This window comes from Actinia tenebrosa, unplaced genomic scaffold (assembly GCF_029948245.1).
Source record: "Actinia tenebrosa isolate PJP-AT-01 unplaced genomic scaffold, QUT_ActTen_1.0 PGA_scaffold14__42_contigs__length_11649687, whole genome shotgun sequence".
Taxonomy (NCBI): Eukaryota; Metazoa; Cnidaria; class Anthozoa; order Actiniaria; family Actiniidae; genus Actinia; species Actinia tenebrosa.
In genome coordinates, this window is record NW_028292574.1 from 5,556,107 (window position 1) to 5,842,317 (window position 286,211).

A 286,211-nucleotide genomic window follows, 5' to 3' on the forward strand; every position below is an offset into this window, starting at 1 on the left:
GTTATATACTGCAGGATATAGATACAGGGATATAGTTGTGTCACAAGTTGTGTATGTATATTCTCACTTGGGACAATCGTTGATAATGTTCAAAGATACTAAGAATTGTTTTATTTCTGTTAAATAGGTGTACCTGTGGTAGCTGCCAAATTATGGATTCAATATCTGAATGCATTTGTTGCCAAGAAATCGAAAAAGTGGTTGCAACATGCCAGTCTGTTGTTGAAGATGGAGATGCTGATGAACCACCACCATGCATTACTCAACATCCTGGATTCTTACCTGTTTGTGCCAATAAGTATGTTCTTCGAACCGCATGGGCTCAGTACAAACAGCAGTACAGTAATGCGTATGAAGGCCCAGAGCACAAGCAGTACAGACACATTGCATATAGGCAACTAGCAAGATGGTGCTGGGGAGTTCTTGGAAAGGAAGTTCGGGTTGTTCTGCCCTCTTGTGCTGTCATGTGCATCAGAGCACACTTCCCTCCCCCTGGACTAGAGGAGGACTTTGAATTTGAAGGTTTTCACTATGCAGATGATTAGCTTGGCCTAAAGTTACATGGAGTTATTATATACATTTTATTTATTCCTTACTTCATTTCATATACACAGAGTGGATTTTTTTTCTATCAGGATTTCTGAATTGATAAATTGAAAAGGAAAACATGGAAAGGCTGAGACCAAAATGTATAAGAGTAGTCATGAATTTATTTTTAGATGAAGTACATATAGAAAGTTGTTTATATAAATGTTTTGTAGGTTTTGCATATTTTATTATTTAAAAACAACTACACCTAGACAAAATGTCCAGCTGAATAGAGAACCTAGTGTACAAAGCACTAGTGGACAAAATCATGAGCTAACCAAGCAAATTTTGCAGTTATACTAGACATGGATAACCAATATTTCCTGGGCACCAATTTGTCTGAAAACAAGGCTAGTCAGTATTGTTTATAAAGAATTTGCCTTGAAGTAGCATGCTATAATGGATTCAAAAATTGTGCTAAATGAAAAAAAATATTCTCTTGGTGATAGAATCCCACCCCATCTTAGAATCTCGGTACTGACTAGTCTCATTGTCAGACAAATTGGCACTAGGAAATCTTGGCATCCAGGCTTGTCAGCCATTTATGGCTCATATATTTTTTTTCCAGGCAAATAGGCCCTTTGCAGCTCAGTAATCATGTGCTGATTAATTCACTGAGAGCAAATGAATGAACATCTTGATTCCCATGAGTGAAAGCGAAAGTCACTATTCAGCTGGAATTTTTTCTATACTACATTCATACTGGGAGAGACCCCATATATAATGGAGCGTAGATAGTTAAAGAAAAGACCTCTTTTAAGATTTCATTTAAAAGTCAATCGTTTCCTAAGTGGTAATGATATTTTAATAAAATTTTCATCTGAACATCTAAAAACTGCAAACTTATCTACCACTTTAATCAGGTCCCCTTCACATTAATTACATATTTTGTTTATAGCAGTTTTACTTGGGTCTGTCATGTACCTTCCCATTTGTAGAAGCATTGTAATTATTACCAGTAATGAACACAACTGTTCAAAGATGAGGGGGATTGGGACGACAGGCTTACTTGACAGTTCTTTCAAAACAGCTATTCACTAGAGTACAATCACTAAAAGAGTGCCAATGATGCTTTGCATTATTTTCTACTAGATAGTGTTAATTAAAAATAGGAAATGGTTAGAATTGGCATCACTTAACACTACACATTTTAGTGTTTGTAGTCTCTACTACATTCCATTTAAATTAATTACCTAGAAAATCTTGACCGGTGTCGTTCAATCAATTCCTGTTTGTCTGGGGCAGGAACACTAGCAATGTTTCTTGGTAATTCAACCTCTTCAATTGGGTCAACCCCTGCAGCCTCCATGCCACCCTCACAAATTTCAAGTACTTTCAGTTGTAGCTCAGGGAGGAAAGCATAGCTTTTTCTTTGTAAGACTGGCTTAACAACCCAGCGCTTGTGCATCTTAGGGAAGCACTTGCGATAACGAGCTTCTCCACTCCTTGGGCCTTTTTGAACAATTGCTTGAATTCTAGCTGTATTGAAATTGTTGTCAATGGCAGCAAGTTGAGTACGAGCAACCATTCCCTTGTAAGAGAAGTGCTCTCTTTTTGAGCAATACTTCAGCATCATCGAATGATAAACTTCAAGCCCTCCTGTGTGACAAAAGTCGGTCAATCTTGCCAAGTCATTAAGTAACTTTGGTTGAAGGACAACCTCTTCTAGGGCCACATGAGCTGGTGACCCCGGCTTGATCCAGTGTGTGGTGCGCACTTGTCTGCGGGTTAGGGGAGGATGGGCACACTTTTTGAATACCTCTGCATCCTTCCAGGAATGCTTGTTCACGCAATGGTGAACAACAGATTTCCACTTCTCTCTCAAAAGTTGTACATCCCCATTACATGTAGCAGCACACCACCAAAGATGGTTTGAAATGGATTGTATCCAGGGTGCCAGCTCTTGGTTTTTCTTCAATTTTGCTTTCTTGTTCAGCTTTTTTACAATTGACTTGGAAAGATGCCACACATCATACTGGTGTTTGATGTGGCTAAAATCTTTTGCCATAGTGCTGGTGATGGATGTGTGTCTGTCAGTTGTGATACATTTTATACTGACCGTGTCTTCTATAAGTGTTCAAACACCTTAGAAACCCCTCTTTCTCCATAGCATTGGAGCTGGTTACTTCAGAGACTTGAACAATGCTGAAGGTGGCAATTTTCCCTGTGCTTGTCTCCATCATAGTATATGTGCCATATTTAGCACTATGGCCAGGACTGTCACTTTGGCCATCACCATTGAGATTTACTATGTCCTTATTTGACAGCTCTTCAATTACAGCAGCCTCCTCTCTCTTCCAAGCATCATTAACAACAGGAAATAGGTAACGTTCCTGATGTCTGTAAAAGACCCTCTCACTCAGAAATTTTAGGCCAAGACAGGATGCAAAGTTTTGAAGTCTGGTAAAAGTATTACCAGTAAATAATATTGATGAGGAAATCAACAAGTTCCCAATAGCTAAGCGATTTAACATTGGCTGTGAGTACCATGTCAAAGCATGATGTTTCATACATATAGTTGTCACAATAAGTAGGCTGCCTTGACATACAAAGTTGACATCAGCGATAGGTGCTCCACAGCTTCTACAAAACTTGAATAACTGCTGCAAACAAGAGTTAAATACCAAATATTTAGGTTCTTTGATATGGTTTTCAAGAGTTTTATTGCAGTCTTTGTTTTCTGGCTCTAATTCACTGTCCGTTGTTGAAACTGTCTCTTGCGATGAAACAATGAAACCATCATCATCGTCACTTAGTGGGAGTCCCTCTTCCTCTGAAAACAAAGACTTTTCTGACTTTTGTGGAGACACTGTTGGCATTGACTTTACTGGTGAGGGGTGATAGCTAGTACTGTAGCTGTGGTCGTGGAAGCTCACACTGAGTATTTCATCTCTACTGATGTTTGGTGAAGGGGAGGGATTGTAAACTGTTGTTGTGTCGGCATCTTTATAGTATCCAGGCTCTGTCTGAGTTGATGCAGTGGATGTTACAACATATCTACAACCAAGGCAACACTGAACACCAATCTCCTTACAAAGTGGTTCAGGAGAGAACTCTGGTGTTTCCATACTTGGTGGATCTTCACACGAGGGATTTATTGTGGCACATAGCTGCTCCACATTCTTTGAAAATACAAAAATAAACAATGTTTTCAACAATACTATAAACCATTCTTCGAGGCCTACTTTACCTTAAATAATACAAAATAAACATATTAACCAACAATGCTATAAATTATTCTTCCGTGGTCATTTATCCAAGCAAATTTGGAATATTACGGCAACATTGTTATGGTTTACGAATAAATATCAAATGTAAACTAAACACGTGCAAATAACCATTTTGAAAATTTCAAGTATCGATCAAATATTACTAGCTATACTTATGATTTTAAGCAACATTTCATCTATGAAAGCATAAATAGCTAATGATTGATGACTCGCTTCGGTATGCATTAATAAGTCTTTTTCATGAGTGATTATTTCGAAAAACAATGTAAACTATGTTATGTATAAATGACATGTTATCTCACCTCTTCGTTTTGTTTGCGTTTGAGCCGGTTCTCTGATGTAGCTCTTCTTTTAGCTGGCTTGCAAAAATTGAATACTGACGGAACAGCATCGCTCTTTAATCTCCTCTTCCTTTTTATCCCGGTTAACTGCTCCATCAGATCCACTTCAAAGCATGAATCCTCGAAGTGATCGCTGCAAACGTAGCAGTTCTTCAAAGGCGGCAGGTTCTCTCTCTTTATCCGCGCTATCCATGCCTTCTGAAGAGCTATTTTGTTAGGAATTTTGTGGTAGCTAACAGACTCAGTTTTGGAAGAATGGTTGGTGCATTCTGGCACACAACAATGGACCATCTGGATTAAGAAACTTACTCTAACTTAGACTATTAAAAGATCGACTAGCACTCGAAATATACAAACTCAACAAGTTTGGAATGCAAGCTTCACGTTGTGACGTCACGGCATTAATGCGGTAATTTATTGCGGGCTCAAATATGGCGCTCTTCTATTGCTATTTTTCGCGAATTGATTATTTCTTTTCGGCGACATAGAAGCTGTATCAGAGTTCAAAGTTGAATTTATGTGATCTATGTACGTTGTAGTTTTATATGAAAAACGGCAATTTTTGGGGTCAGTTGTCCTTTAAAGGGGCCGTTCAACTTCGTGACAATGAGCGTCCCATGGTTACTATTTAATAATATGTACCTTTGCTGTTTGTTTGAAGTAGTTCACCAGAAGGCGCTGCATTGATAGCAGTATTGTTGGTTTCTGAAGCAAAAAAGCAATTTATTTCACGCCCAAAATCAATAGACTTGCTACCCCACATATACATTTCTTTGTAATTTTATTGGGTTTTCCAGGAAGTTCATAACTAGAAGTGTCCATCAGGTATTGGGGTTGTGTCCGATGTGTTTTACCAACGAGTTATTTATGACTTCTGGTTTTCCTAACATTTCATAGCGTTTACTTCGACAAAATACTGCATCATATTATCCGTAGTTATTAAATGATAAGACGTTCTCATTCAGCACTTTTTATCTTTAAAAAAAACGTTAAAAGATACTTAAACAAAGATCTGAGTATACCAGCTTACTTTTTGTTTTCTTTATTGTTTTTTTCTTCTGTTCGATTTCTGCGGATAAATCCGCTGATTTCTCTTCCATTTTCTCTTGAGCTAAACATTAATTGAAAAAAATAGCAACCATATCTAGATTAGTCAATTTCAAAAAGGTTTGGATTTAATACTATATACATGTACGTATGCTGGTGATATGGTAATCAGTAATATTAATGATAATTTATTTCTACTTCATACTCTTGCAAAGTGAAAATTAAAAATATACTACATATAGACATACATATTGAAAAAATAATCTATTTTTTATTCCCTTAGGCAATTGTCAGTCCATTTATTTCTTAATTCCGAACAGCATGAAATCCTATTACATACATTTATGGTCTCCTTACACTCATTTCTACTAGAATGGTTGACGCAATAAAACATTGGCTCAAGCAACAAACGGCCGCAAACGCAAAGGACGCGTGGCCAAATTGACTTGTAACAAGTATATGTATGGTGAATGTTTATTACTCGACTGCACAAATCTCTCAACAGCTTGGATGATTAAGGATAATTCGTGTTCAGATATCAAAATTACTGACGCTTTTCTCCTAGCTACGACAACGATTTTTGAAACAGGTGCATTCCAAAATATGCGACCTACCTACACTTTTCACCAGAGATGATACTGTGTAATTCATAAACACCTCATCTCTGGCAAGCATGCCAACTCCATTAGCGAAGTAGCGTTCTGGCACTCCATCGAAGAGTCCAATTCACAAGGAAGGGCAACCCAAGTCATTTAATTGTTCAATCTTCGTAAAAAAGAAAAGGAAAGGACTTCAAATAAGATAACTAAAAGTCGTCCACATAATGATTTTGCCACTAAACTTACAGAATCGCGTATCACGCTCGAGAGTCTTTTTACTCGTTTAGAGCGCGACTCCTTCTTTTGCGCAGCCGGATTTTGGTTTGCTTCCTCTGCTCTTCGGGTATAAGCTTCCATTTCCCCGGCGCCCAACTTTTTCCACATGGCGTTTGCCGTCTGCTGCAATCCACTTTTGCCATCCTCATCCCCTATTGACTTGCCCACTAGTGGTCAAAAATCGTGTATTAGTTTATATTCCTATCACAATCTGGAAACCTAATTCTAGTATAATGAATAGCCTTAGGGTAAGGTAATACGATTAACAAAATACGCGAGTTGCAGAACAAATGTTGCTCGTTTTACCACCCCAAACGCAAAGAGTTTTCTTGGTTACACAGAATAGTAAAGAGAGCTTCTACTTCGTGCAACAAAATGACGCAACAAAAATCGGGGTGATAAGGTTCTATGTTGTGCGACAAGGTGCACGATTTTGTTGTTCGTATTTTGCCACACCTTTTACACTTATATCTGACTGAAAATCATTCCGGTTTCGTCTTGGGGATGTCCAATGCTTTGCTTTTTTAACAAAATATTAAAAAATTGAAATTTTTATGATGATGTATATAAAACGAATTTACAACCTAAACCGTAACGTTGTAGTTTCCACTCTGAATTTGTACTTGTATAAATGAAGTTACAAAATGCCCTTACAAGAAGATTTTAAAAAATCAGACTTAAACATCTGGTATGCACTGGTTTTCCGGGTTTTGCACGGAACCGAAGGCTGAGCCTTTCTTGTCGAGGTCCTTTGTTTAGATTGTCCCCGACGTTTCCTCTCGTTGCCGATCCATTGCTATGATAGAAAAAAAGAAAAAAAAAATCGTAAAATGCCATTATTTCTCATAGGCTGAGCATATCATGAAATCATAAAAAAAATATTTTTACCCACCTTGACTTTTGTTGGGCTTAAAAGCGTATCTTTCGCTGCCTTTTCAATTTTCTTTTTTTGGGAGGTAGAAGTCATTCCATCTTCCCAGTATTTATTCAAAATTTCTTGTTTCTCTTTATCGAGAGCTTTAGGCATCTATCGATGTATCAATAAGATACGAATACATCTCGTAATCCAAATAAGGAGTAGTAAGCCAGTAGTTACTGGAGTATATTACGTGTCTTGTACTGTGTTGTAAGCCAGTAGTTACTCGAGTCTATTACGTGTCTTGTACTGTGTTGTAAGCCAGTAGTTACTCGAGTCTATTACGTGTCTTGTACTGTGTTGTAAGCCAGTAGTTACTGGAGTATATTACGTGTCTCGTACTGTGTTGTAAGCCAGTAGTTACTGCAGTCTATTACGTGTCTTGTATTGTGTTGTAAGCCAGTAGTTACTGCAGTCTATTACGTGTCTTGTACTGTGTTGTAAGCCAGTAGTTACTCGAGTCTATTACGTGTCTTGTACTGTGTTGTAAGCCAGTAGTTACTGCAGTCTATTACGTGTCTTGTATTGTGTTGTAAGCCAGTAGTTACTGCAGTCTATTACGTGTCTTGTACTGTGTTGTAAGCCAGTAGTTACTCGAGTCTATTACGTGTCTTGTACTGTGTTGTAAGCCAGTAGTTACTCGAGTCTATTACGTGTCCTGTACTGTGTTGTAAGCCAGTAGTTACTGGAGTATATTACGTGTCCTGTACTGTGTTGTAAGCCAGTAGTTACTGCAGTCTATTACGTGTCTTGTACTGTGTTGTAAGCCAGTAGTTACTGCAGTCTATTACGTGTCGATCGTGTGCTCTCGTACGAATATGGAAGTACCTTACCTTGATGATATATAACTGCGATCAAAATCTGTCAGAAACACGAACTATATGGGATGATTTTAGCAATACAGGCTGTGTAAAAAGGTAAGGAATACAGTATTTGCAGGGGTCAACAGGCGTTCCATTCGGCAAACCCAGAAGAGGTTGGGCGCTAGCTTTATCGCTTTTTACAAAGGTCAGTAACATCTGGTTACAAGGACTTTACAACTTTCAGTAAGCACTGACTCACAACGTACGGGACGGGTGTACCATCGGTATTACATTTGGTGAGGGGACCTATACCAAGTCCGTACCGCAGGAAGACCAATTCTATATTTCACCAAATGTACCATCGGTACCATCGGTATTACATTTGGTGAGGGGACCTATACCAATTCCGTACCGCAGGAAGATCAATTCTATATTTCACCAAATGTATGTACCATCGGTACCATCGGTACCATCGGTACCATCGGTACCATCGGTACCATCGGTACCATCGGTACCATCGGTACCATCGGTACCATCGGTATTACATTTGGTGAGGGGACCTATGCTAAGTCCGTACCGCAGGAATACCAATTCTATATTTCACCAAATGTACCATCGGTGCCATCGGTATTACATTTGGTGAGGGGACCTATACCAAGTCCGTACCGCAGGAATACCAATTCTATATTTCACCAAATGTACCATCGGTACCATCGGTATTACATTTGGTGAGGGGACCTATGCTAAGTCCGTACCGCAGGAAGACCAATTCTATATTTCACCAAATGTACCATCGGTACCATCGGTATTACATTTGGTGAGGGGACCTATACCAAGTCCGCTACGTTTTTTTGAAGTACTTAAACTTAATTCATTTAAAAACGTTACGTAACAACCAAATTTGTTAATTAAATGCGCATTTCTTGCATATAAATTACTTTCACCATCTGTACCGTCGGTAAAGTACTTTCACCGTCCGTATCAGATCGTCTATTTTGAACAACCCTCACTGTTTGGCCAAAGTTCTGTTGAAGGCGCACGTTAAACCTTCTTCCGGTGATAAAAGATGATTCGTGCAAAAACTTGCTTAATTAGTTGTGCTGATTTGTTATGCAATTTTTTTTCCTGGCTTTTGTGCTACTTGAGTTTCTTTAACAGCGGATGTTTTGATAATGTCTTGAATGTCTTCTTGAAAACACTTTTAAAACCTTTTCAAACTATGAACATCATGAGCAACAATTTTATACAATTGCCTATTAAAATCGCCGTTTTTCCTGCGCTCGGAAAGAAGGCACTCTCTAAGATTAGTTTTTATCTGGATCATTAACAACGACCCATCATGTACTTAAGTTGGCACTTTGTTTTCCGGTCGCCCAACAGATTTGGTGAAGCTTTGCGTTGGCCTCTTTAGATTGCGTCCAGTGCAAGTCAAACCATCAAGTATAGATCTACGCTTCACTTGTATGACATCGTTGGCGAGTTCTCCTAAAATTTCACTGACTGAGCCCAGTAGACTATCGCTTTCCAGCAGGAGTTTCAAATTCACGCCTCAATGATAAATCAAGGACGTGATAGCCTGTATAAAATGACTTTGCTAAGTCCTTTGTTGACAGATCATTTGGAGTATTGTTTGCAGGTGATCTATTCGATAATGGTCGCACACAATCAGTAAAATACTAAGTAAACGGTTTTGTTTGCAGGATTAGAGAGGCCTTTACGTTGCCATAGAAACTAAATTGGCTCACATCAAACAATTGTAAACAAATGAAATGATAATTGTACATTATACCAAATGGAAAACCTCTAATGAGTTACAGAAAGTATAAAATATATGCTGTTTAAATTGACAAAATCTTATAATTCTAAGCATGCAGTCACTACCAGCTATATTATCTTCCGTGAACGTTTTATGTGCGCTGTAGCATCGTGCACTCCATGTCGATCGACAGGCACGTGTGATTATTTTGCGAGAACAGAGCTATAGGCATTATACGTACGACATTCAAATCGTCTTCATTTTTGGAGGGTAGCAATTAATAGCCAGTGGCTAACAAACCTGCATGTGGTCGCCCTCCTTTCTTGTGGTCCCATAAGGGACACGCAACTAGTTAGACGAGCTGCTGCAAATAAGATGTTACTAGAGACGAGTCAAGTGCTTAAAATAAAAAAGAACGAGTCGCTGCATGCTAGACGAGTTGCTGCAAATAAGAAACGACTGAGTTCCTTGTTTTTAGACGAGCTGCTGAATCGAAAATTAAAAACAAGTTGCTGGAAAGGAGAAACGAGTTGCTGCATGTTAGAAAAGTTTGCTACAATTAAGAAACAATTAAGTCGAGTTGCTGCAAATAAGAAACGACTGAGTAGCTTGTTCTAGACGAGTTGCAGCAAATAAGAAACCCTGAGTTGCTGGAAACGAGAAACGAGTTGCTGCATGTTAGGCGGGTTTGCTGGAATTAAGAAACGATTAAGTCGAGTAGCTAGCTGCAAATGAGAAAGGAGTTGCAGCAAATTAGGAAATGGGACGCTGGAAATAAGTAACGAGTTGTTGCAAATAACTCCAAAGTTTGTTGGAAGCATAATAAATAAAGATAAAATAAAAGCGCTTTTTCACATTGTCTCTGATTGATGATAAAATAGGCTGAAAAAATGAAAATTCTTATCCGACGGATATTTTTAAAAAAAGAAGGAAAAATAAATTGGAAAAAAAAAAAAAAAAAAAAAAAAAAATTATAATAAAAATAATAAAAAATAGAAAGAGAAAAAAACGATTCTATTGTGCCATACCCCCGAGACATCCGCAGAGCTGAGGCGTCGTATGGACTTCGGACCTGACGGCGATTAAATCCTTCTGCCCTTGGGTGTACGAATTACGCAAGAAAATGTTCTAGCCGAAGCATCAGGGGAGAGACCAGCCGGCCCCCAGACCATATCGGCTAATCCCTTGCATCTCTGCCACGCACGGAATCGGTTGAAAAATTAATGTTAAAAAGTCTAGTCTATTCGGTGCATTGTTTTCACGGCTATTGTTATGCTGATTCACCTGAAACCGTGGTCCAGTGGAAAAAACTCCATATCATGACACTAAAGTCAAGTCCGGTTGAGCGAAGTTAGTACCTGGATGGGTGACCTGAAACTTATGCCTACTTAACCTTTTTTTGTAAGTTTTTTTTCTCATAAATTTAAGTCGAAATACAATTCGTTTTATTTGAAAAATCTTCAAAAATTAAAACCTGCCGGGCATTTTCCGGGGTAAGTAAGCCATGCCCTGTACCATGAAAAGAGTCATTCGTATCCTGTGGCCTAGAGAAAAAATTTAATGTGAAATTAAAAAAAAAAAAAAAAAAAAAAAGAATATTGAGGATATTCGCTAGAATTTTCTCTATGAAGAAGTTATTTGAATCGATTACAATTTCATTTTAGTTGGTCGTGCAGGAGAAATCGTCAAAAAGATATAAGCTAGCTTGTTTGCCGCAGCCATTCCTGTTTGTAAACACATTACCAGGAATGGCTCTACTGACTACAGCGAGCAACATATAACTTTCAGGGCCGTGGCCAGACCAAAATGTTTACCGTTACAAAAGAGCGGCGGAGAGGGGAGCAGCTTAAACGAGGGGGTTGAGGTGCATGCCCCTACCCCCCCACCCCCCCCCCCCCCCCAATTTTTAAAAAAATGGAAACCCTTAGAAAAGCGATGTTATTGAGTCTTAGGGGTCATTTTTGACAATTTACCGAGGCAACTGCTTCGCTTGCCTTAGAGTGGCCACGGCCCTGAGATATTCGGCAAATACAGAAAAATAAATTAATGATGATAGGGGTTGGGGTGCATGCCCCTCCCCAGAATTTTGTTGAAATGGAAACCCTTAGAAAAGCGATTTTATTGAGTATTACAGGGCATTTGTGACAATTTACCGACGGCAAGTACAGGAAAAATAAACTAATGATAGGAATAGATTGATAACATGTAGAAAGCAAGAGCAACTAGGCTTACTAGCGTAACATGAATGAAGAACGCCAACTACCCCAAATGCCTAGCGCCAATAGCGTGTTCATGGCAATGCTAGACCTATGTTCGGTGGAATGTTTTACCAGGATGATTACGTCATAGGGATTACTATTCCATATATTATATGTACCTTAAAATGACACCAATTTCATGTTGCCTTTTTCGTTTGATTCTTGTTCCTTGTATTTCCTCACTTTAAAAACAATTAAGCATGTTGAAGCATCGTTTTCTAAGACAATCGGGAAATACTTTTTTGATTATAAACTTTCGATTTTTTCAATTCTTTTCTTAAAGTGCATTTTAGTTTGAATTGTAAATCTTTTCTTGTTGACACAATCCCGTCTTACACGTATGTAACAAAGTCAACATAAACTCTTCTCGTGTAAACTATACGGTATCACCACCACTCAATATACATTCAGTCAGTCCAAGAAGCTACATGCAATAGTAATTGATTTATGCTTGTTCTAAAGAATAGTGTAGTATACTTTTTCTCAAAACCTGAATTTTCTGTCGCGTATAGTGAATGGAATCGTTGAGAGGTTTTGGGAATGACTCTTATGATGGTGATGTTGAGGATTTGTCTTCAGAGGAAGAAAATAATAAAGTGTTGCTTTTTTGCCAGAAAGGAAACAAGGAAGGAAGATCGAGGGAAACAAAAGAAGATAGGTCATTAGAAAAGAAGAGAGTTCATGGTACTTCACTCAGACCGAATCTACTAAATAAAGATAATTCATCAAGCAGTGGCATCAATGAAACTACATCAAAAGAAAGAACCGGGAAAAAGGAGAACGAACGATTGCGTATACGCATTGATGGATCAAGCAGGACGACAGAAAATAATGAGAAAGGCGCCTTTATAATAGAGGTGCATCCCAGTCAATCCCATAGCAGTAGCCGTGAAGTGAATGAAAGAGGAGAGGGTTATCTCATCCAGAATCCAACGAAAGATCCTCGCTTCCAGCGCCTGATCAAGCAGCTTGTCCCGAACAAGGGACAAGCTACGAAAGAGATTGAGAAAAGAACCCTCGGGAACGAAAAACGCAACAGAAATCAGGACAACGCTGTTTTCTTCCACGATCTGTGCTTGAAGGATACATGTCGTATTATATTTAAACTTATGAAGATTGAAATTTAGAGCTACCAACGGTTTTCCTGCACGTTCAGACCTGTTTCTCCTTGGGATGTGTACGTGTCTCAGTCTATCAAAATATATGCAGCAATGCATTAAAGCTTTTTGTGTTTCTAGGAGTCAGGAAACTCCAGAGGCCGCATATATTATCTCAGTCGTGAAATTTTATAACGGTCTTTGTATTTTTTATCTTGAAGAAATAGAAAACGCGCCCGCGTTCTGTGTGCAGTTATAAAGCACGCGGGGGTTGGCAGAACCGACGAGAGAAGTGTTAGGAGAAGCACGACATGTAGTGCTTCTCGACACTTCTCGAGTGTTCTGTCAATCTCCAGGAAGAGCTTTATAACTCCACACAGCACAGCAAGCAAGTTTTTTGTTCTTTTATAAAATACAAATTACAAAAACCTTTACTTTTGATAAAAATGACGCAACTGAAAGTGCGCGCGCGTGCTGTGTGTCCTCATAAAGCACGCACTCTCAACCAATCAGAACGCAACATTTATAACAGTTATATATTTTTCCTCCAACTCGAAATGGCTAGTATGAACTAGTTGCCTAGCAACTGTGTAGTTTTCTAGAGGAGTTTTGTTTGTTTAACTACTAAAAGTTATGCCTCAAATAAAAAATCCGCGATAAATCTTTTATATATCATCAATTCTGTACAGAAAATCAAGTTTTTGTGAAATTTAAATACGTGGCTGCCCTATCTTGTTATCACCCTATCAGAGTGTTCAAAAGTTTCGTGAATCTTGGATCCATGACCGATCTTTTCCTGTCAATACTTTTATTACTTTCTATTTCCGGTAAGAGAGAATTCAGTTCATTTTCATTTGTGTTTTCTTCAATTTCTGGTGCGGACCGGACAGCCTTTTCTTTTCTGCTTTTAGGATTTGCATTTTCAGTTTTTGCGAATTTATTTTGAATTTTTACTTCATTGACTTCAGTAGGCTCTTGATTCACTGGGTTTAGTGACTTTTCGCTTGGTTGAATTTGCAATTCACTACCATAAATAGGTGCTTGTGATAAAAGTATTTCTTCAATTTCCTCTGGTTTCGCATAATTATCTTTTCCCTCTCCGCTAATTTTTGGGTGTCCTTTTGTTTTATTCTTATCCTCTTGACCGCTATTTCTTCCTCTAAGACTTCATTTTGTTTGGCGTTGAATGTTATCGGTTTTATTTGGAGTTATGTGAGCCGTATCCTTCTCCTTCCTTGGAAAGGAACTTGGAACTTTATTCCCCTGTACTTTCTTGCATTCATGAGCTTCGAATTCTCTTCCTTGAGGCACTTTAATTTCAACTTTATCGTCTCCTACCCTCCTATGCGAATTTAAAGCATCTTTATCAATTCTTTTCAACTTTTTTGGAACTTCTTTGGAACGCTCAGAAGACTTGCCTTGCATCATATTTTTCTTTTTTCTCCTTATCTTTGATCGTTTCATGTCGCTCTGAAACTGGTGCAAATTTCCTTGAATTGTTAAATGATAGCGATTTTTATCTTGAACGAAAGTTGTGTCACTATTTTCCAGTTCTTTGTTGTCTGTCTTTAAATTTCTTAAAGCTTGACTCTGAATCTTCATCAAGATGTTCCTTTGGTGGTCTTCTCTCCGTTGTACCCTTTCCATAACTGTCAAAAGAGTATCCGCTTCATTTTTAAAATCACTCGAAGATGCTTCTCGATGGGGATTTTTACCCAAAAACATCAACAAACCTTTCTTCCTTTTCAGCAAGTCTTGAAAACTTTTTGGCTGGCGCTTTGAATTCTTTCTCATGTGAGGCGGCCATATTGGATCAATATTGAGAATGACTGGAAGTCGAACTGAGTTTTCCTCGTGTGAAGTACTCATCTTCTAACTTAATTTCGGCCTCCAAAAATATACGAAAACAGTCTGTATCATGCAATTATGCTTATATTTAGGAAGTTAAAGCTTATATAAAGTATAATACTTTAGTAAATTCGTCCAAATTAATATGTCCAAGGATTCAAGAGGATGTAGTATTTTAACGAGCAAATAACCAAGCACTCATATTTGTCGTTTTTGTCCCCGGTAGATATAATTATTCGTTCAAAACAAGAATTCTTAATTCATTGAATAATGGCTGTTGTTGTGGTTGTTAGCATAGTTGTTGTTGCTATTCGGTTTTGGCGCTTGGCTCAGGAGTTTAATTAAGGGCTCCATATATAGCAGATAACACCAAAATTGATAAGAACAATTGAAATTACTTGCTTTTATGCCACCGACGCAATTATAGAAGAAAATCAGGAAACCAGGATGCAGTACAATATCGTTTCATTAGTTTGAGAAAGATATGGAAAGAAAAACAACAATCATTGTTTAATGAACTGTAAATCTTTACACCGCTCCCCAATTAATCACACGCGCGCAATCGTACACAAATTTCTGTCTCAATAAAACGATAAGGTTTATAAAAAACTTAATTGGTGGACGTCATCAATCAAAGTGTTCCATGAAATTGTCAGAAAATACAAAGTTTTTTAATTACACGTGCGAAATCGTACAATTTTCTGTCTCGCCAAATTAAGGTTTTAAAAAAATGGTGGACGTCCTGAAATACATTTAATATTATAAGCCATTTCATATTAATCAATCACAGTCATAATCAATTAACTCTTCTTGGACCTTTGGCACTAATTCATTAAGTTCTTTGAACCCATCTAACGAAGTAATTTACTTCCTTCAATTAAAGTGGAAAAATTAAGAATTAACTAAATGAAAGAGGATAATGGCTTTTCTGAGATCATTAATTAGCTGTAATACAATACTTAGAAAAATCTCAAAATAGACATGTTAGCTTGGGTGTATATAATATTTTCTCATTACATATCACATGTTACTTCAGTAGTATAGGGAATGGGGGTTCCAGCGCAATCTCAACACGGGGTAAGACCCGCGTCAAAAATCCACCTACGGAAACAACCCACTCCTAGTGTGGTTGGGGGCAACAGCGCAAATATGTTAGTCTATATATGGAGTGCGAAGAATGTAAGAGAACTTTTAAGAAAGAAGCGGATTTGAAAAAGCATTTGAAAATGAAGACGAAGTGTATGAGCAGTTATGATTGTGGATGTGGTAAGAAGTTTGAGACTAAGGTTAAATTGTTTTGGCATTGTCAGGACTGTGAGTACGACTACGACGACCTAAAAAGTGCTTGGTATTAGGTATAAAATATTTCCTATTATATAGATGGAATCCCAAAGCAACTTCAGCACGGTGTCAATACCCGGTAACGGTGAGATTGACGTTAGACAGTTTTGGCGTCAGTCAGAAAGGAAGGTTAAAAGGACTCTCCGAAAAGGTATAGAAGAATTAGGAGCCCTGAAAGCGAGCATAATGGTAGAAGTAAGTTTGTCAAAAGACGAGGTAATGACGACAGCAATGTTGCGATCAAAGTCGTTAGTGATATTAGAATCCACGAATCTGGATAGGTCACTCAGTGAAGCCTTAGAAGCAATAATGGAGTCGCTGTCTAACTACACGAAAGAAGGATCGGGTTGGACAGTAGAGGAGGTTGAAGGAATAGAGATAAGTATAGCCAGGTACGTACCCATACGAGGGGGGAGTTACGTACCGCTACCAACGTGGGTAGAAAGGAAGAAGGCTATCGTAAACGTGAAGAATGAAGACAATCGATGCTTTATGTGGGCAATCAGGTCTGCACTGTATCCAGCAGAGAAGGATCCCTGTAGGACAAGTAAGTATCCCACAGATGATTTAGAGTGGGATGGTGTGGAATTTCCCATGCAGTTGATAGACATCCCCATATTTGAGGAAATAAACGATCTAGCAATTAACGTTTACGGAGTCAGAGAGCAGACGATAGTACCGTTAGTTCTGTCAAAAAGTAAAGGAGAGCGCGTACATTTATTCTACCACGGCGGACACTACTCATGGGTTAAACACATTAGCAGACTATTCTACAGACATACTAAGCACAAAGGTAAAAAGTACTTCTGCGACTGCTGCTTGCTGTCATTTACATCCTTAAATACCCTAAAGAAACACGATGAGATCTGCCGCGGAGTCGAAGAAGTGGCGCAACGGATCCAGATGCCCACCAACAAAGAGCTTTCATACGCAGACCATCAAAAGCAGATGCAAGTGCCTTACGTGATATATGCAGACTTTGAAGCGTTGATAACTAAGGAAGAGCAGAAAAGTGGTGCCACGAATAAGGTGGGATTACACGAGATCTGCTCCTTTGGTTACATAGTAGTCAGATCAGACGGTAAGGCCGACCCTCCTGTAATTTACCGAGGTAAGAACGCAGCTAATGAGTTTCTAGAAGCATTGCGAGAAGAGGAGGGGGAGATTAGAGAACAATTAAGACGTCCAAAGAAGATGGAATTTACCAAAGAGAACCAGGAGGCTTTTAAGAAGGCAAAAAAATGCCACATTTGCCAACATACGCTTCTTCAGTTTGGAAGACGAGCCAAGAAAGCGTGGGATGAAGATGGAAAGTATCTAGGAGAAGCTCATTTTAAATGCGGGAAGTATGCTAAGAAAGGTGAGAAGCCGGGAAAGCCCTCCACGCACTGCATTCACTGCCACAAAGCATTTGTTGAGGATTTCTATGTGGATAAGGTTAGGGATCACTGCCACATCACGGGTAAATACAGAGGAGCGGCTCATTGGAAATGCAATATAAACTTCAAAGTAAATCCAGACATGGAGATTCCGGTGTTCTTTCACAACCTCCGCGGTTACGACTCCCATTTGCTACTACAAGGAACAGACGGCTCCGACGTCAAATGCATACCCAACAACAAAGAGCGCTACATGTCCGTAACTGTGGGTAAGCTAAAGTTCTTAGATTCGCAGCAGTTTATGGCGGACTCCTTAGCAAACCTCGTAAAGTATAACACCAACTTTCCCATTTCCAGTCAATACGGCGCGGAAAGGAAAGGAGTCTACCCATACGAATACATGGACTCCTGGGATCGATTCAAAGAACCCCTACCACCCAAAGATCGCTTCTACAGCACCCTAAACGAGTCTGGTATAAAGGATGAGGAGTACCAGCATGCGTTAGACGTGTGGGAAAAGTACTCCTGTGAGAACATGGGTGACTACCACGACATCTACCTAAGGTCTGACGTAGTGCTGCTTGCAGATGTTTTCCAAAGCTTCAGAAAGATGGCTATGGAATATTACGGATTGGATCCCGCTAATTTCTACACGGCTCCTGGGCTCAGCTGGAGTGCTTTGTTAAAGAAGAGAAATGCGCAGTTGGATCTCCTAACGGAGTACGACATGTATCGGTTTATGGAAGACGGTATTCGTGGCGGCGTATGCGGACCCAGCCGACGTTACGCCCGCGCAAACAACCCCTTAGTAGAGCACGACCCAGAGAAACCAACCACATACATTTACTACCTGGATGCGAATAACCTTTATGGTTGGGCAATGTCACAGTACCTACCTGTGAGAGACTTCGAATGGGATCCAGTGAAGCCGATAGACTTCTACATGCAGGTAGGAAAGGAGGAAGACAAGGGTTACGTCTTAGAAGTGGATCTGGAGTACCCAGAGCGCCTGCACGACGAACACAATGAGTTCCCCTTAGCACCAGAAGCGATAGAGATACCATTTAAGCAGCTAAGTCCGCTGCAAAAGCAAATGTGCCCTGGTTACAAACCGTACAGGAAACTAACTATGAACCTGATGGATAAGAAGAAGTATGTGGTACATTACCGCAACCTGCAGTTCTACGTGCGACACGGAATGCGCGTAGAGAAGATCCACAGAGTCCTAAAATTCACGCAGGAACCCTGGATGCGCCCCTACATTGACTTTAACACGCAAAAGCGTACCGCAGCGAAAAATGACTTCGAGAAAAATCTCTTCAAACTGATGAACAACAGCGTGTTCGGAAAGACAATGGAGAACATCCGCAAGCGCGTAAGCGTAAAAATAGTCAGCACCAAAGAGGAAGCAGAAGCATACGTGTCACAGCCAGGCTTCGTTAGATACGTAGAAATGCTGAACTTCTACGTGATTCACATGAAAAAGGCAAACCTCTTACTAAACAAGCCCGTTTACACAGGCTTTACGGTGCTGGATCTATCGAAGCTGCTTATGTACGAGTTCTACTACGATAAGCTTAAGCCAAAGTACGGAGACCGCTGTCGCCTCCTGTACACAGACACCGACTCCCTAATTCTAGAAGTGCAAACGGAAGACGTTTACAAAGACTGCCTCCCCGACATAGACGAGTACGACACCAGCGGTTACCCGAAGGAGCACTTCCTTTACTCTGCGAAGAATAAGAAGGTAATTGGGAAGATGAAAGACGAAATGTTAGGAAAACCCATCGTGGAATACGTGGGTCTGAAACCAAAGATGTACAGCGTGCTAAAGTTAGACGGCGTAGAAAAGAAAGCTAAAGGCGTAAAAAAGTATGTGGTAAAGAAGGACATTACGCACGAGTCCTACCTCAACGTATTACGAACACGCAAGGAACAGCGGCATAAGATGAACAGCCTGCGCAGCTATGGTCATCAGATACATAACGTCACGCAGGAGAAGGTGTCACTGTCTGCATTTGACGGTAAGCGATGGATGTGTGATGACGGAGTGCATACGATAGCATTCGGACATCACACGATAAGCAGTTCTTCTTTGACGAACCCACGCGTGGGACCATCATGAAGATAATACAAGATGGGCTGACCCTTCTTAGCTATCGCACTTCGGATCTGGTAAGTTTCCAAAGACCAATTAGGATCCGTAGCTCTTTTGGATCCTCCTTCTAATTCACCCGGCTCATAGAGATATCGAACCGTGACATTACCTAATTTCTTTTCATGGGGGAAGACCGCCCTCGAACTTCTGATGAAGGACTTGTGTTCCACGTGTTTCTTTTTTATGGCATCCCTGGGTTTCATTCCCGTAGCCCTGGCCGCCTCGTTGTTCGAAGCTGCGACGACCTGGGGGAGCCTCTGAGTCCATTCCCTATTGCGTTTGGAGGGATCTTCCAGCTCTTTCCAATACTGGTATCCAAAGAGACGCTCGGCCAGGGTCTTATTGAATCTTTCAACAATGCTCTGACCCCTGTGGTACTCAGCTTCAGCTCTCCTAATCTTAGTGTCGTGGTCTTTCAGGGTCTTGGTAACCACGCCCATAAACTCCGTCCCCGCATCCACTTGCAGCAGCGTAGGCCATTTCAAGACGCGCTTATAAACCCTACCTAGGGCTTCTGCGACTTCCCCAGAATCCTTGCTGGTTATAGGTTCGGCGTCCTTGTATCTGCTTGCGATATCGACTACGGTCAAAGCGTACCTATAGGTCTTCTTTCTCACCTTATCGTGCGGCAAGAAAAGCAAATCCGCCTGATGAACTTCATTGGGGGTATTTACGGTGAAGCTGGGCCTGGGAATGTACTTAGGCACGGGAAGATAAACCTGCCAGAGGGTTTGTTTTTTCAACCAGTTCTTAGCCGTTTCGTCTGATACCCTGGCCGCGGTCGCGAGTTTCTTGATAGCTGACGCTCCTCTCCAATAGCCTTCCGGCCCATAGTAAATCCTTTTAAGTTTGTCCTCTACGCGGCCCATTATATGAATTCCAAAACAAGATTGATCTTACGTCCGTTAAAATCCACCGTCTTTCCGTCCACTTTAATGGTGATGTTTATGCTTTCTACCAAATTAGACAAGTCATAGCTCAAAGAAATGGGAGTGTATTCTACTGGGTCAAATGGATTACCTTGGGGCAGAAACTTGGACATAAGAGAAGACTTTTCTCCATTGTTGTAACTATGAACCAAGTCGCAATAGACTTCGTAAGAGGATGCGACTTTCCATTTCACATCATATGTATTGCCGCTATTTATTGTGGTACTAGTAAGGCCCAGGAGTTCTACCAATGAACTGTCCTTTAAATTAGCGCTCCCATTATTTTTCTTAAATGTCATTTCATGGGGTAATCCTGTGGTAAGAGTGTATCCATGCTTCGCTAGCTCCTTAGCCAGTGTTATGGGGGTGTAATGGGAATCTGGTATTTTTGGTTTGGTGCCGGAAGTTCCGATGATAAAGCCATTAATTAAATTATACCAAGAATTATACAAAGAGCAACTAACCAACCGAACCTTACAGGCTTTGATGGGAGGATTCAAATACGTGGTAAAGTTATTCTTGTCGCTTTCCAAAAAGACGATCATTATATTAGATACGCCAAGGCCACGCCTCCGGCCAGCCCTGCAACTCCTACGAAGACCAGCTCACTATCTTTTTGTTTCTTAGAAGGCTGGTAGTAATTCTTGAACTGAGGCTTTTTTAACGCCACTGTGGGATGCGCTTGCGCATAAAGTTTAAAGGCGTAGTCTGTGTTTTCGAAGTTCTTATCCGCCTGCATTTTGTCTTGGTAATTCTTATCCAACCAATCCCTGTAAGCTTGTCTTTTTTCATTCCAAGCTGCAACGTCCCGCTGATATTTCTCCAGCGCTAAGTCGTGTCTCTTCCTTTCGGCGGCCAAATCTCCGCTGCGATCACCTCTAACTAATCTATCCAAATATTGACCACCATAATTAGCCCCTGTAAATGCTAAAGCTGCAATGACTCCACCTGCGACTAAGCTAACCATTATACATTAGGTAGGTACTTTTCCTTTCGTAGGTAATCCTTTAGCATGATAGCCCCGCCTACGGCAGCGGTCATCTTAGCGAAATTAGCGAAGCTCTTGCTTGGGTCTTCAGTAAAGTCTTCTTTGAGCACTTTCTTACCTACCCAACCAATACCCGCAACGATGGAAGTAATGATAGCTGCCTCTTCAACAGTTTTCAACAACGCGGTCGACATTATATTACAAAGCGAGAAGGTTATTACTCCATTTCAGGGATTTTGCTTTTTCTAACCTCCACAGGTGCGCGATATGTTGGGGCCTCCCACTTTACTTCTGGCTTCGTAGCCCGCCATTGTAAGTAGAGGCTGCCTGCTGCTATAGCAATTCCTATCGCGCCAATGACGTACCCAGGATTGATAAAGGATTCCTCTTCTCTTTCCTCCACCTTTTCCTCCTTCTTTGCTTTGTTCTTTTTATTCATCTCCGCGAGCTTCTTTCCGGCAGCGACTCTGCCCGGAGATTTAGCCTTGGTAATCTTGGTATCTTCTACGGGAGCCTTTTCTGGTTGTTCTTCGGTGTCACTCATCTTATATTAAGGGACTTGAAGGACTTGACAAGTAACTTGATGACGACTTGACAATGACTTGGCAATGACTTGACAACGACTTGACTAAGTACTTGAGAATGACTTAAGGACGACTTGACTAAGTACTTGAGGTGACTTGACAACGACTTGACTAAGTACTTGAGAATGACTTAAGGACGACTTGACTAAGTACTTGAGGTGACTTGACAACGACTTGACTAGGTACTTGAGGCGACTTGATCAGGTACCTCAGTAAGTGCTGCCTGGAAGACCTTTTCAACGTCTCTGTTCTTCTTGAAGTCCTTCCAAGAGGCCGTAAGTTCCTTCAAGTCGACGTGCTGAGCTACGTGAAGTGCCGCAGAGGCGACTGCCATTAACTTACCGCACTTCAAAGACAACCAGCCGCAGGTTATCTTAAGTTCTTGGGATATGACATAGTCATCTCTTATGTCCTTCCGCAGTTGCTCCACGTCGTCTATAGGCAGTGCAAGTCCAAGCAATTTAGTTGCAAGTCGGATAGCGGAGTCTGCGACGGCGTCTGTGGTCTTACTTGCAAGGGCAGCCTCGTACCTTTTATGGAACTTTTTGACTTCCTCTTCCGACAGCTTATTAACCTGCTCATGGGTAAGTTCCCTGCCTATCATTTCTTTACACTTCCCCGAAGACACAAGGATGTTAAGTTGTTCCTTGAGGTTACTTTCGTCTAACTGCGTGGGGACTTCATCTAAGAGCTGCTCAATCTCCATATACATTAACGTCATAAGGAAACCTCAAAGAGAAAATCATTTTGGAATGTTGGTGCGTCTTTAAATGCCGCATGTATTCATGCAACTGTTCCTTGCTTATCTCGCCGCCGTAGTCGCTTAAGATGGTTTCCAGATCAGACTTACTTGGAGTATAAAATACTACGAGAGAGCCTATGTTTTCCCTGAAGGGCTTAGAGACGCTGGTAAGCTGCTGCGAGAGCAACCAAACGCTGATATTGTCGTGTCTACCGCTGAAGGCGAGCTTCACTAATTCGGAGGTGCGCTTTTTTACGTCGTCCCCACAGGCAATGTCATCCAGTATGAGTAAAGTCTGTGTATCTTTAGGGAATTGCTTGTGCCAGAACTTAAGATGGCTGGATAACTCGTTAGGGTCTAAGATATCTACGAAGAAGTCGTCGTCTTTCACTCCTATACCCGTCCAGGTGCGGTTATTCACGTAGGTGGGACAAAGCAGCACTATGTAGTCAAAGCGGTATCTAAAGGGTCCTAATAGCTGCTCCACGACGAATTGGGTCTTTCCACAGCCGGTGGGTCCTACTATCAGAGCGTTACAAGGCATGTGATCTGGGTTCATATATAGATGGAACCAGTGGAAGCAGTAAGAAGGATTACCGCCGACGCAAAGGATAAAAGAGACACCATAGAAATGCAAAGGGAAGAGATAGACCGGTTAAAAGAGCGCGTACAGGAATTGTACGATGAAATGTGCAGTCTGAAGCGTGCAGAACGGTTTGGCGCGCTTTTGACAATGGCGGGCTGGGCTAAGGAGTCCATTAAGGACTTCATTCGATATCCCCCATAGATATATGGACTGCATTACGTGCGAACTACCTGCTGACTGCATCATCGTTACCCCTCCGACGCCTCGTAAGAAACACAGCTGCTGTCACTGTAATAAGGTATTCTCTGAAGAAGACTTCATTGGACATTGGTGTCCCGCGGATACTAAAGCACAAAGGACTTTAGACGACGTTCGAGAAGAGTAAGAGGTCGCAAAGAAGATCTTACTAAGCCCCAGCAAGAGGAATTAGCATAGGTCTTTCTTTTTTATCGTTATTTTGTTAAATGCTGCAAAGAGGTCTCAAGTAAGGGTCTATTTTTTATTGTTATTTTGTTAAATCATCACGATCGAAGAATGGTTAACATGATTATCTTTTTGCTGGTTTCAACAATGAGAAAGAATGATACCTCATCTTTTAATGGGGGCTTAACAAAATAACAATAAAAGATAGACCCTTACTTGAGACCTCTTTGCAGCATTTAACAAAATAACAATAAAAAATAAGGTGTATATAATGGAGTGCATGCGATGTAATAAATCTTTCAGCAGTAAGCAGCGACTGCAATACCATCTTTCCAAGAAAGTCTGTCAGAAGACCGTAAGTACCCTTTGCGGTGACTGCGGTAAGGAACTGTCCACTGTACAGGCCCTACGATATCACCGCGAGAACAGAGTCTGCCTCAAAGACCGTTGTCTCCGTTGCGATGAACCTCACTTCGAGGAGAACTGGCATAAATACCGCTGCCGGCGTTACCACCTCGAAGAAGTCGTCTGTGAAACCCACGGCGATTTAGCAGAGCGATGTTGCCCCCTTGAAACCAGCCGGGCGCTCACGCGACGTAAGAAGGAAATAGACCAAGATTTCGTATGCTTTGACGACTACGAAGGAGTAAAATGGGAGAACCGAGAACACTGGGACGGCATCTGCGATAAATGTGGCTGTCAACGCAGCGGTCAACATATTTGGTGTTGCCTGTACGACGGACCACGTCCTTTAGACCATTACCTGGCGGTACGAAAGGCTTGGAAAAATGAGAAAGATATATGATTCCTCAAATCGCAGCGTTCATAGGAGGAGCCTTGATTACCGTATCCGCTTACCAGATAACAGAAAAAATGAGGTCCGTCGAAGCAGACCAATATCTAATCAATCACATAATGGATTAGCTTCCGGGCGACGTTCGATGTCAAACTTCCATCGACCGTTAACCTTACCATAGGTACGCAGGTGTGTATATTCTTCACCTTGCAGTACGTACCTTACACAGTCAGGTGCCCAAAGACTGTACTCTTGGCTGCCGTCTAAGAGGACCAACCTTAAACGGTTAATGTCCTCGAAGACGACGTAATTTTTTATTTCGTATGAAATGCCATGTAGCAAGTCGCGCCAGTGAGTTTGTTCAAGAATCATTATATCTATGAAATATCTTTTGGTGCGTTCGTAAGTTCTCATGCGATTTGAAAGCCTTAACACACCAAGGACAAGGTATGCGAATGCCGTCGACGTAACGGTCGATTTCCCTGCAGATCAGATCGTAATCGTTGCTTACCATCGTTAAGTATCCATTCATTTCATATTGCGTCAATACCGCTTTTTGTTTGTCGGACAATACGCCGTTACCCTTTGGCGTCTTCAGTTCCAGACAGAACCCATTGTATTTCTTATGGGAGTTAAGAATTAGGATGTCGGGTTGACCTGCCTGGTAGCCCTTTTGCCAGCACTTTATCCTTTTACTGGTGGTATCTTGCAATTCCCCGAGTCCAGGCGCTAATATCAGCGTAGGGTGAAACCGGCGTATCTTATCGATGACCTTCTTATGTAAGTCAAACTCATCCTCGATCTTGAAGGTCAACTTATTTGGACCATCCAACGAATACTTCCCCGTCTTCCTTAACGTAGGTAGGACGTCTTCGAAGACCCAATCTTGGAACGACTCTGCCGTTGGCAGTTTGGAGCTGAATATCAATTGATACAAACCAGACTCCGTCACATACAGGGATTGCGGGTGCGAACCAGAAGGGAGGCGATTCACCTCCAACTCGTTAAGTCTCTTCTTATGCTTGTCCCGCACGTGAACTTTAATAGCATCTTTGGTGTCTGCATAACCTAATGCCTTTGCTACCTCCTTTGCTTTAAAGTACAGCTCATCGCCTTGCACTATGCATTGCAGTTTAGTTTCGTCGTTTTCGAATACGCGGAGCATATTATACGTAAGGAATATCTTATCGATGACTTCGTTCCTCAGCCATCCTAGTAGGCAACGCTCTTTAGCTGATTCATTTCCACGCTCAGTTGCGCGTCAGACACGACGAAGACGTAGCAGTTTATCTTGTCAGCATCTTGCGCACTGGCGTTCTTGGTGCGCTGGATCTCCAATGTTATGCCATCCTGGGTATTTACCAGGCGTAAACCCTGACCATGTAGGTCATCGTCGTTAATGGTGCGCATGTCGATCCACAGCGCATACTTATCCTTAAAGAATTCCTCGGGGCTAATTTGGTCGCCAAACTTACGCATTGCCTCTCTGTACACGTCTGCGGGCTTTATCCCCTGGGAGTAGACCTTGTTAGGTACTCCGTTGACATTTACCCCCACGTTAGTAATGTTAGGGTTGTGAAAGGCTTCGGAGTTGCGCTTACCAGCCTCGTAGGGTTTGGCAAACACCAACATCAACCCCGTCAAACTACGTCTAGGGAGGTTAATGCTTTGGTTGATAACCTCATCCGTCTTATCCAGGAAACTGAACGTCTTGTACATCACTACGTGGTCGTAAAGGAATGCCTTTCCGGCGCTGTATTCCATGCCTGCGCTTCGTGCTAGTTCTTCGCTGTATACAGTCTCATACTGTAATTCTAGATTAGTGATAGAATAAGGATGGATACTACCAGTAAGTGCCGACTGTGATGTGTCCATTTCTAGGACGTTGGTAGTGTCTGCTAACGTTACTTCAAACTGTAGTTCGGACAATTGCCTGGGGTAGTACACGCCGTGGTTAGAAATAACTTCAAAGTCTAAGGGAATCACGTACTTACTACCATAAGCGGTCTTTACCCTCGTTGCGTCTGCTACTGCGGTTGCTCCACCGGAGTCCGTAGGCGCTGTCTTAGTATCACTTCGCAATTTCCTTAAGATAACGCTTCCGATTCCCTGCTCTATCCTTTGCGCGCGGTCGAACGCAGTCAACCATACGTCTTTGTACGTGGTGTACAGGTCATACCTATTCAAATCTAACAAGGATTCCCCTGCGAACTTAATTCTCATCTTAGACACCAAGTTGCGACCTACGTTGTTTACTGTGTAAGTTTCTATCTTCGTACTTGGTTGTATTGCTAGGTCAAACCTTAAAGCCAAGGTACCAGGAACCAATACTAGGTTATCTGTTAGTCGGGGGACTCCTACGTACAGCGTTTCTCCAGGTCTAGCGCTAGAAGGCGTAAAGGTGACCCGGTGAAAGGTGCGTTCTGCTTTCAGTCCACCGACCTGCTTAGGTAATACGTTTGGGTTTAACTTTGAGCTTATCATATATAATGGAAGTAGAAGGAACAGACTTCGATCCCACTACTGAAGAAGGTCAAGTCGACATTAATGACGAAGAATACGACGCATGGATTAAGGGTGCGGAAACCGCGCCTCATGTCTACGACATGGCCTTGATAAGTAGGTATGGCGATAGGTGGAGAAGCTTCAAGGCAGCCTTAAATCGCATGTGGCAATCAAGAAACCGCGGCAGCCCCGTCCCTGAGTACTTGGAACTTCGAAACATAGGGCAGCCTGAGGCAACCGCGCGGGAAACTGTAGAGTGGGCAACGCGAGAGTTAAGGATGCGTCATCCCCACATTGACACTGACGCGATAAGACTCACAGAAAAAGGAAACAAAGTCCTCATAAGCGTCAGAGACCTAAGATATCCCGACAAAGACCGCTGGACGAACCCACAGCTCCTTTTTGACGAAAATGGCTCGGTCAAGGTTAACGTGGCAAGGTTAAGGGGCTTTCAAGAGGCCACCCGAAGCATGTTAGAAGGTATGGAAGCATTGAATGAAAGGATTGCGCTAGAAAGACGCGCTATCGAACTGCAAGAAACGTTGAAGGAAAGGGAAACAGAGTATGAAAAACGAATACGGCAGCTAACCGATGCTCAAAAGAAAGAAATCAAGGGCAAGAATGAAGTCATACTGCAATTCAAGCGAGAAGCTGAAATGGCTTTAGACGAAAGAGACCGAGCCAGACACGCCTTCAATCTTGCTCTGCAAGACCTGGATATGAGCAAGGAAGAAGCTAAAAACTTGCATACCACCATAGCCGGCTCTTTGGAGGAACGACGGCAGTTGGTTACTGAAATTAACGCTAAAGAGGAGCAAATCCGGCAAAGAGATCAGGCCATTGAAGACCTGGAGGGGCAAATGGAGCGGCAGCAAGAAGTAATCGAGGACCAAACTCGTACCGAGGAAGAAAGGGAAGCAGCTCAAAAGGAAGTAGATACACTCGAAATACGCCTTGCGGAATTACAGGCGCAAAAGGAAAACCTGGAAAAGGAGCTGGGGCTTACCGCCAAGGAAAAGGTAAAAAGAGCCCTTTTGAAGTATGGTATTCCGCTGGCATTTGCGGTTGCTATTTCAAGCGTAGTAGGAGTTATCCTATCCGCTCTTAAGGCTACAGGCGCGGGCGTAAAGAAATTAGGCAGTGGGCTGACGGACTTAGGAAAAAAGATGGCAGCCGGTCTTCCTGGGCTGCTGGGTTCGGTTGTTTCCTTGGCACTTAGGGCCGGCGGCGAACTGTTGAAGTTTGTAGGGAATAACATCTGGATCTTGGTCGTCGCTATTGGGGTGGTCCTCCTGAAGAAGATGAAGGCTTGATCTTATCCTTCTCATCGGGCGGTGCCCTGCTTTGAGGATAATGAAAGACAGTATTAGCACCACCCTGGTAATTTGGAACCAACGGCAACACACTCATGGTAGAAATGGGCTTATGACTCCAGGCTGCATTAGCAGGCCTGCGACCTATGCGATTTATCCCAAACTTGCCGTCATCAGAAGTGACTTGCAACTTAGCATATTTACAATTGGCTAGCATATGAAAAGTCACTGGCGTTAGGTCTTCAGAGGACCTAGTGTAGGGCTCCATCGAAAAATGGGTAACTTTCCTGGTGTTCGTTGAAGTTCGATAAGGAAGCAGGGGCTTATTATTCTCATCGATAAGCCTAAACCCCACATTCGCATGCGTATTTGCATTAATGCTAATAGTGCAAATGACCAATGCAGTGCCCCCAACCTCAACCCACAGTCCAACGTCATGCCAGGCGCCGTTGTCATATCCCTCTTCATCTAAGCGGTGGGTATAACGCGTTTCCCTCACGTATGGATTCATATATTACAGGGAACAAGTTCCCTTCTAGAGGCTCATTACCGTCAAAGTGCTGATGGTCATGTGGTTATAGACAGTATTCCTTTGATTTTCTATGCTATTTATGCAAACACTCCCGGTGTCATCTACTCTTATCTGCAGCTTTACCTTCCCGTGGCAATCAGCAACCATGTGGAAAGTCCAAACGGAAAGATTCTCAGAGCTATTCGTTGGCGGCTCTACTGAGAAATGCGTAGGCTCCCTGTTGTTTGTCTTCGCGCGCATGGGCTGTAATACTCCATTGTCGTCACAGAAACGAAATCCTACATTCGCACTGCTAACGGCCCCCAAAGAAATGCTGCATAATATCAACTTCTTTCCGGAGTAGTTCAAATTCACGGACATGCCCGTGACATCAACCCAAGATGCCTGGGTGTATTTTTTCTCGCCTGTGTAAGTCGTATAAACACAATCTACTCCAGTTACGTAGGGGTTGTTCCTCGCCATATATAATAGCTTAGACCAACGCTTGCAGCTGCTAGACCGGCTTTTAATAAGTTATGATCATATTCCTCAGGTATCGCAGGTAGGACCTTCTTTGATGGTTTCTTAACTGTGGGTAGCTTCGTTTCGTGTGACTTTTTCGGCTTCTCTACGAAGTGAGGAATGTTCCTAAGAGTGTCAGAGTTCACGTCATTCGCCCCAAACTTCATATCCTTAGTAGCTCGTTGAAGTTTGTTGTTATAACCCACAACGGAATTGGTGTTAATAACCAAATTACTTGGCATTAACCAACAACCAGGCGACAAAGCGTAATCCAGTCGCACTTTAGACTGCTGCACCGCCAATTGATATCTCTGCACCGATTTAGATATGTCATTTTCTATTATTGCAGACTCAAATAAAGTTAGGAATTCTTGTTGCGTTTCCTGTGAAGCGCCTTGGGATCCAACAATGGGGTTGCGGATATTTACCTGCGCTCCCAGGATGCAGTACACGAATGCTTCTATGCTACGGTTAATCCTGGCTAGGTTTCTTAGACCTTTTCCTTTCATTAACACGAACGGATCCCAAGTGCCGGGGTAGTTTGTTTGAATTCTAGTAATTAATGAATTATTACCCTTATCACCACCCATATCGCTAAACTCTAACTCATCACTTGGATATTCCTGATGCCCGTAGTCGGCTGGCTTCTCACCATTGGCACCCCAAACATAAACAATGCCAAGCCCATGCGTCTTACCCTCCTTATAACGAAAATCTTTTTGCTGTGGTTTGAACTCATTAATTAACCTTTCCAGGGCTGCGGAGTCGTAGCGGTTATTCATTGGATTAAATACCCCATCTCCCGGTAGGGGTACGTTAAGCTCCTTCAACAACCTCCTTACCGTAAAGGCAACGTGAAACCGCATAAATGAAATGTGGAACATGTCCGCGGCAACACCACAGCCTTTAGTGGCAGCCCAAATAGCAAAGTTTAACTGCTGTGGCCAATACCGCATGTTGGGTCCTGCTAACCATTCCCTGGCCTCTTTACCTGACGTATGCTTCAACATCGTCTCTTTAAAGATATTCCTTACTACTACGTTAAATGATTGCTTACCCACTAAAATCTCTAGATGCGTTACCAATTTTTCAAAGTTGTTTACACCACCTTCAGCATCGTAAAATGGGTAATCTTCCGTGGTTAATAATAAGTTTCTAGGAAAATTGGGTGCTTTATGCTCGGGTTTTGGTGGTTTATGAACGGGGTGCACAATCGGTAATTGCTTCAGATGATCGTCTACTTGCTTCACCAGCGTTGGCTGTAAGTCCGCATTGCTGTACATTCTGGAGCCGTTGAAGTAAATCCCATCGGGTCTCCTTTCGAACTTACTAGCATCCGCGTGCGGAAACATCTTCCTAAAGGCCCTCCAGTTCCAGTAATCCCTGTTGTCGTGATGTGGCTGCTCCTGTATATCATTCCCAAAAGCGTCGTACATTAGTATATATAATGGATGTTATACCATCAGCACCTCCACTCTATCCTGAACTTCCTAAGGAGGGTCCTAACGAACTAAACGCCGAAAACTTTCGTCTGAATAAAGCGAACTTAATCCTCGCTTACTTAGAGGGTCAAACGAAGCACTATGAGAAGGTCAGGAAAAAGTATGCTAGAGCCCGAAGCATATTACATAAAATCGCGATAACTTCCGGCTCCATGTCCGTGGCGTTAACAGGCTCTGGCGTTGCTACTTCGCTTACTGGACCGGGAATAATCGTTGGAGTTCCTTTGGCCGGCGTTGGGGCAGCCTGTGGTATTATCTCGGCTGTTGCTACGGGCATCATGAAACAGTTGTCAAGCAAAATATCAAAACACGATACAACAATAGCTCTGTCAAGGGCTAAAGTAAATACGATCACTGACCTTGTCTCAAAGGCTTTGCGTGACAGAAAGATAGACGACGTAGAATTCTCGCTTATCTTAGCCGAAGAGGAAAAGTACGAGAAATTAAAGACTGACATAAGGAATAAAAAAACAGTCGTAAGAGATCTTTCCGAGGAATCTCGCAAAAAGATCTATCAAGAAGCGAAAGAAGAGCTTCAAAGAAAGCTTGCTCAGTAAACATCTGCTTCGAAAAGAGCGTGACGGGATTCTATTTACATATCGAACGTCAGTCTAGAAATTATGCAGATTAAATATAATAATTTTCACATACATAAGCGTCCAGATGTGTCTGGCGTTCGCTCGTGATCGTGGGACTTTGGAGCTGGGGAGGCCTAAAGTCCCGAGTTCGAGCCTCGCTGTAGACGCATTTGGACCGGTTGCTGTGAGTGAAAAAAAAAAAAAAGCCTCCCCACACTCACAGCAACCGTGGGGGGAGGGGTAGAAAGTGCGATTCAACCCCGCGATGGGGGGGTTTCGTGAGGAAAAGTTGGAAAAGTCAGGGGGTGTCTCGGGACGCTGTCCGGAGTTCACCCTCTGGTGGGTCGTAAGAAAGATATATGTGTACGTACTAGAGGGCCTCTGGCGCGGGATGAAATAAGCCCCGTAAGCCCAAAATGCAAAAAACCCCACTGGGGATAGCTTGGTGTTCTGCGCGATGCATTCCCCAGTGGGGTTTCTGGCAAAATAAACGCCAGTTTTGCATTTTTATTTTCTCGGAATCCATCCTAACAGGGGGTGGTTGGGGTCTATTTTGTAAAATATTTCGTAAATTACATCAGGATAATAAGGAATATCCTTATTCAGCCGACAAAACATCCACTCGGCTTTTGTCATATCAGAAACCTCGGGAATAGACTTACCGGTAATTTCAGACAAAAGATAGGGAATAGCTTTGTAATATTTCCCTAGCTTTAATTTTTTCAATGTCTTCCGTAGACTTTGTGGGGTTGGCTCTTCTAAATGGTCTATGATTTTCTTCTTTACTTCGTTGTCTAAATATACCGGTCGATAACCTTGGATATGACTCATCCAGTCCCTAAAGTATTTTATTCTTTTGTATGGCGTCTTCTTACGACCTCCGTTGGAATAATATTGTTCCCTGGTAGCACAAGGCACGGCATTACGAATATTTTTACCGCACTCGTAACACTGTGCTGACGTGTCGTCTTCTATTTGCATTTTCTTACCACAACAAATATACTTATTTGGTTTAGTAGGTACAAACTTGGGTTTCAAGCACTTTACACAGAAATCATAAACAAACTCTTTACAATCTTCGCACTCCATATATAGACTAACATATTTGCGCTGTTGCCCCCAACCACACTTGGAGTGGGTTGTTTCCGTAGGTGGATTTTTGACACGGGTCTTGCCCGTGTTGAGATTGCGCTGGAACCCCCATTCCCTATACTACTTACTTCAGCTTGGAACAAGATTCTTTGTTTGAGTTGTATCAATATCAATGTGTCTACTCATTAACGACCTTTTCCCTTCGACAGCCGCCATTTTGAAAAAAACCTAGAAGAGAAGGCCCTGGGAACGAGTTTGTAACTTGAAAGCTTATCATTTCAGTCCACAAATTTCTATTGGTGGGTTTCATCAGCTGATAAATTGAAGTCTTTGAGTTTTAATATCTGTTGGAAATGGTGGTAAAACACTGACCACAATGTGTAGATATGAATCAAGTTAGGCCATACACTATACTGTAGTTCTTTTACTCCGACGAAGGACTAGCGTCCGAAACGTCAGTAGGTTTTTTCATCTTTTCACGGTATATAATTTACCTTTTTATCATTACTGTTTCAATAGAAACACCGACACAGCTCACACTAGTTTTTAGCTAGTTATCTTTTTTTACTGTATAATCGATTTATTGATATCTACACATTTCACAACAATGCTACTGAAGGACAACTACATTCTTCTTCAACTGACCACAGTGCCCGGAGGAGGTACTACCACCCCAACTTGGGTAGGGGTGTGCCGCCAGGACCTCAAAACCCTGACCCTATCCCAGACCTAAATTTTCGATTTTTCATACCCTACCCCAGACTAAAACTAAGAATTGTACACCCTATCCCAGACTAAAAGACGGAAAATACGGTTTTACAATCGATTGCAATCAATATTTACTAACACTTTTGTTGTTTTTGTGTCGGCAGAAAGCGTAGCCTATTCGCCAGACAAAAACGACCAAATTGTTAACCCTATCCCAGACAAAATGTCAAAATATGATACCCTACCCCAGACCCAAAAGCCGAAAAAACCATACCCTATAGGGCGGCACCTACCCGTATAGCAAATATAGAGGAGTACCCCCCCCCCCCCCATCCCCACCCATCACCCGGGCCACAGTGTGCTGTTAGCCAAAAAGGATTCTATTAAACACTTGTGATTCATTTGATAAACATATCTGAGTATCAAACTTCAGGACTGATATTTGGCAAGATACACACATACATTTTAGCCCTCGCCGACATGTCAAAAATGCTGACTGTGATAAAGCTAGACATGTTCGTACGTTAGACAAATAGAGTATCTACACTGGTCTGATCTGTTTGCTTGTATTTGTTCAAACATGCCGTCTACAATATCAATTAACAATTCACTCATCTTTGCTGTTCGTATATCTGTATTTATATTATATTGTGTTTATCATTTGTAAATGGAACGTTTTTCGTTATTATAAATGTTCACGTATATAGGACCCTATATAGTATTCGTTGAGTAAGGTTAAAGTATACATGAAGATTAAATAATGTGCCAAGAATATCAGCTATCGCTAGCTTCAGTTTACTTTCTGTCCTTCAATTCTTACTTTCTCCCGGCCCTGTCTTTTATTTATCAATGCTTTCATCTTCTTATTTTCTTTCATTTTTTCTTTCGATTTTCCATCGATCCTTCCATCATTTCTCCATTTCTTTCATCATTCCTTCTCATGAACTTTGCTTTCCTTCTATTCCTTATTTTATTTTATTTTTTCAATTCCCCTAACCATCCTTTCTTCCCTTTTTAGTGCTTCTGGTTACCTTGGGGATATGGTTTTTTCCATTTTCTTTTCCTCTTTACTCGGGCTTTCGAAGAAATGCCCGAGTTATAAATTGGGCTTCGTTATTTTTTTTCTTCAGTCACAAATCGTCCTCGAAGCCCTAAGGCGCATGCGTCAAATTAAAGTCTATGCGCATGCGTAGAATCAGCCATGAGCACATGCTTGAGTAATGGCGGATATGAGGAAGGACTCGTCGCTGTTTCAAGTAATGAATAACATGAAGTCTAACACCCTCAACATTTTTAGCACGCTTGATATTGCACAGACTTTGCACCATCTAAAAAGGGTGACAATGTTCACGAAGAATTCTTTCGATTTTCTGCTATGAAGCTCGAGTTCACGCAGATATGCGTCTAGTTTCTTCTATTCTTCATTTCTTTCTTTCCCATATCTGCTTTCGATGTACTCTCTCTCATTCTTACTTTACTTTACTTTACTAAACATTTCTCCTTCTATTTTTTGTAAGAATTTTTTTCTTATTTATTCTTCCTTTCTTCCTCCATTATTCATTCCTTTCTACCTTTCCTTCCCTTTTCCTTACTTCCTCTCGTGTATTTTATCTTCATTTCTCCTTCTGTACATTGTTATCATTATTAGTCTCCTTCATGTAATAAAACCTTTTTGGACTCGGCCAATTGTTTACCTAAACAACTGTTTACCTAAATGAAATAAAACGAAAGCGACATACAGACAATAATAAATCATCTTTTGTCCTACGTGTTGATCTGCTCACCTGCACTCAATGTATTTATTCTCTCGGATATGGACAGTTTGCGGTTTCTTTTGAAAGCTTCATAATTGTCCAATACAATTTGGCACAAACACTGAATTCATAATCCTAAACTATCAAATTGAAAACACGTCATATCTGTTTGTCTTGAGCAGCAAAACAGAAAGAAAAATAATAATTTACTTGTAATCTTTCTCGGAGTCCCGATTTATAATATGGCTAATGAAGTTGTTAAATAAGTTGCCTTCATAATAAGGTAAAGTGGAACATTATAATCATGTTTTATAGATCTGAGATAAATAGGTACATATATACGGTGTTTTCTAGCTGTTTGGAACTAATTTGGACTTTTTCTAGAAAAATCAAGATCAATGCAAAATCGAGATTTCAATGTAGACCTAATAAGCGTGCTCATATTATTACAGCGACGTATTTGGGCACCGTTCGTTATTCTGTTTGGACAGGTAGCTTTGCAGAGAAGAAACTACAGCGAATATAATTCATATTAATTTATACAACAGTAATCTTCTAAGGTAGGCTTTTCTAGCTTTTCGCCAGACATCTAAGTGAGTAGGTAATACAAATAGGCTTTTTAGAGAACATAACGAAAGTTTATGGAATATTATTGGCTAGCTTCACTGATTAGCCATAACGTTGAAGCATCGCTAACTTAGGTATATATTAAGTATCAAATTTGGGAACGGCAAGTATTTTGACAACAAAAGCTATAGTGTTGTCACTGACAACTTGTAATTGTATTCATAGCCAAATATTTCAACAAAAGTGATATTTAACGAATGAAAAACGTGAATATTCTGCAACGCATTTTTTAATTTCAGTTGCTCGATAAAATGGGAAGAAAAACCAGAACAAGAACGGACAAAAGGAACCTAAGCAACAGCGAGAAGAGGATATAACAACTTTACATCGAAGCCATACGAAAAGCGAGAGAAGGAAACTTACTTCCAACAAAACAAACCACTGAAATAGTTCAAACTGTAAAAGAATTTGGAAACAACACCACGAAAAAGAGTAAAAGACCAGAGCAAATATTAGAAGAGGCAATAAAGAAACATCAAGAGCAGCGCATGCAACAGAGGAGGACGTTACGGTTTAGTGTTCCAGTTTCACGACTTGTGCCGTTTAAAAACGAAACAACACATGGGTTTCAGTTTCCAAGAGATTTTAAGAAAGACGATTTGTCGATGACATGGGTTCCGCGAGCCAGCACGGCTTCCTCATGTGGAATCACAGAACACGACAGATCTCTTTGGGGAGGGTTTTCTAACGAGGAACGCGCAGTTTCTGAGCCATGTAGTAGACCTTCGACGTCTACAGAAAGCAGAAATGAAAAAGTTGAGCAAACTTTGCATGTTCTTCCACTAAGGTCACAAGAAGATGATATGGTTAGTCTGACACAAGATGCGGAGAAAACTAAATCTTATCTACCTCCAATCTATCGTACGTCCGTGTGGAGGGAAAAAGTCATTCTTTGCCATGGAAATCGCGGGTCGATTCCATGTCGTGGTGAAGGATGGAAAGATAGAGGGTCAGTACCTCTTTTGATTGGAAAAGAAGAGCTGCATAATCGAAGTTGAAACGAAGTAAGAGATGAAGAAACCAAGAAGACAATAGTAATGCGTATGCAACTGTTTAGGAAAATAGGAAAACACAATCTGAATGATGTTCTACTAACATGGAGAATGTACGTGTACAAAAAAAACCTGACATGCAACATGCAACACCAAGAATACAATACATCCTGCAACACCAAAAAACCTAACCAAGAATACAATACATCCTGCAACACCAAGAAACCTGACCAAGAATACAATACATCCTGCAACACCAAGAAACCTGACCAAGAATACAATACATCCTGCAACACCAAGAAACCTGACCAAGAATACAATACATCCTGCAACACCAAGAAACCTGACCAAGAATACAATTCACCCTGCAACACCAAGAAACCTGACAAAGAATACAACACATCCTGCAGCACCAAGAATACAATACATCCTTCAACATCAAGAAACTTAGACCGAGAACAAGATACATCCTGCAGCACCAATAAACCTAACCATGAAAAATACATCTCGCAAATTGCAATTAATTTGTGTCCGTCGACCCTTCTCAGTAGCTTGGAAATTAAACAAGTTTAGCTTTGTTCTTCAGAATTAATTGATACCAGGTCAAATGCTGAGTCAGCTTCGTTATTTTGAATTTTCATTTTCAGTTTATCAGTTAGGTAGCTATAGTAAATAGTCACATGTATTTGTAATGACCTGGCTTATAATTTTTTCTTTTCTTATTTTTACGTCTTTTTGTTGTAAATTATACATTTACAGATCGCTACGTAAACATCCTCGAAAAAAACCTGGCTTACAAATTTTCTTCAAAAACCTCCATCTGCTTTTAAAATCCGATATGCATTAACATGATTAACACTGTCATTTTTCATTCATTTAGTCGACAGATAGTTGAGTAAAATGCACTAGATTATTTGTTGTTTGCTAACAGCAGACTTAAACAAGAAATTTTATCAAGTGCCAATTAATGATACCAAAAATGTTATGGCTAGACAATTAGGCACTTTGTGCTGTTGTTGTTGTTACGCTATATCAATCGTGACACAGACGTTGTTTTACGTCACTAAAGATTTCAGGTACTAAGTTCTTAATGATGATTCTATTTTTGGTTCCATTAAAAGATACACCTGGCGGACGATAGCAATGAAAGGACTTACATGACATAATAGTGTAGGTTATCCCAATCACAATATATAGGCTTCAAGTAACGCAATAATGAAGAAATAGAAAACGCGCGCGCGTGCTGTGTGCAGTCATGAAGCAAGCGGGGGTTAGCAGAACACGAGAGAAGTGTTAGGAGAAGCACGACACGTAGCGGAATGCTTCTGGACACTTCTTGAGTATTCTGCCAATCCCCAAGTGCTTTATAACGGCACACAGCACGGTAATCAAGTTTTTTATTTCTTTTATGAAATACAAATTACAATAACCGTTATTTTAGATAGGAATAACGCAACGGAAAGTGCGCTTGCTTGCAATGTGCTCTCATAAAGCACGCGCTCCAAGTCAATCAGAACGCGACATTCATAACAGTTGTTTTATAAAAGGGATTACAATTTTGCATGTAAGTAATTTTGGATCTTCTTCTTGTTATTGACTTCTTCTTCTTCTTCCTCTTTTACTTGATCGATGATGTTTATTTCATTCTATTTTGCTTTCTATTTATCAGTATATATTTTACAATTCAAGGTGTATAATGCATATTTTATTTTATCATTATTCTTAGTAGCAAAATAAAAGCCTGAATAAACTCATATCTCAATCATTATAGCATCAGAATCGACTTGTAAAAATCCTTTAATCCTCAAAGCTTGGGTATCAGACGTTATTATAGCGTCATCATGACCATCCAACATGGCCGCCATGTTAGGTCTTTGTCGGATTTTACGCTCTTGGAAGTGCATGACTCACAAACGACCTACCAGCCATTCCGAGATTGAGGAAAAAACTGTGTCGAATGGGTCAAAGCGATCCATATTTTTTGTCAGCCTCAGAATGGCTAATAGGTGTCCTCACCATAAGGAAACAAAGCCGCTAATGGCCCATACTTGCTTGGGTATGACTCAGCGTTGAGTCAATCACTCAAGGCTGAGTTCACAGGATTTAGAAGGTCAAGACCAGAACACGACAAAAACTCAACCATTCTTTGCTCTCCAGTCACATGATCATTCCCATCATCCTTTTCCCGACTTCCCAGGATTCCCTCCACGACATTTTCAACAACATCTGTTTCGATTCCAATCCTTTTCTGAACTTTCCTACTTTGTTTCCCCCCGTCTCCAGTCTGCGCAGGTGATTTCGAAGGCTCCTTAATTCTAGTTCCCAGGCTCCTGCCAAACCGACATTGAACGTACTTGTTAAACTTCGAATTAAGCTTCCTTTCCATTGGTTGGATTTTATTCTTCGTATTTTTTTCAGCTGAGTTTTTTTCATCGTTTCTTCCCGTGGTTGGAAAGCATTGCCTGGCAGTTAAAGGAAATTCCACCTCAAAATCATTTTGTTCTCCTTCTTTGCTCAGCTTTACCAAGTTGTTGCTTGTCATGTGAACACGTCTAGAAGACGCATGCGCATAAACCGTTGACGCAGGAGCTTGAACGTGAGAGGACCTCGAAGTGCATCGATTCAATTCGTCTTGTTCTTTTTCGTTTTTTCCTACAGAAGGAAGAAGGTTTCGTCCTTGAATAAAAAAATCATCTTTCAACTGAGCTGAATTTTTCTTCGAGAGTTTCAAAGTTAACGGAAGCTTTACTTCTTCGCTTTTCGACATTTGGGGAAGATCCGGCACAGAGGCGTATCGGGTAGGTTTTCTGAACCTCGTTTCGTAAAAATCAGCCGAACGACACATTTGTCGAGGGAACTCTAAATTGGGAAAGTTCCAAGATTTAGAGAGAACGCCAAAGCGGGTGGCTTTGCTTGATGGGACGGATGGTGGAAGTGTTGATTGGGATTGTGAATCCACGGTGTTTTGTGTCAGCGGTAGATTGTCAAGGATGTTTTGCATCGTCATGAGTTGGTGGAGTCGCTCGCCGCAGACTTCCTCTCTGTCTACGTCACTTTCTTCAAGTTTTATACCGCTGAATTCGAGGTATCCACTTTTTACTTTGAGGTAACTCATCGTTTTACCTGCAAAAGAACACCAATGAGTGATTGGCTGTGCCTTGACCCCGCAGTTTCTCTTCATCAGCAACGGTTCGTGCTGACCAAGAGGAACGTGGGTTCTGGGTATGAGATCTTGGACTGCACTCATACTGAATTTGCTGTTGCCACAAAAAAGGTTTTGGTTGACTTTATTCGAAGTCATTGTCGGACGATATAAAATTTTCAAAGGAAACGTTATGGAAACGCTTTCATTCCAACCCAAACCTTGCTTGGTCACGACGACTATTCCTTGCGTGCTATTGAGAAGCCGGCCTGATGCTGAGTTACACAAGAAATAGGAAAACCGTATGAGCTCATTAAGAGGTCGGGAGTTAATGAATTTATAAATGGTGCAGCTTAGTTACCTAGTAATCACATATGGAAAACTGATGAATAGATGTTTTTACAAGATGAAGCGACACGAAAATCATTTACACCAGTGGCGGATCCAGGATGGTGGGGTGGTTCCGTGATTTCCATGGAGCACCCCCCTCCCCTTTTGTGAGATTTGTGTAATTTCGCTAAAGTGCGAGGGACGGGAGGGTGTGATTGATTTTTGTCCTAACTACCAAATGCTGATCGCTTTTCATTTATTCCTTCAAAACTTATCCAGACCAAACAAAATGGGCCTGATTGAGGGAGAGGAGGGTCAGAATGAAATTTGTCACCTACCAGCTGCAAGAAAAAAAGTTCACTGTATATTATAAAAATAAGGTAGTGTTACAAATTTAAACGTATCAAAGAACTATCTAGAGGTCTAACATTATGTTAAGTACATATAAAATTAATTATGTAAATACATTCTAATTCGCTGGTAAATCTAAAATGTCGATAGCAAGAAAATGTCTAGATATTACGTAATTTCTTGTGTTTCGATATTATTTGTAGAACCGGCATTAAATCAAGAAGTGATGAAATTTATTTCAGCATTTACCGGCTCTTGTGCGCTCAGTGGATAGCAAGTCTATTTATGGTCGATACATTTGAACGATATCACAAGTCTTGTCCCTACCTGGATTTGTCCAGTATACAAGTCCCACGTAGTCAAATCGTTATTTTTTGGACTTCTTTTCGCTTTCTGCTAAAGCTCTTGAATTGTAGTTTATGTAAACGAAAAACTGTTTACCCAAAATAGCGAAATGTTTGCTCAAACTTGCGAACATTCTATTTGTCATTTAAATGACCTTTTATTTCCTGGAAAACATTGAAACTAAGATTTTGCTCTGGTCTAAATTATTTACAATTAAACTATTACTAGCGGGCATAATATTTCATTGCAAGGATAGGCATTAGGCAAGAGGAAATGAAGTATAGTTTATTTTCTCTTGCCTTAGCATCATCTTGAAATTGCTACAAAAAGTAAAATTCAATTTTACGTCTTGCAAAGACCGCGGCAACGCTAGAACAAGATCGCGATACGTATACGAGGGTGCAACATGCAAAGAAGTTTGGAAATTTTAATATTGTCAAATATAACGAGGTCAAAATCTGACAACTAAGTAACTAAAAATTACAGGACAACAAATAGACAGAATCCCAAGAAATTCATAATGATTATATTTCGGAAAAAAGATGTTCGTCTTTTGCTTACTTCGTTTCAACTGCTTAAAAATAGGAATAATAATAAACGAAAAAAGATTACATATATTTGTGTCAATACTCAATATTTTGATCATAAAAACTAATGCTATAGATACGCGGAAAAATCGTGACCAAGAAATTCTGGTCACAGCTCGAGGATAGTCACAGTACCTAAGCCAAATTTCATTAACAGGTCATCCGTTTTTCAGATTTTTCTCTTAAAGTTGAATGATGAAATAAGAACAGAATCCAAGATTTTTTGTGCTACTTCCATAAAATAAACCCTAGACAAGAGAAACGGGTTATTGGTAGTATTTTCCACCTAATGACTAGCATAATACTGAAACATGTGTTGGTTAAGCCATGGATTTACTGGCCCAAGTCATCTCGGCGAGGAGATAGTGAGCGTCGACGGCTGACACCTGGTGATGGAGACCTACGAGGTGAAAGGGAGCGACGAGGAGAGCGTGATCTGGAGCGATCGAAGCTGAAAAAGCACAAAAATGCGTAAATAACAGTGGCGGATCAAGGACTTTAAGAGGGGGGTTCATTTTTGCAAATCTCGGCACAACAATAACGTTCTCTTGCATCATCATTTTTTCTATGACGCACATCACTGGCCTAGGGGCGCTCCTGATAAGGATAACCTTTCCACCAGTCTCATTTCATATTAAAACTCATGAGTTAGTAAATTCCATTTATTTATTCATTTAAAAAATATATAAAAAATCCAAGGTACAAGCCGGTGGGGGTGGGGGTTCATTTGCACCCAATGAATCCCCCCTAAATCCGCCACAAAATAAAATTTCATTTGGTTGTCACTTCAAAATGAATGACAGACGTATTACTTACTTTCTTTTGCGGAAAGGAGAAACGGATCTAGATTTTGATCTAGATCGTCTGGATGATCTACCAGATCTTGTATTCTATAAATTAAAGATATAAACAATATATAAATGTAATTTTAATCTGTTTAAAGTTTATTTATATTTTAGATAACAAAGTATTTATTTACCTCTATGATTCGAATCCTTTTACCCAATAATTCAGATCCATCAAGTTTCTTGATAGCACGCCTCATGTCACTCTCTGAGGCAAAGTCAACCGCACTGCAAGGAAAGAATAAAAACATGCAATATAAGAAACACAGTGCAGTTACTCAACGTTTACATAGAGAAGAGGTTAAATATGTGCACAATTACCCTCTTCTCTATGTAAACACTGAGTAATCTACAATAAATTTGGTTGAGAATGATCTTGTGAGGTCGTCCAAGACTTTCGTTTCTAATTAACAAATAGACATCAGTCTGTCCTGTCCACATTGTCAAAGTAGTGTGGATCCACGAAGCGTAGTCAAATGGATCTGCATACTACTTTGACAATGTGATGATGAAATTTATCGACAATAAGCAGAGGACAGACACATAAAAAACTCATGTCTATTTGTTTTTTTCTACAATAACAAAAACAATGTGTGACCAAAACAACCAACGGAAAGAGCGCATGCTCATTGACGTCGGCTTTATCTGTCCGTCCTCTTATTGATGATAAAAATAACCAATCAGTGCATGAGAAATTTATTAAGTTATTGCAAAATTTATTGTTTAAAATGTTTTTCAAGACCCCTACTCATTAGATATCACAGTTGTATAATAAAACCCAAGACTCACTTACCCTTCACCAATTCTGTCCTTGTGGCATTGAGTGAAGGTGACGTCTCCTGCCTGACGCATGAAGTCTTTAAGATCCTGTAATGGCAAAGGATGAGAAATGAATTTCACCGCAGTACAATTTTAGACTAAATAGACTCCAAACAATTGATACTTGAAACATATTATTATTTATGTAGTTTATGAGTAGCATGAGTAGAGTACACTACTCATGCATCATCTTTCACTGCTGCGAGTCCAATGGATTGGTCGGGTTGCTGGTTCGAGCCCTATGCTACATGTGAATTGAGTTTGTTTGATGTGTTGTTCTTTCCCTTGCCGTAAGGGTCTTTCTCCAGGTTCCCCTCCCTCCATAAGAATCAAAATGTGAGTTGAGTTGTGTGCATAAAATAGTAACTGTAGTTGTATTAAGTGAAAGAAGGCCCACTTCAGTAAAAAATGCCAAAAATAATTAGCCTACTCTAACAAATAAAACATTATTATTGATAATGCAAAAGCCTGAAAAACAAACTATAGACTGGACAATAAATCATACAGCTTGTAAACAATATTTTAAAGCATCTTAAATATGTGAGAAATATAGTCATTCAAAAGTAAAATCAGGTATAAATGAAAGAGTATTTAATAATATTTTTGTTTGTTCGAACCAGAAGTGTAGAAAGGGAATTATAAATAATTCAAAAATTTTAATGCATCAATTAATTCAAAAAATATCATCCTGAGAGCAAGCATTGACTAAATCCTGGACTTACACCTTTTACTCTTACCTGGCATTATAAAAAATAGTCCAAGTTACACTTTGTTACCACTACCAAATTTTGCCATTAAATTTGCCCAAAGTTCTATTGGCCAGGGGAGTACAGTTCAATGCAAGAGTGCCTTAACCAGCCTGTACCTTGACAGGACCACCACCTATCTCACTACCACCATTCCTTGATATGCATAGCTATTCTATTAGTTTTGGAATGGGAAACCCCCAGGGAATTGACCAGGAAGACACCATGCAGCAACATGGTGACCAAGACAAACCAAATGGGATACCAAGTGGCCAAACCAGATCAAGTTGAAGCACCAGAGAAAAGTCAAAGAGCACTAGCCAGAAATCTCTTTAGCAGATTAGCAAGCATGCCCATTCCTGAGATCTCGGTACCAACCAAACCATTTTACCAAAGTCTTAACTATGATACTACAGAGCAATATAAAGGGGGATACAGTCAGCTTAGATAATCTATAAACGTTATAAATTGCACGTACTTTTCATCATAAATATTAAACAAAGTTTCATCTCTAATTTTTCTGGGAAAAAATCTTATCAAAGGGCTTTGGTAATCTAAATCTAAAACCTTAAAATGCTATTAACTTAGCAGACTCCTTTGTTTATCAACAGTATACCTACAGGTAGTAATTTTAGTAATTTTTAATTTTTTTTGACAAATTCCCAAGATCTTTTCTGTGCGCTTTTGGAAATCGTGCAGAGGCTTAGTGGCCTGAAATAATTACTGGCTGCATTGCACTGATCAACATTTGACCATTCAATGTGACTGCCATCCTAACTAGCGAGATGAGTGCTAAGTTTGAGCCCTTGCATGTATAAAAAAAAGACAATTCTGGCTGAAAACAAAATTGAAATACAGATTGAAGAATGTGTTTAAAAAAGTCTAGGTTTGATAAACATAATGTAAAGGCAGTAGGAAACTAGAGGTCTTTGAAACACACTTTGTAGGTGTTCCCTAGGTTGAATGATAATATATCGAGACTCTGAGGATCTTACCTGCCATCCTGCTCTTGTAGACAGGTTCTCTACTGTGACTTTCCATTGGGTATTGTAGGGTTGGGTAAATCGCCTACAATTCAATTTAAAAGAATCATTTAGTACTGCTGTGATATACAACAGGAACCCAAGTTCTGGGAGACATCTTAATGCAACCCAATGCCTTATACTGTATGATATGGGTATCAAGTTTGAATTCTGAACTGGGCATCATATATGAGTAGTTTGTTTGGTCTCGCCCAGCAACTTTGATCAGCCCACAGGTTGTTTTAGGATATCCATAAAGTTCGAAAATATATAACTTCTAGTTACACAATTTAAAGGCAAGCCATGCGATATTCCATGCATATATTACGAGTTCTTTTCTTGGGGTAAAACCACATGACTCATGAGATAAAAATAATAAAACAGCCATGATGTTGGTTGATCTAACAAGAAAAGTTAACGAGGAATGCTTTGATATCGTAAAACAACATGGCAGCTATGATGTAACATGCACCCAAGGATTAGGAGGATACCAATCAAACAGCCACCATGTTGGTTGATCTAACAAGAAAAGTTAATGAGGAATGCTTTGATATCGTCAAACAACTTGGCAGCTATGACGTAACTCCATGAATACATTTGAAGGTGATTTCAACTTACCCGTAACTACTTCTTCTTGATTCACTTCTATTATAACCACCACCACCGCCTCCTCCTCCTCCACCACCTCTACTTGGATGAGCATGTTCTACTGTAACTCTGGATAAGACAAACATTATAGTAGTCAAAATAATAGACCCTTTGCCAAGACGGTGGGCGAAAATTGAAATGAGGGACAATTTATTGAAAAAATTATTGCATACTATGTAATGGTACTAAATAAAAAAACTGGAGTTAAGAAATAGGAATAAGAAACTTTTATTGTTAATTAGAATATAGCAAGTTTTTAAGCGAATTTTTATATTAAAATGTCATAGAATTTTAATGAAGCTTCCTCCATCTCATACATTTAACCAATAAAAAAATTTACTATAGTAAGCTTAAATTTACCTTTCTCCTTTAAGTTCTTTGTGATTTAATTCATAAACAGCATCTTCTGCATCTCGTTCGTCTTCAAATTCCTATCAAAAATAAAAGAGGTTTTTAATACTCCTAAAGAAGATGTGAGAAGATGCTTGAATGAAAGACGCCCGAAGTCGAAGAACGCAATGAAAAAGCAAGTTTCACGCCTTCTTAAGCTTTTAAAAAAAAGGAAAACATGAATATGACACAGTAAAGCAAGGATTTAATCTATAGCTGAGCTTGTAAACTGAGAGAATTATCAAGCAAGGCTAGATGTTTTAGAGATTTTCGACCTCCGCTCCAGCAAACTTACCACGAAAGCAAAACCCGTTTTCAAATTTATGTCACGAATTCGCCCAAAACCACGGAAAAAGCGCTCTAATTCTCTCTCTTCAATACGGGGTGGTAGTCGACCAACAAAAACACGATTTCCTCGATCACGACTCATGGTTTTAAGGGACAAAAAGTCTAAGTAAAAGCACTGAATCCTTGTAGAACACGATGCTCGAAAGAAAATGGCGTCCTGTGAAGAAAGATGACGCTCAGAGCACGTGACTTGAAAATACCCTACATGCAACACGGGGAGTGGAGAGAGAAGGAAGAAAGAAAGAAAGGAAGAAAGAAAGAAAGAAAGGAAGGAAGAAAGAAAGAAAGAAAGAGAGGAAATGCAAACACGAAAAATTAATTTGTTTTTCGAAGTGCCACGAAGTACCGAGAAAAGACGACATAATGCTACGAAACGAGTCGTTCGTATTCTGTGCCGACGAAAGACAAACAAGTTTTTCTTAAAGAATATCACTGGCTGCCGGGCATGTCATAACGCATTTCATAAAGTACGACCACCAAATATTTCGAAAAAACAAAGCAAATAAAATAAAATAAAATAATGGGTGCAATCGACTTCTCAACTCTCTGTTATTTCCTTTAATTAACCTTGTCATCATTACGTATTTGCTTTAGTAAAGTGATTGGCAAGAAATTTAGTTCCTCCTTATCTTCTCACCCACTCTTTCTCCTCTGATAACAAATGACCAGTCTCTTCCATAATTTGTGTTCGTTCATCCATTTGTCCATTTTTCTATTCAAAGGCTCATGGGTAGCAGCACGCGCATCAATGCATCACGGGAACGACTATGACACAACAGAAAAGATCAATAATGGCGGTCACAACATTGCTGTGTTTATGACAAAAACCCGCTCCGAAAAAATACTTTAGACTTAAGATAAGACATGGTTTATTGAATTCTAGCTAAGTCAATACTTCTTTATTGCTGTAGAGCTGGTTCTACGGGTATTTGAACAATCTGAAAGGTTATATTATTACAAAACGAAGTGTTTCTTGTCGCCATGAGTGAACTTTCAGCTGACGAGGTTTGTATGAAAATATTTTTTTAACGCCAGGAATGAAGATAGATTGTTGTATAAATAACCAAACAGCCTGTCATTTAGTAGACTATTCTGTCCTCTGTTGGGATATCAGCTCTTTCAGAGATAAAATGAGCTTTCAGTGATTTAAAACTAAGAATAATTGGGAACGATTTTATTTTAAATTTATGCTTACAATAAGCTTACACATGGTAACAAGAAGTTAAAACTCCCGATCTAGCTACTAGCCTTCTTCCGATCTTAAAAGTTTAAACTAATATAACCTCATCTGTTATATGACTCTTAATATTTAAGGCGTCCTTCTTCTTAACTTGTGGTAAACTAACGCATAACAAAGCTTTCCACACGTATCAATATTTAGATCATTTATAATAATGGTAAATTTCTTAGGTATATCTATCAACAATATGGCCCCCCTTGGTTACTCGCGTACACTGTAGTCGCCTCTATTCTTATTTTATTTGTCGTTCTTGGAAAGATAGTAGATGTAACTTTTTAATGTAGGTCTTTTATTGATAAAAAGTTAGCAAGTCAGTTGTGTTAGTCAAGATACTGTGAGAATAGACAATTTTTAAGTTCAAATTACCGCTGTGTTCCTTGATTACATACTCATTTACTCAGGCTTAGCCTCGCATCAGTGTCACAAATATTCACAAATACCAACGGTAAAGTAAAGAATGCACAACTCCAACAATACAAACACTTTGAAATTCAACGGACTTTGACTGAGACACGTAAAAATTCTACACAAAATCTAGGCTAAGCCTGAGTAAATGAGTTTGTAATCAAGGAACACAGCGGTAATTTGGAACTCGAAAAGGGTCTATTGAAGTTTTCTTGCTCTTCATGGACATCATATTTCTCCAAAATGCTCGATGGGATTAAGCTAAACTTGGTTAATAAGATAACATGTCCTTGCATATACGTTGAGACACATCCAAGACAAAATACATGTGCACAATTCATCAACTTGCATAAAAAAACCTTGTTTTGATTGTGGCACTTAATGTGGACCTTGTTCCATATGATTGAATTGAGATTTACAAGTTGATTTTTGTGGAGGGAGGAAAATCAGAGAAAGGATTAAGAACAGATGTTGAGAAAAACCCTTGAAGCACAGGAATGAACTAACAAACTATGTGCAACATGATGGAGGTTCTGAGAAACATATAAGTTTTTATAATTCTTTTCCATTACAATAGTCTAGGGCTTGTTCCCACTTGCCAGCATTTCATGACTCATATTGAATGTTCATCATCTGAAACACAAGTTGTTATTGAATTCTTTTTGGTTGGCAACACATTGTGGTCAGTATATGACCACCATTTGGAGCAGATAATGAGATTCAAAGACTGGTATAAGCTGATTGAAACCCAACTTTTGCCTTTCTTTTTTTTGTGTGTGTGTGTGTTTTTTATGTTGGCCAATTTGTTTGTTGGTTAGTTAGATTGTCACTTAATATAAACTTAAGAATATTTTTTTCTGGTTTGCTTGCCCTTGTTAAGCCAATGAGTAAGTCTTGTTAAAAATCCCTCCCTTGATTTGAGGGTTTTTCTTTGGGTTCTCCAGTTTTTCTCCCTCCACAAATTGAACACAACCTATTAATTTTCAATTCGATCTGTAAGTTGGTCATACCCTGAGTTAGAATATAAAAAAATAAAAAAATAACTTTTTGACTTTCTAGATAAGACGACGACGTCTGGCAAGACTCACCCAGTCCCCAACTCTCTCCACTTCTCCTCCAACGGCACCAGTGCCTTCCGAGTGCAATTCCCAGAATGCAATTTTATCCAAGTCATTGTGCACGACTCCAGAGTCTGACTCCTTGGATAGTGGGTATGGCTCTTTCCCTCATTCTTTGGAGTTTGAGGATTCCCAAGACGTTACTGAGAAAATGGGAAAGAGGTCTTCTCCTACCATGTCTTCTTCACCCACTGATGGGTTTAAGTTCAAACGATCAAAAGATAGCAGCTCAGATACAGAGCCAAGTCCTAACACACAGTCATCCAAGGTGAGCAGACATTTTACTTTTTTTGTGTGGCACCATTCATTATTAATGATTTTTAGGGTTTTTATGCAATCATAATATAGTGAAACCTCTATTTAGGTACACCTCGTCATCATCATTTTAATTATTATTCCATCCAAGAGATTACATATTGAGAAAATTTTGTATAAAGAGGAATATGAAAGATAATCACAATACATTGATAATACAATGGATATGAATTTCATGTAAAATATCTTTCTCAAGGATAGAAGCCGGCAGCTCAAAAGAGAAACCAAAGGCTTAAAAATTTTCTCTATATAGACTGTATTATGGACACTATATTATAAACTACCATAAAGTTTTCCTTGATACGCACTGTACAGTAGACCCAACTTTTACGAGAGGAATCCGGTGAAATCGCCTGAGAGTCCGGTTAGCCGAACTACATTATTTTGTAAACTTGCCTGGAGTCATGGTTTCGTCACCCTTAATATATGGTTCAGTTGCCTGGTGTTGAAGTTTAAATAAAACTTATTAAGCAGTAGTAAAGCTTTGAGTAGGACTTGAACCCGCTACACCACTGGTCTGTTGTGGAGTGAAACACAGCATATACTTACTTCCTACTGCTTCATCTTGTTCCTTTTGACAATTGACTTCCTTTTATTCTTCCAGGTTACTATTACAGAAGAGATCTTGTTATCTGCTGTGTCCAAAATATTTAATGTTTCTTGGAAGGTAAGAATAAATCCAAGATTAACAGTAATAATCGGTAATAATATTCTATAATTTTAGTATATAACCATTGAAATATTGATAAATTTTGTTGAACATTGTATGATTTGTATTTCTAGAATTCTTCTGCTGGCATTACATATCTTCCAAATTTAGCTCAAGAATTTTCAGAAAATGAATCAAGTGGTAAGATTATTTAGACATTTTCAGGCACATTTTAGAGATTTTTTTGTGCATGTGATCACATATAAATTGCCCTTGTTTTGAGTGTGACACTTCACAGTAGTCTGACTTGTTCCCTGCTAGCAGAGTCTCTCTTCTCTTTCTCTCCCTTCTTTCAGGTGGGGAGGAAGGACTCTGCCAATGTAGAGCGTTTCCCATGATACACTGCCGTCCACGGTTGTGGATGAACAAAACCAGTTTTAAAACCGGTTTTTAACCGATTACATGTAGTGCGCATGAGCAAATATAACACACCGTGGCGCCAAACATTGTTTGACGAGAGCAGCTATCAAAATCATGACAGCATTGCTAAGTTACGCCACGCATGCGCAACAGAAATAACATCCTACTTTTTCCCTTTCAACCAAAACAAAAGGAAAATAGGCTCTTCTACATGTAGCAGGGAATCTGAATTCCTCCTTAATAAGAAACCTGTAGGCTAGTTATCATGAATGACTGTGAAGCATGTTCCTAAAGAATTCCTTTCCCAACACATCACTGAGAATTAGCTTGAAAATCTTTTTTAAGTTAAAATTAATTTGAATTGCTGAAGATTTGAGCGTAGTTTGCAATTAGACTTGGAATTTCAAGCAAAGCTGCCGGAAGTCCTGACAAAAGATAAGGAATACCGGTCACTAGTGACGTGAGTTAGCTGTAATTTTCCAGATAATTCCAGACTTTAAGCCATTTATCAAAGTGAATGCAAGCCTTATTCTTGTATTTGTCTTTTGATTTCAGCTTATGGCAATATGGTGGATCTAATAAACCAAGTCCTCATGGAGAGAATCTTGCCTTCAAATACAGTTAGTGATACTAGGATGAGCATAGACAGCTCAACAATAGCCGAAGAAACCTCACAGATGGTTATCAATGATGGCATTGTACATAACGGTATTTCACCTTCATCTCTCTTTGGAACATCGCCGGGAAAAATTTGTGGGAATCCAAGGAATAAGTCTGGAATTCTGGTGACACAAGATGATTGCCTGCAGTATTTGATGGAGTGTTATGAACGGGTAGCAATTGTTGAAAAGATGTATCCAAAGGTATATATACTGAATTAATAGGTAAATGAGAATGAATGAGTAACTAAAAAAATGAAAAGATTTAAGGTATGGGTCTGTACTGTGTAAAGAGTAAATGAGAATTAATGAATGCATAAGTAAATGAATAAATGGTATCTAAAGGTATGAGTCTGTACTGAGAATATGAATAAATGAGAATTAATAAATGCATGAATGAATAAATGAATGAGAATGAGTAAGTATATTAAAACCAGGAGATGAGAGAATAAACTGGGAAAAAAAGGATGTATAATTAAATAAAAAATGAATGAATAAATAAAGAACGGAGTTAAGATGGATGAATAAATTTTTAGTTTGAAGTAATTTTTAGCAGTTATGGTGGCTCGACACCTACTTTTGTATGGACCTCCTTGGCTTGGGCGTAATGTTTTCCCATTTCATTCCCTAGAGTATTATTTCTTTGTTTAATGGTTGTCCATGAGAATAAGTCTCATGAATATGGATTCAACTCAACAAAGAATCTTACTCACAAGGGAATGGCAAGTGGTCTGATATGGGAAAACATTACGCCCAAGCTGCAAAGGTCATTTATGCTGCAGGTCACCTCATCTCTGTTAATTGTTTTACAGAGATTACAAGATACCGAATGGAAGAATCTGTTGTACCAGTCAAGACAACAGTGTATCTCTTTCACTGTTCTTGTATTACAAGGGGTTCTAATATCATCTCAGGGGTATGTATTCTTGCCGTCGTGTGACAGTGCGAACTGATGTGAAAGATCGAGAATGTGTTTGAGTTTGTATCTTTTTAACATAAATGTCAGTATTGTAAGAGAGAAGCTTCCTTAGCTAATTTCAAGTCTTGAGGTTTTAGTGCGGTGTAGCGCTATGTGAATTTAGTCGGCAGTTTTGTCTATCTTATTAACAATGTATGTGTACTTGTCATTTGTCTTAAAAGCTGTCATTTGTGCCGTATTTAGTCTTGATGCCCATATTTGGAAGCGTTTGCATGTTTGTCAAGTCTGAGCATGCTAAATAAATTCAGTTCTGTTCCAAACCTTGTGTCGTGTGTTGTTGTTTTTGTAAACTTCATCTAGTCGTCCAACGAATCAGTGTAAGATCTCACCAATTCCATTCTTTTGTTTTCAATTGATTGTTAGTCACTCATTATACGACTTTGCTTCATGTGCAGGGGCAGATCCAGGGGTGGTAAAAGGGTGACTAGTCACCCCTTTTTGCTTAAATTTCTCAGTATATTGTTAGTGACAATCACCCCCCTTTTTCTCAAATAGAGGTTTTGCACCATCACTTGACGGCAGCCATGTTAGATGGCAGGAACAAAACAATTGTTTTACATGAGAAAGAATTCAATTCCCAAGAGCACAGGGATTTTATTGTTTTGCCACCTAACCACAGGCAGTCCAAGCTGGATTATGGCGCTGGCATGTGATGGTGCAAAACCTCTATAGATCGTTTTCACGCACGTGACCAAATCACTTGACAACCGTTGCTAGCCGCCATATTGGTGTACCAAAAGTGTAAACAAACCAAGAGCGTCTTGAGTGTGAAGATGGTTTTATGTATGATTGTTGGCTGCGCATCGAAAAGTGGAAGAGATAAAGGAGTTTATTTTGCAAGAGTACCTTCTATCGTTACTAGTCAAGGGGAAGAAGCTAAATATTTGTCAGAAGAAAGGCGATCGAGGTGGATCACAGCTATAAGCCGAGATGATCTGACGGAGGCGATTATCGAGAATGATCGAGTATGTGGCAAACACTTCGTAAGTGGAAGGGCTGCGAAACCTTGGGATAAATACAACATAGACTGGGTTCCAACTCTTCAATTAGGACACAAGAAAAAGCAGCGTTCAAATCTGGAAACAGCGGCAAAGAGAAGCGAGAGAGCGAGAAATCGCGAGCAAAAGAGGTCTTTGCCGTTTGACACTGAACACACTAGTGACGAAGAGCTGTTGGCAAAGCGAAAGAAACTGAATGAACCAGGTACTGAAGTTTTGAATATTGACTTCTGTACACCAGAAGAAGATGATTCAGAACAAAAGGATGCTGCCACTCAGACAGAGGAAGCAAAAATCTCCCAAGCAGGTACACAAACCGATGAGTTTGAATATCTTTTCGAGTCTCTTAAGCTGGACGATAATAAGCCATTTGACTGTTATGACTTTGAAAATAATGATGACAAAGTCTCCTTCTACACTGGATTACCCTCTTTTGATATATTAAACACAGTTTTTAAACACGTTTCACCACACGTAAGCCGAAGGACTCAAAGCCTGACACAGTTTCAAGAATTTGCCATGACACTGATGAAACTCAAACTTAACATGCCATTTCAAGATCTAAGCTATCGATTTTCGGTGTCTTTATCTACAGTCTCAAGAATTTTTTCTTCCTGGATGGTAGCTTTGGATATAAGATTACAACCATTAATCCACTGGCCAGAAAGGGAAGATTTGCACCGTACCATGCCCCAAAGTTTTCACTTTTCCTTTGGTAACAAAACCACTGTTATCATTGACTGTTTTGAGGTCTTCATTAACAGACCTTCAAACCTTTATGCCCGTGCACAAACTTTTTCTTCTTATAAGCACCACAATACAGTGAAAATACTCATTGGCATTTCACCACAAGGAAGTATCTCCTTTGTTTCAAAAGCCTGGGGAGGAAGAACTTCTGACAAGTTCCTGACAGAGAACTGTGGTTTAATGAAGATGCTAGTACCTGGAGATCTAGTCCTTGCAGACAGAGGCTTCACTATTCAAGAAAGCCTAATGTTTCACCGTGCACAGCTTGCCATCCCTGCGTTCACCAGGGGAAAAGACCAACTTGATCCTGTTGATGTGGAGCAAACACGTGGCATTGCTAATGTACGTATTCATGTGGAGAGAGTCATTGGACTTCTTCGGCGAAAGTACACAATATTTTCTGGCATTCTACCCATAGATTTCCTTCAGTGCAACCCTAATGATTCCAACGAAGATTCAAAACCAATGATTGACCGTATAATTAATGTATGTGCTGCTCTTGTAAACTTGTGCCCTGGAATAGTTGCATTTGATTGATTAAAACCAGAGAAATACATTGTGAGCCATTGTTCTTAGACAATGTAACATGTTTTGAATGAGAATTGGGGCTCACAATCATTTCTCTGTAAATTAATGCAGCAAATGTTACTATTACCCCTGATGCATTACTACACATAATACTTTTTAAAATGTTAACATACAGCGTGTTTCAGTTGAGTATGGAGGGCTGAGTTTTATTGAAAATTTTATCAATATGTTTTCGTGGGATAAAACTAATGTGGTCAAGCTAAGGCGGATCACTGAAGTTGTGATGGAAATGTGAAATACATGTAGGCATGTGAAAGTTTGAATTAGGCATGCACACTTTCATCGCAACTCCAACACAATCTATCTTTAGAAATCTTTGTATATGATTAAGTATCATGACATGTACATATGCTTTTTTGAAATTTTCTAATAGCATGAACACTAACTTTTTTAGGTCATTGTATTTCATAATTAACTCTTATAGTTAAACCTTTAGAGATAAATGTCTCATGAAATTAAAGAAATAGGCAATAATTTTTATTCCAAAATAAATGCCTCAAGAAGTTCAAGTGGTAGGGAAAAGTGTCAAATGACCAGCTTTAAGACAACTCAGCAAATGTGGCCGCATCCTTGGAATGATGAACTTCACAACTGGAGTTTTACCATAGGCTAGGCATGTGGCATATGCAATGGCAAACACACCACAATCACTCCCATTTTGCTGTTGTTGCACAGGTATATGAGTGATATTCTTGAAATTTGGACCAAGCAAATTCTTCGTGAGCTCGATTATCTCTTGCGAAATTGGTGATGTCATGCTGTCTAACAGGTTAACATACCCAGGAAGACAGCCAATAGATGTTAAGCATGCCCAGTGATTGTTATTCAAATGCACTATCTGAATGAAATCACCAGTAACAACACTGAACTGTCTGACAGGACCAAGGGTTGGTCTTTGGAAACCACTTACATTGCTGTTGACTTTCATAAGCAGTACATGTGCTTCTTGGATCACAGAACAGTCTAACCATCCTGTTGGAGATGCAATAAGGTCAAACTCTGACTGTGTAAGCTTTCCAAGTGGCTTTTGTTTGTCACTGACACTGCTGTTGGTTCCTTGGATTTGTTTGACAAACTTGACACTTCCACTTCCTTTTTTCTTATTAGATTGTGCTTGATTCTTTTTACAATCTGGGCATAACCATGTGGAATTAGCATTGTTTGGCATACGTTTAAGGCTTAAACAGGCCAAGTGAAAAAATGTTCCATTTTTGCACACAGGGTTATGGCACTCAATAAGCTTATCTGTATTCTTTGCCTTGCTCTTGCATATACAGATATCATCCAGGGCCAAGGCTTTAGAAGATGCTATTTTTTTCTTGCTTGATTGGGACTTGCCTTTAGAGTTTTTGAATTCAGGTAACAATCTGCAATTTGGGCAGTACCATGTTTTGGGTGTGGTTGTCAGTCCCAAGCATGAAAGATGAAATGTACTGATTGGGCACATGGGGTTGGCACAACAGACACATGATCTATCTTGGGCAGTTCTACAAAAGCAAATAGCCCCACTTGCTGTTGGCTCACTTCTTTTTGAAGTATGCCTTCTAGTTGACCATTTTCCAAGCACTTCAGGTAAGACACAGGTTCTCCAAAAAGTGGTGAGCTTTGGCAATGCAATTTCCCAGTGTTCTTTGTCTGGGAATATTCTCGGCTGGACAAGTGTCGTACTCCCATCATCTCCAAATGCACATACAACAAAGTCACAGTAATCTTTGTGTAAAGTAAACAGCTGCTGCTGGACTTGATAGTAATACTGGTGATCATGCTTAAGGGTAAACATTTCATTGTTATCTTTTAGTAGACAACATGATGACTTTGATAGATAGCTATTAAAGTCACAGTCCTCAATGCAAAAAGGGCATTTCACCTCCCCACATCCTTCTCCACAACAGTCGCAAGAACATAAGAAGTCAGGTGTCGCATGTATATATGGATAAGCTTCATTGATAAACAGACCACACTTCTGAACCTTGAAATTGGTGTGCTTCCCTTTCATTATTTGTTCATAGGCCTTGATAGCATCTTCCTCATGTTTACAACCATGAACAGTGGCTTTAGTGGTGAACTTGGCTAGCTCTGGGTAACAAATTGATTGTATTAGAGACAGGGAGGGCAAAGCAGGATCTGAGTGGCATGCAGCCTTACTTTGAGAAGCTCCAATTCTTCCAGCTCTGTGTTTGAAAAAGTTATGTCCTTTTGACTGTTTTAAGGTATCTCTCTCAATTTGTTCTATGTGATTTTTTGAAATTTCAATCTTTATGCCTTGACAGACCTTTATAAGCTCTGGATATGATAGATCTAAGTATTCCTTTTTACAAAGATCATTTACTGTTGGAACAGATCTGCTTTTCAGCACAAAGCTACTTGAGTATGGAGAAATCAAGCTTAGAACCACGGCCTTGTTTTGACTCTTGTTGATTTCCGCGTAGAAAGCATCCATTTCCGGTTCTGTAGGAGCTTTGCATTCTTTTGAAGAAGACTTAAATGTTCCTAAAACTTGTGTTGACTTGCTTTGACTGGGAATATCGTTATGATAATCGATTTTTTTCTCTAAGTCCGTCTTCATTTTTCGTGCAGAAGTAAAATTGATATCTCGTACTCTAGCATAATCAGCTTGTTTCACGTAGGTTGGCAAAATCCACGTGCACTTTACTTGGGTACAGGATAACTTGCCGTTTATTTTCGTCCAGGCTTCTAGGTAAAATAGTACGCTAGCTACGTGAGAACACGACTCACCAAGACCAGCTTTACAACCTAAACAGTGACAAGAAATTATGTTCCCCTGTTTTTCTGTGATTATCCATACTGGGATCAGAGCATCGTTCATTCGCTGAGAATGTCTCACCTTCGCGACAACAACAAACTTGTCAGAAATGATGTGGCCTTCTACGCTTGCAATAAATCCGGAGACCATCTGATTATAAGCTTCCAGACTACGAAAAGCTTTAAACTGTTGGTTTGTGTAGAAACTTGTTTCTAGGACGAGATAAAATAGCAGATCTGTAGATTCTACTGGAGGTAAACAGTCCGGCTCAAAAAGGTTGCTGTCAACTAACACGGGGTCGATTCCAATCGACGAAATTTTATCAAGATAACGTCGTTTCACTCGAGTTTCCAGCTTCTTGGCATACTCAGATAGAGGTATTGAAGATAAATTTTCGCTAAACTCTTTTTTTTCCTTTTCACCGGCAACATATTCCATATTATTCAGAGCACTTCGCTAGTCATGGCATGATTGTTACACACATGTTTTTGCATAGTCACGCTATCGAGGTACACCAATATGGCGACCGGAAATTGATGACGACACGTGAAAACGATCTATTCCTGGTAAAACCTTTGTACTAACTTTAAAGTAATATTAAGTAAAAAACTAAACGAATTGATGTTTTTCATCCTATTGATCACAGCTTCAATAATCAGCCATCCAATCATTCACCAATGGTACACTATCTCGTACACAACAAGCAACAGTTACCAAGAGGTTTTATTAATGATCTAGTCACATGTGCTGCTAAGGATCAAGAAACTGCAACAGCGGTATGACAAACTGTAGTGACCATTGTAGTGTATATCAAGAAATTATGGAAGCATTTTTTGTATTTATTTTTTATATTCCAAGGGAGTAGCTTAAAAGTGGGGGTCTTAGACTTAGTAGAATATGGCAGAGTTGCTTGCAAAACACTAAAATCGGGGAACTGAGACTTGAAAGTTTACTTAATATGAGCAAAGAGCTATAGTCAAACCCCATCCCTGTCCTCTTTGTAACATATGAAAAGCACTAACAGATGTTCTAGATAGTAATGCCATAAATGACGTTGGACACATTAAAACCATTTTGAAATCATGCTTACATTGTGTGGGAGTTGAACTCCGTTCTCGATCTTTGTAGATTGATAAGTCCCCCTATTAGAACTATGGGCCACTCATACGAGAATGGTAGTTTTAACTACACATACACATATATAGTTTATTTAGCACCTAAATATTTACATAAGTGTATAAACATATATTTGAAACGGATTACAGTAGTGGTATTAGATTTGATATTTACAAGCGAAATGTATAGTACAAAAGATAGAAGACATTTACATATGTACACAAAAAATATAAAGATATAGATATACAGGAATACAAAGTATTAATTGAAAGAATAAACAAGCAAAGGTACAGTGTGGCCTAGAATAACTAAAAAGCTAAACTAGCTAGGCCACTATGGATAGTTATGTAATTTATATTGACTATTGTTACAGGTATTTCATCCAGTACTTATTGGAATGATGCAAGAAATGAGGAAAACCTCTCTGGCAGATGACACTTATAAATCTATATTAATGGTAAATATACTAACTAGTGAGCATTTGAGCATATGCAAATGAAATAAGTGTGTTATTGCATTAATTAAAGTTATTATTATTACTATTATAATTAATGATAAATGATTTCTAATGATATCTAAAGGCAATTCTATGTTATTTGATTTATTTTCTGACCTCTTATTCAACAGAGTCTCTCTGAACTGTGCGAAGTGAGGTTAGGGAGTGCTTCTGTCCGACCCATCTGCAACGCTGTAAGTACATGCAGTAAACATATTTATTACACATTTAAGCTCGATATCCGTGAAATAAAGCCGTGAATAAAAACCATATCAGTGAAGTGATACGATATCACTTCACTGTAAACTGTAACTGTAACTTGACTACGATAGTAGTCAAGAGTGACGAGATAAATCTCTATTTAGTGTTTATTTCTATCAAATTCAAGATGAATTTTGTGCTTCTTACATTTTTAATTAAGCTTTAATATCTTGAATGATATTGAATTGGAAATGTATAATTCTTTAACATTTTGAAATGGTGTAAGTCGGTTAAGGATATTTAAGACAATAAAACATTTTGTGTGTGTTATATATCGAGCCTAAATGTGTAATAAACAAATTATTACATGTTAAGAACTTGATATCGTTTTTATTCACTCGTTTTTCCGTATGATACGGAAAAACTCGTGAATAAAAACGATATCAAGTTCTTAAAATGTGATAATCTCTATGTATCTTGACTTAATAATCTTTGCTCTGTTGACTTTTTTCAAGGACTTTTTAATTTTTTTTTTTTTTTTTTTTTTTTGAGCTGTATCATTGCTCTGTTTTTTTCTCTCAATATGATCCATAGGTTTAACCTTTTAAATACTTTTGAAATTTTTGTTTTCTTAAGATTGTTAACCTTGGTTGCTGGTTGCCAGCTCCTTTGTGTGCTGCAGCTGGTAAAGAGATTGAGAAGTTGTCATTCCTTGGGGCATTCTTCAGTCTTTCTGTGTTTGCAGAAGAAAGTGTAAGTATCAAAACTAATGTACATTCTGCCTTGTAGCTCTGAACAGGGAAAAGTTTTGTACATGTGCATATGAGGCAGTCAAGAGCTGCTCTTTGTATATTGTTGGCTGTAAAAGCAGTAGAGCAGTTTTCATATAACAAATGATGGGAAATTACATAGTACATTGTATAACTTGCCTTAAGTAATGGAAATTAAGGGTGGAGTAGTTACATTCAGAACTGTTCACTCACCCCTCACCTCTGGGGTTTGATTTCTGGGCTTAGCATTTGTGAAAGGAGTTTGTTAGAGTCAGGTTTCTCCCTTTATTCAAGGCTTTTTCTCCTGGTTGTCAGGTTTATTCCCACTCCACAAAACCTAACATACATGCTGAATTCCTGGTTGCAATCCAAATATGTGAGTAAGCCATGCCTTGACCTGGACTTAGATTTGCCCAGAGGTAGTTTCAGAGTTAGATAAAATCTGAAGGTTCATTTTATACTTTACATCTTAATTTTTGTATATTTTTTTCTTCAGCCAAAAGTAGTTGAAAAATGTTTTTCATCAAAAGAAACCATGACTAAAGAGGCAATAAAGTTGGCTACGGCATCTTTACAGGATTCACTACAGTTCGTCAGGGTAAGAATTTAACTAGTAGTAACGTTTTTACTAGTAATGCAAGCACTAGTCTTAAAGTCTGAACTATGCAGAGTGAGAGACTGTGCCATAGAGCGGATGCAATTAAACCGTGAAATAAAATCAAACTAAATACTAACTAATAGTATCTATTTAGTGACTAATAGTCACTATTACTCAACCAGAAGATTTATTAAACAAAAGGCACAAATGGTCTCTTCTGTATTTGTCTTTGTATGATGAATATTCTGGTTGAGTAATAGCAACTGTTAGTCACTAAATAGATACGTACTGTTTAATAAACGAGTAGGAGTGTTTTATCAGGTATAAAAGCACGAGGCGTAGCCGAGTGCTTTTATACCTGATAAAACACGATCTACGAGTTTTTTGAACTGCTTAAAACACTCATGAACAATTTATAAGATTTTGGTTCAACTGGAGCCACCATACACGTCACGAACATGGATTTTTATACTTCCATAGAGATTTGACGTCACGGGCATGCGCAACCAGATTCAATAGAAGCTCCCACACGTTGGATATTGCGTGCCAAGGCAAAGACAGGCACGTTAGTCAAAGATCATTAGGGTTGACTATGACCTTGATGAAGCTCTATGTCTTCATCTAAACTTGGATGCATACTTCATCCCTGATGAAGTCATCCTCATAGCATTCGAGTGGTCTTTATATAAAGATCACATGTGTGTTTATATAAAGACATATGTCTTTATATAAAATCACTTGAATACTAATGAAGAGGACTTTATCAGGTATAAAGGTTCATGCACGTGACGTGTATGGTTGCTCCAATTGGACCATAAGCTTATGAATTATTAATGAGTGTTTTAATATTAGTTAGTATTTAGATTGATTTTATTTCACAGTTTAATTGCATCTGCTCTAGTAGTGCATGCCACTTAGTAGTTAAGGCTTGGTTTTTAGTTAGTGATGCAACATAAGTATGAACTACATAGAACCACGTGTTCTAATAAAAAAATCTATTAGGCTTTAGCTGTTGTATCATAGTGTGGGACAATCCAACAGAGCTAGGCTCCAACTAGGTGAAAGCCCAATGATCTAATTGGGACTTAGAAGTAGATTTTCAAGGAGGGAGGAAAACTGGAGAACCCGGAGAAAAACCCTCAAAGCACAGGAGAGAAACAAAAGAAAACTCTACTCACCTAACGACTAGAGACCGGCAGAACTTAAACCCGGGTCTCATTGGTGAGAGGTGGTGCATTATTAGCAGTGCACGTCACTGGTGCTTCATAATAAATGTGTGGTTTCTATAGTTATTTAATCGTTTATGATATTTTGGATTTGCAGATTGAGTTGTTTAAAGTCATGCACGGTCTGCTAGTATCAAGTGAGAGCAGAGGGGCATGTTTAGAATACATTGCTACTGTTCTTCAAAGAAATATGAAGAAATCACAAATGCAGGTGAGTAAATCTACTATTGGGGTTCCACAATTGGGTGTGAGGTCACTGAGGTTCAAACTATGGTCCTCTTGCTTAGCGGATAGTTCACTAACCAACCAAGCCACACTTGTTCCTTAAAACAAGTGTGTGAGGTCACTGAGGATAAAACTATGGACCTCTTGCTTAGCAGGCAGCACACTAACCAACCAAGCAACACTTGCTCCTTAAAACAAGTGTGTGAGGTCACTGAGAATCAAACTATGGACCTCTTTCTTAGCAGACAGCACACTAACCAACCAAGCAACACTTGCTCCTTAAAACAAGTGTGTGAGGTCACTGAGGATCAAACATTGATCTTCCTTTAGCACATAAATTAACAATAAATAATAATAACTTTTACTGTTCTGACAGGCTGATGACAGACAAGTAGCCAGTGATGGATTTATGATGAATTTCATGGCTGTACTACAACAGTTGTGTGTGAAAGTCAAAATCGAGAAAGTAAGTCAAAATGTCTATAGATTCTATTTTTCCCCCGAATTGATGCCGACCAAATGATGCAGAGCAATGAAAATAGAACTTGCAGTTGTGTGCGTAATTGATGCAAAGTCTGTTTACTGCTTATTGTGAATAAGAATCAAGAGGTGTCCAGTAAACTTCAAAAAAAATAGACCTCTTTAAGCTTGGGCTTAATGTTTTCCCATTTCAGATCACGTGTCATTCACTAGAGTATCATTTCTTTGTTTAACAGTTGTGCATGAGAAGACACATGAATATGGATACAACTCAAAGAAATAATATTTTAAAGAGAATAACACGTGGATTGAAATGGGAAAACATTACCCCAAACTAAAGAGCTCTATTAGTATCTTTTCTTGGTTACGAAGCAAACATTTAATTATAATAAAGAAATGCATGTAGTAGTTGGGACAAGATGTGAAACACCAAGATTTCAAATTATTTGGAAATATAACCCTGCTATTCAATGCTCTATGAATTTTCTATGTTTGTGTTCTCGGCATCCCATAATTCAAGGTGGCTGCCATATCTTGCCTATCTTGTCTATTGCCCTAATTTTATTTCGGTCATACTCACCACGTTCCATTCATTCTCTCTTCAGATCGATAATTTATACCTGTTCTACCCCAAGTGTAGACTTGACCTATCACAAGAAAGCAGGCTGAAAGCAACAAACAATGAAGCCAAAGAATGGAAAACCCAATTAGGTAACGAGCACTACATGCAACAAGGCGTGATACTTGAACTTTTGAATTTTTGCTTGCTCGTTTGCTTGTTTTCTTGCGTCCCTTAAAGACATCACAAGTTGAATACAGTATGTTATGCGTTGTGAGATTGGACAGGGCTAACACTCCAAATAGTTCCATTAGAATGCAATGCAACAGCATCAAAGCAAACTGAATGTGTGTCTATGAATTTCCTCTATTGCAGGTTCCAGCGAGACGTGGTCCGAGCCCAAATTCCCCACAGAGTGCTTCTTCATGGCCTATCAAGGTCACCACGAAGCTATCATCCCTTGCTGTAGACGGTACATACGAAGGCTGCGTGCCATTCAAGATCTTTCAAGAATGGTACTCCATTTAGAGACGCAGGAGAGTGAGTGGATGGAGACGCCATTGGCACCGAGGAATAAAATGTTATTGAAAAAATGGCGAGCACAAGTTCATGTAAGTGAAAGGGACTTTCTCTTGTATGAGCGTTTTAAAAAGAAAAACATGGACGATGCGCCAGCTATCATTGCTTTTGTCGTTGGTGGGACCCTCCAACCCGCCATCGTGTGTTAGGCCCCGTCCACACCTATCCGGAAATTAAATTTTTTCCCCAATTTTTTTTTTTTTTTGCGGATACAGAAATGTTCGCGTCCACACGCAGCGTATTCGGATCGTTTTCGACGGATAGTTTTTCTTATTGAGCATGCGCAAAATCGTGTTTACGTCAGCGTATTCGAAAATTTGCGGATACGACCGTCCACACGTATCCGTATTCCGAGCGTATTCGAAAATTTCCACTCTGGAGACCGTTTTCGAAAATTTCCGGATACGGATACAAAAATTTCCGGACACGTGTGGACGCAACCCGTATCCGCAAAAAACCTTTTCCGGATACGTGTGGACAGGGCCTTAGTAGAATTGATTGCTGGTTTTCTCCTGTGCTTCGAAGGTTTTTCTCCAGGTTCTCCGGTTTTTCTTTTCGTTTTTTTAACTCCGTGGTCCCTGGATTCATAGGGAAAGAATTTTTACGGAATCTTTGACGACATTTACTCAACACTCCATATATTTATTTTCTCATGTTTTGATTTTTCTCTCGGTTCTGCGGTTTTCCTCACGCTGCAAAAAACAAAAACAAAAAACAAAAACAAAAAACAACTTCTAAATTCCAATTCGTTTTGACATCAAGCACTTTTTAGTAATGAAGGAAAAATAAGTTGTTTTTACATACAATCAATTCTGTTTCTTAGCAGTAATAGAGCTATTCATAAGGGCGGCCTTCATATTACTGTAAAAAACACCGACACAGTACCGACGTACTACAGCTGTGTGAGGCAGCGCGTCAGAAGCGATAACCATACGTTCTTTAAAAGGCTCAGTGCCATAAATAAAATAATTCAAGAAAAAATGCACGTAATATTATTGTGGTATTCTTGATTCATGATATCCATTCATTTATTATTCTAACAGAAACTGGAGACAAGTAAGATGTGTTCCAATGCAGGTCTTGTAGACGAACGAATACTACAGTCATGTTTCAAGTTTTACGGCATGGCTGCTTCGTGGATACTCACCATGGTAACGCCAGAAATAGAGGGGTACGTCTGCCATATATCCATACACCCATTAGACTGTTATGTGAAAGGTTGTGGGTTCAATTACGGCTTGATAAACATGATGCATTCTGGTCTAGCTTGGGTTCAAACAACTCTACACTATACGACACGGTGAACAGAAGAACATAGTACCCAAGCTAGACCACCATGCACCATGTTCACTATCTCACAAAAGGCCTGCCTTTAGCCTAAATGTTTTGTTATTGTGACTAGCTGTTTACATGAGAGTAGAGTGGCCCTTCATTTAATTTATTATTTTTGAAATAGGAAAGATGAAAATGCTTCGATCCTTGCAAGAGGGAACAATCTCGAAGGGCCATACTGATGGGTTCCCTGTGGGTTTGTCGGGAAATTTAGCATTCACAGATTTTTGGCGCCAAAGTGCGCGCACTTTGAATCTGGAGCACCTTTTTGCCCTGGAACACCCGTGCGCCAAAATACTTTTTTAGAGCTTCTTATTCATCCCTTAGGTTTTATTTTTAATTCAATGCTTCGTACTGATTCAAAGACAACTACGATGCATTAATATACTCTATTTGCATCACAGGTCAACACTACCCCTGTCTACCGAAGTACCAAAGCAGTTTGCCACACTACCAGATTACTACATTGAAGACATTGCTGAATTCCTCTTATTCATCAACATGTAAGTTTTAATCAAAATATTTACAATAAATACTTCAAGAGAATACTATAAAAATACTATAATTGAAGTCAGGATTCATAATACTTGAAATGTTTGTCTCTGACATAAAATATTTAAAACATTTTTACAGACGTTTCGATCCGTGACCACGGACCTTCTTCAGTGTGCCGTTGGTGTTTGGGCACGCGTATTTAAATGTTTGTATTAGTCAAGAAAATATCGATCATTATCCGACATAGTCAGTCTGCTTAATAAAGGTTTTGGAAGGGAAAGTACGTTTTATATTGAGGAGGGAGGGGCGTGGGGGAGGGCTAGGGAGGGACATCAGTAAAATCTTTTTTTTTTTTGGAGGCTCAAACCTTTTTAATTTGACGAAAGCTTACGCCTTGAAAAGGACTACGACCATTAAATATTAAAAAAATCCGCGAATACCCCGACCCACCCCTCCCTCATTAAAAAAGCATACCTTTCCTAATTAGAGCAATCACAGTTGAGTGCAAACCATAGGTCCGTGTAAAAGTTAACTATCAAAATTGTACAAATTAGTGCAAAGTTTTGTAGGTCTGCGGTCTACTGAGGTCTTACTGAACTTACTAATTTGTGCAATTTTTTACAAAGTTATTTACGGATACAGTCAATTCAAAAAACGTTGTCGTCGACCTGCTCAAACCTACGAGACAGGACCGAAAGAAATATGGGTAAAATTCACTAAAGCGGTTAAATATTCGTTCTGAATTAATTGTTCCCGCTAGTAATAAAGATAATAATGGCGAGAAACAATTCAATCCGTCAAATGCATGTCTTCGGGTTTAGGGAAAGAAAGATAAAGTAGTTATGATTCAGTTCACAATTCCGAAAATATGAAGGCATTAAAAAGACGTCTCCTTCAACACTTCCCGCTCGCCTACGAAGGTTCGTGCTGTAAACCAGGCATAACTAGTAAACTATAGTCAGATAAAATTATGGAGTCAACTCGGCTTCAACGATTACTACCCAGAGTTCCTTTCGGTCCAGTCTCGTAGGCTTGAGCTGGTCGACGACAACGTTTTTTGAATTGACTGTATATAATATGCCCTCTACTGACACAGTTTTGTTGTTTTCCAGGCATGCCCCACAGGTATACGAAGATCCCGCTATCACAGACATCGTGAAGTTCCTGATCGTAATCATATGTTCTCCACATTATATCTCAAATCCTTATCTGGTGGCGAAACTCGTCGAGGTAAGCCATCCTTATCAACTGAGCTAGAGGGTATTTGTATTAGTACGCGTTTCCTAAATCTGATTAATATACAATGATAGCTGTATTAAGGGGACACCTTTAGAACCTCCACACTTTAACATAAGCACCAGCACAAGCACCAGCACCAGCACCAGCACCAGCACCAGCACCAGCACCAGCACCAGCACCAGCACCAGCACAAGCACAAGCACTAGCACAAGAATAAGGAATGGAAACTTTTCCATTTTTTATGCTTAAGATGCTTATGCTTATGCTTAATAGAGACTTGGTTTGCAGCCACTATGGATTGCTGTAAGTTAATGCTTTTTTATTGTGTGTTTCTGTTAAGGTTATTTTCGTGGTCAACCCTAACATTCAACCACGTACCCTGAAAGTACACGAGCTAATTCTAGGAAATCCCTTGGCACAACAGTTCTTGGCACCTGCACTGATGACATTTTATACCGGTGAGTACTGAATAGACCGCTGTGTTCCATGATCACAGACTCGGAGTTAGCCTCGTATCGGTGTCTAAATATTCACAACTTTACCAACAGTAAATTAAAGAGTGCACAACTTATTAAGTAATATACTTTGGAATTCCACGAATCTTAATATAATAATAATAAATAAATAAAAATGGGATAAACAGTGGATTCCACAGAGTGGCTCTTCCACTAGATTCCAATTGGAATTTAGAAGTTGATTTTTACGGAGGGAGGAAAGCCAGAGAACCCGGAAAACCCTCGAAGCACAGGAGAGAACCAACAAACAACTCTAAACACATACGACACCGAAGTCAGCGGGACTCACCGCTCGCCGCTACGCCACCCGTGCTTCCCATGAAATATTCTGAAATATTCTAATATTCTGCACAAAATCGTGGCTAACCCTGAGCAACAGAGAACTCTAAACTGGAGTATAGCACTACACTGTGGGTTGGTTACCCTGTGGTGACCAGCTCTCCTATCGCCACACCCTAACGTACAAAATGTTTTTTTTTTGTTTTGGTATAAAGATGTGGAGACAACAGGCAGCTCTAATGAATTCTACGATAAGTTTACTATTCGATACCACATCTCGATTATCATGAAAAGTCTGTGGGAAGATCCCTTCCACCGAATGGCTATCATCAGGGAGAGCAAGTGAGTACGAAGACGGAGCCTCGGTAGAGTGCAGACGGAAAATTACCCGTCAAAGAGTCAAAATATTACTGAATAGATTGGTGTCAATCTTGGTGTAAATGAATCTCACTGAATAGATTGGTGTCAATCTTGGTGTAAATGAATCTCACTGAATAGATTGGTGTCAATCTTGGTGTAAATGAATCTCACTGAATAGATTGGTGTCAATCTTGGTGTAAATGAATCTCACTGAATAGATTGGTGTCAATCTTGGTGTAAATGAATCTCACTGAATAGATTGGTGTCAATCTTGGTGTAAATGAATCTCACTGAATAGATTGGTGTCAATCTTGGTGTAAATGAATCTCACTGAATAGATTAGTGTCAATCTTGGTGTAAATGAATCTCACTGAATAGATTAGTGTCAATCTTGGTGTAAATGAATCTCATTGCCGTCATCATCGTTTCAACATCATCATCACTACCACCATCATCATCATCAGATATTATCACCACCATCACAATCTACATCATCTCTATCATTATTATCAGCATCAGCATCATCGTCACCATTATTATTATCATCACCTTCACCATCTGATCACCATCATCATTTCACCGTCATCACCATCATAAGATCATCATCGTCATCACCTTCATGAGATCATCATCGTCATCGCCATAATCATCGTCATCACCATCGTCGTCGTTTTCACAATCATCACCATCATTATCGTCATCCCCATCACCATCATCATCACCATCATCATCACCATCATCATTATCATCATCATTATCATCAGCATTATCACCATCAATACTATTAATCAAGATGAGTAAGACATTTCTGTTATCGATATTTTCCAGGACGGATGGATTTGTTCGTTTTGTCAATATGTTAATCAACGATACCATTTTTCTACTCGACGAATCGCTGGATTCTCTGAAAAGAATAAATGAAATACAGCAGATGATGCAGAACACTGCTGAATGGGAAGCACGGTCCAGGGTAAGCTGCATTATCCATCTGAACACCAAACAAATGTAAACCAAACGTAATGTCGTATTTCATGCCCCTCGTAATTCTCTTGAGACTAAGATAATAACTCAACCGAATTTGCGGCCGCCATGTTGGCATGCCGATGGGGTCTATTGTCAAGTGACATAAATGTTGGACGTTCGCATCTGTAACACTAGTTGCATTAAAACATGAAATATCTGAGTGTGTTATTTTTCGTTGCCAGGAATATCGTACAAGCCGTCAGCGTCAGCTTGATACTGATGAACGCCAGTGCAAATCGTACTTGACACTCGGCTCGGAGACACTTGATATGATGCATTACCTGACCAAACACGTCAGAGAACCCTTTCTTAGGCCGGTAAGTGGTTATAGTGCTTCCTAAAGTAAATCCAGGGTTTTTTTATTTCAGAACACGTGTCATTCTCCGGAGAATAAGATTCTTTGTTTTATTTGTATCCATATTCTTGTGTCTCCTCATGGGCTACCGTTAAACAAAGAAATGATACTCTAGGGAATGACACGTGGTCTGAAATAGGAAAACAATATGCCCAAGATAAAGCAGTCTGTTCCCAACGACATTGGATATTGTGTATTTTGATAGCAATCTATTTGAGGAAAGGGAAATGATGGACAAAATAGAGATATCACATCAAACAAAAATGTGAAAGTCTTCATCTTTTAACGTTTCTTCTTAACACTTATAGGAACTAATTGATCGTTTGGCAGCGATGCTGAATTTCAACCTGCGGCAATTGTGTGGTCCAAAATGTCGCAATCTTAAGGTAAGCCAGTCAAATATCTTGCTACTGTCCTTTATTTAACTGTTTACTAAGGCTGTCGTTGTTATGATTTATGCTAATTGACCTCGCATGGTTATCTCAGTGAAGACGCGGCCACGCGAGACGACAAGACATGCGATCGTAAATTAAAATAGTGTCGTGTTCAGCCTTGCCTCGTGTGTCTACGCCTTTGTAGCCGGTAGCTTGATCAATATATTTGAGCTATCAATATTAACCGCAACGATGCGCACTTTATTAGATAATAACTTCAATATTTTTGAAAAAGAAACAACGACAAAAAGCAAAACAGTAATAAGGAAAAAACAACAAAAATAAGATAATATTTTTGGAACCCTAAAACGATTTTTGGGCCTTCAATATTCTTCAATATTTCTTCAATATTTTTGAAAAAGAAACAACGACAAAAAGCAAAACAGTAATAAGGAAAAAACAACAAAAATAAAATGATATTTTTGGAACCCCAAAACGATTTTTGGGCCAATCAAAGTCATGGCATTGCTAAATCACAAATCGAAACGTGTGGGTGCGGATTGAAAGACAGTGCTCTTGCTTGGCCTGGTAGCGCATTTATCAACCTAGCCTCATTTGCCTTGTACACTAATTACTTTGAAGCGCTACCATTCAAGACTTATTTTACTAGTCGAGTCTCAATATCCTTGATTATTACAGGTCAAAAATCCCGAAAAGTATGGCTTCGAACCCAAGAATCTACTGAACAGGTTAATAGATGTCTACTTGCATCTTCATTCTGATGAGTTTGCAAATGCAGTAGCTTCAGACCAGGTAAATGTTCGCTACATTTCTCTTTCTCAATTTCTAACTCTCTTATTTTTACCCTTTCCTCTCCTGTCCTTTACAGTAACGTATCCTGTATCTCGTGTCCCGTATCCCGTATCCCGTATCCCGTGTTCCGTATCCCGTGTCCCGTATCCCGTGTATTGCCCAGGTGTATACCGTCCCGTGGCGGACCAGGGTTAGCTTTGCTTGTTCTCTCTACCCTTTGCTTCAGCTTGTATTCTTTCATTTCATTCACATCTATGCCATTCTGGTTCTTATTTTCCCTTTCAATGCTTTATCTTCTATCCCGTTAAGTCCTGTTCCCCGTGTCCCATCCCGTCCCATCCCGTGCAGTACTGGACCAGACCTGGTCATGCTTCGCTCAACTCTTTGCTTCAACTCGTATTCTACCGACCATTCTACCATATCTTTTATTTTGCTAACCTTTCGTCACTAAAGGCTTAGCACCATCTCGTGATGGCAGCCATGACAAGAGGCAGGAGCCATTGAATCTGGTCTAAGCTGATTTACTTAAGAAATAATCAATTTCCCAGGGTAAAAGACTATTGTTGTGCCTTCTGCCATGTCTGCCATCGTGTGATTGTGCAAAGCCTCTATTATTGTACTTCTTCCCATGTACCTATTACTCCTGACCGGTACAATCCCGTTTCCCCATGCCCCCTTCGGTGCCAGACCAAGGGTAAGCTTTCTCTTCTCTCCACTCTTTGCTTCAACTTGTATTCTCCCATATTTCTTTACCTTACCACCCCCCAACTATTATTGTTCATAATAAGCTCACACTGCTATTTATTCTCCAGAGATCATACAGAAAGGATCTGTTTGACGATGCTTGTGGACACCTCAACAAGACTCTCATGAAATCCGACGTAAGAATCTATAATGATCAGTATATTTTATCCGTTTCTAGGTTGCGGGAAAAAACTGGGTCGAGTTTGTATTGCAGTGCATTGTGGGTATGTTTTAGTGGGACGCCATATTGGAAATATGTTTCTTAAAACAGTACCACAATGCACAGTAATGCAAACTCAAACCTTTTGACCCCTTGCATGTGACGTCAAAGCAGCTCAATCTGGTGGACAAAACAATAGGTTCCGATTCTCATGAGATTGAAATTGGTCAGGTCTGCATTGCAAAGTGCTGCAAGGGGTTTTTATAATGCGTTGTGCACATTTCAGACCATATGATACCACTCTAGGGAGTTGATTCTTTCATGTGTAAATATTTTAACATGTTCGTCATAAAAGAACAATTCTCGAGGGAATGATCTGGAATGGGCAATTTGCATACGAAGATAAAAAGGTATATTTTTTCCTTAACATCACAACGGCTAATAAAATCTCTTTCTTCTTCCAAACTCTCCTAACATTATGAATCTTTTACAGAATAGAAGTCTCTAGTACATCGAACTTAAAAACCTATGGGTAACCAAACAAAACAAAAAGAATTCTGGGGTGCAGCAAAAATTCTCCTTTTCGATTGGGCCAGGCTTAACTTTCTCCCAGGGATAAAGACCGTTCTCATACTAACTGACAAGTGCACGAAAACAAGGTCACCCTGTCATTAGTTCACAATAAAAGATATAAAAGTACATGGAATGCGTTTATTGAAGAAAAGTATAAAAATCGACCTTTTGTTTTATCCTGGGCCCGGTTGTACGAAGCCTGGATAGCGCTATCCGACAGATAAATCTTATCCAGTGGATAAATTTATTGGATAACAGCATCGACGTATCCACTGGATAAGGATTTATCCGCCGGATAGCGCTATCCACCCTTCGTACAACTGGGCCCTGAATTTCCGCTATCCGCCTTTTTTTGAATGAGTAACCATGGCCAGCCTTGCAAGTTGACCTCGTTTTCTTGCGCTTATCAGCCATTATGAGAACGGTGTATATCAATATATTGGACTTACATGATATGATTTATGTTTAGGACGTCGTGAGAGAGTTTAAAGAATTTGCGCAGAAAGTCGAGCAAAAAGTTGTTGAAAATGCTTTAAGAGATGAAGACTTTGATGACGCTCCGGATGAGTTCAAAGGTAAACTAAACAATGCTTTTGAATGTGAATAGTTGAACGTATAAACTTATTCTTTTTCAGTGTTTCTGGACTGGGGTTTTATCAGAAGGGGGTCTTATTGATGGTTTTCACGGCGGCCATGTTGGAGGAAATTAACGAAAGGATTGTCAATGAATTCTTTTGTTATATCCTCCAACATGGCCGTCGTGTCTTATGTTATTTAATTCTCTTGGGAATGGTTGAAAACCATCAATAGATAGAGGTTTTTCACGGCAGGCATTTCAATGCAATATTTTTGCATGACAAGAAAATTAATTTTCCAAAGGAAAAAAATTCTTTTGTTTTGCCCTCAAACATGGCTGCCATGACGTCACATGAAAAACCTCCATTTGATTTTTGGAAAGTCAAAATTATTTTTACCAATAAATGACTTTAAAAGGTTAGCCAAGGGAAAAGGACAACAACATTCTTTAGGGGTGGGGGCTTATTTAATTTTTGGCGCTTCAGGAAATAAGGTAATTGTGTCGTTCACAAAGGACCGCAACATTCCTTGGGGGTGGGGGCCTATTGCATTTTTGGCGCTTCAGGAAATAAGGTAATTGTGTTGTTCCTATTCAGATCCACTAATGATGACTCTGATGGGGGATCCTGTTATCCTACCCACGAGTGGTAAAGTCATGGACCGTCCAATCATAACAAGGCATCTACTCAACTCTACCACCGATCCCTTCAACAGACAACCTCTCAGCCTTGACATGCTTGTACCAGGTAACATTCTGAGTGGACGATCTCAATAGACCTATTTACCTTGGGCTTAATGCTTTATCATTTCAGACCACGTGTCATTCTCTTGAGAAAAAATATTCTTTGTTTGATTTCATATTAATATGTCTTCTCATACGCAACCATCAGACAAAGAAGTAATACTCTAGGGAATGACACTTGGTCTAAAATGGGAAAACATTACGCCCAAGGTAGAGTTCATTTAGCCTACGTAGCTGGTCTTTCATTTTCCATGTCAATGAAGCATTGATATTGGTATGATATGTAAATATAATAGACAAAGAAAAGTATTCCCAGTAGATTTGAATTAGGTAAAACATTGCGTTAGCCGAGTAGAGGTTTTGCACCATCACGTGACGGCAGCCATGTTAGATGGCAGGAACCGTACAATCGTTTTACACGAAAAAAATTTAATTCCCGAGAGCAAAGGGATTTTATTGTTCTGCCATCTAACCACAGGTAGTCCAAGCTGGATTATGGCTGCCGTCACTTGATGGTGCAAAGCCTCTACTCGGCTAACGCAATGTTTTACCTAATTCCAATCTACTGGGAATACTTTTCTTTGTCTATTGGTCTATTGGCCTGGTTTATAGATCAGATTTCTGATTGGTTTAGGTAGCACCCTCTTCCCCACTCCTCGATGAAATGCTTGCTAGTGAGTCTGTAATGACTTTCTCTATACATGAATAGGTTATATCACATACTTTAAAGTGTATATGACACGAAAAATTTTTAATGTTAAGAATGTGTAGTTTATTGTCATTAATAAGAATATCACGGTTAAATTTGTTCCAAAAACGTATTTCTCTAGAAATTCAAAAATTTTTAGCACAAGTTGTGACGTCATTTTGTTTACAAGTCTCCAGATTTAGTTGCAAATACATGAAATATGTTTGAATGTAGAATCTTAATTTCAGGTAGTACACTTTTCAATTTCCCAACATTGGAAGAGTACTACGTAAGCTATCAAATGAAGCTGACTAAAATATGTCTTTTGTTGTTAATTTATATGAATTACAATTTATATTTAGTACATTACTACTGAATCTAGAGTACGTGTCAACAAAATGACGTCACAAATTGGGATTAACTTTCGCAAATATCTCACGAAATAAGCTTTTGAAACAAATTTTGTTACGATATATTTATTATTACTAACAAACTATACATTTTAAATGATGGAATGTTTTCGTGTCATATACACTTTAAACAAACAATACATTCATTACTGCAATAGACCTATCCCGAATTCGCTTGACTGACCACGAAACCGCAATGGTTTGAAGTTGAGACTGAACTTGATTCTTTTATTCATCAAGTTCAACCTCGACTTGAAACCATTGTTTCGTTACCAGTCAAGCGAATTCGGGATAGGTCTATTGGAATTTTATTTTCAAGGTATTTTATTTTATAAAAGTACAATTGATTTTACTTTAATAACGTGGGGAGTGATCCTAATGAACGCTTCTTAAAATTGTCTTGAATTCGAGGCCAACATGGAAATAAAAGTAATGTCACAAATTCCATCGAGACAAAGTGTAATTTATATTCTCATGTTGGCTTTGCATTCAAGACAATTTTAAGAAGAGTCAATTCTCCCGCGCAAGAGGCTCACGTATAAAACTCTTAACAAAATGCCATTACATAAAGGTTTAGGCCCCGTCCACACGTATCCGCAAATTTTTGTATCAGCAAAATTTGTTTTTGCGGATACGGGTTGCGTGCACACGTGTCCGTAAATTTTTATGTCCGTATCCGCAAATCTTAAGAAAACGGATACGTGTGGACGGTGAAAACGATTCGAATACGCTGCGTGTGGACGCAAAAATTTTTGTGTCCGCAAAATATAATTTGCGGATACAAAAATTTCCGGGGACGGGGACGGGGACGGGGACGGGGCCTTATACATCTTCTCTGGTACTATTTCCAAGTAACATTTTTTTTCTTATTTTACAGCGAGAGAAATAAAACACCAGATCGAACAATGGATTAGGTCCAAAAAAGAAGAAAAGGCGTCAAAATAAATGACCCTAAGCGTCCCTTTCCTTTCAATCATTATTTGACATATTTTTTTGTTTTTCTCAATAATGACTAATTAATAGAAATATTGCTTCGTTGAAATGACGAGTGTATGAAAGAAATTATAAAATGCAATAAAATGTTGGGTACTTTGTTCCATCGTAAGAAATATCCTGTTCCATTTATTTTGAGTTACATCATAGGAGGAATTCATAAAATGATGATGATTATGATGATGATGATAGCAATATTGACGGTTATTTTCTTATGTTGTTTATTCGTTTGTAACTCAAAGTACTTGATCTGTTAGCGTCTATGGGCCTTGAACATTGTGTGGATAAATCTACGCATATACTTGATGACTACTCGTTCGGATTCCTTACTTACAGCCAAGCCTATGACTGATTACTTGTTTTCGGATCATATCACGGATCTTTGTGACCTTACTTTGGGTAAACCATCTGCCAAAGTTGAACAAATATCATATAGAAAGATCAAAGCAATAGGCCATTTCAAGGATCCCGTTACTCAACCTCAGCCTCGTCAGCGTGTAATTATTCTTTAGAATTTGACTACAGTCCGCAGTAATGAAAGGAATTTAAACAACGAACAATTGAAACACAGGTTGTAGGCAATTTCTAAAGAATATATTACACGCTGACGAGGCTGAGGTTGAGCCGCGGGATCTGTGAAAAGTTCTATTAAGATTGATGATTTCAAACAAGAACTGTCGGTTAACCTCTGAACTTTGTCAAAACAGTCCAGATACACTAAATGAGTCTAGTCAATTGCCACAACAACACTTTGGCTCAAGTGCTTGAAAGACATGCTCCTCTCCGGTCAAAAGTCATTCGATCTCGACCTTTAGTACCTTGGTTTAATGTTGATATCAAAAATGCTCGCCGTGAAAAAAGAAAGGTAGAACGAAAATGGCGACGTTCTGGCAAACATGAAGATATATTGTCCTACAAGACTATCAAGAACAGGACAAATAAATTAATAAATGAAGCTCGACGCCAATTCTACCAGGACGTCAGCCAATGATAACAGTTCAAACCAACAAAAGCTTTTTGCAGCGTTAAATACTTTGATGGATCAAGGTAAAAAAAAAAACGTGCTACCTCCTTGCGACTATGACCTTGAATTGGTTGATAAGATGGGTTCGTTCTTTGTTCAAAAAATTACTGATATACGCAAGAAACTGGACTGCATGGCTCAAGATCTTTCCACTGACCCATTATTAGACTGCACATCAGCTCCCAATTTTAGTAAATTTGCTTCACTTTCAGAACTGGAAGTACGGAAACTTATCGAGAGCAGCGCAAAGAAGAGCTGTTCTTTTGACCCAATGCCAACGTCGCTGGTTGACAATAAATTGCATTGATGTTCTGCTTCCTGTAGTCACAAAAATGATAAATTTATCGCTCGTGGAGGTCGTGTTTGCTGATGTCTGGAAATGTGCACTCGTAAAGCCGTTGCTTAAAAAAGCTAAGCTGGTCTTGATCCTCTTTTTAGTAATTATAGGCCTGTCAGCAATCTGCCATACATATCCAAGCTCACTGAAAAAGCTGTCTATAATCAACTTCATTTACACATGATTGAAAATTGTATTTATCCTGAGATGCAATCATCGTACAGAAAAGGACATTACATCTTCGAGTAGTCAACGACATTTTAATAAAAATGAACTCTCAAGAGGTCACTTTACTTGTAGTGCTAGACCTTTGTGCGGCCTTTGACACTGTCAACCATGACATTTTGATTCAACGTCTTCATGAGGTATCTCTGATCTTGCCTTGCTCTGGTTTAAGTCATATCTAAATATGCTAGGGTACAAAAGGTCTGTATTGATGGAACAATTTCTAAACCATACAATTTAAGCTGTGGAGTTCCACAAGGATCGTGTCTTGGGCCCATTCTCTTTGTTATGTATGCATCAAAGCTCTTTAAGATCATTGAAGATGAGCTTCCGAGTGTTCATTGCTACGGCTGATGACACCCAGCTTTATCTGAGTTTCAAACCTAACAGTACATCTCAGGATGAAGCCTTACGTGTCATGGAGACTTGCATTGAGAAGATTAGACGGTGGATGATACAAGACAGACTCTTAATTAATGATAGTAATCGTAATCGTAATCTTAATCTTAATTTTAATTTTAATTTTAAAATAGTTTGGACAAATTCAAGAGTAAAAACGTATCTTTTTAAAGAAGCATTTAATAAGAAATTATAAAATAATTGGGATACTACGCGCGCTATGATTGGTCGAAAGCCATGTTTGATGAGAGTATCAAAACACGCTATCGTCATTTTTTTAATCTATCGCGCGCGCTCATTGGTCAGTTTGAATAAGACGGCACGTAAGGAGAATTTACTTAGACTTAACTTTTTTCGATCTTTTCGCGCGTTTGTTATTTTATAAAACAAATCAAAAACAGTTTTCTGTGTTTGATACTCTGATCAAAACACTTGGGATGTTAGGAGAACACTCGGGAAGCTGGAAACCACTCAGCTACGCGTCGTAGTTTCCTACGCTCCTCTCGTGTTCTCCCAACATCCCGCGTGTTTTGATCAGAGTATCAAACACGGAAAACTGTTTTTGATCTGTTAATTCAAATTTTTACAATTTAATTGAGTATTATGTATCATTTTGCAATTGATTTTTATTGTAAATAGGCATCTTTTTCTTTTATTTAGATATCGATTATTTAAATTCCTTATTTTAAAGCGTTATTGATCTATCATTGTAAATAGGGCTGATTTTAATTTTAATTCGGATATGTAATAGGACTCCATGCTGTCCAATTAAGAAATAATTGGACGAGGAAAATTGGATGATGATAATGATAATGATGATGATGATGATTATATAGCTTCTCATTAATCCCATGTAGGTAACTGTCCAATTATTTTCTTTCTTAATTGGACAGGTCTTGTTGATATGGGATTAATTAGGCAGCTATGTAATTAATAGGTAATGGGATTTCATGCGTGCTCCCCAATCAAGAAATAATTAGACTCGAAAAATTCCTCTGACTACCAAATTGGACTCGGCCTACGGCCTCATCCAATTTTGGAAGTCCTCGGAATTTTCCTCGTCCAATTATTTCTTAATTGGACAGCATGGAGTCCTATTACATATACTTATTATTAGAGTGACCACAGTAAATCCGTGAAACACTAATTACCAAATAGTACAAAATAGTGCTAGTTAGAAAACAATGGAATTTGCATGAAATTGTGCTATTTAGTATTACTAAAGTTTCACGGGTTTACTGTGGTCACTCTATTATGGCAGTTGTATACGTAAGGATGCCTAGGCATAGATGTGACCGACTAAACGAAACCTATCTAGATATATTTACAATACTGATTAAAACTGTAAATTAAATTCTATGATTATGATTTATGATTAATATAGCGCCCTTTAATATGTGGATATAATCAAAGGCGCTTTACATGGAGTGACAGATTGCTTTATGCAATTTACAAGCATGAGAGATGGTTAGTATGAAGTGTAGGCACTGAGGGTGGTCACTGCCAGGGTTTCTTTTTACGTCCTCAGTGGTTCTTTTATGTCCCCCATTTTTACTGTAGGTTAGGAAGGGCCTACGGTTTAAAGTCCTTGTCCGAGAAGACTTGAAGGTCTAACCATTTGCAGATTTTATTACAAAGACAGCACCTTCTCCTCAGTTATTTTAAGACCCTGAGCGTTGGTCCGGCCGAGGCTTGAACCACGACCTCCCGCACAACAGACCGACGCTCTTACCAACTGAGCTAACCGGGTGGCAGTTCTATTCATTAATAGAATTGTCGCTAACTATTCACTATTGTCCATTATAGATATTTATAAGACTTCAAATATCAAATGATATCTCTAAATTACTATGTTAATTAAAACGAGAAATTATAAACTAAACTAAAATTTATTATTTATTATTTATTAATACAGTTAATAAGTAGTGTTCGGTTGAGATGAACTATTTTATGAGAGTAAAGATGAACTATTTTATGAGAAAAATTATTATCATTATCATCATCATCATCATCATCATCATCATCATCATCATCATCATCATCATCATTATCATCATTATTATTATTATATACCACTTTCATCGATTCTTCAATTCACCGGCGGCGGCGCCACTGGCCTGCTTCTCCACCTTTCCAAGAATCATGGCCTAACAACCAATCGGGTTTCTCGCCACATAATTTGGGTTCAAACCTGTACCTTCCGCCTATTTTATCCCAGGCAAAGCGAGTATTATGAGAACAATAATTGTGAAAGTTCCTTATTTTTGGTACGTCATTCTTTCTACCATCGTTGCTTGCTTTATGATACTCGATCATTTTGTCCTGGTAGGCTCCATGAAGGCCCATATACTTATCACAAATATTTTTGATTCCCGCAAACTGGGCCATCTGCGCAGCCGGCGGATGATGATGAAGGCGTGGATCGTGGAAATATAACTTAGAAGGAATATTGTTCAACCACAAAGCTATTTGCTGGTCCGCATGAGGATGGCAAAACATTTCCGTCTTATTTTGGCCTAAAAACCGATGTATAATGTCTCTGGTGAAGACCATCCACGCTTCATCCGGCCAGACGAGATTTTGCCCGTCGCAATGAAAATTTGCCCACACGAGATTCTCCTTTGGTCGATGTTTTAGTTCATGGATTAATCTGCTTAAACAGATAAAATAATCATCATCTGCTCGAAGGAAGTATTCAAAGTTAAAGTTAGCAGAGGCCCATCTTATTTGATGAAGGAATCGAAGTCCAAATTCTCTTCCACCAGCTAGTGGTTGAAATACCATGTCTCCGTAGCGACGGTTTTCTTCTTGAAGCTGTTTTGAGACATTGCTGCTGACCTTTCCGTCAGTTACGAAAAAACATCTAACCTGTAAAAATATCGTCAAATATTAATAGGGGATAGCGCTAGAATGATTTGATTTAGCCCTTGAAGTAATGATGCCCAGCTAAAAGGATTTCGAATGGAGGGAATGACCGCTCACAAATAGGCTCTTTGCAGTTAACGGTCACGTGTCTGTACTGGTGAGCAAAGTATTGGTTTTTATTTTAAATAGGTGATTCTGTATAGCTACTTGTAAAGAACTGAATAAAACGATGTGCAACTAGTGTGTTATGAAATGCAGTTTTATAACGATCTCTCGCAACAGGTTGTAGAAGGTTTGTTTGCTCACCAGTACATTTCATCCATGGTAAATCAAGATGTTCATTCGTTTGCTCTTAGTGAATCAATCAGCTCGTGATTACTGAGCTGCAAAGGGCCTATTAGGTTTTAATGTGACGCTAAGTGCATAATGCTCAATGTTGTGTAACAGGAGAAAATAACAAGTCTCATTCACCACGTAGCCTCACCGCATTTAAAACCTTCGTTTCTGACATGCTTGCAACACTACATTCGAAACATCGCAAGTTTGCAGTCGATTTGGTTGCCGAAATTATGAGAAATCATACTTAGATTCTTTGAGAAATTAAATCATTTGTACTGCGCGATATCCATAGGAATGGTCTATCGCTCATTACATTTATAATTATACAGCTTCTCATTAATCCCATATAGGTAACTGTCCAATTATTTTCTTAATTGGACAGGTCTTGTTGATATGAGATTAATTAGACAGCTATATAATTAATAGGTAATGGGATTTCATGCTCCCCAATCAAGAAATCCTCTGACTGCCAAATTGGACTCGGCCTACGGCCTCATCCAATTTTGGAAGTCCTCGGAATTTTCCTCGTCCAATTATTTCTTAATATTTTCATTTTCATAGTATCTTATATTTGCATAAATGCAGAAGAAGCGGCCTCTGCTAAAACTGTAGGAGCAAATTGTAGTAAAACTGTAGTTTCAAATGGTGCAAACAACTATATACTTTTGATTTGATAGGTTATCTATTGTTGATTTTGGAGATATATCTATATATTATTTTATAATTGCCCTATTTCACTATGACGTCACTACTTGTTTATGTGGTAGATAGAATCGCCAAATCAAATAGAAAATTCAACAAAATTTGCTCCTAGTGAAACAGTTTAATCTAAAATGGCCTGGTTCTCATATAATACGTGTTAATATGTACTAAAAAATATTCTGAGCGTTTGCTGGCTATTCCACTTCTCTTCGTGGATTGATACGGGTTTTAGAACAATTTTCGGCGAATTTGCGTTGATTTGACCCCGTCCGACGACCATGATCCTTTTCGTTTTAACAATAGATTGTTTTGATGTGACGTCATAGTGAAATAGGGCAATTTGATAACATTGTAACAGAGGTTTCAATATTACTAATATCTGTGTATGAGAATATATATATGAATATATATATTTGTACTGCGGTTGCAATAATGTATCGTACTACCCCAATTATTTTCTAAAATAACATTCATTTGTGCTGCTCACCAGTACACTTTAAAAAATTGTAAAAAAATTGCGAAAAATTCCACTACCTATCCGGTCAAAGGCTTTTTTTGTCGTGCCAAAACAAACCAAAGTCTCTCGGGTAAGGGAAATTTTTCTCGAGCTTGGTATCACGTTCAGCCAATGAGAATGCAGTATGTAACATGACCCCGCTCACGCTTTACAACGGCCGTTTGAACACCATCGATCACACACTGTAGAATAAATCAAATTTTGTGCACAATCCTTTGTTTTACCATTGTTGGCAATGGCTGAGTGAACAGACATAAATTTTTCATTTGACTTGTAGTTCAAAACACTTAAAGCTTTATAAGAGATATTTGAATATTCCTTACAATCCCATAGACAAAGTTTATGTTTACTTATTTTGCAATTTCGGATGAACAGAAATCAAACATTGTGCATGATCAAGACCGGTTCAACATCAAAAGCGAACAAAGACCTATAACAATAGGTTTCCCAACCATTCCCCTGTATTAACTGTGCTTGCACTAAGTCCCTTGAGCAATTGCTCTGTTCATTAGCTACCACTTCCACAATCGTTATCCGAATAAGTTAGCACTATTTTGATAACTAGTATAACGATTAGTGAACCGTTATAAAAGTGAAAGAACTGGACAAACTTATGAAAGACGACAAAAAGATTTCCATGGTGGGCTGCTACATGATTAGTGACGGCTTCTCTCAGAAGATGTGTATTGTAATTCTTTATCCTTAACGATGGCTATAGCACAGCTCAAACTTGTTAAAACTTTGGTACCTGTTTATTAAAATCCTTATCAAATCCCTGGGTTGTACGAAGGGTGAATAGCGCTATCGTAAAAATAAATATTATCCATTGGGAAGGCGCATTTGAAAACGATATGCTGAATTTGCGCCATAGAGATAAATATTATCATTATTATGAATGTGTTGTATAACAACATCGATTAACTTACCCACTGGATAAGGATTTATCTATCGGATAGCGCTATCCACCTTTCGTAAAAAGGCCCTACTGTCTCGACAAATTATAAATATTTGCGCGCAAATGGTAGGTTATACCTGTACTATGGAGGGCAGTCGTCTTCCACCTTGAATCGCAATAAAACGAGCTAATAAAGTCTATGATCACACATTCTTCGAATCGGCTCCCTGTGTAGTCGAAAAAAGATACTTATTTTGGCTCCGGAGTACATATATTATTAGACTTCTTATAAGTTCAAACGTTATTTTCACAATCATCTTGGCTACCGAGCACATGGCGGTGGAATGATTTCGTTGGCAGTGCTTCTTCATCTAACGGGGAAAATACTTTGACGTAGTCAATTCTACTTAAAATCACGCTCTACAACTCAACTATATTTTGTTTATGGTTTTTGGTTTGGTTAGTAACTTAGGGAAACTCTGAAAATCATGTTGTGTTAAACCGTAAAGGCAACAACGAGTCATGAAAACGCCTGGGGGCAAGCGAATTCATGAACCGAACTTTTACATGGAATTGAAGTAAAGTTATGAATTGAAACTTAGCCTGCGGTGTTCAACGTTCTTACAACTTAATTCCATACAACTTAATTCCATACAGGCTTCCTCCTATTGCCTAGTTTTAATTTAGATTGAGAATTATTTCAAACGGGCTCAACTGCGTTAGCCTGAAGTATGCTACGCCTACTTACCTCGCTATCATTATAACAGTGTTTCCAATACGTTTTCCGTATTCGTTCTCTTCGCTGGCTTCTTTCTGGCGCCGTTGAAATTATGACGATCAGAGTAACGTTCCCCGTTATGTTGAGGTTGTTTTTCGTGGCGACTTTTTTAAGTTTGATAGTAATAGAAGAGTTTTTTGGTCCGCTACCAAGTTCGGCATCTGATGCATTGGTTCTTGAAGAAATGAAACCATCACCGAGAGAAGAATTAGAGTGGAAGGCATAGTGTAAGCGCGTTTTAAAGGAATTCTTCTGAACCAACACTAAACAAACTAAACAAATAACGGAAGCAAATACCAAAAGCTTCTTTTGATTCTGTAGACTTAACATCTCGAAGACATGTACAAGTTTATTCTAACAACTGGTCTCTGCCAGATCGTCGTTTATTTCATTCTTACGTAAATCATTCGACCGAAAATATATTCATTATTCATCACTCTTAAGGGACACTTAGGCCCCGTCTACACTACGCCGGATAAATTTAAATCCGAATTTTTATTTATTCGGTTAGGCCTACCGTCCACACTAGTCCGGGCGATTCACCAAAAGCGAATTGGATATCTTGGAAAATATCTTAAGTTTGATTTTTAGAATATTTTCTATTTTTTCCAAAAAATTGAAAATATTCTAAAAATTAAACTTAAGATATTTTCCAAGATATCCAATTAGATCTATATAGGCTATGCAAATATAAAAAGGAATATGGATTTTCAGGACTTTTGAAGTAGTTTCAATAGGACTTCAAAAGGCTTGTTTAAAAAATCCAAGATGGCGGTCTTGTGGTCACGTGACCTGGTTTCCATGGCAACAGATATGCGGTTATTGCTTGCCTTGAAGAATTACTACTACGAGCCAAAATTGGGAAAGATTCATATAAACTGTCAAAGATATGAATAAATAACTGATTTTCCATCATTTCCTCAAAAGAGCCATGCCTTAATGGTGCTGAGGTAAGCCTAACGAGAGTAGCAAGTATAAATATTTATCGAGTATTAATAAATTGTTGCTTTTTTCCTTTTTTCAGGATAAACGAATTATGAGACGCTTTGGTTACAGCTTTCGAGGCTGCCCAGCTCAAAGTCAAAGGTGGTATGGCAATTGGGGTCCACGAATTACAGCGATTCCTGTCATATGCTCAGAAGGGATCATTGAATTGAACATTCGTCGAGGAACTACTGATGAAGAGAGCTTCCTGGCATTTGTAAATGAGAAGCTCATCCCTAATCTACAGCGGTTCGACGGAATTAATTCGCGCTCTGTGGTTGTTATGGGTAATGATTTTTATCACGACTTCATAAGGGCAGACTTTTATTTCATCTTATCATGTTAAGCAAGGTTTTTGTTATCTTACAGATAATGCTGCGATTCATCGCTGCCGTCGCGTTGTTGAAGCTATCAATACCACTGGTGCTCTAATCGTGTTCCTTCCAGCTTATAGTCCAGATTTTAACCCGTGCGAAAACATTTTTTCTCAAGCAAAGAGTTGGATTCGAGCTAATGATGTTGTGTGGCAAGTGTGTCATGATCCAGAGGAAATGGTTTTTGAGGCCTTTATGCAAGTTTCTGATGTAGACATCAGAAACTATTTACGATTTATTGGGTATCTTTAAAATCCATTCTAACTTGGGGTCAGTGTTATCTTGACAATTTTCCCAATATGCTATAGACTACGACACAAGATATCTCAAAGTGTAAAGCCTTTTAATGATGATTTTTTACAACAGGCGATACACTGTAATTAATTTGTAATACTTATATTATGATGGTTGTAGCTTAGCTTGACTTAGCTTGACTACGAGTCAGTCCTTATAATACTATGCGAATAAAAGCACGCAATAAAACAAAACCTTCTGAGTAATAAATTACATCATTGCTCGGTTCAATTAGTTTTTTTGAGGTCCTCCAACATCTTCTTTTTCTGCTCTTGAAACTCCTCGTTGCTAATGACATCGCCATCCCTCAGGTTCTTCAGCTCAACTAGTTGGCCAAGAATTAGTCCTCGTGCTTTGATCTATAATAGTGAAAACAGAGAAAGCCGCGTTTCATTTATCAAAAAATGTAGAACAAGAACTTTTTAAAATGAAGTAACACCAGCAAAAAAGTTTACAAGGGCAGTTCAAACCTGCGCTTCGTTTACTCCCGTGGCATCCATTTCTCGTTTGCTGGGTTGTGCTGAGGTAGAACAGGTGGAAGTCGATGTTGATGACTTAACTACACCTTTAGGCTCTGTCGCAAAAAACGAAACATTTGGTGGCACTGTCTCGTCATCGTGACTTCCATTTACCTGAAAATAAGTATGATAATAATTTACTTAATAAACTCGTAAAATTTGTGTGCAGATAGTGAGTTAAAAATAACATTTTCTTACCAACATTCTTGCCCAACACTTTATTTTAAAATCGGCCATTTTTGAGCCATGTTCGGTTTGGCGTAGTTTTGACAAATAGCTGTTGAAGCGACTATCACCTTCTTTCTTGACTTCTGTTTCTTCAAAATAATAATTCGAGGAATTATAAAAGAATAACGAAGGAATTTTTATCGTTTTTTTAGGGCTTGGGAAAGAAAGAACCCCTACATTCTTCTTCTTTTCCCGTGAGCTGAACTTCAGTACTAATAGTTTTTCGTTGTAGTCATTTTTTGAATTAAAGTAGCGAGCAAGTTCATAATTTATTCGATTTAAAATAGTTTTTAGAGCGCACGTATCAATAAGCCGAAATTTTCACGTGCGCTCAATGCGTAGCCCAATTAATATTTTTACAGACCGTAAATCCTTTTTTAATTTTAGTTCTTTCTTTCTATTAAAAAACAGATAGCTGCAGTGTTGAAAAAAACATAGCTAGTTCCTTTATAGACCTTTTAGTTTGACTGTCACTCACTTGTTTTCTTGTTTCCCGTCGGCCTAAAGTCAAGGCAGATGAGCTCGTCGTCGTCAGCCGACCCTCGTTTTCCTAGAATTGCCTTTCCTTTTGGAGTAGACGAAGGAAAGGGATCCAACCAAAATGTCACGTAGTTCAAACTCTATTTCAAGTATGCCTCTTTCAGGTGTTCGTTTTTACGTATGGAAAGCTTTCTCCCTCTTGGTCCATAATAACCTAGTTCGAAGCCATTCACTTCTTTGGCCGGGCTTATTTCAGCGGCATGTTTCTCTAATAAATATCTTTTAAACATCTCAACATCTTTAAATATTGTCACCTCTCTCAAGGAAAACAAAGAAGACTGGTTTTTGTTTTCCAATTTTAAAACTTTCAGCATAATATTCACACGTGCCGTTCCGGTGTCCATGTTGAATGTTTTGAAAATCCCGCCTCGTGGTAAAGTGGACTTAAAGCACGTGATTCTTAAAGGGTAACCATGAACCTCCGCGCCGCTAGCTTACTGGCTTTCACTCTTCACGGGTGACTAACTTTCTCGAAAAGGGTGTATACAATCTTTTAACTAATAATGATAAGAAAATAAATTATTTTATAAACTGTCGACATATATGGTTCATAAGTTTAGGATTAAATTTTTATAATGAAAGTACGTTACCTCACAATAAACAATATTTTTATGACGTCATCAAAATCAAAATCAAAATAAACAAAAACTAAACAAAACTATCCCCTGGGCTGGCTGGAGGGGCTTGTGTGCATGTGAGTAGTAAGGTCGAAAACTAAAACTAGTGCACAGGAAACGATGTAGTGCATTTCAATTTGATTATTTCACTTCATGGTTTTCATTTTGGGGGACATTAAATAATGGAGGATTTTTTTTCCCCCCGATTATTTATTCACATTTCAGTTTTATCTAATTTGGGCTCTCTGCGTCCATTGTGAGCTCCGCTTTTAGGCAGTGCCTACATTTATATATTAAGCTTCTTTTCAAGATGGCTGCTAGTAAAATATTAGACCTTTTCAATCCTTAAAGATTAACGACATCTTAAATTTTCCAGCACTTTCCTTAAAATTACATTATCGATAGCTTTAACCGCCACCCGGTTAGTTCGGTTAGAACGTCGGTCTGTTGTGGGGAAAGCCTCGGCCGGACCAACACTCAGGGTCTTAAAATAACTGAGGAGAAGATGCTGCCTTTGTAATTATATCTGCAAATGGTTAGACCTTCAAGTCTTTTCGGACAAGGACTTAAAACCGTAGGCCCCGTCTGTCTTCACTATATAACCCTGTATAAGGTGGACGTAAAAGATCCGCTGAAGACGCTGGTGACGACCATCATTAGTGCCCGTGCTAACCGGCTGCCTGTTAGGCATCAAGGCGTCCACCCAGGAGTGGTAAACGCATTAGAACTAGTGGAAAGGGAAAAATATGTGGATGGGCGCCAAACATTTAGAAATAGCAGAGCTAATCGAGCTAAGTAGCAAAGCAAACGAAAATTAAGTTAGGAAAGTTGAAGTACAAAGCAAAATACATGAATACATAACAAGACAAGCTACGAGAAAAAGAAAAAAAAAAAAAAAAACAGAAAGAAAAAGCAGACAAAACAAAAACGAACAACAAAGCATAAGCAAGAGAGAAAATGGAGAAAAATAAATTATAGATGAAGGGGAGTGATTCTCTTTTTATTTGAAATAATAATAGCTAATTATCATATTTTTCCACAAGGACTGAATTAGAAGCTTCTTGGAGGAACGGGACTTGATTTTATAATTTTTCTGGATTGAATTCCAAATTTTAACACATAGGATACGGATATCAAATTTGCCATAATTAGTTCTTATCCTTGGAAGGTAATGCGAATTTTTGTAAGAAAGTCTGGTGTTAGTATACTCATGTATTTCTGTTACGTGACAGGTATCAAGAACTTCTTAAAAAAAGGTGGCAAATTGCCTGAATGAAAATCAAACATAAACAAAGCATTGTTTACAAATATTTGGTCTGGAATCTTTAGAAGCCCCAGTTTGTAAAAAAGTGGACTAGAGTGGGCTCTAAAATCAAGAGGTCATTATTCTAATTGTTGTTTTTTCTTGAGAATAAAAAGACAGTTTTGTAAAAAAGTGGACTTGAGTGGGCTCTAAAATCAGGAGGTCATTATTCTAATTTGATTTAGTTTTTGAGAATAAAAAGTGGTAAATTAGGTCTGGAATTTTTAGAAGCCCCAATTCGTAAAAAAGTGGACTAGAGTGGGCTCTAAAATCAGGAGGTCATTATTCTAATTGTTGTTTTTTCTTGAAAATAAAAAGACAGTTTGTAAAAAAGTGGACAAGAGTGGGCTCTAAAATCAGGAGGTCATTATTCTAATTGTTGTTTTTTCTTGAAAATAAAAAGACAGTTTGTAAAAAAGTGGACTAGAGTGGGCTCTTAAATCAAGAGGTCATTATTCTAATTGTTGTTTTTCTTGAGAATAAAAAGACAGTTTGTAAGAAATTGGACTAGAGTGGGCTCTGAAATCAAGAGGTCATTATTCTAATTGTTGTTTTTCTTGAGAATAAAAAGACAGTTTGTAAGAAATTGGACTAGAGTGTGCTCTGAAATCAAGAGGTCATTATTCTAATTGTTGTTGGTTTTTTTTTTTTTGAGAATAAAAAGTGGTAAATTAGGTCTGGAATTTTTGAAAGCCACAGTTTGTAATATAGTGGACTGGAGTGTGCTCCAAAATTGGGAGTATTGTGAATATTGTCAGAAGGGTGATTTAAGTGTGCAGTGGTGGTCAAGGCAGTATATAAACTTTCGAGTTAGCTATCACTTATTTTTATGAAGAATATACACCGAATCGAAATATGGCGACCAATTTGAATAACTATCGTTCTGCACTGACTAGCGACTGACTAGCCTCGCGATCACGTGCAAACATAAAAGCTTTTTCATATGTATGAGAGGCTAGTTACTCAAATTGGTCGCCATATTTCGATTCAGTGTATACAATTATAATGGCAATTTACCAAAATATAATGATGTGTATGAGTTACTTGAGTTTGTATCATAAGATGCAAATTATAATAATGAGTTTATAGCAATAACCTATTCTTCTAATGAGTAGCAAAGAAGAAATAAGAAGGCTTATTATTCTAACAAAATTTACAGACTGCTTACGAGTATTTTTAACTATTACAATGCAATGATCCCAAAAGCACAGGAAAACAAAAAAAAAAAAAAACAACAACAAAAAAACAAAACAAAACAAAATAAAACAAAACAAAACAAAACACGAAACAAAACAAAGCAAAACAAAAGAAAAAAGAAAAAAGGGAAAAAAGCAACTCTACTTATATGTGATGCCTAATTCAGGGATTGAGTCCAGGGGAGGATTCGAGGCTCAATCCCAAAGGCCTTTGCAAGCTTTTTATCGTTTTTTTTTTTTTTTTTGTTCGCGGCCATGTTGGTGCCATTTAATAAAAGATTTCTCATTGGCATCCATCGTTAGCGGCACCACAATGGCCGCCATTTTTTAGTCTTTTGGCTCTCTTAACTTGGGAATGCTTGGAACCCATCAATACTGAACCTAAAAGTACTCCAAATTGCTAAAGTATTTTGGCAAGTATCTCCAAATTTCTTGAAGAATTTAGAAAATATTTAACGCTACAAGGTATACATACACTCTACTTAAGCAAAACTATTTTTTGTCGGCTTCGAAAATATTTATTCATTCTCTACTTTCATATCCCCATAATGCCTTGCATCTTTGGGGGGTAACCAATAAAAAAAACTGTCCCAAATTGAAAAATTTCTTAATTGAATTTATACTATACCTGGTTTTATCTGTACAATACTGATTATCAGTTTATTCCAAGTTATTTTTGCGTGTACAGATCATCAAGAGTTTTGTTCTTACAGAAAATGTATTGACTTACGAAAAAATGTTTAAGATTTACCTTAAACGTCTTCAAGCTTCTATCTTTTTCTGTTTTTTACTTCTTTATTTTATTTTTGGATACCAAACACGGTATTGTCAACATTGTCTGATCAGCCTTCAGCAAAATAAGTGGGTTTTTACCCTCTGGTTACCCCCCAAAGACGCAAAGTATTATTGGGATGTGAAAGTAGAGAATAGCGATTTAAATGGAAAATATTCCTCTCATTCGCAATGGATGATGGTATAACCCTGGATTCTCTTCTGGATAGAACCCATGAGTATAGCCAAAGAGGCGGAGAGAGTCAACCACCGACCTTCCTATGTATAATTCTTATCAAGTACGTGGATTGAACCACGAACGATTCTTGTAGTTCTTATTATACTTTTGAACTTCTTTTACCTGGCTTCGAAATGAAAACGCCATGCAAGTAGTCATTAGGATTAGAAATAACAGTGTTCCACACGCGGCCGCAATGATATAACCGTTATCCTGGATCCAAAAAATTCCTTTGTCCAAACAGCCTTCAGTGTTTATGCTTTTCTCTCGATCAACTGCTGATAATTTATCGATATATCCACATTGCCTGTTCGTTTGTAAATCTTTCTTACAACAGGAGAATGGCACACCACATCTTTCAAGTGCTGGGGACGAGCAGTTGAAATACTGGTTGAGTTGCCAGTCTGTATAGTGGCGTGAACCACAGCATTCCATTTCGGTTTGAGTCGTATCGATCAAAAAGTGGAGATCTTGTTTCTTTTCGTCGCGGTAAAATACTATCGCTTTACGAAGCTTGTCATCGATTGCTTCCTCCAATGGCCCTCTAAGTATGTATGCAGTAACACCAACCGTCAGTAGAGCCAAAAGAATGAAAGCCACGCAGCCTCCGTAGAACGCAAGAAGGCAAATATTCTCGCGAAGAGAACCAATGCAACCAAAGAATGTAATGATAAACAATATAGCTCCAAAAACGGCAATGATTATTGCCGGCTGATACAAAATATCGTTAAAGCCGCCGATGATATCTCCTAGTTCTGTCATTAGGTAAGCCCCGATGCATAAGATCAAGGCGCCTATTAGCCAAAACATCACGTTTAGGAAGAATAAGGTGAACTTGATGCATTTGGATGGATTTTCTGGAGGTGGAAGACGACGACTTTGTCGGTGGTGAGATGGACGGATTCGACGAATACTCCTCGCTGCAAAATCCATTTCTCTTTTAAAATTTCAAAAACAGTTTCACACAAATTACGAGAATCTTTCCGAATTTAATAGATTCACTCGCGAGACGACAACCTTTTCGTAGCAAAAAATATTGAATTCCAAAGGAAAATGTCTACGAGGTGTCTTAGTAGCTACGAAGGCTCCAGAAATATTACTTCGTCGTTCGTCAAAAGAAATTAAGAGGTCCAATCGCTTTTTTATCAACAAAAAGTGGCTACGCGCTATTGTTGACACTACAAAATTAATTATTCGCAGTAAATTTGAATAATACATCGAATTCAAAAGCTTTTATTCTAGTTTCTGTTTGAGTGATTTTATAGCACGTGATTAATCATCTCTTGCATCTCGCAAGACTCTAATTGGTTCTAATGAAGAAATATTTTGTGTTATAAGTGGTCGACCTTAGCATTATAAAAGATCCAAAGAAATTGACCATAAACGCTTCTTAACGTCCTTTGAAGCGAGACAATAATATAGATTTGACTCTACTCGACTAATATCAGACGTTGTTCAATAATGACTCATCGATGGTAATGTGCGTTGGTGATTCTATGACACAGTTATCCCAAAATGACAACCAAAATTGACAATCCCAGCAGCCCTTGCATAGCGATACTCGTCCCATTCCCCTACTCGTTTTTCTAAAGCTTTAAATAAACGCCGAGTGCTAAATACGCCGGAGGAGTTTATTTCAAGTACCACCATCAATAGGTGAAAATCACCAATCAGAAAGCGAGTTCGATGGCAGTTACTGAACAAAGATTTACTGACTTATATAACCTTACTTTTCCATAATTATATGGACAAATGTGTGGTAGTCGTGGGATTCGACGTCAATGGAGTGAAAGATTTCATTCGAGTACAGCATTTGAGTTTTTCGAATCCTTCTTCTCTTTCTCCTCCTTTTCTTCCTTCGATCGTCCGTGTCCTTGTCCTTTCCTCCTATTCTCCAGCCTTTCTCTTAATTACTTTATGTCTCAGTTTTCACGATTTATTCTAATTCTGAGCCATTGGTACATTACAAAGATTCACTTAGAGACTTCAGCATTTACATCGGCCCAATTCACAGCCCGCTGGAATACTTCCAAACGACGAACCATTCGCCCGACGGACCATACCTTGGCCAACTACCGTCTTTAGCTTCTTCTCCAGACTTCAATAACAGCAACATCTTTTTTGAATATCGTAGAAGACTATAATATCCTCAATAATGTCTTCTTAATTATGACAGAAAGTTTGTACAAAAAAATATGACTCGCAGCAAGACGGCTGGCGTGCAGAGAGAATCGGCTTCGAGTGAATCGATGATACCCGCAGATCAATAAATTTAGAATACCAATCGTTCAAAAGTGTCTGTAAATTGTTTCGTTTTGGTGTCTCAAGAGATCAAAGTTAAGATGTTAAAAAAGGCAGAAAATAGTCCCTAAACGTTTACCGTACATTACCGCAGTGGCAGTAAAGATGAGACGATTCTTTCAGTTGATTGTGAACAAGTGGGCATCACTGAACTCGCGTTCGTTTTTCGATTCTGCAACAAAAATGAAAACTTAAGTAACTTGCTTGGACGTTTCTCAATGCGACAGCCATGTTGACTGAACAATATATTTTTCAAATTTGTTGAGTGTATTATAAACAAAAAATCGCACAATCTTCGCGTACAATTCGGAATTTATAGATACTCGTGATGTTTTGAAAGTTCTCAAATCGAACTTGCCTAAAGAGCGGTCCAATTTTGAAAACTTTCAAAACATCATTCGTACCTATAAATTCAAAATTGTACTCGATTTCGGGCGATTTCCTAAACTAAATTTGCGTATGCATCAGAGATACTTTTGAAATAGGTTATATAGTTACCTTTAGTGCAGTCAGACCCAGTCCATCCAAACTGACAATTACACTTGCCGCTGATTGGATCGCAGGTGGAATTGTTTGCGCATGTGCAAGGGTGTCGACATCCGGGACCATAAGTTCCTTCCGGGCACTCTACAGGAAACCCAAAGCATCATTAATGCTTTCTGATCGGATGGCATAGCGATAGAGTAGCCTCTCACCTCTGGGCTTTCGGGTTCGATTCGTACTGACTCGGCATCACAAGTAAGTAGGTTTTCTACCTTCGGTGGTTGGAGGATTTTTCTCCGGGTTCTCCGGGTTTTAATTCCTACCCATCGCAACACCTTACACGTTAAATTTCAATTTAATATGTGAGTTAGCCATGCCCTGTCTTAGATCAGCCCAGAGGTTGTTTAGGGGTTCCATCTGTGAGTTAGATATGCCCTGACGTAGATATGCCTCTGGCCTAGAGGTTGTGTTCTTGGTATCGATAAAATATGAAGGTTTCATTTAATATAATTTTTACCTTCATCACATCTCCAGCCTGCTTTTCCTGGCGAACAAATACACTTCCCTGTCTTTGCATCACAGAACACTGAATCACAATTGCATTTGGCAAGACAATCCAGACCATATTTACCAGGCGAACATTCTAAAGACAAGGAGAAAGGTGTTGGGTCGAAAACAATGTCTGCGCATGCTCGTTCTTGCTGGTTTTCCATCAATCCCAAGAGAATAGAATAAAAAAAGACACGAGGCCATGTTTGATGATATAAAAAAAGACACGGCGGCCATGTTGGAGGATATAACACACGAGACAAATGAAGGATCTTTTGTTAAATTCATCCAACATGGCGTCTGTGAAAACTATCAATCCGTATTCAAATCGCTCAAAAGCGACAATGAACTCAAGAAAAAGTATGTAAATTCGCCTTTCAAACTTTCAGAAAATTTTTTAGCCCATTTCAAACCACGTGTAATTCCTTAAAGTATGATGGATAGAGCTCAAACAAAGAATTATATTCGCAAGAGAATAAACACACGATCTAAAATTGGGTAATATTACGCCCAAGGTAGAGAAGTCATTTTCATATTGTTTATATATTTTGAAATGAAAATAAAATAATTAAAATATAGCATTGACTGCACTTAGGGATAACACGTGACTTTTTAGGATATTTATAGAAAACAAAGCACATATTTTCCACTAAGATCATTAATTCCTGAATTCTTGGAAAACGTGTTCAAATGCACGCATGCGCAACTATTCTGTTGAGCCTCGTTTACACTGGCGATTTTTGCTGCGATTTTTGTGGCAATTTTCGGAAGTATGAAATCTTTTGTCTCATCCTTCAAAAGAGACATTCCGTCTAGCAAAATCTTGGTATCCTGAATAAAACTTTACAAGTAAATTCTTTACCATTATTTATCATGGACAGAATAAAATCCAAATCGCAAAAATCGCTAGTGTAAACGGGGCTTTATAGTGATAGCAACTGAGTAAAAATGTGATCGATAGAAGCATTGCTTGATCTGATTGGTGTTCTCTCTTGTCACGTGATAGTAATGGCGTACCTTGTTTACAGTCGTTCCCACTCCATCCCGGTTGACAGAAGCAGCTTCCAGTCTCAGGATCGCACAAGGCGTTGTTACTACATTCACATATTTTGGAGCAGTATGATCCAAAACGACCTGACGGGCAACCTATTTTCACATTAAGTACACTTATTAATAAATCATCCCCAAATAGACCTTTTAAACTTAGTATAACAATTGCCCATTTCAGATCATATGATATTACCTTGAGAAATTGACCTTGGGACGAACATGTTAAAATGTTTACGCTTGAAAAAAAATCAACACCCAAGAGTGGCACACATGGTCTGAAATGTGTAGGACAAACAACGAAGCTAAAAAGATATATTTGCTTGAGTTGAGTGACCTTGAAACGATAGGTCCAGGTCGAGGTTGGAAGTGATGTGTTGAAACATTTGCCGTGTTTTATAAAGTTCCATCGTTTTGGGTCACTCAAGCGAATTCGGGATTGTATTGATTAGTTTAAATAATTAATAATGGGGGGGGGGGGGGGGGGGGGAGGTGGAGAGTGCTGCAGAACCACGCACGTCACTACCATGTTTCAATGATACAAAAGTGTTTCTGAAATATCTTATTTTCCTTCCTGAAAACCCAAGCTAGACCAGCATTCCCCATTTTCATTAGTAATTCATTGAGGCTTTTCTATATTTTCTAATGTTTTTTAAAAAATAATGGGGATGACAAACAGGTCGATATTCTTTTTTCCCTTTCAAAATGGGTTCAAAGTCCATTCCTGCAATGGATTTGAAGAAGCGATATATTTTACGTACTATGTTGGCACTTATCCCCATACCATCCCGGCCTGCACATGCAGCATCCGGTCACACGGTCACACGTAGCCTGGTTCTGACATGCGCAGTCCAGTTCACAGTTGATTCCATACGTATTAGGAGGGCAGGCTGTGGATAAATCATTGAAAGAGAAAAAAGATAACAATTGAAGTTTCAAATTATTTTTGATGTAAGATTTGTGCATTCATACTTATATATTTGTTTTGAATGTTCTAATTTTTTTTTGTTTATTTTTGATTTTTGATAATTTATGTATTTTTTATATTTCTTATTGTAAAGCGTTCTTGAGAAATGACGCTTCTATCTAAAATAAAAGTATTATCATCATCATCATCATTATTATTATTATTATTATCATTATCGTTATTATTATTATTATCATTAATTGATGGTTTGCAAACATTTCCAAGAGCGTCAAATGACAAAGACATGGCGGCCATGTTGGCGGTATAAACAAAGAAGAACACAAATGAATACCCCCAATATGGCTGCGATGACGTAACTTGCAAATAAAGCTTGGGCGTAATGTTTTCAGACAACGTATCAATCTGTTGAGAATAAGATTCTTTGTTTGGGTTTTATGATATGTCTTATCATGTGCAACCACTAAACAAAGAAATAATACTCTAGGGAATGACACTGGGTCTGAAATGGGAAAACATTACGCCCAAGTTAAAAAGGTGTCTTCACTCACCTTCTTCACAGTCGATCCCAGTCCACCCCAGTCCACAGTGGCATTTTCCTGTCACGTGATCACATATTGCATTGCGGCACGTGCAAGTACCAGCACAATTTCTTCCAAATCTTCCTCTTGAGCACTCTAAAGGGGTTTTAATGCATACGATCATTAAAACCTAAATAGCTAAAATAGAGGCTTTGCACCATCACCAATAATACAGCTTGGGCTGCCTGTGGTTAGGTGGCAGAACAATAAATTCCCTTCGCTCTCGGGAATTAAATTATTATTTTTGTGAAACGATTGTGTATTTTCCTGCCATTTAAAATGGCGTTCGTCACGCGATGGTGCAAAGCCTCTATTGTGGTTCTATTCATTTTCCTTTCACCAAATTCAAATTACATGTGATAGTGTATCAATTATTTTCAGGTAGGTGGGCATGATATTTATAAACATTGTTATTGTGATGTTAATGTATCATCCATTTTAACAATAGGTTTTGTCACTCTGCTTTGTTGTATTGTCCAATAAAGTTGTGGTTGGCAGTTTAAATAACAGACAAACAAAACAAATTTTGTCATCGTGTGCCCATCTATAGAGACTTTCACCATCACGTGATGGTAGCCATGACAGGAGGCAGGAACAATAGCATCTGGTCTAATCTGATTCACACGAGAAAGAATTCAGTCTCCAAGTGAGAAAAAGAATCTATTGTTGTGCCTCCTGTCGTGGTTGCCATCACGTGATGGTACAAAGCCTTATATGGAAGGTTTAATTGACGCTGAAAAGTCCCCTTGGGGACGTGTTCAATAAAGTATGTATGTATATATGAAGGTAAAAGCGCCCTTTACCTTGACCACAATCTTTCCCTTGATAGCCTGGATCGCATCGACAGGCTCCTGTCACGGGGTCACAGGTGCCACGGATACACTTACACTGGTTCTTGCAGTTGTGGCCATATGTGTTGTGCGGGCAATCTGCTCATAATAAAAGTATAATAATAAAAACAGCTTCTCATTAATCCCATATAGGTAACTGTCCAATCATTTTCTTAATTGGACAGGTCTTGTTGATATGGGATTAATTAGGCAGCTATATAGTTAATAGGTAATGGGATTTCATGCTCCCCAATCAAGAAATAAATAGACTCAAAAAATTCCTCTGACTGTCCTCGGAATTTTCCTCGTCCAATTATTTCTTAATTGGACAGCATGGAGTCCTATTACATATACTTATTCTATAGAAAGGTTTCGGCAGCCATGTTGAAATGCAATTGCTTTGCATAACGTTTTTCCGTGCTTGTGGCTGCGCTTACACGATACCGGACAAAATTTCTAACCGGTCAAAACTTTGAATTTGGCAAACCATTCAGATTAAAAACCAGTTAAAAATTCTTCGCCTCCGGTACCGTGTTAATGCAGCCTGAGTCAGTTCTCTTATCGATCTATCTATCTATATATATATATATTCCCTACCGTATTCGCACTGGGGCCCGATCTTCCCAGGAGTGCAAAAGCATTTTCCTGTCTTTGCATCACAGAAAGCCCTTCCAAGACATGAGCAGTTGTACAGACAGTTGCGTCCAAAACGACCCTGTGGACAACCTGTATACGATAACAAATGAACTAGTCAAACCAAGACAACATAAACCACTAAAAACGACCGACCGACTGACTGACTGTCCAAAGAAACGACCAACCAACCCACCAGCCCACCAGCCCACCAGCCCACCAGCCCACCAGCCCACCAGCCCACCAGCCCACCAGCTCACCAGCCCACCAGCCCACCAGCCCACCAGCCCACCAGCCCACCAGCCCACCAGCCCACCAGCCCACCAGCCCACCAGCCCACCAGCCCACCAGCCCACCAGCCCACCAGCCCACCAGCCCACCAGCCCACCAGCCCACCAGCCCACCAGCCCACCAGCCCACCAGCCCACCAGCCCACCAGCCCACCAGCCCACCAGCCCACCAGCCCACCAGCCCACCAGCCCACCAGCCCACCAGCCCACCAGCCAATACTTACTTTGCTTACAGTTGTCTCCATAGAAACCAGGTTTACAAAGACAGTATCCTGATCGTGGATCGCAGATTGCGTCTTTTGGGCATGCGCACTTGTTGCTGCAGTTTGTTCCATAGAAGCCTCGAGGACACACTTGAGAAATACAATAATGTTACGTCTTGTATTCTGAATAAATTAGGGCTGCGGATTGATTATGCCTATGAGTAGGCAGCATGGATAAGGGAAGGAATTTATGGATGGATGCATATGCGGATGAATGTAATAGATGGAATAAGAGAATGGATAGATGGAAAAATAATATGGATGGATGGATGGATGGATAGATGTTTTCATTTTCTACTAACCTCTAGTACAATTCCCAGTTACAAAGTTACAGTTCTCATACGCAGTACAGTTGCAAGCATACTGACAGTCCTTGCCATAAAATCCTTCACCACACTCTAAAATTAAATATATCTGTTAGTCTACAGCTCGTTTGCACTCATTTCCTATCTGGTGGTACAAAAAAAAAATCCTTTCTCTTGAACATTGAATTCTAATTCTATCTGTGAGTTAACTGTTCCCTGACTTAGATCAGCCCAGAGGTTGTTTCAGGGTTCGATCTGTGAGTTAGCCGTGCCCTGGCTTAGATCAGCCCAGAGGTTGTATCAGGGTTCAGTCTGTGAGTTAGCCGTGCCCTGACTTAGATCAGCCCTGAGGTTGTTTCAGGGTTCCATCTGTATTAAAAAGAATATATTAAAATGAATAACAACATCTTGTTTGTATGGTCCATTATCCTTACTTGCTTCACAGGTCTCTCCAGTCCAGCCATCATCACAGCTGCATCGACTTGTAGATTTGTTACATTCTCCATTGTTACGGCAAAAGCCTGGTACATCAAGACAACCAAACACTGGAAGAACCGCATAAATATGGATAAACTTCAAACAAAAATTATCAAGTGACCTGAGATGGAGAACATTACGTTCAAGTGTAATGGGACTTTTCTATTTTTACAGCTCACAGCAACCTTAAAGTTCAAGTCAACCAAATGTAAGGTGGTGGCCATATGTCACATAAAAGAGATGGCCGCCATGTTGGTAGATATAACGAAAGAAATCAAGACCAATTTTTTTGTCAAAATCAACCACAATGGCGGCTATGACATCACATGCGTCCCGAACATTTAGCTACCCAACGGAGATCTCCCGTTACCCAAAATGGCGGCTATGACATCACATGCGTCCCGAACATTTAGTTACCCAAGGGAAATCTTCCGTTACCCAAAATAACGGCTATGACCTCACATGCACCCCAAGAAATTAGTTATCAATGGGTAAACCGTTAGCCAAAATGGCGGCTATGACGTCACATGCACTCCAAGAAATTAGTTACCCAAGGGTGTACCATTACCCAAAATTAGCGCTGACCTTTCTCGCACCTTTTCCCTGTGGTTTCTGGGGGGCAATGACAGACACCGTTCATGGGGTCGCACGAAGCATTCCTTTCACAGGCACACCGCTGATGGCAGTTAACGCCGTAACGACCATGAGGACAATCTGTGGAGAATAAAAGTCGTCACGCTAAAAATAATGTCATGTACATGCATAAATATGGTTGATAGAGGGCTTTGCATCATCACGTGAGGACAGCATGACAGGAGGCAAAGCAATAGTCTTTTTTCCTCTTTTTTATCATTATTATCATTATTATTGTTATTATCACTACTATCGTTAATATTTTCATTAATATATGCATAAAGTACGTACCTAGTTCACAAGTTCTGCCAGTCTTCCCAGGGCTGCACGCGCATTGTCCTGTCGCGGGATCACATGGGTCGTCGCCAGGGCAACCACAAGCTAATTTACAACCAATACCATAGAAACCAGGTGGACAAGCTACGAAGCAGAAAAAAGTAAGGCGCGGGCACAAGGTGCAACATATGCGAGCAAGATTGCAGGTAATGCTGCTGAAGTAGGATCCTCGCGTTATCGAAATGAAAAAAAGCTTTATCTTTATCTTACATTGAGTGCTTGTAACATTGTGCGAAGAGTTGTACCATGTGTCCGTAGCTTTAAGGTTTAATTATTTACAAATATTTAGGTTATCTATAAATACTGAATTGAATGATATTTAATATACAACTTATTTAATAAATAAAATTTCACTCACATTCTTCGCAGTATTTTCCTGTTATTCCGGGAGGACATAAGCACGTGCCTGTCACGTGATCACAACGAGCCTCCCCGGCGCAGCGGCACTGTTCACGACAGTTTCTACCATATGTACCCGAAGTGCATTCTGGGAACAAACGGGTATTCGCAATGCTATTGAGGGGAGTTGGGTACGTATAGATTGAAGGGGTAGGGGAAAAGGGATGAATGGGATAAATGGGATAATTGAAATTAATAGGATAGATGAATGAGTGGATGAATGGAATGAATGGGGTGAATGGGATGAATGGATGAATGGAATGAATGGGGTGAATGGGAGGAATAGGACAAAATTTGGAGGAATGAAAAGAATAGAAATAAAGAAATTTCACGATGGGCTCCTGTTGTGACACATTTGAAAGATGAGGCAAAAAAATTTGAAGCCAGTCACTTATTTTGTCATGATATTACAAAGAAATCTCGCAAGACACATTTGAATATTCTTACTTTGTTCACATCTTTTGCCGGTGCGTCCCGCGGGACAGACACAGGATCCCGTCATTGGGTCGCACTTGATATCATAAGAACATTTACAGCGCTGTTCACAGTTGAATCCAAACCAACCTTCACGACAGCCTGAAGTTAAGAAAAACAATCATCAAAATTTAGTTCAAAAATAAATAAATATGAATAACAATAAAATTCAAAATCATAAGAGACCAATACGATTAGCGTGCTGTAAGTCAGAACCGTACGTTTCCCACTTATACGGAAACCGCTCTACCACAAGGGCATGAATGGAAAATATAATTGAGACATCATAGAGTAAGGGTCCAAATCCAGATCTCAGAGGGACTCCACAAGTTATAGGTCTATTTCTCAAGGATCTGTGCGCGACAGAACGATTAAAATTACAAGGATAGTATGCAGCTTTTTTTGGAAATATTTTAATATATAACCATGCAGGAAGATTATTGCGTACCTTCAGTACACTTTAGGCCCATTTTACCCATTGGACAAATGCACGTGCCAGATATAGGATCACAGCTGATATCTGGTCCACACTGACAGCTGTTGGAACACCCAGGCCCATAGCTTCCTTGAGGGCACACTACGATACAATAGAATAGTAAAATAAATGCAAAACAACCTTGTTTAGAGAGCTATAGAATCTTTTGTATTTCGTCGGAATGCAGCTAAATTTGAAAGACATAACAATAGGGTTCCAATAGTCCCTTTTACAGTTCCCTGCGCCATGTTGAAAAGTAGCCGTGCCTTAGCATCAAAGCGAGACTAACGGTGAGCTTGCAATGATCGAGTCCGTTTTTTAACACCCTTGACGATTATTCGCATGTCCCTATCATTGCAAGCTCACCGTTCATCTCGCTGCGATGCAAAGGCACGGCTACCTCTCAAGATGGCACAGGGAACCGTGAAGGGGACTTTTCTCTTACGCTTGAAATTCTTTTGTTCTGTCCTCCAAATTGAGCTTCTTTGACGTCACATAATTATATTCGAAATATAGCTTACCTGAATCACATAACTTTCCCTGGAAACCAGCTTTGCATAAACATGAGCCATCGATATGATTACAGCGGTCAGTGTTGCTCAAATGGCATTCGCAAACAGAGACGCAATCTCTTCCATAACGCCCTGATAGACAGACTAAAGCCAGCATTTTTACAGTCATTTTTTAAAGATTTTTTTAATGAATTAAATATTTTCCAAATGCAGAGTTACCTGATTCACAGGACTTTCCTTGAAAACCATCTTTACATAAACATGTGCCATTGATATGATTACAGCGGTCGGTGTTGTTCAAATGACATGCGCAAACAGATGCGCAATCCCTACCATATCGACCTGCTGGACAGACTACAAAATCATCAAAATTAACTTATGACCTCTGTTTTTTTAATACAATTTATAAATATGTGTATTACCTGATTCGCAGAGTTTTCCATGATAACCAGCTTTACACAAACATGAGCCATCGACATTATTACAGCGGTCGGTGTTGTTCAAATGACATGCGCAAACAGATGCGCAATCTTTACCATATCGACCTGTCGGACAGACTTGGACAAACATACAGAAATGATGTAAATACATAACTTTGCAAGCTAAAATCCATTGGATTTCCAACATCTAATTATATTTTGTGTATAGAGCATTTTCACTCACGTGAGATGGCATCAGCCATATTGGTGTACAAAACAAAAAAATTTTCTGAACAGTTTTTGCATAAAAATAGACCAACATGGCCGCTGTGATGTCACGTGAAAACGCTCTATAGCATGGCACCGTAGCCTAGCTACCAAGGTAGCAACTGTTTCCATAGCCAACATACATACCTTCATTACACTTATCACCAAGGTAACCAGGATCACACGTGCAGGCCCCAGTCTTGTGGTTGCATGGTTCGTTATTGCGACACTGACAGAAAAGTTTACATCTTGGTCCATAAGTTCCCTTAGGACAGACTGCAGAAGAAAGAGAAATTATGACAAAGGAATGAATACTACTTACCGCTACTTTGGCATTCGATATATAACGCGCTGTTTTTAAGACCACAGTCTCATTTACACAGGCTTAGCCTTGCTTATGAGTTGTTACAGATACCATTAAAAATCCGGAGACTTCAAAACATCGAGTTGTTCAAGCTGCTCTTAAACGAAGCAAAGCCCGTGCAGATGAGTCTTTCGTCATAAAACACGGCGGTATTTAACGAATGAAAAAAGGGACTAGTAATGAATATGTTTGCCTATCATTGTAGGTTGGTAATGAGATTCATGAGATTCATTCAGCTGATTGATATCAAGCAATAGAATACTCTGGTTGATAGCACATGAATTGCAGTGTTTGCCTGTCATTGTAGGCTGGTAATGAGACTCATGAGATTCATTTAGCTGGTTGATACCAAGCAGTAGAATACTCTCTGGCTGATAGCACATGAAGAACAGTGTTTGCCTGTCATTGTAGGTTAGTAATTCATGAGATTCATTCAGCTAATTGATTTCAACTTTTATAATACACTCTACAAAATTACTCGATTCTGATTGGGCAAGAGGAGTACAGTTAAATCCAAAATTGTACTCTGCAGAGTCCCAATTAAGTTAAAACATCGCACGATCTTCTCGTACAATTCTAAATGCATAGATGATACTCGTGATGTTTTGAAAGTTCTCAAACATCACTCGTACCTATAAATTCCGAATTGTACACGAGATCGTGCGATTTCCTATACAAATTTCAATTCATACCTCTAAAGTTTTTACCATAATAAGAACCTAAGGTGTTTTTTTTCTTACCATCCTCACAGTTTTTCCCTCTATATCCTGGTCGACAGTCACATGAGCCCGTAGTCATATCGCACGATCCACCATTAACGCATGCGCAAGGGACAAGACAATTAACTCCATATTTATCTAATTCGCACGCTGAGAAAGAAATTTTAGAATGTTAATTAGAATTGTCATTAGATTTGATTTTAATTTGGGCGTAATGGTTTCCCATTTCAGACCTCGTGGTATGTTCTCTTGAGAATTATATTTTTCGTTTGAATTGTATCTATATTCATGTGCCTTCTCATGCGCAACCGTTAAACAAAGAAAGGATACTCTAGGGAATGACACGTGGACTGAAATAGGGAAATATTATGCCAAGATTTGATAATATACGAAGTCCAGCGTCACAAGGTTTTTCCAGTAAAACCGGTTTTACTTACATATATTACAGGTCATTCCTGTCCAACCAGGAGGGCACAAACACCGTCCACTTCTGATGTCACAGCGCGCACCATTTGCGCAGTCATCACAGGTCAAACCACATCCTGGACCGATGTATCCGTAAGGGCACGCTGTAGACGGCAGAAGGAAAATACGTTAACGTTCATGCGTGCGGTATATATCATTGAAATGATAGCAATATTAAACTGAACCAAGCAGCCAACCGGCCAACCGGCCAACCGGCCAACCGGCCAACCGGCCAACCGGCCAACCGGCCAACCGGCCAACCGGCCAACCGGCCAACCGGCCAACCGGCCAACCGGCCAACCGGCCAACCGGCCAACCGGCCAACCGGCCAACCGGCCAACCGGCCAACCGGCCAACCGGCCAACCGGCCAACCGGCCAACCGGCCAACCGGCCAACCGGCCAACCGGCCAACCGGCCAACCGGCCAACCGGCCAACCGGCCAACCGGCCAACCGGCCAACCAGCCAACCAGCCAACCAGCCAACCAGCCAACCAGCCAACCAGCCAACCAGCCAACCAGCCAACAACTGTATACATATATGCGCCATCACACGACTTAAAGGAAAAACATACCCTACCTTGAATCGCTTGGAGTTTATCTTTTGAATTGATCTGAACTTCTTCATGAATAACGGTTTTTCGAGGTTTTGCCCGCTTGGCGGCGATAATAATTTCTAATAATTAACAATAAAAATAAAAAGAATTAAGAAAAATACGTCGAGAAAAAAGGAAAAATGGACAAAAGTCGTTTATCTAGCGTATAGAGCTTCTATAGACCTCCTTAACATGGGTGCAAACTCTAGGGAATAACATGTGGTCTGAAATGGGAAAACATTACGCCCAAGGTAAAGACGTCCATTATACTGAGTTTGTTTGATAGGCGATCTAAGATTGTTCGCTACTAAATACCTCTGCATGATCTCTTGTCTCCTTGGAGGAAGAAACCTTGACGACAATAGCAGCTGAATGAACCAGGAGTGTTGATACAACCTTGGCTACACTGAGCAACTCTCTGGCAAAATAAAGGTCATGTAAGGATTATGATCACGGCATCCATGTTGTAGGTCAGGGACAATACGATGAAACTCTTAATTTCCCCTAAAAACTTCGATTTTTTCCGTGTCTCTGGGCTGATCTAAGTCAGGGCATGGCTAACTTACAGATAGAACCCTGAAACAACCTCTGGGCTGATCTAAGTCAGGGCATGGCTAACTCACAGATAGAACCCTGAAACAACCTCTGGGCTGATCTAAGTCAGGGCACGGCTAACTTACAGATAGAACCCTGAAACAACCTCTGGGCTGATCTAAGTCAGGGCACGGCTAACTTACAGATAGAACCCTGAAACAACCTCTGGGCTGATCTATGTCAGGGCATGGCTAACTCACAGATCAAACCCTGAAACAACTCCTGGGCTGATCTAAGTCAGGGCACGGCTAACTCGCAGATAGAACCCTGAAACAATCTCTGGGCTAATCTAAGTCAGGGCACGGCTAACTCACAAATCAAACCCGGAAACAACCTCTGGGCTGATCTAAGTCAGGACATGGCTAACTCACACATTGAGCCCTGAAACAATCTCTGGGCTGATCTAAGTTAGGGCATGGCTAACTCAAAGAACGAATAAGAATTCAAAATGTTATACGTTTTTGCGGAGGGAGGAAAACCTAAGAACCTGGATGAAAACTCCCAAATCAAGAGAGAGAGAGAGATGGCCTAAGAATATCTCTGCTCTGGTTTGATGCCGAGACCAGGAATCGAACTCGATACCCAAGAGGTGTGAGCTCACTGAGAGCACTGATCTCTACGCCAGCCCTGGTAACGCAATCTCACCACAGGATACCCAGCTACTATAAACCAAACACAACCAAAGCAACTTGCTCGTAATTATCTTACTTTGTCTTACCTCGCTGCACTCGTCGATGTCTTTACAACGAGAACTTGAAGCTGATAGCTTTTTATATCCTCTTGCGCACTCACATCTACAAGAAAAAGCAACAAAATAAAATAATCTTTGGATGACGAGTTGCTAGAGACAGGTAGAGTGCAAACTATATATACGTGTTATTTCTAGGAAATTAAACCGGCTGAACGCTGAACGCAGGCAATGAAATAACACAAAACCTAAATAGTACTAAACACATGTATTTTGTCCGTTTTCAATTGTTTCATTTGTACTAATTAAATAGTACACTATTTCGCAGATAGTCTACATGGTTTGCACTCAACTGGGTAAAATCTTTAGCAACTCCTAACACGGTGAAAAGTTTAGCCTTAACTTCGAAAGTCGTACCCAACGGCAAAAGAAGTTTCAGCTGCGAGTTTTTTAGTCTTACTGTGTTACAAACTTGCCTTGTCTGAAAATTTCTTGGAGATAAAGCTCCAGGTAAAAGGTAATATGTGCAATTACAAACGTCTGTCGCGAGGCACGTTTCTGATAAACGTTTTGCTTTGATAGTTTTCTTAATTTCGATCTGCACGTGAGCAGTCGAGCACGCGGAATGTGACGTAATCTTACCACATGCACAGATAGTTGTAGTCGTTTTACAGGCTTTGATATCTTACAGTTGTGAAAAGACCTTAATTTTAGCCGTTATTTTTCACTATTCCACAGATTTCAGACCTTTTAAAATATATCCAAAGTATTATTTCTTTGTTTACCGATATCGCCTGAGAATATATGTATTAAAATATGGATATTAATCTTAAAATCTCCAATGGTTTTATTTGTAAACGCGTATGCGAATTTCCCGTCGAACTTCAGAGCATGCGCAGTGCGTTTTCATCCCAGTCCCTCTCGTACAGATTCTAATGTTGGAATTTCTCATACCTATGAGATCCATATGTATTAACACAACGAGATTGGCATCCTCCATTTCCGACCAAGCATTCGTTGACATCTGTAAAAATACAACACCAACTTTTAGGCTCTTTAATTTATTTTGCAGTGAGCATTATATAACATCCAGTTCTGCATTTGTACCGTTTTGCCACTGATTTTGCGCACTTGATAAATGGCAACAAAAAACCATTGATATCATCATTGAACGATAATAATATAAAGGTTTTGCACCATCACGTGACGGTAGCCATGTTAGATGGCAGGAACAATACAATCGTTTTACATAAAGAAGATTCAATTCCCGAGAGCAAAGGGATTTTATTGTTCTGCCACCTAACCACAGGCAGCCCAAGCCGAGCACGTGATGGTGCAAAACCACCATACACTGTAAGTCCCAATGACCTCTCATTTCGCGCTGCACATTTAGTAAAGAAAAATGAAATCCTAATGTCTACGGTAACAGCAAGTTACAACAATTACACGATTTCTCGTTAATATTGTGCAATCGAAAAATAAGAAGAAGAAAAAAAAATACATTGCTTTAGTTAAAAAATATCGAAAAAGATCGGCTTACGACAGCACTCTGTTAGGCTCAAGCCTGTTTTATTTTGGTTGCGCATATAAAGAATTTTTGTGCAAAGCAATGCAATTGCAGAGACAGAGACTAAAATGCAAACATTTAAAAAAAAATTGCGTGGATTTTCGGTCTAAAATTACAAAACTTACCTAAACAACTTGATAGGTCAGCGGCTAATCTGAATCCCCTGTGACATGCGCATACAACACGATTATCTTGATGACTACATATGGATTGACAGCCACCATTTTGAACCGCGCATGGAAGTGGCTGCTCTTGATCGACAAAGACTCCTAAAATAGCAAAAAAAGAAAAACAAACGAGTATATCTTTCATTTTCCATTTCCATAGAGGTCAAACGTAATGCATTCAGTCGAGTTTGCAGGGTCTAATTTGGATAATCCTTAGAAATTCCCTTTTAGCCTAGGTTTGAATGCTTTGTATTTGACAAATAAACCGATGATACAAAGTGGTGAATACGGGTAATAAGACTGAAAGTGTGAAAAACAGCGATCCTAAGTTAGATTTCGTAAAGATATCTCCATATGGGTAGAAGTTCTGCATGCAGTTGTATATCAAGATGAAATGCATTGTGGATCATATGTTAATAATGTCGAAAAACAAAGTGCCTGAAAAATTGCATGCAAAATTTGGTAAAATTCCACATTGTTGTGACCTTTCGTTGATTGCATATCACGACGTCCATGTTGTATTTCGGGCTTGGTATGCAACATGCAACCAAACCTCTACCAACCTTTCTTTGGAATGTTGTATATAAAGGGTCTTTTATCATTACGTGCTCAAATCCATGGTACAGCTTGGACTGCCTGTGGTTAGATGGCAGAACAATAAAATCCCTTTGCTCTCGGGAATTGAATCTTCTTTATGTAAAACGATTGTATTGTCCCTGCCATCTAACATGGCTGCCGTCACGTGATGGTGCAAACCCTTTATTTAAAAGCATAATTCTACCTTAAAAAGGTCAAATACTTACGTCGCTGACATCCTGCTTGACCAGCTGCACGAGTCCAGCCTTCACAACAATCAAAGACTGTTCTTTGAACCATTCTGTCGACCTCACGATACGATGTATAATAAAAGGTCCTACAAATAAAACAAATAAAGGCTTTGAACCATCACGTGATGGCAGCCGTGACAGAATTCAGTTCCCAGAGGAGAAAGACTATTGTTGTGCTTCCGGTTATGGCTGCAATAGCTGTTATCGTAGTTGAGCTTGCCACCCCAACGAACCAGCGGTATTGTGATGAACGTAGCATATGGTGCAAAGCCTCTATTGCTAGATTGGGACAAGTCTTGAGGGAGAATAATATCGAGTACGAACTCTAAACACGGTTAATACGTGATCAAGAACTTAACTAAACTTGTCAAGTGAATTTATAAAGTGGCGCTTGACCTTAAAGTGCATATAACCCCTGATTTTGTATTCTCAGTGTCGATGATTTGCATATGAAATAAATAGTTCAAAGGTAGTATATTTTTTGATTTGAGGATTTGAATGTTGCTCGTGAGCCACTGATTATGCTAACAGACCTAATAGAAACCACGCGCTTTCTTTTGTTTAAGTTTCTAAATATTTTTATAGACAATTTGCATCATCGTGTGCAGGCGCCCATAATACAATTTGGGCTGCCTGTGGTTAGATGGCAGAAGGAAAAAATCCCTTTGGCTCTCAGGTATTAAATTCTTTCTCTTCTAAAACGATTGTATTGTTCCTGCAACCCAACATGGCTGCCGTCACGTGATGCTGCAAAACCTCTTTAAATGTTTACGAACGCAATCACCGGTGTAGCGGACAAGAAGAACTGCCCCCCTCTCCCCCTCCCCCTCCCGCTCGTCGACATCCCTGTTTTTATCTTTTTCTTAATCTCCCCGCACTCAGTCGAAAGAATATTACAATATTTAGCTAAGCAACGCGATTAATCGCAAATCATATTTATGTGATGCACAACAGATAAGCTACCATGATTCTAGCGTATTCGACTGTCTTGAACCAATCAGGAAGTGTCAAAATCCGCACTGTCCAATCACAACGCTTGAATGCAGTAGCTATTTGGATGTTGCGCGTCTTAAATCAACTGCTTCATATAGTAGCACGTAAACAGAAAGATAAATTACTTCCTTGCGGTCAAACGTAATCACTCTAAGTAGGTTATAACAAGCGATAACCCTCTGCGTGAGTCCGTTGAACTCGACAAGTCGAGTGCTGTTATAATCTCCTTTGAGCATAATTAGGTGTCATTCATTTGTAAAGAGTTTTTATGACTGAGGTTTGACATACCTTGTAACGTATCTCATACAGACTTTGTTGCACCCATTTATAAGTACTGGGACAGTTCTGGGATAGGAGCGCAGCTCACTAATTCTGTCGCGGACGACTTGGGGACGAACGAAGGAACACACGTTTGGGCTGTGGAAATAAAAGATGGAAATCTATGTAAGAATTTCGCACTATCGCGCGATGGTGAATATCTGAGAGAGATTTTTAACGTCATTGTTCCTTCAGCTTGTAGTTGTTCTTACAGGGAGTTGACGATGCGCGCTTTACCCCCCCTCTCTCCATCAGTGCTCTGTTTTAACAGTATTCAAAGCTGAAGCAACATGGATTAGAGAGAAGTCGAAATAAGTGTGCGAGGTCTAGATCACTGGGAATTGAACTACAGACCTCTCACTTAGGAGTGAGCCACACTAGCTTGGGAGGAAGCCACACTAGCTTAGGAGGAAGCCACACTAGCTTAGGAGGAAGCTAAACTAGCTTAGGAGGAAGCAACACTAGCTTTGGAGGAAGTCACATTAGATTAAGAAGAAGCCAACACTAGCTTAGGAGGAAGCCAAAATAGCATAAGAGGAAGCCACACTAGCATAAGAGAAAGCCACACTATCTTGCTCATATAGAAACACTGCTCGATGAAGAAAAACACTTCTTCATCGCGCATCCATGGGGGGCAAAGTCCTGGTAAGGGGTCTAGGTCGTTCCCGCTCTCCATGATAATGTCATTGATATTCAGACAACAATACTGATCGGCTTGTAAGCACTTCCGTATTGGACATCATTGTTAATTGGATCGTAAATATTCAGTTAATCTATTCGCCGGAATGCCACTTAACATTAGCAAGTTGCACGGTATTCGTAAACAAGGCAGCTCGACATTCAATGTGACTCCAGTGCAGATAATTTGAATAATCACTTCGGATATGTTTTGTCTCAAGCGCGCAAAAAGATTGATTGTATTATTTTTCTATATATATATATATATATATATACACTCGATTGCAGAAACGTTGTAGTATACATTTATACATATATTTAATTTATTCAATATATTTAATGATATGCAAAACAGAAAAATCGCTTTATTTATCGTTTGTTTCATTCAATGATTGTCAATTTTTTTTTCTGTTTATTTTTTTCTTGTCTATTAGATCGTACAGATTATAAATTAGTTGGTTTTAAGCGTTGAAAATGGTTATTTTGTATTATGCAGCTCATTAGATATTTGTATAAATGTGTAAATGTATACTACAACGTTTCTGCAATCGAGTGTATGTATATATATGAAAAAAAATTAGGTGTCATATCACTGCTTTACAAATCTGTAATAATGCCCTAATTTTATAACAGGTTGTGATCTAATGTTATAATCTATAATCCTGTTAGATTTCTTCATTCTAAGTCATTTCACAGATTTAAGTTTTTTATGTTTTTGACAGTTTTAAAGTCTACCAACATTTTTACGTCGTTGGAACTTCCGAACGAAGCGAACGTCTTGTACATATGTGCTACACTGAATCGAATCGAGCCGAATTCGAAATCTGCGCCATTCTTTATATTCGAATCTTTGCTGATATCAGTTCTTTCTTCCAATGTATCGCTTCGATCGAGTTATCATATTTTCAATATCTTGAAGTCTGCCAAAGTCGTTCGACATTGGTGCCCTGTACCAACAGTTTTGGCAGAGCCACCCGGAATAGAACCGACATTTTCGCGCTTAAGGCACGCGGTACATCTATGATGACAGTAGTCTACAGAGCTCCTAAATTACAATACCACGTACATGAAAGGCTAAGCTTTTAACCTCATCTTTCTTTTTCACTCCCCGATATTTACTTGCGTCTTTTAAATTTGATTTAGCGCAATCTCTAATTAGGTGCTGAACTACGAGTCATCCGTGCGTTTCCTTTCACGGTGAAATAATTCCTCAAAAAACAACACATCTATGTACACAAAAACAAACAACACAAGCACCGCAAGCTTAAAATGTCATTCGACAAAGGCCATCTACATTTATGGATCGGATGCTTCCGATTTCTTAATACAGACCTAAAGAATTTTAATTAACTCCTACATCTAAATAAGTCCTAAATCTTGATCGCCCGTCACCAGAGGTGAGGATAATGTATGATCTTCTATATCTATAAATTACTGATAAAGCGCGACAGACTTTGAAGTAAAGGTAATTCTATACAAAAGTATAACGATTCTATGCTTAAAAATAAAAAATAAAAAAAAAAAAAAAAAAAAAGAATAATCTGGTTTATGGAAAGAAATATGACTCAGCTTCTGTATTTTGTAAAATGATCTTAGTTTATCTGCCTATGTGGTAATTAATTAATCTTGAATTGAATCATCGATTCGAACCTCGAAAGAATTAATCAAGAGCTTTATACTATGATCGCTTCAAATAAGCCCTGATAAGTTACTCAAGAGAGTTAGGTCGAGCAAATGTTCTCAACTATCGAGGCACGTTTAAAATAAGGATATTCTCAGAGGAAATATTTTAGCTAGCATAGAGTTAGATAGTTCGTGATTAACAAATTGATTCGAAGCCAAAATGACAGCAGTACCTCATTATATCTTCACCTACCTACCTTCCAGGCTGCAAATCAAAAGTCCAAGTCGAAAGCACAAACACTGCTATAAAACAATTCGTAAAGACACAAAACCTCCAAACAAGGATCATTGTTATCTTGACAAAGTTAACGAGAGTTTTTTTTTCAAGTTAAGGAATCTGTAAGCAATGTGTTGCTAACGTCGGCGAGTGGAAAGCTTTTGGCATCGATCGGAAACTCATTTAGGACAATACGCACATGGTTTACTATTTCAAATGGATTGACTGGTCTTGAGCGGTTGGGATAGAATTACAAAGGTCACTGTACAAGCTTATTTTAGAATGTTTTCGATAAACAAAAGGGGAGCGTAAGTGCAGCAGCGAGGTACTGAAACGACTTTAGTGCTGGTAGGCATATGTTCAGCTTCTACTGTAGGTTGGCCTTGTTTCGAGTTCGAGTCTGTTTTGAGCCTGTCATAGCATAAAAAATAAATAGTAGAAATTTCTGTCAAAGAATATTTTTCTTGCATATTTTTTTATAGTAGGAAAACTCGGTACTTAGGCAAGAACTTCTTGCCGAACTGGCCAATTCCTTTTTTGATTTCTGGGCTTCAGTTTGACACAGCTACGCCCTAAGTTCAGTTGCAGGGTTACGTAATTTTTCTCACTGCGTAAATTCCATGAAAAATCGCGCTATGAATGTCGGGATAGAAAGGGTACTCTCACAAGCGCGTTCAATCACTCGTGATTCGAGCACAGTACTTTCCCTCAGTTTATATATTTTTTCCTCCAAATATTATATTGAATATTAATTGTCCCATGACGAGACTGACTGAACAGAAATGGTCCTTGATGTGTAACTTATGGTTAACATTCTGCTCTACCGTGGGTCCAAACTTCTTTTTCAGATTTCCCGAACTCAGGAAAAGGCCTACGGCTTTTACAGTTGTTCCCCTACTCTCCTCCCCTGCTCTGGGCCTCTCACTGGCTACTGCTGCGGTATCGTCTCTTCGAAAAAACGATTGCCGCATGGACACAGTAAGCATCTGGGTTATTCATGATTGCTAGAAGGGAATTACAAATTGGTGTGAGCAACATGCTTAGCGACTAAATCACTTTGGGCGTAATGTTTCCCCCCATTTCAGACCACGTGTCATTCCCTTGAGTATTATTTCTTTTATTTAAGGTTGTACATGAGAAGACACATGAATATGGGTCTTATACATATATTTATAGATTTATATATAAATCTTATTTTGAGCGAATGACAAGTGAGCTGAAATGGCAAAACATTCCGCCAAAGTCGTCTTGGTCCATTGCATGACTTTACTTAACATAACCTATATCCATCCGTCATCCAGCTTATACAGACTGATTCGGCGGTAAATGAGGCTAAAGGAGTGGGCGGATACAGTCAAGGGGCACAAGGCTCAATAGGGCAAACGAAGTATTGACAAGAGATAGGTGCAAGTTGCCATATGTCTGTAAGTGAAGATCAGTATTTTCATTACAAACATATGCAAGTTGTCTTTCATAGATGGAGCCTTCGAGGTTTGGTATTCCTCAGCACGCAATAAAGCCATCCATCCGACGGGGCAGCGATAGAGACCTCAGGGATGGTCGGACCATAAGATAAATGAGGGGAGGGGGGGCTTGCAGAAGTGTTGCAAAATATTTTTTGTAACAACCGCGGCATGCAATTTTTTGTTTGCTTGATATTTCTTCACTAAAAGAAGAAGTTGGGCGATATTTTATCGTAGGCGAAAGTGCTTGCTTGATCTTTTTTGGGGGATTTACGCAACCATCCTTCCCCGTCAATTATCTAATGGTCCGTTCCTTTATGAACCGAGTATCATACAAGGCCTTGCTTAACAATGGAATGGAATCATTAGTAAACAGTCAAAGTTAAAACGAATTGTCCTAGGAATAATATTTTCACGCGTTTCCAACTTATTTCCTTCAAACCTCACAGTTTTACTGTTAGCATGCTTTTCCCAGCTATGGTTGTTACTGTTGTGTTTTACTGATTTGAAAAATACCCGAAACAAGCTCCGTATTGGCTGCAAGAGGCGTATTAAGTCTAACAGGAAGCTATTAATTAAAGATATTAACATTTTCTAGGTGGAATGTGAGGAATTTCTGTGTTTTCCAAGATATATAAAAATAGATGCTACGCATGACATGATAACTAAAATGTCTGGATTTCTTGATGACAGTCGCATGTCAGCAGGGTTTGGTTTGCTTCCAGAGGAGGATCCAGGGCTATCCCAAGTGCCGTTTCGAGCTTATTGTCTTTTTCTTCTTTGGTTTCAACCGGTTTATATGCATCTTTTTCTAATGATACTTCTGCTACTAAGTGATACTAATACTAAGGTCTTGCGTTGGCATTTGATATACATATAGGCATGTTCAACTAACTTGTCAAATAAACTATAGGATCTGTACTGAACCTGAAAGTACTCCAAAGTACTCCAGTGTTTTGATGAGCATCTCTAAATTTCTTGAAGAATTTAGAAAAAAGATTTCGCTAAGGTGCCATACACTCTACTCTATAAGTAAATTATTAATTTTTTTCGAAGCAAGAGAGCATAAAAATAATTGTGCTCTCTTGTTCCGAAGATATTAATTTTCGGCTGGTTTGCTTTAGTCGCCACGTCCTTTGATCCTCCAACTCCCACCCTCCGGGGAGGTCCACATATCCCGACCTTGGATGTCGCTGCTCGATCATGAAACCATAAGAAATACAGGGGCAGTTGGGAGTATATAGCCAGGTTATCTTGCCGATTGAACATATATTGTTTTAATGAACGCACAATAAATAAATACAATCTATTACGAATCCACGTGTGAGTCTCAGCCCCATTTACTTCCTCCCAATCTCGTACCCAGAGCTTTTAGTTCTTACTTTCGAGCATGCGCAGTAAGAAATAAAGGCTCTGTCTGGGATTGATTGACTTCGCCCTCGATAGAAAATGCGAAGTAACGAAATCACATGCGCTAAACAGCTCAATGTGAAAATAACACCATTGGTAAGAATTCTTAGGAATCGCATTAAATAAAAACTCCATCAAAATTGTATTCCATCGATAATTATACTATATTAAACGTGAGAATATTGCATGGCCGCGCGGAGATACGGATTTTATCTTCTCGTGTTGATAATATCTCTCACTCGTTCGCTGCGCTCACAAGTAAGACCTCAACACTCGAAGGTAAAATCCGTATCTCCGCGCGGCCACGTAATATCCTCTATATCTTTATACCAATGGGTTGTTAAGTTTTGGAGCTTTTTGCTTTCGTTGTTGCTGGTTGTTGTTTCGTTATTCGTTTGGTTTTTCGTTTAGTCTTATTTAGTAGTTTTGAGTGCTAATATTGTGGCTGGCTCGTTGTTGTTGTTATTGTTGTTGTTACTTTTACTACTACTGTCGTTGTATTGCTGTTTTGTTGTTGGCAGTAGGGCTGTTGTTTGTTGCTGTTGTTGATGGTTATGCTACTGCTTTTGCTACTGTCGTTGCTGCTGTTCTTCTTGCTTTCATCATTGTCGTCGTCGTTCTTTTTCTCTTCTTACTCTTTTGTTCCAGCTGCTTTAGGGAATATTCCTTTCACGCTATTGATTTTCATCTTGTCGCTGCTTGGTTTGGTAATTTTGAAATTTCGCTTGTTGGTATTTGCCCAAGTACTTATTCATATTTTTCCAATTCTTCTTTCGTCTTTGCTCTTCTCCTAAGCAAACTGCTATATTTCGATTGTTTTCTTTGGCTTCCTTTTTTCAACAATCCCTTTTGTTTTTGGTGCCTTTGTGTCTTGTATGTCTTGTCGATATGTCAATAGATAAGTCCATTATTTTCCTTAATTAACTTGCTTTCCAAGCCGTGTCCCTCATTTCCTGTATGCTACGACATTCTTTAGCCTTCAGTATTAACCAGATAAACCCAATCACAATACACATGATAGATTCTATGTAGTAGCCATCGATGGACGTGACACATTTGCCTCCAGCTTTGGTACATGCCTGCTCAAAACAAAAACATTATCGTGGAAGTGTGAATCAAGGTGGCAAGAAAAGATAAGACTGTACAGTACAGGTCGTCGTAGGGAATTCTTCCTTGACCTTAAGGAAGGGCTTTGATTCTTGTATGAATGGCAAAAGAAAGAGATAAAGGAAGGAAGCAAGCAAGCAAGCAAGGAAGGAAGCAAGCAAGGAAGGAAGGAAGCAAGCAAGGACGCAAGGACGCAAGGAAGAGAGGAAGAGAGGAAGAGAGGAAGAGAGGAAGAGAGGAAGAGAGGAAGAGAGGAAGAGAGGAAGAGAGGAAGAGAGGAAGAGAGGAAGAGAGGAAGAGAGGAAGGAAAGAAGAGGAAGAGAGGAAGAGAGGAAGAGAAGGAAGGAGGAAGAGAGGAGGAAGGAAGGAAGGAAGGAAGGAAGGAAGGAAGGAAGGAAGGAAGGAAGGAAGGAAGGAAGGAAGGAAGGAAGGAAGGAAGGAAGGAAGGAATGAAGGAAGGAATGAAGGAAAAAAGGAATGAAGGAAGGGAGCAAGGAAGCAAGCAAAAAAAAAAAAAAAAAAACGAACAAATCATAAAGTCTTCTTGGTATTTTGGGGACCTTGCAACAATCTTTAATATCTTTTCACCCAAAGAAAAGCAATTAAATCAAACTAAAGAAAACTATTAAAGTTACCTCAACTAATGGCTTAGAGTTGCACTCCATGGTAGCAGAATTCGGTAACCCTAAACAATTCTTCCAAGTGAGTTCATCAACCAACCACAAGGCTAAGGTAGGAGGCCAGTTGCCACCAAGATTGGTGATGGTGTTAAGAAGTGTCATATAGGTACCTCCTACTCGAGGGTCGCTAATACGTGCGTGGAAGGCCATGATGGCCACAAACATACAGTACACTGTTACCTGAAATACAACAAAAACGTTTACATTTTACGTTTTATTCATTTTTTTTCACACAAAAATGTAAGACGGAAAATAAATAGACCTCTTTAGGTTGGGCGTAATGTTTTCCCATTTCAATCCACGTGTCATTCTCTTGAGAATAAGATTTTTTGCTTGAGTTGTATCCATATTTTAAAAGTGTCTTCTCATGCACAACCGTAAAACAAAGAAATTATACTCTAGGGAATGACACGTGGTCTGAAATGGGAAAACATTATGCTTGCTAAAGAGGCATATTTTCATCTCAAAATAAAGGATTTTACATTTCTTTATTTAGATAATGAGAGAAAAATCCCTCCAGAAAGATAATGGCCAATTAAATCTATGTTTGTAAATGATGATCTAAGATGAGTCTGACATGATCTATGTTGGCAGATGATAAGACAAAGGTTATCTAACTGATGTACAGTAAAACTGGATGGTTTAGATAATGATAACTAGGTAGTGATAAGAGACGAGATAAACTAGTTGAGGTCAGGGGGTCAAATCTCATTAGCGATAATTGACAAAACATCAGGTTATAGTCTCCATTGCAGCATGGGTTTCCTGTGGTTAGGGTATGAAGTCTTAAACCCAGTCTTATTCTAACTTATTTTACCACAGGGTGCCAAGTGATAGGATGAATGATGGTATTCTACATGTTTATCGTTTATCAAAGTGAGTAGAGAGCTTGCTGGGTCTCCTTCACAATCCTTCCTTCAGGGTTTTTGGCTGAATAGTCCCCGTAGCTTTGCATCAAAGCCAGACGAATGGTGAGCTTACAATGATAGATACCTTTTTTAACACCTTGGACATTATTCACAGCCATGACTACCTTTCAAGATGGTGCAGGGAACTGTGAAGAGACTATTTGGCCTGGGAGGGGGGGGGGGTACCCCCCTATATTTGCTATACGGGTATGTGCAGCCCTATAGGGTATGGTTTTTCAGCTTTTGGGTCTGGGGTAGGGTATCATTATTTGACATTTTGTCTGGGATAGGGTATCATTTTAGTCTGGGATAAAGTTAAAGATTTAATCGTTTTTGTCTGGCGAATAGGCTACGCTTTCTGTCGGCACAAAAACAACAAAAACGTTGGTAAATATTGATTGCAATCTATTGAATATCCGTCTTTTCCGTCTCTTAGTCTCAGATAGGGTGTACACTTCTTAGTTTTAGTCTGGGGTAGGGTATATAAAATCAAAATTTTAGGTCTGGGATAGGGTCAGGGTTTTGAGGTCCTAGCGGCACACCTATACTCAGGTTGGGGTGGTAGTACCCCCCCCCCCCCTGGGCTATTCGATGGCTAATTCCTTCCTTTGTGAATTCTAATAAACTAAATTCCAATTTGATTTGTGAGTTAGCCATGCACTCACCTTGATCAGCTCAGAGTCTGTTCCAGGGTATCAATAAAATTTGAAGGGTTTTAACCACTGGGTCACTAAATTACAGATAATCTGTAAGAAGAAAAAGGTTTTATACAACGTATCTATTATTTATAACTCACCTGATGAACCGCATATACACATAAAATGCCAGCATAAAAATACCAAGGGAATGCCTCTTCGCCTGGCTGACGTACATTATTGGCCCACCACACACAAAGTATGAACACTAGACCTAATAATAGACGGCATGGAAATGCACGTAGGAATACATCAAAAGGTTTTGGACCTGAAAAATGAAATCAAAATATCAATATTAATGCAATATTATTTGCGAGGTTAATTTCAAATTTTGAATTTGAGACACATGTCATGGCTTCCTAAGCTTTTCTAAACTGTTTTATATTAATTAGTATTTAACAATAATTGTTAAATATTAATATAATATTAATATTAATAAATATTAAATATTAATATTAATAATTATTATTAGCCTAAGGCAAAGTGGATGTTGGGAATATTTACTGAGATGCAAGTCTTCGAGTGGCGAGGTGAATATTCCCTGATATTCATTGTGCCTGAGGCGAATAATTATTTTAGTATTTAAAAAACAAGTGAAATTTAATAAGAAATGGAGGGAGAGTTTTTTTTTCTTGTTCAAACTCTACTTATCTCTGCAAGCAGCACAAATCGACGAACAAACATGCGCACATTATATTCACCTGTAGGTGAATAACAGCATGAGATGTAAATTGTCACAAGTTAGCACACCGGATCTATTATGCTTGCGTAATAATACTTAATTAATATACATGTATACAATGTTTAGATCCCTTGTACTAATCTCAAATCTGAGAGTAAGAAAAACAGAATTCCCTTCTTTTTGGGAATGAGATTTGATTCAATGCTAATATTCTTTTCGTTGCTTTGGGGTCTACTGACATCAGCTGAATCACCAGTTTTCTTTTTCTTACTATCAACCACATGAATTTTTTGAATTGACTGGGGGGGAGGGGGGGGTAAATAAGCGGTTGACTGAGGGGCAACTAGCAGATGCTAAGTCAAAACATGTCAAAATAAGTCCTCAAACTATTGTATTTGATTATTTCTAGGACATGAAGCGAGAATAAAACAAGAGATCAAAACAACCTCCATAAAAAATACAGCTAGTACCAGAAGTGACATCTATTGATAGCAACCTATAAAATTCTTTTTGGTTGACAACACAATAATGTTCAGTGTTTGGCAACCATTTGGTGCAGATACAGTAATGAGATTCAAATATCTTAATCAGCAGATTGAAACCCAGCAACAGTTAAATCTACAGAAGTTCCTCTCAAGATAAAAGAGCAGTTATGTACCTGAAGTATATTTACTGATGTAAAGAGGAAGTAGAATTTGTATAGGAACCATAGGAATAGCAAGCATTGCAAGATTCTCTTTTGGTATTCCAGCTTCAACCAGCTTTAGCCCTGTTACAGAATCTGCAGCGGCAAATCCAACCTATATGAACAAACAATAATTATAAAATAACTGTTATGAATGTCACATTCTGATTGGTTTGGAGCGTGTGCTTTATGAGAGCACATTGCACAGGTGTGCACTTTCTATCTAAAATAATGGTATTGTAATTCGTATTTTATAAAAGAAATAAAAAACTTGCTTGCTGTGCTGTGTGCAGTTATAAAGCACTTGGGGATTGGCAGATCACTCGAGAAGTGTCCGAAACACTTCTCTCGTGTTCTGCCAACCCCCGCGTGCTTTATAACTGCCCAAAGCACATGAAAACCCTTTGTAACTCAAACAAAGAATCTTATTATCAAGAGAATGACACATGCATGGCCTGTAATGGAAAAACATTGCACACAACAAAGTAGGTCTATTGTACAAGTTAATTTAAAGGATCTTTTCCTGACAGAGAAAATTTTTTAAATTGTCTACTTCAATTTCTTACCTTGCAAGTCAAAAGGATTACGATAAACTTCATAACAGCAGGAAGTGTAATAATTGTCCATAACGTTTTATATGTTGATAAGATTCCTTTCTTTTCGTGTTGTTCGCCATGAACTTCGTCTTCAGATCGTTCATGCTTTAACAGTCCAATCAGAGTGGTGGTAATAAGAAAAACAATGCCCCAAAAGAACAAAAACCCTCCTAGGTCTATAAGCCCTTTATCTAGTGGTACAGATCTTATATATTTGTTTGCGAATTCTGGAGAACTAAGAGCTAGAAAGACTACATTCCCAAGAAAGTATCCTGCTGTCTGGCCAACTGTATTGCAAGTAGAAGCCCAACCGACATTAGCTCTCGATAGCATGGTTAAGGCCCATCCATCGACGGCAATGTCTTGTGTGGCCGTAAGGAAATTTAAGCAAAAGAATACTGCTGTTAGCATAAAGACGTCGGGGGCTGAGCCATCTGTTTCTCCTAGCAGGTAACCAATTTTCTGTAAAAACGATGAATTATCGTCAATAAATTATTTGACACTGATCATGGAAAGATTTTTCTTTTAGATAATTAATCATTATATATATATTAATTGATTGGATGTATCTCACACCAATAAAAATTCAGCCAATAAGAATGCAGGAATGTTGTTGTACTTATATATTTAGTGTTATTTTATTCTCTTCTCAATATGGGAGATTGAATCGCAACCTGGCTATAAATAACAGCAGTCAAATCTCTGCATTCACAATCATTGTGACTGGTAGTGTTGAGCAAGAAATGAGGCATCACTGGACAGAGAAGATGACTTTCACTCAATTTGTTGGCAAACATCATTTACCATCAACAACAGTCTTTCTCAAGATGCATACACTCACTTGGACCATCACACTTAACAACAAGAGCAGCCAATATTGTTAGCCATAGGTTTGAATGGCAATCTCCTGCTGCTGACTTAGATGATCTCTGCCTTCAATATGACTCTGTTCTGAAATCATTGCTTGATAAACATGCCCCGTTATGTACTAAAATTGTCACGCAACGCCTGAAAGCACCCTGGTATAATGACGTCATAAAAACAAATAAAATCAAGTAAAGAAAGCTTGAAAGGCGCTGGCGAAAATCTAAACTAGCCATTGATCGTGAATTGTATATTGAACAAAGTAACCTCGTGAAAAAGTTAATATTCGAAGCTAAAATGAATTTCTACTCAAATTTAATCTCTGATGCTGGTTCTGATTGTCACGCAATCTTCAAATCTATTGATGATATGCTACATTTAACTCCTGAAAAAAAGCTACCATCTTCTTCTTCGTCGCAAGTTCTCGCTGATACTTTTGTCGATTATTTTAAAGATAAAATTATCAATATTCGTAATGGTTTTCCTACTTCTGAAAATTCTATGTCAACTCTTGTTGTCTCTGAATTGGACTCCAGTACAACTAGGTGTAGATTGGACTCTTTCTCTCCCGTGACTATTGATGAGCTAACTAAACTCTCCAGTAAACTGATGTCAAAGTCCTGTGAGCTTGATCCTCTTCCTGCTAGTCTCCTTCAAGATAAATCTGCTTCTCTTCTGCCTGTTATCTGTAGGATTGTCAACTCATCTCTCATAAATGGTTCTGTCCCTCCTTCTTTAAAAACTGGTATTGTCAAACCTCTTCTTAAGAAATCATCGTTGGATAATGAAAAACTCGTTAATTACCGTCCTGTATCAAATCTTAAGACTGTCTCTAAAATTATTGGAAAAGTTGTTGCTGATCAACTTTGTGCTTATTTGTCATCTAACAACATGCATGAACCTCTTCAGTCTGCTTATAAACAACTTCATAGCTGTGAAACTGCCCTGACTCGTGTCCATAATGACATCCTTAAAGAAATTGATAATCGTTCTGGTGTTGCTATGGTTCTTCTGGATCTATCTGCAGCTTTTGACACTGTTGATCACACTATTCTTCTTGATCGTATGTATTCAAAGTTTGGAATTTGTGGAACAGCTCTTAAATGGTTTAAGTCATATCTCTGTAATCGTTTGCAGTATGTTTCTGTTCATGGTTCGTTCTCTAAAATTGTTGATATAAATTGTGGTGTACCCCAAGGTTCGGTCCTTGGTCCGCTTCTCTACTTGTTGTACACGTCACCACTAGCTGATATTCTCCGTCGTCACAAAATGTCCTTCCATTTCTTCGCTGATGACACCCAATTATTTATGCCTTTCAGTTGCAATGATGATATTTCTACTGACTTAACTATAAAAAGAATTGAAGCCTGTCTCTGTGAAATAAATGACTGGATGACTGAAAATAAACTTAAACTTAACAAAGAAAAAACTAAACTCCTTATCTTGTCCTCGAAGTATAATCCTCATCTGTCTACTCCTCTTCTACACTTTGGCGATCAGGTTATCAAACCATCCTGTAATGAAAGAAATATTGGCGTAATCTTTGATTCTGTGATGTCAATGGTTCCTCATGTTAATAATATCTGTAAGACGTCGTTCTATCATTTGCGTAACATTGCTCGTATTCGTAAATTTATCTCCGTCCATACTACTGAAAGACTTGTCCATGCTTTTGTGACATCCAGGCTTGATAATTGTAATTCTCTTCTATATGGTTTACCTAATGCTCAAATTGATAAATTACAATATGTTTTGAACTCTGCTGCTCGTCTTGTAACTCTCTCCAAGAAGTATAATCACATCACTCCTGTCCTTTGTTCTCTGCATTGGCTTCCTGTGAAACATCGCATCAATTTCAAGATTCTACTCCTCACTTTCAAAGCACTTCATGGTCTGGCTCCTGTCTACTTGTCTGATCTCATAACTGTGTATAAACCTAAAAGAACTCTCCGCTCATCCAAGGAACTGCTTCTTGTTACTTGTCCGTACAATCTTAAATCTTATGGTTATCGTTGTTTTTCTGTGTCTGCTCCTGTTCTATGGAATTCACTACCGTCTCCTCTTAGAAACACTTCATGTCTAAAAACTTTTAAGAAAGACCTTAAGTCTCATTTGTTTAAACTAGCTTTTGAATTATAATTTATATATATTTTACAGCGCTTAGAGCCGACTTGTATAGGCGCTATATAAATCATATTATATTATATTATATTATATTAACATGGATGTCCTAGATCCCCTAATGAATTTTCTGACATATTTTTTCTAATTCCTTTTGGTGTAAAACACAAAAAAAATGAAACCAAGCTGTCCTAATCAATATGCATGATTTGAGTGTCATCTTGATGTAGCTGAACACATAATACAATCCACCTTTTTTGCCCTAGCCATCATGGGGTATAAATTGTTTTAGGTTGTGTTAAGGTCACCAAAAAGTTCGGACATTGTTCTCGAATTTCTGTACAAATGTACTGACTATAAATGAACTATTTACTTGGTTTATGTTTAGTTAGTCTAAATACAAGTAAATTGATCATTTTTCTAGCTTCATTAAAGCTTTTCTTACTGCTGTTAAGATAGCTAACTAAAGAAATCTACCTGAATTTTCTCTTTAAAGTCAGTGAATTTGTATGGAAGTCCTAGAACGATGTCCGAACCTTTTGGTGACCATAACGCAATCCAAGCTAGCACCGAAAAGGTGAATTTGAACATTGATCTTTAAGACACAATTGCGATTTTCAAGCTATAAGTCCCTTCCCAGGCACACTTAATAAAATTATACTCATACAAAGTATAGACCTAATCGGCTAACGTGTTGCTATAAACGTTTCCACCCAATTCAAACCACATGGGACTAAGTTTCATTGTTCGTTATATTTTCGTTATATATATATATATATATATTCCAATTTCACTCTTTCATTAGCTTCCCAAACACACCAAAAAAATCAATGCTTCTATAACCTAAATTAAAGAGACAGAAATGAGTTTGAAGGATGCATGATTAATAAGATGGGATACCTTTGACAACACCAACATGAAGATCCCAATCAAATATTGAACAGGTACAAGCCAAGTCTTCCTCCGACCAATCTTTGAAATATAAGCAGCATCTACTATTGGAGCCCATAGCAGCTTTACACTGTAAGGCCAGTACACAAAGCTGAACATAGCTTGCTGTTTATAGCCTACTTTCTTGGCCAGAATCAGAGGTATAGACCCTGCTAGGCCAAGGGGGATTCCTTGTAAGACGTACAAGAATAGTAGAATGGCAATGCTGGTGCGATCAGAGCTAGGTATCTTGATAGCCATTTGCTCAACGTCTGAAGACTTTCCATTAACATTAACTTTAGTTCCTGACGAGGGTGGTATGTTGTTTAAGCTGTCGTTCTCAAAACGTGCTTCAACTGCCTTCCTCGCTCGGGTTGATCTTGTCATAACCATCTAAAAATTTTTGATTTCTCTCAAATTAGCGAAGATCTTGAGAGCTCACTGTTAGAGAGAAGCTTTAGTAAACTGAAAGAAAGCTTTTCGATTTGATTTTGTTGATAGTTTTTGTTTTTGAAAACCTTGGAGTACGTGTCTTATTCTACTTGGAGCTTGATTTTGCCGGTAAAGACACGGCTAAAAAACCGCTGATTGGCTAATTTAAATCTCAACTGAGAGTGCGCAATATGGTTTACCGCTGAATTTATCGCAGGCGCCCTGACAAAATGGCGGACGGGGAAAGGATTCCTGTCGAGTATTTTTCGTTCCGAAAATCGCAGTTTTTATCTCAAACACCTTGATCATATGCCGTAGTTTATCAATAAAAGGATACAGACGAGTAACACGATGCCCGGTAGATGGTAAATTGTCAAGTTTTCAGTCTGATTCGGACAAAAACAAGTCATCGAGTAAGCTTACTTTGATAAAAAGACAGAGAAGGAATATAATTATTGTTTTCTTGTTCCAAGTCTATTTCAAGATTCTGAACTTGAAAAGCTCATCGATTGTCAAGATAATCAAGTAAATATAGTCATGGATACTGTAAATTTTGAAATTCGTAATAAAAGTTATAGGTGAACATGCTTTTACCCCGATTATGATGTAAAATACCTTACTTATAAATTCTGGTACTCGCAAATTTTCGACAAATTTCAATAACGTGAGGTAAAATCATAGATATGCCTTCGCTTGGGGATTTCCCAAACAAAAAACACAACGAAAAGCAAAAAAAAGCAACAACAACAATAACAATAAATTATTCAAACAGTTTCATAAGTTTCAAGACGATTTTGAATACAGACTGAAGTTACTGTTAAAAGGCTAGTTTAATCACCTCCTGGTTTACAATTAAATATTTTCATCACTATTAAAAGGAATTAAATGCAAATTAGAGTCTATATTAGGATATCTCCAGTTATATTACTTTCATTTCAGTTCAATAAGTTCATATATTATAAATGAAAAGAAAAAACAACCCCATAATATTATAATATACTGATAATGTCTAGTGTGGATTTAAACTGTGTGATTAAAAAGGGAAAATGTTTTGTTTAGTGCTATAGCTGTAAAGTGGGAGTAAGGCTGTGTATAACTGTGAGCTGTTGTATAGTTTGGTTCAGGTATTGTTTTCTTTAAAAATCTTTATACAGGTGAATACCAAAACCAAAACAATGTCAAACAATGTTAAACAATGTCAAAAATGACTTTTTTCTCAATTTCTAGCTTTTCAAGGTTTTTTCAGTTGTATCCCAAACCTGCTATTGGCATAGTAATGCATTTCTCTATATAAGCACTTTGCAGCATTGAAAATAGAAAAGTCTTTCTGAAATTTTTGTGTTAAATAAGTCATTATGTGTAAAGGCCTTCACTATTTTGACTGCAGAGGCCTTGACATGTGAATTGTCCTCAGTGTTTATTTTACAAAAGTAAAGAGCCAAAGAAGATAGATTTTCCATCTACCATGCATTTACAAATATATATATATATAGTTTAAAAGGTATACTGTTGAGAAGACCATATAGAAAATAGAAAAAATATATATAGAAAAATTCCTGAACTCAGTTGGGCAATTCTGGGGTTTTTCATGAAAATGTTCACTTGCAAAAAACCAATTATATATATTCATGTTAGCAGCTAGATATTTATTCTTTACAATGCTTCATAAGTATACCTTATGTATTAATCTTAAAATTCCATTGTTTTGGTACATAAGATCAGTAGATTAGATGTTTCTTGGGAGTGTGGTTATATCCTAGTCAAATTTAAAATTTAAAACTTAAAAAATTTAAAACTTTAAAATGGAAGTATACATTTTGTGTGACTCTAAGTCAATGTTATTTCTTTTCAGTTCCAGGTTTTATTTCTTGAAACAACTCATATATTGACTATATATTAAGCTCTTTTGGAATAGATCATTGGTTAACTACAGAAGTGAGATATAATTGTGTTTCATTTATTATATTTGTCAGAATGATGATATCATTTGGAATAAATAGAAAAAAAGAGTTACAGTCACCTTTCACAATGTATTAATCAGTTTTGATTGCATGGAGTATTACAGTTTACGAGAGGCTAAAAAAGGAGACTTTCTTTTTTTAAAAAAGGTTTACTTTCAAAACAAAACAAACAAAAATAAATAAAATAAAATAAAGCTTTAACTAGTCCTAGACCTAAATCTGAAATGCTCCTAATGAGTGATAAGAGTGTGAGCATGAGTCCTCTTTGTACTAACTGAAATTTTTTTTGAAATATTTTAAAAATATAAAAAGGAATTTAGAGGTTTATCCCATTGTATGTGTATAAATTATTGACAAACTTTAATTTTATGCTTGTTCTGATTCCATAGCATCATCTTCTGTCTTACCAATAATGCAGAATAGATTAATGCTAATAGTAGAAATATCCAGTAACCACCTTTGTGGCATGATTAATATTTAAGATAATTTTATATAAAAAAAGGCTAAACTAATTAAGTGATCAACTTGTTTTGTATTCACGTTATGAAAATAAGTAAACTCGAAAAAAAATTTATTGAATAGGTCATTTTGGAAGCACCAAGACATTTTTTATTTATTTACCTTCTGAAGTGAAACCTAGCTGTGTTTACTATTATTTTATATATGAAAAATTAATACACTCGAAACTTAAAAATAAAAAAGTTATCTCAACAAAAAGAAATTGCCAGTTTCGATATTTAGTAGAAGAAACAATAACAAACATTTTCACAAAGCTAGAAGTTTAATTGTGTTGATCTATAATTAGCTTAAATAAGGAAATATTGTGGCGGAAAATATTCGGAGGCAATAAGATTACAACTTATTACTTGGAAACATCTTTATTGAAATAATTCCATTTGTATCATAAATTTGATTTAAAGTATAGCAAATCTTGTCATATTTGAAAGGTTAGAATGGCAATGATGGACTATTGATCGTACGAAGAATTTTCCCTCGAATGCCCCAGGTATCTCGTTGAAGGCTTCGTGCACAAGAAAGGAAAAAATGCAAATTGTTTCGGTGCTCAACCTTGGATTCAAATGCTCATTTGATATGTTATAGAATGACAAATAATGAACCAAATACTACAGTCTTGAGCTTAAGTATGTTATCCTGACCTTAAGTCAGCTCAAAAAGCGAAGGTGATTTGAATCCACAATTTACAAGAATATGAATTTTGTTGCTCCAAAACAGCATCGTTTACCATGATGATCAATGAGTCAATATTCTTTCAAAGACCATGGACATATTCAATAGGGTCTACAGATTTATCTGCTTGCTCTCGATCTCCAATCAAAGTCAAACTGAAACGCTGGGAGTCATTGGAAATATAAGCATTTTGAACACGGGAAACACTCACGCGTCCGCCATCTTGTTTTCAGGAATTTTGGCGCATGCGCAGCGGTTTTTTAGCCTTGTCGCCGGTAAACGCTCCAGGTGGATTATGGTAATACAGTACTAGTACCTCGCGGACACAACGCCAAAGGATGCCCAAAAACCTTTTATGGAACCCTACCGAACCCTGAAAACAACCCGGCTGGGCTGATCCAAGTCAGGGCACTGCTAACTATTAATTCGAACCCTGAGTCAACCTCTGGGCCGATGTAAGTCAGGGCATGGCTCAACTCACAGATAGAACCCTGAAACAACCTCTGGGCTGATCTAAGTCAGGGCATGGCTCAACTCACAGATCAAACCCTGAAACAACCTCTGGGATAATCTAAGTCAGGGCATGGCTCAACTCACAGATAGAACCCTGAAACAACCTATGGGCTGATCTAAGTCAGGGCACGGCTGAAGAATCCGGAGGAAACCAGGGGGGAGGGGGGAGGGGGGAAACCGAGGTACAAAAATAAGTGGCTGGTCCATACACAGGCGGTACGTGATTATCGTGAAATTATAGGAATTGATAAAAATTCAAACAAATCAAAAGGTCCAAGAAAGATTTATAACAGGTTTAGGAAAGAGCAAAAGTAGTTAACAAATTATACATTATACATTACCATTAATTTACGAAAAATGTGCCACTAGCTGTGATAGCCTGTCACTATCATCCACCATGATAGCAGGTACATAGAGATTTTTATTCACGAGTTTCCATATGATATCGGGAACGAGCGAGCGAGTCTGTGAGCGAGTCTGCGAGCGAGTAAGCGATATCATATGGAAAACGAGTGAATAAGAACGATATCAAGCCCTAAGCATGTAATAATTATTTGTTTATTGCACATTTAGGGTCGATAAAATGACAAAATGTACAATAGTTTCAGTTCACCGTGAAGTGATATCGTGTCACTTCACTGATATGGTTTTTATTCACGGCTATATCACACTGATATCGTGTAATAAAGTGTAATACATGAACTTATACTAAGCCCAGACACTGAGATGCTTGGAACGATCAGTGGATCAAGCGACTAAATTGACCAAAGAGTTCAACAGGGCGATCCATCAACGGTTGGCCATGGCTTGTATTTGACTAAGTCAACATTTAGATTAATTGATAATTACTGTGCTGTGATGACCCCTTTTTGGATTGGTTGGAATAGCATGGTTTGAATTAGTCTCTCAGTCTAAAGAAACAGCGCGTGAGTACCAATTTGCGCTCTTATGGATCTTAAACAAAAATTATCATGACAAATTTAGTTCAGTTACACAATTTGTTCTTTTATCAAAAGAAATAAAATGAAAGAATCCAGAAATGTATGCCTAATGTAAGAAGTCATGCAGAATGAAAAAGAGACGGAACGACGACAACAAAACCCAACAATCCATATCGAGAAAAAAAACCTGTTCAAAGCCATGTCCTAATCTCATCCACGTGTTTAGAACACATTTCAAGCGAGTTCTCATGTGCGAGCCTCAAAAGGCTAGCTACATGAGCATTAACTGGTCTTAATATGCTGTATCTAAGGGATTTAGAGGAGTTAATAGAGAACAATAGAGGTCATTACCAGAAATCCGAGACATCTTGCATCACGAATATCCAGTTTCACCCGAATGGGCCTTTAAAAATGGCTATCCAGCGATACAAAGAAATGTATGTGATCTTAAACTTAATGTGTTATTTTTGAACCATAACAACTTCGAATTTTACGTGCCGACCTTTTGATGAAAAGTACAGTTCAATTAACATCAAACGTAACGCTTTTTGTATCATTCAATTCGTCCTTATGGACGCAAAATTGATCAAAAACTTAAAGGAATATCTTCAATATATGCCCCTTAATTGAAGCAAAAAGCTTGGTACCTGCATTAGTTTATGGACTTGGACTTATGCTGTTTTGCATGGATCCATCCGTGCCGACCTCTGAAATTATTCTTCACTTCATGTTGTGTCTAAAACCGTCAAAATTAACCTTTTATTATAAAATAAAAGGCCGCAAAACAGCAGGAGAAAAGAGCTATTTTTCGAATCCAGTTGACAAGCATCTGAAGCCGCAAATGTCTTGCAAAAAGCAGAGAAATGACTCATTTTAATCGTTTTATTCGCTCAAGAAGCGGCCATGTTTACAGCTTTGTAGCCTTGTAGTTTCCCTTGTTATACCGCTGTTTTAGAATCTGTAGGCTCCCAAAAAGCGGGAAATTACGAAACAACAACAATCAAATCGCATGCACGTGTAATGTAATTACGAAATAAAATTTAAAGCCAACCTCGTGTACACTGTATTTTCATTATTTTTAAATAGCAAAATGTCCGACGCTCTGTTAGAATTTGAAAAAAAAGCCATTGATTTTAAGCTTAAGGTTGCTGAACCTCCTCTATCTTATATACTGCAGTCGCATGTTGATGAATCATCCATAGCTCTAGCAATAGAAATCCCTTACCCTATTTTGATGAAATGGCATGAACTTGTTGGGATAAAAGACGACCACGGAAAAACCCTGGATTACGTCGACCTACTTAATTTTTGGATCCCTGGACAAGGGTTTAAAGTAAGTAAAGCGACAGGATTGAGGATTCACGAAAGGTTAAGACGTGAAGCTGGATCAGTTGTCAAAAAATACACAGGGAAAAAAGCTAGTGGAAGTAAGAGAAAAGAAGCCCAGGGAAAAAAGTTAACTCTTAACATCTATGAAAGAGAGCTTGTGGTACCTAAAGAGGTAGAAGAAAATCTTTCTGCTGCAGAACAAGAAATAAAGGAATGGAAATTAAAGTACAAAGATCTGGAGGGGGAGAAAGAATACTTAGCTAGTGAAATGAAGGAGGCGTTAAAAAATAAAGAAAATGAAGTGGGAGAAAACATAAAAAGCTTTGAAGAAAGATTCAAAGAAATAGAAGAAAGAAATGTAGAACTCTCCGCGTACGTCCAGAATTTAGAGAAAAAATCTGGATTTCTCTGCGAAGGCAAAACTATAGACGAATTGGGGAACAAACAAAGTTCCAGAAGACTCAAGGCATTAAAAGGAAAAGCAGATGTTGCCCTTTGGTTCCTTGAGTCACATGGGCTCAAACTTTCTTTCCTAAAGGTCCAGGAGACAAACACTGGGAAGTACCACACTTTGAAATTTGAAAGTGAATTGTCTAAAGAAAGTACAGATGCCACTGACCAAGAAAACTTAGAAACTCTTTTGTTTTTGCTGGATAAATTTTGTGCCAGTGATGAATTTTATCATAAACTTTCTGTTTTTTCTGAAGACTTACCGAGATCCTATTTAATAAAACAAAAGCGAAATGAGCTCAATAAACTTTGTCATATAGAAAGAACTCCTGGTCAATATCCTGGTGCTCAGCTCTCATTTTCCAACACTTTACAAGAGCATATTAGTCAATTCCTTAAGTCTAATCCAAACCATCCAGTGGATGAGCCAATAAAAGTGAAGATCAGTTGTGATGGGGCAAAGATGTCAAGATCAGCAAATTTTATGATCATGTCATTCTCTCTATTGCAAACCGGGGATCTGGTTATGTCTTCAAAAGGTAACAGAACCATTGGAATAGTTAATGGCCCAGAAAAATATGAAACATTAGAAAAGTCATTTTCAGAGATAATACAAGAGATAAACAATGTAAATAAAAATGGGAAAATCAAAGTCCATGACAAAGATATACCTATAGAATTATTTCTGGGTGGAGACTACAAGTTTTTACTCATGACCATGGGGCTCAGTGGTGCTACATCAGACTATGCTTGCCTTTGGTGTAAAGTGTACAAGCTTTTAAGGTGGGATATGTCCAAAGATCTTGAATATTATAATGAAGAAATTAAAAGAACACTCAAGGAACTAAAAGATTTAAGTGCTTCATCCAAAAAATTTTCATGTGTCAACAGACCACTTTTTAACATTGAGCTGGACCATGTCATTCTAGATGAGCTTCATCTAATGCTGAGAATTACTGACAGGCTCACTGAAAACCTGATTATGGAAGCAATGGAGAAGGATGGCAAACAAGATCAAAATAAAACTAACAATCAAGAAAAGGGTGTTAATCTAAAGACATTGATTCAAACCATTAATGATTTAGGTATTACTTTTTCAATCTGGGAGAAAAAAAATGCTGATGGGAAAGGAAGTGGGTCATATGACTGGACAAGCCTTGTTGGTTCAGACAAAAAGAAGCTAATGAAACTTCTCCCAGCAAAGCTGCAAGAACTAGATATCCTGTTTCAAGAAACAAAAGAAACTGTCATCGAACTTTGGAAAGATTTTTATTCTCTGTACAATTTGATTAACTGTGATGTATATTCTAATGATTTTCACCTTGAAATTTTTCAGCAATCAAAAGACTTCATCAATTTATTTTGCTCACTTGGTGATAAAAGAGTAGGCTATTCTAATAAAAGAGTTACTCCATACATGCATGCATTAGTATATCATGTTCCCATCTTCATGAAAAATTACAAGAACTTCAAACAGTTTACTGGTCAAGGAATTGAAAAAAACAATGACGATGCAAAGAGGATTTATTTTCAAAAATCAAACAAGTGGGATGCTGCTCAAGATGTATTGCTTCTAGAACACCGTCAAGAAGCACTTAAACATTGTGAAAGGGGTAAAAGGAAATACACAAAAAAGGATGCAGCTTACTGGGAGGATGGCATCATTGACACAAGGAAAAAAAGGATGAAGGCCAGTTTAAGAGAACCAGAAAATGATGGTGAAGCATTCAAATGTGATGAAACTCAAAACCCAGTTGAAGCAAATGGATACAAGAACTTAAATGTCAAGATGTTAAGAGAGGCGATCAAAGCAAGACAAATTAAAGCCAAAGGAATTGCAAAAATGAAAAAATCTGAATTAATTGATCTTTTGAAAGAGCATGATCTTACTACCCAGGTCTAACGACATGATTCTATTATATAGGAAATAAAAATATATATCTTAATTATTTTACTGGATAAAGAGTTTAATGAATTGATTCTTATAATTTTTTTAAGATTCACTGCATAGGTACTCTCATAATTTTAAAAAGCTCATATTTTTATTACTGCTTTCTGATAATTAAGTGTAAACAATTCTATTAAAAAAATGCTATAAAATTATTTAACAAACGAATAATGTACCAAATTAAGTGACCGTTTCATCGACCTTGTATATATGTCAGTCACTTTTTTTAAATTAAATATTATTGCAACCACAAGCTCTTCTATTTACAAAAATTATCACTTTTTCGATCGGAGAATTAGGGGCAAGCTTGAGTTGTCCATTAGATATCAGGTATCTTTTTTTCACAAAACTAAGAACAGTTTTCAACTTAATTGGAAAATCAATCGCTATTCCTTGTCCAAGCTCATGTAAATAATAATACCAATATTCTGGAAGATCAAATCGAATAAAATCATATTTATCAAAAAGCATGCAGACTCCATCGGCGGCTTGTTTTCCTTTTCCTCTAAATACATATCTTACAATATCATGATCTAGTCTAATTTCAGCTGAATAACTAACTTTGACAGCATTTGATTTCAGAATAGTTAAAACAGCTTCCAGAAATAATGCAGCCCCATGCTGAATTCTTTCCCTTGTAATAACAGGATTATCGTATGTCCTACAAATAAAGTAAGAAAAATTCCCTTAGTATTCGATAGTTTATACGTATTTCATGCACACAAAAGGAAATTATTGTAGTATTGGTTTTGCAACTCCATCAAATATTAAGCTTATATTTAAAACACTTCTTTACCTGATAAGGTGATCATTCAAATGACAAGAAGGTTCCCAGGTACAACTCCATAGCGGCCAATCCTTCCATTTCACAAGGTATTCAAGTTCCTATGTTTTTAAATTGCAGAAATATAAATGCATAAATTTATACTACGGGTTAAGTATCTCCATAAACGACACATTTACCTACCTCCTTATTTGCTTTTCGCCGGCTAATGAGTCTCTCCACAAGATATATTTTAGATCCACGACTGTACTTTTTTTTCCCTTTTAAACTAAGGTCTAAGTCGACTGTAGAAAGTGTATTTAATGCTTTGTAATCCACCCGATCGGTACTTCTATGAGATCGCTCCGCCATGTTTGTTTACATGAAAATATACCACTGCGCATAGTCAGTACTCCTTAAAACGACCGCTGGCTAAATATACTACGGGAGCAAAATGTCTCGGATTTCTGGTAATGATTACAAAAACTGAAATGATCATCTGGTGTTGCTTGTGGTCCGCCCATTTTCTTATGAGTTTAAGAGAAACTATTAAATCTCTCAGCATCCTTTCAAAAAGGGAGCTAAAAACTTTCTGGTATTGTTTAGAAATCTGTAGCCAACGAGATACAGGTGTTGCTCTTTTTGTTCGCCACTTAGAAACCGTTACCTTTTTCCCTTTCTGAAGTATGTCGAGCAAAGACTACGAAAATGCTTGAAGTATACATCTTGACACTTTGTCAAATAGATTATTAATGATGATAATGATAATGCCGTAACGATAGCTTTATTTTGTCAAACAGATTTCTCAATAAATAAGTATTAGTTATGCGATGTGAAAACATTTTTTTGGCCATCTAATTATAGTAGGCTTGTAAAATTAAGCCAAACGAAAAACAAAATCCTTGCACACGATCAAGATCCAAGTTAAACAGGGCAACTTTTTTATGACTAGCTACTGGACATAATTGACACGGATCAATGACAATAGCAATAATATATCTTTAAAAATCTAGCTTGATCAAGGCAAGGATATATGATTACCAAATATATTTTCTGTAATAAATACAACGTTGAGTATATATCATGAAGAGCTTCACTTCCCAAAGTTATTTCTTTTCTTTCTTTCATCATTTCTTTCTCTACCCAAACGTTTGGCTTATTCCCTTGAAATTTGAAATTTTGATTTTAATTTTAGTGCGGCTAAAAATTAGATGTATTGGAAAGAGTCACTCTTTCTTCGTTTATGAAAAAGGTCCAGCATCTCGTTGCAGTACAATGTCAGCTTACATGTAGTAAAACCACATTACTAACTTAAGTTATAAACTAATGATTTCATATGAGAATATATATAGACTATATATTTGTCAGTACTGCGGTATTAATGTATCTAATAATTGAGATGATCTGCACAGTGTATCAAGCAGCTTATGCAGCTGCTAATTAGTATAAGACTCAAAAAAAATTCTGAGTCTTGAACGGGATTTGAACCAGTGCCCTGGCGATTCCGGTGCTCTAGCCACTAAGCTACCAAGTCTCATATGAGATTTACAAAGACACATTAGATGGGTTTATTGTCCCGTAGTAGATATATGTATATGATTTTTAGTTCATCAATACATCGTTTACTTTCGAATATTCTAGGACAAATGCTTCCCCCTAAAAAGTGGTTTTCTTTATTCCTGAGTCGTCGAGAGCAGGAAACACATAAATCATGACCCGTCATCTTTTTGAAAAGAAAACTTTAGCGGAATCTTTTCTGGAAGTTTCTACACTGCACTAAAAGTTGGTAATGGTCCCTTTGGCGTACAAACAGAGAGAGGCCTTAAAGCAACTATTTTCAAAGCACGATTTTAGGGATTTACAAAAATTGAAAGATTTTCCCAAAGGCCAAGGTCTAGTATCTAGAAATCAAAAATCAACTCCTAAATTCCAATTGCAATTACATGGGATGAATAGCTACTCTGTAGAAATGCAACTGTTAAATCCCATTTATTTATTTATTCATTTATTTTATTTAGTATCTTACGTTTGTTTATTTTAATTGGGCAATAATTCATATGAGGTGAGCACTAAGTATTCGTCAAGGCTTTTTTAAAAAAAATTGTGGTATCTTGGCAAGTTGTGGCATCTTTTAAATGCTGTTCAATCAAAGCACATTTCTGGCACAGGAACCAGGAGATCAAAGATCTTGAGAATAAATTCGTATTTTTCTAGAAAACAAAATTGATAGTATGAAGTATGGAGTGAAATAACACTTGTGGCTCTACAAGATTCCATGACCAACTCTATAATCGTTTGATAAATAAGTAATAATAATTAATGGTAAAATATAACATGGTGAATATGCAGTGAAATGACAAGAAGGCAAACTCTTCTTCGTAGTTGAATGCCTAAAACCTGGCTTTATATATGTAAATATTTAAAAAAAAAAAAAAATCAAATAAATATTTTAAGAATCTTGGCATAATTTACCCTAACAAAATTATCAAAGAAAAAAGGGTTAAAAAGTTATTACTCATAAAAATTCGCTGAAAAATTCAGTCAAACGCTTTCAACTTAAAATCTTGCTGCACGCTGAAACGTTTTGGTGGTTTGAAGTCGAGTTCTTCAAAACTGTGATTATATTGCTTTAAACACTTCAAGTTACTTCGCATTATTCTTCTAGGCATTTTAAAATCATAATTTGTCTATAGTTACAACAAGGTGTCTATATAAATAGCAGGCGAAAATCCCTTATTTATTTATAACCAAGTGCGAACAAATCAGTTTTAAAGCTAGTTGTCATTCATTGCTGTGCCCGAAGATTGAGAGCGAGGAAAAAGAAAATCGAATTGATTGAGTCTTGGTAGAACAAATACTTTTTCATTGAACCTAATTTGGAAACGATTAATCGCAGGTTTAAAATTCTTTAGCCTAGATGAATATTCTCGAATTGGATTGAATGATTTAAAAAATTAAAAATTGATTTTTGAAGATCACGTACTGAATAGACAAAACTTGACCATTTGATTTGCAAAAATAATCCAATGAAATCATACTCAAAGTTAAACAACTAAGTCATTACGGAAATACGTTTTTAAATATACTTTATTGACCATTTCATTCATAAATTGTTTGAAAACCAAACATTCTCTTTTCTTTACAACGTTCATAGATTTATTACAATAAATACAACCTAATTGTTTTGTTTAAGGTTGATGAAGAACACGCCCTTCGCTCAGTTTGAACCATTAGCACTAAATAGCAAGGTATTAGCACGTCATTACTGTGATAAACAATAAACACGGGTTTAATGACTAAATGATCGTAAGAGAATAGGAGGGGGTGGCTTTATCAAATTTTTTTCACGTGTTGTTCTCTGAAAGCAAAGCTACTATTGTTAACCTCCTGTCATCTTTCTATCAAAGACTACTAGTATTTCAATAAGCCATTTGATTCTGTTAATACTAGGGTGGACACTTTGAAAGCTGTTTTTTCTTTTGTCTCTTGTTGTCTATTGTATATTAACGTTTTCCAGTGCTCTTCAGTCGAATTTAAAAGTGATTTAGCCCGGTTTGTTTATTGTATATAGATCATACTACTTAAACAAGTTCAAGTAAAAACCCATCGAAACCTCTCATCTCAAACTGATCGTACATTTGCCAATTGCTCTAATGTTTCCAAGCTTTCCACATCTCTACATATCACAATGGACTCTCTTAAAATCTTAACTCTCGATGGATTTACCTCCACAAAGACTTGAAATTGAATTAATCAGGGTTTGGTACAAACATGATTGACAATGGGTAACGATGAAGGCGTGGGATAATAATTGAAGATAATAAACGTAAAGTTAATGACTGAAGTCATAGACAAATAAACAAGGCTGCTTCATACCAAATTGCAACGCTTAAAAATATCCAATTGAGTCGCATTAGAGCTTCAAACTCAAAGACCAGCGGGGTTTTATACAGCGGGGGGAAACAGTGTACGAGTGCTTCAAGTATCTAAAGGATAATATCGTCGAGAGTAAAAGTAGCTTGAACAATAGCGCTCTTTCATGAGCTGATTACAAAGACCTTAAAACTGCATTGTTTGACATGACAATTAGATTTCAATGAACCAATAGTTTGGGGCGTATTTTTTCTAAACCAATATAAGTCTTTGTAAGTAGACCTCCCACAGCTCATTTACCTTCAGACTGCATTGGAAGAGGCTTTGCCCGAGTCATACTTGATAGCGTTAGACTGTCATTGAAGATCGTGAGGCCAGAGACGCTGTAAAACCATGAGTATTGATAGTATATTGTCCGGCTCAAGAGACAAGAGCTCAGCATTTTCGCCATTCCTTGTGGCAAGCGCAAGCTCGAGCTCAGAGAAGGTCCCTTTCTCGTCTGGCATTTCCACCACGGCGCCAACGTTTGGTTGTTTTAAGTCTCCACAACACAGCAGTTACCCATACTTGTACCCATCAGTTATTGGTCCTGCTTATACTCAGCGCTACCTTGGCCAGGAACATGGAATTGTCCCATTACTTGACCCAAAAGGTGTTATCCAGCACATAGGACCTTACCTGCACCACTCAGCTTCTATCCCAGGTATGTTCAGCTACCATCCCATTGAAGACGAAAAACCGAGCCAGTCCTACATTGGCTTGATCGGGAAAGCAATTCTCAGCACCCCACAGGAAAAGCTCGTTCTTAGCGACATTTACAACTATATTCTTACCAATTATCCGTACTTCCGGAACAAAGGACCTGGATGGAGAAACAGCATTCGCCATAATTTGAGTCTCAACGAGTGCTTTATAAAAGTTGGTCGAAGCCCTAATGGAAAAGGCCATTTCTGGACAATCAATCCCTTAAATTACGAAGACTTTAGCAAAGGAGAATACAGGCGTAAGAGAGCAAACAAAAAGAGATCTGATGGAGAGAATATCAAGCTCAAAAATACTGAGAAGGAGAAAGATGTTGTTTCAAAAACTGAAGCGAAAGTTGATTACATAAAGAGCGGTGTTCCATTGACTAGTAGTAAATTATTTTCAGGAATCTATGGGACATATTCGGCATCTTCCATACCAAATAAAACCACGTCGATCAAAGAAAATAAAGGCTTTCATATCGAGACAATTTTATCAGGACTTAAGGACCATAACTCGCTCAGCTCATGTTTGAAAAGAAAGTGCTCGCAAAATAACGGCGTTAAAGCAGATTTTAAGAGCAACACATTGTAGAATGTCGTGCACTGGTTTAAAAAAATTCTCAGGTTAATAGTGTACATGTAAAATTTGAAGTTTAATAATTCAACAAACGTAATATCAATAAAAATGTAAATAGGCTAAATTGAAGATTAATATCGAAATATTGATTAGCGTGTAAGATATATTTATTTTGCAATAAATGAAATTACTAAACATTAGTATAGCAAAGTATTTGCTAATGTGTTTGGGAATTCAATATATTGTTACCCGTTTAAACATTAAGTTTAATTTTAACAAGTTTAAATTCGAGGGGCGAAGTTTACGTACTATCCTTGTTGTCGAAAGCAAGGCTGAAAATCACAGCTGCTTAGTTCTTAGTAGTCGGCGGATGGACCTATAAGTCGTTGCAGGAAACGCTGGCTCTTGCTAAAATTTAAAAAAAAAAAAAAAAAAAAAAAAAAAAAGCGGAATAAGAGTTCTACTGATCAGTACGATTTTTTTGAGAGCAATAAAGCGGATTGATAATTTGAGTTAAAATCTAGAAAACCGTGCTTGTTCCATAGTGAATCAATCAGTCAGTTACAGAAAACTGGCAAGCATGACTGACGTGAGTTTTGTTCAGCGAAAATCAGTCAAGTACCGGCTTTTACGAGATCTTTTTCTAAAAAGATAGTAGGCTAAGTCTTCACCAAGTCTTTGAGACATTAGAATTGAATCCAAAACAAAACAAATCAAACCCTTTTTTACCGAAGCTTGTCGGGAGTCAAGCCATGATCAAGGGAAATAACTGCGATGAGCAGCAAACAGCTATTTGTATTTCTGTTCAATGAGACTATTTCTTAACCTTTAATTTGCTGGTATAACGGTATATTTATTTTATTTAAAATTTAAATGGGCAAGTCACACTGAGTCAATCGGTGCTTAGAGTCTTAATTATTTGTTTTTTCGATATTTCTTTATGAATTCATAGTGATTGATGATCTCTTGAAGGATCGTGAAAAGATGTTTCATCAGGCAGGTGAAAAGGAACTTTGTACTAAGACTAGATAGACTAGTTCAGTGTTTTACCTATACAACTAATTATAACTCAGTGTTCAAACTAACAAGTTCTGGGGTAGAAAACTAACTTCCATGCAAAAAGATGAGACAGCATCTGCAAAAGTTAGATGTAGAGACAAGACTAGAATCGTTAAGCGCCGTTTACACTAGCGATTTTTGTGGCGCGATTTTCGCTGCGATTTTTTCGCGATATTGCCCATAATAAATAATGGTAAAGAATTTACTTATAAAGTTTTTTTCAGGATACCAAGATTTTCCTAGACGAATGTCTCTTTTGAAGGATGAGACAAAAGATTTCATATTTCCTAAAATCGCCACAAAAATCGCAGCAAAAATCGCCGCAAAAATCGCTAGTGTAAACGGGGCTTTAGATCTAGAGACAAAACTCGAATCGTTTGGCAAAAATGTTAATACTTATGTCAGTCAATATAGCATATTATAGAAGTCAGCGCCTGCAGTCACGATTTCAACAACAGTAATTCAGACAACTGATGGATACTCTCAGTAATGCCTCCTGGTTACGCTATTACATAACACATTTATTAACAGAAATATTTATACAGGTGCAAGACTAGTACTTTAGTGTCAATAATCTCTAGAAGCGGATACAGCGTATTAGTGTCTTTGCTTTTAAATGAACACTTCGAACTTATTTTCGGCTTCATTTATTATTTCCTAAACTTTCTACTGTTTCAAACCCTCTCTGTAAAATGAAGCATTGAGTTCAAATACACCGATTACGCACTCTACCAAAATATATCTTATATTATCTCCAATCGACTGGCTCAAGGGATGGTTTATAGTATACATTTAAAAAAGTAGTGAAAAAAACGACAACAAAAAAACAAAAAAAAAACAACAACAACAAAACAAAACAAAAAACCAAAGCTATTTCTTCTATTTCGACTGCATTATGTACTTTAGTAATTACTTGACAAATTTATTAAAATTACCGGTTGCTTATATAAAAGTCTTTAGTTCACTCATTGTCATTTATTGCTTAATACTTATAGTTTGGAATTTTCAAATGACCAAACGTCAACACCTTTTCTTTTATTCAAATTCTGTAGGCTACATAATATTTTCAACTTTGTGGTTTAACTCCAAACATATTGTTTAAAACAACCAACATAGGAAATATTTCATAGCTTATCACTGCACAAAATTGATATTGTATTATGATTTAACTAGTGAAGAAGAATCTAGAAAATCTGAATTTAATCTCTAACAAACGTTAAGTTAGCTAATGATTCACGCCATTCATTGATTGATGACACTATTATCATGCAATAATTAGAAAGATTAATTACAAGAAGCTAAGTTTGTGTGTTAATTATACCCTAGCCAATAGAGTGCAAATAATATACCCGTGAAATAGTTAGGATTAAATAGGAGATAGTTAGTGCTTAATTAGACAACACATAGGAATTCAGTGAGGCATGACAAGGGCACGGGCGTTTACTAGAATAACAACTCATTACACAAATGAACGTTTTTTTCTAACAAGTTTATTGAATTGAGCTAAAAACCAAGACACAAGACGCAAATTTAATTATGCAGTAAATCATGACACAAAAAACCCAGTACGCAAATGAACGTGTTATCTACCATTTTTATTTGTTTTATCACGCTAAAGGTCAAGACAATACGCATTTATAAACTAAAACAAATCAAGACTCGAACAACTATTGCTAAAAAAGACCCAGTACGCAAATGAACGTGTTTTCTACCATTTTTATTTGTTTTATCACGCTAAAGATCAAGACAATACGCATTTATAAACTAAAACAAATCTTGACTCAAACAACTATAGCTAAAAAAGACCCAGTACGCAAATGAACGGGTTTTCTTACCATTTTTATTTGTTTTATCACGCTAAAGATCAAGACAATACGCATTTATAAACTAAAACAAATCATGACTCAAACAACTATAGCTAAAAAAGACCCAGTACGCAAATGAACGTGTTTTCTACCATTTTTATTTTAGTATCTTGCTAAAAATCAAGACAATACGCATTTATAAACTAAAACAAATCATGACTCAAACAACTATAGCTAAAAAAGACCCAGTACGCAAATGAACGTGTTTTCTACCATTTTTATCTTTATATTTTTTATAATTAGAATTTGTAGAACATCAAAATCGTTATTGATTAGATAATTTAAAAAGCAAGTTAAATATAAATTCGCCAAGATCTTCCATAAAATCTTCTTACTTGTTCCTTGGAAATGGCGAGAAAGGCATAAATTACTCCAATGTGCATGTCGTGTTCCAGTACTCCAGGTGTCTTCTGCGTATTGGCTTTGGCCAGCCCAAAAACCATTTCGCCTGAACCATATTAGCCCTACTTGTTTGAGCTTCGTAGAACGCCACTTTTGCTTCTGCCCGCAGTGTGGACAATTAATGAAGAAAAACTATCGTCGTTTGTAATTTAGCTTTAAGAACGAAAAAGCAATGACTTAAACACTAGACAATTTGAAGATTATACAGTCATCAGCTGAATATCAAGTCATAAAACATGAATCAAGCTCCACTTGTTGTTGAACAGATACCAATTCGAAAATGCGAACATGTCAAATTATACGAAGGAAAAGCATGTACAATAAAATATTGTTTCAGTTTTTGCAAGCGTGCTTTAAAATATTTAAAAATGCGCGCCCTTGAGTAGCACACCTGCACTAGTTCACCCGTCACGGCTCGCCTATTTCTTTGACTAATTAGACTTAATTAGGCAACCAATAGCACAAAGTTAGTAATTAGTTAGCTAGCTATCTATTTCACGGGTATATTATTTGCACTCTAAGGTGTAGTACACAATCAAATAGCTACGGTTTTATGAATTTAATTTAGTTTAGTTTAGTTTATTTGTCACAATATAAACATATACATTTTATAAAACTTGAGACATACAAATTTTGTGACTGGCGAAGCTAGAAAACAGAATTTTCGTCCCAATTGATATTCCATCTCCATACAATTTACATACAGTACAAACATAATTAACATTAAAATTGACGAGGAAAAAACGATAATAAAACGGAAAACATCAAAATTTATCAAGATTCAAACTCAAAAGATTCTAAGGTTGTAAGTAATGTTCCATTTTGGAAGCAAAATGGGTGTTCCTTAACAAGTTCCTTAATTTGGAAAGGCTTACTACATTCATTTTACAGTGTATTGGTAGCGAGTTCCATAGTTTGAAAACAAATTCAATATATTTTACCAAGGAACTTTCCGCGACAACAACAAATCAGAGGGTCTGGGATGGCCTCTGTCTCTCGCAAGTTTTGGGCAACTGAGGTCTGAAAGCGGTTTTAATTGAGTTTATTATTATAGTATGTAGAACTTTGATTCATAATATTTGTATCCAATTGTCAAAACTTGGGTAAAAAATCCCGATGTTTACGTTGTGGCGCTTTAGCTGCATGTTCGCGCAGTAAAACATGTAGTTTCTAGGCCCGAGGGGGTATAATTAAACTCCGTGCGCTGAAAAGATAAACATTATTTCACCGTCGAACGTTGCCTTTTTTGGTTAATATACGAAAATGTGTAGGAAGACTGACAATAGGGCTATTTCAAAAAAGGTTGGAAGGTTTTGTTGCTGTCGCACTGACCAAGCTTGAACTGTACTATATAGCGTATGTCAGATATGTGAAATAGTTGGTTTTGATTTCAAATTTCGAATTATGAGTTTGGTTACGTTTCAACAAGAAATTATATTATAACAAGATTATTACATTTTTACAAAACAAACTTTGCCTGTATATACTTTCTTTTGTGCTGACATCATTTACAGGATATGGATATAGTACATGTCAAACTTATATAGTGAGTAACATGCAACATGCAACATGCAACATGCAACATGCAACATGCAACATGCAACATGCAACATGCAACATGCAACATGCTACCTGCAACCTGTGACATGCAACATGCAACATGCAACATGCAACATGCAACATGCAACATGCAACATGCAACATGCAACATGCAACATGCAACATTCAACATGCAACATGCAACATGCAACATGCAACATGCAACATGCAACATGCAACATGCAACATGCAACATGCAACATGCAACATGCAACATGCAACATGCAACATGCAACATGCAACATGCAACATGCAACATGCAACATGCAACATGCAACAAGACTCTCAACGACGTTTTTTTAAGTCGCTGTATAAGACAAGACAATAAAAAGTTGCTTGCCGATTTAATGACCTGGCTGGCTGTGTCAAGTTATGGGATCTTGATTTTACAGCTGAGAGTGTAATGTATGATACAAACGTTGTATGGCTATTATATATGCATAACTATTTACTCATAAAAGAGCTATATATAGGTGTATGTGCATCCATGCTATAAGTAATATTTCAAAGCCTCCAATATCGGACTGGACGGGATTTCAGGTCTAAGCAATTAGTTCCAGTCCGAGGAGCAGCCGCACTAATTGCGCGGACTTGAAATCCCGTCCAGTCCGATATTGGAGGCTTTGAAATGACTTCTCATCTCATTAATTATTCGACTTGGAGTAACTGGAACAAAATTAATTCGGTCCTAGGACTGAATTAATTTTGTTCCAGTTACTCCAGACTGAATACATTCCTTTCACGGCACTTTACCAGGTTTCAAGTAACATCATGTGACCCAAAAATAGCCCATTGATTGGCTGGTTTACTCATGACTTATTAATGAGAACTCTTGATAAGGTCCAATCATGCATAAATCTAGCGCAACTGAGTATGTGTCACCAATGAAAAATTGCGCCTAATTATAATATTAACGTAGTCTGAATGACTACACGAAAATATAGAGCTCTTGCCACTGCGTGCACCGAGGTCCTCGTTCCATGTTCATTTTATGCAGTTCTCGATTTCTCGATTCAGTGATTATTTTTATCATAAAAAACAGCCAGAGTTTGTGTCTCTTATCTCGAACAACTTGCTTATACTAATATGCATTTTTCAGCCTAACTGAATACAAAAAAACAAAAAAAAAAAAAAACACAAAAAAACTTGGCAGTTGTGTATAAATGGATTTTTTCATCTATATACAATTCATTCATGCATTTTATGAGCCGTTCCAAGGTTGAGGAGACATTTGGGTCGACACAAAAAATATAGGCCTTTTTGGAAGTATGTCCCCTTTAAACAGCATTACAATGCACTGTAATGCTACCTCGACCCAGTATTTCCTCAACCTTGAACGGCTAAATGCTACCGAGTTTGTCTCACTTAAGGACATTATACTATTTTTTCAGCCCGATCTATGAATGAATATATAAAGAAACTTAGCACAGACTTATAAGGTATAAACATATATAGGTGTATATGATTTGGTTTGTTGTTCAGGCGCCTCCAATTTCCCCGACGCGTTGTCGCCTGCGTTGCCGTCCTACATTCAGCTTAAGGTCCCTCAGTATAGAGAGTCTTATTGTCAGTTAACTACTAATGTCAGTTAAAACGTAACAGTTATAATTATGATAATTTTACGAGCGCTAGTCATCTCATAAAATTTAGATCTTATTTACCGAGCGCAGGGAGGTCTGTACCCGACCGAGGTCAAGATTTTCCCGTACAGACCTACCAAGCTCGGTTGATAAGAGTTTTATTATATGACCACTTTTCATTGAAAAGGACAAAATGTTTTCGCCGTAAGATTAATATGCGATCGGACCGGTTAATACTGGAGAATCTAGACCAGCCCGCGATGCGATCTATCCAATCAGATTGCTCGATTTGCTAGTGTCCAGGCTCTAAGATTCACGGTCATATAATAAAATATAATATTAACTAGTAACCAAAATAATGAAATATCAGTTAACCATTAATAACTTCTATTTTTTTTTTTTTGACAATTGTTAGCTAACTACTAGCCCCATTGGCATCCTCTGTTGAGTGGAAGGAGAAGAGCTACAACTATCCCCCCCCCCCCCACCCCTAATAAACAATGTACCTTCCCTAAGGGCCTGCTGTGTTGCAACTTTCTGATTTATCAAGAACTAAAAAAATACAAAAATAGCTTTAACAATATTGCTGTATACAAAAAATAAAAAAGTAAAGCAATTTCTTTTTTGACTATAGTCGAGTAATAGTCTTTGACTTAAATTTTTCCAAAAAATGTGTATTGTTTAAGTACTATTTAAGTGCCGGGAGTGTGAATCCTTTATTTATCTTCGCATCTTCTTGATTTCCTTCACTTCCTCTCTTAAATTGTTTGCCAAAAATATCGAGATGAGTTGGAGAATGAATACTGCTATACAAACACCACCGATAAGAACCAAATTGTTAGCGAGCCAAGCTTTTCCTTGTTCAACGCAGCCTTCAGTGTAAATAACATTTCTCCTCTCTATTAGGGTCTTTTCTGGTTTCCTTATGCCATAGCCACATTGAGTGTTCAACTGTAGCTCAGCAAGGCAGCAGGAATATGGAACTCCACAACTTGCCTGAGGTTTTAGCCCATTAAAGGTTGCAGAGCAGTTGAAATAGAGATCGCTATCCCAGTCGTTGTATGATTCAACTCCACAACACTTAAACTCCTGTTGGGTGGCATCGATTATGTTTTTAAGATCTTCTCTCTTGGGATCTCTGTAGTGAGCAAACGCATTTTTCAACGACGAAGTAACTTTGCTTTCGACTTTTTCCTTGTACAAGAATCCGACCACAGCAATGCCCAACATTAACAGAAGAATGGTGGTCAGTATAGCAGCATACGTACAAAGAAAGCACGTATTTTCTCTCAGAGCTCCGATGCAACCGATGAACGTTATAATGAAAACCAGAGCTCCTAACAAGAAAAAGAAGATGGCAGGCTGAAAGGATAGGTCTGCCAGTTGTTTGTAGAAGTCTTTTGATTCCACCAGAACGTAGGTTCCGAATGCAACTATAATTGATCCAACTAGCCAAAAGACGACATTGAGAAAAAATAGCGAGAATTTGGTGCAATTAGAAGTCCTGGGTTCTCGGTGATATTTTGGACGACCTCGAGACATCTTCGAACCTTGGCTAAAACAATATTAAAGAAATTTAAAGGAAAAAGAGTTAATTAATGGCGTACAAGAAATGAAGACGATGTATAATCATAATCTTCAACAGCAAATGTCAGCAAATAAATAAGATTTTAGAAAAGTTTCTGAATAAACCTTTTCAATTTTCAATTCGCTTTTCAGAGATGGTCAGAAATTCAATACTTGAGTAACTAAAGCTTAAGAATTCATTGTCAAAAAGTCTTACCTTCGCTATTTGTGAAGTGAATATGTCCGTTCAAGACTTCTGACGCATTTCACTTAAGATTGGCATTGAAAAGAAGCTGTTTTAATTTATTTAAATTTAATGAATTTTAAGAGCTTCAGCCGTCCGTGTAAGCACACGTAGAACATATAATATATGTATATATATAGCTACAGATGTTCATTGAATACAGCACACCCAACGTACACACGGAAATGTATCAACAGCTTAGTGAAAATAATTCGGCTTAACTCAGTTTAATTTTTTAACCTATTTTATGTATATATATATATACATGATATCATTTCAGTATCATTCTAACCCCATTGGCTAAGTGAATGACCTCATCACCTATTCCCTAAAATCCACAGTTGTGTTTGTTTTGAAGTCCTTAATAACCAAGGAGCATGACGTCAGTAAAATAGTCCGGAAAATACGATCGATAGTCTCCCACAGCTAGAGCCGCTTTCGGTGTCGTCACGCAACGCTTCTCCCCTCATGCTTTAGTGCCCATCCAAACAATGGAAAATTTTCCCGATGGAATAAAGAATGTCCGACGAACAAACTCGAATTTATGAGACTTTTTAGTAATTATCGAATTTTTTTAAAAATGTAACCTTTAGTATGCAATGATTCTAAAGACAGACATTTACGATTTTCAGCAATCGGTATCTGCATGCTGTATAGCGAAAACGCATTTCAGCTTGTCCGACGTCATAGCAACAGTAACTAGGGAAGTAGCACAATGAATGTGGCATCGGTGTATTGGGTAAAAGTTATTAGATTAAATATTTTCATCTTATTGGAGCGAGCCTTAAGTTGTCATAAATCATTTCTATGGGTCTCTTAAAATACAAGTTTTACATTTAAGACGCGATTACACGGAGCAATTTTCTTTGCAACTCGTCTCGCAACGGCGTTGCGACACAAGTTGCATGGAGCATTGCAGCGTGTAACCTATAGCGCACTTTGAAAAAAAATGTTGCGAGACAAGTTGAAGCAATCGTTGCGAAAAGTAGAACTCGTTTCCACTTTCGGCAACGATTACGTCTTCGTTGCACACGCTCTTGCAACTTGTGTCGAACGCTGTTGCGAGACAAGTTGCAGAGAAAATAGCTCCGTGTACTCGAGCCTTTATGCTATGAGAATTTCCTACATTCTCGTACCCAAAGCCTTCTCAGCTTTCTAACGAAAATGCATTTTCTACAAAGTGCACTAAATTTGACTCTTTATTGGCTCCTATAACAATAAAAAATGTCTTGGTACACGAAAGCGATAATGAAGTAAATATGTATACTTAAATATATAAATTTGGCGGCAGAAAAAAATTAACCTTTGCTTTATGCTAAAATTTTCCAAAAAGTGTCAGATTCATCATATTTTTTCCCCTTCAAAGTTGTTGTAATTTTGTTACAATTGAAAAGTTTACATCGACTTTACATGTACAGCCTGTTACACATTGTTTTTCGGACATAACAAAAGGAGACACACCATATGCATTACATACTCTGTAGATTGGTAGATTTTTACAGTGATGTTCAAAAGCCTTTGATCACCATTGTCATTGTTTTACATCATCATCATCATCATCATCATCATCATCATTTGTGAATTTTCTTGCTACTTGTTAACTAACACATTGTACTTCATTTTTTAATGTGATGTGCGATTAAACTATTATTATTATTATTATTATTATCATTATTATTACCGTTAGTGTAATTAGTGTAATTAGTGCTGTTGCACTATTGTTTTCTGTTGTGTTAGTCTGACTACCACACTGTATTGAATACACTATTTCATCATAATTGGTTATTAAAGCTTGGTCTTGAATCATATCATAAACAACAGCCTATTCCAATTTGGAGGCATAATACTAATCTACTAACAATTCATACCTATGACTGTAAGCTGCATGGCTACTAATAGCGCCTTAATATGCAGCCCGTAAAGTCCTCCACTGGTTATGAATGTGAAGTGCATCGTGACCATGTGAAATGCGCTATATAAGAGCTCCATTATTATTATCATAATCATATAGTCATCAATAGTCTAACAATAGTGGAGTTCAAGGTTAGTGTGTGTTGTGACCACGTGAAATGCGCTATATAAGAACCCCATTATTATTATCATAATCATATAGTCATCAATAGTCTAACAATAGCGGAGTTCAAGGTTAATGTTGTTGTCATGTTTATACATACATGTACAATAGGTTTGTTAAAAAAGACCCTAACGACCCTCAAATGCTAACACCAATAAAAAAGGAATAAATGCAAGCACTGAGGCAATGACAGGGATATTGGCAGGCCCCCTCCTGGCATGGACCTCTGGTTTTGTAGTTATGTATATTGGCTCTCTTTCTTTTTCTTCTACAGGGAGTAGCACTACTTTTTGAAGACCACTCCTGTCATGCTTAAAGCCAATTCCACTAAGGCATGGCTGGTCAATTGTTTTGTGGTAGGCCCAAACAAAGCTTCGATTTCCAGGCTGCAAAACGACAAAAATATATAGCTATAGTACTTCCTGAACAAATAAATTAATCTTTATTTCACTGTCATCCAAATCTAATCGTGAACACTCCAGTATATTTTAATTTGTTTTTTATTGGTGAAAATACACTCACACTCACTACCACTACATTACAATATGCAATGCACACAACGATCAACTCAGATGTTGACTTTTAAAAAGGGAGGAAACTGGAGAAACCAGAGAAACCCTTGTAGCATAGGTCTGGATAGAACTACACATAAAACAAACTGGATTCACATATGGTGACCGCAGGGATTGAACCAGCATAGCGCATGAAAGGCCAAAAAAAACAACAACAACAACAAAATTCCTAATTTTAAGAACAGTAATTAAAATATATAACCTGTTACTTACAGTTATTTGGATATCTCCTTTTCTTGGTCTGAAATGAGTGTTCACTGGTTCATTAGTAAGTCTTTTACGGTTGAACTCCAGAATAGTCTTGCCTTCCTTTTCTGATGCATTTGTGATTATCCAATCATTGTGATCATCAACATGCTCAGGACACTGGGACCTGTTCTGGTTTATCAGCAGATAATCCTAACAAAACAAAGAATGAGCAAAAAATAGCTGAATTAAAAAAATTCTTTTTTTAGATTTTAAATATTTTTATTGGGGGGGGGGGGGGGGTATAGTAATGCAACACTAATATGGTTAAAGAAGGGAATGAATTTATCATATTTAATAATTTAAAATCTATATATCAAGTCAATGTAATGTCTAGTATATTATAAGTTTACTGTCATGTCATATCAGGACTCCATTGAAACTAGACTTGCTAAACTGGATGTTCCTGTATAAGTATTGACTCAAATAAAATAGAGAATAAAAAGAATGATTTAAATGGGATTTGGTGTCCACTGAAATGTAATTGGAATTTAGTACTTGATTTCTGAAGAGAAAACCCCAAAACCCAGAGAAAATCAAAACATGAGAAAAGAAATGTTAGACTCCATTAAAAATCTTTCCTTTTAAATCTGGTTTATAATTTAATTATTCATAGTTCTAAGTCCATAGGATTTAAGATATTTTTAGTGTTAAAGTTGCATATTATTTAAGGAATATAAAACAGCGCACGTGTCTATATACTGTGATATAAACAATTGATGGGAGCTGTAGAGCAAGAGAGAAATCTCGGGTGCTCAACAGCTCCCATATTTTGCGCGAGCTTGTCTCTGTTCTCTGATATAAACACGGTAGCCAGCCAATCAGCGCTTACATTATATCTCAAATATTTTATAATAATAAATATGAAACGTGCACGCATGTATCTGTGCTGTGATATGAACAGGTCAGGAGCTGTAGAGCAAGAGAGGAGCAAGCTTAGGAACATGAGGTGTACATGTAGCGGTGTGTATTTTGCTTTTTGAGTGCACTGCAGCTCCAAAAGTGTTCATATTGACACAAGTGAAAAACTTCTGCTCTGAATCTGTATGGAAATTAGTCGAAACATATGTAAATTTGACTTTCAAACATGCTGTAGTTGTGCATCAGTTGGTAATTTAGAAAGGAAAAAAAATATATATATATATATATCTGTCAATATATATATATGTATAAGAAATCTGTGAATCAATTTTCTGTAAAATAGTGCTCAATACATCGATAGAAGTAGAGCAGAATATTTGTTTGAGAAGAAAAAGTCAAGACAACATTTTTCCCGACAAGCCTTGACTAAATCCCCTGAAGAGTGAAGCAATTCATGAAACAGGCTTGTCGGGAAAAATGTTGTCTTGATTTTTTCTTCTCAAACAAATATATATATGTATATGTATATAAATTTCTTTCATTCATTTTTAACTCGTGGATACGCGAAGCGTAGAAACGAGTTATTGTGAGGGGTCTGAATATGCAAATGTGTCACTCGCTCACTCACTCACTCACTCACTAAGATGTTAGCAGATCAATAATTAAACGTTTGTCGATCGTCTTATGTCATCCGATTACGAATGTTACACGACTCTAACAAGCACAAAGCTCTTATACAATATAGATTACTTATGATATTTATATGAGGAAACGAAATGCTCATGTTCCATGTGGGATACATTTCTATCACTTGTAGACGCCGTGGGTGCCCACTGTGCATGCGCACACTCGCACATAGTTTTATCTTCGAATTATTCATATTAAAAGAATCAAGGAAAGATGCAAGTTGAAGTAAAATTATACAATTAACGCCTGAAATAAAATTTCAATGAGTTAGACCTTTTTTTCTGATGTATTTTAAAAAAGTAAACAAAAACGCTTATTAGGTACGACGTCAACATTTCGATTTCAGACTCAGATTAGAACTCAAGAAGAGAGTCTGATTTTAAGCTCTGGAGGAATTTATTTTCCATAGGGACAGCTCAAAGTCACGGTGGTATTCAGCAATAAAATCTCATAAACTCGATCGAGAGAAGTCTTATTATTACTGATCAACAGTTGTATTTACTAAAGTAAACTTCTTAAGAAAATAATCAATGTAGATGTATACGTAGATCGTAGAAAAAATAACAAAAGACGAAAAAAAGACCAATTCCAATGGAGTTTTGAAGGAAGTTCGGCTAGTTTTGTCATTTAAATAAGCCGTTCTGAATAAAAAGTAGACTGATCGCCACGCATTACAAGATTACAAACAGCCGAAGCAATGCTCAGATTGTATGTTGAAATGTGCGAAGGTCTAACGAGAATTCGCTACAATAAATAATCATTAATTTATCGACTTGGATGAAGGCAAAATAAATAGCATTTATAAACGCATTTCTATAAAATATTTGCTCAGTTCACAGTGTAAAGGAATAGTTTCATCCGAAACAAATGTAGGAGCCATGACCATTGAAGGTCAAGATAAGTAGTAATGTAAATCAACACGCATAACGCAACGCTTTATGTTTATCGTCCCCATCGGCCGATTATCTTGTATATTCAGTTTTTCAGCTCGTAGGTCGAATGTTTGCTGGAATAAAACACACAGCCCGCCTTTGAAATTAAAAACAGAGAAAGCGTTTTCAAATAAATCTTTTTCAATTATACTCTATACTTGACTCAGTTGACTCTATCGAAGTCGTAGTCGAAGTCGTCTTTCGTATAATTGAAGTTCAGGCAATTAATTCATCACAGAAATCGCTTTCAAACTCAACAAAATAGCGAAGAACTAGGTGTTAAAAGGAAAATAAAAAGGACGATTACTCATCTTACTAGATAAATTGAGTATTCAAAATATTAAATCGAGCGAAGTATTTGGAATCCTTTGAGAATGTCAACAAGCTGAGGGCACAGGAAGACCAATCTAAATATTCGAAAAGTGTAACAAGTATCCACTAGTTCGCCTAAGGGCCTTTGATTTAGTTTTTAAATCATTATTTTACTAAGTGATTTTATTTCTTTATATTTGATTAGATTTATATATATATATATATATTTGAGTAGCTTAGTTCAGTATTATCATACTTAGTATATTATGCAACAATGAAAATGTATATTGATATTGGCGCTTTACAAGTTAATAAATATTATTATTATTATTGTTATTATTTATTTTCTTATTCAAACTCTTCAAAAAATGTGGAAACCTTAAAAAAACTTAAAAAAAGCAATGGCTATTTGTATAGGAAATCGCACGATCTTGAGTACAATTCGTATGGTAACAGTTCACCAACTAATTTCTATTCGTGCGTATATTTAAAACTCATTGTCTAGATAAGTTTGGGGTTAGGTACCATGGTGCGAGCTGTGCGCATCAAAAGGGCTACGCCCTACCATGGAGGTAACCATGGCGACCGGGCCACAGCTGAGGAGAACCACACTATTTAAATATCCATACGAATAGAAATTGCAGGTCAGCGAACGGTTACCGTACGAATAACCACTGCCTAAAAAAAGCTGGAGACTGTTAGTCATTAGCATTTAAAAATATGAATACAAATGTAAGGCGAACAGGGCCAAAAGTACATCAAGTTTATCAAGTAAGCTGAAACAAACGTTAGGGCAAAGAAAATGTAATTATTAAAATGAAACGAAACAGAACTAGAGTAAAGGCGTGTTTTGTTCAAAGTAAATTTTAGATTCTGGCTCTTGCAAGGCAGTAAATCTCTAGACGTTAAGACATTGTAGTAGAGTTTAAGGAGGGTAAAAATACATCGTTTAAAGCCATAAAAAATAAATTATTCTTAAAGAATAACGTGTAACAGCAGTTCAGCTTAAAAACATTCTTACTTTTGAGCATTGTGCTGTATCGATGGTTTCGTATCGATCGCATAGCCAATGCAATGTTTGCTTTAGCTAAACCTTCAGTGTCATCAGTAAAAATATATTTCAAATGGAAAAATTGAAGTTCTTACCAGGCCATATGTTGAACCATTTGAAGTATAAACTCCTGCCACCAAGGCATCATAGGTATCCATGCCATTCATCATCCAATCTTCACCATATTCTAACTGAGTTATACCAAACCCAATCCATCCCAGAGCTTCGGCCTCAACTTTGAAATAAAATGTGTCTGTAGCGTTGTTAAATGTCCACCAAAGCTTGTACTTCCCATCGTCCATGGTAGTATGGTTCGTATAGACCACATCGGCATTGATTATGCCGGAAAGTAAGGACAGAAATAGAGGTAAAAGTAGTGTTATAAACATGGCTTCCTGCAAAATCGTCTTCTATATCTCAAGCTGTTTGAAAAATGCAAAACACAGGATGCCCAGCCCATATTTTTAATTGACAGATAAAAGTAACTTATAAGCCAATCAAGAGACGTATTATATTATAAGCCAATCAAAAGACGTGTTATATTAATGCGCCTGAAGACCAAGTACGGAAAAGTTTTTTTCCCCGCGAAATTCATTGACGCTTAATCGTACAGTATGATTATCAAGAAAATTATGAATCTTGCTGTAGAACATGCAAAAGTTCAGTTTCTTTTCTTTAATCAAAAAACAAAGTCTTATATTAAGCTTACATGTGATGTCTTGGACGATATGCAAGGGTTTTTGATGGCTTTATTTTATCAAGAAAGATTTGCAGTTTTAAATGTCTTCCATCCAGAATAAAAAAAATCTAAGTTTTAAAAGATGTAAAAGACAGGATTTTGAATGGCTAAAGCGCCCAGCAAGAGGAGATATATATACAAGACCACGAGATCAAGGTAAAAATATAATATTTTTGTCCATTTTATATTAACAATTTAGTGGACTATTACATACACTGCACTCTGATTGGCTACTCTTCTATAGTCTATCAACCAGTGCGTGATAGCCCACTAGTAATCCGCAACCCTTTAGCGAAACCCCTGTGGCTTGTGATAAAAAGCCTTGGGGACACTATATGTTCTTTGTTCTTTGTAGAAGGTGTATCACATACTTGCTGAGCCAAAATGGGTGAAGACTCTTTCACAGCCTTCATTAGCAGAAGAATCTGGTGCCAACCCTAATGATGTATTAAGTGAAGTAGGCTAAAACGCTTACAGGTAGGGGTGTCAGTTGATACTGACAAATAGCACTATTTAGTGACTAATAGTTGCTATGACTCAACTAGAACATTCATCATACAAAGACAAATACACAAGAGACCATTTGTGTCTTTTGTTTAATAAATGTTCTGGTTGAGTGCTAGCAACTATTAGTCACTAGATAGCTACTATTTTTCAGTATCAACTTTGTTTTTATTTCATGGTTTTACTGCATGCGCTCTATTTGTTTTAGAGCTGTTTTGATGTTTCTATGATCTTTACAAATTGGCTCCTCTTAATAACAATCTATACCATTGTGAATTTCATGGAAACCAAATTTGTTACAAAAAATTTCCTTTCTGGAGTTTTTTTGAGTTTGCAGAAACAGGGATATTCAGCACACTATACTTTTATGAATGGTAGTTACATAAAAGTCAGTGTGTGTGAAGGAGGCATGCTCCTAAACCAGAAATCTTTAGCATGGGTAAAGTTTTCCCATTTCAGACCACATGTCATTCCCTTGAGAATAAAATTCTTCGTTTGAGTTGTATCCATATTCATGTGTCTTCTTATGAACAACCGTTAAACAAAGAAATGATACTCTAGGGAATTGCATGTGGTTTGAAACGGGAAAACATTACGTCAGATCTAAAGAGGTCCATTATGGTGGGTAGACTGCAAGTCATCCCTCTATTTTACTTGATCACTGTCCTCAACCCACTCCTCCTGGGGACGTTAGACTACCTACTTATCTGGTTTAGTAATTTGTTTTCAGAGAAAACACCAAATACTGACCAAGGGGGATAAACTGCTAGCAGTTTAGTGGGGAGATTAAAGATGCCACAATTAGAAAAAGGATCGCTTTGAGAGAAAAAAAAAAAAGAAGATAAATGTTTTAAACTATTCTTCGTTTGCAATAGATGTCATAGCTGCCATGTTGGAAGAATTTGACAAAAGGTTTTTCAATGAATTATTTTGTTATATCTTCCAACATGGCGGACATCCCTTTTGTTATTGTGCTCTATTGGGATTGATTGCAAACCAAGAATACATTAAAACAATAGGTCTTTTGCAATAACAGGTCACGTTACCCCAAACTGTTAAAACGAGAAGTTGTGGCAAAATGAATAACAGAAATGAATAAGAGCACTAACTGAGGTACCAAAGCCCTATTACAACTCATTTGTAAATAGATTCTTTTACTTTGAATGTTTCATAAAAATAGACCAATTCAGCTAAGGCACATGTTTTACCCAATTCAAATCTACTGAGAATACTTTTATTTTTTTGTCGATTATTTTTGGATATCATATCCATATCAATGTTTCGTTGAATGTAAATATAATGGACAAAGAAAAGTTTCCCCAGTAGATTTACAGGATTTAAATTGGGTAAAACCTTTTGTTAGCCAAATTGGTCTATTTCCTTCATCTTACCAACCTACGAACTTTCTTTTATTTGGATACATGAATCAATTTTCCATAAGCGACAATAAATAAATAAATAATAATATATTGAAATGACTTTTCCGAAAATGGGAATACATGTCATAGGTAAAATAATCTTTTTGATAAATCTAACTCTTAAAACTTCATATAATTTATCTTACAAAACTGACAAAATCAGCGAAAAAGGTGATAACGAGAAGCCCCAGGCAATACCCAGGGAGGTTGGCACTCGCTGTTGGAGTGGTGGTGGCATATGTAATAACAACAAGCTGCCTAGTGTCATCTGGGAGGGGTAGTAACATCACAGGCTCTAAGCCACTTTTATCATGAACCAGAGATATATTATTGAGGTAGGGTGTGTCGAGTGTTTTGTGGTAGGCCCATGCAAAGTATCGAAGACCAGGCTGCAAAGAAAGAGCAAGCTGGATTAGTTCTTTATATCAATCACTGCCATAAATGCGCCGGAATCGTCATGGAAGCTGTATTGTTGAAGTGGATTAAAGTGAAAGGCTTTGCATGTTGCAGGTATGAAGCAGTGAAAACTGCAAGTCATTTATATTTAACTTTGTCCACTTGAAAATATGCTAGCCGGCTTGTATTTAAAAGGCTCTACTTGGTGGGAGATCCCTTCGTATTATTCGTATTACAGCGAGGACACTCGAACTCTTCGTGTTTTTGTATTGTTAATATTCGTGTTTTTGTATGGTCACTTCTTTAAAATACTGTTCTGTAAATAATCCCGTTTTATTTACTTTGATACTCGCGTAGTATATTCGAACTCAATGTTTTATTTTAGAGCGCTTTGAAACAACAAAAAAAAAGTTTATGACCTAAAAAATGCTGAACTCGAAATGCTCATCATACGTCCAATGGTTCTTCACTGTAATATATATAATTGCCATCGCTTTTGAATGTAAGATTATTGATAAAACGCGTATATTTGGTAAAAATATAACGTTTCGGCTATAAATAGTGATGAAATAATAATAATAATAATAATAATAATAATAATAATAAAGTCATGAAGGTTGCTTTGCATGGCTTAACAAGTGGGTAAGCGCTCCTACCCATTGTGTTACAGGCATTATGGAATTGTACGAACAGCTAACCCCAACGAGAGTCTACTCCGCCTACAAGACGGGAACAACAGACAAGAATAATGTCACATGCAGAATGTGCGGCGAGGGTTCCGAATGTCTGGCACATGTACTGGCTGGATGTCCGTCTCTTGCACAGTCCAAGTACCTGGATAGACACAACGCTGCTTTGAAAGTGTTTTTCTTTGAGATGCTAAGAGATCTCAAACTGGCTGATAGTACACCCCCATGGTTTTCTGATGTCAAACCCAAACCACTCTACGAATCAACTGACGCTGAAGCATACTGGGATGTACCTGTATATGCTGACCACATGTATGTACGATCTAACCGTGTGGACGCGCGTTTCATCGACCACAATAACAAGAAAGTACTCATGGTGGAAATGAGCTGTCCGTGGGTTAACAACCGAGAAAAGAAAGACAAAGAGAAGACGAAGAAGTATGGAGCACTTAGACTTGAGCTCACAAAACAACACCCAGGATACACGATCTTGCAAGTGAACCTCATTTTGGACGCTCTTGGAGGATGGTCTAAAGAGATGGAGCCTGAGATGAAGAATATCTTTGGAGCAAGATACAAAGATGTATTACTGAGAATGCAGAAAGCGGTATTAAGCTGCACAGTGAACATTGCAAGAACATTTAAATTAATCACATCTTAAGGACATTTCAAACATTCCAAGTATTTAAACTGCATCTTAAGAACATTAATAATTGGTTTTAAGTGATTGTATATATTATTAATCCTGTCATGCTGGTAGGTTACGAAATTACGCCCTATCTAGCTTACCTAATTAGCATTCAAACGTGTTTACTGCTGATAATAATAATAATAATAATAATAATAATAATAATAATAATAATAAAGAAGTCAGAGAGATAAAAATTGCCATCGTTATTACTATTCTATCATTGCCATCGACATTGATCATCATCATAATCTTCATTATCAATCGGCCATTACTAAAAATCCATGGAAAAAAGAAATGTTTAGAACAGACAAAACCTCACCGTTATCTGGACATGTCCTTTTCTTGGTCGGAAGTGCGTGTTTACCGGATCAGAAGTGAGCCTTTTGCGGTTAAACTTCAGAATTGTCTTGCGTCCTACTTCTGATGCACTCGTGATATTCCACTCATGTACGGCGTTTGCGTAATCAGGATATTGTGATCTGTTCTGGCCACTTGTTAGATAATCCTGGGTGTATGAATGAAAGAGAGTTTAGCATTCAGTTTGTGTTATACTAAGTGAAAAATCTGAAAATGTTAAAAAGTGCAAAAGAGATTAAAAAGGAAAAACAGGGCCTATATAGGAGGAATAGAAAGAAAGAAATATGGAAGAAGAAATGAAATGAAAGGAAAACATTAAAGAAAAGAAAAGCAAAGAAAGGTAAAGAAACAAAGAGAAAAGAAATGAGAAGGAACGTAAAAAAGAAAGCAGAGAAAAAGGAAAGGGAAAAATAGAAAAACCAAAAAAAGCAATGACAATAAAAAAGAACAAAAAATAGGATTGGAATGGAATGCGAAATTAAAACTCAACAGATTTTCAAACAATTAAGCTAATCGTTTAGTTTAGTTTCGTTTTAAACAAGTTTAAACCAAGATAATACTACTCTGAACATTTTTTTTTTTAAATTTCGTTTTGGCTTGTCTGTGATGCAATAAGTTTTCTCGATTACCTTTGAAATTAATGTTTTAAATCAACAAATTAATGCATTTTCCATGTAAAGTTTCGTGCTTTTTTTCTTGGCATTATATCAGGCGCCTTTCTGCTTCACAATGAGTAATTGCCATATTTAAAAAAAAGTTTTTGGCGTGTCTTGTATTGCTGCAATGAGCATTTTTGAATATCAACACGAGTAAACTCGTAAAGTAAATTGTCACTGATGTTAAGCAATATTCAAAATGATATATAAAAAATTTAAAATATAGCTAAATTTTTCCGCGCTCTGGAAATGTTTCATGTTGGCTTGATAATAACACTGTAGTGTCTGATTGAGCGACATCATGCAGCTTCAAATAGAACTCAAAAGTAACAAAATGTATCGCCAAAACTACAAATACAGAAAAAGTAATTCAATTAAAACACAGAACTAAAAGTTTTAGTTTTGTAAAATACACAGCAATAACAGAGCGGTAACAGAATTTTATTCAAAGTTCGTATTCAAGTTTAAATTCAAATAGAAAAATTGAAGCTCTTACCAGGCCATATGATGAACCATTTGAAGCAACACCTGCCACTAAAACGTCGTAGGTATCCATGCCATTCCTCATCCAATCTTCACCATATTCTAACTGAGTTATACCAAACGCAATCCACCCCTTAGCTTCGACCTCAACTTTGAAATAAAATGTGTCTGTAGCGTTGTTAAATGTCCACCAAAGCTTGTACTTTCCCTCGTCCATGGTAGTATGGTTCGCATAGACCACATCGGCATTGGCAAAAGAAAGAAACGAAAAAACAATTGATGCAATGATTACTAAATTCATGGCGTATTTTGGCAGCAGTTCTATCTTGTTCGTTGTTAGATGTGTTTGGTTCCAATGGTCGTTAGGTTGTTTTGGTTTGGTAACAAGGCGTAATAATTTCTGTGACTCATGGGTCAGGATTTGTTTACGTCACGCTCGTCCTGTTGCGTCACGCGCCTTTCCTGTCTATTCGTGCAATCTACTGAATCACGACGAAGAAAAAAGTATAAAGGGTAAAGCAAAGTTCAATTTCATTTGTGCATTTGAAGACAAAAACATACGACCGCAAATCAAAAATACAAAAACAATTACATTTGGACATCCTGTTTATTCATGTAGTCTACTAAATCATGACGAAGAAAAAAGTATAAAGGTCAAAGCAAAGTTGTTACTTTGCAAACCAAAAAAAAAAAAAGAACAAACAAAACATGCAGTCTACTGAATCATGACGAAGAAAAAAGGAAAAAAATATAAAGGTCAAAGCAAGGTTGTTACTGTGCAAACCAAAAAAAAAACAACAAAAAACAAACAAACAAACAAACAAAACAACAACAAATACATTTGGACATTGAGCGTGCACTTTGAGCTATAGCTACCAACTGAGTTGACTGCATTTCCCGAAAGTGATTATGGGTCAACTATTATTGGTTAGCATTTTCCTAGTAGGGACTGAGTACGATCTAGATTTCTCCTGGTAAATGAACTAGAATTCCACACGATCAATTTGAAAAATGAAAAAATCATATTTCATGTGTTCTCCGGTAGAATCATGGAAAAAGCTAATCAACATTATGATGTCGAATCCTCAATTCTGATTGGATGACCTTGAGTTGTTTTGAAAGTCCACTCAGCTGGTATAGATCGACTGGAAAAACTGAGTAATTTTTAATATATCTTTAAGAAAAACACGACAGCTTTTAGTTTTGCAAACATGTTTCGGTAGTCACCTTCTACGATTATCAGTAAGGTAATGACAATAAAAATGGTCGATGAGATCTAGAACAAAGGAAGTTATGAACTACGAGGAGAGTTTAAAACATACTTTGTGGTTTACCGTCAATGTCTAAAGTTTAAATTCTAGTGATCGTTACGTCACTAGCCAAGTCACGGCAAGTGCTAATTGATTTCGAACAAGAAGAAAGTTCGCGGATGTTTTGTTTTGAAAGTATTGCATGCGGATATAAAAGTTGCCAACACACAGGTAGACCAAGCTCACCGATGTTTAAAGCCCTTTTGCTGTCATTATACACTACCAGAATCTCCTGCGCACTTCGATGTGTCAGGTAACTCGTTCCCAGATCTAGAGCACCAATCAACTGACCAGAAAAAAAGCAGGCTCCTGAGACGTGATTGCGCACCGTTTAATTGCAGGAAAAATGTCAAATGTCACATTTTTCCAATCTCGTACACAGGGCCTGCGTTACTTCTGGCCTGCGACGAAGAAAGAGGACTCTATTAGAGCAAAATCCATTTTTAAACATAATCCATTTTTGGCGCATGCGCAATTTTTGAGAAGTAAAATATAATGAAAATCATGCTTTAAAACAGAGTTCTGTGTTTACTTCCCTTCAAAATAAAAATTAGAAATCGGGAACATATTTTTTGTTATCTTTGGCAAGTCTTTGAACGCATGCGCTCCTATACCGGAAGTCCTAGAAATCCTGGTCTCAAAAAAGGGATTATGCCAGAGCCCTCGTTCTTCGCCGCAGGCCAGAAGAAACGCAGGCTCTGTGTACGAGATTGAAAAAAAGTGAGAAAATATCTTTTGTGCGCAGAAGCTTGTTTGGAGCGAAAAACTGCGTTGTCTTGGTATACGCTCGGCATGATTTTTTGATTTATGAACATTCTTTACTCAGCTTTGGCTAAGTATATACTTTTTATTTGTTATTTTTCTCAGTCACCAGTTATGCAATTTGAGCACGTTTAACGTTTTTGAAATGTGGTTAATAGTGGTATTTTTTTAAATGCTGTATGTCGCTTGGTGCACACACACGCGTACATTTTGATATCAGGAGATAATAGTGAGCGTCCGCAATAGCAAGGGTTAATTACAGTCATTCCTTTTTAATCCTTTTTCGCCGGGGATTTTAATTTTTGTTTTTGATTTTGTCCACAACAGCGAGGTGTCCGCAATATTGGGGTGTTCGCAAGCCGAACGTTGACTGTACCAACACGACCCAGTTTTTTTTTCTTGCTTGGAATGGCTAATGGGGCGCAACGCTGGTAGATTGCGAGCAGTCCCTGTATTATATATCTCTTGTTCAGTGTTTGGTGTTTGTTTCGGTGAATTTGGTCGAGCGAGGATTAGTAACTAGCGTACTATTAAATATCCCCGGGGGGAGGGGGGTGGGGGAAAATGAAAGCAAAAAAGTATTTCCACTGCTGCAGCCGTGCACACATCTCTTTCTCTTGTTATCAAGTTCATCTGTATTAAAAATAATATTTTTTACGTGTTGCAAGTAACGCTTCAATATGAGCCAACTGTTTGACGTTATCCGTGTTTGTCCAGCACGTCAGTTGGTATATTACGTGCAACAGAGTCTCTAAAAAACTCAATTTAAATTGCAAAACCAACGAAAGACGATATGTTGTACTCGAGTGGTGATTGGGTTTGAGAAGTGCGTGTATGCATGCTGTATGTGCTCATCGGAACGTACCTTCTTATCTAGGGTAGTGGTGCTTAGGCGTGTCGACAAACATTGGAATAAATGGAGTGAGTAAAACTAGCAAGAATTACCCTGCGAGTAGAGTCTCCTTTAGAGGAGTTAAAAGGAGACTGGCCGCAGGGTAAGCAAGAATCAGAATGAGCTCACCAAAACCTGATTACGTGATTTACCGGGTATTAACACGTTTGCCCAATACATAAATTATCTTTCGTACCTACGGTGATAAAATTATCTACTACGACACATTTGATTCAACTAAAAAACACCGACGCAGTCCGAACTAGTTCCAAAACTAGTCGTCATCTATATATTATTAATACATTATAAATTTAATGGTTTTACTTAACCCTTTCTGATAAGGCGACTGATAGCTATTAAATTGCAAATGTCAGGCCCAATGTGGTCTACCGTAGTTTTTCAGTTTGATGTCAAAGAAAACTATTCGGCATAAAACTGCAATTTAGATATTTCGATCAACAAAAGACCTAGTTCTTTGCAGACGTTGTTTGCATCTGTCCCTTCTCCCGTCTACAAACGGAGGATAGGAAACACCAAAAATAATTTATTTTTCATTCGCTGCAAATGCTGCTAATGTAACGGTGAAAGTTACCGGATACACCGAAAATGAAGAATTTTGCAATGGTATCAAACAACCTTGCTATATCAGATAGTCCTGTAAATGAGTGCACCTGGTGGTCCGGAAAATCTTGTAATGAACTCAACCAGCTTGTCCTAACAAGTTTTACATGTTATGACATTTAAAACATTAAACACAGAGATCCAAAGGGGAAAAAAAGGGAAATATAAGTTATTTTCTTCGCAGCATGACTTGTTAGTCGCACAGTCGACCGACGGCGACATGATACCCCGAAACGCATAGCTCTACACCGGATTGAAATACTTGCCCTGCGGACGCCATTATAATGTAATTATTCTACACAGGATTATTGATTCTCCATGTGGCGTGACGGGATGTCGTATATCTGAGAATTATGAAATATTGACCGTCCAAATACTTCTTATTGACCTGACTTTGGCTTCTGAACTAACCGACTGGTATCGGCCCGAACATATTTTTGTTTGTGTAGATCAGATTTTCATAACAAGGGCAATGATAATGTTAAAAAACTTCCTGTCATAGTTGTCCTTTCACCCTTCACCCTTTCAATCACATGGCGAGAATGGAAGTGTAAGGGACGGGCCATGAGATAATTGAGGGGGGGGGGGAGGGGGACGGGTACGTTAATCCGCAAGAAATTGAGCGAGCGAGGGCTGCACTGTCAGAAAAGAAATTTCAGGCAAACACGAAAAATTCGTACAGGGGTTGTTTGATAAAAATAAAAATGAAATAAGTATCGTGCAACATGAATTCCAGCTGCATCCCCACCCCTCCCCCCATTCAATTACCTTATGGTCCATCCCGAAGGAGCGAAAATTGCCTTGGACAAATACCTAGTTTCATAATCTTAAACGTCCATGCAGTAGTAAGAATTGACTTTCGGAAGGCTTATAAGTGAAGGAAACTGAAAACAGAATCTCTTTGATTTTTTCCCTACCGTTGGAATCGCAATTGCCAGGCCCATGGGGATCTTGGACCGAAAATAATGACGGCTGTAGAGGACACTAATGCAGACCACATCGCCACTGTGTTCATGCATTAGGTCGTCATTTCATGGAAGAGAAAATAAATGGAGGTATATTATTTTGCCCGCATTCCCCCAGTCTTTGTAGCAATATTTCAAAGTAACATCATGTGACCCAAAAATAGCCCATTGATTGGCTGGTTTCCTCATGAATTATTAATGAGTATGAGAAATCCCATTATAGAATATCCCGCAAATCATATGCACATACTTTCACGACTTCTACTGTTGGGCATGTTGTAAAATATTGACTGGACTGGACTGGACTGGACTGGACTGGACTGAAAAAAATCTGTAAAACATGGACTGGACTGGAATGGACTGGACTGGACTCGAAATCTGTAAAACATGGACTGGACTGGAATCGAAATCTGTAAAACATGGACTGGACTCGAAATCTGTAAAACATGGACTCGAAATAATAAGCTTAAATAACCGGAAATGACTCCACGACTTCAGCTTATTATCTGTAAGCTTGATTGTACATTGGAAAAAATTGGCGCCCATACATTTGGAATATTTGCTTATTTCGGTCTTTTTCGAATTCCTCTCTTTCCAAAGCAATAGGTCGTCCTTAAAAGTAAAGTAATATAGCACAAGTAAACTGCGTGACACAACATCCTAAATGAACCGTAAATCTTCTGTTCTTTCGCTAACTACCGTACAGTAGTTAGCTTGTTTTCGAGGCCACGAAACCTAAGAAACCATAAGAGGCAAATGTATAGCCAACATATAGTATGTGCTTATAAAATCAGCAAAAATACGGTTCTAAATTTTAACAAATTCCTATGACTTATATACCAAAATGTCGAGGAAAGCCCGGGGTTTTCAAATCCACTTCTGTTTTTTTGACAGGTTCTGTTTTATTTCAAGGAGAGACGATTTTCTAGCTTGACCCCGGTTATGTCATGCATTTTCTCTTGTAAAACACATCCAATAGCGTACATTCAACTCAAAAAGTACGGTGGTTTTTTTCAATAGAATTCAATCTAAACCGTATATTACAGTCCGTGAATAGTTGAATTAACTGAATCCACTTCTGTTTTTTGCCTAGATAGTCATTGTTTTGAGAAATGATCCAAAAACCGTGTTTTTGAGACATCAGGGCTTCCAAGGGCTGAATCAATAGTAGATCAACAGTGGATCTGTTTTATATATCGATAAATGACAGCTGCGCTTGACATACCTCTGTTTATTCAGGGGCACTTATCTTTGTCTGATGAACCAGTTACTAAGAAATTGCGATTTTATACCCAAGGCCTTATAATAGATATGAATATAAAAAACCGGGCGAAACATCAGTAAAGTTTTCCTGTCTCCCACAGTAGTATTTATTACTGCATATGATTTTGAGATAACGCTGTTGATGCACGTACGTGATTGTCTCAGAATAACACCGGAAATTGTTGGAAATGTAATGATCGTTTCATATATAACAGCGGTAAATTGTGGTTGTGGTTTGATTGTTCACGACCGAGAGAAATTAAACATTTTTTGATGCCGGAATAAAAAATAAACTGATGAAGTTACGAATCAACATGTTTATGTATCAGAAAAAATCTGTTAACGTATATTTGGTCAGCTACGATTTCAAGCTCACACCCCCTCACGTGAGCCCATACAAATTATGTCTCAAAAACACGGTTTCTGGATCATTTACCGAAGATTGGTCCTTCCATGTTGATTTTAACCTCGATTATTACAAAATAAAGCATAAAAACATATATATTTTTATACTATAGTTTTATATAGTTTTTTTTGAATATACTCCTAGACTAATCAAATGAATAACTTAATAACAACTGAATGAAGTAAACCGGTTAGCGGAGAAATGGTCGCCCACCAGCAATCAACACAATCGAAATTACTTCAATTGCGCCAGTACGTGTTGTGGCGCAAGCCACGAGACAGGATGTCTTAACGAAATGTTTCATCCCTCGAGTGGCACCGGATATACGGTCAACGACCAATCACTGGAATAACATAACACAGGTCTCCGAGAACACACGTAGTCATATTTGCAGTCTAAACAATCAGGTGTTCCTGAAATAACCTGAAAAAAACCTGATCAGAAAATAAAAACATTATGAGAAAATTTTGTTATCACCAACAAAAAATATATCTGTCATGAAAGAAAATTATTTTTACATCGTCAGGGATTCAGTGTGAGAAAAGCGTCAAGCAATCTAATTATAAAAAAACAAAGGTATTGTATGACCGGTTTACCACACTGAACCGAGTTTGCCTAATGGTCGTGGGTCGTGGGTCGTGGGTACGAAGTCGTGGGTCGTGGGTACAAAGTCGTGGGTCGTGGGTACGAAGTCGTGGGTTCCAATTTTTTTCCAAATTCATCATTTATAAATTTAAATTTATCACTATACTTCCAAAACGAAATCGTGTGGCTTTGTTCCTATAAATTCGGTGTAATTGTGGGTTGTGCAAGGTAGTCTGTGTCTGATTTGCGTGACAGTGTTATAAAAATACACGAAAATTGGTGGCCTGGAAAACCTTTTAGCACTTTCTTACATTTCATTTATATTGGCCTTGCTGTTCAAACATAAATTTGGCGGAAAAAAAGAAAAAGAAAAAGAAAAAGAAAAAGAAAAAGAAAAAGAAAAAAATAAAAGAAAGAAAAAAAACAAAACAAAAAAAAAAAACAACTAGTCTTCTACCTTGTCTCGCTTCAACGAGGAGTCTTTAATGGACTTTATCAAGATGTTACCCCAGAAACTGGAGCGACAAGCCGCTGCAAACGTGTGAAGTTGATGGACAGCAAATTCGCGTTTTCGGCATCGCGTTTCTCCTCGTTCTATGTTTTTTGTCGTTGCGAGAAAGCTTGTTTCACTATTTCTTAGTAGTTTTCTGTGTTAGTATGGAAATCCTGAGTAAACGACTCGAAAGTGCGGGGTTTACCGTTACCTACGACTCCAAGGTTGATAGGGACTGCTTTTATGCAGCGGCAGCGTATCAGTTGGGCTTAAATACCAAGAAGGTCAAAGAAGTTATATTTAGTAACTTAGAGAAGAACCGATTTGATGTAAGTATAATCAAAACGATGTTTTATTCTTGATTTTGCGGGTCTATACCTAAATTATAAGGAAAGTAGAAATTCCAATAGAGTCAGCTCTCTAAAAATCATGTCCACCAACTACATGGAATGAATAATCGCCGGTTTAGGAGATTCCAACACGTGTCTCCATCTTCATCTTCATCACCAGTCTCAAACCTTTTATTCAGTTTTATTGGAACCAAATTTTAATTTCATGTCTTAATGTATACGAGAGATCTAGTATCTTTTCGTATTGGGTGCGACTGGAAAGAGCCTAGCTATGCCATAGATTGAAATATTTTACTCTGCATTGCTTACGCTGTGTGGACACTACAAAAACTTTTTTGAATTTCGAATCATTCTCAACACACTTCTAATTCGATCGCTTTTCACATAGTCTATTTTTGCTTCTAATTGTTGGTGTAAGTTTATGGAAATATCTGATAAGATGCTCCTTTCGTTTTCTATTATCAAGCCAAAACTCAAAATATTTGCTTTTAACAACTACCAATGACAAACAAGAAATATGTGACCCAAGAGGTCAAGATTTGCGTGACTAGCTAATTTTGAGGACAGCAAAGTTTGGGGATTTTATAGACGTTACCGGTTAATCCTGGTTCAGAGCTTGGTTTGCCTTTTCAAAAAAAGGAAAAACCCTGAGTTATAACGCGGGGAGCTTGCGCAGTTTTGAGAACCACCTTACTGAGAACCACTTTGCATAGTAGAGTCAATATTTAAACCCATAAAAAAACCTATAAACTAATAATAGAGACAAAAAGCTATAAGCTTTACGTTAATACTTCGAGTCGAGTTCGCGAATTTACAGGAAGAAAGCTACACAATCTCGTTTTAGAAGAATAGTGAAGAAATGATAAATTTGGAAATTTGGAAAAAAAATGGAACCCACGACTTTGTACCCACGACCCACGACTTCGTACCCACGACCCACGACTTTGTACCCACGACCCACGACCCACGACCCACGACCATTAGGCACACTCATCGACTACATGCCGGTTTATAAACATATTTTCTTTTAAGTTGTTTATCAAGTAGATGCACTACATACCGACATTGTCGGCCGACCCACGCTCTCTCGCTTCCTCGCTTCCTCTATCTTTCTTCCTCTCCGACAACCACCGAGCCGAATATGAGATCTTAAATTGTGGCTTCATTATTGTGATTCGATTTCATAACGACTTGTTATTTGTGCAACTGAAGTCTTACACAAGTCTGAGAACCTGTGCTTCGCACTCTTTTGGAGGTTAATACACTCGATTGGTTCATGGTCGATTGCAAACCCCTAAAATAAATAAATAACCAAAAGCTACCGATAAAACATTTAAAACGAAGAAGCCAAACTTGGTCAAACAAAATAAAAAAAAAAACAAACAAAAACAAAAAAAAAACAAAAAAAAACAAAACAAAAACAAACAAAACAACAACAAAAAAAGAAAAAAAGAAAGCCAATGGCCGATTATATTTATGGTCAAATACTCTCCAAAAGCTTAGAAGTACATATCCACCGGTCCTAATCTCCTTTTCATACGATATGGAATTGATGATAAAATGTTGAATCCGCAACTAATATCTGAGATTGATTTTGAGGTCCTTGGTAGCAAAGGGCAGCTTCTATCTTAGTTATTATTATTTTTTCTTCTGCAAATGCGCTGCATCTCATCTCATCATCTATACTCGTGACCCTAACGTGCGAATTACACCCATTACAGCAATTTCCTCTGCAACTTGTCCCTCAACAGCATTGCAACACAAGTTGCAAAAGCGTTTACACGGTGCAACGGAGACGCAGTCGTTGCCAAAAGTAGAAACGAAATATACTTTTCGCAATGATTGCTGCAACTTGTCTCGCAACATTTTCTAAATTGCGCTGTAGGTTACACGCTGCAATGCTCCATGCAACTTGTGTCGCAACGCTTTGAAAGACAAGTAGCAGAGAAATAATCACTGTAATCACGTCTTAGCTATACTGGACGATTTTTCGGACCCTTGTTTTTTGGCCCTAATGTATGTTCTTGGGTTTAAGAGGTTCTTGGCATTGTATAATTCAACTATCGACGGGTCAAGAAAAAATAATACTCAATGAATGACACAGTCTGAAACAAGATAAAAAACGTGCATATATATTGAGTCTAATACGTGATCGGCAGTGACGAGACGTGCTAGTGATAACTTTTGGCTAGTTTTCCTTAGTCAATGGGGTCGAAGAAGATAAAACTTGGTAAACTTTCTTTGAAGTTTTTGAGCGACAAGCACGGCACGTAATTCAAGGCATCCATTTTCGAATGATTTAGAAAAGGATAAAAAAGAAAAGAAAAGAAAGTTAACGAACACGTTTCGAATGTCATTCCGGACCATGGTCCAGGAAGTTTATTTAATAGTGTCAAAGTTAAAATGAGCAGGACATGAAAGTGCAGTATGAATTCAGACGTGCACCTTCTACATGTTGTACGTGAGCTAGTGAAGTGGGCTGCTGAATTGGGCTTAAATACAAGGGAACTTTACTGAGCGCATCAGTACCGAAGCTGTAACATCTTACTATATCTCTCAATCATATTGTTTACCATTCACCATAAGTGCCTTTAACCAAGTAAAATATTTTTAATTAATTGACAAAGCAGCTCACTTTTCACTAGCTTGGGAAAGTACGGTTTGGAAATTTCACAGAAGCAACTTCCTCTGAACATCTCACCTGTTACCAAAGTAAGAGAGAGCAATAACAAATGAGCACACTAATCTTTAGCAATTTATTCTACTTCTTTGTCTTGTCGTGCACAAATATGAGGACCGTAGCCACTATAAGGCAAGCAAGGCAATATATTGCCTCGGTAAAATGTTCACAAATGACCCTCAAACCTCGGGGGCTTGCATTTATGAGGGTCTCATTTTCAAAATTTTCCATTTTACTCTCGGCTTCGCCGCTCTTTGGCCTCGGTGAACAACTTTTTATCGCTATGCCATGGGTGCTCGAACTTGCTAGCATGGTGGTAAAAGACTTACATTTTTTTTACGGGATCATTACCAAAGAGGGTCAATTTCAATTGTCTGGGGTTTTCAGATCGTAGGTATGGAATTTCCAGGAAAAGCCGTTGAGTGTTACTCAATTCCGTTTTTTCAGTCTGGAAATAATAGCATTAAAATTACTCTAAAAATAACATTTGATCTCCATGGGGTGCTACGAGGGATTCTCGTTGGAACAGGGAATTTGCCAGCGAAGGTCAAAATAATTCTCTACAAACTTTATGATATATGAATATATATTACCGTATTTGATTTTCAAAATAATTCTCTACAAACTTTATGATATATGAATATATATTACCGTATTTGATTTTCCATACGCGAACTGCTTCTGTAGCAAGTCGTTAATTTTTCTGTTCTGCCAAATTCTTCACTTGATCAGGGACTCCTCTTTATGACCTGCAACAAGCCAGATATTGAAAAGCAGAACTGAAAAAAATTCTGTGAAAAATTTAAAAAATAATTTCTTTACCAACACTCGATTGCTCCTCACTAACTTTCCTTAAACCGGGAGAATACGGCTGAATCCCTGTTCCCTGCAATTCATTTTCCTACAAGGGATTCAAAAGGAGAATCGGAAGAGCCGGACTGTGGGGCAATAATAACCGCAGAATTCGAATGTAGTCAGTCTGTAGAGAATAATGCGCATACAATGAAAGTCTTGTTTGATTCCTTTTAACGTATAGTTCGCCCAAAGAAGCTTATATAGAAGGTAAAGCAGTACCATTCAGTGCTTGTCGCTATCAGGGGCCCGTCTAGTGGGGAGGGAGCGTTGCTTGACGACACTAAGAACAGGTAGCCCAAGCTTGGTTTCTGTGGTGTCCTGCTATAAGGAAATGTATGGAGATTCAACAAAAATTTCAATAAGATCTTTGAAACGTGAAATAAAGCCTCGAAATTTTACCCGATCATTGAGAAATAGCACTTCTTTTGAACTGCGTGGTTATTTTTTGAATTTAGCCCGTTTTAAGATTTTTTTCCCCACCAGTAAGAAATAAGAGAAGGTTGGAAACTCGAGTCCCAAAAGCGAACCATCACGGGTCTTTGAAACCTCGTACGTCTTCGAATTTTCTTTCCAGCGCCAAATTTTAGTCATGACCCTTCTCTCCTGTGATAAATCCTTAATGTATTTTATTCCTATGAAGCCGAAAGGGTGGCTAACGTGCTTATTTTTTAGTTTATGATCAAAATATCAGTAGTAAAGGGAGAAAGAAATACCCAAACACCCCAAAATATAAATTATAGTCACAAGTAATGTGAAATAAGCACATTAGCCACCCTTTCGGCTTCATAGGAATAAAATACATTAAGGATTTATCACAGGAGAGAAGGGTCATGACTAAAATTTGGCGCTGGAAAGAAAATTCGAAGACGTACGAGGTTTCAAAGACCCGTGATGGTTCGCTTTTGGGACTTGAGTTTCCAACCTTCTCTTATTTCTTACTGGTGGGGAAAAAAATCTTAAAACGGGCTAAATTCAAAAAATAATCACGCAGTTCAAAAGAAGTGCTATTTCTCAATGATCGGGTAAAATTTCGAGGCTTTATTTCACGTTTCAATGATTTTATTGAAATTTTTGATGAATCTCCATACATTTCCTCATAGCAGGACACCACAGAAACCAAGCTTGGGCTACCTGTGAGGAGACTCGTCTGATTGAGTGCACGGTTGACGTGTGTTACGTGCAAGGAATTAGGAATTGGCCAATCGAATGAGAGAAGAATGATAGAGTCGTATTTCAATTCAATAAATGAAATGTTAATGCGCGTTGGATTGTGCTCCATAAGGCCGGTTGAGACACCCGAGCACAGACGAGTGTATCTCACAGAGAAACATATAGTATCGACTGCGTTGTTCTTGAGACCCAAGAGTAACGAACGTTTCAATACTTTATTTTAATAATTTATTTTGATTTCTCGCGAACAAGGACTGAAGATGGCTTCAGGACGCAAGCAAAAACCATACCTCAACGACTTGTTGATGATGAGACCAGGACTGCGTGCCCAAATACCCGACTCGCCTTCTTTATCATTGGCGTCTCTTGGACCTCCACATTATCAAAATGCTGGCTATGAAAATACCGAAAGCTTTACGGGAAGTCACTACGAAGATCTAGATCGCTACAATCAAATTCCCGCCTGCCCGCGCAAGAACGACAACGCTGTTTACCAACAGGCCACTCCATTGAATATGATCCCAACAGATAAAAAAATCGAACGACAACGCCAGTTTACGGAGTGCTCTGACGATTCTACAAACAGTCTAATGCACTCGAGCTCCAAAAGAATGCCGCGTTGTAGTACGATAATTATTCATCTTATTCAGCTAATAGTGTCATTGGTAGCCTTGACTTTAGTCATTTTGATGATAACAGGAAACATTAAAGTTAATCAGTGTGGATGTGATACCAAATCAGGTAAGCGTACTACTCATTCTTTAGTAATTTGCTATCAATGAAATTCCACTAAAGTTGACGCAGCTGGGCATATTTGGCACAGGCAACGCCGGTGCGAATGAATGAACCACGTTTGTTTACCTACGATTGCGCGCCATTCATTCATTGGTATTCCATGTGTGTTTCCGAGTGTCTTAGATAATTTATCAATTTCGTAGGGGAAGTGGTTCGTATTATTAATTCAAGGTAGATTTAGGGAGGAAATTTTAGTAACTATCTGTGGGCGCCTAGAATGTGTCCCGCGCTCCTGAAACCGGAACTTCTCTGACACTATCTCTAGTCGTCTGTCCAATGTAAGCTCACGTTCCCACGCCGAAACACCAGTAGAATTATCCTTGTCTCGTTTCTCGAGTACAAAGTTACATGTAGCCATGTTTAAAACAGTCATTAATATAGGAATACATATCTTCATGGTAAGGTGTTTAAAGGAGGTCACTCTTGAAGACTTGGAGTCAAATAGTTGGATAAACATTTTAAATTTTAACTCAGAAGTCAAAGTCAGGACATGGCTCGGGTGTCTATCAATAACGAAAACGACAATTCGTCATTAAGAATGTACTAATTTTTGGATTGCAATACTGTTTGAAGAGCTGTACATTCCATTTTCGTTAAACAAATTGCTCGCTAACTAGCTTTGAGAAACAAAAACCAGGCCCTCCCAAGTTATGTTTCTTGCTAAAATGGTTGTGGTATGAAAATAACCGAAAATTAACAATTTCTATGATTCTTATATAAAGTTATACGCTGCAATATGTCTTTTTTTCTTTTCTTTTTTGGAATTGCCAAGTTTGTGTTAAGAAAACTGTCTTCCATAATAATTATTTATCTTAGAACAAACACTCCCCCTAATTTGTTTATTCTGTGATTTCTATCATATATACACTCCTTTCTACCACTTCTTTCTCTTTTACTCCGACGAAGGACTAGCGTCCGAAACGTCAGTAAGTTTTTTCATCTTTTCACGGTGTATAATTTACCTTTTCATCATTACTGTTTCATTAGAAACACCGACGCAGCTCACACTAGTTTTTAGCTAGTTGTATCTTTTTATTCTGTGATTTGAAAAGTGGCTTCTTCAACCCCATTTACAGATTCAAAGAATTCATTTCATTCAATCATTCCTTTGTTAAGCCCACGTAGAAGGTTAACATTGTGATGGGCATCGGTGATCAGAAAGTCCTAGTCAGGAAAACTCCCTAAGTCTGTTTTTCCTGGCGGCTTTAATCCCATTAAACCCCACAACTTTCCTAAACAAACGGACTCCAAATTCCTTATTCCCTGAGCATACTAAAGAATACTATAGTGATAATTTTCGATGAGTCTTTAGTGAAATTTTCCACATTCTTGACGAATTAAACCCTTTATTCATATCGTTCCATGCGACGAGGTTTCATACCTTCACGTTTACCCTATACATAGCTGAAGTCCTTGAGAGTTTTGAGGTCGGACTTTCGTCGTAGATAACATAAGATGTCCCTTTTAATCAATATATTAAAACCACTGTTGGCCACTTGATTGATAAGGCTCGCCTACTTAGATACATAACTCACGAAAATTTCCTATCCAGAATTAGTACTCTTTGTTAGCCAAAATGTATTGTCTTTCTTTATTATTTTCATTCAGTGATGGTTTCATTTTTAATTTGGTAGTTTTTGGCATAGAAATTGTAAGGGAATCCAACAGTTATCTTCTCTTGTGGGTACCTTACTAACCACCTAGGTTACATGACTTTTGCGAAACCGCAAGAATTTAGTCGGTTACCGCCAAATTAAATTATACCTATAATTAAAGTAAAAACGATAAGAACATATTATTTAAAGATAGTACTAGTCTGAGCATTTGCGAGAGATAAAACTTCGTTGTATGGAGATAATATGAAAAAAATGAAGTCAACGTTTTCTCCTTTTCTTGCGTAAAAAGAGCATTTATGCGGGGAAGATCCTAGGAAGTCTTGCCAAGTCTGCTTGAAGTTAAGGCCAAGTAAGAGGATTGAAAGCCATGAGCAATAATGACTAAAAGCGCCAAAAACTAGACTTTCGTATGAGTTTTGACCCCAATTTTCGTTTTGGGTAAGCACTCAAAACCTTTTTTAAACAGTTAGAAACTGATGTACTATGATAAAATGCCTGTTTGAAGCGGTATTTTCAATTATACAAAGATGTTTTGTTGCATTTGTGTTAGAATGTTGCTTTGTCAGGCTTTTTTATAGAAAGTATATGGGAAATAAGCAAATGAAGGCCTAAACCTCATTTTCGAATAAAATGTTTGCTTTGGGTTAACACTTTGATTCCACTTTCATCGGTCATCTCCATTTCCAAATAAGTTAAACTTTCTGAATAACAAGATTTTAGCCTTGTACAACAGCCTTTCTTCAAGAAAATAGTTTTTGGCGCTCACTGCTTGAATACGAAAAGAATTCTCTCTTAATTCAAAACGCGCGTTCTCTTTCTCTTTTCTCTCATATTCTCTCTCTCTCTCTCTAATTGTTTGGTAATTTTGGGTTTTTACTTCTATTACATTTCTCCGAAAGACGTTTTTTACAACTTGTTCTAACAGGCAAAAATGCTCCTCGGGTGGGCAACTGATTTACATAAGTTCCTGTTTGCGCCATTAAACATTTCGCAAGTGTACTTCACAATGACGTACTTTGAATTATAACATTAACGCTTTCTTTATAAAAGGATTAATTTATTATTACAGTAATAAAAGGATGATTATAGCCTGCATTGACGCAATAGGCAAACTGTTGGATAATCGAGGTGGGAGTTTGCGTAAATCCAAAAAAAAAAAAAAATCGAGCAAGCATTTCAACCACGAAAAACATATCGGGCCACCTTTCCTTTCAGTAAAGGATTATCGAGAAACTACCAAAAACAGGGGTTGCAACAACAAAATAAATATAGTGCAACATAAATTCATGCACCCCTCCCCCCTCCCTCCTCAATTATTTAATGGTCAATCCCCTTACTTAAGCAGACCAGACGAAAAGGTGTTTTAGTTTATTGGCTACACTTCAAAGTATCTTCTTTCACACTTCTCTCCTCGGGCTACACTTTTAGTGTCTGGACATCTTTGAATCTTGTACGAATTGAAACCTTTTCTCTCTAGAATTTCAACTATACAATTATTTCTATGACTGTATTTTTCCATGGTTTTAAATTTTAATTTTTTATTGAACTAAAATCCGAAGAAGTTGATTATTTTGCTCACTAAAACTATTACGTCTTGTAAATCGCAGAAATTGAATCGCGACAAAAAAATGTGTATCTTTTTTTAAGTAGATTCCTCACGTTCTGTATACAAAGTCATAGGGAACTTTGATGCTATTTAATTTTCAAGCAACTTCACCCAAAATGTCATCCTAAGTGTCGTAAGTTATGTAACTAACTACATTTCCAAAGTTACAGAAAAGATGCATGCACTGACGTTTTTTAAGCATTTTATGATGTCTTAAATTTACGTAAGAATTTGGTCTGCTCTTTGCGCTGGACTTTTCTTTGCCTTATCCAGACTTACGAATTAAATGTCAAAACTTTTAGTTTGAAAATTTTAAGTTTGCCTATAATATTTTGGCTATGAGTCCAAAAAATAGTATCCATTGTATCAATTGCATTCTTGCTTCAGGGCCGGTTTTGAAACTGAGCTCTGTTGGACTTCATACTGCTTTGACTCCTCACAAACAGTGTCTTGTGACCTCAAGATGTATCTATAGCTAAAATCGATGCGTACGTGGTCATTCTTTGCCCGTTGACCCCGTTTCAAGTGGTTCATTAAATAGGTTAATATTGGATTGCATATCTGACCTTTTTTTATTTCAATATATGTGTGGTATTTTTATGGGGGAGGGGGAGGGGGGTGAGGGGGAAAGAGAGAGAGAGGGAGCACCCCCTCCTATTCCCTTTCCCTCACCTTCCCCCAAACCCCTAGAGCCCCGTTACGCAGGCTACATTAGAATAGATAATAGAGAGTTTTAGATTTACGTTCACGGCAAACGTCAAACCTCAGTTGACCAGTGAAAAAGTATTTTACATTACTGAAAAGGACTTGCAAAAGAATCCAAGTAGCAGAAAAACAAACGAATATTTGTGTGCAGTGAGAAAGTTTGCAAGAACTCGTAACCTTGAAATCCAACATTTCCCCAGCAGATCGATCCCATTTTTCCATTTTGACCTGTCAAACCTAAATCATCCATTTCTGTCGTTCATAACACCGCTAGTCCTCTAACCTGCCCAAGCACATTTTCAATATTTCATCTTCTTAGGATTACCAAGGATTGCAAAATAATATATCTTAACCTCGTTGATATATAAACAGCAGGAAATGTATTCTGTTCTATTCTAGAACTTGAGAGCGGGAATCGTTAGTAAGAAAAACAGAAGATCTTTTGATGCATATTATAGACTTATTTTGAAGACTGTTTCATTGGCGCGCGCGCTAATTTTTCCCGCCAAAATTAGGAGCTGCCACTGTTCAAGGAGTTGCGATTCCAAAGCTTTTTTTTCTTGTGTATAATTCGTTTTGAATTTAACTAGATATGGATTTTGTATGGATTTAATATTTCGTGTTTTTTTTTGGAAAAGGAACAGGGTGTTTGTTGACTGAAATTTGAAGGCAAAAATTGGAATAAAAAAGAGTGTTGATAGGAGATCGTGTTCGAGATTGTGGGGGGCTTCATCTAATGTTTCCGGACCGGATGAATCCCACGAAGAATAATCCATTGGGAACTGAACAAACATGTACAATACCACCTGCGAACTGTCTGCTCTAGAACTCTTAAAATGCATATTTTTTTAACACGTTAATTGCCAATTCCGGTATTCCACAGTCATGTTTGTGATACCACGAAGTTGGTCTGGACGTGATGTTATAAAAGGCTTGAATTTTGAAAACAAACTCAGTTGGTTAAAGAGAAAGTTTGCTAAACAGGAATGAAAGGATGACATACTGATTGACAAATTCAAAATACGAATAATTAATTATTTATAAACGTGACTCAAGCTTTGATTCGTTAACATTGAATATGGCAAACGTTTTCTAATCATGAATGAAAGATTGACACACTGACGTACAAATAAAAAATACGAAAGGTTAAAAAAAAAATTTGTGACTCAAGCTTTGATTCGTTAACATTGAATATGGAAAAACGTTTTCTAATCAGGAATGAAAGATTGACACACTGGTACAAATAAAAAATACGAATGGTTAAAAAAAATGTGACTCAAGCTTTGATTCGTTAACATTGAATATGGATTAGAATTTAAAAGTTTATTTTCGTGCAGCTCAAAGTTCAGGAGAGAAGCAACAAAACGCACTCTACTCTCATATAGTAGTGGAGTGTAAATTGGCAAAGTGTTTCAAGATATAGAACTTGATTGTCGAGAGGTTTCGGCTTCTCTTAGAGTACCTAACCGTAGTGCCCACCTTTTGCCACCTCTGACTTTTGGTATAAGGATTTCCGATAATCACTGTAAGCTTAATATGTCTTCACCTATCCCCAAATGCAAGCCAGGGCATGTGATGAGATGTTTGATTATCATGTGTTGGTGGTCTTAGATTCCTAGGATATCTTTTTAGGTTGTTGTCGGAGAGAAAAGGGCATGTTGCCAATGCTGCCTGCCTCTTCCAGTTTCTGTCTTTGATAATTAAAACGATTTTTTCTCTTAATCATATAATTAATATTAAAGCATTTATTCTTTTAAGATTTCCTTTTTAAACAAAAAGTCTGATTTGGTTATTCTCTCATTGTCGATGAGAATGAAACGCCTCCTGCTATAGGAAAATGCATATTTGTTATTAATTATCAAGTATAAAATTTCACCGATTTAGTAAGGGCGTTGTTATGTTAGTGCTGATCTTAACATTTCGACTTACACTTACACGAAGAACAAAGAGCACTGTTTGGCTAGAGTTTGAGAGAAGAGACGACAAACGCCCTTTTCTTTGATCAAAATATTTAGGTTCAAAGTACAACTTTAGTGAGCGGCAACATAAACATTTCTTAATTTTCAACAAAATTTTAAGCCAAAAAAAAAAAAAGCGTTTAACCTTGGTTTTTCTTCGTTGGATAGTAAGTACAATAGTGTAGACTCAAAACAAAATCTATAGATAACTTTTCGCGTGGTTTCTTTAGATCCTAGAGTGTCGATAGGACAAGTGGTTTGTTTTTAAGGTGTCATCGAAGTGCTCGCGTGCCGAGTCCAAATCACTAAGTAAATAAACAAAAGCATGTAACTAAACACTAACATTTGGGATTGCGTGCTAGCGGCTTTTTTGATCAAAACTTTTATCAAACACCAAAACCTCTTTTATGTTTTTTTTAATTTTTTAAATTTTTTCTTTGTTTTTGATTTTTAATTTTTTCGTGCCTGGATTGCTCTTATTTATTCATGTAAATGTATAAATAGGTAATGGCAAAAAAAAAATAATGAAAGCATGTAAGCAAATTTGGCATTGCGTGCTAGCGGTGCCTGTTCTTGATCAAAAGTCTTATCAAACACATCTGCATTTTTGCTTAGTCTTCTTTCGTGTATGGATTGTTTTTCTTCATGTAAAAGTATAAACAAAAAACGGCAAAAAATAATGAAAGCATGTAAGCAAACAAATTGGGATTGCGTGGCATGCGCCATTCTTGATAAAAAGTTCATCTTTGCTTTGTCTTTAGATATATCTCTTTATTCATACTTATTAGTCACCAAAAACCTAGAAAACAGTGCTCGCTGAGAATCATGGGGAAATGTTTTATATCCAACAAGCAAAGCTTTTGACACAAACTGCAGAGGATGAGGATACTCAGAGGAGGTTAACTTTTAACTGGTAGAAGATCTCAAGTCCATCAACAGTTATCAAGCGGTTGAGACATGTAAAATGTATCTACCCATAATCCTTGTCAGTCTCAGCTTTGTAGCTTTTCAGGTGACTAACTTTATTGAAATAAGTGTATACACGGTAGGCTTTAAAGATAGAAGCTTGTGGGGCCTTGTATCCATACACACTTTTTAATACATTCGAATTGGTTCATACACACAACCCTCAACTCAGCCGGCTTTCGTGAGCAAAGTGTTTAGCAAGAAACGGTATCTGTTTCATTAAACATGATACATTATCTCTTCCCCCCCCCCCCCTTTCCTTCATATCTTATTCTTTTAAGATTATCAATAAATTATAGTTTTGAAGTAAAAAGCAGCGGTGATTTACGAACAAACTTGCTTTGTTTTTATACATAACCAATTTTAATAGTTGCACGAGTTAGAAGTAGGAAGTTCTACTTTTTCGCGGCATTTTCTTACCAAGAAATCTTCACAGGCTTTCTACGTTACAGTGCCGCAGCAAATAAGCTCTAGTAGCTAAAAGCAATCAGTTCAACATGGAATAGGGCCTCTTAATGAAGAACAACCAAGATATGTGATACATAAAACAAGCAATCAATTCCAGTCCTTCGTCTTTAACTCTCAGTGCTTCTAATACTTCGAATATTTCTACAATTAATTTGAGATTGATGTTTTGTGATTTGTTTTGTGGTGTGTTGTTGCTAAATTTAATGCAATTCACTAACACAAATTCGTATTTGAAATAAAAATGTCTAAGACCAAATTTTTAACGTTGGAAAGTAGTCAACCGGCGTCAAACAGCTGCTTTTGATTTTCACTGAAGAATTTTGGTACGCAACTTTGCGTGCATCGATCGATCTTTTCTTACTGTTTAGATAACGTTTTACTTGCAGATGTATTCGCACGCAAAAATGTGCAAGTGGGATTGTGTGGCGGAAATCGAGATACAAGAAGGCGACGCTTTTCGATTTTTTTTCCAATTCAGTATTAAAATCACCTCAATTCTTTCTTTCTTCCTTTCTTCCTTTCTTCCTTCCTTCCTTCCTTCCTTCCTTCCTTTCTTTCTTTCTTTCTTTCTTTCTTTCTTTCTTTCTTTCTTTCTTTCTTCTTTCTTCCTTTCTTCCTTCCTTCCTTCCTTTCTTTCTGTCTATTTTTTATATTTTTGGTAAAGTTGCAAGAATTTACATGAATTTCCTTTTTTCTTTTCCAGTCGCCTCGCAAAAATACCTCACAAAGATCACCCAGCCTTCCTCCTCAACATCATTGTTGGTCGAGAAAATCAACAGGCTTGAACGAAACGTTTCATCACTGGTAAGTTTTGGAAAATACATTCGATAAGTCATTCTTGCACTCCAAGATTACTTGAGTTATAAGTTATTTTTATACAGGTGAATAACTCATGTTTTTTTATATATTTTTTGCGTCAGATGGCAAGAGAGGCAATCACGTCCTCATTGGTTCGTATTCATCAAAAAGAGGTAAGGTGGATCACCTAGCGTATTTTCAATATTTCTAATTTTTCTTTACTTAAAATGACTTGTTCTTTATTAGATTCTGGAACTGAAGTCAAAGTTGGGAGGTCAGTCTGAAGGTCCAAAGGTATACATCACTGATTGTCTACTTCTACATCAAACGTCAATATACCTCTTGTAATGATTTCTCATTTTAGACCACGGCCCTTGAGAAGTTTGAAAAAAAAATTTTTTCTTGAATTGTATCCGTATTCATGTGTCTTCTCATGTGCAACTGTTAAACAAAGAAATGATACTCAAGGGAATGACATGTGGTGTGAAATGGCAAAAAATTACAAAAGCAAAGAAGCTTTATTTAAGCTAATCTTGATCGCGAATTGCTATAAATTTAAACTTTTTGATTTCCCTCTTTGAATCTTTTAAGGAGGAATCGTCTGCAAATAAATTTAAGCAAAATATAACGACCGAAGTGAAAAAACTTCGCGAAAAACAAGTTCAACTCGATTCCTCTTTAACAAAACTCAAAGAAAGCGACAAGACCAAAGCCACCGACATCCAAGAAGTGAGCGCCAAGGTTATTGGGCTTGCTGTGGCAGTGAATTACTTAAGTCTAAACGATTCGTTGATCAAGTCTAAAGTACACAAGTTAAGTAATTCTGAAGTGGAGTTCAGGACATCTTTGGAATCACTCAAGCAAAAGGATGCTGAAGTAGATACGTCACTAAAAAGAGCAAAAGATGTTGAAGCATTCTTGAATACAAGTTTGAGCCACCTCAAGTCTGTAAATGGAGAAATGAGGAATAAAGTGGATCATTTGAACTCTACATTTATGACAAAGGTAGAAAATCTTACAGTAAAACTGTCTTGGGCATATACTAATTTTCGGAAATGTAAAGTTTACCCCTAAATGTACTTTTCCCACAAATTTCTACGAACAGAAACGATGTACAGCTCTTATCTTGTTTCGAAAAGACCCTTTTGCTTGGGGTTTAGTTAATAGATCCCCCCCATTAACTATGCTTTGGGGAAACCATCACTATAACGCCACACAAGAAATGAAAAAGAAAACAATTATGCATTCATGCAAAGTTAGCGCTTTCGACTTTCACTCCAGAGGTCAGTGGTTCAAGCCCTGACTGAGGGGTAAAATTCGTATGGTGTAAAGAACTTGGCTCTCTACACTGGGGACTGTGATTCCCTCGTGGCTCGGATGACCACGTTAAATGGCGGTCCCGTCTCTAATTTGGGGACGTAAAAGAACAACTGAAGACGCAACAAACCCTGTCAGTGACCACCCTCAGTGCCAGCAGTGAGGTCGGCCTGGCGTAGTGTTTCCAAAAAGGTTACTAGTGAATGAGACCTGTTCACGTTACCCTCATCAACGACAAAAACAGAAATATTCATCATACCAATGGAATGTTGCCGGGTGCTGGATGGAAAAACAAACAAAACAACAACAAAGTTCCCCTTGAATTTGAATAAGATGGTGGGTTATACGAAATCTATATACAATAATTATATAAGATATTTCTTTCTGAAGATATTACTTTCTTTGCAGATCAACAGTATTAAAAGTGCGGCCAATAATAAGAAGCCAGGACTAGCTGGCCCACCAGGACCCCCTGGACCCGCAGGACCCCCCGGACCCGCAGGACCCCCCGGACCTCAGGGTCCAAGAGGTATCCCCGGTACACCAGGCGCTGGAAATCTAAGTCAATGTCAGCACCAACAGAAAGAGTCTATTGGCGTTAGTGGTGCACCTTCTGATTATTTTGTCACCTTTATTGAGCCAATGGTAAATTATTCTTAAAAATTTATACGAAGGCATTTCTGATTTTTCCACTGGGCCATTTTAGCATAAAGTTTTTCCATTTCAGATAATTTCAGACCACCGATGTCATGATCATTCCCTAGAGTATCTTATCTTTGTTTAATGATGAAAGGATACATGAATCTATCGATATGACTTAAACAAACTGAAAGATTCGTATTCTCAAGAGAGTGACGAAATTGGAAAAGAAATGGGAAAACATTACGCTCATGCTAAGAAAGTGTATTCTGACAAATTAAGTTGATAGATTTTTAACCGAACTGCTTTTTTAATGTTGTTGTTATTGAGAGGTTAACTTTCATTAATACCGTATATACTTGCAGAACAAAATAGTGGTAGGAGCCTCTTGCTCGACCGTCAGAGGAGACGAAACAAACCTGTCATCTAATACGAATTCACGAGGAGAAAAAGTGTATCTATGTACATGTAGAGGACAGTCAAATTTTGCGACAGGTTCTGGAAATATGAAATGTTTGATAGACGTCTGGGTGTGCCCAAGAATATCTTGATTGTCATCACATAGTTAGGATCAATATAACAAATTAGGTATATAATATATGAAAGAATTCGATCCTTTCATGGAAACGAACGACGCATGCTCACAAGGCATGAAGACGCTGTTCGCCCAAGTCGCAAAAAAGGCTTAACCAAAAAAAGTCATCATTTTAATAATTACAGTTAATCCATTAATTTCTGTGATATAAAAAATCAAAGGAACTTATCAACGCGTAGTCGTTGACCATAGAAAAGTATCCTCGATGTGAGGAAATTAATCCTGAAAAACAGGATCAACCAGTTTAAACCAGTTTTGTACATAAAAATCAGTTAGCATAATCATATTTACCTCTAATTTAGGTAACTTATTTTGGAACTTTAAATATCTAACTCTCGCACATAATTTGCTAACACTAATTGGAAGGTCTTGATCAGAAATATTAGTAAGATATTTTTGAGATATTAGGAATGTGACATGAAAACGAGGTCTATTGATAGCCAATGTGTATTCTCAGACATTAATGGAAGCTCAAATAGTTTCACAAGAGGTAAGTCGGTATTAGAGCTATATAAATATAGAGTGGCTTTACGGCAGTCATATCGTAAGGCAAAGCCATATATATTTTTCCCTTGAGGAAAAGAGGTATTTTTTCATGCAAAAAACATTGTATTGTTTCTTTTCTAAAATACGGCTGTCGTAAAACCACTCTGTTCATATTTTGAAGCAAAATAGCTAAAAATAGCTAAAACAGCCCCAATATGCAATGCAAGCCAACTCGACCCAGCTTTTCTCTACCTCGGAATGACTAACAACCAGTAGCTTCTATAAAAAGCAAAATACAAGTTTATTGGTATATTGGACAAACAGACTATTGTCTGTTACTCTTTGTCTTAAAAGAAGTAGTGGCCCAAACGTGCTAGACGATGCTTAGAGACATATAGGCTACATAAGAATCAGAATGACTTACAGCAATGTGGTTCAGTGCTACCTTCTTTAAACAAATCTTGATAAAATAACGATGCTTGACTTCGGTTGACTGAATACAAAATGTCTTCTTAAAAAATATCCTAAAAATCTAAAAAAAAAAAAAAAAATTTAAAGACTCTACAAAACGATCTTCAGAACTGTTTTCATGTTTCTGAGTCCGTACTTATGTAAGGACGAAAGCCAAAACGTGAGAAGGGTCTAGTTGCCGTAAGATCTCGGAAACAAGAAAAGTACTCTATGAAGTCGTTAACATGAAGATAGGATAACCCTATTACTAGGAATAATTCTTGCTTTTTGTTATGTTGAGGGAAGACTTATCCCTGACACCTGGGTCGCCCTACCTTCGTGTAAACGATCAGTAAGTAACCTCAAACAAAGTTGAAGACACTGCTGTCTTGAACTGCTCTAAACAACCTTTTTTAACAATCTATATGCCGTGAGTGAACCTGAATAATACGGGCACCTTAAGCAGTGCCCGCTTTGTTCGGGATTCAGTTACCTATCTACTCACGCAGTCCCAATAAAAAAGAAAACTTGAAACAGCTAGTTCCTCTTCGATAGATCTAATTCATTTTTATAGACTTTTATATTATACCATTATATTTCAATTACTTTTTTAAGGAAGAGGAAGCCATACTCATATATTTACTCATATACTTTATCTTAGCAGTTAGTTGGGGACCGTTCGTTTGAGATATTCCACATCTAGTGATGATATTATTTAAATGTGTACACCAATTGAATTCAAATTGATTTTCGAAATATTCTCAAACGAATCACTCCTGGTCTATATAATCTAGGGATTTGGGTCGTATTTAAATATATATTATATAAGCTTATTTGTGCTTATTTGCTTGCATTAGGTAGCTATCGGTTTTCTCCCGATTCTACTTCTGCCGCTCGCCATTTTGGAAGTTTTCTTATCGTGACGTCATGGCCTCCATGTTGGTTGTTATAACAACCAACATGGCTGCCACGTCTCGTTTGCAAACCAACAATTTTATAGCTTTGTTTTGAAAAAGGTTATCGTACAAAATACTGAGTACTGCGAATGCATAGTGAATAAGGTGCTATCATTTAGGTTTTAATATTAAAAATAAAAGAAAGAATTAGCGGCATATATTAGGTGCAAAACGTGCTGACTTTATGCTATTTTGTTATTCCCAAGATAACCTTTTTCAAAAATATTTAAAATTCAATTCAATGCTCACTTTAATGCTATTTAATTACAATATTTACGAAAATCTAATAATTTGGCTTCATTAATTAATTATTAATATTAATATTTGCACTTGCACTGGCTTCAGAACAATAATAAGTTAAAAATCCTAACAGGGGGTGTAGCGATTCGTTGATGAATTCAAGCAATAACACACACCCCTGGAGGAGCATTTCAATAAACTAAAGATTGCAATAATTTTCCCCTCTATTTAGCTATTTAATATTGCTTCGCTATGAATTAAGGTCATTTTTAACACTAGGTAGGATTTTTTAAGAGCCATTATATCTTTAAATATTTTTTTATTGAATGATATTTGTAATTGTATGATAATTTTTAACATTGTTTTACAATTTTTATGATGAGAATTTAGTGTAGTTGATATAAATAATCACGTGCAATGAATTACAGAAAATCTTGTAAATATTCTTAATGATTTTTTTTCATAACTTTTAAGATTGTGATTGTAAGAAAAATATTTTAGTTGTGAAAATAAAAATTAAGTGAAATAGAATTAAAAACGAACAAACAAACAAAGTAACAACGAAATCAAACAAACTGCACAAGTCCACCCTACTTCAAACTTGACTTCTTGGACCCGTGGGAAACAATTGCCTTATAAACAGACCTCTATCTTTTATATATAAGATGGACACCTCTCTATTACGGAGACTCATTTAATTGTTGAGAATAATAAAGAGATCACTATTATACGCAAACCTTTCTTATGTCCCGATCCATATAGGACGTTTGCATGATGGCGTCATTTGACTCCCACTACCATAATGCTTCGCGAATTTTCTTTCTTATTCAAATTTGTATTTCCCTATGACAATAGTTAGACAATTGGTGCTAATTAACTGAATAAAAGAAAGAGTGCAAGGGAGTCTGGTAGTAGAGGTCAGTGACGCCATCATGCAAACGTCCTATAGGAAAGGTTTCATTTCTCTTGTATTGTGAAACGGGTACTGTTTATTTTAAAACCACACACCTCTCTCCAATACTGGCACTTGTCTCGTTCAGTTAGCCAATAAACTTTTAGAAATAGCATATTTCCGCGTCATTGTTGGTGAAAAATATTTCGTTTTGACCAGAGATAATTAGAAATACTTGGATTCTTTACTGTTTTGCTATTTCTTTGCGCGCCTAAATTCCAAATCACATGCTTGTATTGCAAGAACCTTTTTTAATGTCAATGAAGATGTTAACTTTATTTAGGCAGGGGGCTCATCCAGCAGCTTGTATGGGTGGTATCTTCAAAATTGTATTTTTTTAGATTTCGTACGGCATCACAGTGCGAAACTGCGATACATACCATGACCGTGTCGTGTCGTTTCGAGCATTTTGATTGGTTTAGCTGTAGCTTCCGCATTGTGATTGGTTCACCATATGTCTTCAATCGTACCATTGCTGTACGGTGTTCCGTTGTATCCTGTGTTGACGATTTTACTGTATGCATAAGTATTTTATGTCTCTAAAGATAAATAATCACTCATTAGCGGACGTATCTCGATAGCAAAAAAAATAGTATCTCTTTCCTTTTCACTTCCATATATGGACTGTAGGAATCCTACAATTACTACTGGTGACGTCACTTTCCTACATCTACAAAAAGAAGGCCAGGAGGCTCAGTGATAAATGCACATGCGAACCCTTCTATCGTTTACACTTTTTGGATTTCGGTCTTGATTTCTCGATTTATTATCATTAGAATGGAAATTAATACTGACGATCAAACGCCATCAACATCTGGAATTCCTTCCACGACACACTCAGAGAGAGAAGATGTAAGTAAACTTATTCAAAATCACTTCATTAAGGCTTTAAATATGGAGTAAGCTTAATATGGTACGCTATTTATTCATGACTGTAAATACGATAGATACTGAAAACTACAAACTTAGAAAATAATGTTCTTGTTTTTACAGTAAGCTAAATGATGACTCGTTATCATGCAAATTTGTTGAAAATATGAGTAAACTTGTGAAACGTATAGTAAGCCTGGTTTCCATAATAGATAGCCCAAAAAATCTTCCAGCGAGATAACCGAACTTTTTCTATCTCAGTTTTGGTGGCAATAGCGTTTGCTGCGATCGCTTGAACGATTTTTTTGGCCATCATATGGAAACCAAAGCACATAGAATTTCTTTCCGACCCTCTGTGGGATGACTGGTAGTTCGGAAAAAGACCAGCCAGTCCACGGAGGTTGAAGAAATCAACTGCTCTCAGGTAAGATATAAAGCTGAAGTGATTCGACCAGCATTGTTAGTTTGGTTCTTATTTTACTATCTTTCTATTCGAGACTCCGAATTTTTTAGCAAATGCTTTTCACCTACATGCTATTAGCTGAAACAGAATTTAATAAAATGATATTACATTTTTTCCAGGGTCCTGTTGGCGATACAGAAATTAGCTCCTCCTCTGAAGATCAAGTAAGTGCATAAAAGGGCAAGGGCCATGTTAAACAACAAATAATGTTGAGAGGCAAATATGACAAAATTTTATTATGTTATGAAAGCAGTAGATCTAGGAATTCAGTATCAGAAAAAAATGTAAGCTTATATTTCAAATGATGTATTTCATGCATTAATGAAAGATTGAGAAAATTTTTGAGAAAGTTTTAATTAAGAGTAGCTGTTAGAGGAGAACATTATTTTTGGAACCGTCATGTCTGATTTTTGCTTTGACATTGCCAAAGTTTTTTCAGTTAGGTGTATACACCGCTCATATTGGCTGCTGATAGGCAGTGCACCCCCAAATTTTTTCAATTTTGATTAAAATGTGGCTAAGCTGCTTATTAAATACCAAGGCAAAGAGCGTGAATTCAAGCCAAAACAAATGGTCAATACTCTTGTAACTTTTTAAGTGCTTTTAACTTTTTTGCATGCACCTAGCAGCCATTATGAGAGAGATGTATTTCTTTCAAGTTTTTGGTAGCGTTTTACAAAAATTCTGTATAAATCAATTGTATGGGTTTATGGATAGAGTACACAATAATATTATTGAGCACTCCAGAAGGCCTCACTGGTTAAATGTTTATAATATTACTTAGAGCTACAATGTGTTAATGTTAATTGCGAATAGAAATTAGAATCTGCAACATAATGTTGGCTATTGATAAAATGAAAAGAATAACTTAACATGTAGTTATGCAAGTTGTCATTCCTGTTTTGTGGTTGTAAAATCAGTTACTTTAATTTATATTTTGATACAGAAGAAAAGTGTTGTTAAATTTTGTAGGACCTTTACAGGATTTACAGTGGAAATTTAGTTATTTATATATGACCAAAACATTAATCCATATATTTGCTTATGCTTGTAGGATACTGATGACTCCAGCAATGAAGAATACTGCAGCAGTGATAATGAGGGGAAAGAGGTGAGCATTCGTTCAAAATACACTTATTACTTTTTCTTATTTTTATTAGAATTTATAATCCTATTTTTTTATGTTCACTTTTCAATTTTACATAGGAAGGGATATTCACTTCATACCTGAAGAAATTGTCCTCAAAGCAAGATATTGCTGAAGTCAAAGAACAAATGACATCAGATGCATTATCCACATCATCCATTATCAATAGCTACCTCTCCATGAATTCCATAATTTTCCCACAACAGCCACGTGCATCATCTCATCCACCAGTAATGCCTTCATTATCTTCACCTTCATCATCTTCACCGCAAGACATTCTTAATGCACTTTCTGACATTTCATCCAAACTTGAACGCTTTACTGCAAACATTCCCACATTACCTGAGCACACCAATGCTGCAGACACACAACATGTAGCTTTTCAAATAGCCCACTGGTCATCACTATTCATTAGCATGTTGCAAAACCCAATTGCATCTATATCTTTGTCTGCATCTTCGTGTACATCAACATCTTCATCTACATCTACATTAATGTCACAGCCACCATCCACACCACAGCCATTCATACCACAGCCATTCATATCACAGCCATTCATACCACAGCCATCCATACCACAGCCATCTATACCACAGCAATTCATACCACAGCCATCCATACCACAGCCATCCATACCACAGCCATCCATACCACAGCCATCCATACCACAGCCATCCATACCACAGCCATCCATCCCACATCCATCCACACCACAGCCATCCACACCACAGCCATCCATACCACGGCCATCCATACCACGGCCATCCATACCACAGCCATCCACACCACATCCATCCACACCACAGCCATCCACACCACAGCCATCCACACCACGGCCATCCATACCACAGCCATCCATACCACATCCATCCACGCCACAGCCATCCACACCATAGCCATTCATACCACACCCATCCATACCACAGCCATCCATACCACAGCCATCCATACCACATCTATCCACACCACAGCCATCCATCCCACAGCCATCCATACCACAGCCGTCCGTACCACAGCCATCCATACCACAGCCGTCCACACCACAGCCATTCATACCACAGCCATCCATACCACAGCCATCTATACCACAGCGATTCATACCACAGCCGTCCGTACCACAGCCATCCATACCACAGCCGTCCGTACCACAGCCATTCATACCACAGCCATCCATACCACAGCGATTCATACCACAGCCGTCCGTACCACAGCCGTCCGTACCACAGCCGTCCGTACCACTGCCACAACCATCATCAATCATTGACAAAGAGACAGTCAAAATCTACAAGAAATATGGTTGTGCAAACCAAGCTATAGAGGAATGGCTAAGGGAATTGCACATCCCAAGAAATGTGGAGAGTTTAGAAGATGTAAAGGTTATATGGGAAGTTGGCGCAAGGAACTGTCCACCACTAAGTGTGTGGACAGCCAGGATGAGGAGGCCAGGGGGAAAGAGTGGCAACCATTCTTCTATCTTCAACCAAAGAAAAAAGGTTTACAATGTGTTCAAGTCTTGTAACTTTGATGTGGACCAAGTCCGACTTCTCTACAAAGAAGTAAAACCTGGAAATTTATATAAAATTTTATCGTCCAAAGGACACTAAAATTAAAAATTTTGAACGTCAGTGACTCAACCTGAAAACACAATAGACAGAAATGGCAGACATGGTCTCTGTTTGTCTCTAATGTTTAAGGTTTTCTGTGAATGGCGGTCATACAGTTAAAAGCTCTTGCAATAGGTTTGACTTTCATTCATAAAAAGATTATTATATTAAGTGTACTATATCTTATAAAGGCGGTTCCGTGGACCCCTTTGACCGCCTGGATTCGCCACTGATCGACTTTTTGACATTACTGAAATAGCAAATGACTAGCTAACTATAAATAAACATAGCATACTTTGATTTTTTTTACACAATTGCAATGGTTTCATTAAGGCTAGAAATAGTTTTTGTACTTCTTTTCTTTCCTTTTATAAAGCAATATTGCAAGATTATAAATCAATATTATAAAGCAATATTACTAGTTCAGGGAGTGTATCAGGAGCGGATTTGGGGATGGAAGGTTAAGCTAGAAACAGCTGACGGCTTTTATTTCTTAAAATAAGCTCTTTTGAAGTTTCCGATTTCTGGATCCGCCCCTGCTTATAGACACGACAATTAAGATAGTATGTGATAACGTTACTGTTTTTAGTTTATTAAATACACAAGCGACAACCACAAAACGCTATTTGTGCCATTGTGAATGTTATGATCGAGTGATAGTACAAATATAGATTTAATAGGTATAGTACACTTCAAACGCAAGCACTAAAGTACGAAATAGCGTCGATAAAAGCAATAAAAACGATAGGCATCCAACAATCAAAAATAGACAAATAGACTTGTTTTTTTAACGGATTAATTGATTACTCAAGTCATTAGTGACTAAATATTTTATAGTTTTATAGTACGGTGTACATTCTTAATAAAGAGTTTGCATTGGTTGTTTGAATAGATGGATCATTTTTCTTTCGCAGCTTCGTGCGATGAGCCAAAGCAAAATATGGATTCCTAAGAGTAAGATATTTTGGGTCGGACTCAATCTGTGGATTTCGGGGTCTGTTCGCGCTAACGCAAAACGTGGACAGAAACGCATGGTGTATAGCCCATGGTGATAGAGTCCACATTTTGAGTTGACGCAAGATATGTGGATTCCCAAGAGTTGGGCCCAGGGCAAACGTCGAACTAACCATGAGCTTAATTCAGTCGAACCTATTACATTTGAAATAGGCTCAAGCCTAGTACGACGTTTGCTGCAATTGAGAACGAACCTATTGAATAGGTTTGAGTCCAGCATATGTTCGACAAGCCAAAACGGACGCCGTTTTAAAAACGAGACGAACCAAATTCATAAATTATGCAAAATAGTAAATAAATCATGCAAGCCGCATGAGTTATAGCAAAGTCGTGAAAACATTCCCCCCCTCCCCTCCTGGCGAGCATGTGCCATACAAAAATGAGTGATGAACGAGACCGAGGAGCTATGGATACGAAAATAAATTACAAAACCACTCTAACTGAATATGTCCGCGTTTAGAAAATCATTACCACGAGACGAGACTCCTGAGTCTTTTGTAGTTTTTGTTTTGACCAAACGAAATATGTTTGGTTTCGACCTGCAATCAATGTGCTGTATACGAGAGCAACGAAGATGAACCGGGCTGGACGGCGCGGGAAAAAGCGTTGCGTATTGTGAATGCTGCCAGAGAGAGAGAAAAAAAAAATGAAAAACAGATTCCCGCAAGGATATGTATAAAGAAATGTCAAACAAATGTCCGTGCGTTCCCCCGTACATTTTCATGTCCAATTAAAATTATAATAACAATGGGTAAGTTAATTAAGATCACATCCGAGGTTAGTCCTGGGCCTAATACATATTTTGAGTTGAACTCAATCTGTGGATTTCGGGGTCTGTCCATAGTTCGCGCTAACGCAAAACGTGGACAGAAACGCATGGTGTATATATAGCCCACGGTGATAGAGTCCACATTTTGAGTTGACGCAAAATATGGATTCCAAGAGTGAGACATATTTTGAGTTGAACTCAATCTGTGGATTTCGGGCGGTGTCCATAGTTCGCGCCAACGCAAAACGTGGACAGAAGCGCATGCATTTTGAGTTGACGCAAAATATGGATTCCAAGAGTGAGACATAATTTGAGTTGAACTCAAACTGTGGATCTCCCATAGTTCGCGCTAATGCAACATTTCTGTTTAAAGTTTAGAGTTGAAAGATGAAACGATTTCCCTTGTACCCAGAAAATAATAAAATGTCCCTTTTGACTTTTATCCTACATCCTGTCTACCTCCCCTTCGGTTTCCTTGTCCAATTAAACGCCAAGTACTACTAAATTAATGAATGAATGACCAATGGTAGTGAAACATTGACTTTTTTTATGTAGAGGAATAACCGCAAGGGTAGTCCACTTTGCGAGTTGTGGACATTTCTCGGATCCACGTATTTTGCGTCGACGCAAATTACGGCCCATATCTCTATACTCGTTCGACATACCATCACATGCCATGCTTTTTGTGGTGAGTTACACAAAGTCAAGACGCCTCGAATAAAACTGCAAAGATTTAATTATAAATCGGTTCCACCGCGCAATGTGTCCATCTAATAAGTCCATATTTCGCGCTGTGATGCGTAAAGCGATCCACATTTTGCGTCGACGTGAAATACGGCCCATATCTCTATACTCGTTCAACATAGCATCACATGCCACGCTTTTTGTGGTGAGTTACACAAAGTCAAGACGCCTCGAATAAAACTGCAAAGATTTAATTATAATTCGGTTCCACCGCGCAATGTGTCCATCTAATAAGTCCATATTTCGCGCTGTGATGCGTAAAGCGATCCACATTTTGCGTCGACGCGAAATACGGCCCATATCTCTATACTCGTTCAACATAGCATCACATGTTGGTAAAAAAAAGATTTGATCTTGAGAATAATTGTGTAACATCACTGAACATCAAGCCAAATGAGTCGTCAATAGTTTTAGAAGTAATTTCACTGCAAATTTCCTATACTGAGTATTGGTTAGAGGATGCAGAAGGGGCAAAATGGGAAAGCAAACAAAACAAAAAACAAAGGGAAAAAACAATAGAAAATGGGCCGTGGCAGTTGAGAATTTGAGCAAAACTGTGGGATTTTGGAATGTTGCAAATGACCCTGAACCAATTGTTTGCTAAAAAAAAAAATTCTTTTATCCCTTTTCAGTTCCAAAACTTTGCAAACCTGACAGCCAAGAGCTTGCTAGGCAGCGATATATCATTCAGGTTAGTGTCTGGGCAGTGAAGTTTGATGTTTGGTGGTGTGGTGTGCACAGCACGCCAAATCATACAGTGGCCCTTCCCTTCTTAAGCAAGCCAATGCCAAATTCTGACAACCTGCCTGAGCACAGTGGAGCAGTCCTTTTCAAAAAAAAGTTACATCATATATAACCTATGATATATAAAGTAATTGAACAAATATTACAATAGATAGAGTGAAGGCATTTCAAACTTGTGTAATAGATATTAGACTAATACACATTGGTAGACCTTAATTGCATTGTTTTTGTGTGTTTGTGTGTGTGTCTATTTTACTGTTACACATTGACTAGTATTTTTTATTTCACAGGTTAAATGCCTTCAGAGGCGGATACAGGGGGTAGATTGGGTGGATTTCCACCCCCATTTTGATCCCTCTAAATTTAAAAAAATAAACTGATTTCAAACCAAATAGCTAAAAAAATGAATTGATTCAAAAGAAAATATAAAAATTTACATTTAAAGGTGTTAACGTATTATTATATGGATTGATTCTTGTCGAATTCTGTTGGCTACAGTATTTTTCCATTATTTGTTTCTAATCTATACCTTTTTAGTGCCTTTCTAATTTCATTATAAAGTGTAATGACCTATGGTTGATTGAAATTTTTTTCCACCCCCGCTTGAAAAATTCTGTATCTGCCCCTGGCCTTCTCTCTAGGTAAATAAAATGTAAATGAAAATATTCATACTCAACTACTAGCTTTAAAGCTAATATTAGAGCCCTGGGCCCTATCCTCATCCCTAAGGGTATTCCAAAGCTTTACCCCTAAATAGGTAAAAGAGTGAAGCCCATACCTGGTTTTAATGACTTTTGGTACCCACAACTTCCCTTAACCCCCTTCAAGTACATGAATCATTATGAAGCTTAAGCATGAACTTAAGAATATTGTTGCCATATTGTTAAGGCATGAGGATGTACCTGTGATCTTCTGGTTTTCAGAGATTTGATATTGATCTTACTAGTATTCAGTAACACATCATAAGAACTACTAGAATCATTAAATATAACTCCAAGTATCTAGCACCACAAAAATGTCAAACCTTGCCAGAGTAAAGAAAATAAGGTAACATAAATGCCATTTTGTTTATCAGAACATTTATTATACAAAGAATAGTGGTCTCTTGAGAAATGATTGTTCCAGTTGAGTAACATGGTGACTAATAGGTACTAAATAACAATTGTTAGGCAGTAATAACTTTAATCTCATTTTATGGAGCACTCTACAAGAAGAAACACCATCAATAAAGCAAGATTTTGAAATGTTGTAAATAAATTTATATTTTATTGAATATCAGGAATAAGCATTTAGTATCTGTTTCACATGTTTATGAAAACCACTTTAGAACTGCTTTAGGTTTAATTTCCTATTTTGAAATTAGAGTGGTTTTCAAAAGCCTGTGAAACAATATAACTAATACTGTGCATGAAATAATATTTCATGTAGTTACCCATTACATGTATTACATGTAAAGACTAATAAAGTGTCACATACAACAGTAATTGGGTTTTTTGAATACCACTCTAATTCTGACAATCTTGAAAACAATAACATTGAAAAAGTAATATATTTGTCAAATTTAGTCCGATATTTAAAAAAAATTGAATTTTACTAATATCACCCTGTTGAATTTCAAAGTGTACTTTGGAATGAAATGAAATAGAAATGAAATTAGCATCATCTTTTTTCTTTCACTTTTATCATAATGAGAAAATTCATGCATCCTCATCCACTTCACTCATATCGTCTTTACTATCTTCTTCTTCATCATCATCATCATCATCCTCATTCTCATCATCAGATATATCTTCTTTGAAGAATCTATCCATTAGCTTATCCGCTTCATCATCTGCAATTTCCTCCAAGCCATCTGGCATACTGGGTTCTTCTTCTTCATCTGGGTCCAGGAATGCCTTTGCATCTGCAATCGCATCCAATGAGGAAAGGAATGGAGACATCAACCTAGGAAAAAATATGATGCAAATTTAAATAAAATGTCTCAAAGTATCTAGTCATTCAAGTGCTTTAACACTAGTTGGGGACATTTTCTCTCTCACTCACTACCCCTGCATTTAAACCACCATAGCTTTGAGGAGAGAACAACACAAGGAAACTAGACTCACAAGTGGTGTCCACAGGGCTTGAACCCACAAGTTACCCAAACCTATGTTTAATTCATTGTTTGACTTTTCATGCCACTACTTATTTACAGTAATTATAAGGTAACACATATACACACACACACACACACACAAATACAAATGGTGTTAGGGATGTCTGAAATACTTCAAGACTGATAAATAATTAAATTTAATATTGAAGTTTAATTGAAGACCGATACCTTGATATATACTGGAATATTTGTGCTTAATCCACAGCGGTGGACGATGGAGCAGTTTGAGTGGGAGACAGTACAGTCGGTACGTACCATAACAACAGTGTCTGTACCGTAATTTTTATAATACCATTTAAAGATTCTGCAGAAACTGTTATGGTCAGTTTCCCACTCATACCAAAACTGCTCCAATGTGTTATCGCATACACCACCCATGCTACCCATTAACATTAAAAGCTCATACATGTAGTTTCTCAAATCATGGACATTTTCAATTTTGTTATGGTATGTTATGTAAATGAAAAGGCAACTGATCAAAACACTAAGCCACCTGTGCTTCCAATCCTCACCCTTTTTTTTTTTTCCTGATATTTATCTACCTCCATCAGAAACAACACAGCTGGCTTGGTTATGTCATGCGTATAGTGGCACTTCGCGCTTTCGTCAATCAGGGCAAACTCGGCAAAATATATAGAAATCTAGATCACTTTGAATGTTCCCGTAACTCTGCTCAACTTTGATGGGTTTTCATAATCTTACCTTTTTTGAAAAGATATTTTATTTCTTATTCATGGCTATTAATATGATGGATATTGTAAATCTACGAATCGAGACATTGATATTTTTGTTTTTATAACAAACCGATGGGCACGAGAACATGCAAAATGTGTGAAAATGCGCGTCACTCGTCTCGTAAAAGGTAGTTAAAACACTTACACTTCTCTTATTTTCAGTCCGACAACTGGTACTTAACTCTGCTGGTTAAGTTATTAAAGTTTAAATTATGAAAACCCATCAAAGTTGAGCGGAGTTACGGGAACATTCAAAGTGATCCAGATTTCTATATATTTTGCCGAGTTTGCCCTGATTCAAGATGGCGGACGAAAGCGTGAAGTTGTCTATGCCCTGGCACGTCTCCCCCAAAAATTCCTCTTCTGGAGTCCGACAGGCAGTGCATGCTGTGGCGAGACGCTGTTACACTCGACCCGCAGTCTTCAATCCCCTTTGAAGAGGCAGTGGTGGCGGCACAAGACATGAACGCATGGCGTTCCTTAGTATTCGCGCTACGTGAGCACTGCCCGCGACAGCAGTAAGGTGTTTATCATTGCCTAACATGCCCCACATTTCGGTATTGAAAATTCTATATATCATTATGCATATGTTGGGAACTTACTCTGAGCCAAATGCGGCTACGGGCTTGCCCTTCCTTCTAAGTACGCAACAGCGACATCTCTCTTGGCATCTCCAGCAACGTAGATAGTACTTCGTCCGCACGCGCTCGGTTGCCTCATTAAACCTTTCCACCTTTTCTTGAAGAGATGATGGAATATCTGGCGGTCCTGTCTCATTCAGCTTCTTTGCCTTTGCTAACTTTAGCCTGGAACAAACGGCTTTCTCGAATCTTCCAGGCTTATCCACCGTCGCATCTACGAATCTTGCCTGGAATGCGCCCCGCGTGGATTCCTTTGCCACCTCCAACATTTTGAAGAACATGGCCAGTACGCCAAGCACCACTGGATTCCCTCTAACTTTATCACTGGATTTCAAACCCGAAATGCATGCAAATGAATAGATGGCCAAGTCCATCAATTCTATTACATCAGAAGGGATTTTTTCAAGTTTTTTTTGCATCGTGTCTCTATCTTCACATCCACTCGCCATGTTTCAACAACTTGCGCCCAATGCAGCGCATGCGCGACCTTTATCGACAGTTGGGTCGGGGGTCGTCAGGGGACTGAACAACACTGAACGGGTTACGCACGTGCGGCAAAACACATGCAAACACATACATTACAGTACTTGTGATTTTTTGTATTCTAGTCTGATTTCTCTTAACATCATGAGCGCTATAAAGCTCGAATTTCTCAGGCCGCTGTATGATATTGCTATCTGGCAATTTCTTGTGATGAGGGAGCCTGGAAGGACACGAAAGAAACCCGCCATGACATATGCCATGCATGAGGTGGTGGCAAACCTCCTAATAAAGCTTTTGGAGGCAAAGGCGTTCAGTCATTTGACGGATAGACTGCAAGAAGATATATACTCGGAGAAAACGGGACACTGGAAGAAAGGAGAGCCAGCAACTCCCAAAATTATTGAGTGGTGCCAGGATCAGTGGCGAAGAAAGAATCCTGTCTTGTCAGGATTACCAGTAAACGAGGATAACTGTGGACTTTGCTTGCCACTATTTGGCGAACAAATGCCGGTTTGCCATAAATGCGGAACCCCATGCCCCGAATGCCGAACAGAACTTGGCCTAGAGCTCCCTCAAGAACTACGTTCCGCTCATGAAATTCTGTCAATGGTAGTCGATGGGGATGATTCAAATCAAAGCGAAGACGAAAGCACTACGTCCTCGGTTTCCGCCGCGGTTTCAGCAACCCCACGAAAAAAAATGCGTTTAAGATCAAGAAAGTAATATTAAGTAAGTTATAAAGCTTGAAATGATTGTACCATAAGACTGGGTTTACAGAAGAAAAAATCTCTGCAAGACTTAATGACTAGTAGCGTCCGAGTCCGACATAAAAGAAGCATCGTTTTCTTATTTACGTATATGTGTTGGGTGTCATCCTGGTTCATGTTGTAGTTACTTTATTGACCAAAGGAATTTCAAGAGATCGTGGATTTTAAAAAGTTAAACTATATTATTTTAAGAAATGATTCTTTATGAAGCTTACACCATGTGCCTTCTTCGTGTTTACTAGTATTAGCACAGGTTCCACTAGAGGACCAAGGGTATCTGACCAAGAGCATAGTTAGGTATTAGATTAGATTTATCTAAAGGTCCAACCGCTGGTTCAACTTTTTTCTGGATATTTTGGTGGAAATTATTACATTTGACACCTATTTTCAAAATTACGCGACCTGTGTAGTTGGCACTTAAAAGGTTTTTTCTTGTGCTTTGGCTGCCGCCAATCAAACTTCGGACGATTTGTTTTCATTCAAAAAAGCTCAAAATGATCTTAAAGTTTCAACCGTTTGAATATTAAAAAAAGAAAGACAAGTTTGCTTCGTTTCAGAATTCACAAAGCAAGGATTTTGCAAGAACAAGCCGTTTTCATATTTGATTGACGGCAGTCAAAACACAGAAAACAAGACGAGTCGCGAGCAGCGCCGGTCGCGTTTATTTTGAAAAAAAATAGATTTAAAGGATTTTGAATCAAGGCTAACTAGTTGTAACGCATACTCAACATCAAAAATCTCTCTCGTTATTTACATTTCTTTGTGAATTCTTGATTAATTTTTACTTCTATATTAACTTTGCTTTTGTGAATCTCAAACGTGCGACAATGGACTTATTTAACACTCATTTCCGTTAGTTTAGGTGTCCGTTTTCCAATATCGATATTTTGATCACAACTTTAAATGTATGGAGCAATGTTATATTTGATTATGACGTCACAGACATGATTAAAAATCATGAGAAAAAAATTGAACCAATGGCTAATGGACCTACTAAGATTATTCCAGTGAGGTTTCAGCTCAATAAATTTTGTTTCAAATTGTCCTTGAAAGTCAAAACTCTCAGCGCAATGGCTTGAACATCCACTTTTTGTGGTCACTAGATGGCCGGTTGTCATGCTGCAGTTTGATGATTTCTGCGCGGGCATCCTGCGTATACAGCTCAAAGCTATTGGATTTCCTGTAGATGAAAAATAAAGAATAAAATGCACTTATGTTATATTGAGAATTCCAATTATTAGAATCGTATAGAACGGTCTGAACCCAGCTGAATGAATGTTAATCGAAGTATTATGATCATCTGTGTGGATGTAGTCCTGAGAAGGACTGTTTGATGTGACCGATATTTCGACAACCTGAGTGGAAGTCATCTTAAAGAATGAATATTCTTCACTTGACTCTGAAGATGACTTCCGCTCATCCACCCGGATGATCATAATACTTCGATTAACAATAATTAGAATATTGACTGTGTGACCTACCATCGCCCTGCCCTCTTTATTGTGCTGTCATCGGCACCACAGCGAGCAGCCCACTGAGCTGCCGATCTTCTTATTGAATGGGTAGTATATGGCTTCCCAAAAAGGTGTTGGCACATCTGTTGGTAAAATATTATGTCACTGATATCCAAGTTACATAATTATTATGTTTGATTTAAAGTGAATTTTGCTTACCTGGCCAAATGTCTTTCTATATGAAGATACACCATGATAGCTTCTTGAAGAACTGACTTCTAGATTATTTCTTGCAATACGGGGGAAAATCAGTCCTTTAGTGATGCCTAAAAAGTGAAGTAATAATAACATTTGCATACTTCAGTACTTAAAGACCAAAATAAATTCCACATGCCCAGTGAATAAAAAATGGAACAGGAGGATCCAGTGGTATCTATTAGCAATTCCAATTATGTTAACATATCGAAGTGCTCAATACTTAAATTATGGTTGTTAGGAGCCTACCCACCTTCCCCCACCCAAACCCATATTTGTCCCTTACTTGAAGGGGGATGGATATAATGATCCCCTGGTCCGTACCCCTCTCAATACTCCCTGTCCTTCCAAATACTGTTTGCATTCCAAGGACACCACATAGAAAGAATGCTTATTCTTTTTACTGAACACCTACCTGTTATCATAAACCAACTCAGTAGGGCTGTAACAGGACAGAGGTTTGAATCCAAGGGTATTGACCAAAGAGTCAGTGTAACACCTGAAAATTGTAGCATTAAACAAAATGAAAAATACAGGGTGGTAATTTTGGTACAATGACAGGGAACTTTACACTAAGGAAATGGTGGGGAGTTTTGCTACATTAATTAATGCTTTCCACTTCGTTTAAAGTCTCGCAAATCATCCCAATTTTGATGCAAAGGAATTGCAAATAGCTAGAATAATGTTCACTTTTAACTGGTTGAGCATTAGACTGCAGAAGGTGGAAAAGTTAAAAACAATATATTAATGAATCACAACTAGTTGCTCACGCTTATAGTTTCGTTCGTTTTAAAAACAGAGAAATCACAGGAAGCCCAGGGTCGATGAAATGCTCTGTGAGATACTCAGTATCAATGCAATTAATAACTTGTTTGTGAAAATCATTGCATACCTTTGGCTTGTCTATCCGCTTTTGAGAAAGGAATTCTAACCTCGATTCGATGAGGAATGTTGTCCGATTTTGCTAAAAGAAAAACGAAAAAAAAAGACAGAATATGTTTTTTCCAATGAAAAGCAGGGGGAAAAAAACGTAATGAAAAGCAGGTCACGCCACATGGCTTCTTGTCCTTTCTTTATCTCCACACGCTCATGTATGCAGTTTAAAGTTTCGAATGTTAACTTCAGTGTAGGTATCAGGGATGTTAAATGCTATTCCTATTGAAGTTTCAATTACTAAATGTAGTTACCCATCATGTCCAAACACTTAGAAGACTGAGCGTGTACGTCTACTTTGCGGGGAAAGATAAACCGAAAAGGACTTACGATCGAAACCATCAGGAAAAGAGAGATGCTTGACTTTCAGTCTTAGTGGCTCCTCACCACGTAGAAATAAAGAAAATGAGAACAAGGTAACCGTCCAAAGCCACAATCCACGTAAACCCTAAAAATAAGATGGCCGAACAAAGTTACTTTCAATTCCCTCGAAAGATATATAGAAGATATTACATGGGCGCGCGGAGATACGAAATTTATCTTCGAGTGTTGAAAAGATCTCTCACGAGTGAGCGTAGCGAAAGAGTGGAGACTTTCAACACGAGAAGATAAATTTCGTATCTCCGCGCGCCCATGTAATATTCTGGTTATTATATATTTATCCATAAAATCAACTTAGTAAGCTTTTCATTATTATAACTAACTAACCAATAGCTTAAATACGGAAGGTAACAATATTTTCACATGTGAAAATAACGTTATTTTCACACGTGAAAATATCCGTTTTTCGAAAAGGAGAAACATAGGTATTTCATGGATAATTATATGATAAAACTTAGTAATTAGCATTGTTTCACCTCTATTGTCATTAAGCAGTAGTTCCTCATTCTGTAGAGGTCGTCAAGCATAAATGGAGGGGCTTTCTTCGGTTCATATGCCTGACGACCTCTACGCGTTTCTTTCTTTGAAGGTCGCTTAGCTCTTTTGATGAGTTGCTTGATTGTTTGCTTCACACCTGAAATGTGGATACATATGCATACTGAAAAAAGTTCAGCATTTTTGATGGGACGATATGTAGCTCCAACCGCAAGATTATAAAACTTTAAATATATTTCAATGTCGGTGCGAAGTAACAGCAATAACATTATGTCGGAAAACATAAAGCTACGAGCCTTAGTTTCAGGCCCAAAAGGGAGAAAAGGAGGGGAAAGGGCTATCCTTTTCACAGCTCTTCCCCCTCCCAATCCTCCTCTCCTTTGATCCTGAAACTCGGGTTAAAAGCTAGGTAAAAAGGCTTGTGTATATGAAATGACATCAGTATTTTTTTATATTTTTTAATCTGTATGCTTTGAAAATTAAACTCCATTAATATGCCTTTTACATCAATTATGAATCATAAACAATATTGATTGAAAGTTTCAGAGTATCGTATTTACTAGTATAAGCGCCTCCCCCGAGTAAGCGGGCTTTTGGGCCAAGATTTTTAATAAGCACCTTCCTCGAATAAACGTCTCCCCTTCTCGTCTCACAATTCCTACAATACTTTAAATACTGTAGTAACTGTATACCATTAAAATCAAAACTGAGAACGGCTTATATCAACTGTTGTGTCCGTTTCTTAAATAAGCGCCTCCCACTAATACTTAAGCGCTTCCGTCAAAAACAGCGCCGTTTCAGACGTGAGAAACTTATTCTGTCGAGTAAATACGGTATACTTTATTTTGACATAGTCTAAATGCTTATAATTAGTAAACTAACCAGGAGAAAACATCGGATTGCCACTTGGTGTTACTCCAATCACCTTGCCCTCTTCATCTTTCTCCACTACTTCTTCGTAGGGCCCAGTATGTCCAAATGCATTAAACCAGTACCGGAAAGCGGCTTTATAACCATTTATTACTGGGGGTTTTAACCCCTCACAACGAAGGGATCCGATTTTTTTCCCTTTTCGTTCGCACTTTTTTTCTATAAAAGAAATATATATACGCTATTAAAATTGCCAAAATTTGAGTGTTTAGGCTAAAAATTCCAAGTTTAACATCTTTCGCATAGTGAGAACCATTCTAGGATTTCTTAAACTATATAGCTTCCTGTAGTTGAATATATGTATCATACTTCAAACGCCTAATACAAGAATGAGTTAATTTCAAATTACTTCAGAGCACGCTTTTTACACGCCAGTGATCCTTACCTGTGCCGGAATTAATGTGATCGGCACACTACACACAGAAATCCCGCTATCTAACACAAAGTCTTTATATGCGTTTCTGTCCACGTTTTGCGTTAGCGCGAACTATGGACACCGCCCGAAATCCACAGATTGAGTTCAACTCAAAATATGTCTCACTCTTTGGAATCCATATTTTGCGTCAACTCAAAATGTGGACTCCATCACCATGGGCTATTTCTGTCCACGTTTTGCGTTAGCGCGAACTATGGACACCGCCCGAAATCCACAGATTGAGTTCAACTCAAAATATGTCTCACTCTTGGAATCCATATTTTGCGTCAACTCAAAATGTGGACTCTATCACCATGGGCTAACACCATGCGTTTCTGTCCACGTTTTGCGTTAGCGCGAACTATGGACACCGCCCGAAATCCACAGATTGAGTTCAACTCAAAATATGTCTCACTCTTGGAATCCATATTTTGCGTCAACTCAAAATGTGGACTCCATCACCATGGGCTATACACCATGCGTTTCTGTCCACGTTTTGCGTTAGCGCGAACTATGGACACCGCCCGAAATCCACAGATTGAGTTCAACTCAAAATATGTCTCACTCTTGGAATCCATATTTTGCTTCACGTTCTGTTTGATATCCTAGTTTCGCTTTCTAGTTATGCATATGTAATGAGTTTGATAAACATTAGTTACTTAGCATTTGAATGTCTATGGTCATGAAAGAAATTCGTTTTGATAATTCACGCTTACTTGTGACATCCGTGCTTCGTGCCGACACGTCATGCCGAACTCAAATTAATTGAAATCTCTGCCGCATATTTAAAGATTAAAATTTCTTAGACATTTTGGTTAACTATAAAATATTATTTTAACGTGAATGCGATTTTAAATCAGTTGAATCTTTTCGTCAAAGTTGCTCTTGAATATGACGTTTTGACGAAAGTACACTAGGCGTTCGAGCATCAAAGCATAGTAGTCCAGAAATAGTCTTCTTTAACCTTCCATAAACATCTATGATAAAAAAACTTACGTAGGAATGTCATGATGGTAACAGCTAGGAAGGGACGTTTTCTTTCTCCAAATAGAAGCGCTTCATCTCCCTGGTTTGTGGCAAATTCCTCAAGATGTATCAGCCTCGTTTCATAGAGGCGCAACGTGCGCTCATCTAACGCTTTGCCTCTATTTTTGGCTGCCAGGGATTGCCCGGCGACCAGATCACTGGAGAGACAACCAGACAAGTCTTCATCTTGTCCCCCACTTTGCTCGAAGGCCAAAACATTTGGACTTCGGCCCTTATAATTATATCTTTGCTTTGGCATGATTAAAACGCGATCCGGTTATAAGTGTAAGTTATAATTTCAGTCACTTATGTCGCTCTCTGTAAATAAATGACGTTGAGTAAATGCTGGCACTCTATTGGTTAATGCTGTAGGAATCCTACCGACGTCATGTGGAGAGTCGTACGATTACTACCAGAAAGATAATCACTCAGTATGAAAAGCTAAGTCAATAGACCTTATTCGTGGTGTAACAATGTTCTCCCAATTCAGCGTGACAAACCTCTGGGGGAATGAACAGCTATTGTTTTGAAACTCGTCGGGATATCGTATCCTTTGGGAGAATAAAAACAAAGGAAAATGTATCCTCTTGAGGTTTGTCACGTTGAATTGGGAAATTGGGAAAACATTGTCACGCCACGAATAAGGTCTATTAATCGATTAAACAATATTAGGTATGATGAAATAATGAAGTGATTAAAACTCGATTTCTCATAATGAAGCGGTTTCCGAAATAAAGGAGGGCTATGAGGTCATCTTATCATCTTCCATTACGTCATTGGCAAAGGAATGGATATCAATTAATTTTGAGAGAAGAGAGATACAAGAGGCGATTTAATATTGGTCGGGGACGGTAGGAGAAATTTATACAACATGCTAGGCAGTTTGACAATCAATTTATGTGCATCCTCTCTTACTATGATATGCCCAAGGCTCCTTGATACTGTTGTTAGACTCTAATACAGCGATAATTCGACATCTTTTTATCTGAAATTCAAGCGATTAAGTTTCAAGTGGCGTAATCAGAACCGAGGAAGACTGGTGAAATATAAGCTGACGCAAAAACGTATGAGACGTATCACTGAAGAGTTTACAGTAAGTCATTGATCCTTTAGAGATCCTTTAAAGAGCAGACACTTGTTGCCCAAAAACTAAAGACGAGACTAAAGACGAAACTGTCTTGTTTAAGACTTCAGATATTTGATATTTGACAACATATTTACTGAGCAAGTCGCAGTGAATATGGCTTCTGGTCGCACACGAGTTAAACAGGAAACAGCGAGAAGAGCTCTCAAGATTATTCTTGGTGTAATTCTCCTAGTTTCGTTCACATCTTTAATTTTGGTGGTTTTAAGTGTGATAGGAATCATTGGCCCAAAGTAAGTCTGCAATAGCGATCTTGGTAAGCCTATATCTTTAGTATATTATGGCAGATCCTTGGCTTTTGTGAGATATTCTGACATACTTTGTAAAGTGGTTTCACCACCACATCCTGTTTGAATCTGTTACGATCAAAACCTGTTTCAACACTTGTCTTTTGAAAGAATCTTGTTCATTATCTAAAGTGAATCTTTAAGAAAAAATTGTTGTTTTTTACTCCAGTATGTTAACGTCTTGATCCTTTAAACTGAGAGATTTTCTAAATGTATCTTATTTGTCTTTCACACCATTGGTGATCCTTGATTCGTGGCTTTCCGCTCTCTGCAGGATGGCGATCGAAAAAGAGAAATTTTGCCTAGAGGACGGAAATGGGTTTATGTCATACAGGTCAATATAATCACACACACTATGTAAAGGTATACGCATATCAAACTTTCCACATAGAAAAGTTGTCGTTCCGCTCGAGCTGTTTCTTTTACCATATATGGAATGTACTTACCATATTAGGAAATTGGAATATAATTTTCTTCACTAAATAGGCGAATTTCTTGCTCAAAACTGCTCAAATTTACAGTAAATCGAGTGAAAACATCACTATCAGCCATCTTGGTTTTGGCCGAAAAAAGACTAGAAATTGTGTAGGGGAGGGGAGCGTGGTTTGTCACCACAGGAAGCCCGCGAATGACAACAATTGTTTGATATGAATGCAAAAATAGAGTTTTTTACGACATGAAATTGGGCAGACAGTATCTGTTAAGTCAATTAGAAAGATAATTGCACACAATCGATACAAGGCGAAATAATATGAGATTACACGATCTGGTCAACCAGTAATTCCCAGCCAGTGCAAATCATAGGCTATATCTCCTGCAAACAATTGCACAGTCATATCGCTCATAGTCTCCCTCGCATCCGTTTTTAGTGTCGGTGCGTGACGACCGACACTAAAAACGGATGCGAGGAAGACTATATCGCTCAAGAAATTTCAAGAATCGGTCTATTAGTGGGAAGGGAAATGTAAAGATGTTATTAGCCGTTGACGGAACGAATGAGGTTCAATAGGCACTTATTTGTTGCGCGGGGGAACTGGGTATTGCCCGTTTGGGAAAACTGCTTTTGTAAACCTTGATAAACTGATTTTAGAAGGAGTGACCACTATCTCAAGCTCCATCCTCCCACCCCTAAATCGAGCTGTGCTGACCTGGTTTGTCAAAATGGTGCCTTGCAACAGGTTTATGACAAGAGCTTAGTTTACTCCACTAGTTTAATTTCTCAGTATGTTCTCTCTATATTACATTCATAATTTCTTTAAATAGGTCATTGATCAGAATTACGTGAAAGGTGCACAAAATATTGAGTTATCAGGAATTGTTATATTTTTCTAGAGAGTACAAAACAATGTAAAGACGATCTTCAGCCAAATGCATCTACAACATTCCTTTTGAAGAGAATAGACATGTTAGAAAAGAACATCTCATCACTTGTAAGTATATTCCTCCCCTACCGTTTGGTACTCGTGTCCGTCTTACCCCCTTGCGCCACTACGCCGTCTAATTCGAGGCAATAGGCCTTTTGCAACAAACAGTCACGTGCTGATATGTGACTTTGATAGCGAATCAATTCAGCTCAAGGTCCCTTGAGGAAGGCTCTGCTGGATGGCAAACAAACTTTAAACTGCTTCGTATCTGGAAATCGAAAGTATCTCATAAGGGAAAAAAAAAGTATATTTGAAAAGGTTTTGGATACGACATTAGCAATCCTGCAAAAAAATCTTTAAATGAAGGAAGTCCAAATTTTTTTGTTATCCAGTAACAATCACGTGTCAATCTAGTGCAAAAGGCCTATTGATCAGACTGGTTCTCCTTCTTTCCCAAGAAAAGCAGTAGTATACTAGTCACTTGGCTTGCTATTTGCTGTGTATATTAGATTTTGAGTGACAGTTAAAAATTGACCACACACGGCACTGCAACGTCACGTTACGCTTTCCAGTCACAAAATGTCGTTCTTGCTACGTCTAATTTGAAAAAAAAGATTGGTTCTGTTTCTTGCCCAAGTGAATCACCAGTGTGGTTGCTATTAGCCATGTGTGTAGATTAGATTAATAGACACACACGGCACGCAACAACACCGTACGTTTTCCTGTTATTAGATACCTTATATGCTTGTTACGTTACATTGAAGAACATTCCTTTTTTCTCCCAGGTTCTTCAACTTAAATTGAAACATGGAGGTAATGATGGCAATGATGGCGACAATGGAGGCAATGGAGGCAATGGTGGCAGCAATGGCGGAGGCAATGGAGGCAATGGAGGCAATGGCGACAAGGTGGGAATAAAATAATCTTTTGTTTGTCTCATAAAAAAGGCTTGATGATGTTAAGACTGACCGCATGTAAAGCAGCCTTTGCCTATGTGGAGCTTGAGGGTGATGTACAACGACGAGTGCAAGTCTTCAGTGATTCTCTTTCTCGAATTTTGGCTTAAGATGATTTGATACGATGAAACAAGAAGTTTTTATAATGATTAACCCAGAGCACTCTTTACTGCTTTAATTATAGTAAATGCATTTGAGATATAATAATATTGGCCGTCGTGACTGAGTCGATTCCTCGGTCAGCTCTCGGATGAAGGTGCTTGGATAATCCTTCCTTCCTTCCTTCCTTCCTTCCTTCTTTCCTTCCTTCCTTCCCTCCTTCCTTCCTTTAGTATCTTTCTCTTTTCTTACTTACAGGCCGAGAACTCGACTTGTGCGAGTAGCATAACGAACGAATTACAAAAACTTCGCGAAAAACAAGTTCAACTCGATTCCTCTCTGACGAAACTAAAGAAAAGCGACAGGACCAAAAACAAGATCATCCAAGAAATGAGCGCCAAGTTGATTGGGCTTGCTGTGGCAGTGAATTACTTAAGTCTAAACGATTCGTTGATCAAGTCTAAAGTACACAATTTAAGTAATTCTGAAGTGGAGTTCAGAACATCTTTGGAATCACTCAAGCAAAAGGATGCTGAAGTAGATACGTCACTAAAAAGAGCAAAAGATGTTAAAGCATTCTTGAACACAAGTGTGAACCACCTCAAGTCTTTAAATGGACAATTGAAGATTAAATTGGATCATCTAAACACTGAATTTATGACAAAGGTACAGTAGAACCATGCTAATGCATGCTTCTAGGGGACTTGCCAAAGCGTCTATGTTAATCATGCAACAGGAGTGTCCGTATCAAGCAGGTTCATGTAAGGTGCATTTGTATCACCGGGACGTGGTTGTACGAAGGGTGGATAGCGCTAAACGCTATAATGCTGTTATCCAATACTGAAATTCATCCTGCGGATAAGGATTTATCCAACGCACAGCGCTATCCACCCTTCGCACCAAAACCGGGCCCAGGACAACATTGTCCGTAATTAATGCCGGGGTATTCTTCAGTATTAACATCTATCATTCGTTTTGCAAAATTTTATGAATGACCCTAGCAATTAGACGCACAGCCCGAATTGTCTACGTACTGTTTAATAAACGAGCAGGAGTGTTTTATCGGGTATAAAACCACGAGGCGTAGCCGAGTGGTTTTAGACCCGATAAAACACGATCTGCGAGTTTATTAAACGGCTTAAAAAACTCCTGATGTATGTTCTCATACTGTACCGAATTCTTTACGAAATGAACCAAGTTTGATAGAGAAAATCCAAGTTAAAGTTTATGCAAATGAAGACGAATCTATATCAGATATAAAACCTCCTTCATGGTCGTCATGATTTCTATTGTGTTTCCTTCATGAATTATTAATGAGTTTTTTAAGTACGGTGCCTACTATTGTCCACGCGCACACGTACTGCGCATCTACATTCGAGGGATTTCAAAATTTATTACTCGAATAGCACGAAACAAAACGTTTATTTTCAATAAAAGTTAAACAGAAAACGATCTTAGATAACCCAGGCTTGTTAAAGAGATAATTTGCTAAGGTTTAAGTATTATTGACAAAGAATCATAAGGTTTTTTGGGCAAGTTTCAGTGAAAAAATGACACTCATAGTTCTAAAAAACCAAATCCTTTCAATAATAAAGCTTTACTTTTACCGTTTGTTTAGATTTAATCCTATAAAACTTGAATAAAAACAAACAAGAAATACATATGAAATTGAAAATTTACCATTTATTAATATCTAGGTGTGTAATTATAGTTTTGAAAATCTTTTTTTGGTCGCTAAACACCTTCATCATGAAATTCTTTTACTTTGGAGTTCTCAATCTAAAAAATCATCTTATTACGTACCAAATATTTCAGAAATTCCTTTCTGCTGTTAAGTAAAAAGTCAATAGTAACTTCACTTCAAACCCAATAGTCTTCCTGGAACTATAAAGCTTATAAATATCGAGTTTTTCTCTGTGTTTTTTGCTTGGATGGCAGGAAGCAGCTTAATGTGCAAACGCGCCGAAAACAGAGTTTGTCACGCCGTTTTTTATGCTGTGTAACGCTTGTCACGCATTCGGCATCAGATTTATCTCTAATAATGTTCTTTAAAAATTCGTATCTCTTAAAAACGCCTGGATACCATTATTTTTTCTTCGTTTAAATGATAGAGTAAATGCTAAATTAGCCTCGTGAAATGAAATTTATAAAAAATAATTGGTTTTGAAAAGAATATGGACACAATCTTTATGTACCTACTGATCGAAAATAGGGAGCACGAAGCTAAAAAATTATATATATTATAGCCAACTATTAAAGTAATGGTAGAATTGGGTATATTTTAGTAAAGAAACAAAGTGTCAGTCATTTAGGACGATTTAAATTAGAAATTTCTCAAAATCTTTTGAAAAAATTTTTTTCTCTTGGTGTTAGTAAAGTCATGACGTCATCACTTTTTAACGATTTTTAAGCCTTATTATTTCTTTTAAATGCACGGTGACCCCTACTTTTCTAACCAGAATTTGACAACCCTTTGATAGGTTAAAATAATTCACATAGTCATTTACAAAAATAATTGATTCTCAATTAGTAGGCACCGTCCTTAAGAGTCAATAGCACATGAGGCCAAACAATAGTGAATACTAATAGGTTAAATCAAATACAAACAATATTGGAATTAGGTTATTTCTTACAATTTATTTTTGCGTTTTTAATTAACAGATCAAAAACAGTTTTCCATGTTTGATACTCGATCTGATCAAAACACGCGGGATGTTGAGAGAACACGAGAGGAGCGTAGGAAACCACGACGCGTAGCGGAGTGGTTTCCAGCTTCTCGAGTGTTCTCTCAACATCCCAAGTGTTTTGATCAGATCGAGTATCAAACACAGAAAACTGTTTTTGATCTGTTTTATAAAATAACAAACTCGTGAAAAGATCGAAAAAAAGCAAATTTAAGTAAATTCTCACTGCATGCCGTCTTATTTAAACTGACCAATGAGCGCGCGCGATAGATTAAAAATGACGATAGCGTGTTTTGATACTCTCATCAAACATGGTTTTCGACCAATCACAGCGCGCGTAGTATCCCAATTATTTTATAATTGGTTTTCAAAACCACTACTTTTCGCTACCGGTGCTGGTCTATTACTAATAGCTCTAATAACCTAATAACAACCTTTAGTAGTTCAGATAGCCAATCAGAACGCAGGATTTGCGATAGTCCACTGGTAGGTTCATACTAAAAGGATATCTGGGTAAAAAAGTCCTTTCTCCCATCATAGGACTTTTTCTTACTACAGAATTAGATCAACAAGGTCTTGCGCATGAATTGATTGACAATAGTCCCCTTCACAGTTCCCTGAGCCATCTTGAAAGGTAGCCGTGCCTTTGCATCGAAGCGAGACGAACGATGAGCTTGCAATGATAGAGACATGTGAATAATTGTTCAAGGTGTTTTAAAAAGGTCTCTATCATTGCAAGCTCACCGTTTGTCTCGCTTCGATGCAAAGGCACGATTACCTTTCAAGATGGCTCAGGGAACTGTGAAGAGGTCTATTGCCTGTGAGATTTCCCTTTTCCCCCTAGTTTTCCTTATCTTTTCGGAAATTTATCATCAGGTTTTTTTTTTAGATTAACAGTATCAATAGAACAATCAATGGTATGCCAGGAGTAGCTGGCTCACCAGGACCCCCCGGGCCTCAAGGTCCAAGAGGTATCCCCGGGACACCAGGCGCTGGAAATCTAAGCCAATGTCAACACCAACAGAAAGTGTTTCGGGGCTTTAGTGATGCAGCTACTGATTATTTTGTTAACTTCATCGAACCAATGGTAAGTATAATATGAAATATTATTGAATAATTAAAAGGCATATTTTGAAGTCATTTAAATTTATTGTTCTTTAAAGTTTTAAGGACTTAAAAAGTTGAATTGATTTCTTGAAGGACAAGATCGTGGTAGGAGCCTCTTGCTCGACCGTCAGAGGAGACGAAACAAACCTGTCCACTGGTACTAATTCACGAGGAGAAAAAGTGTATCTATGTACATGTAGAGAACTGTCAAGTTACAGTAGAGGATCTGGAAATACAAAATGCTTGATAGACGTCTGGGTTTGCCCTAGAGTAACTTGATTATTTCATTCGTCAACCATCTGATATAGGAGGAACAGCCAGAAGGAAAGGAAAATCAATTTTTTTAAACCTATTTTTACACTTTTTATTTCGACGAAGTGCTTTACTCAAAAACCTCCAAAACAAACTTGTAGACTTGCAAGATTTTCATTCAAACTTTGCAGTGGTTAAAGTTATCAAATATGAATTTTTACCTTTCGTATTACTAATAAAATGTAGCTGTTTAAAGTCACCTTAAGGTCTAGCGTCTAGCCACGTTTATGTTCTGGCCCACTTCATTTTTGGACGACATTTTTTAGCATTTAAAGAAACCCCCAAAGCTTTACAAGGTAAACTTCCTTTACCACAGGAACCCCACCTAGTTAATCTCGATCACGGATGACGAGAACCAAAAGATATTTCCTAAAATACACTAAGTTTATTTGATGCTTTTTTTACTTCCTATGCTCTTAAGATCTCATCACTGAAAAGTCGGACACTTTAGCATGCTCTTAGAGGTCGATTAATTTTTTGAAGATACGTCACTATGGACAACATAGTAGTACGTGCCTATGACTTATTGTAAGGTATTTGACACCTTCATTACAACGGATACGAGTACTTCCACTTTTTCATGCTCATAATAGCACATTTGCATGACTGAGAGACTCCGAAATGAAGTGTATTTTTCGTGGCTTGAAATACACAAAGAAATTTTTAGATCTTTACCTGCCGTGGATTGTATCAGAGTTGCGAATTGAAGGCCGTCAGCTTTGCAAACTCACAGTGAGTAGATTTTTACCTGCCTTGCTTCCAGGTTGTTAACGTTGTGTGTATTGGGTCAGAGGTACCTGGAATGCAAGGAACTAAAACCTCTAGCACACACACAACTACACGAGATACAAGAAGTAGCACGACAAACAAGTCATGACAAAACTAGTCCCAAAACTTTGCCTGCGAATCTGAACGGCGTGCAGCTAAACTACGACTCCCTCATGATACACACGATGAAGCCTGTTGGTGAGCAATACTCAAGTAACGGAGGCACGAGTAGGATAGAAAAAAGGAAAGCAAAACAAGATACACGTAAGTTAAAAAGAATTAAGGGCTGTAGAGTCAAAATTTATATTCTTATCTGCAGTGACATATGTTTTTGAAGGTTTTTCAATGCTAAGTGTATCCTGAGGAGCTAAATTCGATAAGCTCGGGTTAGAACGATGGCTTATGAGATAACTTAGGAATTAACTATTCGGGTCATTTTTTTCTTCTTTTCACTGCCATAAAAAACGCAAAGGTTTCTTTTAAAATATATCACAATGATTATATATAATGACTTTCTATTTGAATTAAAATAAATAGAATAAATGATTTTTTAAATATTTCTGTCGAGTGAACGAAGAAGTTACAAGGCTTTTACTAGTCTGACTTTTTGCAAATGAAACCGGTTAAATAAAATAAAATAAGACCTTTACCTAAGAAGAGGTGAAGGCGTGAAGGGATTTCAGTGCTGTATGCCCCTAAAGGTAACACACACGATCAGTTTTCGAGCGGGTATATCAATACTACATAAATAAAGTGATAATGTTCATGTTGAACAATGGAAAGACGTAGACCTTGGTGCTGATGGCAAAAATGGCTTTTGTGTCGGTAAAGTCACAACGGCCTATATTTATGAATATGTGAAGAAAAAAACATGGGGGAAAATGACAAAGAATAAGGATTATATCAAGCCTTTAGTTAAGGATATAACGGAAAAATATTCATGTGGCGTTTTCAAGTTTTATTCATTTCTGCAAAGTTTAATCCCTAACTTGATTTATGTCACCAATTGATGCAAAAGAAGGAATTCAACCCTTGCAAAAGTTGCCATAATACTGCTAGCCTGAGTATCAGGCCTTCTGGGGCGCTGGGGGGGGGGGGGGGGGGGGGGCTTGGGCTTTCCGCCTCCCAACCCCCCTCCCCTCCCCGGAGAGAGCTTGATACTCAGGCTATTATAATACTGCTGCAAGATTTCGCTTTCAAGTTGACCCAATGTTTTGTAAATTGATTTATGATTGGCTATTTATACCTTTGCTTCCAAAAAGTTGTTCAGCGGCGGGTACGATCAAACAAAAAAAAAAAAAAAAAAGCTTCCTTATAGCTTCATTACTGGTAGACTTTTCTGCGGTAATTATCTTTTATCAAGATTGTTTTAAGTATACGTAAGGCGCTGCCAAAAAATTAAATATCATGAAATCTCCAAATTTGGTGCAGTTTATCATCATTGACCAACCACACTTTAAAAACTTCAGATTCCATTCATTCATGTAGAAGCCTCAAAACTATTGTCCTTTCATTGCTATTAGAGAAATTAATTGTCTTTCTGACCACACTTCCGCTTCCAGTCATGTAACTATCACAAAACTATTATCCCTGTTATTACACAGTTATTAGTGTCTTGCAACGTCTTCAGAGTTTCTAAATATACACACAAAGAAATGAGACAGGTTGTATACGTTGAACTGAAAGATATAATATAAATAAACAAGTGCTTAATGGAAAGATAGAGAAACACTGGGGTAAATTGTCGACTAAGCACAAAAATTCCTGGTTTATGACTAGTTGGCAGACTAATTTGTTAAAGTTGACTACTAATGGAACGAACGGATTGATGTCATCAAGCTAACACCTTCTAATGTCCTCTGCAAATAAACCAAACTACAGCGGAAACACGTTAAGAATGATTGAAAACCTAATCAGAATGGAATTCTATAATATTTTTCAATACATCATTATATTTCATTTATCCTTGTAACAATAGAGCTCTGGAAAGCCAAAGCTCGACATCAATGAAGCTTGAAAAATCCTTATTGATGCTCTTAAATATTGGCATTTCTGATATATTTACTGTTTGCATAAGTGGCAGTAACTTTGTATTGAAACTATTGTTATATTGGTGAGAAAGGTATAGCAGTTTACAGCAAGTTAATTGATAATGCTAAGCTAATTGTCCTATCATCCAATCAGCATCGGCCTCAAACAGAGACCTTACGGCAAACTGTAAGCATTTGACATTTGGTATTGTTTACGACTGAACAATCCTACGTGGGGCTTTTAATTAGATACCGCAATGAAATGGTATCCAAAGAACCTAAGTAACTTTACGTTAACATTTGAACGATTTTATTGTGGTTGAAGGAACTTCTATTATAATCTCATTAACTTGGAGGAAGAGTTCCTAGAATAGACACTCAGTGTAAGCTTAATCGACGTGACTAAACTCACACACTTTTAGTCAAAAGACTTTGGCGAAAGCTCTTGTGTACATTCCATTGCTAACTTAGATAATTGAAATGGTACGGTCTGGCTTGTGTTTCACTGGTGACCTCGAAGGATAATAGCTAAGCTTGTTCGAGAGCGACAATTATGAGTGAAATCCAAACGGTTGGGTTAGCGAACGATGAACGTTGAGAAAATCGTCCAAAACTGGAATCATACCCAAAGAATCCAAGGTAGTCAAAACTCTTTAAAAAACCTTCTGAAATTATAATATTTTGTAGTATATTCTAATGATATATTCCAAATATTTTCCATTTTATTCTACTTTTTTTTATTATGAAATACGTTGTAGTGATAATTTGTTTTATTTGTAGCATTGGACCTTGTGTTGCCCGGAATTGAAGGCTTCCTTAAGGATGTCCTACGACAAGAAAGTCTCAGCGATGAAGGAGAGGAATTACGACGTTTCTATATCAAAATCCTTGAAAATACTACAGAAAATTCTACAGATATAATAGAGACTTTTGATATAAATAAAAATGATCCAAGTCCACTAAAAACGCCTCCGATAACAGGGTCCTGTTTTACGTACGACGACGAGGGCACCTCAGAGGACAAACTACTTGATCGACAAGATTACTCAAAGGAGAGACAAGCTTCAAAGGTAGGTAGTTTAATAATCTTAAAGTTCTTATATAATTGCACTTAAAAACCTGAGAATATTTTTTGGCTATTGTCATAGTTGGTAGAAATATTATGACCTTATGAACAAAGATGCGAATTCATGCGAAACGTGTCCCATGGAGTTATCTTTCATAGTGGAATTCGGGATGCCGTCATTGACAATCATATTATTCCCGGCATTTTAATGAAATAAGAACGACATATTAAAAATATAACAAGACTTAAAAAGTGCGAGAAATAATCCTGATTATTGCTCAGTTTTGTTGTCTTATTCACGGGTTCTTGTACGTGGCAATGTACTTCTCTAAAAGCCCAGTTCACAGGAACATTTAGTTCGAGGTGTATTACATCGATGGGTTAAACGATCCGTGTTAACTCGCTATTCGATTTATTAACATAATTTATTTACATCGCAACACTTGCGAATGATAATTCTGATAGGTATGTGCCTTCTTTTTCTTTTACTATACGTTTGTTTGTGGTTAGTGTTAGGACGTAGATTTGTCGGCGCTTGCAAATCCCTGTGTGTTTACAGCTTAGCATATTCTGAGTCGATAAGTTTTAGAAGCCTTCAATTCTCAATGAACTTTGACTAGATATTAACAGCAAAGAATTTCTAATCGAATTATAGCATCGGGCCATTTCAAGTGCCTCCTATGACAAAATATTCGATTTTTTTACGAAGCAACGTGCGTGCAATTCTATAAAAACAGATTTTCAGTTTATCCATAGCTTTTCCGGTGTTGTTTCGCTCGACTTGCTTGGCCTGTTCCAACGCGTTGAAAACCTATCTCAGTCGTATCTAACCAAACACTGTACGTAGCTGACAAATGCGTTACCCTCTCTGATGCAATCCAGATTGTATCATCCGTTTGATCCTTTCCTGACGTGATCTTCCACGTTTATCGGTGCTGTAAAATAGATGTTAAAGCTTCAAGAAGTTGACCTTTAGTTCTCGTTGCTTCAGTCACCTCCCTGCTTCAGTTCAGTCTCGTTGTTTATAACACCGGAAGATAAACATACAAGCATTGGCAAAAACACAATGAAAAGCTTTTTTCTTTAGTCGTTCACATTGAAAAGAGTGGAAAACAGATCTGGGTTAATGCAGAAAAAAAAAGTGTAGAATATCAATAATGCGGGTTGAAATACTTTGGAGAAAAAAATAATGGCAGCATGGAAGGCTCGTGTCGCAGTTCGTACAGAATTCTAGTTAGTATGAGATTGCGTTACAAGTCTCGGAAATATTTCGCCAGAACTCAGAGGCACCGACCTACGTTTCTTATGCATAGCCCGTGAGCCAAGCTTCAAAATTCAAGGACGCAGAAGTCTTTAAAAAGACCATACATAAAAAGAGGACCGCAACAATATGAAGCTTAGACAATACGATTGTTATAGGTTTTATATTAGATTATATAAGTTCCTCTACTTTTAGCTTTTTCAGGAGTTGAAGTCGTTTTGACAGAGCTGACAATTGATCAACCGTCAATAACAACTCCCATTACAGTTAATTCACATAAAGATGACTTTGATCTCTGACGACATTCGTACGTCATTGTAGTAAAATTTTTAATAACTTTCTTAATCACCGCACATTTTTATGTCAAACCAATCTCTCTTAAAACTTTCGCATAAGAAGTAAAATCCAAATCACTCAAGTAAGATTTTGCGTTTGTTTCCCTAAGGTTTACTGTATACGCAGTGTTTACTGTAATGTCATTGATCTAAAGATGTCAAGTGACTGTGATGTTGACAGCAGGATTTGACATTGACTACTGGATGATAGATTAACAATATGGCGAGCTGTGAATCAGTGAGTCGTTTATCCCGTGAATGCCTCAATGGCACCCACTGTCATTGACCTCCTTTTACCCTAACCATTCAAATGAATACCTTACACATGCTCAGTGAGTTAGGGCTCAGGCTTAATTGTTTTACAAGTTGTCTTAAAGCTCAAAGAGTTAGTTTTCTTTGTGTTTTGACAGCGTTGATGCTTCATGTAGCAAATGCATGCTTCATGTGTTAGACGCACGCATGAATCGAATTTCAGGAAAAGACCTTTCTGATGCAAAAAAGAAATGTTTACAAATAAGAACTCACTCCCCGCGTCCCCCTCCTCCCGTAAGATGCCGGGAACCACTGCTATATAGAATCCGTAACCTTCGTGTCGATTTGAGCAGAGATTTCTGCTTCAAATTTAATAGTTGCAATATTTGCAAATCGCGTCGAAACTAGTGTCCATTTTTAGACGTCTCCCATAGCGTAAGTTGTACATGATATTTCACTGGAATGGAATATCGATAAAATTTGGAGAAATTAATTAATAATATGCATTAAAAAAATCATATAAAGTACCATAAAGTTATGAAATTTTTGTTCGAGTGCATCGAACATTTCTTTTCAATTGATTCTCCTTTCGGACCGAAGTTTATGTTATTATTGGATGATGCAGCCAGAATAGAAAATAGAAACTTGGCGATCGATTGCTCAATCTGCCGGTACACGTCCATACTTAACCAAGTATTCGTTTTCGTCACTTAAGTGATGTTCATGTAACTCTCCAAATTGTAACAACCTTGCATTTTGGCTGCATACCAACACACTTGACTGCTTATTTATCAAAATAAACTCGACATTTTTGTAATTTGCTGTGAAGAAATTTGCTAAGATTATTACTTGCTTTGCGGTCCACTATCATCTCTATCATAGTCATTATCCACTCATTGTTTTGTCGAATTTGATTTGATTCTCTTGTCTTATCAGCGTTATCTTTTGTACTTATCTCCATTTTAATTTGCTGTACAAGAAAGTACTTATTATATCAAGAGACATTCCCACCAACAGCCTATTTCTATAAGTTTCGGTATTAGATTCAGTATCATCTTTATCACTCTCTTATCCCGTTCAAGACTCAGAATTTTTCTGAGTCTTTCAATTTGCAACTGCATAAGTTGCTTCATATACTGCGAGGATCAGCTCAATTTGATACTCTCTTTGTTCGACGGCCTAAATAAAAACGTTACCGCAATAGTCATCATGATATACTTACTTGCAGCACTAGTGTTCCATATAAAAGGCTAAAGCTATTGTCAAATATAAGCGATGTTTCGTTTTGCGTGACTCTGTTTACAATTTCGCTATTTAAGAAAGCATGAGTAAACGTCCCCGGTAAGTCTTTAGGACAATGATGCTCTGTAAAGACTCAACGAAGAAAATGTCCTTTTGCCTGAAAATTAATATGAGACAACTCTTGACAGTGACATAGGTGGCAAGCAGTCTAAAGTAAAGCTATCGGTCTCAACTGAGGATGAAGAATAGATCGTTGTAAACTTCAGTTATAGATTTTAGATATCAATGACCAAAGTCACTTCAGGAAATATCGCTCCAAAAACAGTTATATCCGGTGTCAGACTTTCGGTAAACCGATGAAAAACTTTTGGGGGCCATCATCTGTCTTAGGGGCAACGATAAGCACTGACCACGATCCTGTGGGCCTTTGGAGTCTTTTCTTCTAAGTACATTAACAGATGTTAACGTTAAAATAGTCTTGCATGGATTGATAGATCCTACTGAGTTTGTCTTAGCTGCAAATCTACCATGATGGTCAAACACCTGAACGCAGTTATATCAGGTAATTTTCTGTGTGGTCTGTAAGAGACTTCTATTGCCGGCCTGGCAATGAAGTTTAATACAGCACAAGCTTTAAATTGATCTGGATGAGAAGATGAGAAGGAAATGAATAATATATAGAAATACTAGATTCGCTTTCCCTCAGTAGTAAATATGTTTTTTTTCTCGAAAGGAATTTGAAAATACATGTTGATTCGGGTGCGTGTTGAACAATATGACATACAGTAAATCTTGGCCTTAGACCAAGAGAATTCTTGTGGTTATATCTAAGAAGCTTCAGCTGCTGTTGTCACTGTTGTTCAAGGAAACTGTAGTTCAAGTTCAAGTCAACAAAATTTGTCACGAGAAGAAATTTGCACCCTCGTATGAGCTATCAGTGGACATTTATAAAGTGATTATATAGTGGTTTGATGGATGGATGGATGGATCAGTGGATGGATGGATGGAAGAATGGATGGATGGAAGAATGGATGGATGGAAGAATGGATGGATGGATAATTGGATGGATGGATGGGATGAGATGGATGGATGGATCGATGGATCGATGGATCGATGGAGGGATGGATGGATGGATGGATGGAGGGAGGGAGGGAGGGAGGGAGGGAGGGAGGGAGGGAGGGATGGATGGATGGATGCATGGATGTAATGAATGAATGAATGGATGCATGGATCGGATGAAGAAAGGAAACAAATGATAAATGCTGTCCGGTCGCATTTCCTGTGACAACATAACAAGCTTATTTATTGTTGGCAAATGCAAGGTCATCCATACATCCATACATCCGCCTAATAAAAACGTGCTCTTCCATATACTAATGGATAAAATGAATAAAGTAAATCATAACATTAGGCTCCATTAAGACTGTCCCTTGCTTAACCCTTATCTTTAATTAAAACAAAAATAATACTTTTGTCCAAGTTTCGAGAGGTTAAGTTACAAAAGAAACTTCATAATCTGTCGATCTGGATGTTATAACAATATTTTATTTTCGCCATATGACGTATTTTGAATGATGAAAAAATATACCTTAATTGCTTGCCTTGATTTGGTGACAATTTGACGGGTGTTGCTAAATTTGTGCAATGTTAGCAGAATCAAAACGTTAGATATAGTTCTACGCACATATTTGATATTCTTAATATCCAAGCTTGCGGGCCCCTTGACAAACTCAATTTAATTTCAAGGAAATTGTTCTTGGTTCATAGTGGAGAGGAAGAAGGTCATAGTGGCACGATTCTGTGGTTTTGCTTTCCTTCCAAGGGGGAACGAGCCAATCAGGTCTCCGGAGATTAGAGTTACAATTTAGTCTGATTGGAATATAGTTTGTTACATTTTGCAGAGGGTGGAAAACTAGAAAACCCATTCAGAAAAGCCAAATTGGGCCAAGCAGTGTGCGACCAAATTATGAATTTTAAAGGCGGTTCAGATCAGCAGCACACACTGCCGTCCTATTTTGATTCACGACCCAGATAAAATCCTTGTGCCTTTGCAAATTGTTGCTCAAAACTAAATAAACAGACAAACTGCTTTAAATTGTAATTTGTGAAAATATTATTATCTAAAGTCAACACTGACAGCGATGGAGTCACGATTAGTCAATTGATTCGCAAGAAGATAAGTCTTGAAATGTTGATAAAGTGTCTTATACATGTAATTCATAGCGGCTAATGTTGGAAACGCTACCCATTTTCTCTATCACTTGCCTATGGGATCCTGGCGCTTTAATATGGAATTTCTCAAAGGGGAATCTGAAGAGGTAATCAATATATTTAGTTCCTAAGCTGTAACTAAGAATATGGCTCAGTGTTAGTATTGGAATTGATGTTGAACTTTATTGCGCCAAAATCATAGGTCCCTTCTGTATTATACTTTGAACTTGTGACGTCATAGCCGCCATGTTTGTTTCTGAAAGTCAAAAACAAAGATAAGTTTTATCATTGTTTCTATTGTCTTACTAACCAACATGGCGGTCAAGTCTTTAGTTACTTCAAGCCCTGGAGAATACAACCTTATCACTGAGCACTGGTAACACTGATGGATCTGATGGTAATATTAACTATGTACAGGATGTAAAGCAATCTATTGTTTCGACATTCGCTCCTAGGGAAATATTCGACACTCATGTCTTATTAATTCAGCCAATATGATGCTTAGCAGCTCGAACAGGCTAAAAAGTACAAGTTGTCTCAACCTAATGCCACTTTTTCACTTAGAGCCGGTCTTCTCTCTATATATTTACTTTCCCATTGTATTGTATAAGGTATGGAATGCAGAACTCTAGGATACGTTCCTAGCATTCTTTGTTGAGTTAATTTTGCAAGATGTTCAGTTCCAACTCAATCGTCAACTTCGTAGTTACAACTCTTGCGAAACTTGTAGATCACAAGGTCAACAGAGAGAGTACACAACGTCAACTACCATCCAACAGCTGAATGCCATCTCAAAGATTTTGCAACTGGAAAAATATCTAAGTTTAGCTTCTTTCAAAGTCCTTAATTTAGCCAGAAATAAACACCAAATAAAAAACAATGAGAAATTTAAATAATCACTAATTTTTCTACACAGCAGCTTAATACTACCGAATCCAAATCATGCATATGGACTTGAATTTAAAGATTAATATTAGTCAAACATTGATATTAATTAAAAATTAATATTAATCAAAAATTAATACTAATTAAAAATTGATATTAATTAAAAATTAATAATAATGATTGTGAAAAGCAGAAGCATTTCTAAGTTGCAAAATTGAAATAATAATACCTAGGAGCTAAAGTTAAAATTGATTTTGGGAAAATATTTAGATCTTATTAACCGAGCGGGAGGTCTGTACGGGATAATCTTGACCGAGGTCTGTACCCGACCGAGCTCGGTTGATAAGAGTTTTATTATATGACCACTTTTCATTGAAAAGGACAAAATGTTTTCGCCGTAAGATTAAGATGCGATCGGACCGGTTAATACCGGAGAATCTAGACCAGTCCGCGATGCGATCTATCCAATCAGATTGCTCGATTTGCTAGTGTCCAGGCTCTAAGATTCACGGTCATATAATAATCATACTTATTAAAATTACATGCTTATACCAGGCTGAATTATGATTACCCAGAAGCTTCTTCGGTCAGCTTCGGTGTATGTTTGCAAATTGACACTGACGATATATAATGGATTGAAAGGGCAATGAGGAGATGTGTTAGTAAAAATTACAGTTAGAAGCTTAGTATTTTTAACGACTGTTGGTATTCTAATCGTGAGAGTTTTTGTAATCGGAATGTTAAATTTTTAAACTGATTCCCACGAACTTGCATGGAGCCAATATTCCTTATAATCGACGTTATCTTTGAGCCAGAGATAAAAGCTTAATCCTACCTGATGTGACTCTTGACTTCGGTAATTTGTACAATATCATTAAACTCGCACTTCATTTCACCCTACAGTAATGCCATTCAAACGTCAATTCTTCGGCTAATTGTGTTACCTAGTCACGTGTTCTAGACTTACATTTTGGCGGGAACTCGGCTTCGCGAGAGCGGAGCACTTATAATCGTATACTGTTCTTGCAAAGACATCATTTTCCCTACATCGGATTCTTTAAAGCGTATCGATAGCATAAAAATTCGCATTGTTTATGAAAATTGAGATAAACTTTTCAACTACGGGATTATTTTGATAAAATCTGCATTAGAAAGGATAGGAGTAGCTTTCTACCCGCTCATGCAAACACTGCCACACGAAATCAAAAAAATGAAAACTCTCATATTTTCCAGTTTAATTTTCATTAATTAGTTCTCTCTTTTCTAAATTCTTGGGATTTTTTTGGTATTTTCGCTGTTTGAAATGGTTGGCTTGACCAATTTCTCAACTTTAACTTCCAGATGTGTCAAAATGTTTGCACGTTTCTCTGCCGGATTCCAGTCAATTCGTGCACTAACACACGCCATAAAACCACGAAGATAGGAAAACAATTCCAAGTCCAAATCATCATTCACCGAGTTGCTTTCTTTGAAATTCCCGATTTCTCTCGTCGCAAATGGTCCTTATCTAACCAAGATTAAAGTTAGTCGCTTTGTTTGGTTTAGTGAGGCACGAAGCATGTGAGCCTCAAACGTCATGTCAAATGACATAGGTATTTTTAGACTGTTTAAAAACCAATTCTCTACATATTAATAACTTTGACTTACAGAAATTATTTTTGTAGCACTGAAAATACGGAAAAGACCAACAACTTGCTGATAGCATCTTAAATTCCTATAAAAGACCTTGTTAACTTAAACGTTTCGTTTAATACAAGCGTATCTCAGGTCGTTATCAGACTCGTTGGTCGCCTTAGACACCTGAGACCTGTTTCCGGCTTCGATGAAGCACGCTAACTATTTGGCTTATACAAAGTTGATACCCTAGCTCACGATCGTGCGCAGAAGGACGTGAATTGTAGGTACTTGAAGGTCACGAAACGGTTTAGACGGCAACCGCTTTAGCAAAGAACGAGACAACGGAACATAGTTATGTAAGGACAAGCTTGAAACAACAAAAAAGCGACGCAATTTTTCTTACAATATTCCAATGCTGCACCCGTCGAAATCGTGGTTTCTAAGTTGTCTAGCAAAGGACGTTAGGGTAATCCCTAATCATGTAAGTTACAACCTTTGATTTCTCTCTCTATTTCTAATGCAAATTTAATGAGACATTCGTAGGACTTTATGAACCATAGTTTTATGCTATTCTGCTATTTATTTAATTTTTTTTTGACGTAAAAAATGAGAGTTAAAAACAAAACGAGGGGAAAAAGTGCCGTCCTTTCGAGTAAAGCTAGCCCTTGACAAATGCGATGTCGGCTTTCCATACCGGCCCATTGTTTACGGAAAGTGACAATGTTTTCCTTAGCTAACTTACACTCTGGGCATTGAAATCCCCTCCCCCAAAAAGCTAAGCCTTTTTGGTCCTTTAATACTTGTACCAAAGATGTTCAGAACTTTCCAGGATTTCCCTAGATGAGCTCCTATGTCCTATGGCACGTTACTTTTGTTTTTTCTCATGTAAAATTCCTTTGAACGCGAACGACTACCCAACATAATTTTCTCGCCAAATATTTGTGACCTCGGTTTTGTTTACGAACATCGGGGTCGCTGTGTGTGGTATATGGAATTTGATTTACAGACATTTTATTGGAGGTCAGAAGTTGAGAGGTAGCTGGCACAATGTCTTCACTCTCTATAGAACATTAGTGACGTCTGGCTGTCGATTATACTTGTACCGCGCATGCAATATCTTGTACGTTCGAGTTCAATTGCGTTCAAACGCAAATAGATTTTGACTCCAGAATCAAAATCTTAGAGAAGTATTATAGTTAACCTACAAGCTTCGAAATTTTACAAAATGAAATGTGTGTCCGAAATGCTGCCATGTTCAGCAACATGAGAATCTAAAGATATATCTATTGTTAATGAGCAATATTGCTCGAATCGTGACGTCAGAAATAACGATCAAAACAAACAACCTCTTCACGATGTCCCAACATAACGTAAAACTCGACTATAATAAAGATTGGTTTGATAGAACATCAGGCAAAAAGTAAACTTTTCTGAAAATTAAGAATTGAATTGAATGACTTGTCTGAGTTTGGTTTGCCCTGCATAACGTTTTGTTTTGATTTGCATTAACGTTACACCGTTTCACGAATCATTTAGAACTCTGTCATCAGGATTTTACTAATGTAGGGAAATATTTCAGTATCGTGTTCAATTTTGCACAGTTTGAACCTCGATGACATTTAAAGTATTCTAATCAACGATGGCTTTAAATTAATTTGCGTAGCGATATGTTAGGGAATCAAAAATGGCTCCCATAAAGATTTTATGCGTAATATTCTTACTTTAATGATCGTGATGTCCGTTTTTCAGGAACCAGTTTCAAATGTGCCTCGACAAGACCGCAAAGGAACTGACAGCACAGAAGAAAGTGGAGTATTTTTCAACTCTCACTACGCCTCGTCTGGTGGCCAAGAGGTTTCCAACCCTCGCCACTCGGATACATTCGAGTCGACATCTTCACGAGACACATTCTTGTCTGATTCAGACTTTGAACTTTTAGAATGGGAAAATGACTCAATTGTCAACGAGGATGGCTATTGCACCGAAGACAACTTGGAAAATTCTGTACAAAATATGCAATTTCATCCCAACGAGTTTGGGGAGATTTATTCGGGTGTTTTGTACATCCGGGAACAACCTGGATGGCATAAGCGCTGGTTTACGGTTACAGAACGATGCATGAAATGTTATAAATACAAAACAGACGATAAAATGCTATTTGAAATTCCTCTACGGGATGGGAAGTTCGTTTCTACAGACCGTAAAAGTCGAATGTTTCCCATGACTCTGTCGATAGCAAGACTAAAGGACAGCATTACGTTTGCTACCACAGAAGAAAAATCAAGACAGGAATGGATATTCGTCATCAATCACGTAATGAACAAGCTAACTGAGAACCCTTCAGAAAGTCCTAGCCCTGTTGATATTAAAGATGTGCCATTTAGTTTGTTACTACGGGCCGAAAGTCTCGAGGAACGTCGTGGTAAAGGTTCCTCGTCAGAGAATTTTCCAGAACATTCTAAAACACACATTGTAGAAACCCGGTCGGAGAGTTTAAAGAGAAAAACCTGGCACGCTGGAGTGGATAAAGGTTTCAAAGATGTTATGAATCAATGGAGAGTAAAAGGAGAAGATGAAACTGATGACATGGAGCCGCCTTCTCTTGCACAGGAAGAATCTTTCAAAGAGTTGCAAGAGGTAAGACATCGTAGTTCTAGTGATTTGTGTACGTCCTTCTTGGACAAGTAATACTTTGTGAGAATTTCTATTTATACATGATTCACATATCTAAATAAAAGAAGCGCGGGAAGTGGTACCGATAAACACGTGAACGAGGGCAGTTGTCCCAGAATTGTCTCAAACGCATTGCGACGAGGGAAAAATAAACGTTATTTTTTCTTTGCTCGAAATATTCGAAAAAGAAAGACTTTAATTCAGATTTAATGTAACTTCAGAAATGATAACTAGCTTTCTGTTTTTAATTTTTACTTGGTTTCCTGTGTGTTGTTGTTTTTTTAACTGTGACAAGTTGCCCATTGGTTTGGTGGGCGCATGCGTTTTGCTGCTTGACTCATAAACAAGGACCTGCATCAAATACTGGAGCCTAGTAAAAAGCCCTTGAATGCCCAAGTGCTCGCTGTGAGAGCGTCTATAGTATTAGCAAATTAGCATGTCTCCCGCGCATTTCTTAATTATTACAGCGTCTATGGGTATTTTTCTCTGTGTGAACAAGACTCAAAGCTATCAACAACAACGCAAGCCTTTCTCATTAAAGCATTGACTATGTTGCACTTTATGCGCCCTCCAAGACTTAAAAGGCTGGCTTTCGATTTTACGCCACTCAATAATTGCTAAATCAAGTTTTTGTTCCCAATATGGGCATAAGCCAAGATGTTTTCGAGTCTGGAGGTGTCTGGGTATCAGAAACAAAGTGCCTTTAACTGAGTCCTTTGCACGTCATCTCCCAGTAAAGGGGCTTTTATAGGCATCAAGGAACAATTGAATGTTGTCTAATCTGATTTACACGAGAAATAAATCAATAAGCCTGAAGCGAGATGACGTTTTACCCCCGACTCTATACCATAATAGTTATTTAAATTCTTTCATTAAAACTTTTGATTCCTTAGAGAATACAGGAACAATAGTCATAATTAAAGAACAAAAGCAATTTGAAAAGAATTATGGTCTAGAGACGGGGGTAAAACGTCATCTCGCTTCAGGCTTATTTCCCGGTGGAAAAAAGACTATTGTTGTGCCTCCTGTCATGGCTGTCATCACGTGATGGTTCAAAGCCTCCATAGCTAACATATAGTTTCTTTGCTTCAGTGTTTACCTGATATTTTACAAAGACCAAAATCAAAAAGCTGGAGAGGAGATTTAGAGAACAATCATCTTCCTTCATCGAAGAAAGGCCTGACAGGTACCTTTATGTAATTATATCTTTTTTCGTTTCTCAAACCTCTGGTCTATGTAACTGGTTGGTTGTTCACCAAAATCTTGTTTATTACAGTAACGTACCAACTAATTTCAATAATATCCTGATCAATGAATCTACAACTAATCCGCAATGGAATGTGGGATATATTGGGGGCCATATTACTGGCACCAAGTTGAAAAAGCACCAACTTTATAAAAAATGCATACACAGAAACATAATATTAATAGATAAATAAATGAATAAATAAATAACATTGAGACAATTCTTCTATCACAGGCCCGGGATCTACTCAAAACCGCAAAAATATTACTTTCAACGCAGAAGTAGAAAACAAGCAGAGTTCGAACTCAGATCTCACTAATGTTCCTCGAGTCAAGAGACATGGGTCTTTGGCGAACTCTCTTACAAACAAAGCAGCGCGAGTAAGGTCGAAGTTGACCACATCGTTTTTCAAGAAAGGTAAGGCGCTTCCATGCACTTAACTATTGATGAACTCACAAATGGCGGAGGGAGGAAAACCGGAGAACTCGGAGAATCAAGGAAGAGACTTGATTCCCTTGACTCCCAAGGCATTATTCTTCATTGACAACTCTACTTCACCGCGGCCTTGTTGACTGTTGGTGTTTAACAAAATATTTCTCATACTAGCTATACCTTTGTGAATACCACCAAAACATGACACCTATGTTTTTGTCATTTTACTCTCTTGCAAACTATCAGTTTAAGAAACTAAAACCTAAAGTCTTTTATTTGATTTAAAATCCTTTTTAGGAAAAAAGGAAGAGAGAGTTTACCAACAAGCTGAATCTCAAAACACGATATTTTCTGGATACCTCATAAGGAAGAAAGGCAACGTGTGGAAAAATCGATGGTGTGTAGTCAAGAATCACTCGCTGTATAGTTTTAAGGAATTTGGAGCACCATTGGCAGAACTGGAACTCACCCTGTTTGGGTGCGGAGTTAAAGCGTTACCCGAGGGGGAGAAGCCGTTTATGTTTGTACTGATAGCTGACAAGGAGCAGCTTTACTTTGCTGTGGAAAATGATGCGGAGTTGGAAGAATGGCTCGTCGTGCTTGAAAATGAGGCAAGGAGGGCTGAAAAAGAAGATGATGAAATAAACAGTAAGAGGGATTGATGTGTTTTGGTCGTCCTTGTCCTTCTCCTTGTCGTTTTTCACCTCTTCCTTCGTTTTCCTTTGTATTTTATATTTTCTTTGAATTTGATTTGAATCATTTCTCCCTTTTTTTTTTTTGTTGAAAAGTTTATCCAACAGATTCACTCGATGGCGCCATGTTGACAACACTATCGTCCCCAGACTCCCCTCAGGAATCACAAAAATCGTTTGAACCACAACCTGAAATGACCGAAGAACAAGAAAAACCACAAGTAACGAAAAGGGCACATTCATTCACTAGAGCATCCAAAGAAACATCACAAATACAAGGCCCAAAGAGATCTTCTTTGCTAGGTGCCCTTGCCCATAAACTTGCAAAACAATCGTCTAAATCCAAGGTCTCAACTGATTCTGAACTTGATGACAAAGCAAGGAGAGAGCTGCAACCAAATGAAATTGAAAATCTTGTATTACCTAATCAACAACCTCAAAGTAAGATTTGTGTATAACTGATTATTTAGATAAGGGAGTATCTGTGTTTAGTTAATAATATTGGTACTTGGGGATGTATGGTAATTGGCCGGTTTCACAGCAGCAATGTCGTAGGAAGGAACAAATGCAAAGTTTATGACAAGAAATTTTACTTCCCATGCAAAAAATAAAACAGACGCCATGTTGGTTGATCTAACAAGACAAACTAATTAGGAATGCTTTATTATCTTTAACCAAGATGGCGCCGGCGGTGCCGTAACGTGCACCCCAAGAATTGTTGGTGGTGGTGCGGTTTGATCTGTTTTTTTCCCCCAAATCTTTAATATTTCTTCGTTTTAATTTAGCTGGCTTCAATGATCTCGCATTGCATCGGTCACATTACTTTACTTTTTAGGTCCATTTTTATTAAATTGCCAGAACAACGGATCGAGTGATCTCTTACTCTGCGGTACTAATATAAGTCAAAATTTCTCTTTATTTAGCCGAGGCAGAAAAAAGTGTAACTGAGAATGGTCCAACGATGAAAGGAACTTTATATTATCGACCCGTGGATACTTGGCTAAAAAGCAAGGTACACTATTTAAATGTAATCCTTTTTTAGGGAAAGTTGTCGAAGCAAGCAAGGAATATACTCCTTGCGATAAATTGTGGATCTTTTAAAGACGGTTCCCGATACTAAATATAGAGTATTTGTCCAATTAAAGTAAAGATTTCAAATTTCAAAAAATCAAATCATTTATATTCCATTAGTTTTCAATTGGTTTACGCTGCAGTAGATTTGGCCAGTTTCAAAAATGTTACACTTTTTGAAAATCATTCTGAGGGTTCTAAGCATGTTGCAAAGTTGCCACCAAGACTTTCCATGTTGTTTAGGGTCCTCTTAACACTCACGCGAGTACACTTGCTTCCAGACTATTCACGCGATCGTCTTAAAGCTAACATTTGCTGCCCACCAAGCACTTCATCCATGTTCAATTTTTTTCCCTGTTAGTTTTGACGTGCATATGTACCCTTGAAAAGAAAGTGGAACTCCACAATGATCATTGGTATCACGAGAAACGTTTGAAGACTTCCTGCAGAAATTACTCACTCCCTCTCCCTATTTTCCTTTGCAGGTCAATCTTCAGAATCATTCACTTGATATTGAACCCGAAATCGATTTCACAGACTCCATCAAACAATTTGAAACTCTAAAGTTCAGGCTCGTTAACTGTCTAGTGCTAGACTGTACAGACACAGAAGGACCACTAATTATGGTCGTCAAGAGAGCCATTGGACAACCGCTGTACCTGCGGGCTGAAACTGAAGAAGGTGAGTATACTCATGGTATCACCAGAAAGTACAAGAAACAGTTAATTTATAAACCCCTTTAGCAGCTTGGACGTAACATTTCCCCATTTCAGATCAACCCAGTGGCACTATTTCTCGCAGTGGCCTTTAGTTGACTAAAGGACATATATAGTGACGAATATAGTGCCCTAATTGTAAATCTGGTAAAGTCTGGCTAACGTCTATTATGTATAAGTCCCAACCACATATAGTACTGTTCATCATGCCAAATATGGTTTAAGGTCTCTAAGACTTGGCGAGGTGTTTTCCCATTTTTAGACAACATGTGTCGTTTCTAGAGCATTGTTTCTTTCTTTAACGGTTGCGCAAGGGAAGACAAGTTAATAGTGATATATATTATATATATATTACGCAATTAATAGTGATATATATTATATATATTACGCAAAGAATCTTTAAATGCTCGAGAGAATGATGCTTGGTCTGAAATGGATAAACATTTCGCCCAAGCTGAAGGGATTTCTAAAAGCCTTGAGTGTCCCATTAGATTTTTGAATACAGATATCGAGCTCTTGTTGTTAATTTTTCCCGTCATCGTTTTTAGATTACGTCGCATGGAAGGACGCTATTTCCTCTGCTATCCTCACCACTTCTTTAACTAAGGACCGTTTATTGTCGAGCGAGAGTGGGTGCGAAGGCGATGATTCATGCACAACAGCAACCCCAAGTAGCTCGAAGATTTCTGGAGACTCTTTCGATAGGGATGATGTTTTCTTCAAAGACATCACTGTACAAGAACATCTGGTGAATCACAATCCAGAGCCTCATCCGTCGCCTAGGGTGAGTGATCATTATTATTAAAAATATTTTGTTTTTAAGCGCACAACCCTCATGTCATATATGATTGGTTTTACCGAGGGAGGAAACCGTAGTACCCGGAGAAAAAACCCTCGTGGCAAGGGAGAGACAACACATCCAGTTTTCCTCTCTCCGCAAAACCTTACACGCTAAATTCCAGTTAGATCTGTACGTGAGTTAAGGCCACCTCATTTGCCATTATTTTCTAACCACTTATGTTAACCAATAGTCCCCTTCACATTTCCCTGCGTCATCTTGAAAGGTAGAGCGAACGGTGAGCTTACAGTCATAGAGACGTGATTAATTGTCCAAAGTGTAACAAAAAGGTCTCTATCATTGCAAGCTCACCGTTTATCTCGCTTCGAAAAAATAAAGTCCAACCTAAACTTGGGTTTATCGTTTCTTGGACACTCGCGATTTTGAAAAAAAACAACAACATTGTTTTGTCTAAGTACCAGTGTACTGACATTGCTGTAATTTATTTTCAAACACCAATAGGCAACTACAGCTGGCGATGTGTCAAGCGAAAGTAGCGTAGATGATCATCATAGTAAAGCAAGAGTTCAAATCAAAAGAGCATATTCGGCTGGTGGGATTGATAGGATTCGTTCGTTATCTGAAGGATACTTGGTAAGTTATAGACCCCTTGTATTGATTTTCTAGAGGAATTGTCCTTGGGGATAAAACAATAGGCCGTCTTTTCTTATGCATTGTTTTGTCCCGCAGAACAATTCCTCTGTGCAAGGGGTCTATTACACAACTTGTTGAGTGCGTAAATAAGTCTATGTATCATATATAATCTACGCTAAATAAATTTACAAATTTTTATAATAGCATTTAAATGGCCACTTTATTGCTGCTAATTTTTTTGCACATGAGCATGCCTTTAATACCCTATTGAAGTCAGGATTTAATTGTTTTTTAAATGTGCAAATTGTTATGTTAAGATTTGGTGACATGAGAACCAAAATCGTTCAACTTGCCCTGTATTGAGGTCTTAAAAAGTTTCCCAGCAACAATAGCTTACAAATCGCAAACTACAATATGATTCCTTAACTGGAGAGATTGGAGTAACAAAAAATTCCTTGTCTGTTGAAGTAATAGAAGGGAATATTAAGAGATTTTTTTTCTAGGTTCATTCCAAGAAAAGACAGAGTCCCCTACGTCGTACTATCTCAAATGCTTTGACCATTCTGGACCTTTCATCTACGAAACGACGAAGAAAAACATTTGGTGGCCTTGGTGTTAATGCATCCCTTCTCATTGGTATTAAGTACACATCTTGCTTATATTTTCGTGTCAACAAGGGACCTTGGTCAGAACGCTGGTGTGTTCTGCAGCAGAACAATCTACACTTCTTTAAGAACTCTGAAGACATTTATCCATGCTCTACTATGAAGCTTGAAGATTGTGTTGTGGAAAAAACAAGCTTTAAAGGAAAGAAGTTTGCGTTCGTGGTGAAGCTGCCGTTGGATAAAAAACAGTATTGCTTCTCTGCGGAAAGTGAACGAGAATTGGATATTTGGATTAGATTACTACAAGCTGAAAGGGATGTCCAAAGGTTAGTCACGTCCATTCTAAATTGAACGCCATGGCATCAAACTTTTATTGACTACACCTAGCATAAATACAAACATACGAAGTTATTCTGTAATTTTCTGGACTGGATTTTGTACTTACGTCCACAGAGTTCGAAACCACGTGCAGGGCAAGTCACGTTTTTAATTTCACGCAAACCATTTTTGTTGCTTCTTTTTTATTTAAAAATTGTGAAGAGTCCCATGACAGGGAATTCTTAAAAAATTACGACAACAGAAAGAACAGCAGCAACAACAAAAACTGTGATGCAGCTTGCAGTTCCAAGAGGTCCACCTTTTTCTGACGTATTATTCAGAGATGAAAAAAATGAGGAAATGAGGAAACTTCTAATGAGTATTTTCATTTATTTTTATTTATATTCCTTAATTATTTTCAGACCAAACGAAAACCCTCTGGCCACATTTGACCTTCTTAATGGCGTCTTACCAAAGATAAAAAGCGAAGGTAACATTAATAATGCAAGTAGACCAGACGTTGCTGTAGTGGATGAGAAGAAGGTCGACTCCACAAAAAAGATGCGAAAGATGTCCAAGTCTCTGAACGAACTGAGAAAAATAAGAGAAGCAGGCGATAAAAAGGACCTTTTTAAGGATTCTAATGGTAGCTCAATGAGGTCTTCTTCTACAATTACACGCAAACCTACCTCGCTACCGGAGGTTTTACTTCTGCTTCAAGAGCAACAGCGTATGCAAAGTATGGGTCACCAAAGGTACGCACGAGTCACAAAGGCACGAGGAAATTGGAAGAAATCAGCGGCTGCTGTCTTAAGAGGTGCAAACTCACAACCAGAGTCTCCTGAACTTCCTAAAAAACATTCAGATGTCAAAGAAAAGAAGGATAAGATTGAAATAGTGCCACAAGGAAAACCTAGAGGATCTTCAACAGGGTCAGTTTCTTCGAAAGATTATGCAAATGTTTTGTCTTCTTATCAGACGTCGGAAGAGTACTTGGGGAAATGCGACAAGTTGGCTGAAGAAGAAAAACTAAAAGCATTAAAAACCGAAACTTTGTTGCGAAAAAGGAGAAATTCGTTGAATTTAGAGAAAGGGGCTCTCCAGAAGAAGCTCGAAAAAACGCACGAGAAAAAGGGCGCAATGAAGAAATTACTTGCAAAAGATGTCGTTAAGAATAAAGAGGAAATTATTAGGGACCAGAAGAGACTTGAGGAAATTAATCTTAAACTTGCTCATGTTGATAAGGATATGAGGGAGAATAGAAGTAAAGAAGCTGCTGTAATGGAAAACCTTACTGCCTTGAAAACTAACCCTAGACCAAGACGATCTTCAGAAAATTACGAGTCTTTAAGAAGTTCCATCGATGCTACTACTCGGTCAGTTCAAGACGAAAGGAGAGCCAAGTTCATGGAGTCTCCTACAGGATCGATATCTTCTCGTGATTCATTCGATGATAAGAACGAACTATACCGGCCTTCTGTCCCAGAAAGTGGTACGTCGCTTCCTCGTAAAGGCTCCAAGAAGAAATGCCAGGCATCGCTTTTAGTGTTGGAAGAAGAGTTACAGAAGATATCCCCAAATGTGTCAAGAAGAAAAAAGTACGGAAGTGGAAAGAGAGTGTCCTCGTCTTCGGAAGGATCCTTTGATGACAGTTCCTTTAAGGAATCGCCTGGGACAAGTCGACAATATTCAAATGCACCCGAAGAGAAACGAGAATCTATTACATCTGTTGGATCACAGGATTCTCAAGACAAGAATTACGGATGGGACAATGTGGAACTTAAGAGAAAAAGATACAGTGGATCACTCCCTACTTTAGCAAATACCGACTTTCATTCAGTGGCAGTATCTATCCCAACTACCAGCACTACAGACGATACAGATGCCCCTCCTGTTAGCAACGAGCATCGCCCAAGTCTTATAACTGCGTTGTCTCAGATTAAGGTGAGGATTCTGATGTTTACTATCAATCATGCGGCGACTTTTGTGGGTTGACTGGGGTAAAAATAGTAGTGTATTGTTTTATAGAGTGCTTGCACCTAACCCGTGAAACTAGAGTGCAAACAATTAATCCGTGAAACACTAACTATTAAATAGTACAAAGTAGTGCTAATTAAACAATAGAAAACAATGGATTTTGCATAAAATTGTGCTATTTAGTATTACTAAAGTTTCAGGGTTATAGAGTACAAACACTAAATGTGTGCAATAGTTATCACTATTTAGTAGTAAATAGCACTAATTAAACAAAAGAAAACAATAAGAGTTAGCTTAAAATAGCACTATTTAGTGATATTTATGTTGCACACTTTTAGTGTTTGCATTCTATTGTTTGCACTCTAATACTAATTTTTAGCACTAAATAGTGATAACTAAACAATAGAAAACAAAGGATTCTGTATGAAATAGTGCTAATTGGTACTAATTATTGTGCACGGGTTTAGTGCGTGCACTCTATTGTATGCATTGTCTTGTATTCTTTTGTTGTTCTATTGTTTCTAAAACATGAACGAACTACCGGAAAATACATATCTTATGTACAACTTCCGTGATAAGTGGCATTTTGATTAGAATTTTCAAGATGGCGTCCTTTGCTAAAAATATACCAGAACCATATGATCGCCTTTATTTTCAGAGGCAAAAAATTGCTTTACTCGGTTTTACATTTGCCATATGAGAATGTATTTTTAATACTCACATTTGAATATTTTCTGTGACAGGATTTTGAAGAATTCTTAAAAATCCACCGAAGTCGGTAACGTAAAGCTATGATCTAAAGATGTAACCGTGCTATTGGTTAATGCACGAGGTGTTTAGCTATCACGTGATCACTCCAATGAAGAATATCACGTGATCATGGTCAGTCCAAACCAAGAATCTTTATTCCAAGAGAAATATGATTATTAGATTTAAATATGACATTTATGCTGATTTTATATGAAAGATATTTATGATTCGTAAGAATTACACTATAACGCTGGAGAAAATAATATTTTATTATTAGCAAAAGTTCAATTTTTAAATTTTTAAAAATGCGGAAAAACTACAAAAGCGACAGCGAGAACAACAAAAACAGCAGCAACAACAACGACAGCAGCAGCAGCAGCAACAACAACAGCAACAGCAACAACAACAGCAGCAGCAGCAGCAACTACAGCAGCAGCAACAACAACAACGACAACAGCAGCAGCAACAACAACAACGACAACAGCAGCAGCAGCAAGTACAGCAGCAGCAACAACAACAACAACAACAGCAGCAATAGCAGCAACAGCATCAACAGCAACAACAACAACAGCAGCAGCAATAGCAGCAGCAACAACAGCAGCAGCAAAAGCAGCAACAACATCAGCAACAACAGCAGCAATAGCAGCAGCAGCATCAGCATTAACATTAGCAATAGCAACACCGATACAGAACAACAATAATCAATAAGAAAAACAAAAGCAACAACAATGACAGCAAACACATTGTCTTTATGTCTTTATGTATCTAATCGCGTCCTCGGGGATCAGATATGTTGATAGAGTGTCATTCTTTCCTAAACTTTACCAGTTAGAGAATGATAAATACTCAATACTAGTCTGAATTTCGTTCGCAGAAACTTGAAATAGCCATTTTCTACATATTCTTTCATTCTAATAATTTTGCTTTTTCTAGTTTCAATCTTACAGAAACTAAAGATATAGAAAAATATGCTAAAAACGTACAATATATGAAATGCTTTTTCTTATGCAGTTTCGAATTATCTGTTGTTTAAGGTTAACCTCGTATTTCAAGATTTGACTGAAATGTTCACCTGTTCCAGTGGAATTTCCAAGTGTTTCTGCTGTTGAAGTTGTGCATTTTTTTACTTTATAATTGGTATTTGTAAATTAGGCCCCGTCCACACGTATCCGGAAATTTTTGTATCAGCAAAATTTTTTTTGCTGATACGAAAATATTTGCGTCCACACGCAGCGTATTCGAATCGTTTTCGAATCGTTTTCGCTGTCCACACGTATCCGGAATTTTCTTGATCCGCCCTGATACACGCTAGTGCCTAGTCCCTTTGACGGATAGTTTTTCTTATTGAGCATGTGCAAATCGTGTTTACGTCAACGTATTCGAAAATTTGCGGATACGACCGTCCACACGTATCCGTATTCGGAGCGTATTCGAAAATTTCCACTCTGGAGACCGTTTTCGAAAATTTCCGGATACGGATACAAAAATTTCCAAACACGTGTGGACGCAACCCGCATCCGCAAAAAAAGAATTTGCGGATACAAAAATTTCCGGATACTCAGCATCATTAAGGCATGGCTCTCAGATGAAAAACTGTTTGGCTATATCATAGCCAGTTTTCTACGAATCTTCCCCAAACTTGGCAAGTTAATGTCTTTTGTGAAAAGAAGGAACCTTAGAGCCTTGGCTACCATGGAAACTAAGTCACGTGACTACAAGGCCGCCATCTTGGATTTTTAAACAAATCGTTTGTAGTCGTATTGAAGCTACTTCAAAAGTCCTGAAAATCCATATTCCTTTTTATATTTGCAATACCTATATGGATCTAATTGGATATCTTGGAAATTATATTAAGTTTAATTTTTAGAATATTTTCTGTATTTTCCAAAAAATTAAAAATATTCTAAAAATTAAACTTAATATAATTTCCAAGATATCCAATTAGATCCATATAGGTATTGCAAATATAAAAAGGAATATGGATTTTCAGGACTTTTGAAGTAGTTTCAATACGACTACAAACGATTTGTTTAAAAAATCCAAGATGGCGGCTTTGTGGTCACGTGACCTGGTTTCCATGGTAACAGATATGCGGTAATTGCTTGCCTTGAAGAATTACTACTACGAGCCAAATTGGGGAAAGATTCATAGTAAACTGTCAAAGATATGAATAAATAACTGATTTTCCATCACTTCCTCAAAAGAGCCATGCCTTAATGGTGCTGAGTACGTGTGGACGGGGCCTTAGATAATTTGGACACTGATACCAGGCTAACCCTGAGCAAGTGAGTCTGTAATCAAGGAACACAGCGGAATTTTACGAATTCTACTATCAATTAATTATTATTAATTAATGATTAATCCTCACGTCTTCAGTCATTCGTTCAAGTGTGACGACGAAGACAAGTATTGATCTATGGCGACTAACTTATATGACATATATATTTATACTTTGTTTCAAGCAAACGACCTGATATGTAAAAATATGCTTCGTTTCAAGATGTAAAATTTCAGAACTACAAAATCATTTTTGTAATACAATTATGTATGAATTTGTTGGAATCAAAGTAAAGGGGTCAACAAACTAATTGCGCGTGTGCTAAATTCAAGTTATTTGTAGAGAGGCTGTGCTGCTCTTTCCCAGTCCTAGGCCGTCAAAACAAAAACTCCCTTCTCCTGAGCAGACCCTTTTAATTCCACATTTTTATTATATAGACCCTTTTAATCCCACAAATGTATTATTTTGAAATTTGCTTTTTAAACGATATCGAATACAACAATGAAATTATACGATGTCAGGCGTGCAAGTTTTGCATTTGGTCTTTATCAAACTCATGAATAACTCTTCTTCAGTCGTTTCATCTAAGGCTCGTAATTTATTTATTACGCATGTTCTTATTTGATATCCGAGCCCATCCCACACGGCGCACTGCCACATCTATCTAGAAATCACGACCGTGAAGAGTGTTGTAAATCTGATACAAAACTGGTCTATTGTTCATTTACATAAACTTTAAGTTGGATTTTCTTGGCCAAATTCACTTTAATTTTGAAAATTTTAGTGAAACACAAAGGAACTAACCTAGACGTTTGATAAGTCATATACAGTATTCGTGTCCGGCCACTCATACTGTATATATAAGCCTTTTCATAGTTTAAGAATCGATTCCACTGCGCATGCGATTTTATCCCGAATTTCTCACCTTCTTTTTTTTAATTAAGAACAAAAGAAGGTTTAGACAAAAGAAGGTGAGAAATTCGGGATAAAATCGCATGCGCAGTGGAATCGATTCTTAAACTATGAAAAGGCTTATTACATACAAGATGTAATTGCAGTGCTCGGGCTTCCTGTGGTAAAGCATTTGAATCCAACTTCCAACGTTGTCAAGACAAGACTGTTTTCAGTCATCGTTGCATTCTCTCTTCATTTTCCGATTAAAGCTGCACGAACGGCAAGAAAACTAAAATAAATACTTTTTGAATTTTTTTACAATTAATTGCCCGAAAGAATTGGCATAAAGACGGGTCAAATAATAAGAATCCAACGATATTTGTATAAAGTATTGTAATACAGAACAAGGTCAGGCCATAGTTTAGGCAGATTAAAATACGCAATTTAGCAATATACCACGGTAATATTGCTATCCAATCGAATAATTTCTTCAGAATTCATTTTATCTTAGTAATTTACTCTCATTTAAGTTACTTCAGTTTTGGGGGGTATTTTTTTACCATACTTTCGCTCGTAAATGTTTGTCGTAGGAGTCACGCAATCCTAGATAATTCTGTGTTTGTTGCATCCACTAAGCGTGACAGTGATTCATTTTACAGTCATGGAAGAGGGCAAGCATTCTGTAAGTACAACATCAGTGTTAATGTTGTGGTATAAGTAGCATTTCTGGTAAATGTTTTTCGGTTTTGCACTCCAACATCAGAAGTCTAAATGCCAACATTGACAATTTTATACATATGCTTTCGGAACTAAATCATAATTTTTCTGTTATTGGTCTTACTGAAACCAGACTTAAAAGCACACCTGGAATTCCATTTAATAACTTTATTAATGGTTATAAATTCTTTTCTCAGCCCACCTTATCTCATGCAGGTGGTGCAGCTTTCTATGTTTCTGACAAATTATCTTCTTCAGCAGCAGTAAGGGGGACTCGCGGTCAATGTCAAAGATTTACGGGTTTTACAGGCGGTTTAAGGAAGGCGCCGGCAGCGGGAATAAGCCGCGCGACAAGTCCTTACTGCTGCTGTGTTGGGAATCAAAGATAAGTGTTTATAAAAATGTACGATATATATACGATGCATGAATGTAAAAAGTTCACCAATGACTTCTGTATAATTTGCCTAAGATCCAAAGTTAACATACCTAAGCCCAAGGGTTTATGGTGTTGTGGTAAGCAAATGCAAATAGAAGACGACACGTCAGCACAGTGTTACGAGTGTGGTAAGAATATTCGTAATGCCGTACCAAATGCTACCAGAGAGCAGTATTACGCCAATGGAGGTCGTAAGAAAACGCCATATAAGAGAATAAAATACTTCAGGGACTGGATGAGTCATATCCAAGGTTTACATCCGATATATTTAAGCGACGAAGTAAAGAAGAAAATCATAGACCATTTAGAAGAGCCAACCCCACAAAGCCTACGGAAAGCGTTGAAAAAATTAAAGCTAGGGAAATATTACAAAGCTATTCCCTATCTTTTGTCTGAAATTACCGGTAAGTCTATTCCTGAGGTTTCTGATATGACAAAAGCCGAGTGGATGTTTTGTCGGCTGAATAAGGATATTCCTTATTATCCTGACGTAATTTACGAAATATTTTACAAAATAGACCCCAACCACCCCCTGTTAGGATGGATTCCGAGGCGACAATAACATATTACGCGTAATTCATACGATGAATTTATATTACGCGTAATAATTTGCCAAATAAGGTTATGCAAATAATTCATATTACGCGTAATAATTCGCCAAATAATTCATATTACGCGTAATAATTCGCCAAATAATTCATATTACGCGTAATAATTCACTGAATTTATATTACGCGTAATAATTCACTGAATTTATATTACGCGTAATAATTCACTGAATTTATATTACGCGTAATTTCTAGACTGACGTTCGATATGTAAATAGAATCCCGTCACGCTCTTTTCAAAGCAGATGTTTACTGAGCAAGCTTTCTTTGAAGCTCTTCTTTCGCTTCTTGGTAGATCTTTTTGCGAGATTCCTCGGAAAGATCTTTTACGACTGTTTTTTTGTTCCTTATGTCCGACTTTAATTTCTCGTATTTGTCTTCTTCGGTCAGAATAAGCGAGAATTCTACGTCGTCTATCTTTCTGTCACGCAAAGCCTTTGAGACAAGATCGGTAATAGTATTTACTTTAGCCCTAGATAGAGCTATTGTCGTGTCATGCTTGGATATTTTCGTGGATAGCTTTTTCATAATACCCGTAGCAACAGCAGAAATAATACCACAGGTTGCCCCAACGCCGGCCAAAGGAACTCCAACGATTATTCCCGGCCCAGTAAGCGAAGTAGCAACGCCAGAGCCCGTTAACACAACAGATATGGATCCTGAAGTTATCGCAATCTTATGTAGCGTAGTCCGGGCTCTAACGTATTTCTTCCTAACTTTTTCATAGTGTTTTGTCTGCCCTTCCAAGTAAGCCAGGATTAAGTTCGCTTTATTCAGACGAAAGTTTTCGGCGTTTAGTTCGTTAGGTGTAGTATAGGGAACATCTGGGTACAACTTAGGTGCTGATGGTATAACATCCATTATATATACTAATGTACGACGCTTTTGGGAATGATATTGAGGAGCAGCCACATCACGACAACCGGGATTACTGGAACTGGAGGGCCTTTAGGAAGATGTTTCCGCATGCAGACCCTAGTAAGTTCGAAAGAAGACCCGATGGGATTTACTATAACGGCTCTAGGATGTACAGCAATGAGGATTTGAAACATTCAAAGCTGGAGCAAGTAGGTGATCAGGTGCAGCGATTGACGATTGTACACCCCGTTCATAAAGAAAGGCCACCAAACCCCGAGCATAAAGCACCTAATTTTCCTAGAAACTTATTGTTAACCACGGAAGATTACCCATTTTACGATGCTGAAGGTGGTGTAAACAACTTCGAAAAGCTGGTAACGCACCTGAAGATTTCAGTGGGTAAACAATCATTTAACGTAATACTAAGAAGTATCTATAAGAATACGATGTTGAAGCATACGTCGGGTAAAGAGGCCAGGGAATGGTTAGCAGGGCCCAATATGCGGTATTGGCCGCAGCAGTTAGACTTTGCTATTTGGGCTGCCACTAAAGGTTGTGGTGTTGCCGCGGACATGTTTCACATTCCAATTATGCAGTTTCACGTTGCCTTTACGGTAAGGAGGTTGTTGAAGGAGCTTAACGCATCCCTACCAGGAGATGGAGCATTTAATCCAATGAATAACCGATATGACGCCGCAGCCCTGGAAAGGTTAATTAATGAGTTCAAACCACAGCAAGAAGACTTTCGTTATAAGGAGGGTAAGACGCATGGGCTGGGTATAGTTTACGTTTGGGGTGCCAATGGTGAGAAGCCGGCTGACTACGGACATCAGGAATACCCAAGTAATGAGTTAGAGTTCAGTGATATGGGTGGTAATAAGGGTAATAATTCATTAATTACCAGGATTCAAACGAACTACCCCGGCACTTGGGATCCATTTGTGTTAATGAAAGGAAAAGGTTTAAGGAACCTAGCCAGGATTAACCGTAGCATTGAAGCATTCGTGTACTGCATCCTGGGAGCGCAGGTAAATACCCGCAACCCCATTGTTGGATCCCAAGGCGCTTCACAGGAAACGCAACAAGAATTCCTAACTTTATTTGAGTCTGCAATAATAGAAAATGACATATCTAAATCGGTGCAGAGATATCAATTGGCGGTGCAGCAGTCTAAAGTGCGACTGGATTACGCTTTGTCGCCTGGTTGTTGGTTGATGCCAAGTAATTTGGTTATTAACACCAATTCCGTTGTGGGTTATAACAACAAGCTGCAGCGAGCTACTAAGGATATGAAGTTTGGGGTGAATGACGTGAACTCTGACATGACCAAGGGCATTACTCACTTCGTAGAGAAACCAAAAAAAGAGGTAGAAAAACCATCGAAGAAGGCGCATGTAGGAAAACCCGAACCAAAGAAACCAGTAAAGAAGGTTACCGAGGAATATGACCATAACTTACTAAAGGTCGGCTTAACCGCTGCAAGCATTGGTCTGAGCTATTATATATGGCGATGAACAACCCCTACGTAGCTGGAGTAGATTGTGTTTATACGACTTACACAGGCGAGAAAAAATACACCCAGGCATCTTGGGTTGATGTCACGGGCATGTCCGTGAATTTGAACTACTCAGGAAAGAAGTTAATCCTTTGTAGTATTTGCATTGGCACGAGCAGCCATGCCAACGTGGGCTTTAGGTTCCTGGATGAGAATGGCATACTGCAGCCTATGCGCGCGAAGACGAGCAACAGGGAGCCTGTACATTTTTCCGTAGAGCCCAACCCAGCCAGCGAGGAAAATCTATCGGTTTGGACTTTTCACATGGTCGCCGATTGCCATGGGAAGGTAAAGCTGCAAATACGCGTAGACGATTCTGGGAGCGTTTGCGTGAATGGCATAGAAAATCAAAGAGACACGGCTTATAACCACAAGACCATTAGCACTTTTACGGTGCTTAGTCTCTAGAAGCAAACTATGTTTGCTGAAATATATGAACCCACATGTAAAGGAAGATTGGTTTCTTTATTACTTAGAGGAGAAGGAGTACGTAAATGATGAATGGTTTGACACTGATCTTTGGGTGAAGGTTGGAGGCGTGGGATTACTTGTGTGTACTATTAGCCTTAATACGGGGTATTCGTGCAATGCTGGGTTTAGGATCGTTGATGAGAATGACCATCCATTACTGCCTTACAGAAAAAAAATTAACAATAGGAACCCAGTTCATTTTTCCTCTGAGCCCCCTCCAGTAAGCGGAGAAGATCAAAGGCCGGCGACTTTTCATATGATAGCCAATTGCCAATATGCAAAGCTGCAAATTCGTCCCAGCGATGGAGGTAAGACCATAGCAACTCGTGGTCGCATAGGAATAAATACTGTGGGGCCTTCTCCACCGGATGCTATTTGGAATCATAAGCCCATTAGCACCATGACCGCCATACCACTAGTTCCGCATTATCAAGGCGGTGCGAATACTATCTTTACTTATCCCCAGTCGAGGACGCCTCGGACACCCGACGACGATAAGCCCGACATAACATACAAGGATAAGATTAACCCTTCATCTTCTTCAGGAGTACCACTCCAATAGCTACGACTAATATCCAAATGTTATTCCCCACAAACTTTAGCAGTTCTCCGCCGGCCCTAAGTGCCAAGGAAACAACCGAACCCAGCAGCCCAGGAAGACCGGCTGCCATCTTTTTTCCCAAGTCCGTCAGCCCATTACCTAATTTCTTTACGCCCGCGCCCGTAGCCTTAAGCGTGGATAGGATGACTCCTACTACGCTCGAAATAGCAACCGCAAATGCCAGCGGAATACCATACTTCACCAGAGCTCTTTTTACCTTTTCCTTGTTGGTAAGCCCCAGCTCTTTTTCCAGGTTTTCCTTTTGCGCTCGCAATTCCGCAACTCTCTCCTGAAGGGTTTCTGATTCCCTTTGGGCAGCCTCCCTTTCTTCTTCGGTACGAGTTAGGTCCGCAATTATTTCCTGCTTTTCGGATATGTTTTTTTCCAGGTCTTCGATGGCCTGAGTTTTTTGCTGGATTTGCTCTTCTTTAATGTTGATTTCAGCAACTAACTGCCGCCGCTCCACCAAAGAACCCTCTATGGTGGTTTGTAATTTCCTAACTTCCTCCTGACTCATGTTTAGGTCCTGCAGAGCAAGGCGAAAAGCCTGTCGAGCTGTATCCCTTTCATCTAAAGCCTTTTCGGCTTCTCGTTTAATTTGCAGTATGCTTTCGTCTTTACTTTGACCCAGCCGCAACAATTGTTTTTTATAGCTTGACTCCCTTTCCTTTAGCGTTTTTTCTAACGCCGCCGTCGGAGCAATGTGATTTCTTAGCCTCCTCCAACTCCCTTTCTGCTTTATCCCGATCACGTAAAGCCTGATCTAAGTGTTTCGTCATTTCTTCCATTCTTACGTCTCGTTGACTAAACTTCTTCTCAGCATTAGCAAGTAGTCGACTTTGCTTTTCGTACGCCGCCTCTTTTTCTTCCAGCGCCTTTTGCAGTTCGATAGCGCGCCTTTCTAGCGCAACCTTTTCATTCAGGGTTTGCAACCTTTCTAACATGCTTCTAGTAGCACGCTGAAAGCCTCTTAATCTTGAGACGTCGCCCCTAACGTTGCCCTCCTCATCAAAGAGGGGTTGCGGTTTTGTCCAGCGGTCTTTGTCGGGAAATCTTAAGTCTTGGACGCTTATGAGGACTTTGTTTCCCTTTTCCGTAAGCTTTACGTCGTCAGCATCAAAGTTGTCGTAGCGCTGCGTTAGCTCTTGCATTGCCCACTCTACGGTTTCCCGCGCGGCTGCTTCGTCTGTGTTTTGAAGTTCCAAGTACTCGGGGACGGGGCTGCCGCGGTTCCTTGATTGCCACATGCGATTCAAGGCTGCCTTGAAGCTTTTCCACCTATTGCCATACTTGCTTATCAAGGCCATGTCGTAAAGCAAAGGCTTTGCCCCCGCGTTTTTAGTCCATTCATCAAATTCTTCATCGTTAATATCGACTTGGCCTTCTTCGGTAAGGGGGTCAAAATCCGTTCCTTCTACTTCCATTATATATGATAAGCTCAAAGTTAAATCCCAACGTATTACCTAAGCAGGTTGGCGGGCTGAAAGCGGAACGCACCTTTCACCGGGTCACATTCACACCTTCTAGCGCAAAGCCAGGGGAAACCCTGTACGTAGGCGTGCCCCGCCTAACGGATAACCTAGTCTTAGTTCCTGGCACCTTGGCTTTGAGGTTTGACCTAGCGGTACAGTCAAGCCCCACAGATGAAAGGATTATCGTTAACAACGTTGGTCGCAACATTGTTTCTAAGATGCGCGTAAAGTTCGCCGGGGAATCCTTGCTGGACTTAAATAGGTACGATCTGTATACCACGTACAAAGACTTATGGTTGACAGCCTTTGACCGCGCGCAAAGGATAGAACAAGGAATTGGTAGTGTCATTCTACGTAAGGTTCGCACACCTACGAAAACGCAACCTACTGACGGCAGCGGAGAAACCGCAGTGGCAGACGCAAAGCGAATAAAGACCGCCTATGGTAGTAAGTATGTCATACCACTGGACTTTGAAGTGATTACGAATCACGGTGTGTATTACCCAAGACAGTTATCCGAACTGCAGTTTGAAGTAACTTTAGCAGATGCTAATAACATCATTGGTGGGCTAAGCAGTGCACTTACCACGACAACCCCATACTCTATCACTAATCTAGAATTACAGTACGAAACGGTGTACAGCGAAGAGCTGGCCCGTAGCGCCGGTATGGAATATAGCGCCGGAAAGGCATTCTTATACGACCACGTAGTGATGTATAAGACGTTCAGCTTCCTGGATAAGACGGATGAGGTTATCAACCAAAGCATTAACCTCCCGCGAAGAAGTCTCACGGGGTTAATGCTGGTGTTTGCCAAACCCTACGAAGCCGGTAAGCGCGACTCCGAGGCCTTTCACAACCCCAACATTACTAACGTGGGGGTCAACATAAACGGCGTTCCAAACAAGGTCTACTCCCAGGGGATAAAGCCCGCAGACGTGTACAGAGAGGCCATGCGCAAGTTTGGCGACCAAATTAGCCCTGAGGAATTCTTTAAGGACAAATATGCGCTGTGGATTGACATGCGCACCATTAACGACGAAGACCTACATGGCCAGGGTTTACGTCTAGTAAATACGCAGGACGGCATAACATTGGAGATCAAACGCACCAAGAATGCCTCCGCGGGCGACGGTGATAAAATAAACTGCTACGTCTTCGTCGTGTCTGACGCGCAACTGAGCGTAGAAATGAACCAATTGAAAAGCGTTGCCTACTAGGACGGCTGAGGAATGAAGTCGTCAATGTTAAAATATTTCTTGAATATACAATGCTTCGCGTATTTGAAAGCAACGGTACGAAACTGCAAGTCGTGCAAGGCGATAAATTGTACTTCAAAGCAAAGGAAGTAGCGGCCGCATTGGGCTACGAACGCCCAAAAGATGCAATTAAGGTGCACGTTCGCGATAAATACAAGGTAAGGCTTAGCGAACTTAGAATGGAGGTGAATCGCCTCCCTTCCAATTCACACCCACATTCCCTGTATGTGAACGAATCCGGATTGTATCAGTTGATATTCTCCTCGAAGATGGCAAAGGCAGAAGAATTCCAAGATTGGGTCCTCGAAGAAGTCCTACCCGCGTTGAGAAAGACGGGTAAATATGCGATGAACAAGCGCTTCGACGGCCCAAACAAGTTAGTATTTAAGATCGAAAATGAAGCCGACCTACACGCGAAGGTAGTCGACTACATACGTAGGTTTTACCCTGAATTCATCATAGCGCCGGGTCTTGGCGAACTTCAAGATTCAGACAGCAAGCGAATAACCTGCTGGCGAAAAGGCTACCAAGCCGGCCAGCCAGACCTTTTAATCCTTAACGCCCACAAGAAATACCGCGGGTTGTGTATTGAGTTGAAAACCCCAAAAGGAAACGGCGTCTTATCCGCGAAGCAATCCAAAAAAATTGCGCAGCTTGATGTAAATGGTTACCTAACGATGGTTAGCAACGATTACGACGTCATCTGTCGTGCCCTCATGGATTATGCGGACGGCATTCGTATTCCCTGTAAGGGCTGTGTAAAGCGGTTCAAATCCTACGACACTTTGAAAACGCACCTAAAAATATTCCATAGGTATAATGAAGCTCAGCTTGACTCACTGGCGTGATCTTGTCCACGGTAAAGCATACGAAATAAAAAATTACGTCGTCTTCGAAGACATCGACCGTTTACGGTTAGTCCTCAAAGACTTAGAAGGCAAGGAATATTCCCTTTGGGCGCCGGATTGCGTGCGGTACGTAATTCAGGGTGAGGAATTCACCCACTTACGCAGCTATGGTAAGGTAAATGGCCGATGGAAGTTTGACATTGAAAGAAGAGTCACTCCATCTCCTCTTTGTAGTTAAGCGCCCGCTGCGCTTTAGGATCCGCGGAGCACCAATGCCCCACAAAGGATCCTTCGGAGAATACCCTGTCGCAATGAAGGCAGGTGTATTTTTTACGCGGCGGCTTACGAGGGGTAATGCAGTCGGCAGGTAGTTCGCAAGTAATACAGTCCATATATTGAAAGGGTAATTAGAATGCCTCCCAGAAAGGCAGCTGCGTAGGCTAGCATATACCTTTAAAAGGGGTTCTTATCTTTATTTATTATTATTAGATTATGCAAGCGCCCTTAAAAGGGGTCTTTATTTTTATTTATTATTATTAAATATCCTTAATTCATTATTATCGAATATTCTTAATAATAATAAATAAAAATAAGAATGGGATTTGAGACTCTTTGCACAAACCCTACTTTACTATCTTAGGTCCTTTCTAACTTCTACGGGCTTTCCTTGCCGCCTCATTGCCGGCATGCCAGGCCTCAAAGCGATCTAAGTACTCCTTAAAGCCGCCTTGGCCGTCGTAGAGGCACTGCCAAACATGTTGGTCACTTCTTTGACAGCCGCAGCGCTCACAAGTTGCCTCCCAATGTTCTCTATCCTCCCACCTTACGCCTTCGACGCAGTCAAACTCCGCAAAGCGCTGGTCAATTTCCTTCTTCCGGCGCGTTAACTTCCTTTGGGTTTCCTTTGGGCAACATCGTGCAGCAACGTCGCCGTGTTCCTCACAGGCTACGCTCAGTAGGTCGTAATTGCCGCGGCACCGATGTCGGTGCCATTCATCGTTGTTGTCCTCCTCGCATCGCTCACATACGTTCTTTAGGCAAACGCGGTTTTCTACGTGATAATCCAACATTTGCGCGCTGCTAAAGAGTCGATTACACTCCTTACAACGCCTTTCGCGTGCCTTCTTAGCGCATACCTTCTTTTCCAGGTGGTATTTTAACATTTGCTTGCTGCTGAACTCCTTGTTACACCGCTCACACTCCATATATAATAAGGATTTAATAACCCTTATATGGGATACCGCATAAAGTCCTTAATGGACTCTTTTGCCCCGGATACTATTTCAAAGAGTGTCTCAGAATGTTGACGTTTAGGTTAAATCTTTGTTAAGGATGCCTGGAAACTATTTCAAAGAGTGCCTTAGAATGTTGACAATAAGGTTAAATCTTTGTTAAGTATATGTGGAAAGCCCGTAAGGATTAGTAGGCGGCTTAAAATAGTAAAGTAGGGTTCGTGCAAAGAGTCTCAAATCCCATTCTTATTTTTATTTATTATTATTAAGAATAATTAAGGATATTTAATAATAATAAATAAAAATAAGAACCCCTTTGAAGGGCACGTCTTAACAAAGATTTAACCTAAGCGTCAACATTCTGAGGCATTTTTTGGAATAGTTTCCACATATACTTAACAAAGATTTAACCTTATTGTCAACATTCTGAGACACTCTTTGAAATAGTTTCCAGGCATCCTTAACAAAGATTTAACCTTATTGTTAACATTCTACAGGGGATATCGCATGAAGTCCTTAACGGACTCCTTAGCCCACGTTGCCATCGTTATCAGCGCGCCAAACCGTTCTGCACGCTTCAGACCGCACATTTCATCGTACAACTCCTGCACGCGCTCTTTTAACCGGTCTATCTCCTCCCTTTGCATTTCTATGGTGTCTCTTTTATCCTTTGCGTCGGCGACAATTCTTTGCACTGCGTCCACTGGGTCCATCGTATATATAATGGATCCGAACCATATTCCCTGCAATGCTCTGATAGTAGGACCCACCGGCTGCGGAAAGACCCAGTTCGTGGTAGAGCAGCTATTAGGACCCTTTAGATACCGCTTCGACTACATCGTGCTGCTCTGCCCCACCTACGTGAATAACCGCACCTGGACGGGCATAGGAGTGAAAGACGACGACTTCTTTGTGGACATACTGGATCCTAACGAGTTATCCGGCCATCTTAAGTTTTGGCACAAGCAATTCCCTAAAGATACACAGACTTTACTCATATTGGATGACATCGCCTGCGGGGACGACGTAAAAAGACGCACCTCCGAGCTCGTTAAGCTCGCCTTTAGCGGCAGACACGACAATATCAGCGTTTGGTTGCTTTCCCAGCAGCTTACCAGTGTCTCTAAGCCCTTCAGGGAAAACATAGGTTCACTTGTCGTATTTTATACTCCGAGCAAGTCTGACCTGGAAACCATCTTAAGCGACTACGGCGGTGAGATATCCAAGGAACAGTTACACGAATACATGCGGCATTTAAAAACGCACCAACATTCCAAGATGATCTTCTCTTTGAGGTTTCCCTACACGGTTGGAATCTATGATTCCTAATGTATATGGACATTGAGCAGCTCTTAGATGAAGTCCCCGCGCAGTTAGACGAAAGTAACCTTAAGGAACAACTCAACATCCTTGTGTCTTCGGGGAAGTGTAAAGAAATGATAGGCAAGGAACTTACCCATGAACAGGTTAATAAGTTGTCAGAAGATGAAGTCAAGAAGTTCCATAAGAGGTACGAGGCTGCCCTTGCAAGTAAGACCACGGACGCCGTAGCAGACTCAGCCATTAAGCTGGCCACCAAGCTTCTCGGACTTGCACTGCCCATAGACGACGTGGAGCAACTGCGGAAGGACATAAGCGAGGACTATGTCATCGCCCAAGAACTTAAGATAACCTGCGGCTGGTTGTCTTTGAAGTGCGGTAAGTTAATGGCAGTCGCCTCTGCGGCTTTGCACGTGGCTCAGCACGTTGACTTGAAGGAGGTACTGGTGTCTTGGAAGGACTTCAAGAAGGACAGAGAAGTCGAAAAGGTCTTCCAGGCAGCACTTGCTGAGGTACCTGATCAAGTCGCCTCAAGTACTTAGTCAAGTCGTTGTCAAGTCGCCTCAAGTACTTAGTCAAGTCGTTGTCAAGTCACCTCAAGTACTTAGTCAAGTCGTTGTCAAGTCACCTCAAGTACTTAGTCAAGTCGTTGTCAAGTCACCTCAAGTACTTAGTCAAGTCGTTGTCAAGTCGTCCGTAAGTCATTGTCAAGTCGTCATCAAGTTACTTGTCAAGTCCTTCAAGTCCCTTAATATAAGATGAGTGGCACCGAAGAACAACCACCCGTAGAAGATACCAAGATTACCAAGGCTAAATCTCCAGGCAGAGTCGCTGCCGGAAAGAAGCTCGCGGAGATGAATAAAAAGAACAAGGCAAAAAAGGAGGAAAAGGTGGAGGAAAAAGAAGAGGAATCCTTTATTAATACTGGGTACGTCATCGGCGCGTTAGGAGTCATCATAGCTGCAGGCAGCCTCTACTTACAATGGCGGGCAACGAAGCCAAAAGTAGAACCCGTGCATGTGCCGCCAACATATCACGCACCCGTGCAGGAGCCCCCTAAGAGAAGTAAGATCCCCGAAATGGAATAACCTTCTCGCTTTGTAATATAATGTCGACCGCGTTGTTGAAAACTGTTGAAGAAGCAGCTATCATTACTTCCATCGTTGCGGGTATTGGTTGGGTAGGTAAGAAAGTGCTCAAAGAAGACTTTACTGAAGACCCAAGCAAGAGCTTCGCTAATTTTGCTAAGATGACCGCTGCCGTGGGTGGGGCTATCATGGTAAAGGATTACCTACGAAAGGAAAAGTACCTACCTAACATATAATGGTTAGCTTAGTCGCAGGCGGAGTTATTGCAGCCTTAGCATTCACTGGAGCTAATTATGGTGGTCAATATTTGGATAGATTAGTTAGAGGTGATCGCAGCGGAGATTTGGCCGCCGAAAGGAAGAGACACGACTTAGCGCTGGAGAAATATCAGCGAGACGTGGCGGCTTGGAATGAAAAAAGACAAGCTTACAGGGATTGGTTGGACAAGAACTACCAAGACCAAATGCAGGCGGATAAGAACTTCGAAAATACAGACTACGCCTTTAAGCTCTATGCGCAAGCACACCCCGCGGCATTAACGGGGTTAAAAAGGCCTCAGTTTAAGAATTACTATCAGCCTTCTAAGAAACAAAAAGACAATGAGTTGGTCTTCGTAGGAGTCGCAGGGCTGGCCGGAGGCGTAGCTTTGGCGTATTTAGTCTAAGCTGCGCTTAGCCTCTAGTGGCGCCTTTGGCGCCTAGAATATAATGATCGTCTTTTTGGAAAGCGACAAGAATGACTTTACCACTTATTTAAATCCCCCCATTAAAGCCCATAAGGTTCGGCTCATAAGTTGCTCTTTGTACAATTCTTGGTATAACCTGATTAGGGGCATAGTCACTGAGCATACAGGAGGATCTAACTATCAAGCCGTATTGCTACCCGATGGACATTATACGCCAATCACACTGGCCAAGGAATTAGCAAAACACGGTTATACTCTCGCCATAGGATTGCCGCACGAAATGACCCTCAAACATAATATGTCAAATTATTCAATGACTTTTGGAAAGTCTGACCCATTGGGATCTTTATTATGTGCCTCAGGCAAGACAATTACCAACACAGCCATACCTGTGAAATGGAAAGTCGCATCCTCTTACGAAGTCTATTGCGATTTAGTCCATAGTTACAACAATGGAGAAAAGTCTTCTCTTATGTCCAAGTTTCTACCCAAAGGTAATCCATTTGACCTGGTAGAATACACTCCCATTTCTTTGAGCTATGACTTGTCTAATTTGGTAGAAAGCATAAACATCACCATTAAGGTGGACGGAAAGACGGTGGATTTTAACGGACGCAAGATCAATCTTGTCCTATCCTTCGCTTGAATCAAATTTATATAATGGGCCGCGTAGAGGACAAACTCAAAAGGATTTACTATGGACCTGAAGGCTATTGGAGAGGAGCGTCGGCCATCAAGAAACTCGCGACCGCGGCCAGGGTATCAGAAGAAACGGCTAAGAACTGGCTAAGAAAACAAACCCTCTGGCAGGTTTATCTTCCCGTGCCTAAGTACATTCCCAGGCCCAGCTTCACCGTAAATGCCCCTAATGAAGTTCATCAGGCGGATTTGCTTTTCTTGCCGCACGACAAGGTGAGAAAAAAGACCTATAGGTACGCTTTGACCGTAGTTGATATCGCAAGCAGATACAAGGACGCCGAACCCATAACCAGCAAGGATTCTGGGGAAGTCGCAGAAGCCCTAGGTAGGATTTATAAGCGCGTCTTGAAATGGCCTAAGCTGCTGCAAGTGGATGCGGGGACAGAGTTCATGGGCGTGGTTACTAAGACCCTGAAAGACCACAGCACTAAGATTAGAAGAGCTGAAGCTGAGTACCACAGGGGTCAGAGTATCGTCGAAAGATTCAATAAGACCCTGGCTGAGCGTCTCTTTGGATACCAATATTGGAAAGAGCTGGAAGATCCCTCCAAACGCAACAGGGAATGGACACAGCGGCTCCCCCAGGTCGTCGCGGCTTTGAACAACGAGGCGGCCAGGGCTACGGGAATAAAACCCAAGGATGCCATAAAAAAGAAACACGTGGAACACAAGTCCTACGTCAGAAGTTCGAGGGCGGTCGGACTGAAGGAAAAAAAGCTACCCCGCGACATAGTGGTCAGATACCTCTATCAGCCGGGGGAACTCGAAGGTGGCAGTAAGAGAGCCACGGATCCTAACTGGTCTTTGGAAACGTATGAGATTTCGAAGTCCGTCACCAAGGAAGGGCAACCCGTGTTGTATTACCTAAATGGCCCAAGTCGCGGATTTGTCATGGAAGAGCTGCTCATAGTCCCCAAAGACTCAGAGTAGCGCAGCACCACGCGCCCGATTGCACTCTAGGCATGTCAGTCTTACATTGCCTCTACAATGGCCGCGTTTATTATTTATGCGATCCACGGAGAACTGCTGATCGTCATTTGGGTCAAACCTCCATAGTAGAGGTATGTTACATTTGGCACACCTTGCCCCTTTCTTATAGACGTCGTCCGCGCATAGGTCGAACGTCATATTTTTTTCTTCGTCGTGTCTTTTGTAGCGAAGGAGTTTTTTAGCAATGTTCTCTTCGGCTATTTTTTCCGGTGTCTTATCGTAACGCATTTGCGGCCCCCAGGCTCTTTTTAACTGTTTGGCATATTCTACGCGGCTTACGGCGGTGTATATCAAATTACTCCAACACAGCCGCTGGTCTATGATCCATAAGGTCTCTTTTATGGTAAGCCCTTGCGCGCTGTGGACTGTCATGCAATAGCCCAAGCGCCAGTCTGGATGGGAGGTTATTCTTTCCACCTTTTCTATGGGCACCCACGCTTTATCATGCGTTACAGCGTTCTGCAGTTGAACGTCGGTACCAGGTACCCAGACGTCTCTTTTTTGCATGCGGGTGTCGTGGGGTTTGTAGCAAACAGGCACCAAATGACTAGGAAAGCGCTCTCGGTGTATATTTAGCAAATCCTTTTGTATGCGCGACTGTGCTGCGCGCTTACTGCTCAGCACCAGATCCTTTGGATGCCACGTGTAAAGAAAGTCCTCGTAGGACTTCGCTCGTACACGTTTGCGCAGTGTCTTGCATTGCTCGGCGTCACTAAGGCCCCTTAATTCCGCTTTCAGGTTTCTTACTTGATCCTTGCTGCGGTAGTCGGCGTTAATTTCTTCAGAGTAGTCTACGAACCCCTTTAGCCATTCGTGGGGCATTTCTCCGGCTATTGGAGGAGGCTGGCAGGGATCTCCGGCGAATATTACTTGACATTTCCCACGAAGGAACTCTACGAATTCTTTGAGGATTTCCAAAGTTACGGTGCAAATCTCATCCCAAAGTATCACCGGAGGTATGTCGTGGATGGCTTCTGGTACCCACTTTTGGCCATTCCAACGAAAGAAGCTGTGGTACGTTTGAGCGTCGTGGCCCATTTCGCAGAGTTCTCTTTCCAAACGATGCGTTGGAGTTAGCACCTTTATCTTAGGAAAGAGTTCTAACACACGCGTCGTCTTACCGCTGCCTCCCGTACCGTAGAGGTAAGAGAAGCGTTGGTAAGAGATTGGGTCCGCAACTGAGGGCAGTGGCCCTTCCGTCGGCGCTACGGTGCCCTGGGTGTGCTCGCCGTGATATTCTACACGTGCCCTCCAAGACCTTATCTCCTCATCTTTGACGCGCCATTGGCCACTTTCTGCAAGTTCGTCTTCTGTATAGAATTCTTTCATCTTCTCTAAGACGTGCGGTTTCACGTATAAGGAATCCGTGGCTACGCGGGGGATATCTTCTTTGTCAAACCGCAGGAGCATTGCGAGAAGGTTAATGTGCGCATATGCGAGCATGCTGGCACGCAGATGGTAATACTGTGGTCGATGGTCTTGGCAGTAACATAAAGCATTCCATTTACGAGTCTGCTCACCTTCTACGAGGTAATCCCATTTCTCTACAGACACCATCGTTCCTTGATCGTGGGCACGTTTTATAAGGAAGCTTAACTCTCCTTCGTCCTGTTATTAAACGCCGTTGCATGTGCTTCTCGTCTTCTTTGGCGCCCTGGGTGAACTTTCCTATGACAATTCGGGCGGTTGGGTTGTGCTCTGGGAGCCACTTCGTGTAGGCGCTATGGCAAAGTATGGCTTCATGCGCTGTGTATTTTAAGAGTTCGCGCTCTTCAAAGAACTTTAACAATGGCACTGGTATCCATTCTTTCTCTTGTAGATGCTTCCCGTACCACGCGTAAATTATGGGATGTAAGTCTTTAGCCAACTTCCAAGACGTTAATCGTACGAATCCAGTTGCTGGGGCGTCGTAGTGACCGTCTAACGAAACGCGGAAGAATTGGGAGTCTGGATGTCCGTAACGGTCGTAATATTCCTTACAATCCCCTAGACCTTTAAAACTTGCAGGGTAACAGTGTTTCATATCCAGCGACACATACTCATCTTTGTCGTACTCCATGTTCCACAGACCACCGTGACCGTGTTCTACACAGGCTTTGGCTATGTCTCCGAACTCTTTTGGGGCAGGTTTCCATCCATTTCTTTTCTTTGCGGCTAAGAAGTCCAAGCTGCGACTGCTAAGGACCTCGTCAGAGAAGTCTTCCCCTAAGGTCTCACAGGCGCTTTGAATGCGCTGTTGTTCAATTTCGGGTCGATACAAAGTGCCGTCTTGCGTCATAAACTGACTTCCTTCTGAATCCATCAACCAAATGGAATTCTCATGGATTAACTCTGCCAATGGAGAATTCTTATAGACCTTCGTTTCCTTCTTTCTTGGGAATCGCAGTTCGCGCCAGGCGTGCCCATTGTGCTGGTAGATGACTATAGGCGCACCACGGCCCCCATATTTGTGTGTTCCGGAGTAAATAAAGCCGTCGGTGATATCTTTCACATGGATTCGCCTCTCCAGCGCCGTTTCTAACTTCTTGATGTTGTCTATCGACCCTCCGGTCCTATTAGTATTTTTTTCCCATTTCCTGATGGCTTCTCTTCTCTTTAAAGTCAGTTTACCGCCCCGAGAGGAGTCTTCAAAGAACTCTCTTACTAACTTCCCTACGCAATTACCGGGATGTCGCATCGGTTTCAACTTCTTAACGTCTGGCGTCTTTATCTTGTACGCACCGTAAATGACTACGGTAACAGGGTAAGCAACCTCGTAGAACAGCATGTCTATTCCTACCAATGCTCCCGGGCGTGTGTTTTCGTTTAAGACAAACAGGTCCTTCTTACCAGACGCCCTGATAGGATTGCGCCCCTTTTCTATCATCCACTCGCCGTCTAAATACTTTATGAACGTTAGCTCCAACCGGTAGTTACCTTCGGGTATTAAGTTAATTATTCTTTCAGCCCTTTCTTCTGTCATCGTCTCGTCCGTATCTCCCTCCATAAATGTTGTGAAGGCAAAGTCAGCATCCAGGCGATCCAACGCCTGAGTTCGCAGTCGGCGCACAGTTTTATTTCGAATGCTTGTGATGGTGTCCATCTATATGTAAAGGATATTTTAACCTCCGTTTGCGGTTCGACAACTAGCAGCAGTAAGGACTTATCGCGCGGCTTATTCCCGCTGCCGGCGCCTTCCTTAAACCGCCTGTAAAACCCGTAAATCTTTGACATTGACCGCGAGTCCCCCTTACTGCTGCTTCTTCCCTTAGAAGTGATCTTTCTTGCTCTATTAAATCTGAATTTGAGTCTCTATGGATTGAAGTAGAAAGTGATCTACATCATAATATTGTGTCTGGGGTTATCTATAGGCATCCTCATAGTAACTTTGATGTATTTTTTAATTATCTTGAAAGTTCACTTGATAAAATTAATAGAGAAAACAAATTTTGTGTAATCATGGGGGATTTTAACATTGATCTATTAAAATCCTCTTCCCATTCAGATACTGAAAATTACCTTAACACTCTTCAATCATATTCATTTAATCCTCATATACTTCAACCTACTCGCATTACCGATCATTCTGCTTCTCTAATAGATCATATATTCTTCAATTCATTAACTCACTATACTGTTAGTGGTAATATTGTTTATGATTTAACTGACCATCTTCCAAATTTTCTAATTATAAATAAATTATCAGCTCTTCCAAAAAATATTAAAATATCTAGAAGAGACTACTCTAAATTTAATGAAGCTGATTTATTAGATGAAATTAAGGCTATTGATTGGACTGAAGAATTTGAACATACTATTAATGCTTCTATGCTATTTGATATTCTTTATTCCAAACTGTCTAATGTAGTTAATAAGCATATTCCTATTAGGGAACTTAGTAAAAATGATGTAAGGCAATTATGTAAACCATGGATAACTAAAGGAATTAAAGTATCAATTAAAATTAAAAATAAACTGTATAAGAAATATATTAAAACCAAATCTTTGTATTATTTTGATAAATTCAAAATATACAGAAATAAGCTTAATCACCTTATGAAATTATCAAAAACTCGATATTATAATAACTATTTTATATCCAATAGAACTAATATTAAGAACGTTTGGAAAGGAATTAAAGATATTATTGGTTTTAAACATGGATTATCTAATCTGCCTTCTAAATTACTAACATCTAATAATGTTGAGTTAACTGATTGTAAGAGTATAGCAAATCATTTTAATGAATTTTTTACTAATATTGGTACTAATCTTGCTAGTTCAGTCCCAAAAAGCAATGTATCTCCATTGAGTTATTTGCCTCAAAAGTCACTTAACAGCATTTTTCTAACTCCTGTTACACTTAAAGAAATAGAGGATGAAATAGATAAACTGAACCCTTTAAAGAGCACTGGGCCCTTCAGTATACCTGTTGCAGTTTTAAAATCTATTAAACATCTTATCTCAAAACCTCTTAAACGTATTTTTGATAACTCTTTTTCTTCTGGAATTGTTCCTGAAAGTTTCAAATTAGCTAGGGTCATTCCTGTGTTTAAAAAGGGTTCTCAAGTCAATGTTAATAACTACCATCCTATTTCCCTTCTTTCAGTTTTCAATAGAATTCTTGAAAAACTTATGTTTGACAGACTTATTAACTTTGTCAATAAAGAAGCTGTTTTATCTCATAAGCAATTTGGTTTTCGACCAAAGCATTCCACTTTACAGGCTGTTCTTTCCATAACAGATAATATACAAAATGCTATTGAAGACAACATCTATTCTTGTGGAATTTTTCTTGACCTTAGCAAAGCTTTTGATACTGTTAATCATCAACTTTTACTCCAAAAACTAGATTATTATGGAATACGTGGGTTAGCAGGTAAATGGTTTGAATCATACCTCCATAATAGACAACAATTTACTTCTCTTGGAAGCACCTGTTCCAAAATTTTACCTATATCTTGTGGTGTTCCTCAAGGTTCAGTTCTTGGACCCATTCTTTTTCTCTTGTATATAAATGATTTTTCTAAATCATCCAATAAATTCTCTTTTCATTTATTTGCTGATGACAGCAATCTTTTTTATGCTAATAAGAGTTTAAAATCTCTAGAATTGATCATTAATAATCAATTATCTGATGTGCACACCTGGCTTTGTGCTAATAAACTTTCCTTGAATATTGAAAAATCAAATTTTATTATTTTTCATCCAGCTCAAAAGAAATTGTTATATGATGTTCAGCTTCAGATAGATAATCAACCTCTTCAGCGGGAGTATCAAATTAAATATTTAGGTGTCATGATTGATAGCCACCTTACTTGGAAATCACATATTTCATTTATTTCAAATAAAATAAAACGCAGCATTGGAATAATAGCCAAGGCTCGCCATTATGTCAATTTGGATATTCTAATTAACATATATTATTCTTTAATATATCCTTATTTAACCTATGGTATTGTAGTGTGGGGACACACTTATAACACAACACTTGATCCTTTGTTTATTCTCCAGAAAGTTCTACGTCTAATGACCTTTGCTGACTACAATGCCCATACTCATCCTATTTTCATTAATTTAAAAATTCTCAAGCTTTGTGACTTGGTCTACTTTCATACTGCTGTTTTTATGCATGATTTTTATTCTGGAAATTTACCTATTTACTTTAAGTCATTTTTTCACTCGGTAAGCATGAAGCATTCTTACAATACAAGATTTGCTTCTAAAACTTCTTTTTCCCTACCAAAAATTAGAACCAATTATGGAAAATTTAATATAAAATATGCTGGCGCTATAGTTTGGAATTCTGTTGAGGAGTGCTTAAAACCATATAGCAAAGATAGGTTCAAGAAATCCTTAAAAGAAAAATTACTGCAGGCTTATTCTTCTTCTAATTAAAAAATAAATAAAATAAAATAAAAAAGTGTTATCTATACCAACTTATGAAATGATAATCTTAATAGATCAAAATTTTGTTAATTACTAAAAATTTTCTTTTTTCTATTTATTGTAACAATCTAAAATGAACTGATCCATTTCCTATTTGTCTAATTTTCTTTTTTGTTTTGTTTTTTTTCTTATTGTATTTGTCAGTATTGATTACTAACTTATATTTAGTTTTTTTTAAAAAGTAATTTCTTTTTCTTTTTCTCTTGCACTATATAATTTTACTCATTCTCTTCCTGTACCAAATTTGCAATTATTTTTCATGTCAAGCTGTCTGCCTAGGTTAGCCTCATGGTTATTACAGATAGCCTGTACCTTATAATTCGTTATATACACATTGTATTAGTTCTATTTTACTTTTTGGTACAATATGTATGTATGTATGTATGTATGTATGTATGTATGTATATCTTTCTTCCAATTTACGTCATTTTTGAGAAGGAAAAATGGACTTAAATGTCCACACCATTTTGACGGCTAGATGACGAAAACCGTGGTAAATAAAAGGACATACCATGGAAAACTGGAGGAAATTGGTTAGACATACCAAAGATGTTTTACTCAAATGCCCCGAGGGAAAAAAGAAAGAGGAACGAAGGGTGGCAACATTACTCATATGGGGAAAGACATTACATTAGGGAATTTAAAATGTTTGAACGAGAGAACTTGAAGAGAAAAGTGGGTGCTACATCTGCAAATGGTTAGACCTTCACTGTGCCTCAGTTGAGCTCTTGAAATGGCGGTTCCATCCCTAATCAACTAGAAACGTTAAAAGAAGACCACGAGTTTATCAGTTGCATTAGTGTCAAGAGTTATCCTCTCTATGAACAAAGTCGATTTACGCATTCTTATTTATTTTTATTTACCAAATCTTACCGAATATTCAAAACATATATGATTTTGTGAAGAATATTCACGTTTTCCAGTCAAGGTCCGTCAAGTTTCAAGTGTCCAGATTGTTGAACTTGTGCATCTTTACTTTACCGTTGGTATTTGCGAGTAATTAGACACTGATTCGAGGCTTAGCCTGAGCAAATGAGTCTGTAATCAAGAAACACAGCGGTAATTTGGAACTCTAAAAGGGTCTATTTTGAACAATTTCAAACCCACTCTTTTAAATGTATTCCAAAATTACACTCGCAACCATATAATTTCCTATCATTTGTTTAATTTTCTCGGAGAAAAAAAGCAAACATCCGAGCTCCAGGTGCATGGGGTATAGTTATCATCAGTGTTGCTCCTTAGGTTCACATGCTATGAAAACAGCAGTAATTGGACTGTGCTGAGTGCATTTGGCCAGTACAGTATACTGCTAGTTATGATTGATTATATTTCAATATAATTCGATTGTATGCAGTGTATGAAGTATAATGTACTTAAGACAAATCTGCATAAATCATACGGCACTTTTATTTTGCAATCATGCATCCTTTTCCACAATCGCTTTATGATTTCAGACCAAATGCACACCACTCAGTCCGATTACTTCTGTTTTCATAGCATGTGAGCCTAAGGAGCATGATGATATATCATTGCAATATGAAATTAAAGTCCCATTCATTATATTATAGAGCACATGCAGGGACTAGCTTGTTTATACAGTGCCATCCACAGGCAAGGAGTTAGTGTAACATACATTTAGTATATTGTACGCAAGAACATTGCTTGGGTTGCCTGTGTGCTTTCCAGTTATTTTGTAGCTGATGACGTCTCGTTTGGCGGCGTATTCTTCAAAATTGGTTCATTGGCGACAAGAATGGAACAGAAGAAACCCTTTGTGAGTATGACTGACTAATATTGGTTATAACGAGGAATATATTTTAAAGCTATTCAGTATTAGATCTTTGGCCATACCATGAAACTGTTTTCAAAACTTACCAGGCACGTTTGAAGTGAGGTATGTTTGCCGTTTCCTGCCCTGTGTAAATTTCAGTACAGGGGAACGATCGGACGAATACATAACGCATAACATATTACATAAATTTAATGAACAAAGCGGATTATTTTGAAATACTTGTATTTCGCAAACATCACCAGAAACTATATTTTTGCAAAGCTGGAAATCACTCGATGATTCGAAATCATAACGAACAATTTTTTGTGATGCACCTGAGTGGTTGCACGCACCTGAATTGCTCAATGGTTTTAGTTCATTTTTTAACTGTATTTTATCGTTTTATTTGTGTTTTTTTACTGGCACCTGTACGTTTATTATGTTGTTCATCGAGCCTATGGATTCTTGGAGTCATTTTGGACATCATTTAATTTATTTAGATCTTATATCATAATATAAATATTTATATAAGTTATTTATTTATTTCATGCACGACCCCACAAGCTTTAAGCTTTAAACATTATCATGTAGTATTTAAAAAACGAGTAGGAGTGTTTTATCAGGTATAAAACAACGAGGCGTAGCCAAGTGGTATTAGACCTGATAAAACACGATTTACGAGTTTTTTAATTGGCTTCAATAACTCATGAACAATTTATAAAATTCAACTGGAGCCACCATACACGTCACGAGCTTTAAGCTTTGAACATTATCATGGATAAATATAGGTATTCTATTCTATTCTTTTCTATAAGTACTGGATAATCGATACTCCCATTGTTATTCTTCAACATACAAGGCAATCAACCAGCACAAGCTCCTACCAAAACTTTAATTTATCTGAGGTCTACACATATATCAAGATCAGTAATGATAAAAAGGTAAATTATACACCGTGAAAAGATGAAAAAACTTACTGACGTTTCGGACGAAGGACTAGCGTCCGAAACGTCAGTAAGTTTTTTCATCTTTTCACGGTGCATAATTTACTCTTTTCTCATTGCTGTTTTATTTAGAAACACGAAGCTCACACTAGTTTTTAGCTAGTTATATCTTATTATTATATATATCAAGAACCTTAGTATCATAAACTGATTACGATTTTGAGACATTTTTAGCGTAGCGACATTTTTTGCATGGAATGTGCAGTTTTCATGATGAAACAATAAATTCTCCCAACGTGAAAATTCCTGTTTCTATGACAATAATCGATCACGCAAGCACTTTTTTCACTGCAGAGTTTTGAACAGAAGAAGGATGTTTTCTTTCTTTCAAAAACGTACCAAGAAAACTTGAAATAGGTGTAAAATGCATATGTTGGTACTACATGTCCCATACTTGATTGTTCATTAATCTAAACTCGTACGCATGGCGTTAGGTGAAGACTACAAATAGATAAATAACTTAGTAAATATGATATAACAAGAAAAAACACAATAAGAAACATTAAACTGCAAAAACGATAAGAAATAATGGAAACGAATAACTTACATTTGTGTACGAAGGGACGAACTGCGAGCATCAACTAACTAAGTATTAGCATAGAGGGCGTATATAAAGCATACAAAAACTCTTAAGGGACTAGGCTAACAATGACGAAAATACTTAGACTGAAATGAGTGAAACAAAAGCTATAGAACACTTATATAAACAAATCTATGACAAAGAAAACTACACTAAAAACTCGTTACCGGCTATTCAGATCTAACAGTATATGTTTCCGAAACCAACTTGGATTATTATATTATAAATATATATAATTAATATATAAATATTATTAATCTTTATTATATAATTACCAATGAAATATCTATTTTTCTCTATTTCGAAAAATTGATATCTTCACACGTGAAAACATGTTAACATGTTAAACACACATGTTATTTTCACGTGTGAAGATAACACCATTGCGATGGCTATTCAAAAATACACGGAAAGAATTGCCTGAAAAAGCCAAAACATACTTCATTGATAATTATATAATAAACAGAATATTACATGGCCGCTTGGAGATACGAATTTTATCTTCTCGTGTTGAAAATCTCTCACTCGTTTGCTGCGCTCACTCGCGAGAGACCTTTTCAACACTCGAAGATAAAATTCGTATCTCCGCGCGCCCATGTAATATCCTCTATATATCTCTCTCAGGGTGTACTTCCTGATTCTCTCAAGATTGCTAAACTGACACCTATTCTTAAAAAACCGAATGTTGACTTTGAAGTTTTTCTAATTTTTGACCTTTTTCTAATCTACCATTTATCTCTTAACTAATTGAAAAGGCTGTTGATCATCAGTTGAATGATTATTTAACTAAATATAATCTTCATGATCCACTTCAGTCGGCTTACAAAGCCATGCATAGTACCAAGACAGCTTTGGTTCTAATTCATAACGACATCCTTCAATCTATTGATGCTGGTAACTGTGTTATTCTTATTTTTCTTGATATGTCAGCTGCTTTTGATACTGTTGTTCATGATACTTTACTGGATAGACTTGCTAATCGGTTTGGTATTGGTGCATGATGTTGTTTTAGGCTGGTTTAGATCCTACCTGTCTAATAGGAAGCAATTTGTTGGTATTAATGAATGTTCATCTTCCCTTTGCAATCTTGATGTTGGGGTACCGCAAGCTCTGTACTAGGCCCGGTTCTTTACTTGCTTTACATATCTCCACTGGCAGATATCTTTAAGCGACATAATCTCAGTTATCATTTTTACGCTGATCATTCTCAGCTTTATTTATCTTTTAAAGGCAATGATCAGTTTGCTCAATCTAGGCAATCTTTAGAAGAGTATCTCTGATATTTCTGAGTGGATGCTTGTAAATGGATTGAAGTTAAACCACGATAAAACAGAGCTCATGTGTATCCACTCTAGGTTTCAAGACTATCCTTTGTTGACTGAGATTCAAGACTGTGGGAACATAATTGTCCCTTGTTTATCAGCTGTTAATCTTGGAGTGGTTTTTGATGACCGTATGACTGGTGAACTCCAAGCAATATTTGTAAAGTCTTCCTACTTCCACCTAAGGACTCTGTCTGCTATTTGTAAATATTTAACCGTTGAATATGACTATTGCAATGCTCTCTTGTATGGATTACCTATAAACTAGATGTTACTTACAAGCCAGCGAAGCAGATGTATTTCACACACACACCACTCATCATTCGCCTGAAAATATCGAAATTCAGTCACGACTCGCACATGTAAAACAATGTGAAATGCTCCCCCCTTCATTTAATATGCATGTTTGTAAAGCTAGAAAATGTGGATATCAACGTAAACCCCCCCCCCCCCTCCCTGGGGATTATTGCGGTTTTTTTTCCAGGTCCCTCATAGTCATCTCCCGTACGGCGAGGTTGGTTCTGGGTATTTTTCAACTCGTAGCATTGCTAATCGTCAAGTGGTTAAGACAGCGACCCCTTTGGTTCTGAGAGAACTTGATGCTATGGCCCTAGAAAAACAGTCTGTGGTAACCCTAGTGGATTATGGGACGGCTGATGGTGGAATTTCGATGGATCTTATCTACGCATGCGTCAAAGCAATACGAGAAAAATATGGAGCTGAACTACCGATCAATGTGATCTACGAGGATCAACCCGTCAATGATTTCACGTCTGTGTTCTTGAGAACACAAGGTAAGAGTAAACCACGGGCACCACTAGTCTCCTCACGGTGTTTATGTGCTCTTGGGTATGGAAAATGTAGCGGTTGTGGTTTCGTATCTCACCTATTTGGTCTGGAGTTTCATTCGACTCATTCTCGTTCCCAGATTTTCCACGGTTGTCGTTCCTCCCCATCATAAGCTCTGGGATATCCTACGAATTCTTTCAATTTGATTGGCTTTTAAGGAGAACAATAGATCTACTCTTTGATTGGATAATCGATGTTTTGTCGCTATTTGCAGATTTTATACAAAGCCAAAGGCTTGTCCATGCTTGTCTTGGCTTGTCTTGGAAAGAGTTCGAGCGTCATGCCGTGAGGACGTGGTCGCAATATTCCTTGCTTTCGGTTGTACGGTTTCCCAGAGCCTTTGACGGGGAGGAACGACAATCGAGGAGGATCTGAGAACGAGAATGCATTCGACTCGGCATCTAATGTGCAGTGGATGGGGTTTAATAGTTCTCTGCCTTAATCCAAGAGTTGTTTTTCGGGTTCTTTGTCTGGCCCCCTTCCCTCCTCCACACCCAATTACAATTCGATCTGTGAGTTTGCCCTGAGTTCATTCATGGTTAGAGGAATCGAAATTTTTAAGTATTTCTAAAGATATAAACTAGTTCTACTTTCAGACTAAACAAGATAAATTAAAGCTGGGATAGACCCTTTTTGCTTGGGCCTAATCTTTTCCAATTTCATGCTGCGTGTCATTTGAATTTGGCAGCGGAAATCTTGCTTTAGAAATCTTGCTTAACTAGTTCAATTTAATTTCTAATTAATGACCTAGCCTTGAATCACAGAAGTACCTTGTGATCACTCCCACTCCTTTCAATTCACGACCATGAGCTTGGAAATTTAGGCCTGGGCACGAGATATTATATCAAAATCTATATTTCCAATCCAAGGTTTGATACCTGGTCCTCGCAGTTATCTCCAAGATTTCCCCAATGTGTTCGTCATGGCCAGCGGTACAAATTTCTACGATCAGTGTTTCCCCAATGATAGCGTGACATTGGGGTTCTCTTCTAATTGTGCACATTGGTTGCGTGACAAGCCTTGTGGCATCACAGGAGGGCTATATCACATACTAATTACTGCACCAGAGGAAAAAGAGAATTTTCGAGCACAAGCCGAAAAAGACTGGGAACTACACCTAACGAGAAGAGCGGCCGAACTTAGCCCAGGTAAGACCACCGTATGTTCGTTATGATTTAGAATTATCGAGTGATTTCCTGCTTCTCGCAATAATAATAATAATAATAATAATAATGATAATAATAATAATAATGATAATAATAATAATAATAATTTTCTTGACCACAGTTCTTTTTTACTCAGGGATAGCCTCGATTTTGTGTAGAATATTCATGTTCCAGTAGAAGGTCCGAGGAATTTTTAAAGTGTGTGTGTAGTTGAAATTGTGCATTCTTTGCTTAGTTACAAGAAATACATATGGTATATTTTTAATGTCTTCTCGAAAGGAGGAAGTATGGTCTTGGCGGAAGGTGCTTTGACCGAAGATGGCCAGTTTCCAGGACACACGAATGACATCAAATATTGTTGTATGACACTGTTATCGACACTTTGGAAATCACTTGCAGATGAGGGCATTATTACCAATGTAAGTATGTATTTAACTAAGAAAGTGAACTTTCAACATAAAGATGAACATTAGGCTGAAAATCGTGCAAACTTAAAGTAGATTTTGCATGACGGCGAAACGGCACTGCACGCCTTGGCCACGGTACGCTAATGACTTTCTAACATAGCTTAAGTAAAACGCGCGCTCTGATTGGTTATCAAGAGAGCGTGTATCCTTAACTCTGAAGTGAACTTTTTTTAAATTAATCAAAAAAATAATAATTTCGTTTTTGCTATGTTAAAAAAATGGTTCACGCTTAGCATGCGCCTATGGCAATCGCCTTATGGATGCACTTGGGAGGTTGTTAAGCACGAAAGAAGCGTAAGCTTATTTTTCATTTTCGATAAGAGGACAGACCAATAAGGTGACGTCAACGAGCGCGATCTCTTTCAATTTGTTGATCTGATTACTAAGAAAACGTCGAAAAGATGTGTGTTACTGAATTCTTTTGTGGTAAGAAACAAATCGAGGTCCCTTTTCTATGGAACATGAAACCACCCGCTGCGCTCGTGGTACAGACTATAGAAAAGGGACCTCGATTTGCTAAACGTACTGAATAAAAAGTTCATGGAAGTTTTGTACTGCCGGGCGTTCTAGCTTAATTCCATCTTTTAAATCAACCTTTATCATCAACTGAAAACTGTGCATGTATTTCGATTCTTTGTCATACAAATTGTGTTTCATTAAATTGGTCGCACAATTGGTTTCGTGCTATCTTTTTTCAATGGAAAAAATAAATAAATAAATAAAGAATACATTTATCTCTTATAGGACGAGGTTACCGAAACAAACCTAAACTTTTACTTCAGAAGGGTAGATGAGTTCAAGAAGCCATTCAAGTGTCCTGACTCGCCTGTTGTCAAAGCAGGTCTTGAGTTGGTTTCCATAGAAACGAAAATAGTGCCTTGTGCATATAAGAAAAAATGGATCAAAGAAAAGGGAGATGCCAAAGAACATGCGAAGAAATATGTAGGAAGTATTCGAGCGTGGAGCAACAGCACATTTCTTTCAGGTGAATACAGCTATTTCAAAAAAAGTTTTTTTGAAAGATGAAGGTTTTGCTGCATGTTGCATGCTACGATCAATGCGTGTTTCTTATCTGGCTAGAAAGAAAACATGCCGGAAAAATGTGCAAACATAACAAAGTTTGGTAAAATGTTTTGCTGTTTGGATTCACATCGCCCAGAGTGCATTTCGGGCTTGGTCTGCCAGTCGACTACCAGTCGACTACCAGTCGGCCTGTCGGCCATTAGGTCTCAATCGTCATACAGTCCATTCAATTTATCTACCTCTTTACTTTGCCTTTGAATATTCATTTTACTATGTTTTCCAGGACTCTCGGATTCTCGTTCTGCCGAAGAGAAATCTAGGATCGTCAATGAATTGTACCACCGTTACGAAGATGAGGTGGCCAAGTGCCCTGAGGATCATGGGGTTGATTATGTTAACGCCTATTTGGTCTTACGAAAACGTCTTTAAAACCACGCCAGTTTCGAGTTTCACTCAGGGAAAACCTCCATTTTGTGTTAAACATTCACGTATTTCTTTCCAGCTGAGCGATGAACTTTGTTTCAGCCCATCACAGCGGGTTTTGCCGAATGCCCTCATTCCCAGGCTACTGTAATCCAACTTTTGCGTGTTCTCCTTTTTTTTTTTTAATTTTTGTTTGTTTTTTTACTAAAATATAATATATCTCCCTACAAGAACAGGTAAGGAAGAATAAAAAAATTACTTTATCGCTACGTTTGCTTCGTTCTTTCAAGCATCAAAAAATATTTAGGGCCGGTCGTTTTGTTCACTCATGCTTTAAGCGCTGCGTTCACCCGCTCAGCTGGTTTGCTACGAGATAAGTATTACTAATTCAGTAGTCATGTTAGACAGTTATTTACATCAAGTAGTGGTTAAGTTGGTTGTAAAGGGGTTGGTTTAAAACAATGTAAGTTTATTACAAGTGTACATGGTGTAAGCCATACGGTTTGTAGACAAAAGAGCGTGCTTTAAAATAGCTCTTGATGCTGGTTGTTTCATTAAAGTACTTATACGACAAAAATCGATTTTGGTTTTACAGCAATTTTTTACCTTTAAGATAATCATATAGATCTATTTCTTTCTGGTTGGAATTCGTTTTTTTTTCGCCGGTTGGATTCAAAACGTCAATAGCGCATTTCAGGCTTGTGCAAATGCAAAATGCAACAAAGCCTTCACCAAGCGATTATAACATCATAAACACTATTACTCTATAAGTAACAAAGTAATCATAACTGTAATAGAGAATGAATACAAAAACACACTCTCACCATTTACTTTGATAGTTCGTGATAGTTTTAATATTTCTCTTTTAAAATTATTGACAAACGGTTATTGATTTATCACGATTTTCATGTCATTCAAACATATTTGCTATTAAGGACTGTTCATCTATGTAATAATACAAGAGTTGCACCGGTTGTCTAGCAATTTGGCATTACTCCTTTCCTTTCCTTGAACATCTTTACCAATGTCTTTGCCACCTTTTTGACAGTGTTGAGGAAGTGCTTGTATATTTTGGCTTTGCAGGAATTCTTGTGGTTTTCGTAGAACTGAAGAAAGTTTTCGACTCCAAAGCACATTTTGTCGTTTGAGGCCAAATCTTTAGCCATTTGTGAGGCACAATCACAGTGTATCGTAGCTTCGCAGTCTGCGGTCATTCCGCGCTTCTAAAAAATTGATGAATGGACGACTGGCAACAGCTTTTAGTATAATTTTAGACTTGAATATTGAGTTTTTCGCGATGTGATTGGTCGAACGACCAGTGATCATGAGACGATAGACACTGCTCGAGCGATGATTATGAGGTTTTTCAAAGTTTGCCAAAGTGGAAGTACTTATACTAAACCGTTGTTTTTATCCTGCATTTCGACTTTTCTCTGATATTCGAGTCTAAAATTACACTAAAACAATTATCTCCCTGAGCCTCAGTGATTATGGTCAATATTTACCTCGCCGCTCGAAGGCTCGGTAAACTGGGAACTTGTTCTATACACTAGCATTATTGTACACAAGAACATTGCTTGGGTTGCCTATGTGCCTTCCAGGTATTTTGTCTTTCAGTCATGTGATTTCTGATGATGCTGCGTCTGGCACAACCTTCGAAATCGTTAATTCGAGTTTTGGTCACGAAAGAGTCGACTATGGAACAGAAGAAACCCTTTGTGAGTATGACTGACTACATTTGGTTATAACGAGGAATATATTTTACGGCTATTAATATTAGACCTATGACCATACCATAAAACTGTTTTCATACAAGACTTACCAGACGCGTTTGAAGTTAGGTATGTTTGCCGTTTCCTGCCCTGTGTAAATTTCAGTACAGGGGAACGATCGGACGAATACATAACAAATTTAATGAACAAAGATTTTTTTGACATTCTGGTATTTCGCAAACATCACCAGAACCTATATTTTTGCGATGCTGGAAATCACTGGATGATTCAAAATCATAACGAACATACGCCCAGCACCTATAAATTTCTAGTTGTTTTTCTCCTGTGCTTTAAGGGTTTTTTCCGGGTTCTCCCGTTTTCCTCCCTCCAGAGAAATCAACTCCTAAATTCCAATTTTATCATGGAACAAGGACGTTTTTTTTAACTTCTCGTTTTGTGTGATTGGCCATTAAGGATTGTCTACAGATATTTTAAAATTTCAAGTTGAACGAGGAAGAAAGTAACGAAGTATTTACAAATATTAGAGAGTTTTAGATTGACTTTTTATCTCCCCGCAAACGGCAAACGTGACCACGTTTTAATCGTTTTCCTGCATTTTACCTTATCTTTTGCAAATGTTCTCACCACAAGCAAATATTCTTTTGTTTTTATTCTACTACTAGGACTTTTTTGATTCCTTTTTCAGTAATTTTTTATGGTCAACTGACGTTTCACGTTTACCGTATGTAAACGTAAATCTAAGACTCTCTGTATACTTGCATCAGATCTTAGCGGAGCGGAAGCCTTAGCGGAAGACTTCAATTCAAAAAAACAAAAAAGGTGCATACGAAGGTTTCGTTTTTGAAAGCTGTACAAGAAGTCCAGAGGAATCAATCAATAGTTTGATAACTCAACTACGAAGGTATGCGTCAACGTGTCACCGAGTTACGTCAGTTACGTCTTTTCATACTGTTACATTTAGAATACTGACTGAAAAATTAATCCTCGACATATTTTAACAGTTAAACACTCAATCCGACTGAAGTAGGTTCATGGGTTTAATCCTAGCAAGATCAGCACTTAAGCCTGCATGATCCAGACAAAGCCTATCAGCAAACAGCAAACGTTAAGCGTTATAGGTTTTATCAACTTTTTGGCCAAATTCCTTCCCAGACTTTCAGAAGGCTAGATGCTCTGTAAGAGAACTGACTATCAGATATATTTTTCTGGATCCGGAAACATTTTCCTCGTTTAGCTAGGGCCTAAGACATGGGAGAATAAGTTACGATGTGATGCCAGCGAGAAGGGTTTGGAGTAGCACTCCTTCGGAACGGCCAACCTGTCTGTCACCTTTGCGTTTAGTTATTGCATTTGGTTAGGAAAAACAAATTTACTATCGAAACAGACCACGAGCCCCAGTGTATCTTCATGGAATTCCTATTGGTAGCTCCAAGCATATTTCACACAGACACACCACTCATCATTCGCCTGCAAATATCGAAAGTCGGTCATGACTCGCACATATAAAACAATGTGAAATCCTCCCCCCCTTCATTTAATATGCATGTTTGCAAAGCTAGAAAATGTGGATATCAACGTTAACCTCCCAACCCCCTGGGGATTATTGCATATTTTTGCCAGGTCCCTCATAGTCATCTCCCGTACGGCGAGGTTGGTTCTGGGTATTTTTCAACTCGTAGCATTGCTAATCGTCAAGTGGTTAAGACAGCGACCCCTTTGGTTCTGAGAGAACTTGATGCTATGGCCCTAGAAAAACAGTCTGTGGTGACCCTAGTGGATTATGGAACGGCTGATGGTGGAATTTCGATGGATCTTATCTACGCATGCGTCAAAGCAATACGAGAAAAATATGGTGCTGAACTGCCGATCAATGTGATCTACGAGGATCAACCCGTCAATGATTTCACGTCTGTGTTCTTGAGAACACAAGGTAAGAGTAAACCACGGGCACCAGTCTCCCCTCGATTTTTGTTTGCTCTCGGACATTATGGGTGGTGTAGCGATTCACGTCACCTCTGGGGCCTGGAGTTGGATTAGACGCAACACTTCATGTGAGTAGAGTTTGTAAGGTCTCTCCCTTGATTAGATTTGATGGTTGTTTTCCGGGTTCTTTGTGGGTAGTCCTCCTCCTCATTTACACCCAATTATATTTCGATCTGTGAGTTTGCCATGCATTTATTCATGGTTTGAAGAAATGTTTTGCTTAAAAGATAAACTAGTTCTATACAATGGGACTAGACTGAAGATTGGACAAAACTGCAATAGACCTCTTTAGCGTTGGACCCAGTAATGTTTTCTCAGCTCACGTGTCACGATCCCCTAAGGCATTACATTTTTTTGTTTAACGGTTGCCATAAGAAGAAGACCCATGAATATGCATATACAACTCAAACAAAGAATATTATGCTAAAGATAACAACAGGTGCAAAATATTTACTCCCAAGCTTGAAGGCTCTATTAATCCGATTCAGTGTATACTTTAATTATTTCTAATCATATCAGTAATGATAAAAAGGTAAATTATACACCGTGGAAACTGTGAAAAAAGTTACCGACGTTTCGGATGGCTAGTCCCTCGTCCTTTTACTCTTTTATTCTGACGAAGGACTAGCGTCCGAAACGTCAGTAAGTTTTTATATCTTTTCACGGTGTATAATTTACTCTTTTTATCATTACTGTTTCATTAGAAACACCGACGCAGCTCACACTAGTTTTTAGCTAGTTATATCTTCTAATTATATCAAAGTATTTATCTTGAATCCATTCAAGGTTTAGTTCCTGGTCCTCGCAGTTATCTCCTGGACTTCCCCAACGTGTTCGTCATGGCCAGCGGTACAAATTTCTACGATCAGTGTTTCCCCAATGATAGCGTGACATTGGGGTTCTCTTCTAATTGCACACATTGGTTGCGTGACAAGCCTTGTGACATCACTGGAACGATATTTCCTTTGTTCACTACTGTACCACAGGAAAAAGAGAAGTTTAGGGTACAGGCTGAAAAAGACTGGGAATTATATCTAACGAAAAGAGCGGCCGAGCTTAGGCCAGGTAAGACGTCTTCTCTGTTGTACGTACTAAGCAAATTGTTTAAAAAATAAGTGGGGAACCGATATGTACGCATATATTCCTCTCTCGTGACCTGCTTGCTATCCTCGGCGTCTATAGTGCCTAATAGACTAGAAATACATATGGCTTTCTAAAATATACATGTCTTCTCGTAAGGAGGAAGTATGATCTTGGCGGAGGTTGTTTTGACCGAAGATGGCCAGTTTCCAGGACACACGAATGACTCCAAATATGGTTGTATGACACTGTTATCGACACTTTGGAAATCACTTTCAGATGATGGAGTAATCACCGATGTAAGTATGTATGTTGGAAAAAATTTAAACTACGATGCTTAACATTAACAATATTAAACATATAAGGTTGAACATTTACATACCTGCGTCACGAAACAAAGCAAAAGCACAGTCACGGTCACGGCAAGGCACGTACAATAAAGTTATAAAGAGTAAAATGTATACAGTCAATTCAAAAAATGTTGTCGTCGACCAGCTCAAGCCTACGCGACTGGACCGAAAGGAACTCTGGGTAGCAATCATTGAAGCCGAGTTGACTCCATAATTTTATCTGACTAGTTATGCCTGGTTTACAGCACGAAACTTCGTAGGCAAGCGAGAAGAAGTGTCGAAGGAGACTTTTTTTTAATGCCTTCATATTTTCGAAATTGTGAACTGAATCATAACTACTTTGTTTTCCTTTCCCTAAACCCAAAGACATGCATTTGATGGATTGTTTCTGGCCATTATTATCTTATTACTAGCAATAACAATTAATTCAGAACGAATATTTAACCGCTTCAGTGATTTTTAACCATATTCCTTTCGGTCCAGTCGTGTAGGCTTGAGCCGGTCGACGACAACGTTTTTTGAATTGACTGTATAACGGTTTGCTTGCTTGCTTGCTTGCATTTTGAGTAAATAAACACAAATTAAAGAATTTATTTTCCTCTCTCATAGGATGTGTTTACAAAAACAAATCTAAGCCTTTACGTCAAAACGGTAGATGACTTCAAGAAACCATTCAAGTGTCCTAACTCGCCTGTTGTCAAAGCAGGACTTGAGTTGGTTTCCATAGACACGAAAATCACGCCTTGTCCATATAAGGGAAAATGGATTAAAGAGAAGGGGGATGCAAAAGAACATGCGAAGAAATATGTAGGAAGTATTCGAGCGTGGAGCAACAGCACATTCCTTTCAGGTGAATTAATGGTGGCAATCAGTCGACCAGTCCGGCCATTCTGTTATTTAGACATAATAGTCAATGTGAATTGCTCTATTTAACTATGACGTCACATCCAAACAATCTATTGTTTAAACGTAAAGGATCATGGTCATCAGAGGGGGTCAAATCAACGCAAATTCACTGAAAATTGTTCTAAAACCCGTATCAATTCACCAAGAGAAGTAGAATAGCCAGCAAACACTCAGAATAATTTTTAGTACATATTAACACATATTATAGTAGTATAGGGAATGGGGGTTCCAGCGCAATCTCAACACGGGCAAGACCCGTGTCAAAAATCCACCTACGGGAACAACCCCACTCCAAGTGTGGTTGGGGGCAACAGCGCAAATATGTTAGTCTATATATGGAGTGCGAAGATTGTAAGAGAACTTTTAAGAAAGAAGCGGATTTGAAAAAGCATTTGAAAATGAAGACGAAGTGTATGAGCAGTTATGATTGTGGATGTGGTAAGAAGTTTGAGACTAAGGTTAAATTGTTTTGGCATTGTCAGGACTGTGAGTACGACTACGACGACCTAAAAAGTGCTTGGTATTAGGTATAAAATATTTCCTATTATATAGATGGAATCCCAAAGCAACTTCAGCACGGTGTCAATACCCGGTAACGGTGAGATTGACGTTAGACAGTTTTGGCGTCAGTCAGAAAGGAAGGTTAAAAGGACTCTCCGAAAAGGTATAGAAGAATTAGGAGCCCTGAAAGCGAGCATAATGGTAGAAGTAAGTTTGTCAAAAGACGAGGTAATGACGACAGCAATGTTGCGATCAAAGTCGTTAGTGATATTAGAATCCACGAATCTGGATAGGTCACTCAGCGAAGCCTTAGAAGCAATAATGGAGTCGCTGTCTAACTACACGAAAGAAGGATCGGGTTGGACAGTAGAGGAGGTTGAAGGAATAGAGATAAGTATAGCCAGGTACGTACCCATACGAGGGGGGAGTTACGTACCGCTACCAACGTGGGTAGAAAGGAAGAAGGCTATTGTAAACGTGAAGAATGAAGACAATCGATGCTTTATGTGGGCAATCAGGTCTGCACTGTATCCAGCAGAGAAGGATCCCTGTAGGACAAGTAAGTATCCCACAGATGATTTAGAGTGGGATGGTGTGGAATTTCCCATGCAGTTGATAGACATCCCCATATTTGAGGAAATAAACGATCTAGCAATTAACGTTTACGGAGTCAGAGAGCAGACGATAGTACCGTTAGTTCTGTCAAAAAGTAAAGGAGAGCGCGTACATTTATTCTACCACGGCGGACACTACTCATGGGTTAAACACATTAGCAGACTATTCTACAGACATACTAAGCACAAAGGCAAAAAGTACTTCTGTGACTGCTGCTTGCTGTCATTTACATCCTTAAATACCCTAAAGAAACACGATGAGATCTGCCGCGGAGTCGAAGAAGTGGCGCAACGGATCCAGATGCCCACCAACAAAGAGCTTTCATACGCAGACCATCAAAAGCAGATGCAAGTGCCTTACGTGATATATGCAGACTTCGAAGCGTTGATAACTAAGGAAGAGCAGAAACGTGGCGCCACGAATAAGGTGGGATTACACGAGATCTGCTCCTTTGGTTACATAGTAGTCAGATCAGATGGTAAGGCCAACCCTCCTGTGATTTACCGAGGTAAGAACGCAGCTAATGAGTTTCTAGAAGCATTGCGAGAAGAGGAGGAAGAGATAAGAGAACAATTAAGATGTCCAAAGAAGATGGAATTTACCAAAGAGAACCAGGAGGCTTTTAACAAGGCAAAAAAATGCTACATTTGCCAACATACGCTTCTTCAGTTTGGAAGACGAGCCAAGAAAGCGTGGGATGAAGATGGAAAGTATCTAGGAGAAGCTCATTTTAAATGCGGGAAGTATGCTAAGAAAGGTGAGAAGCCGGGAAAGCCCTCCACGCACTGCATTCACTGTCACAAAGCATTTGTTGAGGATTTCTATGTGGATAAGGTTAGGGATCACTGCCACATCACGGGTAAATACAGAGGAGCGGCTCATTGGAAATGCAATATAAACTTCAAAGTAAATCCAGACATGGAGATTCCGGTGTTCTTTCACAACCTCCGCGGTTACGACTCCCATTTGCTACTACAAGGAACAGACGGCTCCGACGTCAAATGCATACCCAACAACAAAGAGCGCTACATGTCCGTAACTGTGGGTAAGCTAAAGTTCTTAGATTCGCAGCAGTTTATGGCGGACTCCTTAGCAAACCTCGTAAAGTATAACACCAACTTTCCCATTTCCAGTCAATACGGCGCGGAAAGGAAAGGAGTCTACCCATACGAATACATGGACTCCTGGGATCGATTCAAAGAACCCCTACCACCCAAAGATCGCTTCTACAGCACCCTAAACGAGTCTGGTATAAAGGATGAGGAGTACCAGCATGCGTTGGACGTGTGGGAAAAGTACTCCTGTGAGAACATGGGTGACTACCACGACATCTACCTAAGGTCTGACGTAGTGCTGCTTGCAGATGTTTTCCAAAGCTTCAGAAAGATGGCTATGGAATATTACGGATTGGATCCCGCTAATTTCTACACGGCTCCTGGGCTCAGCTGGAGTGCTTTGTTAAAGAAAACAAATGCGCAGTTGGATCTCCTAACGGAGTACGACATGTATCGGTTTATGGAAGACGGTATTCGTGGCGGCGTATGCGGACCCAGCCGACGTTACGCCCGCGCAAACAACCCCTTAGTAGAGCACGACCCAGAGAAACCAACCACATACATTTACTACCTGGATGCGAATAACCTTTATGGTTGGGCAATGTCACAGTACCTACCTGTGAGAGACTTCGAATGGGATCCAGTGAAGCCGATAGACTTCTACATGCAGGTAGGAAAGGAGGAAGACAAGGGTTACGTCTTAGAAGTGGATCTGGAGTACCCAGAGCGCCTGCACGACGAACACAATGAGTTCCCCTTAGCACCAGAAGCGATAGAGATACCATTTAAGCAGCTAAGTCCGCTGCAAAAGCAAATGTGCCCTGGTTACAAACCGTACAGGAAACTAACTATGAACCTGATGGATAAGAAGAAGTATGTGGTACATTACCGCAACCTGCAGTTCTACGTGCGACACGGAATGCGCGTAGAGAAGATCCACAGAGTCCTAAAATTCACGCAGGAACCCTGGATGCGCCCCTACATTGACTTTAACACGCAAAAGCGTACCGCAGCGAAAAATGACTTCGAAAAAAACCTCTTCAAACTGATGAACAACAGCGTGTTCGGAAAGACAATGGAGAACATCCGCAAGCGCGTAAGCGTAAAAATAGTCAGCACCAAAGAGGAAGCAGAAGCATACGTGTCACAGCCAGGCTTCGTTAGATACGTAGAAATGCTGAACTTCTACGTGATTCACATGAAAAGGGCAAACCTCTTACTAAACAAGCCCGTTTACACAGGCTTTACGGTGCTGGATCTATCGAAGCTGCTTATGTACGAGTTCTACTACGATAAGCTTAAGCCAAAGTACGGAGACCGCTGTCGCCTCCTGTACACAGACACCGACTCCCTAATTCTAGAAGTGCAAACGGAAGACGTTTACAAAGACTGCCTCCCCGACATAGACGAGTACGACACCAGCGGTTACCCGAAGGAGCACTTCCTTTACTCTGCGAAGAATAAGAAGGTAATTGGGAAGATGAAAGACGAAATGTTAGGAAAACCCATCGTGGAATACGTGGGTCTGAAACCAAAGATGTACAGCGTGCTAAAGTTAGACGGCGTAGAAAAGAAAGCTAAAGGCGTAAAAAAGTATGTGGTTAAGAAGGACATTACGCACGAGTCCTACCTCAACGTATTACGAACACGCAAGGAACAGCGGCATAAGATGAACAGCCTGCGCAGCTATGGTCATCAGATACATAACGTCACGCAGGAGAAGGTGTCACTGTCTGCATTTGACGGTAAGCGATGGATGTGTGATGACGGAGTGCATACGATAGCATTCGGACATCACACGATAAGCAGTTCTTCTTTGACGAACCCACGCGTGGGACCATCATGAAGATAATACAAGATGGGCTGACCCTTCTTAGCTATCGCACTTCGGATCTGGTAAGTTTCCAAAGACCAATTAGGATCCGTAGCTCTTTTGGATCCTCCTTCTAATTCACCCGGCTCATAGAGATATCGAACCGTGACATTACCTAATTTCTTTTCATGGGGGAAGACCGCCCTCGAACTTCTGATGAAGGACTTGTGTTCCACGTGTTTCTTTTTTATGGCATCCTTGGGTTTTATTCCCGTAGCCCTGGCCGCCTCGTTGTTCAAAGCCACGATGACCTGGGGGAGCCTCTGAGTCCATTCCCTGTTGCGTTTGGAGGGATCTTCCAGCTCTTTCCAATACTGGTACCCAAAGAGGCGCTCGGCCAAGGTCTTGTTGAATCTTTCGACGATGCTCTGACCCCTGTGGTACTCTGCTTTAGCTCTCCTAATCTTAGTGCTGTGGTCTTTCATGGTCTTAGTAACCACGCCCATGAACTCTGTCCCCGCATCCACTTGCAGCAGCTTAGGCCATTTCAAGACGCGCTTATAAACCCTACCTAGGGCTTCTGCGACTTCCCCAGAATCCTTGCTGGTTATAGGTTCGGCGTCCTTGTATCTGCTTGCGATATCGACTACGGTCAAAGCGTACCTATAGGTCTTCTTTCTCACCTTATCGTGCGGCAAGAAAAGCAAATCCGCCTGATGAACTTCATTGGGGGTATTTACGGTGAAGCTGGGCCTGGGAATGTACTTAGGCACGGGAAGATAAACCTGCCAGAGGGTTTGTTTTTTCAACCAGTTCTTAGCCGTTTCGTCTGATACCCTGGCCGCGGTCGCGAGTTTCTTGATAGCTGACGCTCCTCTCCAATAGCCTTCCGGCCCATAGTAAATCCTTTTAAGTTTGTCCTCTACGCGGCCCATTATATGAATTCCAAAACAAGATTGATCTTACGTCCGTTAAAATCCACCGTCTTTCCGTCCACTTTAATGGTAATGTTTATGCTTTCTACCAAATTAGATAAGTCATAGCTCAAAGAAATGGGAGTGTATTCTACTGGGTCAAATGGATTACCTTTGGGTAGAAACTTGGACATAAGAGAAGACTTTTCTCCATTGTTGTAACTATGGACCAAGTCGCAATAGACTTCATAAGAGGATGCGACTTTCCATTTCACATCATATGTACTGCCGCTATTTATCGTGGTACTAGTAAGGCCCAGGAGTTCTACCAATGAACTGTCCTTTAGATTGGCGCTCCCATTATTTTTCTTGAATTTCATTTCATGGGGTAATCCTGTGGTAAGAGTATATCCATGCTTTGCTAGCTCCTTAGCCAGTGTTATGGGGGTGTAATGGGAATCTGGTATTTTTGGTTTGGTGCCGGAAGTTCCGATGACAAAGCCATTAATTAAATTATACCAAGAATTGTACAAAGAGCAACTAACCAACCGAACCCTACAGGCTTTGATGGGAGGATTCAAATAAGTAGTAAAGTTATTCTTGTCGCTTTCCAAAAAGACGATCATTATATTAGATACGCCAAAGCCACGCCTCCGGCCAGCCCTGCGACTCCTACAAAGACCAATTCATTGTCTTTTCGTTTCTTAGAAGGCTGGTAGTAATTCTTGAACTGAGGCTTTTTCATTCTAAAGTCGGGGTGTGCTTGCGCATAAAGTTTGAAGGCGTAGTCTGTGTTTTCGAAGTTCTTGTCTGCCTGCATTTTGTCTTGGTAGTTCTTGTCCAACCAATCCCTGTAAGCTTGTCTTTTTTCATTCCAAGCTGCAACGTCCCTTTGATATTTCTCCAGCGCTAAGTCGTGTCTCTTTCTTTCGGCGGCACCACTTTTGTCGCCTCTAACTAATCTATCCAAATATTGACCACCATAATTAGCTCCAGTGAATGCTAAAGCTGCAATGACTCCACCTGCGACTAAGCTAACCATTTATATGTTAGGCAGGTACTTTTCTTTCCGTAGGTAATCCTTTACCATGATAGCCCCGCCTACGGCAGCGGTCATCTTAGCAAAATTAGCGAAGCTCTTGCTTGGGTCTTCAGTAAAGTCTTCTTTGAGCACTTTCTTACCTACCCAACCAATACCCGCAACAATAGAAGTAATGATAGCTGCCTCTTCAACAGTTTTCAACAACGCGGTCGACATTATATTACAAAGCAAGAAGGAAAATCTAGGTCGCCGCGGGTGATAAATCTACTCCATTTCAGGGATCTTACTTTTTCTAACCTCCACAGGTGCGTGATATGTTGGCAGCACATGCACGGCCTCCCACTTTACTTTTGGCTTCGTTGCCCGCCATTGTAAGTAGAGGCTGCCTGCTGCTATAGCAACTCCTAACGCGCCAATGACGTACCCAGGATTAATAAAGGATTCCTCTTCTTTTTCTTCCGCCTTTTCTTCTTTTTTGGCTTTGTTCTTTTTATTCATCTCCGCGAGCTTCTTACCGGCAGCGACTCTGCCTGGAGATTTAACCTTGGTAATCTTGGTATCTTCTACGGGTGGTTGTTCTTCGGTGCCACTCATCTTATATTAAGGGACTTGAAGGACTTGACAACGACTTGACAACGACTTGACAATGACTTGACAACGACTTGACAACGACTTGACAATGACTTGACAACGACTTGACTAAGTACTTGAGGTGACTTGACTAAGTACTTACGAATGACTTAACTAGGTACTTGAGGCGACTTGATCAGGTACCTCAGTAAGTGCTGCCTGGAAGACCTTTTCGACTTCTCTATCCTTCTTGAAGTCCTTCCAAGATGTTCCGAAGGAACCTAGTACCTCCTTCAAGTCGACGTGCTGAGCTACGTGAAGTGCCGCAGAGGCGACTGCCATTAACTTACCGCACTTCAAAGACAACCAGCCGCAGGTTATCTTAAGTTCTTGGGATATGACATAGTCATCTCTTATGTCCTTCCGCAGTTGCTCCACGTCGTCTATAGGCAGTGCAAGTCCAAGCAATTTAGTTGCAAGTCGGATAGCGGAGTCTGCGACGGCGTCTGTGGTCTTACTTGCGAGGGCAGCCTCGTACCTCTTATGGAACTTTTTGACTTCCTCTTCCGACAGCTTATTAACCTGCTCATGGGTAAGTTCCTTGCCTATCATTTCTTTGCACTTCCCAGATGACACAAGGATGTTAAGTTGTTCCTTGAGGTTACTTTCATCTAACTGTGTGGGGACTTCATCTATGAGCTGCTCAATGTCCATATATGTTAACGTCATACGGAAACCTCAAAGAGAAGATCATTTTGGAATGTTGGTGCGTTTTTAAATGCCGCATGTATTCGTGCAGCTGTTCCTTGGATATCTCACCGCCGTAGTCGCTTAAAATGGTTTCCAGGTCAGACTTACTGGGTGTATAAAATACTACGAGAGAGCCTATGTTTTCCCTAAAGGGTTTAGAGACACTGGTAAGCTGCTGGGAAAGCAACCAAACGCTGATATTGTCGTGTCTGCCGCTGAAAGCGAGCTTCACTAATTCGGAGGTGCGCTTTTTTACGTCGTCCCCGCAGGCAATGTCATCCAGTATGAGTAAAGTCTGTGTATCTTTAGGGAATTGCTTATGCCAGAACTTCAAATGGCTGGATAACTCGTTAGGGTCTAAAATATCTACAAAGAAGTCGTCATCTTTCACTCCTATACCCGTCCAGGTGCGGTTATTCACGTAGGTGGGACAAAGCAGCACTATGTAGTCAAAGCGGTATCTAAAGGATCCTAATAGCTGCTCTACCACGAACTGGGTCTTTCCGCAGCCGGTGGGTCCTACTATCAGAGCATTGCAGGGAATATGATTCGGATCCATTATATATACAATGGACCCAGTGGACGCAGTAAGAAGGATTACCGCCGACGCAAAGGATAAAAGAGACACCATAGAAATGCAAAGGGAAGAGATAGACCGGTTAAAAGAGCGCGTGCAGGAATTGTACGATGAAATGTGCGGTCTGAAGCGTGCAGAACGGTTTGGCGCGCTTTTGACAATGGCGGGCTGGGCTAAGGAGTCCATTAAGGACTTCATTCGATATCCCCCATAGATATATGGACTGCATTACGTGCGAACTACCTGCTGACTGCATAATCCCTCCTAAAACACCGATACCCAAACCGTGTAAAAAATACACCTGCCGTCACTGTAATAAGGTATTCTCTGAAGAAGACTTCGTTGGACATTGGTGTCCCGCGGATACTAAAGCACAAAGGACTTTAGACGACGTTCGAGAAGAGTAAGAGGTCGCAAAGAAGATCTTACTAAGCCCCCGGCAAGGGGAATTAGCATAGGTCTTTCTTTTTTATTGTTATTTTGTTAAATGCTGCAAAGAGGTCTCAAGCAAGGACCTATTTTTTATCGTTATTTTGTTAAATGCTGCAAAGAGGTCTCAAGTAAGGACCTATTTTTTATTGTTATTTTGTTAAATCATCGTAATCGAAGAATGGTTAACATGATTATCTTTTTGCTGGTTTCAACGATGAGAAAGAATGATGCCTCATCTTTTAATGGGGGGGGGGCTTAACAAAATAACAAGAAATAATAGACCCTATCCTAAAACCCTCTTACAGGGTTTAACAATTTAACAATAAAAAATAAGGTATATATAATGAAGTGCGTGCAATGTGATAGAGCTTTTAGTAGCAAGCAGCGACTGCAATACCATCTTTCCAAGAAAGTCTGTCAGAAGACCATCAGCACTGTTTGCGGTGGCTGCGGTAAGGAACTGTCCACAGTACAGGCCCTACGATATCACCGCGAGCATAGAGTCTGCCTTAAAGGTCATTGCCGCCGATGCGATGAACCCCTCTTCGAAGAAAACTGGCATAAGTACCGCTGCCGTCGCTATGACCTCACAGATGTGGTCTGCGAGACCCACGGCGATTTAGCAGAGCGATGTTGCCCCCTTGAAACCGGCCGGGTGCTCACGCGACGTAAGAAGGAGATCGACGAAGACTTCGTATGCTTCGACGACTATGAGGGTGTAAGGTGGGAGAATAGGGAACACTGGGATGGCATCTGCGACCGATGTGGCTGTATACGTAGCGGCCAACATATTTGGTGCTGCCTTTACGATGGCCCTAAGCCCTTAGATCATTATCTGTTGGTAAGAAAAGAGTGGAATCTACTTAAGGTATAATGTTACCTTACATCGCAGCGTTCCTAGGAGGTGTGACTATTACCTTATCAGCGTATGAAATGGCGGAAAAAATGAGGGCAGACACAGCAGATGACTACTTATCCGCCCATGAAGAGGATTAGTCGCACAACGGATTATCCTCCGCTCGACGTTCGATGTCAAACTTCCATCGGCCGTTTACCTTACCATGACTGCGTAGGTGTGTATATTCTTCACCCTGCAGTATGTATCTCACACAGTCAGGCGCCCAAAGGCTGTATTCCTGACCGTCGCGTTCTAAGACCAACCTCAAACGGTCGATGTCTTCGAATGCGACGTAGTTTTTTATTCGGTATGAAACGCCTTGCGACAGATCTCGCCAGTGTGTTTGTTCAAGAATCATTATATCTATGAAATATTCTTTGGTGATTCCTTAACGCCTCCTGCGTCTTAAAAGCCTTAACACACCAAGGACAAGGTACACGAATGCCTTCCGCGTAATGGTCGATCTCCCTACATATGAGGTCGTAATCGTTACACACCATGGTTAGGTAACCATTTGCCTCGTATCGTTCGAGTAACGCCTCTTGTTTAGGTGATAATACACCGTTACCCTTAGGCGTCTTCAACTCCAGGCATAACCCATTATACTTCTTATGTGCATTAAGGATTAAGATGTCGGGTTGTCCTGCCTGATACCCTTTCTGCCAACATACTATCCTTTTTCTGGATGAGTCCTGTAGTTCTCCAAGACCTGGTGCGAGCAGTAGGATAGGGTGGAACCGACGTATGTAGTCTATGATTTTCTTATGCAAGTCAAATTCATTTTCTATTTTGAATACCAACTTATTAGGACCGTCGAACCGCCTTTCGATTTCGTATTTACCTGTCTTTCTTAGCGTAGGGAGAACGTCGCCCAACACCCATTTCCTGAACTTTTTTGCTTCGACCTTTTCGGATCCGAATATTAATTCATAAAGACCTTCCTCCGTCAAATACACAGTATTGGGTTGTGCGTTAAGGGTGTCGGTCAGACTGACACCCTTTATAGACCCCAAGGTTACCTTGTTTTCCTCTGAGACGTGTGCTCTAGCTGCGTCCCTAGAGTTAACGTAACCCAACACCAAGGCCACTTCCTTTGCTTTGAAGTACAAAGTTTCGCCTTGCACTATGCATTGCAGTTTGTTGTCGTTGTTTTCAAATACACGAAGCATTATATACCAACGATATTTTAATACGCAACGCTCTTTAGCTGATTCATTTCTACGCTCAGTTGCGCGTCTGAGACTACGAAAATGTATGCGTTTATCTTATCGCCGTCACCCGCGGAGGCGTTCTTGGTGCGCTTGATCTCCAATGTTATGCCATCCTGCGTATTTACTAAACGTAACCCCTGGCCATGTAGGTCTTCGTCGTTAATGGTGCGCATGTCAATCCACAGCGCATACTTATCCTTAAAGAATTCCTCGGGGCTAACTTGGTCGCCAAACTTGCGCATGGCCTCTCTGTACACGTCTGCGGGCTTTATTCCCTGGGAGTAGACCTTGTTTGGAACGCCGTTTATGTTGACCCCCACGTTAGTAATGTTGGGGTTGTGAAAGGCCTCGGAGTCGCGCTTGCCGGCTTCGTAGGGTTTGGCAAACACCAACATCAACCCCGTGAGACTTCTTCGGGGGAGGTTAATGCTTTGGTTGATAACCTCGTCCGTCTTATCCAGGAAGCTGAACGTCTTATACATCACTACGTGGTCGTATAAGAATGCCTTTCCGGAGCTGTATTCCATGCCAGCGCTACGGGCCAGCTCTTCGCTG

General features: G+C 38.5%; 25 protein-coding genes, 1 long non-coding RNA gene and 3 pseudogenes across 38 annotated transcripts in view; 13 read left to right on the forward strand and 16 right to left on the reverse strand.

Annotated features, from left to right (window-relative positions):
* LOC148911296 (uncharacterized) overlaps positions 1–1,423 on the forward strand; it is a 1,887-nt gene extending 464 nt beyond the window's left edge. The window contains exon 2 of the mRNA XM_089029664.1: positions 128–1,423. Coding sequence (XP_088885790.1) covers positions 128–545 — 418 coding nt within the window. The 3' untranslated portion in view covers positions 546–1,423. The remainder of the gene's footprint in view (positions 1–127) is intronic.
* The window catches only part of LOC116297364 (uncharacterized), a 9,848-nt gene extending 1,579 nt beyond the window's left edge, over positions 1–8,269 (reverse strand). Inside the window, exons 1-6 of the mRNA XM_089029938.1 lie at positions 7,831–8,269; positions 6,958–7,108; positions 6,052–6,248; positions 5,821–5,932; positions 5,190–5,270; positions 4,802–4,864 (exon numbers count right to left, since the gene is read on the reverse strand). Of these exons, the coding sequence (XP_088886064.1) occupies positions 4,802–4,864; positions 5,190–5,270; positions 5,821–5,932; positions 6,052–6,248; positions 6,958–7,108 (604 nt within the window). The 5' untranslated portion in view covers positions 7,831–8,269. The remainder of the gene's footprint in view (positions 1–4,801; positions 4,865–5,189; positions 5,271–5,820; positions 5,933–6,051; positions 6,249–6,957; positions 7,109–7,830) is intronic.
* On the reverse strand, positions 1,371–4,717 carry LOC148911297 (uncharacterized; annotated as a pseudogene). The gene is made up of 2 exons (XR_016119742.1): positions 4,121–4,717; positions 1,371–3,710 (listed from the first exon to the last, which is right to left on the reverse strand). The product of XR_016119742.1 is annotated as an uncharacterized LOC148911297 (transcript).
* Positions 8,270–35,332: 27,063 nt separating the features above from the next.
* On the forward strand, positions 35,333–37,563 carry LOC148911298 (uncharacterized; annotated as a pseudogene). The gene is made up of 2 exons (XR_016119799.1): positions 35,333–35,453; positions 36,037–37,563. The product of XR_016119799.1 is annotated as an uncharacterized LOC148911298 (transcript).
* Positions 37,564–41,370: 3,807 nt separating this feature from the next.
* Positions 41,371–46,530, reverse strand: LOC116306158 (serine-arginine protein 55). The gene is made up of 8 exons (XM_031716206.2): positions 46,310–46,530; positions 45,985–46,055; positions 45,595–45,693; positions 44,950–45,022; positions 43,183–43,256; positions 42,524–42,617; positions 42,361–42,434; positions 41,371–41,995 (listed from the first exon to the last, which is right to left on the reverse strand). Exons 1-8 carry the CDS (start codon positions 46,442–46,444, stop codon positions 41,878–41,880), a joined length of 738 nt encoding a protein of 245 aa, XP_031572066.1. The 5' UTR covers positions 46,445–46,530; the 3' UTR covers positions 41,371–41,877.
* A 619-nt stretch (positions 46,531–47,149) lies between these two features.
* On the forward strand, positions 47,150–75,281 carry LOC116306157 (ubiquitin conjugation factor E4 B). The gene is made up of 28 exons (XM_031716205.2): positions 47,150–47,367; positions 49,067–49,393; positions 50,045–50,107; positions 50,224–50,290; positions 51,065–51,372; positions 51,981–52,084; positions 57,891–58,020; positions 58,734–58,817; positions 58,988–59,050; positions 59,694–59,810; positions 60,324–60,425; positions 61,749–61,862; positions 62,253–62,342; positions 62,962–63,067; positions 63,291–63,526; positions 64,538–64,665; positions 65,231–65,329; positions 66,434–66,551; positions 66,901–67,018; positions 67,570–67,696; positions 68,543–68,684; positions 68,920–69,054; positions 69,401–69,478; positions 70,166–70,279; positions 71,092–71,160; positions 72,226–72,331; positions 72,929–73,078; positions 75,050–75,281. Exons 1-28 carry the CDS (start codon positions 47,344–47,346, stop codon positions 75,115–75,117), a joined length of 3,387 nt encoding a protein of 1,128 aa, XP_031572065.2. The 5' UTR covers positions 47,150–47,343; the 3' UTR covers positions 75,118–75,281.
* LOC148911299 (uncharacterized) lies at positions 52,843–54,954 on the forward strand. The gene has a single exon (XM_089030087.1). The coding sequence runs from the start codon at positions 52,921–52,923 to the stop codon at positions 54,427–54,429; it is 1,509 nt and encodes a 502-aa protein (XP_088886213.1). The 5' UTR covers positions 52,843–52,920; the 3' UTR covers positions 54,430–54,954.
* Positions 54,600–57,800, reverse strand: LOC148911300 (uncharacterized). Its single transcript, XM_089030086.1, has one exon. The coding sequence runs from the start codon at positions 57,680–57,682 to the stop codon at positions 54,986–54,988; it is 2,697 nt and encodes an 898-aa protein (XP_088886212.1). The 5' UTR covers positions 57,683–57,800; the 3' UTR covers positions 54,600–54,985.
* Positions 75,282–77,310: 2,029 nt separating the features above from the next.
* On the reverse strand, positions 77,311–83,638 carry LOC116306154 (beta-1,3-galactosyltransferase 6). The gene is made up of 2 exons (XM_031716202.2): positions 83,217–83,638; positions 77,311–80,018 (listed from the first exon to the last, which is right to left on the reverse strand). Exons 1-2 carry the CDS (start codon positions 83,574–83,576, stop codon positions 79,245–79,247), a joined length of 1,134 nt encoding a protein of 377 aa, XP_031572062.1. The 5' UTR covers positions 83,577–83,638; the 3' UTR covers positions 77,311–79,244.
* A 644-nt stretch (positions 83,639–84,282) lies between these two features.
* On the forward strand, positions 84,283–84,856 carry LOC116306156 (uncharacterized). Its single transcript, XM_031716204.2, has 2 exons — positions 84,283–84,517; positions 84,600–84,856. Exons 1-2 carry the CDS (start codon positions 84,283–84,285, stop codon positions 84,854–84,856), a joined length of 492 nt encoding a protein of 163 aa, XP_031572064.1.
* On the reverse strand, positions 84,760–87,687 carry LOC116306153 (uncharacterized). Of its 2 annotated transcripts, none has more exons than XM_031716201.2 (4): positions 86,123–87,687; positions 85,615–85,727; positions 85,369–85,530; positions 84,760–85,257 (listed from the first exon to the last, which is right to left on the reverse strand). In XM_031716201.2, exons 2-4 carry the CDS (start codon positions 85,651–85,653, stop codon positions 85,126–85,128), a joined length of 333 nt encoding a protein of 110 aa, XP_031572061.2. In that variant the 5' UTR covers positions 85,654–85,727; positions 86,123–87,687; the 3' UTR covers positions 84,760–85,125. The 2 variants fall into 2 exon arrangements, with proteins under 2 accessions (XP_031572061.2, XP_031572060.2); XM_031716200.2 differs by having other exon boundaries at positions 85,615–85,733.
* A 658-nt stretch (positions 87,688–88,345) lies between these two features.
* Positions 88,346–91,476, reverse strand: LOC116306160 (tetraspanin-33-like). Its single transcript, XM_089029457.1, has one exon. The coding sequence runs from the start codon at positions 91,240–91,242 to the stop codon at positions 90,367–90,369; it is 876 nt and encodes a 291-aa protein (XP_088885583.1). The 5' UTR covers positions 91,243–91,476; the 3' UTR covers positions 88,346–90,366.
* Positions 91,477–91,536: 60 nt separating this feature from the next.
* On the reverse strand, positions 91,537–112,555 carry LOC116306159 (uncharacterized). 2 transcript variants are annotated; one of them, XM_089029455.1, is made up of 30 exons: positions 112,363–112,555; positions 109,775–109,903; positions 108,470–108,579; positions 107,625–107,768; positions 106,887–106,956; positions 105,963–106,038; positions 104,966–105,068; positions 104,635–104,730; positions 104,029–104,160; positions 103,613–103,741; positions 102,656–102,784; positions 102,245–102,379; positions 102,042–102,176; positions 101,832–101,966; positions 101,284–101,412; positions 100,809–100,937; positions 100,321–100,449; positions 99,918–100,046; positions 99,579–99,707; positions 98,951–99,061; positions 98,514–98,609; positions 98,173–98,301; positions 97,623–97,751; positions 96,999–97,124; positions 96,166–96,291; positions 95,451–95,579; positions 94,660–94,788; positions 93,611–93,736; positions 93,109–93,237; positions 91,537–92,782 (listed from the first exon to the last, which is right to left on the reverse strand). In XM_089029455.1, exons 1-30 carry the CDS (start codon positions 112,452–112,454, stop codon positions 92,730–92,732), a joined length of 3,543 nt encoding a protein of 1,180 aa, XP_088885581.1. In that variant the 5' UTR covers positions 112,455–112,555; the 3' UTR covers positions 91,537–92,729. The 2 variants fall into 2 exon arrangements, with proteins under 2 accessions (XP_088885581.1, XP_088885582.1); XM_089029456.1 differs by having other exon boundaries at positions 112,359–112,427.
* Positions 112,556–115,106: 2,551 nt separating this feature from the next.
* On the reverse strand, positions 115,107–125,401 carry LOC116306161 (acetyl-coenzyme A transporter 1). Its single transcript, XM_031716210.2, has 6 exons — positions 124,494–125,401; positions 120,579–121,070; positions 119,986–120,127; positions 118,747–118,913; positions 116,998–117,222; positions 115,107–116,334 (listed from the first exon to the last, which is right to left on the reverse strand). Exons 1-6 carry the CDS (start codon positions 124,914–124,916, stop codon positions 116,176–116,178), a joined length of 1,608 nt encoding a protein of 535 aa, XP_031572070.2. The 5' UTR covers positions 124,917–125,401; the 3' UTR covers positions 115,107–116,175.
* Positions 125,402–130,648: 5,247 nt separating this feature from the next.
* LOC148911301 (uncharacterized) lies at positions 130,649–133,240 on the forward strand. Its single transcript, XM_089029939.1, has one exon. The coding sequence runs from the start codon at positions 130,649–130,651 to the stop codon at positions 133,238–133,240; it is 2,592 nt and encodes an 863-aa protein (XP_088886065.1).
* A 117-nt stretch (positions 133,241–133,357) lies between these two features.
* LOC116295605 (uncharacterized) lies at positions 133,358–134,521 on the reverse strand. The gene is made up of 3 exons (XM_031703477.2): positions 134,253–134,521; positions 134,082–134,170; positions 133,358–133,946 (listed from the first exon to the last, which is right to left on the reverse strand). Exons 1-3 carry the CDS (start codon positions 134,418–134,420, stop codon positions 133,517–133,519), a joined length of 687 nt encoding a protein of 228 aa, XP_031559337.2. The 5' UTR covers positions 134,421–134,521; the 3' UTR covers positions 133,358–133,516.
* A 3,793-nt stretch (positions 134,522–138,314) lies between these two features.
* Positions 138,315–139,259, forward strand: LOC116304802 (forkhead box protein I2-like). Its single transcript, XM_031714591.1, has one exon. The coding sequence runs from the start codon at positions 138,315–138,317 to the stop codon at positions 139,257–139,259; it is 945 nt and encodes a 314-aa protein (XP_031570451.1).
* A 5,238-nt stretch (positions 139,260–144,497) lies between these two features.
* Positions 144,498–147,765, reverse strand: LOC116304806 (tetraspanin-33 pseudogene; annotated as a pseudogene). Of its 2 annotated transcripts, none has more exons than XR_016119752.1 (2): positions 147,533–147,765; positions 144,498–147,304 (listed from the first exon to the last, which is right to left on the reverse strand). The product of XR_016119752.1 is annotated as a tetraspanin-33 pseudogene, transcript variant X1 (transcript). The 2 variants fall into 2 exon arrangements; XR_016119753.1 differs by having other exon boundaries at positions 147,442–147,535.
* A 1,129-nt stretch (positions 147,766–148,894) lies between these two features.
* Positions 148,895–154,737, reverse strand: LOC116304803 (uncharacterized). Its single transcript, XM_031714592.2, has 3 exons — positions 154,390–154,737; positions 150,419–150,604; positions 148,895–150,019 (listed from the first exon to the last, which is right to left on the reverse strand). The coding sequence occupies exons 1-3, from the start codon at positions 154,681–154,683 to the stop codon at positions 149,762–149,764; spliced, it is 738 nt and encodes a 245-aa protein (XP_031570452.2). The 5' UTR covers positions 154,684–154,737; the 3' UTR covers positions 148,895–149,761.
* Positions 154,738–156,988: 2,251 nt separating this feature from the next.
* On the reverse strand, positions 156,989–160,913 carry LOC116304804 (uncharacterized). The gene is made up of 3 exons (XM_031714593.2): positions 160,241–160,913; positions 159,051–159,236; positions 156,989–157,344 (listed from the first exon to the last, which is right to left on the reverse strand). Exons 1-3 carry the CDS (start codon positions 160,526–160,528, stop codon positions 157,093–157,095), a joined length of 726 nt encoding a protein of 241 aa, XP_031570453.2. The 5' UTR covers positions 160,529–160,913; the 3' UTR covers positions 156,989–157,092.
* On the forward strand, positions 157,328–158,842 carry LOC116304805 (uncharacterized). Its single transcript, XM_089029508.1, has 2 exons — positions 157,328–157,465; positions 158,022–158,842. Exon 2 carries the CDS (start codon positions 158,027–158,029, stop codon positions 158,699–158,701), a length of 675 nt encoding a protein of 224 aa, XP_088885634.1. The 5' UTR covers positions 157,328–157,465; positions 158,022–158,026; the 3' UTR covers positions 158,702–158,842.
* A 6,582-nt stretch (positions 160,914–167,495) lies between the features above and the next one.
* LOC116304799 (uncharacterized) lies at positions 167,496–185,085 on the forward strand. 2 transcript variants are annotated; one of them, XM_089029402.1, is made up of 8 exons: positions 167,496–167,853; positions 172,832–173,320; positions 181,397–181,497; positions 181,614–181,664; positions 181,738–181,785; positions 182,083–182,496; positions 183,217–183,453; positions 183,813–185,085. In XM_089029402.1, the coding sequence occupies exons 2-8, from the start codon at positions 172,840–172,842 to the stop codon at positions 183,996–183,998; spliced, it is 1,518 nt and encodes a 505-aa protein (XP_088885528.1). In that variant the 5' UTR covers positions 167,496–167,853; positions 172,832–172,839; the 3' UTR covers positions 183,999–185,085. The 2 variants fall into 2 exon arrangements, with proteins under 2 accessions (XP_088885528.1, XP_031570448.2); XM_031714588.2 differs by lacking the exon at positions 167,496–167,853 and adding an exon at positions 170,448–170,586.
* LOC116304800 (uncharacterized) lies at positions 170,441–171,734 on the reverse strand. Of its 2 annotated transcripts, XR_004198093.2 has the most exons (4): positions 171,377–171,734; positions 171,206–171,303; positions 170,884–171,002; positions 170,498–170,575 (listed from the first exon to the last, which is right to left on the reverse strand). It is a non-coding gene; the product is annotated as an uncharacterized LOC116304800 (long non-coding RNA). The 2 variants fall into 2 exon arrangements; XR_004198094.2 differs by lacking the exon at positions 170,884–171,002 and having other exon boundaries at positions 170,441–170,575.
* A 2,758-nt stretch (positions 185,086–187,843) lies between the features above and the next one.
* On the forward strand, positions 187,844–192,099 carry LOC116304801 (uncharacterized). The gene is made up of 4 exons (XM_031714589.2): positions 187,844–187,978; positions 188,579–188,623; positions 189,514–189,570; positions 189,666–192,099. The coding sequence occupies exons 1-4, from the start codon at positions 187,904–187,906 to the stop codon at positions 190,500–190,502; spliced, it is 1,014 nt and encodes a 337-aa protein (XP_031570449.2). The 5' UTR covers positions 187,844–187,903; the 3' UTR covers positions 190,503–192,099.
* A 3,954-nt stretch (positions 192,100–196,053) lies between these two features.
* LOC116304807 (uncharacterized) lies at positions 196,054–198,452 on the reverse strand. The gene is made up of 2 exons (XM_031714594.2): positions 197,973–198,452; positions 196,054–196,425 (listed from the first exon to the last, which is right to left on the reverse strand). Exons 1-2 carry the CDS (start codon positions 198,428–198,430, stop codon positions 196,179–196,181), a joined length of 705 nt encoding a protein of 234 aa, XP_031570454.2. The 5' UTR covers positions 198,431–198,452; the 3' UTR covers positions 196,054–196,178.
* Positions 198,453–200,323: 1,871 nt separating this feature from the next.
* On the reverse strand, positions 200,324–202,161 carry LOC116304808 (uncharacterized). The gene is made up of 6 exons (XM_089029941.1): positions 202,158–202,161; positions 201,863–201,934; positions 201,386–201,469; positions 200,935–201,041; positions 200,743–200,858; positions 200,324–200,441 (listed from the first exon to the last, which is right to left on the reverse strand). Exons 1-6 carry the CDS (start codon positions 202,159–202,161, stop codon positions 200,324–200,326), a joined length of 501 nt encoding a protein of 166 aa, XP_088886067.1.
* A 10,905-nt stretch (positions 202,162–213,066) lies between these two features.
* On the forward strand, positions 213,067–238,463 carry LOC116304796 (uncharacterized). 5 transcript variants are annotated; one of them, XR_004198092.2, is made up of 15 exons: positions 213,067–214,135; positions 216,682–216,971; positions 226,520–227,407; positions 228,536–228,629; positions 228,924–229,106; positions 229,419–229,769; positions 229,910–230,254; positions 230,737–230,825; positions 231,370–231,565; positions 232,149–232,384; positions 232,901–233,032; positions 233,536–233,963; positions 234,378–235,899; positions 236,676–236,814; positions 237,717–238,463. XR_004198092.2 is itself a non-coding variant. In XM_031714580.2 (14 exons), exons 1-14 carry the CDS (start codon positions 214,045–214,047, stop codon positions 236,712–236,714), a joined length of 4,884 nt encoding a protein of 1,627 aa, XP_031570440.2. In that variant the 5' UTR covers positions 213,067–214,044; the 3' UTR covers positions 236,715–237,084. The 5 variants fall into 5 exon arrangements, 4 of the variants coding, with proteins under 4 accessions (XP_031570440.2, XP_031570441.2, XP_031570443.2 ...); XM_031714580.2 differs by lacking the exon at positions 237,717–238,463 and having other exon boundaries at positions 236,676–237,084; XM_031714581.2 differs by lacking the exons at positions 213,067–214,135; positions 237,717–238,463 and adding an exon at positions 216,101–216,540 and having other exon boundaries at positions 236,676–237,083.
* A 2,032-nt stretch (positions 238,464–240,495) lies between these two features.
* LOC116291621 (uncharacterized) lies at positions 240,496–269,807 on the forward strand. The gene is made up of 7 exons (XM_089029778.1): positions 240,496–240,536; positions 262,190–262,395; positions 265,783–266,092; positions 267,017–267,295; positions 267,593–267,732; positions 268,525–268,765; positions 269,087–269,807. The coding sequence occupies exons 2-7, from the start codon at positions 262,375–262,377 to the stop codon at positions 269,230–269,232; spliced, it is 1,137 nt and encodes a 378-aa protein (XP_088885904.1). The 5' UTR covers positions 240,496–240,536; positions 262,190–262,374; the 3' UTR covers positions 269,233–269,807.
* A 1,035-nt stretch (positions 269,808–270,842) lies between these two features.
* LOC116291620 (uncharacterized) overlaps positions 270,843–286,211 on the forward strand; it is a 22,716-nt gene continuing 7,347 nt past the window's right edge. The window contains exons 1-5 of the mRNA XM_089029777.1: positions 270,843–270,944; positions 272,580–272,889; positions 273,729–274,007; positions 274,182–274,321; positions 274,982–275,222. Of these exons, the coding sequence (XP_088885903.1) occupies positions 270,858–270,944; positions 272,580–272,889; positions 273,729–274,007; positions 274,182–274,321; positions 274,982–275,222 (1,057 nt within the window). The 5' untranslated portion in view covers positions 270,843–270,857. The remainder of the gene's footprint in view (positions 270,945–272,579; positions 272,890–273,728; positions 274,008–274,181; positions 274,322–274,981; positions 275,223–286,211) is intronic.

Excerpts from the sequence above, each read along its gene's own strand:
- LOC116306158 (XM_031716206.2), bottom strand. The coding sequence starts at position 46,444 with ATGAGTCGTGATCGAGGAAATCGTGTTTTTGTTGGTCGACTACCACCC. Across the intron at positions 46,056-46,309 it reads AAACGGGTTTTGCTTTCGTG|GAATTTGAAGACGAACGAGA; the intron begins GTAAGTTTGCTG and ends TATTTTTGATAG. Across the intron at positions 41,996-42,360 it reads TCTCCTTTCCGCAAAAGAAA|CTTCGATCGCTCCAGATCAC; the intron begins GTAAGTAATACG and ends GTGCTTTTTCAG.
- LOC116306157 (XM_031716205.2), top strand. The coding sequence starts at position 47,344 with ATGAGTGAACTTTCAGCTGACGAG. Across the intron at positions 59,051-59,693 it reads TCCGACCCATCTGCAACGCT|ATTGTTAACCTTGGTTGCTG; the intron begins GTAAGTACATGC and ends TGTTTTCTTAAG. Across the intron at positions 67,697-68,542 it reads GCTATCATCAGGGAGAGCAA|GACGGATGGATTTGTTCGTT; the intron begins GTGAGTACGAAG and ends GATATTTTCCAG.
- LOC148911299 (XM_089030087.1), top strand. The coding sequence starts at position 52,921 with ATGGTTTTATGTATGATTGTTGGCTGCGCATCGAAAAGTGGAAGAGAT.
- LOC148911300 (XM_089030086.1), bottom strand. The coding sequence starts at position 57,682 with ATGGAATATGTTGCCGGTGAAAAGGAAAAAAAAGAGTTTAGCGAAAAT.
- LOC116306154 (XM_031716202.2), bottom strand. The coding sequence starts at position 83,576 with ATGTTAAGTCTACAGAATCAAAAGAAGCTTTTGGTATTTGCTTCCGTT. Across the intron at positions 80,019-83,216 it reads ACTGTTATAATGATAGCGAG|GTTAGATGTTTTTTCGTAAC; the intron begins GTAAGTAGGCGT and ends ATATTTTTACAG.
- LOC116306156 (XM_031716204.2), top strand. The coding sequence starts at position 84,283 with ATGAGACGCTTTGGTTACAGCTTTCGAGGCTGCCCAGCTCAAAGTCAA. Across the intron at positions 84,518-84,599 it reads GCGCTCTGTGGTTGTTATGG|ATAATGCTGCGATTCATCGC; the intron begins GTAATGATTTTT and ends GTTATCTTACAG.
- LOC116306153 (XM_031716201.2), bottom strand. The coding sequence starts at position 85,653 with ATGGCCGATTTTAAAATAAAGTGTTGGGCAAGAATGTTG. Across the intron at positions 85,531-85,614 it reads AGTGTTGGGCAAGAATGTTG|GTAAATGGAAGTCACGATGA; the intron begins GTAAGAAAATGT and ends ACTTATTTTCAG. Across the intron at positions 85,258-85,368 it reads CGGGAGTAAACGAAGCGCAG|ATCAAAGCACGAGGACTAAT; the intron begins GTTTGAACTGCC and ends TCACTATTATAG.
- LOC116306160 (XM_089029457.1), bottom strand. The coding sequence starts at position 91,242 with ATGGATTTTGCAGCGAGGAGTATTCGTCGAATCCGTCCATCTCACCAC.
- LOC116306159 (XM_089029455.1), bottom strand. The coding sequence starts at position 112,454 with ATGATCCTTGTTTGGAGGTTTTGTGTCTTTACGAATTGTTTTATAGCA. Across the intron at positions 107,769-108,469 it reads TCAAGCAGGATGTCAGCGAC|GAGTCTTTGTCGATCAAGAG; the intron begins GTAAGTATTTGA and ends TTGCTATTTTAG. Across the intron at positions 93,238-93,610 it reads AGGCTGGAGATGTGATGAAG|AGTGCCCGGAAGGAACTTAT; the intron begins GTAAAAATTATA and ends GGTTTCCTGTAG.
- LOC116306161 (XM_031716210.2), bottom strand. The coding sequence starts at position 124,916 with ATGGTTATGACAAGATCAACCCGAGCGAGGAAGGCAGTTGAAGCACGT. Across the intron at positions 121,071-124,493 it reads TCATGTTGGTGTTGTCAAAG|AAAATTGGTTACCTGCTAGG; the intron begins GTATCCCATCTT and ends TCGTTTTTACAG. Across the intron at positions 117,223-118,746 it reads GTGTATATGCGGTTCATCAG|GTAACAGTGTACTGTATGTT; the intron begins GTGAGTTATAAA and ends GTTGTATTTCAG.
- LOC148911301 (XM_089029939.1), top strand. The coding sequence starts at position 130,649 with ATGTCCGACGCTCTGTTAGAATTTGAAAAAAAAGCCATTGATTTTAAG.
- LOC116295605 (XM_031703477.2), bottom strand. The coding sequence starts at position 134,420 with ATGGCGGAGCGATCTCATAGAAGTACCGATCGGGTGGATTACAAAGCA. Across the intron at positions 134,171-134,252 it reads GGCGAAAAGCAAATAAGGAG|GAACTTGAATACCTTGTGAA; the intron begins GTAGGTAAATGT and ends TTAAAAACATAG. Across the intron at positions 133,947-134,081 it reads TTGAATGATCACCTTATCAG|GACATACGATAATCCTGTTA; the intron begins GTAAAGAAGTGT and ends CTTTATTTGTAG.
- LOC116304802 (XM_031714591.1), top strand. The coding sequence starts at position 138,315 with ATGAGTATTGATAGTATATTGTCCGGCTCAAGAGACAAGAGCTCAGCA.
- LOC116304803 (XM_031714592.2), bottom strand. The coding sequence starts at position 154,683 with ATGTTTATAACACTACTTTTACCTCTATTTCTGTCCTTACTTTCCGGC. Across the intron at positions 150,605-154,389 it reads ATGGTTCAACATATGGCCTG|GATTATCTGCTGATAAACCA; the intron begins GTAAGAACTTCA and ends TTGTTTTGTTAG. Across the intron at positions 150,020-150,418 it reads AAGGAGATATCCAAATAACT|CCTGGAAATCGAAGCTTTGT; the intron begins GTAAGTAACAGG and ends GTCGTTTTGCAG.
- LOC116304805 (XM_089029508.1), top strand. The coding sequence starts at position 158,027 with ATGGAATTGTACGAACAGCTAACCCCAACGAGAGTCTACTCCGCCTAC.
- LOC116304804 (XM_031714593.2), bottom strand. The coding sequence starts at position 160,528 with ATGAATTTAGTAATCATTGCATCAATTGTTTTTTCGTTTCTTTCTTTT. Across the intron at positions 159,237-160,240 it reads ATGGTTCATCATATGGCCTG|GATTATCTAACAAGTGGCCA; the intron begins GTAAGAGCTTCA and ends TCATACACCCAG. Across the intron at positions 157,345-159,050 it reads AAGGACATGTCCAGATAACG|CCTGGTCTTCGATACTTTGC; the intron begins GTGAGGTTTTGT and ends CTTTCTTTGCAG.
- LOC116304799 (XM_089029402.1), top strand. The coding sequence starts at position 172,840 with ATGGCTTCAGGACGCAAGCAAAAACCATACCTCAACGACTTGTTGATG. Across the intron at positions 173,321-181,396 it reads TGGATGTGATACCAAATCAG|TCGCCTCGCAAAAATACCTC; the intron begins GTAAGCGTACTA and ends TTTCTTTTCCAG. Across the intron at positions 183,454-183,812 it reads TCACCTTTATTGAGCCAATG|AACAAAATAGTGGTAGGAGC; the intron begins GTAAATTATTCT and ends ATATACTTGCAG.
- LOC116304801 (XM_031714589.2), top strand. The coding sequence starts at position 187,904 with ATGGAAATTAATACTGACGATCAAACGCCATCAACATCTGGAATTCCT. Across the intron at positions 188,624-189,513 it reads GCTCCTCCTCTGAAGATCAA|GATACTGATGACTCCAGCAA; the intron begins GTAAGTGCATAA and ends TTATGCTTGTAG. Across the intron at positions 189,571-189,665 it reads GTGATAATGAGGGGAAAGAG|GAAGGGATATTCACTTCATA; the intron begins GTGAGCATTCGT and ends AATTTTACATAG.
- LOC116304807 (XM_031714594.2), bottom strand. The coding sequence starts at position 198,430 with ATGCAAAAAAAACTTGAAAAAATCCCTTCTGATGTAATAGAATTGATG. Across the intron at positions 196,426-197,972 it reads GTAGCCGCATTTGGCTCAGA|GTTGATGTCTCCATTCCTTT; the intron begins GTAAGTTCCCAA and ends ATTTTTTCCTAG.
- LOC116304808 (XM_089029941.1), bottom strand. Across the intron at positions 200,859-200,934 it reads ATAGAAAGACATTTGGCCAG|ATGTGCCAACACCTTTTTGG; the intron begins GTAAGCAAAATT and ends TTTTACCAACAG. Across the intron at positions 200,442-200,742 it reads ATAAAGAGGGCAGGGCGATG|GAAATCCAATAGCTTTGAGC; the intron begins GTAGGTCACACA and ends TTTCATCTACAG.
- LOC116304796 (XM_031714580.2), top strand. The coding sequence starts at position 214,045 with ATGATACACACGATGAAGCCTGTTGGTGAGCAATACTCAAGTAACGGA. Across the intron at positions 216,972-226,519 it reads AGGAGAGACAAGCTTCAAAG|GAACCAGTTTCAAATGTGCC; the intron begins GTAGGTAGTTTA and ends TCCGTTTTTCAG. Across the intron at positions 231,566-232,148 it reads GCGGGCTGAAACTGAAGAAG|ATTACGTCGCATGGAAGGAC; the intron begins GTGAGTATACTC and ends CATCGTTTTTAG.
- LOC116291621 (XM_089029778.1), top strand. The coding sequence starts at position 262,375 with ATGGAACAGAAGAAACCCTTT. Across the intron at positions 267,296-267,592 it reads AGCGGCCGAACTTAGCCCAG|GAGGAAGTATGGTCTTGGCG; the intron begins GTAAGACCACCG and ends TCTTCTCGAAAG. Across the intron at positions 268,766-269,086 it reads CAACAGCACATTTCTTTCAG|GACTCTCGGATTCTCGTTCT; the intron begins GTGAATACAGCT and ends TATGTTTTCCAG.